Raw genomic sequence first — 263883 nt, forward strand, 5'->3', positions numbered from 1 at the left:
TAAAAGAAAGTAAAGAAATTGTAAATGTTTGTAACTTACTCTGAAAAAAAAAATAAAGAGAGAATAATTTTAGTAAAGAACTGTTACATTTAGAAATATTGTTTTATAAAATTTGTTGATTGATGATAGGAAAAGTGGAAAGCACATATTTTTGATGTTGACGAAACGGAGAGCATAAGTGCATGAAACTTGAAAGGGTTAGGGCCACAAGAAAGAAGAAAGAAGACGTTGTGAACATATGCAGTAGCCTTTGAAGCCAATGAAATTGGTCCCAAATCTCATTCATTCATTATTGGACTCCCTTCTTCCACGCCATTTCCAGAACAATATATCCTCCACTCTCATTTTCTCACCAATTTTTATTTTAAATATAAATGAAATTATCCAATTTTAGTTAAGTTTTAATTCATGGTGAAAGCTAGGATGAACTTCCTCACATGTATTGAATGGATCATTTACCGATGGTTAGTGTATAACAAAATGTTACAACAATGTGTCAATAAAAAGTAATGTATACAATATATATTTTTTAATTACTCTTTTTAATATCTTATTTAACTTTTAGTGTTGTTTTCTTTTTTGTTTCTGTTTGTCCTCATCTACACACGTTTTTATTTTCACTTTTCTTTTCAATTTCTTGTTTTGTCGTTCAATTCACTCTCTTATGTTCAACACCGTATTTAAATTTTTGTTTTATTTTGCCTTTTGTCTTTGTTTATCTTTATTTAGGTTATTAAGACAAAAAAAAATGTATCTTTTATTTCTTTATAACTCACTTTGTTATTTAGGTTGTCTCAAAATATTTTGATTTTGATGGAAAATTAAAATTAGAAAATTTTCATATTAATTGGACACGTATATGAATATCGGTTGTTTTAAACGTGTATAGAAATAATGATTTTTATGTACTTATTTATGTTTTTATACTTATTTTTGTTTTGGTTTTTTAAAACATTCCGTAATTTATTAGATAACTAAAGAAAATTATCTTCTTTATTATTCTTGGTTCTTTATTTCATTTTCATTACTCTTATTTTGTTATATAATTTTTTTTCTTATTTGTCAATTCATTCAAATAACCACCTATATATTCAAGATATTCTTTTCCTCATTACAACTTTGCTCACATTTTTTTTTTCTTTTGTATAGTTTTCTTTCAATGATGTAATGTACTTCGGGAACATAAATTTTAATTTTATTAAATTAAATTTTAGTTTTGTAGGGCTGAATTAAACTTAAAATTCACTTCTTAATATGATATTAAAGACATTGTTTAAAAAGTCTATTCTAACAAGATTTCTATGACATTCTGTTTCACGTACACACAAAATGATAAGACAATTTTATAATATAAATCTCAATCTACAAACTGATTTTGTGGAAGATAAAAAAAAGCTTTGAGTATATTAATGAGTTAACATTTATAAAAAATATCTAATCATTAAGTGTTCTTTTATATATATATATATATATATATATATATATATATATATAAACTAATAAATTGATTTATTTGTAAAGAAAAGTGATAAAGTTTCATCCATATAAACTACTTTTTATGGACTTAGAGCGAGTAAAATGAAGACAAAGAACTCGTTTTATCGGTCCCACAACCATATTATGTGGTCACCTTCTGCGAAGAGAAAAGCTGCGGAGGACACAACATAAGTCAATTAATAATTAATAATGTGTTTGCCCATCAATTACAGTTACATGATTAAATTCTTTAGATTCAGTGTTTTAATTAAATTCTTTATTTTAAACATCTGACTGTGTAAAATTATTGTAAGACAATTTAACAAATTTAATATTTAATGTTCGAAAATAATTCATTTCTTCCTAAGGCTAAATCATGCCCAATTTTCTTCCCTTGAATATTGAATCCCGTCAATTTAACTTTTCACTGCGAGATATCTCATTAACTATCTCTAAATATATTATTAAAACTGTTTAATGCTTCATCAATCCATTTTGTTTAATATATAATATATTCTTTTAAAAATAAGCATAAATGACTATTGACTAAAACCCCTGAATGTTCAATTTAATTAAATTTGACGTACGTAATTATGGAAACGTATCACATAAATAAATTATCTGAATTACGTATTCGTAAATATTTAATTTATTTAAATTTTGATATATTTAATCATGAAAACGATATAATCCGAAAAAATAATAATAGATAGATAATTTTAGTTGTTAGAAAGAAATGAGTTATCATTAGGATTATTGAAAGATCAATTTTGTTGGTAATATATGACTATTAATCAACATCACTTAACATTGAAGGAATTATTGATGTGACATGTTTAATGTTGTTGTAATTTGTAAATGCCAAACTATTTAATTAGAATATATTTTTTTAGATTTATTTTATTTATGAAAGGTACTGTCACCATAAACATGAAAAAGAAAAATAAAACGAGGGAAATATGATTAATTCCAGAGTAAAAGGTTTAGAGTAGTATAGAGATAAAGAATACTAGAAAACAACTTGGTTTTCTCTTCTTCACCTTCAACTTACTAAGAATTTCGATAAGATATCTAAAAATAAATAAAGTTTATGTTTTCATATTTCTAAGGAGTAAAATTATTCAGCAGGTAAATTAATTTTTTTAAGATTGTAAACTAAAATTTATTATAAACGATATGATATTTATTATCTATAATTGATTTATCTTGACTTTTTTTTATTTCATTATGAATATAAATTTGTTATATCTAGAGTTCTTTAGTTTCTTTTTTGAAAGAAATTTGTTATGTATTTTTTTTATATATATAAGATATGAATAATTTATAAAATGTAAAAATAAAAAAAATATATATATTAACAACATGAATCTACAATAATTCATCATAAATTCGATATAATTCAAACTTATACTACGTTTTACCAATATAAATACATCACTCTCAAAGATCCAATAACATAAAACAATTTTACTTTAATATATAGTCTTTAAGAGCAATTGTGCTAGAACATATTTTTCTTCCAATACGATAAATGAGACTTTATACGAAAAAAGACATGAAAAGAAAGTGGTATGGTGCATGCTAATTTTCAAATAAAGAGTTACGATGGATTTGGTTTTCGCTTCCTACTAGAAATGCAACATTGTCATTTATATGATTGAACTTCACATGTAAATACCCAGAGATGCCAAATTTTTCATTCTCTAGAAAGTGACACTATTTGCTATCGAAATCTAAATATCCAATTAGGTCATAATTCAGAAATCACGTAATTTTTATATTACTACTTAATTAAAGAGGACCACTTGGTGGTGATGAACAAATGCTGCAAATTTAGGGTATATATCCATCATCAATTTTGAACACCTTTTTAAAGGACCATCCTCAAGTTCACGCAGTTTCTTCAAACAAATATTCTCTCTCTTTTTTTCTTCTTTCTAAAATCTATCTTATATCTTAGTTGTCATTAATTAATTAGCTAGTATTCAACATTGGACCTCTTTAAAATAATAACAAATATTCATCTTCTATTTATTTATTCATGGTTAGTCGATATATGGAAGAGTTTTCAGGAAATTAGTATTGTAAACTAATTATTTATATCGGTTGGGGTATCTTGTCAACGTATTTAATTATTTGCTGCATACTAAAAAAAAAAGAAAAAGAAAGGGCCAAGGTCTCTTAGTTTTTGTGAAAGATCAATGGAGAATTTGAACCTTTTGAATGGGAAGAAGCTGCATGTGTTGCGACATAAAGATATGAAACAAATGATGCACATGAAATGTGATATATATTTTTGAAGATTAAATAATGTTAAAGATTTAAGAAAGTAATCATGTGGATTTGCGGGGGAATCAAATGGGGACTCCCTTTATACCTGTGCCCCATCTGATACCTGTGCCCAACGCAAACATGCAAAAGTGAGCCCCAATTGATACCAAACGTAAATGCTCCTTAAGGATGTGATTTCGACCCTATCTTTGTAAACATCATTTTTAAAACAAACTAATAAACAAAAACAGATTCTAAAAATCTCTTTTTCATTGGAGAGAAAAGTTGTTTATGCTCTCTGCACTTGAGGAGGACTCTTGAATATTCGCGAGACCGATAAAAGAAATGGTTTGACTTCTTTTTTTGGCCGATGAAAAATTGCTTAACTTCATTGCCTAATACAACATCACCGTTTAGTGGGACTGTTAAAGAAGAAGCTAAACCACATTTTGTGACACCAGTTCATTGCAATATGCTATAGAGTTGGTGAGAAACAATAAATCTCTTATGTTCTTCGCAGTAATCCTTAACCAACAAGATTTGGGATGATTCGTTTTGGTAATCAAAGGAACCCTGAAAAACACCCTTAATAAGTCCACGTGGTGACACTGCCTACATTGACATCCTTGTACATGTGTCTGTGTACCTGGAGAACATGCCTCGCACGAGAGGTGGGGCTTCTCTGTAGGCGCCACCACAACAAACAAACAGTTTCCACAACCCCACTTCCATGTTTGCATAATTGCATTAATCATTATTAAAACACTCATTAGTCATTGCTTGCATACTACGGTTGGATAAATGTTTGAGGGTAAATATGAGTATCAAGTTTCGCATAACAACCTATGAGACTTTGTCTTAGATCATTGACAAATATCTTCTTTTCAGTTCACTTGTTACCAACACTTTTCTGTTAAATGTCAAATTGTGTTGTTCCATGTGCATAAAATCCAAAATATGATCTATATATCGTGCACATGCTTTCTTCCAAGACTCATATATATACTATACCAGAAGTCGTATTTATATTTAGGTCGCATATTTTTGGCTTTTTAGCAGATTGTTCTTCTCTCTTTGGCACAGCCTTTGTACAGAAGCAAGTGGGATTTTGCTATCCCCCCCATTATCTCTGGGGAAAGATTCTTGTAAGATATTCATACGGGACCAGTACTTAGATAATGACCCTCTTCCACATGCTAAATTAACTAATGACAACTCTCAAAACTTTATTCTGCCTTCAAAAACCAGAAGCATGTTGTGCTTCATTCCTTTCCCTCGACTATTTCAAAACGTCACACAAACTACAGTTACTTTTGTTACCTTGCAATGTAGACATCCTACCTTGTGGCTTAAAGACAAGAATGAATGAATGGAGAGAATACAAAGAAAAATGCTGACAATACATGATTTTACCTCATAATTCCAAAACACTTATCAACACATTACCTCACAATATATAATCCACATGCAGTAGATTATCATCACCTAATCATATATGGGCCACAAGGCCCCTTAATCAAAGGTGAAAGGTCGGTAGTAATCCGAGGCATTCAATGTCGGCCAATCCAAAACTACAAAGAAAAAGAAAGGAGGTGAATTAGCACATGAACATATCTTCATAATCAGCAACATTAATTCATAATTGAGATGTTCTGCTAGTGGGTTTTGGACAGGTATTAGTGTGTTACAACCCCCTTGAAAAAGGCTCACTGGCCCACGTGTCATATTTTCATAGAATCCCCACTCATTCTATTGTCTGTCTCTCTGGTTTGTCCTTTGATATGTGAACTAAACACTAACCAATATGTTTCATCCTGAATCTATTCTTCAAAAGCTAAAGCCTATATTTTTTATTATATATTTTCTACCCTTATATGTAGTGATGGAGCTACCACCACATCAACCAAAACCAACCCCACGGCCACCAATAGCACCACCATATATGCTGCAAGAAACACCATATGCACCTTCTTTGTATCCCCTACTCCACACACAAAATTGTCTGCAACTGCATTTCAGAAAGTCTCTGCTCTCTTGTCTGCCACTTGCCGGGCTGTTTAATTTTTCCACCACTCTCCTTCCATTTTGTCAATCTTAATTTGTTGAGGCAAGAAGAAGGATTTTCCCTACACGTTTTCACCACTCCCTTATCCATCTTTTAATTTGCATTACTTTCATAACCTTCCTGATTGTTCCTTTATCACAGACTGCATAAGGAAAAAGTCAGAAAGAGAAAAAAAGTAGTCAACAACCAGACTATAAATATGGCCAATTCATGAGGATTCAATTCAATCCCTTGAACACTTAACTACCTCTGCATAGCCTTCAGGATTCAAATTTAAACACACATGTCGCTTTCCTGTGCAAAAACCTTCTTCCAGAGGTTCTGGCTAGATGAATACCAAATGGGTAATATTCCCCACGGAAGCTTTTTGGCCAATGATGATCTCCTGCCATCTCTTGGAGCCAGAATTAACCAGGAAATTAGACTTAGAAGATACGTAATCTCCCCTTTCAATCCCCGCTATAGGTGATGACATAACATAACTCTTGTGAATATTGTTTATGTCTGCATCTTCTCATGTTCTTTTATTACAGGGCTTGGGAGTTGGTACTGGTTGTTCTAGTCATATACTCAGCTTGGATTTGCCCATTTGAGTTTGCCTTTCTGCCTTACAAGGAAGATGCTCTATTCATCATAGACAACATTGTCAATGGCTTCTTTGCAATTGACATAGTGTTGACATTCTTTGTTGCATACCTTGACCACCATTCTTATCTTCTTGTTGATGATCCCAAGAGGATTGCAATCAGGTGAATGCACATAACTTTTTCCTGACGCTGCAACAACTCAGCTTAATTTACATGGCTCAACCAAACTTGCAGGTACCTATCTTCCTGGTTTGCCTTTGATCTCTGCTCAACAGTACCCTTTCAATCCTTCAGCTTCCTCTTCACGAATAGTAGCAGTGAGCTCGGCTTCAAAGTTTTTAACATGTTTCGGTTATGGCGTTTGAGACGAGTCAGTTCTCTGTTTGCAAGGTATGGTTATGGATGGTTTTCATCAGAGGCTTCTAATTGCACGAATATGACATTTCTTAATGGCGCCTTTGCTTTGCTTTCAGGCTCGAAAAGGACATTCGCTTCAATTATTTCTGGATTAGGTGCACAAAGCTCATTGCTGTAAGCTACTAGAGTTTATATGTTTTCTTTGTTCTTGTTGCTGTAACAATTTCAAAGTACTTTCTAGAATTGAATTGCCACTTTCACAAAAATTTCAGGTGACCTTGTTTGCTGTGCACTGTGCGGGATGCTTTAACTATCTCATTGCAGATAGGTACCCAGATTCCAAAAGAACCTGGATTGGTGCAGTGTACCCAAATTTCAAAGTAGAAAGTCTTTGGGACAGATATGTCACTGCAATATACTGGTCCATTGTCACTCTTACTACCACTGGCTATGGGGATTTACATGCTGAGAACACAAGAGAGATGCTGTTTGATATCGCTTACATGCTGTTCAACTTGGGTTTAACATCATACATCATTGGAAACATGACGAACCTTGTAGTCCACTGGACCAGCCGTACCAGAAATTTTGTATGTACTCTCTCAAACTCCTGTTTTTTCTCTTCTGGTAGCGCTCAATTTATCATGCGTTAGATTAAACTAAACTCTGTTTCTCATTTAATAATAATGCCCTTCGAAGTCACTATCTAGGACAATGTTCAAAAAGCTAGTTTTAGATATTCTGTGGGCCCCACATTTTGGTGTTACATTTAAAACAGCAAATCTAAATCTAGCATAATTTTGCTTTGCTGTTAGTTTCACGGTATGTTGGCTACACTGCAGTTTCATTTTCAATAAAATAACTAACTATCTCCTTTCCAATAAAATAACTGGTTCAGATAAGAGGAATTTTATTTCTTCCGTCTAATGAAGAGAGGATTGGTTTTGGTGGCGCAGAGAGACACAGTGAAAGCAGCTTCTGAATTTGCATCAAGAAATCATTTGCCCCACCGCATACAAGATCAGATGTTGTCACATATATGTTTGAGGTTTAAAACCGAAGGACTGAAGCAGCAAGAAACATTGAATGATCTTCCAAAGGCAATTCGTTCAAGCATTGCACACCATCTGTTTTTTCCTGTCGTGCAAAAGGTCTACCTTTTCCAAGGAGTCTCACATGATTTCCTTTTCCAACTGGTACATGTTTTCTTTGTTTTTATCATCGTCACATTTTGTCTTTACTTTCGTCCATTTCCCCTTCTGGGTTGTTCTTCTTTGTCTAAGATAAGAGTAAGAAGACCAAGAACTAATGCTAAAATATCCATAATTGACTCGAGTGAACCTGTAATAATAGATTTCAGATATGGAAGCTGAATATTTCCCACCCAAGGAAGATGTGATACTACAAAACGAGTCCTCTACGGAACTTTATGTGCTGGTTTCAGGGGCAGTGGTGAGTTAGCTTAAATCATGAATAATTCAATAAGGATTAATTAATATTGGAGAATATTTACTGACAAATTTTCTTCTTTTTTTTTCAAACTGTTACCTGTTGCAGGATCTGGTTCGCTACATCGAAGGGCATGATAATGTAAAAATGTTCAAAATCGTGAAATTTTATTCAGCTTCAAAATATAAAATAACTGAATATAACTTTCTCTCTCTACATTAAACAATTCAGGTTCATGGGAAGGCAGTTGCAGTCGATGCGTTTGGAGAGATTGGAGTTTTGTATCAGATACCCCAGCCTTTTACAGTTCGCACAACAGAACTTTCTCAGATTTTAAGACTCAACAAAACATCCTTAATGAATGTTTTACAAGCAAATCCAGGAGAAGCACAAATTATAATGGATAACCTTTTAATGGTAATAATGAGGATATTGAAGACTTCTAAATTCAAATCATGCGGAATATTTAATATAAACTTAATTTATAGCATATTCCGCCAACAATAATAGGTTACTGAACCACTTTTTTATGCATTGACAGAGGTTGAAGGGGCGTGAAGATTTTGGCTTTGAATTCCCGTGCACAGATTCTGGGCGGTTTCCAAATGAACTGCTTCAAGGAGATCATACGATACGAAGCTCTTCTCACGAGTGTTCAAATAATTCACATGAACATTCATTAATGCGTGAAGGAGAGAGCATAGATATTAGAAAGTCTGAGACCAGTTTGCGTAATGTGACTAATGATGATCATTTAGTCACTAAACATAGCGTGATCCCCGAGCATGATACAAGAGAAGCTCGTGGCCCTGCACACAAAGGGAATCTAGATATTGTTGAAATTCTGCTGGAAAGAGGATCAAATCCTAACGCAAATTCCATAGGGTGGACACAAAATGCTCTGGCGAAACAGCTGAAAAACAAGAGCATTTGTGACCCAAAAAGGAGTCATGAAAACGAGAAGTTGGATGAATTTAGAATAGAGATAGAGGAGCCAGAAATCTTCCTTGACAGGGATAGCTCAACGAGAAACAGAAGACATGGTGGTATTAGATCTATTAAGTACCCAAAAGAAAACATAAGCACAAACTCCAATTCAAGAAATTCTAAGTGTCCAAGTGATATCGAAACGGCAAGGCTTCCCAAGAAGAGAGTAACAATCCAGTTGCTACATGGATGCAGGAGTAGCTCACACGGAAGCCACGGAAAATTAATAATCCTGCCCGATTCGTTAGAAGAGCTGCTCAAAATTGCCGGTAAGCTATGACCTCAAAATAAAACGTTGATATGAATTATGATTTTAGAAGAGCAATTATAGTTTCACACTGGATCAACTACTTTAATGGGGGGAAGGGGTGGAGGGGGAGATGGTGCAAAAATATAGATGTTATATTCAAAAAAACAAAAAAAAAAGAGTAACTTTTTACTGCTCCTAACTATAAACTTGAAAAATTGCAGGTGAAAAATTTGGCGGCTTCAACCCTACAAAAGTAGTAAATACAGAGAATGCAGAGATAGATGACATAAATGTAATCCGAGATGGAGATCGTCTCTTTCTTCTGTGCGGCGATAACGAAACTTTGAGTTGATGATGCTAAGAAGATAGATAACATCTTTAGGAACATAATGACAACCGTGTAAGCGAATCATAAAATGCTAAGCATTCAGAAAGATATGGAAAATCATACAATTAAGTTACAAAAGCTGCTCGCTGTTCAATGTTCACGACTTAAAACAAAATTTTACAATCTCGTTCAGATAGGGCCGGCTATAAAGCCAAGAAAATGAGTCATAATCAATTTGACGGTCTGTAAATGCGTTTTCTGATGAATTGCCTGATTCAAACAATATTTCACAGTTTTTAATATCACTGAGAACCCAGCTAATCATTTCCTTTACAACCAGAACTGCTCTTGGTCAGTGTAAGAGATGCTAGACTGATTTCAAAGAAGCATCTCACTTTGTGAGAACGGGGTCGTATCTCTATTAATTGACTGTTGAATGCCTTTGATGAATAAAACTCATTTCTTCAAATTGATTGGTATAGGATGCGCTTCTGTGTTGAAAACAAATTTATCCAGAGGAATAAGAGAGCTGTCCGCAAAAAGTAAGTATAAATACTTAAGTGTTTCTCCTAGAAAGAAAGTCTCCATTTTATCTCTTCTGTTTGGAGGAACACTGGTTACATCGTCCAGGGAACAATATCCACCAGTATCAACCTTTGTGTGTTTTTCAAAAGCTTCAAAGATTTGCCAACCCCATTCACGATATCTGTAGGACAAGATAGTCATATCTAGTTATTTCAAAAATAATAAATAAAATAAATATAACAGGAAAAGAAAATTAAGCTCATTTTCACTGTTTCTTAGATATGGTTAAAAGCATACTTTGGATCTTCTGTGATACGGTACAAAACAAACAACGACTCCACAGTCTCAGGTCTCAAAAGATTATGACGGTCAGCCGGTCTTATGATGATATCATTAACAAATTCTGAGCTCTTATTTCCTCCGTCGTGACCTTCTTCAGAAAAATCCTGGAGACGAAAAGCAAGAGGCAAGATGTCATGTTTCTATTCTTGCCATGAAAAATTCAGTAGAAAAACAAATTATTCCCATAAGCAGCACCATAGAACATAAATGTTGCGTTTTCTTGTGATCTTCTTTCAACTGATGAAATAAAAAAATGCTATATAAAGTCTACTAACCTCGGTATGAAAGTATGCAATTTCAGGAGCAAGACCCGTTGAAGTTACTGCATACATTTCGAAGCATGTTTTAGTCAACTCTTCTGCTAGCTCCAGATTTTTTAGGTCTTCAAAGTTAAGCATATTGTTTTTCATTGCCTGTTTCTTTGTGAGGCCTTTAGTGGCACCAAGTGCAAGAGTACCAGGTAGGAAACACACCTGAAAGGGCAGAGGTTGCAATTTTACATCAATGTTAGTATGTACAAGTCAGTATTAACAAGGGAACTCTTAAGTCTTAATTATGATCAATGCGCTTAACAGAATTTTCATGACAAAAAATAAGAGCAGAAAAAATAAGCAAATGACTGCAGAGATATTTTTCTACTAAAACGAAGAGCTATTTGATACTCTGTCAAATCCACAGCTCAAAGAAATCTATTAAACTCAAGCTTCTCTATATATGTTAGGGACAAAATCTTTCCAAGAGCATTAAAGCTGTCATTGGAATCCATCTAACTACTTCGAATCAATACTGCTATTGTAAATGTAAATTTTCGGACCAGTCACGGTAATCATATGGTTCAGGCTTCAGAATATTATGGTAGCCATTTTTCCATCATTCTTTTATAATCTCAACCATGAAATATAGGCTCAGTGTTCTTTGAAATGTCATTCTTGAGTACAATTATGACGTTCTCATCTCAAAAAAGCACCATAATCATATGCTTAAATTGTAAAAAATCATAATGGATTCCAATTATGTATACAGTAGAATTAAACATAAGAGGAAAACCTAGTTCCTAATATGTAAAACAAATTATATAGGCATTTTAAAATGTTTATGGAATGAATTTAAACCACACATACAGACATGGCAGAATATGACTTAGCATTACAGTGGACAATGATAACACTGCACCCCTATAAGAACATCTGCAGTTCAATTTTCTATAAAATCATACATAACCGTAGGGTGGGAAACTGGGAATATCATATTTTCAAAGGCAATTAAAAATTGAATTTCATATTTTACGTACATCAAATACAGTTTGACAATTTCTAATGATAAACCAATCCAGCAATTCATAATTAAGGGTACTGTATAGCGAGTGCAGCATATTACATATGGCACAGTAACTTGATCAAATCTCTTGCACAATTTCTACTGAATGATATTTTCAAGCAACTACTATATGGCTAAATAAATTGCCTGCAATGCCAAGTTTAAAAATTAGAAAGTACAGCATACCAAGTGATCCATTTTTGAGCTGAAAACATTGTTTAACCCATACGGTAATTCTCCAACAAAAACTAGTCCATTTGGAATTGATTTCTTAACAAGACGATGTCTAACACCATTCGTTGCTTCCTTGTACATCTCATGTAGATATGATGTATTACTATTGCTACTACCTCCACTCTGAAGCCATACTTTAATTAAGTACTCATAGTAACTGTCACCACGAGATCCCAGTCTAATATTTTCTCCATCGAATTCGCCAGTGTGAGGGCTGCATTTAGTTATTAGAGATAACTAAATGTCAGTAGAAACAAGATGAGAAAATAAAAGAAAATAAAATAAGTGTATGAACAAAACCAATCAAAAGACTTATCAAGAATAACTCCAATTGAATATTAATTCCAAATACAATGATTAAGTTATATTCAGTTTCATACCTAATATAGATAGGAACCAGTCCTTCAAATTTTGGAAGAGTCTTCATGTGCTCCATGACTTTCATTGCTTCCAAACCATATTTCTGATCACCAGATACAGAACTGAGATAATTAAACTCAAGCTGTACAGTGGAAACTTCTGACGTGCTACTCAATCCACCAGGAGCTGGTTGTGCTGACTTGTCATGAAGAATAACATCACTAAACGGAATAGCAGTGGGACTGGTCGTAAAAGCAGATAGCAAACGGTCAGCCAAATCCTTAGCAGTTGCAAGATAAACTTCTGGTTTAGGTCCTGCTTGTGTAATGTTCATTCCATTTTCCCCACCTCTTAAATGGTACGCGCTCAAAAGTCCACCCAAAACCCGAATCGTGGTTTCAAATAAATTCACTTGACCCTTGGTCCTAATTCTCTCAGAAAGGTGTTTCTCAACCCAGGACCCAGCTTCGGCAACAACGTCATCAAGACCCATAATCATAGCAGTATCGAGAGCATCCACAACCGTCGCACCTAACCCTCCTAATCCATCAACTCCTTGCCGGCTGAGTGGCATAAGCTCATCCCTACCCATGGCAAATTTTTTGTACCCAGACCACGCATGAAGAAAAGCTTCCTTAACCTTCTGTTGCCTGGCAATCCACATTGACCTAACAACATCCGGATTTTCCAATACCTGGCCAGCGCCATTACTACTTACCTTTTCATCCGGCGACAATCGAGGAGGAAGCCTCGGAGGCCGTCTCCAGAATCTCTTTATTCTGCCAGCACCATCAACGATGCTACTATTAGCGTAACTGACTCTATTCACAATTGTTTTATCATTAGAAACTACACCACCTGAACTCGAGTGTCCCAACAGAAGATAAGCCACACCAAAGATCAATATCAAGAACAGAAACTTTCCTGTACTACAGCTAACACAATCACGCTTTAGGTTGCCCGTGAGCAAGTTCTGAGTAACAACCTGAAAAATCAACACATAGCAAATAACTAAACATTTGTTCCTTCTTAAACTAACAGAAATGCCCATTACAAACTCACAATGGCAAGGAGTACAAAAAGAAACTAATGTGAGGATTATAGAGAATCGCACTAGCGTGATCAGGATTAGAGGAATGGATGCAGCTAAGGAAGATAGGTATTGGGGGAAACGACGACGATTGGATCTGAATTGAAGAGAGAAGCGTACCTTTGAGAAAGAACGGTGGCGAAACTTGGCGTTATCGTAGTCAACATCTTTGATGGAGTAGGGCAGAGACTTGGACATGGTGTTGGATCCGATCACCAATTCCAATTGAACAAAATACACACGAAAATCTAGCTAAGAATTCGATTGCGTGGAAACAGCGGGATTCTATGCCTATGTTGCATCATCTCATGCGACCAAAGAAAGAGAGAGAGGCTTCTCCGCTGCGAGAAAAGGGATGTTGTGAGAAGAACTTTCAGATCAATGGTGTTTGACGCATTCAACACACGTTTTAATTCTATCCTGTTATTTCTACAAATCTTCTTAGAGGTTTTACGAGCCAACTTATTAGATGGGGAAAATGTATTCAATATTTAAAAAACATAAATATATTTAATTGATTCTTTCTCTTTTTATAAATATAAATTATAAAAAATATTATGTATTTTAAGAGAGTTTCTACTATTCTTAATTATCTTACCCACAAAGCATACTCTGAATTCAGGTCTGATGGGTTTATATGCACCAATTACACAAACTCGAAGGTGTGATTAGTTGTGACGGCTGCACCTGACTTTTACGAACAGAATCAACTATCTGTGTCACTTGGTAAGTTGATGCAACATTTACACCGAGGTTTTATCTTTCTAGTGCCTTTAATTATTTTGTGTTGATAAAATGAAAATGGTAGGAGCTATTCTTAGAATTTCAGTAGTCAATTCTCATACCATATCATAATATCTTTTAAGCCTAATTGTATTTATGAAGGTAACGTCTAATATAAGTTCTTTCTAAAGACTGGACAGTATTATGCAAAATATGTAATTATTATCTACAATTATTTGTTGGATTTTTAGAATTTGATTATTTGTTGGATTTTTTTTTTCACCTGCTTTGTTATATATAGTTTTATTCGATATAAATAAATTTTGAATGTATGATAAATAGTAATGGGCTCGGTCTGATCAATTTAGACTTCTCCTGTATTTGATCTACACAATAAAAATTAGACTGATTACCCCATGTTAAAATAAAAACAAAAAATAACAAAAAATATAAATATAAATATATATATATATATATATATATATATATTGTTATGAAAAAAAAAGTAATATTTTTTATAAAATACAAAATTATTATTATCAAAGTTAACAATTCTTTAAATAATAAAACAAATAGTATACCGATACTGATTAAACTTATTTCTCAAGCTCCAGTTTGAAATATACTGCATAATTGAATATAATGATGAAAAATAACATAACTAAATACTTATAAAAATTAAAGGTGATAATTAAAAATAATCCTTCATTTTTTTATGTATTATTCCTAAAATAAAATTTAAATATTTAATCGTAATAGTACCTCCAAACTCAAAACGCTCTGAAATGCTAATTTTTAGCATTTGGGACTAGAGATTGATTATGCTTGGTTATAATTGGAAGGAAGTTTTGTTTTGGGGCCTATTACTAATTCCACTTATTATGATTTACATAAAGTTAGAGACAGCATAAATCAAAGTTAAGTTGATTAGTGACTGATGTGAGCAAACCAACCCTTTCATTAAACAATTACCTTTATATGGTTTAAAGCTGCTTCCCCAACAGTAAGAAGCTATAGGTTTCAAATTTGCTTTAGATCAAAAAAGGTTTAATTTTATACTTTTTTTTTATCTGAGACATTAAATTAAAATACAAAAGTTAACTTAGTCCATCAAAATATTTGAATACTAATAATAAAGATAAATGAAAACATAAAGTACAAATATTCAAAAATATTGTTTTAAATATCAAATTTTGATAAAAACTAGTTTTAACAGCTATTTATACGGAATTTATTGGTACTTTGTGTCATTGATACGTATTATATTAAATTATTTTATCGATACTTCTTTTTACACTGTTGTTCTTTTTTCTTTTATTTTCTTTTATGGTTTACCTATCTCTTGATGTATTTATTTTTAGCTTCATAAATTTATATATTTTTAATTAAATTTTTATTAAAAAAATTAAAAAATATAATAATAAAATATGAGACATAAAAAAAATTTAATTACAAAAATTGACAATATACCATTTGGACATATGATATTATATATATATATATATATATATATATATATATATATATATATATATATATATATATATATTCATACTCCATTAACAAATTTTAATTTTATCCTTATTTAATTAATGCTAGAATTTTCATTAAAATAGAATGAATTAAGACAATATTTACTGGAGAAGAGTTTGTTTGTGATCCCTTAAAAAACTATAAAAGTATACTGATTGACTCATCAAAACCTTTTGTAGTAAAATTACTTGGGTATATGCGCAGCAACTGAAGTCAAATTCATGGGTACTCATAAAAAAGATTAATCATTACTATATCTTGTATCATCAACAACTAAATTAGAAGGGTGAATTTTTGTATGTTATACAATTAGGAGATGAATCATAAGTTCATAGGTTTGAATAACTTGCATTAATTTAAGAAGAAAAAAAACATGAATCCTATATTACATGTTATAAAAAAAGTAGTGATAGGACATCATTATGTTATATATAAGCCACAAATCGATCCCATCTTCCAATACTATTAACTTTTGTTCATAAATCGATCTTCTCCTCTCTCCTTTTTTTCTCCCTTTATCGTCTCAAAAGTCTCAACCACCCATTGGAATTCTCGTTCATCTTCAATCTCGCCACTCTCACTTCCATAATTCCCTCTCCTTTTCCTCTCCTCACAAATAATGCACCAAATACCCTCATTCTTCTCAACTCTTCATTCTCATCATGGCCAACCTCACTCCAATCCTAAAGTGCATGTGCACAATAACACTCTTTCTCCTCTCCTACACACTTTCTTCTTCTTCTTCTTCTTTTCCTTCTTCTTCCTCACGCTACTCCACCCTACCAGAGACCCACCACCACCGAAACCCTTCTCCAACAACCATCACCCCTCCACAACACTACCAAATCTTCTACCTCAAGAACACTCCCTCCACCACCCCTTTCACCAAACAAGAACGCTCCAAGAAGAGAAGAACAAGGAGAAACAGGAACATGATGAGGCACAGAAACAAGATGGTGGCCAAGAACATGCACCACTCACGTGACTCCCGCTCTTTCTCTGTCATGCTCCCAAAAGGTTACGTCCCTCCTTCTGGTTCCTCGCCTTGCCACAATGATCAACCCAATACGGCGTTTTCCTCCTTCCACTGCCATCTCAGTACCACCGCACAACCTTGATGAGATCAAAGCTCCAATAGATAATTTGCACATTAAAAAAACCCTCACATTTATCTCATATATACACGTGGAGCATTCAGATTACCAAGATCAGGAAACGGCTACTACAGTATATTGATCATTGCTTTTGATCCTTAATTCTTCTTTACTCTACTCACTGTTCCTTTTTCTTGCCTTATCTTAATGTTGTAATAGAAGACTAAATAAGAATTAACAAAATGTATACTGTAATAAACCAGTGAGACTTTATTTTTGCTTCCTGCAGTTTTCTCTTTTTTTTCCCTTTCTTGGCTACTTTTAAACTTTTAGTTTCATTTCTATACTGTGTAAAATTCAACCATAACAATAATAATAATCACGGAAAAGTATGTATATTTTCCTTTTCTTGGTTGTGATATTGCTCAGCTTTGGTGGTAGTTTACTTTTTATTTGGTTACAAGTTCCCTTTTTTAGTTTTTTTCTTTCATTTAGTTTGAACTGAATTTGTATGATAAAAGAGAGGTCCAAGAAATTGTGATTAAATAATGTTATGATAGTGTTATTAATTAATGAATGCACTGATTTCTGATATGAGTCAGAGACAGCGATGTCTGTTATGATGCATATATATGGTGAAGTATATATGTTTGTTTGTTTGTAGAGTTGAATGGATTTGATTTGGTAGAAGGTTTGAATGGTGAAAAGAATAGAAAAATGTGAGAGAAAGGGCATGTGAATTTGCATCGTTGGGGGAAAGCGAAAGTCGTATATGTTATTGAAGTTTCGTGGCGTTTACTTTGTTGTTGCATGCAATGAATTATGCATTGTAGGGACGGCTCTCTAGACGATGTGCCACACAAGTCGGATCCATGTCACAATAAATATACCAAAAATCATTTACCTTTCCAAGTAAGAAAACATTTCCGCAACATCATACACTCAAAAAGTTGTCTCCTTTAAATTTTGCCTACTATATATATAAAGTCATTTTGTATATGGTTTACAATGTTATATATCATACTTTCTTTCTTTATCTCCTATCATCTAAACACTTCATTTCAGATATTATATGCCCTTTATACTTTTCACTCACTTAAATACTTTCAGAGTGAAAAACTCACCTCTGATTAACCTTTTTAAAATATTCAATAACGCTATGTATCATAATTAACTATAAATAAATAATTATATCATCGTTAAAAGGTCGAACTTTAAATTTAATTCAATTTTAAAAAAGTAGTCTATAAAGTAAGACTTGCAATCACTTTATATAAAGTAAATTGACTTGATCACTAGTTACTGTAGAATTTCCAACACATTCCTTCACACATAAGCATTTATATTTTGAACGTGAACCGTATGATATGAGTTATTCCATACTAAATAAAACAATAAATCCAACAAATAACAAATTTGTTAAGATAAAGTCTACCATATGACTTTGAAACTATATATTAAAAAATTGAAATTCAAGTTAACTCAATCCCTCAAAAAATAACTTGTAAATTTAGATTTGTACTTAGTTATATATTATAAATTGATCTTATCACTAGTTAATTTAAAATGAAAATAATTATTAAATAAGCAAATGAAGAAAACGTATTATTATAAAGTAAACTACAAATTTGTAACACACATCCAGAAAGAAATCAACTATGAAAAAATGTATTGCTAATATAAATTTTACGATGTCATCAAATTAAAAATAATTTGTCTCCGTTCCAAAAATAACTACAGTTTTAATTATGTATAAAAAGTTTCTTAATAAGATATCTTCACCTTCCGAAAAATTATTAATATTTTTCCTTCAGCATATCTTCAAATTTATGACTTTTTTACACAAAACGATGTATTTATGAAAAAGATAGATTGCTAGTAAAATTGTTTCTAAAATAATATATCTTCCTGATAATAAGTGTACATAATCTTAAACAAAATATTATAAAATAGAGTTTCTAATGAATTAGTTCCCATACACTATTTGAGTATGTGTAAAGCATTTTTTGTTATTAAAGAAAATCACAAACAGGAACTGTAACAGTGTGTTTAAATAAAAATGTTAAAAGAGCATATTATTTTCATTTTTTTTTTCAATGTTTTATAATAAAATACACTATTTAAGGAGGATATTTTGGAAGAAAGCAATTATATATGTCATCAAATTTGAGAATTTTAAATTTTAAATTTTATCTTGAAAAGTATAAGTTTTTCATATTTTGAAATTGATGTTTCTTCTATTTTTTTTAACTCGATTTTGGTTTAGAATATCCTTAAATCAAGAAACATTCTTAACTTGACCGACATTTAAATGTAATAATATTGACATTGTTTATTAATAAATGTTGGTACATGTTTCAACCTAAAGTCAATTGTGTTTAGTTTTTAAGATTTTCTTCATCAATCTGAAAAGCATTATTTCTTGACATATATGAATTAGCTTTATTTTATTAACATCTACTATAATTATTTTTTTATTGTCAATCTATGTAGTGATATTTTTTTTTATTAATTATACCAGTATTTTTTTTGTTAATGTTTTATTAAAAATATTTTCTAATGTTGATCGATGAACTTTGGATTAATATTGATTAACATTCTTTTGTCAATATTTACTTAAGAGAATTTTCAATATATATCGATTTGAAAAGTTGAAAAAAAAAAAACTTTAATCAATGTTATTATGAAAATAAGTTATATTAATCAAAATAATTAGTGAAAATAACATCGATCTGCGTTAAATGAAAAAAAAAACTTTATTAATATCACTTGACATTTAATAAAGTTTGAAAAAAAAAAGGACCAAAATCGGTTAAGAAATAATCAATATTAACATATTTGAGTTATTGTAATTTATTTAATGTTTGAATAATTTTTTATTTTTAAATCAAATTAAAATTTAATTCATTTAAATAGTACTATAAATTGTGAAAATGTGTACCCGTGAATTGTGTAATTTCGCGGTAACTTTTTAAACTGTTGGTAATATCTTTAGTGTTGATAAATTGTCGTTTAGCGATTGATATTGTGGTTGTGGTGAGACCTTACTAGATGTTAATTTAAAGTTATGACAAAAAGACAATGTTTCTTTGTTAACGTTGTATTATGTTTACTTTTTTCTTTTACATAACATTAACCGTGTTTCATAGACTGGGTCCTACTCTTATTTCTGGAGCCACCGAAGGTTTTTTTGTTTCATATGATTCTAATCATCGTTTTGAACTCATTGGCCTTATTAAATTACAGTCAATAAAAAATATCAAAATAAAAAGGTAAATATTAACAATTTACCGTTTTTAAAAATAACAACATAAATGGTATTAAGTTTAGGAATCAACTAGAGCAATTCAACTTATTTCTCGAGCTCAAGTTCTAAATATATAACTAAATTAAATAAGATGATAAAATAAGATTAAAAATAATGATTAAATATGTTTCAAATTTTTTATTTTTGTGAAAATTAGAATTAGTTTTTATTCAAAATTTTGAAAATATTTAATCTCTCTTTTCTAAAAGTGTGTGAATTTAATAATTTTAATTAAATATCGTTAAGTTTATTTGATATTTACAACGCATATTTTAACTAAAATTAAAATAAGTACGTGTTAAATTATGTAAAACAACTCAAATGTTATAGTGAAATACATTTAAAATATCAAATAGATTTAACAAAAGTTGGTTAAATAACCAAATCCATATATTTCTAAAATTGTGAAACTAAATAGATTAAAAAATTAATTTTAATTTTCACTTAAGAGTTAAAATACCAAAAATATATTTAACGTTAAAATAAATTTACATCATTTTGCATAATTTATTATAAATCTAAAATAAAATTAAAATATTTATTTGTAATTGTATTTCCAAACTCAAAAACACTTTAAAGGCTAGTTTTTAGCATTTGGGGCTAAAGATCGATTATGTTTTGTTAGAAATGGAAGGGAGTTTTGTGTTGGGGGCAATTTTTAATTCCACTTATTATGATTTGCATAAAGTTAGAGACAGCATAAACCAAAGTTAAGTTGATTAGTGATTGATGTGAGCAAACCAACCCTTTCATTAAACATCACCTTTATATGATTTAAAGCTGCTTCCCCAACAGTATGAAGCTATAGGTTTCAAATTTGCTTTAGATGAAAAAAAGGTTTAATTTTATACCTTTTTTTTTTTATCAAATGTGACATATTAAATTAAAAGGCAAAAGTTAACTTAATCCATGAAAATATTTGAATGCTAAAAATAATGATAAATTAAAACATAAAGTACCAATATTAAAAATTGTTCTTTTGAAAATATCAAAATTTAATCAAAATGCTTTAAAATATTTAACCACGATTTATACATAATTTATTGTTACCTTTGTCTCATCAATAGATATTATATTAAAATTAATATCTTGAATCTTATTTGTACAGCCACTTTTTGTCTTGTTCTTTCTTTTGTGGTACATATTTGGCGTATTTATTTTTTCTAATGTCACTACTTTGCTTGTCATAATTTTAAAATCCAGCAGAAATTATCACGGACAAAATTCTGGTCATGCAATAATACAATAACAATATTCTCTTATGACTTGGTTGTTTTAAAGTCACCAATAACATAAAGCTAAAATCTTAATAGTTCCCGGAATTTAGGGTGTGTTCCTTTGTGTAGATGGATATGGGTGAGAGTGTGAAGATGGATTTGTGTAGATTTAGGTGGATGAATATTTGTGTTTTTTTGAGTGGATTTAGAGGGTAAAGTGAATGGATTTGAAGATATTTTTTATGAAAGTTAGTGAAAGATTTAATTGATGTGATAGATAAAATAAAAAATTATAATAGATAAAATTTTGTAATTACTAAAATACCCTTGATAAAAAACATTAAATAAATTTTAAATTAGTTAAAATATAAAATTTTTAAAACTATCACTTAATAAACTTTAATAAAAATTAATAAAAAATCAATTATTATATTATTATAATTATTTTTAAAAGATTATTATCATTCAATATAAATTATTTATTATTATTGTTAATTACTATATATTATTTATTATTATATATCTTATATTATTAATTATTATAAATCTATATTATTAATTATAATAATTATTACACAAATATAAATATATATATATATATATATATATATATATATATATATATATATATATATATATATATATATATATATATATATATATAACCGGTTACATCTTATATGTATAATAAAAATAATCATATATAATTATTAATAATATATATGTAAATTATAATTTAAGAATAATATATTTTATAATTATAAATATTTAAAATATTGTGAGAAGAAAAAGTTTTGAACCTGGTTAAAATTGTCAAAGTGTCTATTATTGTTACAAATCTTCGCATTTTGGAAGGATAAAAATTTTGTGAAATCTCGCAAATCCATCGGTGCACATGCTTTTAAATCATCAGAAACGAACATAAAAATTTTATAAATTCATCCGCGCAAATCAACGAATTTATACAATCTGCGCAAAAGAACACTGCATTAGACTCTAAGTGATATATTAATTATAATGTTTTATTAGTAATAGAGATTATATTACATATCAATAATTTTGACTTTATAAAATAATATATAAGTTAATCAATATAATCAATTATTTTTTCTCTTTGTGGTTGTTAGTTAATGATTTTTTGTAATACCCACTCTCTTCATCATCGTCACAAAATTTGAATCAATGAAAATTACAAATTTTCACTAATTTTCATTACCTAACTATAATTTTAATGTAGAGCTAAACTCCTCTGTGTTATAACAAGGTATTCAAATAAAAGAGTAATTTAACAAATAATAAATTAAGTTGAGAGGATTTTTTTTTTAAATTGTTCACTGAGATCGACAATTAAAACACCACAAAAATAAAAAAATTATATAAAATAAATAAATAAATAATTTTATTTTGAAATAATATATTTAAAATGATCTTAATCTTCTCGATAATTACATGGTGTGATCAAATTGTGAAATAGATGAAAATTGAAGGTAAAATTTACAAGAAAAAATAAAGGAGAATGGTTGGTAAAGAATAAAAAATGAGAGAAAAAGCTTCTCTATTTTTATTTTTAATTATATTGATTTTTGCATGAATTTGTTTACTCATTATTTGTGATGGATGGATATTTTAATTTAAGTATTTGTGTTTAATACTTTATCAATATATTTATTATTAAATTACGTAATTTACAAAGGAGTAATATTTTTATGATAATAATGATTTATATTTTTTTATGTTGACACATTTAGTATTCATGATTTTAATTTTGATTCATACAATAATAATCATATATTTATTATGTTTTTAAAAATTATTATATGTTTTTTAATATTTTGATAAATATCATATATAATATTTTATTTTTTTCAAAATAAATGTGTCAACGTATCAAATATGTGTCATATCTAATACACATATTGTATCCGTGTATTATAACTTGTTACCAATTCATATTACTTGTTTATTTTAACCATTAACTTATAATGTTTTGAGCTTTAAAAAAGACAATTTCTTAAATATAATAATTAACCTTGATAATACTACAATTAGACGAAAAATAATGCATATAAACTCAAAATAAATCGATGACGTAATAAATTTTTTAAGAGATGTTGAGTTCTTATTTAGAGCTACAAATATGTAAGCTCCTGTAGAAACCATCTAGTAATGTTAATCACACAGTAATAGTAAAATTACTTTCGTATACACATGATAATTTCAATTAATAAATTTTGTATATAGAAATTTATATATATATATATATATATATATATATATATATATATATATATATATATATATATATATATATATATCTGCATTATAATATTATTGATGCATTAACATGTTAAACTAATATACTAACATCAGTAAATTTTAGTTTTAATATACCTTTGCAGAAATGTAAATGTAAGTTTCACTGAATAAAATAATTGTTTTGTTTCTAATGATGATTTCGAAGGTGGCCAGCAGCGTTGGACTTGATTAGTTGGGGAACGCCAGAGGGAGCTACGTCGCCCAACTGCAAGAATGTGACAAAATGTCATTGAGGAAAATCGTCGAACACTTGGGGTTCCACCGCACCACACTCTCCTTCTTCCCCTTCCACCACTCATCGCGTCCACTTTCCTTTCATTCACCTCAACCCCTTCACCAAGGAAACCAGAACCTAGACCCTCACTCTCTATTGAAACAAGACCCAATCGAAATATGCACTTCTCTATGGGTAAAAACCTTCTCCTCTCCCCAAAACACCTCGTTCCCCAACCTCACCGGCTTTCTCTCCAACTTCGATCTCTGGCTCTTAGCATACCAACGCTCATGTGCCCACGCCACCGGCACTTTCCCTCCGCGTAACGCCGTCGGCACCCCCGTTCTCCACTCCCTGCTCTCCCTCCGCAACGCCGTAATCCGCAACCGTTTCGAATGGAACAACAAAACGAACCCTCTCCTTCGTGCCCCCAACGACGCCGCCCTTTCAAAGCCCCTCTCTAAACGCAGACTCCAAGCCGCTATCAAATCCGACGCGTCCTGCTTCCAGGACCGCGTTGTTCAGGAGGTGCTACTCATGATTCTCGAACCGGTTTTTGAACGCCGGTTCTCCCCCAAATCGCACGCTTTTCGACCTGGTCGAAATGCCCACACGGTTATTCGCACCATTCGGAGTAACTTCGCAGGGTACTTGTGGTTCCTCAAAGGGGATTTGTCTGAGATTTTGAACCACGTGGATCCAGATGTTGTAATGTGTTCCCTTGAAAAGGGTACTAGGGATAAGAAAATTCTGGGGTTGATAAAATCTGCGCTTGAAGGGGTAAAAGTGCGTAGTGTATCGCGCAAGGAAGAGAACGTTGAGGAGTTGAGGAGACTTAAGAAGAGGAGGGCTACGAAGAAGAGGATTCTGAAAGAGAATGAGCCGAAACCTGATCCTTATTGGTTGAGAACGTTTTTTAGTTTTGCTCCTGAGGAGGCTGCTAAGGTACCTAATTATGGGCATTGTGGGATTTTAAGTCCTTTGCTTGCTAATGTTTGTCTTAATGAGTTGGATTGTTGGATGGAGAAAAGGATTGTTGAGTTTTTTAGGCCTAGTGAGTTTGATTCCATATGGAAGTATTCGATTGATGATGGGTGTCATAACCCGGCATGGCCCGAGTTTGTTCCGTCGAGTGGGAAGGAAAAGACTAGGAAGATGGATTACGTTAGATATGGGGGACATTTTTTGATTGGGATTCGAGGGCCTAGGGAGGATGCTGTGGAATTGAGGAAGAAGATTGTTGCATTCTGTGAGAGTGTGTTTGGGGTGAGGTTGGATAATTCCAAGTTGGAGATTGAACATGTTACTAGGGGGATACAATTCTTGGATCATATAATATGCCGGAGGGTGATACACCCTACCTTGCGTTACACGGGTTCCGGAGGGAACATTGTGAGTGAAAAGGGTGTGGGGACTTTGCTTTCTGTTACTGCTTGCTTGCAGCAATGCATTCGCCGGTTTAGGAGGCTTGAACTTGTTAAGGGTGATAAGGACCCCGAGCCACTTCCGTGTAATCCTATGTTGTACTCGGGTCAAGCTCACACAAATTCTCAAATGAACAAGTTCCTTGAGACCATGGCTGATTGGTACAGGTATGCTGATAATCGCAAAAAGGTTGTTGGCTTTTGTGCCTATGTTGTTCGGAGCTCATTGGCCAAATTGTATGCTGCTAGGTATAGGCTGAAGTCCCGAGCCAAGGTGTATGGAATAGCTTCACGAAATCTCAGCCGTCCTCTGAGGGAAAGCAGCAACAATTCTGCACCTGAATATTCAGATCTTTTGAGGATGGGGCTGGTTGATGCAATTGAAGGTGTTCAATTTTCGCACATGTCTTTGATTCCTTCTTGTGACTATACTCCATTCCCAAGGAATTGGACCCCGGATCATGAGAGGCTGTTGCATGAGTATATAAAACTTGAAAATCCCAAGTTTTTCTGTGAGTTGCTCAGATCTGTTAAGCAAAAAGGTTTAAATCTGCCTCAAGATGAAATATCACAAATGGTATGGGACTACAAAACTCGCGGAGTTTGTTATTTTCGATATAACGAGGATAACAAATTAAAATCTGATTTTAAGGAGATAACTGAGTAAACCTAAAATAAGTGGAATCTTCTCAATATCAAGGTTCTGCTTCCAAATTGGTGTGATATGGTAGAAAATTGGTTGTGTGCATTGCCGAGCCTTTTGTTTGTTGAGTACTTCAGAGTGAAAATCCCTCACGAGAAATGGTAGTCAGTGCTGTACATGAAAGGCAGAATACTCCCATTGGATGGGTGCGGAACTCGGATAGCAGCATTGTAATTAACTACTGAGTACTGACAATTTGTAACATAGGAAAAGGTACAAACAATTTTTATAACATTGTTGATAAATGGTGAAGTTAATATTCCTCGAGGCCGTGGATTTAACATGAAATTATGAATTAAGGAAGATATTGTTCATTATATTAATAGATATTCCTTTATGTCTCCATGTAAGCACTGCTAGCAAACTTCTATCTGATTAAGTATGTGCTGAATGTTTGCGTGTGGATTTCTGGTGATATTAATGAAATATTCTAGAGGAACTTTTTAGCTTGGGATAATAAGAGTTAGATGGTCTTTTATGGAATACAAAGAGGAAATTCTACGTACTAATACATTTTAGGTACTGCGGGCTATATTTCCTGGATATCTGTGTTCGGTAGTGGACAAATGTTTGATATTTATAATACTAAAAAATTATATATGTTGGGATTCGTTCTCTACATCAAAATATATGCTTTCTTTTTTAGTTTTCTGTTACTTCATCATAACTAGTCTCGGCCTTTTGCTCATATTGATTTTTCAGTTTTTCCTTAGTTTGGATTTGTATATCAGTTGTGGACCCAAAGTCATCTCATTGTGCTTGTCTAGCATTCCAATCTTTAGCACAGTTTAGTTTAGTCTTAGGAGTAACTTGACTTCAGGGTTATGTTTACCTATAGGAGTCATTTGAATCTCAGGGATCAAAGCCATCAATGTTGGGAATTTTGATTTAATATCAATCATTTTGTGTATGTTGTTAACTTCATAATTAAACATACACAGGAATTCTTGCAGCTGCTTAAATTGTTTACCAAATGAGGTTAATTCGATGAATTTCTTCAAAATTCATTTTAGTAGGTAGTTGAAATACCTAATTACACGCTTGGCATAGGATGAGTGAACATCAATATTTAGTTTACTGGCTAAAAGAAGCTTCAATTTGAGGTTTACCTTTATTTGTATATTTATGCAAATGAATAGTGGTAACCTGCACTAGTCCATGGATCTGATTTGGAGACTGCATAACAAAGTGTTTTTACGATTAGTTGGATTGTTATTGCTTGGATGTATCTATTGTTCTGTTTCAATTTAAGGGAATAGAGAAATTTTTTTGCTGACTTCATTCATCTATATTGAAAACTAGATACCTACTTGAGAGTGGAGTGGAGACTATTCATGACATGAAGAAAACCTTGATGATTGATATACATACAACTTGAGGGAAGTAAAGTTTTCAAGGTATGATGTTTATCATTCAGTGTACCACTTTTCCAGGAGCTTCCAGTTAGATCCATCCCAACTGTGGTAGAAACCGTCCTTTCTTACTGACCAATAAACTGTTTGGTGGCCTTTGTCTCTCTTGGCATGGTACACGTCCCAAGTGGTGAACCACGGTAACCACTCAGCAGTGCATTTGGAATGTTGATCCTCTGTGATAGTGCTGTTGCGGTGATGGCCTAGTTTGAGATAAAAGAAAGGACTTTTGTCGCAGCCAAGTTCCAATTGCACCTTGGTGTTGTTGGGCAGGTCATTTCGTATGTCAACAACCGTGTTTGGGCAGTGATTCTGAGGCCTAGCAAGTGTTGATGTGGTCAGAAAATAGGACAGAAAGAGTAGAAAGAAGGCGAAGAAGGGGTGGAGAAAACCCATGATGATTGTATCGCGTTGATGGTTGAGTTGGTCTTTAAAAATAGAGAGGGTGGAAACTTATTATTTTGTTGGGGTGTACAGTTCACACAATTCCCGGTTGGTGTACCTTTATCAAGAAAGGGTGAATGGTTCACGGTTCCTCCATTTTAGGAAAACCATCATGATTTATGCAAGACAATATTAGAAACCAGCCTGGACTATCAACCAAATCAATATTTAAGGTTTATGTCATATTCATCTTTAGTTGAGATGAATCAATGACAACAATATTTTTCTCTGTCAAGTTCTCCCCGTGAATTTTTAAGTTACTGCATTAGGTCGGTTTTAGGAATAAAAAGAAAACCCACTTCTAATTTTTCTGCCGCGGTTATAAATATTGAAACTAAATTTTTATTATAGATAAAATGTATATTAAAATTAAAGTAGATAAACAATGAAGAAAATAAGTATACAGGTAAAGATAGGAATAATAGTATAAACTACGAAAAAAAATTATTTGGATAATTCTTCGATCAAAACAAATAACTTTATAAAATTGAATTAAATATTCATTATATTAGATTATGATAAGAAATATGACCAAATGTTAATCGTAATTTGCTTGAACTAAATGCTTATGTTTTCTAAAGACGACCTTTGAAAAAATAATGTGATCTTTTGTGCTATATATTCCATCAACATCTTTTCTTTTTTTTTAGTAAAATGATTTATGAATATTTGATTTAACACTTAGATACATCTATAAGATGGAACAAAAAATTATAGATTTATAAGAAATATGGTGTGATAAGAACATAGAGATAGAAAAAAAGTAATTAATCATAAAATAAAAAACAATATATAATAAGTGTATATTAAAAAAAGTATTTAATATAGGTGCATGTAACATGAAGTGTGTGGTTGTATCTTTTTCTTCCGGACGTTATTTATCCCACCTATACTTCTTTAAGCAAGTTCGTGACTTGTTTTTAAGACAATTTTTGGTAAGTAAACGAGACTCTGAAGGGAGAATATGAAATTGATGGAGGCCATGTTAACTTCTCCAACTATTTTATATTTCAACCAGATCAATCGTTAAAAAAATCGACAGTATAAAACCAAAATCCAAACCTATAAATGTATAAGCATGCATGCAACGTAAACATGGTAATTCATTCCTTCAATCTTAATTCTCCATCAAACTAACCTACGTAATAAAGCAAATTAAGAAATAATCATCCCAGAATAATATTAATTTGTTTTGTCGATGATTTTGGCAATTGCTACTATTCCTACCGTTTGTGCACGGCAGTGTTGGTGGTGATGTAATGTTAATGTTGTTGTTGTTGCTGTTCGTCTTGGAGCGAGAAAGCAGAGAGTGGAAAGGACCTTGAAATTCCGGTGGCGTTGGCGAAGGAAATCTTAGCGCAAGCAGGGTCCTCGACGAAGATTTCGGAAATGGTGACCCAGAGGAAGAGCTCTTTGGTCTTGACGCCGGTGACCCTCCGCATGCGGTGTTCCTCGACGAAGGCGGTAACCTCGGTGTCGTAGGAAACGGTGCGTCCTATGGAGGTGAATCGATGCTCCTTCTTGTGCTTTTGTTTGAGCCAGACGAAGCCGGAGGTGCGGTTGTAGCCCATCTCCACAATGTTCTCCAAGGGAAGCAACCCCCTCGGGAGCAGAATTTCATCCAGGAGGAGCCGTGACTTTTGCCTGCACACGGCTTCGCCCTTGTAGATCTCCGCCGTGTCACGGTGGTGCGCTATTTGTGTGGTTGTCATTGCGGTGGTGGAACGACGAGGGAGGGGACAACCTGGTAAAATATTCAGAGTTAATTTGATTCAGATCAAAATATTGGGTGGGTGGCTACAATTATAATAGAATGGGTGGGGTCAACGACACTTTGTGGTCAGGGTCGTTAGTTAGTTAGGTTATGAGAGAGGCTTCTACTATTTTTTTTTTTCATATACATTATCAATGTGAAATATATTTTTTTTACAAATGATCAATTAAAAATTACAGTATTTTTTTCTTAAAATACCTTCAGATTTAATCTTGTAAAACAATTTCAAAATTGAACGATATTAACTTTAGAATACAGTAGTTGTGGAATGAGGGGCTAACTCCATTGTTTCTCTGTATTTTTATTTATTTTTTTCTATTCACTTGTTTTGGTGTATGCACTTTGGACTTGGATTTCAGCTGTGGCCATATTGATTTTTGGTTCTGCTTCTCCTTTTATTTTTTTGCATGTACCTCGAAAATAGAACAATTTATTTTTGTCATAATTATAATAAAAAGTTAAATTAGAAAAGAAATGCGCGGATTCAATTGAAGGTTAACACCTAGCGTAACATAATGAAAAGTTGGTTGACTTAAAACTAATAATGATGCTGAATTTTAAATTATAATCATGGTTATGTATAAAATATATGTATCCCATGAGTTTTCTATAATATTATTTATCCATTTCTGTTTCCTTGTTAATATATCTCTTCCGTCTTCGTTTTAAATAATAGCTTTGCAGATGCATGAGCTGTAAGAACATTTAATTTTAATAACTGGCATTATTGCTAAACCATTTTCCATATAAAAATTACTTACAAAATTATCCGCACGTTAAATTATTAGAAGGGTTGAAAGTAGACCTAAACCAGAATCTTAATTTGAAAATTGGTTTTTCATTATTTTTACACTATGATTCATTGTACCGCAGCTTTATCACTTTATCCAACTCTTTCTTCTTTGTCAGTATACAAAATGATACAAATATGGTTTTTCCTTTTGGGTTTGGAAAATAATCATTTAAAGAAAACAAAATGAAAAAATAGTATAAAAAATATGGTAGAAGGAGTAGTGAGTGGTACGTTTTATTCGAGATTAGGCAACTTTTTCTTTGAAGCAACCTTGGGATTACCGCATCTTCTTGCCAATATTAAATCAACAAATCATTCTCACTATGATTACATTATTCTTCCCACAACTTTCAACAATGACGTGCAAAGTTCAATGATTAAAAAAATGGAGCAACAACACATGAATGTTACAAAAGAGGAGAAGAGAGGAAACATTCCTGCTAGCATAATCAAAAGAACTGTTCTTTACATATTATATAAACTAAAAATTAGAATGATATAAACAAAAAGAATTGGTGTTAATGGGGTCCTTCATCATTTGATGTATCCCCCCACATAATCGAAAGATACTTCTGGCACTTGCTGCAACAACTTCCATTCACATACAACAAATCAGGGTGTGCTCTTTTGGTTCTTCCTGAACTCGACACTCTCTTAAAAGTGGTCCCATCACTGTTCCTCAGATTGTGTCTGTACTCCACTGCCACCTGTTCCAAAACTTCCACCTCAAACATGTTTATCTTCACCTCAGGCTTCATCTTATCTCTCACAAATGCAAAAGCTAATTGATCTCTTGGGTTAAATGCCTCCAACTCGTTGAATACAAGACATGAGAAGAGGTTGCTACCAATTCCATGTCTCCTCAATATTAAAGCACTATCTGGTACATCTGCCATAAACAATCCTTTGTTATTAGGTATGGCCTTGTTATGGATCATAAACATACCATATGCAAAGTCATAATAGACGAGCCAAGTGGAAACAAAAATGGTTTAGCCAAAGGACAAAATTAGGTACAAAACCAGCATCTCCATGTGAATGTGTTTAAAAAAAATGAGCTACAACTGTTAACAAATACGTTGTGTGTAACCAAAAAAAGTGACTACTTAAATCAGTTAAATGGCAAGATCCAATACTCCTGAGACACATTTCAAGCTTGAGGACCAGGATTTTGGTGAGTAGTCATCTACTTTCATTATTGAAATTTAATGCTACTTTTCTTCTTACTTGAGTCTCTTGAGTCTGAAATCTTGTTAGATCAAAAAATTACAATGTTAGGGCCTGCTTCCTTGTAATGAAAAAGAACCTAATAAAGTAGCATAATATATAGACCTTTTAATAAGTGCCAGCGCCTCAACATTAATTTCATAGTTCCATTTCATAAAAAGGAATTGGTTAAGGACAAGTAGGCCAAATAAGTGAACTACCCCACATGGGGAAGAAAACTTCTTCATCAGTAAAGATATTTCAGGGTTTATGGGCTATTCTCTATTTATGGTCAACGGCGGTGCAAAAGTTCTCACGTTCGTTAAAATAATAAACGTCCTCACACTCTTCAAGATTGGAACTCATTAAATTAAAGTGTATTTGACAGTCAAAAAGTATGTGGTATAGAACCTTTTCTAAGGTTCTTGATATAATGAATTTGAATTAACTTGCTCTGGCAACTATCTTTTGCAAGCTTAATCTTTCTAATCAAGTTTCAAGGTCCACTGTTTAACATCTTCAACACATAAAGATGTAATACACCTGTTGATATGAAAAACATTGCTTCATTTCTAAGGTTCTCGATATAATGTAAAAATTGTTGTAGTTTGTAAGTAAACAACGTTTTCACTTTTGTATTATGAAAGCGTAAAATTCAGCGAAAGAAATTAACAGTGAAACATGTCCAGTTACCTGAATCATAAGGTTGTTTTTTGGGAGTCCATGGTTGCAGTCCATTTTCACAGTATGTCTCCATTTGCACCTTCAGTGCATTGACATCCCACCATTTCTTCCACCTTGCAGTTGCCATTGCTTCTTCCATGGTATGAACATAAAAAGGGTGCTTTGATATAGCCATGTCCACATCATCAGATATAACAAGTGAATGAATCAACAACAACGGATCAACCATTAGTTGCATCTTTGCATCTATCCAAATGCTGAATTGGGAATTCGGGAATAGTCTATGGAGTAAATACTTTGGTATAACCCCGTTCATCGCTGGGTTCTGATACAAATTCTCTTTGGCAACCTTCACAATCCTCCACACTCCTATATTGTATTCTGTTGAATTCATTGAAATCAGTCCGTGATGTTCAAAACCTTTGAGGGTAACATCGTCTACAAACATAAAAAAACACACTTCCTGCAATGTGATGGACCCGAGGCCCTTTGGTTGTCGGATTTTATCATGATCATTGAAGATTGCTGAAACCACGACCACACTGTCACACTGTTCCATCGCAATTCGATCTGCATCAAGAGAAGAAGGCACATGACATAAGCAAATTACTATGAAATATATGCACTTGTAACTTTTTTTAAACTGTATTTACATTATTAATGTAAAAAATCTCTGCCAACAAAATGATCTTTTACTTTTCCAATGTATGAATCTCAGTGCCATGTTGTAAACCAATCAAAAATTGATGATTGAATATTTCTAGGGTGAATTAAGATCTGACAAGTGAATCACGTGCAACTGACCAGATTCACTGATTGGAAACTTCTTGAGAAATCCGCAAAGAACTCGGGCGTTAGGATTTTGATGATCAAAATAGGAAAATCTGGCAAGGGTGCTGAGATTTCCTCCGAAAGTATCAGCATTGCCCCGCACGTAGCGCAAAGCCCCTGAATAAGGGCGATTGGTCTCGCGGAGAGTCTTGATCTCCTGCACAACATCCCAGTAATCTAAATCCAGAATTCGCGACCCATTAGCAAAAAGTGATCATCTTGATGGCGTAATGGTGAAGAAAAGTGGTGATAAGATGAGGGGTGGGTAATTGGTACCTGAGAAAAAAACAGGGGAAGAGCATGTGGAACGGGTGGTTGGAACAGCGTACTTGTGTTCTCCGTAGGAAGAGGGGTAAGAGAAGAGGGAATTCTGAAGAGGATCCAAAGGGGAGGATCGAAAGAAGCATTTGGAGTTAGAGAGAGAATAGAGAGCAAGGAAAAGAGTGGTGAAGAGATAGAGCAGAGAGAAACAGAGGAGCTTGGAGTAGAAGATGAGAGGCTTAGTGGTGGTTATTAGCCTCCCCATTATGAAAATGTGATCTTCTTTGGCGATTTCTCTTCCACTTTTGTTTTGCGAAAATTGATGATGTTGTTGCTGCTGCTGCTGCATGATCATCATCGTGACTCGTGGCAGTTATTTGTCATCTTCAACAATGTTAATATTTTCCTGACTAGGTGGGGCCTACTTCTGATCATACAAGGTTCGGTCGAAATGTTTCAGAATACATAAATCCACTATTGCATTTTTGTCTATTAAAATATTTCTTTAATTATACTAAATTATATTTTAAGTGAAATTTATATTTCAAAAAAAATGATATAGTACATAAATTCTCATTTAATTTTTTCGAATACTACAAAATTATTGATGATCAAATCATGTATTTATATGAAAATATTCTCATAATATATAATTCGCATTACTCTCTCAATAGTGTATAATTTTCAATATTATTATTGTGAATATTGCGAATATTATTATTGATAATACTACGAATACATTATTGAGAATATTATGATTATATAATGTTGTGAAAAAAATTATATAATAATTACATTTTCTCTTAATTAAACCATCTTTATTTTCACTTATTTCTACATTTATTTTTCATTTATCCCGGTTCCTTTTCCTCATCACGAAATGCAACATTAATGAGGATGAGGTACTAATAAACTATCCAACCATACAAACTTAAAACCACGACAATTTTTTTTCTATTCCTCCCTGCTGATGCAAATGCAAAAACAATATTTTTTATTTTCATCAGTTGATACCTAAATGTTTCATGAAAGTAAAAAAGATTTTTTAATTTTTTAATTTTAGTTTTTACGTTTTTACGATGCAAGATGATTTTTTTTCAAGGAAATGTTTTTAATCTAATTTAATTCCCAAATAACGCCTCATGACAAGCCAATAAATGCATGATATTAATAGTTCTGGTATCCGTTATATAAACGTATTAAAAAACTTCTAGATGATCTTAATCACTTATTAATCATCCCATTAATCTATATGTGATATGATGTGTAATGAAATACCTTTTAATTATTTTACCTCGAAATTACAAGCTGGAGTTTCTGTTAAAAAGGAAAGCTTAAATACATCTCCTTCAAGTATTCAACTTACGCTTCTATGCTCGAATCAATAGAAAATTTGGAGTTTTGAAAACAAATTTAATAAACATATTTATATGTAATTAAATGGAGAAAGTTGAGAAGTTGATGCTGCTCCTTTTTTGTGTAACCTTCTCCGTAGCCTTTTGAAGTCGAAGCACATGATGTTTAAACGTATCAAAATCGATTTCAATAATTTCATGACCAAAAGCTGGTTCTCGAACTACAATAAATTCATCCCAATATTCTTTAGCTTTCTCCATATTCCCCAGCATTTTGTATATAATTGCCTGTAAAATATTTCCAAAACAACCTAACCATCATCATAATCATCATCATCCATTTTTAATATAATTAATTCATGCACTTCAGGACAAATTTAAATCGCACTGCAAAGTGGGTTTTTAAGTAAGTTATCTTAGACCTGAGTTTTTGAGAAATAACAAAATTAGACCTTAAAAGTGTATGGCCAACATGACCCAACATGACCCAACATGTTATAAAGAATATATGTTTGATCTAATAAGATTTATGGTTTATGGTTTGTTAGGTAAGAAGTTAGGTTAATTAAGTTGGTGATTAATCGATTTTAATCATCTTATTAGTTGCAAAATTTTTCTCCTCCATTAAAATATGTACCTTGTACAGTGGGCGTCTTGCATCTTTGAGCGATTCATCTGCCAAACATTCACATTGCAAGGCACTTTCTAAATCTGAAATTCCTCCCTACCATTGACACGTTCAAGGAATTAATGTCAAATAATTTGTTTAAGGAAAAATGTGAAATAAAAAATTAATTAAAGATACCTTGTAGATAAGCACTTCCACTATTAACATTTCAAACTCGTAAGCTTCGTGTGGCTTCTCCTTTTCATTAGCCTCTTTCAACGCTGGTCTAAGTATTCTCTCTGCAAAATCCTCCACTTCCCACATCTCCAACTCTCTTACTTTTTGCTTCAATGGTTAGAAAAATATCATTAAATAGTGACACTTTCTAACGTTAATCTGGAACATGAAAACATGTAGAAAATAGTAATAAATGTATGAAACCTGAAGAATGAGTAAATCAGGTAAATCTTTTTGAAGTTCCCTAATAAGAGCATGGGCGCTGTCTAATGCTGATGGATGTTCATACTGTTCTGTCATCAATCTATCCAGCGCTGGATACCCACTATGGAGTTCTCTAACGATGAAGGACCTCGTAGCTTCAAGTCTATTGGGCCTGATTCTGGGCTTGGGCTTGGGCTTCGACCTGGTCCTTCTTACTAGCACAGAAATCAAAAGAGAAAAACAGCCGAGGATTACATAAGATATTGCTTTCGTGGCATTTGCCTCGTACTTAGAACTCACATATGAGATAATATTTTGCATGTCTTCACACCAACTTTGAGCAAGAGACAAGTTACACAACTTTTCTACCACCTGGTTCATACTTAAGCACTGTTCCTTTTCCTCCACAAAAGAGAATGTTTTTGTCATAGTTTTCAGCTCAAAAGCCAATGTGAAAGCACTATAAATAGTGTTTACATGGCTTGTGAAATGTCACATAAAGTATTGTGATTCTATGCTTGACAAATAGGTAAAGAAATGAATGTCTTAAAGAAAACCCTTGTTTTAAGTAAAAGATATATGCTCTGCTCAAGAAAAAAAAAAAAGTGTAAAAGATATGAAAGCTGGTCGTAGATGATTGATTTGTACTATTACACGTGCGGCTGTGGATGCATCAGAAACTGGTATATCCTTCTGCACAAACAATGTATAATAATAATGTGTAAACCACTCAGGATTTGAAAATACTCCTTCTGAAATAAAGAGTAGTTTTGATATAAAAGGTATATAACATTTAATTAAAAAAAATACATAACAAAATAACTTCATCCTAACAGAAATTAGTTATATTTATAAAATATATTTTACTCTCTAAACGAAACAAAAAATTACTACAGTAAATTGATCGACTTTTGAGAAAGAGATGTCTGAATTATCTAATGTCTAAATAGTATGGTTCAACTTTAATTTTCAACTGCTTTTAATTTCATTGTCTATTTAAATTGGTGCTCTGTCTAAAGAAACCCTTTTTGGTAGTATTTCTCGCAAACATTTGAATTCATCTAATATTTTTAAGAGAAGTTATCTTCTTCTTTTTTTGGCTCCAGAAATTTATTTAAAATTAGATAAAGGCTGCCTCCAATTTAAAGTTGGGCCCGAACAAGCCTAAAAATAACTTGGGTTTCAAAAGATAAACTCCGTTTGCAATGGGGCCTTCTCCCTGCACCTCCAACGATTCTTCAGTACCCCCAAAAATTACTCTAATACCCTTATTTATAACCGGCTGAGAGAGTGGGTGAAAGTGGTTATGACGCAGTAAATTTCATTTACTGCGTCACCAACATCCTGCACCCCCAAAACGTTACTTCTTCAAATCCGTTTCGTTTCTTCTCGATCCCGTGTTCACTTCCATTTAAATTTTTGCTCTCTCAGTGGTTCGTGGTGGCTCATCCTTCATTCGTCTGTCCTTCATTCGTTCATTCGTTCATTCTCTCTGCTGTTTCCTTCATTCGTTCAATCTCATTAAATTTTTTTATGAAACGGAATACAGAATCCGTTTCTGTATTTATGAAACGGATTCTGTATTCCGTTTCATAAAAAAATTTGCAAATTTTTTTATGAAACGGAATACAGAATCCGTTTCTGTATTTTTTTATGAAACGGAATACAGAATCCGTTTCTGTATAATTTTTTTATGAAACGGAATACAGAATCCGTTTCATAAATACAGAAACGGATTCTGTATTCCGTTTCATAAAAAAATTTGCAATTTTTTTTATGAAACGGAATACAGAATCCGTTTCTGTTTTTATGAAACGGATTCTGTATTCCGTTTCATAAAAAAAATTGCAAATTTTTTTATGAAACGGAATACAGAATCCGTTTCTGTATTTATGAAACGGATTCTGTATTCCGTTTCATAAAAAAATTTGCAATTTTTTTTATGAAACGGAATACAGAATCCGTTTCATACAGTTTTGAAACGGATTCTGTATTCCGTTTCGCATGCATTTTGATTTTCGTATGATTGCATATGTATCACAATTGAAGTTTTTTCGATTTCACACTCCAACACTCACTCCTTAATTACCACTCTAAGTATTCTTGTTTTTTCCATTTCACACTCCAACACTCACTCCTTAATTACATTAATTACGTAAACGAATTTCACACTCTGAAAAACCAACAAAACCACCAAAACGGATTCCATTTCACCTTCCTCCGACATGGATTACACAATCCGTTTCGCTGCAAATAAAAAAAAATGAAACGGAATGTGTCTTCCGTCTCCCAAATCTCTCTCTCCCATGGCCCACCAATCATGCACACACGCCATTCCTTTACCAATTCAAATTCAATCACTAATACTCTTCTCTCCACCACTCCTACCAGTTTAAAACACGCTCCACCCCTCCAACCACTTTAAAACACGCTCCACCCCTCCAACCACTTTAAAACATGCCAAAACGGGTTTCAGAAAAACCAAAAAAAACACCAAACGGAATACACATTCCGTTTCAGCACGAAAAACCTAAATACGAAACGGATTCCACAATCCGTTTCGTTAAAAAAAAAAAAAAAAACAGCTGAAACGGATTCCACGTGCCGTTTCATTAAAAAAAAAAAAAAAAACAAAAACGGAATTGGAATTCCGTTTCACCTTTGTAGGAAACGGATTCCAGATTCCGTTTCCTTAAGAAAAAAAAAATAAGGTTTCAGTTGCCTCTTTCAAACCAACACAATCTGGTAAAATGAAAAATGTGGTTGGACATGTACTAAATTAAACTACCATTACTCAACTGTAAAAGATGGAGAAGAGGAGAAAAGGGACCTGGACCAAGGGGAGAAGAAGGGTGTGTTGATGCGCGGCTCCGGAACGCTTTGGAGGAGAAAAGGAATGGTGTGTGGACGCTGTGTAGGAGAAGAGGAAGAAGAACGAGACTGTGTGCTTTTGGGGTGCAGAGAAGACTGTGTGCTTTTGGAGGTGCAAACACGCGGTAAAAAAGAGATGGAGTTACTCTTCATTTTTACCAGGGGCAAACATAGGAATAAAATTAGTTTTGGGGGTACTGAAGATTTTATTGGAGGTGTAGGGAGAAGCCCCCGTTTGCAATACTAGTAAGCTTGCGATTTTTTGTAAACGGCCTGGGCTCTGTACAAAAATCTGTTTCGGCCCAAATAACTGAAGAATTATACAAGCCAACTTTTTTATGATATTACATCTTTGTTTTCGAGCAATAACGAGTTTTAAAATCATACGAGAAAAATGGCCGAAAGTTGTGCCAAAAGCAGAATGTAACACTAATTGGTTGTCATAAAAGTACCCTCACTTTAAAAGGGTTTAAATATATTTTTATTCCAGAATTTTGGAATTAATTTATATTACAATTTTTGGATTAATTTAGTCTTTTATCTTTCAAAATACGTGAATTTAATCATTTTAATCAAATTTTTTTTAAGTTTATTTGACGTTTCAAGCATGTTTCATAATAATATTTGACTTAAAATAAAAAAAAAAATGTGTTAAACAGTATATACAACTCAAATACAATCCTACGCGTACGAAGCATCAAATAAACTTAACAATATTTGATTAAAAAAATTAAATCTACGTATTTCGAAATTGACTAATTCTAAAATTAACTAAAAGTCAAGGGACAAAAAACATATTTATGTCCGGTTTAAATTAACTTTGTTTATTATATCAAGTTTTATATTTTGGATTTAACATTTCAGGAAAAAAAAACATTTAATGGTCTTACCAATCTATGTCTTTTAAGACTTAACATCATCCAATAAATAAATAGAATTCTTTTTAATTAAAATGGCATTGAAACTCATAATAAAATGTTTTGTAATAAATTTAAGAAAAAAAAAGTCACTTGTGAAACTAATTGGGTTTCTTTAAGACATTACATACCAATTTTATTTTCTAATACCAAACTCAACAAGAGGAATCAATCTCATAGCCATACAAGAGTGCTTGTGATTTCATTGTTTTTAACATTTTTTTTTCTATTTTAATTTACTTTTATCTGAATTTGAAATATTACATAAATATTTATAGATGCCAGCCATAGATTTGAAAGCCACATACTATAACTCTCGATATAGATTTTATTAATTAAAAATATATGAGGTACTAAAAAAACAATTTTAAAATATTAAATTGTGTATTAAATTTAAATTATTTTTGTTTGAAAAGAAAGGGAATTCTAAACTTCAAATAATATCGTACATTCAAGATTATCATCAAATGGTCTCCGTTTTTCTCTTTAGTTGATCGAAAAGTATAAGATTACAAAACAATTTCATTTTTCCTGACCAAGTTATTAGAAGAATTCCATTTTACTTCAATTTAGATTCAGCATATTAAGAAAATAATTATTTCTATTAATTTAATATCCGTTGAACAATACTTAAATATCAAGCGGTGTTCAATTGATTTTTAGATATAACTCTTTCAATAAGATGATAAAAATAAGTCGATACATTTTTTTTATAGATATTGAAGCAAATATGTTTCATGGGAGAGAATGAGAAGTTAATTAATGGATGGCCATTTTGGTCGTTAAAAATACAAGGTAATACTTTAAATTATTAAAATTTCAAAGCAGGTTCCAAAATTGAAGACGACTTTAGTTCGTCCATTATTCGTGGTCAAATAACAACTTCAGGCAGCAAATTTTAGAACTTTAAAATTATATTTTTTATAAGTAAATAATTACATAGAATTTACATATATATATTTTTTTCAAATATTCCATTGTGTTATTATGTTCTATGAATAGAATTATAAATTTGATGCATAATTAATACGTTAGCTTTATTGTATTTACAAAATAATAATTAAAAATTCAATTAATTGAGTTACAATAAAATTATAATACTGATAATTTGAATTATATAATATTTATAAGAAGAATGTAAAGTTTTATAGTGGTTTTATTGTGACGTTGATAAAGTCCTCCAAGGAACCATTTGAGGTTTTCCAGTGATAACATTGTTTGCACATTTTGAAAGTAATGTCACTGTTAACCCTTTTGAGATATGTTACCCAAAATACCTCCAACCAACACATACCTCTCTCTTCAAACACTGGATTCCTTACCCAATTTATGGCTTCATCAAAACAAGGACACGGGGGAACCCAAAAGACTGTCAATTGGGCAGAAATTCTACTCATACAAAATGTTTTTTTTTTTTTACTGAATCCCAAAACTAAAAATTAAAGTAAAAGAAATGTTAGTAAGTTGGCAGTGAATTTATGTATGATAAATTAGATTGAAAGAATTTGATATAAATTAATGATAAAAAGTATGTTGGAACATGACCTAGATTTGAAGATAGAATGGTGTTTGGAAATGTATTTTGACCAAACCCAATCTTAAGTTTGAATAAGGGTGTGAGGAATGTGGTTTGAGTGGGTGAAGAAAGAAAAAGATAGAGATATGTTGTTGCATGCGCGTGGATGTTGAAATGAATGTGTGGGGGTAGTAGTAGAGAGGAAGAAGGGTTTTTAGAAAAGCGAGGGAGAATCGAATGGGAGTGTGGAAGCAAAGGGAAGGGAAGAGAAGCAGTGTAAACCGTTTATTAAGGATGACATGGCCACCGAGAAAAAGAAAAAATGGTGAGATAGAGATGGAAGTAGTTAAGTCGAGAATGCGTGTGAGGCTAAGGGGTGAGGTGTCAGAAGGTGAGAGAGGGAGTGTGTGGAGAGAGTGGGAGAATGCAGCACGTGGGTGGGGAATTTCTTTCCTTACAAAGAAAAAGGGAATGTGAAAGTGACTCAGAGAGAAACTGCTGCACCTTCCACTGCTCCTCAATAAGGGCCGTCAAATGCCCACAACATCTCTTTCATGTCGGATAACAGGACCAACCTTTTTTCTCCTTCTTCCTCATTTTCAAACTCCTCCTCGTCCTTTCTTTTCAAACAAACACCTTTATCCTTAATTAATTCATCAGCTCATAAAAAACCAGGTTTAATTGTTTCTTAGGAATCCCATCAGAACCTTCTTTCTCCCTTCCTCTGTTACTTTGGCCCTAGTTCACATCCACCACTCCTATAAATATTACTTGGATTATTCACTTTAATAATAATCTATGAAAATCAAAAGATAGCAAGTAGTCACACAATGGACTGCAGAAAGAAAGAGATGTCACAATCAGTCACTCACTCACTCACTCCTCATTGCCTTCCCTATGCCTTACTTCACCAACTCTACTACTCTTTCCGTCTGCATAAATAATAAAAAAATGCTTCTTAATGCACCTCATCATCGGGAACACCAACCATATCTCAATTATTGAACACACATTTCATTTCTCATCATGCTAAATAAATCTTCCTCACCAATTATTACTCTACTAAACTACTTATCCCTACTCCCAATAATATCCACTCCCACTCTCATCAACATCAATCCTAACCATATAACACTGTTTATTTTTCACACAAACACTCTCTCCCCATCCTTATCCATCACAACACTCCTTCTCATACTTATCCCTTTACAAATCAATACTTCTCTCATCACAATTATATGTTTCGTCAAATTACTTCTTTCACAGTACCTCATTTTTTTCCGATTTAATTGGAAGCTATTAGAAAAAATAAACTCTGAATTAATAAATAGTTTTATCGTTTTTGTTATGAGTGTCAAAAATAGGCTAAATTTAAGCGGAAAAAAAAAATGTTGGTCGTAAATTGAAGTACTCTGAATTAGGCTTGAAAAGTGGAAGTGTGGTGGAGAATGTAGTGGTAGTGTTTTGTGAGTTACATGAAACGTATTTAGTTTTGGCAAACATTGATAGAAATGGTTGATGCCGAAACCCGAAAGGTCTTAATCTAAATCCGCATGGCCAAAATAGGTGTGCTGTTCAAACGGGAAAGCACTACAGTACCCGCTACCTATATTTGATGTAATCCGTAAAGTTTTGTTTCGATTACCGACTCAAAAAGGAAGCATGGAAGTCAAAAATAAAAGAAAAGAAAGAAACAAAAAAGTCGATGTTCATATTTTTTATTAATTTTTTTAGCATTATCTTGCCAATTATTATCATGGAATAAAAAAAATAAGTTGATGTTTAGATAATTTGTGGTGTTAGTATTATCTTTTAAGTATAAGGATAAAATAAAAAAAAATTAATAATTATGGAATTAATTTACACTTAAAATATAGTGAGAAAAAAAATTAATTATGTGTGTATCACATAGTTGATTATATTTTATTTATACATAGTTTTTCGGTTCCCCTTTTATAAAATTGCATGCACCTTTTTCTTTCTCCTGCAATGATTCATTTTTCTTTAAGCTAAAAAATCGTTCTTTTCTTTTAGATAAAGGATGGAGGAAAAAAGTTGTTAGACGTCAAATGAAAAACTTATTTTCTTAATCACAAAATACAGACAAAAGTAAAACCGACATCGTTTAAATTAAGAACTCAAATTAGGTTTTCTGTTAAAGTAAAAAGAAGAAAAAAAAACTCTAAAATCTTATATTACATTAAAATATATGCACAAAAAAATAATATAAACTCTAAATAATTCCTAAACAAATGAGTATTTGATATTTAACATATAAACATAATTTTTTATATATATTTATGTCTGGGATACTTTAGAACTCATTTAATTTAATTTAATTTATCGTGAATATTTGAAATAGTGTTAGAAGTGTGATTATGATTAAAGGAAGAAAGTGATTGTGATATTCCTAAGGTTTTTCCATACGTCTCACGTTGGTGTTCTTTGACCAACCAAAATCTTCTTCCAACACGGTTGAAGAACTACGCTTTTGACAAGTTCCCAAGCATTACGTAAACCACCAAATAGCCTGCACAAAACTAGGGGCTCCTCGATTGCCCCACTATTTAACACCTAACCAATTACAATTTTTTCTACTATTAAAAAAATAAATTAGAGATACCACAATTAGCAAAAAAATTTCATTGTCTTTCGCTTCTAAAACTAAACATTATGTGGATAAATTCATTGATTTGACCTAATCTCGTTTCATATATTACCAAATTTTAATACGGTCAAATTGAATTTATTAAACGTCATTGTCAAATCAAAATGTTGAATCAGGTAATGACAAAAATAAATAAATTCCAAGTAGTTATATAATATTTGTGTTAAAACAAGAAGATAGAAATATATGATTGATTTTGTCTTACATTGATAGTATAATTTGTTTGTCTTAGAGAATAAGATAAATGTCTAACACAATAATTTTGGTCAAACGGAATTTATTATATTGGCCTCCTGCTGAATATATTTTAAGGATCTTTGTTGTGTTATTGATAACAAATTATCTTTGTTTCAGCCCATTTGTCTTTATGAATAAGACATTTTCCTGACTTATTTATTCGAAGCTCGTTCTTGAAAGGTCAGCCATGTTGGTTGTCGAGTATTATGAACACTGTACGTACGCTGTAATAATGCATCCAACAAAACTTGTCTTGCTCCATTTTATACTCAAACATCTACATAAGAATAATAAATACCGAATTTTCCATTCGTTAATTTACTTTAGGGTAATTTGTTTTCTTCTCTTTTTTGAGTCTCTATTTTTAAGTCTTTTCCCTCTTTCTTTCACCCTTCTATTTTCTCTTCTTTGGGTTTGTATTTGTATGAACCGTACGTACTAGACTGTACTTCAATTTTTAGTGCTTCATTGAAGAGACACTCACGGTTGAATGTTTTGTAATTTAATTATTACATTTTGACTACCATTAATGTCAATATCAATATATATATAAAAGCTGGTTTATGCCTTTTGCTGTGCCAAAATTGGTGTAAATAAAATGCAACCGCACGCTGATTTATTAATAATTTGAATTAAAATTAAAATAATTTATCTACAATTATTAATTATTAACCAACCTTTGTCGTATTTCTCTAATTAGTTCTTTACACACAAGTTAATACATGATATAGTATATGCAATTTATTTATTTATATATCATATTAATTGACGTGTCAAAAAAGAATTAAAATAGCAAGGAAATAGATACACAAAGGGATAAATAATTTTAGGTCTTCCGTTATACCCTCTGAAATATAATTTTTATAAACTTGTTACTGTATTCTGCTTTTACTTTTTTCTTGAGATCCAATATTAAATTATATCGTAGGAATTATTCTCATTACTATGTTTGTTTTACTTCAACAAATAGAATATAAATGTTTATTTTATTATATTTATAAAAGTATTGAACTATATGGAAATTGGAGGCATAAGAGTCTAAACTTCAAATAATCTCCTCCTTTTTCCTTTAAAAAAGTTTAAAAGAAGCAAGTATCTCAAACCTAAGTGAGTTATTGAGACTCGATTTGATGATTATGACACCAGCATATTGAACAAAAAAAAAAACTCATGTCACAAGTTTAGAAAAAGGAGAATGCTAATCGGTGTCATAAGAAATTTGAATTTTCTGTTAGTTTTTTTGTGTTGTTCCTCTACCGTGTCTTCATGATACACTGATTATCACTAATTTTAATATTTTAAAATATATTAAAAAAATATTTAAAATACTAATAAAGTGTATTTTTAATGATCAGCAGAAGACAACACAAAAAAAAAATAAAGAATATGGACTCGTCATAAGGGCACCAGTTAAGGATAATTAATTTGCATTGGTTTCTTCATTTTTGTATTGAAAGTTGAAATAATTAAATACATTAATTAAGATAGTATAAATGCATATAACTTTTTAAAGTTTTAGACAATAACATACAGAAAAATGATTTTGAAAATTTTAAGGTCACTACTAAAATATTTATATATATATATATATATATATATATATATATAAATTTTTTAGATCTTTAAGACTATTTTTCTTTTGCTGATTGTTCTATTGGTTTAAACTTCCTTATATTTAATTATATTTAATTTTAACAACATTAAAACATAGTTTTTTACTATTTAATTAATTTTTAACTTTTATTGATAAATATTAAATAAAATATGAAACACACATGTATAATAATTATTGACAGTTTTATCTTTTAAATAAAATAAAATTACATTAATGATGATTAGGTATGTTCAATTTAATATTATACTTACTCATGTATTTTTTATATAATTTAATACATATTAATTACTTTAACGGTGTCACCCTTTAGAAATACCCTTAGAAAAATCCGGTTATCCAAATTATGTTTACCACCACTAACTAATTACAACTTAGTTTATTCTAAGAATTGATGCAGGCTTCAATTGTTGTTTTTATTGACACATTTAATGCAGATGAAATCAAACATATATGTCTAGACACTAAACACCTAAATGACAGATGTTGAATCCAGCTGTCAAACAAACAATTAGGATCCAAATTTAATACTTAAGACTTCCTCTATCCTCCATATGGCTACGTTCCTATCTTAGATTATGACTACCCCATGGATTAATTTTAATTATTCCATATGAATTTTCAGCACCTTTTTTAACTTCTACACAACATAAATTATATAATTTTGTCTTTACTTTTTGAAGTTTAAGTCAAACGCTTGTCTTTCTTCGTCGAGTTATACCACCAAGAAGAAACACGATGTCTATACGTGTAACTCTCTGCTTTGAAAGCTTCATAACAAATTTCAGAACTAAATAATCTACGGCCCAACATAGGATACCTCATTTTTTTTTCTTGTATGTTTTTTAACAATGAAACCATTAGTAACTCTTGTTTGAATAAAAATATTATCAAAGTAAATATTAGTTTTTAATAATAAAAAAAAGTACAATCAGGATCGTATTATACCTCACAATTAATTAGGTTGAGTATCCATCTAATAATCAATTTTTTTTGTACGTGTTTTAAGTAATGATAAAAACATCCAACAACATTTTTTCAGTATTTAGTATTTAATTATATAACCAAACAGAGTATTGATCGGTTAGAACATTGTTATGTTAGTAATTTTAGTTGGTGGTTGATTGTCCTGGTCAGTATTTTTAGTTGCAAAATGTGACGTGTTAAGGGTCGTTAGAATTTGGAAGTTCCTAGGTCGAACTTTTTTAATGTCATAATAAACTTTTCAGTGGTGTTTACTAAGAAATGTTACGTCAGTGTTAAATTGAAGGCAATGTGCATTCAGAAAGACATAAAACTTAATTGATTTCTGATTATTAGAAGTGAGACGGCCGAATCTCAGTAAAATACTTCATCTCACAATTATGAAATGCTTTACTTTTATATAATATTTATACAAACATTGGAGTATGTGATATTTAAGTTAAAAGTTAAATATCTTACAATTGACGTAAAATTTAACTAAATATATACAGATACCATGTGATGATTGTCATTATAAAATAATCTACCGTGTAAACATATCATATATATTATAAAAGAAAACTTCTCAAGAATTTTTTCTGATACTATGTTAGTTTTTTATAAAATATAAGTGAGAGAAACTAAAAAAATAAATATATACTTGATTTTGATTGAAAGTACGAGGATAAGAGTTTGTATACCAATTTATTAGAAATTTATCCAATATATAAATTACAATATCCTATTATATAAAGGAAAAAATAAAATCTAATGTGTATCATCATCAAACATTAAACAAACTATCTAACTATTTGATAATAATAGAAGAGAATTAAAAATATGAAATCTTTATCAATCAAATTAAAGTCATAAATGTATGATATATTTATAATGGTAAAAATAAAATAGAATAAAATATATGATATTTCTATCAATATCAATAAAATTAAAACAAGAGGATATATTATATATTTATCACAATAAAATATTTTTTTCTATTTATAAGCATTGTATTTTGAGAATAAATATTCAAACTCAATTTATAAAGGCTATTTTTTATTTTAGTTATCTTTTAGATTCATAGATTTCATATAACAAATTAAACCATTCATTTTTTTATCCCTATAAAAGTATTGTTTTAATTTTGTAATTTTAATTAATATGATATTTTTAAATAAATTAAAAAATATTATTTTATTAAAATATAAGGATGTATATTTTTCATTTGCTAAACATATATGGGAACTAAAGACTAATAGTTAAGGATTCATTTAGCATCGAAGAAATGGTACATATATAAGCAATAAAATAGAATTAAACATTTATCTCGTATTATAATTTGTACTATATTTATTATTATTACGGAAAAAAAAAACAATGATACGATAGGATCTAAATTGTATTAAAACTAGGGTAAACACAGACACTATCGCGTCTGTATGTTTAGGGTAAATGATTTAGGATTTAGGGTTTAGGAAAGAATAATCATTGATAATTAAAAAAGAAGAGAATAAGCAAAAACTATCTGATTTTATAAGAAGTTTATAGAAGTAACGATCAATTTTAAAATTTTAATAAATTATTATATTTAAAGGATAAAATTGATATTTTAAAATGCGAACAAAAAAGAGGAATCTCATTTAAATATGGTTATAGATGATAAAATAACCGTTTTGTTAAAAGAAAATAAGTTTTTGAAAGATTTTTGCTATATATCATTAAATATAATGCTATAATTTCTAGTGACGTGTTTTTTATCCATACAAAATGTATACGTTTTTTATTAATAAAAAAATATAATAATTCTCTTACAATTTAAAAAAGTTCGTTGTTATTCACCTGTCACTATATGTTTGTTAATTCATTCAATCCGGGTACAAACACAAATGTGGAAAACGTGAATGATTTTATATATATTAAGGCTCTCACTCATTTTAATTGTGATCTTTTTGTAAATGGCCTGGAAAGTTTGGTCGACCCACATTCAAAATTCAAGGACATGAACATGATAAATAGTGTGCTTGGTTTAATGTTCATAATCTCAACACTTTAGATGTAAAACAAGTTAAAAACTTTTTAAATTCATTTTAATTAAAATATAGTTTATGGATTTATTTTTAACTTGATTAAGGTAGAATCCTATTATTATTTTTACATAGATTGCCTCTAGTATGACCAATCAATAAGTTATTAATTTATTTAACTAATTTATGAGATAAATTGTTCCGATATAAAAGTTTTTAGAATTTATTCATTATATTTGTTAATTTTTTATTATTGTTATTTATTTTATTTTAATACATGTATTATCTTACATATATATAACTATTAGATTAATTTTAATACATAATGAGTTTTTTTATTAACTCAAATAAAAAAATTATCATTAAAAATAATAAATATTTCATTACATAATACAATGTTAAAATTAGACATAACAAAAATGATACAAAGCAAATTCAATGTACCATAGGTTGAATTAAAAAGAAAAATTGAAAAAAAAATTAAAAAGAATTTGTATCAAATAGTTTAACTTATGTATATAAAAAAATTTGCCAGATAAGAAAAATGCATATGTATTTTTCAAAAACAAATAATAACTCATTTACATGAAAATAACTTATTATACATTTTTTCAAAAAATAAAATGCAAAAAAAGTAACTATAGTTTAATTATTAAAATATATAAAATTATAATTATATAATAATACATTTGTCCTTAGAAACTCAAATTTTATGTACTTATATTTTTTTCTTTTAATTTATATCTGCTAACTAGTTTATGAGTTAGTTTACTAGATATTTTTAATCTAAAATATTAGCTTATCAGCTTACAATTTATAAACAATAAATTATTAACTATAAATTTATATGTTGAGATGAGAGTTTATTAACTATATAAAAAACTTATTTAATAAAAATTAAATTATAAAATAACAATCAGTTTATTACATAGTTTTACAAAAACAGAACCGTAAGAATGGTCTTAAACTATATTATCCTACTATATCTAACTATCATGGTTAAAATAAATTTAATATTTTAAATTATTATTTTTTTATTCGTGTGAGAAATATTAAAAACAGTAAAGGATATTAGATTTTCTTCAACGTGGCTCCTTATAAATTTTGTTTAGGTGAAACAACTTTTTGGGAAAATTTCCATTGATGGTGCTTACTTATACAAATGTCACTCAGCACAATATGTTTATTATAAAACTATTTACGTTATAAAAAATATTCCAATAAATATTTATGTAAAATACGTAAATTTATGTGATATATCTATAATGGTTAAATGTAAGTGATAATTTAACTTTTTCAAAAATAACCTATTTAACTAAAAATATAAAACACAATCATTACAAGATTATTTTAATTATTGACAAAATTTTATTAAAAAATAAATCCAACGATAAATTAAATTTATTTTATTGATGAATTTTATTGAAAAATATTATAATAATTATAAATAAAATATTCTTCGATAATAAATTTGTCAATAAAATTTATCATTGATAATTTACAATTTTTATTATTGATGAATTTTTATCGCATTAAAAAGTATAACAAATTTTGTATCAAGTTAAAAATAATTAGAAAGAAGATGAAAAGGAGAAGTGAATATCAATAACAATAACGAGGATAAAATAATAGGCAAAATTAGAAGAAGAAAAAACTAGAAAAGAAAAAGTAAAAGGAAGAAGAAAAATAAATAAAGATAACCCATAAATACATGTTTATTGTAATTATATTAATTGTTGTAAATGTCTTACACATTTTGTATTTATTTTTTAAATGTAATAAAATCTCTATTAATAGCTTAGTTATTATTTTTCAAAATTTGGACACGAAATCTTTATTTAGAATTAAAATATGAAAACTTTTATCAATCATATCATATTACATCAATATACAAAAATTTATTTTATAATAACAAAATTAATAATAGATTGCGTTTAGTATCGGTTGTATGCATTAGTTGTAGCGTAAAATGTGAGGAGAGCCTTGATAATATTTTATGGATAAAAGTATTATTTTAATATAGATTATAACTATCTAAATTTACAAATTAATAATAAAAAAGTTATGGATAAAAAATTACTTTAGTAAATTTTATTGTCTGGCTTGGACTTCAAGAAAGGTGGCTATATATCTTGTCAGGTGGACAGGTGAAAAGCTAGATGTAAAAAAATGTGTTTGGAAGTTGCCCTACTTTTCTTCCAGATATATGCACAAGTAACTAAAAAAACACAAAAACTCTAACTCTCATTAGACAATTACTTAATCATTTAATATTATTATGATTATTACAGAAACACACATACACCTATTTATTTGTATTTTTTAAGATTTTGAAAGAGAAAATTAAAATAATACTATTTTTTAAGATTTTAAAAAGAAAATTGAAAATAATAATAAAAGTATAAAAATATTAATGTAAAAACTATAAATTTAATTAAAAAAAAAATTCAATATAATGATTATTATTAAAATGTTAGTTAACAATATTATAAAGTTAAAATTAAAATTATGAAATATGTAAAAAAAAAAAATCCTATTATATATGTATACGTATGAATAGATAAATTAGTAAATTGTTATTTGAGTGATTAAAGTACGATTTTTGTTTCTAGAATAGGGATAGGATGACATTCTTTAAAGTTATATTACGATCTAAGATTATTTTTATTTAGTAATTTAATTGAAGATTTTATTATTATATAGATTTCTTGAATGGATGGAAATTGGACTGAGTTGTGAAAAGTATTTTTTTTTTCTTTTTTTTTTCTTGTTATAAATGCTAACGAGAAGGAGAGCTTGTGAGTCAGATTACCTCTATAAATAGTTCGTAAGGCCTCTTCCTCATTCATGCATCATTAGCATTCACCACTACTCACTCTTTTCCCCATCTAAAACCTCACCCTGTTCTGCTTCTCTTTTTTCATAGTAACAAGCGAACAAGAACCATGGTTGTTCTGTCTCAGCCAGCATTGAACCAGTTTCTCCTTCTGAAACCATGCAAGTCCACGCCCTTGTTCACGGGGATTCCTGTGGTCGACCTCACGCACCCCGATGCCAAGAACCTCATAGTGGAGGCCTGTAGGGACTACGGCTTCTTCAAGCTCGTGAACCATGGTGTTCCATTGGAGTTAGTGGCTAATTTAGAAAACGAAGCCCTCAGGTTCTTCAAAAAACCTCAGTCCGAGAAAGACAGGGCTGGTCCCCCCGACCCTTTCGGCTACGGTAGCAAGAGGATTGGCCCAAACGGCGATGTCGGTTGGGTTGAATACCTCCTCCTCAACACCAACCCTGACGTCATCTCACCCAAATCACTCTCCATTTTTCGAGAAAATCCTCATCATTTCAGGTAAAACAGAGTCCCCTGTTTTTCTTCTCTCCTGAAAACACCCTACTCACACGCGTTCATCACTTATACAATCAATTAATCCTAAACCCAACATTTTAAAACAGAATCAAAGCATAGTTCACCTGTCGGGTCTCTCTGATTTTTATCAGATCACTGGCAAATTTGAACATTTGAAATGGAGTGTGTTTAGTTTGTAGTTAAAAGCTTGCAAACTAACTTTCAATGTAAAAACAGAAAATTCTACTCCTTTTTGCTTTGTTGTTTTGAAAAGTTTCGACATTTGTAGCAGAAGGTAACTTCTGGGCAGCAATAGACCCAAATCTAAAATTTGAAGAAAGACATGACATTTTGTGATGATGTGTGTTGTGGCACTTTTCAGGGCGGTGGTGGAGAACTACATTACGGCGGTGAAGAAGATGTGCTATGTGGTGTTGGAATTGATGGCGGAGGGGTTGGGGATAGCGCAGAGGAATAGCTTGAGCAGGTTGCTGAAGGATGAGAAAAGTGATTCTTGCTTCAGGATGAACCACTACCCGCCGTGCCCCGAGGTGCCAGCACTGAACCGGAATTTGGTTGGGTTTGGGGAGCACACAGACCCACAGATAATTTCTGTCTTAAGATCTAACAGCACATCAGGCTTGCAAATCTGTCTCACAGATGGCACTTGGGTTTCAGTCCCACCTGATCAGACTTCCTTTTTCATCAATGTTGGTGATGCTCTACAGGTACCATTAATGCCTCTCTACTTCTTCACCATTCCGTAACCTCATTTATCATCGTAAACATATATTTTTTTTAGTTGAATTAAAGTTTGGATAAGATCGGAGGGATTTGAATGTTTTAATTGTGATGATCTGATGCCTGCCCTGTTTATTTGTTTACTCGAACTGTTTGAATATCTGAGTGACGTGTCGCGAAAAGGGTCACTTATCCTTGGTAAAGAAAACTAGAAAAGACATTCCGACAAGCATATTCATGAGATGATTTATTTATTTATTTATTTATGTGGGTATGTGTGACGAAATGTTGTGAAACTGAATTGATACAGGTAATGACTAATGGGAGGTTTAAAAGTGTAAAGCATAGGGTTTTGGCTGACACAACGAAGTCAAGGTTATCAATGATCTACTTTGGAGGACCAGCGCTGAGTGAAAAGATAGCACCTTTACCTTCAGTGATGTTAAAAGGAGAGGAGAGTTTGTACAAAGAGTTCACATGGTTGGAATACAAGAAGGCTGCGTACACTTCAAGGCTAGCTGATAATAGGCTCGCCCCTTTCCAGAAATCTGCTGCCGATTAAGCAAACACACCCCGAAAATTCTACTCATTTTTCGCACGTGTTATTACCCCACTTTTCTTTCTCTCTTTTTTTTTTTTTTTTCTATTTTCTTTTTTCTTTTCTCGTGTGTCTGTCTAGCTTTCAAACACTTGACTCTACTTGACATATATAGAAAATGAATAGGTTAAGATGTTTATCATTTTCTTTTTCTTGTTTCATCTAAATGTAACAGTCAGTCACTAGTACTACTACTTCCCTTTCTCAATGGAACGCAACTCTAGTTACATCTTTTTCTATTCCTTTTGCGGTGCACTCTACGAGAAATCAAGATAATCATCCATACTTTTATTTTTCCTTTTTTTACTCTTTTAAGAATTAAATTATATATTTTTAATAAAAAGAATTATATATAAATAGAGAGGTTGAGGTTGAAGGCATCATGATGTCCACATTCTCGTACTTGGGTTTTCCACCTTTACTTAGGTCTGAGAAGGTAGCTCGTAAAGAGTAGGATCTGTAGCACATTGACGCGCAATCGACCAAACACTGAACCGTGTAGTGAATAGGCATGGATAGATGCACCTTGCTGGCTTCCTTTCGGCCACTATCTTTAAGTTTGTGTTTCGCGCTTTAAATTCACAAACCATCTGACATAATTAAAAAAGGACAACCTATGAGGGTTTATGAATGAAGCAAAACAACACACATGGTTGCATTTTAACAAGGCACGCATGATTTTCTATGGCAAAAAAATAAAAATGGATTTCGGTTCAAGCTTTGATTCAGAGCAGTTTCGTGGTAGATGAACATACAGGTGAAGTTGGATGAGATTTCCTACACGTAATTTTTCTTCTCACCAAGGACTTTGATTTAAGCCCTCTCATTTATTTTAATTGTACATCAATGATTTTGACTTCGTCTTCATCTACAGCACTAAATTCAGGAACATACACATTACACCACCAACTCACTAAATTCAGTCTTTTTAATGAGTTTTTCTTCAAAAGTTCATCATGGCATCGATGATGCGTACTCAAACGAGGTATAACATAGATGAAAAATCTTAGATGTAGAAATTTTTTGCATAGAAAATCTTCTTGCAAAAATTTTAGGCAAATGTGACTCATTCACATTGGTATTAGAAAGGCGTATTAATAAAACTTTTTAAGTCGATATCAATAATTGTGACAAACGAAAAATTACCATTAACTAAAATAATTATAATTAATATCAATTGACAATCATTTTGACAAAATAATTTTAACCAATAATAAAAGAAACTAAAACCTTATATTTTAAATTGTTAAATATTATTTAAAATTAAAATAAATTTTGTTAGAAAATTTCTGATAATTTAGTAGTTGTTAGAAAATTTCTGACAAAAAAAATTAACAATGATCAGAAAACCTTTTTGCAATTCAAAACTTCAAAAAAAGAAAAACTTTTAGTTGCTAGAGAAATAGCTAACTTTTGTGTGTGGCTATTTTACGTCATCAATTTTAGTTTTGCATGGGTGGTATTAGAACACCTAGAGTTTAAAAGTTATGTTAAAATTGACACCATTTCTCCTGAACAATATATATTGTTCATAAATAACATGTATTATATAATTATTTTTTAATAGAATTTTATATATTAATTTATAAAAGTTATAAAATTGGTTTGATATTAATCGGAAAAAAAAATTGTGAATTCAACCGGATAAAAAAAATTATAAATTTGAGATAACGACAAACTTATAAGAAAATAAAAAGAAAGGTTGTGAGTTCATAACAATCCTGCTAAAAAAATTATAACGTAAATTTTTAACGGGTCTAGAATTTTGATATAGCAACATATGTACAAAGAAAGAAGACCTAAATAAATAATCTGTATATGTGAATTGCACAATACCTAAAGTTTGTTTTTGATATAAATATGGTAGGAAATGGAGAAAGAAGATTGATAGCAATATGATTTAAGTGACGGTGGCAACAATAATGATGAGTATAGCGTAGTTGTGATGTTGGAACTAAATATAGAAATATCTTATTGATTTAATGAACGTTGTATGGTGTTTCTGAACATATATAGTGACCTGGGAAATTCGGGCACTACTTTGTTATAAATGTTTATAAATATACACTTGATTAATAGGTCCTATCTCCATGACTGCATTCAGAGTATTCATACCCATGACATCTCATATGGCTTCAACTGATAGTGATATCACGGTCATCACCACAAACAATGAAAACAAAGCATTTGGGACGTGTCGTGTCAATTACCAAAGTTGACTCTGTTGCTACTTAGCTTCGATAAAACCCTAATCAAATCGTCAATACACTCAAGTGGGCCATTCATTCAAATTCTACTTTTCAATTATATAAAGTTTTTATAAAGCCAAAAAACAATTCAAAGACAAAATTTTATTCAAGTCAAATATCGATCCACATAAACAAGATAAAAATATTAATATTATAACTATATTTGCATATGAATACAATGCTACATACTAATCCACTTAATTTTCCCCTGCTCAAGAAGAATTTCACATTTTTATTATCAGCAAGAAAATCTTGAAGTGTTCTAATACGTATATAAACCAAAAGTTAACACATGTGATGATTTTATTATACTACACGGAAATATAAATACTTAATTTTAATTCTCTCTTATATCTTCCAAAGTTACTCACATTAAGACAAAGTAACGATAAAAATAAGATTGGCAAAACAATGCAATCTGATTAACTAGTGATTCACTGAAAATAACGCGGACCTACTATGTTACATGACAGATCAGACTACTACTTTATTTATTTATTTATATATATGTATGTATATATTAAAAAAACTATTTAACATTGTTTTTATTTCATTAATTAATGTTAATAATAAGATAAATTAAAATAATTATTACATTTATATATTAAATAATTAATCAATTGTAAATAATAACTAAAATTTAATTTATAAACATGAATAATTTAAATCGGAATCAATACCCACCTTATTACCTCTAGATAATATTATAATAAAAAAACAACGTGGTTCTAGCAGAAATTAATATCAGATTCAACTCCTATTCTGTCCTTTCTTATGTTCCAAGATGAAGTTTATAAAAATTTCCTAACGTGGGATATGCAATGAAAAAAACTGTGGTTTAGGCAATAAAATGTTTAAAACTTTGAAAAAAAGTATTAAATTTTGTGAAGAATTTAAAAGCAGTGTTAATATTTGCGATTATTTATAGAAAAATATCTTGAAAGAAAACGTGTATGAATTGTTAAATTTGAAATGGAACTTTTATGACACAATATCTATCTACAGATTATGTGGGGAACTTGGTGGATACCGCGTAGTGCAGGAATGGTATCTTATTAAAGTTTTGTTTTACTTTTTGTTATTAATTTCCAAGGTTTCCTTCAACTGCAGCAGCGTTTATTGATTTATTTGCTTCCTTCTGAATAGAATATGAAAGCTAGCGCATGTTTTCACCACTCATACCCCACTTTTCGCACGCACAAACCTAGTAGAACTTTCCAACAAACACATGCATCAGAGAATAAATACAATGTGACCCATCAAATTTTTAACTTTTAATTAAAATTGGATATATGTAGTACATTATTTTTCATCATTCATGTTATGTTCAATATTTAAAAACTTCCAATACCATACTTGGCCCACTCTGGATCACAAACATAAAATGATAAATGTTTAATTTTCATTTTATAGACTGATCATGAGTTAAGTTAGATTTTTTTTTAATTATATCACAGTTTTTCGTATTTTATTTTAAAAATCTGATCATGTAGATTTAATTATTTTATATCTAAATTGTTTTGAATTTATTCAGTTTTGACAATTTTTGTATAAAGACGATAATTTTATGATGGTGAGCTTGAATAAAGATTTATGTTAGAGCAAAAAACTTGAGTTGAGTGGGTGGCTTGAATAGTACTTGTATAGTGTGGAATGGTCAACAGAAGTAGAGTGAGATAAGTGTTGTACATGGTCAACGACATTTGTACTATTGAAGCAACTTCGTGTGCTATTCTTTTCATTTGCACATGCAATGTCTATAAAGGTAAATTGCGGTTGACAACAATTGCAAATGAAAATGCTCCTCTGAACTAGGTTTTCCCATATTATATTACTTTCAATTTTTGTCAAAATATTCTTTGATTGCAAGAGAAGAACAGAGAAATGAAACCTGGTATCACAAAAATAACTTTATATATAAATTAATGACTAACGTGTGTGAACTTCATAGAACGATTTTTCAAAGATCTTTTCTGTTAATAATCAAATAATATTAAAATGTATATGACTTCCATAAACCAAACACTTCTAGAAAAAGCATATTTCTTTGAAAACTTCAACTCTTTAGATACTGTTTCAACCCAGGCAAAAGTATAGATGCATGTAAGAAAATATATTATCTTTTAATTTGTTTCATGTGGAATGAAATTCATCTTAATTCTTCTTTAAAATCCATGGTTTTTTTCGAACTAAAATGTATATAGAAAAAACATTATCATTATAATTATCGTGTTACTTCATTTATTGTTACTAGTGTCATTATAGTTCCAAAAGAATTCAGAAGATTTTGTCACTTTATGGCAAGCTAGTGGTTCGTAGAATTAGTTATTGCATAATAATATCATTTTCCTAGGAATAGCAGTTGCATGTATTTTATTTATTGAAAAATATTGTTTTTAAAATATCCGTAATTATATTTATTGATGATGAAATTTAGATTTAAAAATTACTTTTTTAAATAGTAATGTTAAATTATGATTGAGGTAGTTAAAACTTATTTATATTTAAGTTTGTCAAACATGTACGTTTTTTAATTTAAGCCGAGATATTTTGTTAAGAAAAAAAATTGAAGACAAGACCAATAAGTGATAAATTCTTATTCCCATATTGTTCACATGTTCTCTGAAATTTATTCTAAGTTATTGTTCAAACAAAATGGTCGTTGTCACATTACTGCACATCTGTTTAATAAAAAAAAATAAAAAATAAAATAAGAATAAATTAACTGACTCATTGCTTAGACATTTTAAGTTTATACAATAATGTATTTCCATATTCAACGGCCGACCTCGCTGATCGTGGATCCTCTCATTTTTTTTAAATTATTACAAAATATTTGGAAAAAAATTATTTTGTTTCCTCTGATTTCTTAATTTAGTCTTCCCTAATTTTGTTTGGTTTATTTATTTCAAAGATTGATATCCAAATAATTTTTAATTAAAATATGAAAATAAAACTCTAAATTTTTAATTATAAAATTAAATTAAAAGAATCATTTATTACTTTCAATTACTCCTATTAACTTAGGGTTTTAAGTCTGTCACTATTCATATTAATTATTTATTTAGGGTTGTTAAAATAGTTTTATGTAACTTGATTTTGTCAAGTTATTTGTAATTGTGCGTGGAATTGTTTTTCTCAACAGAATGTTTAAAAAAAATATTTTTCTATTGGTTGTCATTACAAACAATCCATCTAAACATAATTTTCCAATTTTATTTAGTGAGAAATAATATAAAAAAACTTTAAATTTATTGGAATTATAATTAATATAAAAATTGAACTTTCTAAACCGACTAAGTCTGTGTAAAAAGTATTCATATATCCTCCAAATCAATCTAAAAAGTTAAAAGTAACCTTTCTTAACAGTTTGTTTTACAACGTCGAAATATTCGATCTTATATTGCTTATACGAACAATTTTGATATAAACTGATTAGATTTTATAAATATTCTATATAACTGAATATATTCTTAATTCTTTTATAAGGATCGAAGAATTTTGTAAATTCAAGATTTCTATTCATTCAATTCTTTTCATTATTTATTACACTTTCTTATAGAAATCTTGAATTCTTTTACTAATTTGAGGATCAGATAATTTTTTAATCAGTAAATCTTTCCTCCAACCTCGTCAACAACTCAACAACAAATTATTCGATTATCAAATTTTCTAAAATTTTCTTCGCTCCCACCCGGAATATTCATAATCTTGCAAGCTCAACATCTATTAATCTAAAAATAATTGTTTAAAATTTTTATGAATTGATATCACCATCTCAAAAATTGTAGTAATAAGTGATAAAAAATTGTGTTTAATGCAATTTTTAAACTAACCTAGACCACCCTAGATCACCAAAATTAATTTGATACATGGTCAATATATTTAAACACTAACAAGGATAACTCACAAATTTTGATCAGGAGTTGGGTATTCAAGTGTGAGTCTAAGTCAAATATTGAATAAAAATGAGAAAGTTGAGCACCATATGAGTATGAAAGCCCATAAACTCATTGCCTTAAGATTTTAGGTTGAGAGTGGTGTCAATCTCTCATGTGTGGGTTAGACTCATGTCTCATTGGTATTAAATCTCCTGAGTGATCCTCTCTCGAAAGACCCAACAGTGGTATCAGAATCTAGTTCGTGCGGTGACTGGCTTAGACGGGTCCATGTATCAAAAGTCTTCTTGACAATGTGTCAGGTAAAGGTACTCGTGACTTAAAATGCTTCGGCTACAAGTATTAATGTGAAAAGACTCACATTTAAGGGAAAAATTGTTAGGAGTCCAAGTCCTACATTAAGTAAAAATGAGAAAGTTAAAAATTATATAAAAATGAAGACCCATACACCCAACAGTGGTATCACAGTAAGTCAAGTAAGATACCAAAAAGTGATACTCGATAGTTAACTTGAAAGGAAAGTTTTGGATTAAGAGTTAATTTAATCCCTTAAGTGCGAGTTGAGCTCATTCTTATTCTCGAAAGACAAAAATAAAATTATTAGAGTAAATTGTTAGCACTCTTGTGTTTTATCATAATATTTTAATAGAAATGTATTTTTTTAAAAGGATTTTAATTATATGAAATATAAAACAAAACTTAGCATATTAAACAAATATATCATATACATTTCCTATTATAACATTAACTTTAAGGCAGAGAAAAACTTTTTTTTAAAATTTTGACTCGATTAGTTTTTTTTTTTTCGGAAGTCAATGTAAACAATAAGAATATGAGTATATATATATATATATATATATATATATATATATATATATATATATATATATATATATATATATATATATATATATATATATCATACCGTCTCTTCGCTTGGGTGGCATATATTCACAAAAGCTTGTATGTGAAGTTACATAACTTAATCTAAAGAGTGAGGTCCCCACAGCAATTATGTTGTAGCTCTTGATGAACACGAATATTAGTGTCTAACATCCTAAATAAAGAAACTAAGGGTTCATGCATGTGCCACTGCTTTTAAGCAAAAAGAAACCCAGGTTTTACTTTCAAAAGTATAATATTCTTCGTGGGAGAGAAGAATATTCCATCAACAAAGTCTTTAATATTCTTTCACAAACTTAAAAAATACATTCACAAACGAATATTTTCAACGCGTCACCTAAATTCGTCACTATTTCCCGCGGTTTATAATTTAGCTGCCATTTCTAATCATTTTCTTCTTTTTGTTTTTTTCATTCTAGATAATTTACCTTCTAAATTTAATACTCTTGTTTTTTTTTTTTAATTTGAATTTATTTCTTATCCCTAAAACTTAAAAATAAAACTCTCTTAGTTCATCATGTCAAAAGTGATATATCTGACTATTGCAGGAAAAAAACGCTTTGAAGAAATATGAGCAATAAAAACTCAATCTAATAGTTAGCATCAGAAAACTCTTTTTAATTGCGGTAAAATTCACGTAATAATGATGCGATTCTGATAAAAGATATACTGGTGGATATAGATGGTGAATGTGTTTATTTAAACTCTTTTTAATTGTATAGTTGGGGAAGGTGAGTTATATGATTATTTAAAAAAATAACTTACTTTATTTCCACAATTAATGCACAAAGGATCTATCCCCGACAAGAATGCTATATATGACCTGCTATTAGAAAGTTGAATTGTGTTGTAACACAGAATATTCTTTATAGCTAAAGTATTTGATATTCGTAAACATGGATCATTGAGTTTAATATTGTAGTCGTAGAATGTTGTAAAGGCATCACCTTAAACCATTGGTAAACTATATTAATAATGTTATTCGTCTTGTTTATCTTTATGTATTCATAGGTTGATTCTGTTTTATTTTTTCCTTTCTGAAATTTTTATATTTAATGTGTTTGATTGAAATTATGTAAATATTAAGTTAATTAATTGATCCGGTGGGGCGAAGTACACCCGACATTACAATAAATTAGATTCCCAAAACTGAAAACATTATCATGTTTGTCATGATTAGGCACTCATTCATATATATCCTTTGGTAATTATATAATAAATAGTAATAATTAATTATGTAGGATTTGTTGAGTAGAGAGAAGGACATGGTGTCCATATAGCACAATCAATTGTAAGTGGTATTTTGTGTATCTTATCTGTTTTGAAAATGAAAGAACATAAAATAAATACTACCAACTTTTCTATTTATATTCTGACAACCTTCCCTTGCCTAGGGTCCCCTCCCATGGTACTCGTTAGAGTAGAATATCTAGCAATCAACAAAGTGGGATCCACAATTCTAAAACTAATTAATTTAACTAACATTCTAAAGTTTTCGTCTTAAATATATATCAAAAATGCTAAATATTTTAAGCTTTCTACAACTCATAATAACATGATTTAACTCAAACAAAATTAACGAATATTCTTTTAAAAAAAAGAGGTTATAGAAAATTAATATTAACTAGTGATAATTTTGATAATTAATATTAGAAATCAATTAATCGAAACTATTTTAAATATCAATAATTTTTAATCTATAAATTTAAATTTAAATTGAATAATATAGTAATTAATTATTATTATTTTTAAATTGGTTATTTTTTATTTAGGTATTTCCTTACCGTGAATACATTATTTTCGACCAAAAATAAAAATAATGGTTCTTTTAATTAAAAAATAACTATACCCACGTTTTCTACACAGATCATCTTAAAAGTTCATTTTAAAAATAATTGTAATAGATTTAAAATATTTTTTTAGGTGTTTATCTAATTAATACTAAATTAAATCCTTTCAAATAAAATATGACATTTAAATATTAAAAAACTTATATTAAAAATCTAAGTATGAATTGAAAATTTTATATTAGTTCTAAATAAAAAAAATGAATAATATAAAAAAAAACCGCTCGTAAATATTAATTCTGAATATTGTATATTAGAGATGGTATTAAATCTTTTATAAAAACAATCATAGATTATTTTTCCACTTTGTTCCAATAGAAAGATTTTCCAACACATTTTAAAATTGAAAAGTGATTTATGAGTTTTTAAAATTTAAAAAAAGCGACTGAAAATGCTTTTTACTATCTTTGGGTAAGTAAATATAATTTATAACTATAGAATTGTAAAGCATCTTAGTTTGAGGACTAATTTAGAGTAGATATATGCTGGTTGGCAGAATATTTGAGAGACTTTTAGCTATGAAAGAAAAGAATACATTGGATGATGATTGTAGCACAAAGATTCTTGTGAACCACTCTGAATTAAAAAAAAGCTCAATCCAAGATGAAGAAGAAGAAGAAGAATAGCAGAAGAAATGGTATTTAAAGAGATCCTAACAATTAATCTATTAAGCAGCCAAAGGCAATAACAAGACTCCAAAAGTCTTTCGGCAAAGTGAGTTTTGAATCGTAATCTTAAAGAAATGGTCGGTTTGTTATTTTCAAGGACAAAATCTTTGTCATGTTTCACTCTATATTGCTAATTAACAACTTACTTTCTATAGCCCATCCAATTCAGACCGACCAAATGATGTCACCAACACTTGTTGCAGAGTCAAAAATTTCATTCATTCCTTCCTTCTTTCTCTGTCTGCAATTTTATCCAAAACAGTAGTAACTGATAAACATCATCCAAAAACACTTTCAAATTCTTCTTCTACTTTTCTCATGCATTATTTCATCATATCAGGTACATTGCATTCTTTTGAATCACTGACACACAATCTTATTACACCATTTCACAACTCTCACCACATTAAAAAATGTTTCACATTTCTTTATTAGTTCACACTATGTTGGACCGCAAAAATAAAACAATAACACTACTGGTAGATGATGTAAAAAATGAATGTTACACACAGAATGACAGATAAAGTGTAGATGAAAAAAAAACTGTAAATTATGTATTTTTACATTGCATGAACTTGTGTTAATTTTAATTACTTAAGACCAATTTACTTTCTTTAATTTTGGACTAGTCTATCCAAGCTTTGAGAATGATATTTACACTGAATTTGGGTCATCTGCTGGTACCACCTAGATTAGTCTGGGCTGAATAATTATGACACCAACAATGGTCCAGCCCATCGGGCCAATATCTTATTATTGAAACTTGTTAATTTCCAAAATTTTTGTGGCTTTTACTTACTGCAACTCCACAATTGCTACATGCACCTCCATAAACTTATAAAATTACCATTTTATCCTACGAAAAAAAGAGACTTCCGGAATATATATTTCAGTAACTTTCTGGAACGGGCTTTTCGGAAATTTCAGAATAAAATTTCAAAAACAATTTCTAAAACAACATTTTTGGAGTTAGATTTCCGGAATGCCTAAAATACATTTAGGAAAAGTTTTTCTATCATAGGATTTTTGAAACAATTTTTTTAGAACACATATAATGCCTTTTGGAATGAGGTTTTTGTATGAAAAATGTTTGGGAAAAATATTTTCAAGACATATAAAATATTTTCCAAAATATTCTTTTTTTCACATTTTCTCTATTCCGTTGTAGCGTTAGCGTTATTCCTCTCTTCATCTTTCTCTGCAGCAGCAGTCACCATGCAAGCAGCAACAACTGCGATAATGATGTTTTGATGTTATTGTGGGGGTTCAGTTAGTAATTTTGGGGTTGCAGGAAGCAATATCCGATGTTGTGCTTCTGGGTATTTGGTTTGGGTTATGTAATAGGCTTTACTAATTAATTATTTATTGTGGCAAGATATACATCATGGCCTTATACATAAAAACAAAATACAGGAACCTTAGTAAAAGTAAATAAATATAAAAGTAATGGGAAATTAATAATAGTCGAAAATTTCACATCTTTCTCTTGAACCCTCTCAAATATGTTGATAGCTTCGTGTACAAAGCCACATTTAAAATACATATCAACAAGAGTCGTTCCAAGAAGCGCATCCAGTTATAGTTTCTGCTCTTCAACAAATCTATCTGTGACCAACTACTTGAATAGATCCATATGCAATGCAAGGTAGAAGAATTAGGCTTCATTCCTTGAAAACTCATTTGCTTGAGTAAAGTCATTGCTTCCAGAAGACATGTTTTTTTTCTGTAACACTGTCAAAAACTTGTCGTGCCAGATAGATATGACCTGTCTTTGCATAAAGATCAATCAATGCAGTAATACATTCAAATTAGCTAAATCCAATTTTGATGCAGACTTGCCTATGTCACCAGGACCTGACAAAACACTCAACCAAACACATTTTCCAAAACAAAGGCTGAGAAACAGAAAGACCCCCACCCATCAAAGTGTTACAAGACATCAACCAGTGACGCAACTTGGACTAAAATTGTAGGAGAGTTAAATTAGATTTGTTATATATAACTTTTTTTAGAAAAAAAATTATTTATTTTTTTCTCTTCATTTCCTCTTCTTATAACAAACACATATAATAGTAGAATTCAAAAAAATATTACTATCATTTGCTATTATATCATGATACCAATTCATGAATACCATTTTAGATCAAGCATTCGTATTTCATCAATTTGATTTGGTGGTATTGTCAAATTTGATGTCGTTTTTTCCAGATCACGTTCTATTGAATTGTTAAATTCATTATATGTAACTCTGATAACTTTAGAGATTTGTTTTATATTGTCTTAAATTCTTGGTTCTTATTAAATTTCTCAAGCTTAGTTAACGTAAATGCATTTCTTTTTCATCTTCATCACAAACCTTCCTTTTTGAAAAAAAGGAATCAATTTTTTTACTTTTTATCATAATCTTTCTAATATAAATTTATCACCTCTTATCTATTTAGAATAAATAAAATTTATATTCACAAATCACAGTTATCACAATGCAAAACATAATAAAACTCATACTACTTTAATTAAATAAGCAATACTGTATAAATTCAAAACTTAAAAAAAATACCATAGGTATAAAACACAAAATCCCTAAATTTCATAATTAAGGATTATAATAATTTAGGAAAAATTATAATTAGGGTTCATACCAATTTTATAAAAGAATCCCTAAAATCATAATTAGGGGTTATATTAATTTAGGATAAACTTAATTTGGAAGAAACATCCTAAAAAGAATCATAAACTAACATACATAAATCATAATAAGATACTAACTTTGATTTGTGATAGATCATGCAAGAATGTATACATGAATCTCAATATATGTGTTTCCAACCTCTATTTTCCAACCTTTGTATTTATCTTTCTTCACAGACTTTCATGATAATTTACATGATGGAAAGATCTTATAGTCAGAAAAAAATCCTAATCTCTTTTATAAATTAATGTCTCTATTAAAATTTTTTATTTTTTATTTTATTATAATTTTCCATAATATAATTTTAATATAAATAATATATAATATAATTTAAAAAAATATATAAATATATATAAAAAAAATTTAAAAAAAAAATTGGGGAGCCACGGCTCCCCCCTGTCACGTCCTAGGTCCGCCAGTGACACCAACTCTTTTTCTCTCAAGAAATTCATCAAAAACCTTAAGTGCATCAATACAATACAGATCCTAAAGTACATTCTTTACATCAAAAAGTCCCTGATCCCAGACTTCACAGCGACCCCATGGATTCCTTCACCAATCCCAACCCATATTATAAAATTTTTACTTTTTTTTTTTCTCTAAATTGAATAACACTCTTCAAGGGAGCCAAATCTTGATAAAATTAGTAATATCTTGAAATTATATACGTTGCAGTGGCAACCGGTAACTAATAGTAAAGAAGTCTTGTATTGACTAACAACAATTTGAAAAATGACAAACAATCCAAATATTATGAGGTTTGAAAAGGAAGTTATGTTCTTGAATGAATCTACTCTGATTTTTCATACGAATAAAAAAAAGATTAATTTAATATATATAAATATGAACTCAACGCTATGGTATTTTAGTAAGTAGTTCATTATTGCTCAAGTATTTCATCGTAGATAACAAAATAAAGCAGTTAAAGTAATATAAAAAAGAGAAAAAAAAACAAACATGCATGATAATTTGGCAGTGACAAGCTATTTTCTATGGGTATCCAAAGTAATGGCAATGGAGACACTTGAAGTATATATATTAAAGGTGTTTGAGATGCTGAAAACATGGTTATGTGTAAATTTTTTATAAGTTTGAAAAATGGAAAAAGGTTTGCACATTATCCATCTTCTTTTAAGTCAATGTTGAAAGCTACTACACATTACAAGTTTTTAGATGAATATGACATTTATCACCATTGCCCCCTGATATTTGAGCACTGCCATGTAGAAGTTCAAAAAAGGTGATAGATTGATCTAGCGCTGTGTAAAACTACAGTTGAAGATATCAGAAATAATAGAAATCCCGAACACAGAAAATAGACAAAATGATTTGATTATTATTGAGTATTATTGAGGTATGAGTGGGTGTTAGCAACCTGGCAAAAGAAAGAGACTCTGAAATAGCGTATATAGCCTTAAGAATAGAAGTATCACATTTTTTTCAGGTCCATAATAGACGAGCACTTCACATGCAGAAGTTAAATTCCATGGGACCCCTGTTTGGGGATACGTCTTATTATACTTTAATCATTTCACTAAAAGCCCAAAAACTGTTGCCACATCACATGTCTTCGAGATACAGTTTCAAATAAGAATGTTCAACTCCAACACAAATATTCTTGGTGGATTCTTTGAAAATTGTCCCTTTTCATGCCCCAAAAGAAAAAAAAAGAAGAAATACTTAATGGTCAGCATTCATAATTCGAGGGCTTCATGTGTACCACGTTAGCTTATGTCGAAGAGCATCACTTTTTCATATGGCTGAGGTTTGATTATCCCTCTTTAAGACTAGGAAAACAGAAGGTCCAAAGAGAGAAGAAAATTAATTAAACAACAAAGAAACTATTTTTAAAGGCACCTTTGGGAATGACCCTATGATGAGGCTTATTTGGCAGAGGGAATAAAGGAGAACCGCCCCACTCTCCTCTCGAAGATAATAGAAACAAACAAAGCCTTATCTTTCTGTATTATAATAAGGTTATGAACAGATTTTGTTATTAATCTTTATAACAGAGCGTTCTCAAGATTGCAAAAGTGGAAAAAGTGAGAAGAAATCATAATCTTACGACATGTTAATCTTAAAAAATGTACCTCTTTTAAAAATGTACCCCCATCAAATATAATAATATCAGGACATACTATAAATATAAATACTCAAGGGTCCTGAATGAATTCCACGTCTTAGCAACCAATAAGGGTAGCCTCTAGTTTTTCTTCCAGGACCAGTCATTTATTCACCTTTTCACTAATGAAATTAAAAAGTAGGAAATTTTAACTTTTGGTTATGTAGCCTTGTATACTAAGCTCACGTAAAGTTGAAAACTTACATAGATTATCTTACACTGTTTAATAGTTAAAAATAATGATAATATATAGATTATCTTCTCACTTGCCATGTTATCTTTCAGGATAAAACTATGACAGAGTTCATTCTTCATAGAACCATCGAAAACTTGCTTCATGAATGATTGATGTTACGTTATTTCAAGAATGATTATGAAACCATAAAACTCTTTTGTACAAAAAAAAAAAAAAAGAATTGATGACGTTGGAATAGTTTTAAATTTTATGAAATGGGAAGCTTTGTGATCTTTGTGATTTTAAGGAATATAGTCGTATCCAGTAAGCAAACAAAAGGGAAATAAACTTTACATAAGCGACATACAACATATATTTGGTATTTGATAATCAAAGCAAATAAACTGAAACTAGAATTTATTCTTCTACATAATCTTGCATCGAAAGAATGAGATGGCTTTTGTCCATTGTCTACCTAAAATAATAAGTTCAGTTTCTGGTCACCGCCACATGCATGCTAGTTGCTAGAATGTGACTACTGACTAATGGTGGTGTAAGTGAACGTAAGCATAGCCACTTGATTAAGACGTTGAGAATTACACCATTTTCAACCCTTCACAATTCCTTTCCTCATGTGTTCTATCATTGGTTTTGCTACTCAATTGTTTGCAGAGTGTTGGTAGGTCTCTATTTTCCTCAAAATAGTACCTTCAACTTTCGAACTTCAGATTCCATAATGCCTTTGTTCAGGGGTGAATCTCTTTGGTCACTTGAAGGAAGAAAAATCCCAACTGTACTTAATGAGGATAGTGACATGAATTTCACAGCATAGGGATATTCTTCACCCGTAAAGAGTTGAAATCAGTACACACACAAGCATCCAGTTCACAAAGCTTTTGCATTTCCATGGTGCTACTACCTGTTTCATGGTTAAAGAGAAGGAACAAAATTTATCAATACAAATAATTGGGTTGAAATTGTATTATAAGCTAAGTAACTTGATGATCAAAGGTTTTAGTTTTACCTTAACCCTAGCGGCAGAGGAAGCAAAAGAAACAGAAGAGGAGGAGGAAGTTGATGCTGACGAGGTTGCAAGAGCAGACAAGCCAACATTGTACGTCATGGATTCATCGGGCCGAAAAAGACCATAATTTCGTTCCGAGGTTGGTCCAGGCTTCAAGTCTTCATTAAACAACGCAAACAAGTACACGTCCAACCTCATTCTAGGATTCAAAGGTGTCCCTTCACCTGCCATTTGCCTTCTCAGTAAATTCCTGTTGTAAGTTGCAGCATTCATTGGCGTGGCACCAACCTCATCAGCGTCTCCCTTGGATGGCCAACCAGTCTCGGAGACCCTAACCTCTATCCCCTTGAAGCCCATTTTAGCGATGGCAAACGAAACAGCATCCACCATAGCATAAAGCATGTTATCATAGTGGAGATTGGTGTAAGGGTCAACCATTCCTGCATTGGGATTGAACAACACATAGTTCAAAGGAATCCCATTAGGACTGTCCTTGTAAGCAAAGTAGGGATAGGCATTGATCCAGAAGGGGGACTTGGAGGTTGACAAGAAGCTCAAAAACTGGTACATGATCCCAGAGATTTCACTTTGGAAACTACCAGATGAAGGAGGGTACGAGGAAGCAAGCACTGCCAGAGAACTAGGTGTTGAAACTTTGATGTTTGAGTAGCCTAACTGAGATAGAGCATTGTGAATGTTCACTACCGCTGGCACAAGGTGCTGAATAAGAGTGGTGTCATCATCAGTGAAGACCTCATTCCCAACCTGAACCCCTGTGATCTTTGTCTCTGGTAGGTACGGTATGATGTGGCTGTTCACCCATTGAGCTGCTTGTTGAGGATCATCCAACTGGCTTAGTATTTCGTTTTCCACTGTCACGATGATTTCAATGTTTGAGTTGGCAAAAGAACTCAAAATCTGAGGATTGGTATCGTAGATTCTTGTTTTTGTGAGATTAAGGGTGCTCAACAGTTCAAGGACTTTGTCTGGTGGTGGCAAATTGTTAGCCACTTGACCATAGTTGATTCCAAAAGACTCAACACCAACAAAAACTCCAATACCTGTGTGATGATGGCACAATCAACCAAAAAATGTCAGCAATATTACTCAATGTTATGATTAGCTAACGATTATAATTACAAGTACACAAAAGGGTACGCGAAAACAAAAAGATGTATAGAAAAATAGAGGAAACAGGGTACCTGCTGAGAGGAAAACTGCAAGAAAGGCATAGCTGACAGCGAAATTTCGGATGAAAGTTGCCATTGTGAGGAAGGAAGAGAGTCTAGGATTGTGGAAGGGATAAAGAGGTGTTATTATATGGGGGAGGAATTCCTTTCTTTTCTTGTTTGAATATTTTGGAGGAAAAGAGAGACAAGGTAAATGAGAGGATTTGTGTTTGGTTGAGTTAGCTTGCCTTAGTAGTATTGCTATTGCATTTGCCATTACCCTGGGGGCTTTTTCTGGTTTGGCTTGGTTTCCTTATTTATATATTCTTAATGATGCATATTTCTTTTCGCCTGGGTTGTCTCTTTCCAACCCATGCCAACTTCCATTTAACCCACTTTCTTCTGACAAAAGCAAAACAAATCCCACTGCTTGGTTAAATATTAGAGTCTTTATGGCAAGTCATTGCATATTCCCAAAAATTCAGATAAGGTGAAATTTAGAGGACTTTAATCATAACGGATTCTGTTTTAAACAAATGTATATTTGTGTGTACATCTTTTTTATTATGCCAGTGTCGGAGACAAACAACCTTGGATCTCTGATATACACATAGGATCATACTAAATATATTTTATTGAGAAAGGGATTAGATACTTAATTTGTAAGTGATCACATGCAGAAAATTTGGACTATATATGTCAGACAATGATAATTATTTAGCATTAGTAAGTACTGGTTTGAGTGAATTGGTATTATTTATGAAATGATATATACCTTCCAAAAAACTTTGAGCTGAAAAGGAGGGGGACAGAATGAGAAGCGTACCTGTATACATGAGGTGGAAGGTACATTATTTATTTTCTGGTTGAAGTGTCATAATATGTTAGATCTAAATCAACAGAAAGTAGTGGGAAATGTGCGTGTCATTGCTTAGAAAAACCTTGTCTGGTCGGTGAGTTGTTTGGGACTTTTCTGGGTTCATCCATAGATTTCTGTAACATGCATATATAATGCTTTAGGAGTCATGGTCAGAGAGCCCTCCTTCTGTTTTTCATTGAATGAGTTCGATTTCGACAAAATAGGTGGTCAAATTAATCGAATGAAAACAAGTGTTCATGTTCTCTTCCACAAAAAAATCTTGTTCGGATCAGACAACCACCCTAGCAAAAAGTTTTCTGCCCCTCTGTTGTAGAGATCGCAATAATTAGCCTTGTGGATCCGTTTCCTGTTCCATGAAAAAACCAAAGGATACAATAAACCAATACATACTGTGTTACATACTCAAAAGTATATGCATGAGTTTTGCTATCAGATACTTCTTTAATGACAGAAAAAATGAACTCCGAGGCAGCAGGTCATAGGATTCTGTTATTTCCAGTACTTTAAATATGATGTATTCAAAACGTATTAAATAGTGTGTTTTTAGTATTTTTCAAATATACGTGATTGTAAGAACCTAAGAAAAGTTAAGATTGAGTATATGATGCGCACATATGCACGTGTGTTTATGTTTGTATAGTTTTGTAATTCGGAAGAAAGTCCTAATCCTTGTTACAGCTTTTGTCTGTATAAGAAAAAAGATCCTGGATATTTTTTGGTATAAAAATTCGTATGACATGACATTATAAACTTAAACCATTTTCATTAGTCTCTCCTTAAGTAAAGCAAAGTATATTGTAATTAATTGTTCCCTGATACGTGTAAGATATATTAAGGATAAGTATAGTTTATGAAGAGATTTAATAATATATTGTGTGAAGTATGGTATCCACATGGACTACATAAGTGCAGGATTTGTAAGCTTTTTAGTTATTTGGACGAACTAATTTGACTAATTGTCAAGATCAATTAAAGCTAAAAGACAAAACATAACAAGAACGTTAGAAATGCAAAGAGAACTTAGGAATGATTAGATCTAAAGCAAGCTTTGAATTCCACTTGCATGCGATAGACTAGATTCCTCCCTCATTAATGAGGGAAAACTCTTTCTCTTCAAAAGTCAGTTACCTCCAATAATGCTATAATCAAACACGTCATTATCAATTACTTATTTATAATATTAGGTTCTGTTATTTTGAGAGAAAGAATTAGAAGTAGCGGGGGAGAGAAAGAGAAGAGATGGGAACAATTAAACTATGAAGTTAGTATGGTTTATTTTAAAGGATTTGAAGGTAATTTTATAATAAATTAAGGAGTGAAATTTTTAAAATCTTTGACTAAATTAAGCGATGTAACGTGTTAAAAAAAATTTAACAGATAAAAAAGTTTGATTATGAAAATGTTCTAATTATTATAATATAAAATTGTATATAAATGATTTAGAATTATTTTTATAAATTTTATGAAATGATTGAAAATTTTAATAAAAAAATTATTTATAAAAAATGAATAATACAATATATTTTGTATGAAAATAAATTTAATATATAAGATGAAAAATAATTTATTTACGTATTTTTTAATAGTAATTTTATAAGTAATAAATCTTTATTATAATCATAATAAATTATTATTTGTGTTACTAATTTTTATTATGTTGTTTTTTTAAATAAAGAGAATGAATATCTTTTAATTTCACTATGGATAGTAGGATTGAATTTTCAATAAATTCTCCTAATTACTTTCTTCTATCACCACTTCCAAAAGAACATGTTAGTCACTCGTTAGTCATCACTTCTTATTTCTTATAAATAATACATTCATCCAAAATAATAGTGTAAAAAATTTTAAAAAGTCCATCTAAAATATTTTAACAAACATTAATTCTTTGTATCATAAAGAAATAAAAAAATTATCCTAATGGAATAAAAAGGCAAAGGTATAAATTAAAATAGTTGAAAATGTGGAACAATTCAACAAATAGGCCGTGATATTATATGAGTTTGAGCGACTTGTTTTCGGACTGCGAATTAATATCCGCGACCAGACATGCTCCTAAAACTTAGAGATCGCATCTCAATTATCTGAAAATGAATACTTTTCACTGTTTGTATCTTATCCTGTATACAGATTATTAGATAATATATGTCAAGTAGTTGAAGACAATTTTAGGTGAAAATTATAAGAATTAAATAACTAAAAAATCCACTGAAATTCTCAAAATTAACGCAGAAGTTTATCATTCCAAATCCAACCAAAAACAAAAAGTAAGTGCAAAAAGTACCGATGAGAGTTTCATTGCATCTTTCTAATAAAACAACTCTACTTATATTTAATAAATAAATTGTTAAATTAAAAAATACTTTAATTTTCGAAAATAAAAATCATCTCTGTATCTAGGAATATTATTCTGATAATTGATTGGTTTCCGGTAACTTTTTCATTTGAACTCTTTGATCTAAAGATTTTGTATTTAATGACAACGGGACCAATAGAAGTTAAAAAGATTGAAGTAAACTAAAAGTCTTCAAATATATGTGGTAGTTATTATATTTTACTAATCTTTCAAATTATTTAACATAGTAAAATGTTTCTTTTCTGCACGCTTTAGACTTTCCATCCAATTGCGTTGTGTGTAATCCAACGTAACGTGGCAAAACTTCTTTTCTCTTTTGTGGTCTCAAGTGATAGCATTTGTACTTTAATCAGCCTAACCATATTAACAACGGATAACTACAGAACATAAACCCTCATAAATATCTTATTCATCAGCTTAAGCTTACATTTAAATATGTTAGTTTGGTATTAATACAAAATCACTTTGTAATAAAATTTATGATTAAATATATTTTTTATCCTTAATTTTTAAAATTTAATTTATTTTAGTCTTTCAATTTTAGAATTACATAATTGTCAAAATAATATAAATAATTTAAATATTATCAAAAAACGTGTTTAAAATATCAGATAAATATATCACTGACGTAACATATTAAAATTGATAACAAGATTTAAGCAGATAATATCATCTTATCACAATTTCACCACTGGTTCAAAGAACTTTCAACAAATACTCAAGTGAAAAGGGTTCTGCATTCCTATAATAGTGAAAGTGTTTACGAGATTACTACTAGAAAGTTGATCAGTTATGAGAATTATCAACCATAGCTTATGTGAATGGATCCATAGCCATGGTTTTTCCCACCACACTTTATTGTGTACATTCAGTGTTGATGAGGAAGAGTGGAAAAGTTGCTGTGAAAAAATGCACTTTACTTACGAATGGCATCACCCCAGCCACTAGCCATAACTTGCATTGCATGTGATCTCACTGTTACAAAAAGATAAAAAAAAGAAAGGCTTACGTGCCCTAAAGCTCCTTTCATATAAAGCACCTACCTTCTCTTTATCAAAATTAACTAAAATTTCATGGATACTTGATGTTTAAGGATTTCTAAATTAATATAAAAAAAATGTCAACAAACTTTGACCCTGAAACTACTCTCCCTTCACAAAAAAATTGTTGTTGTCATATTTGATTGGAAAACTCTTTGAAAATATATATTGTTTTTGTTCGTGTAAAATTAAGTAATTTGTCAATTAACTTTATTTTACTCAAAAATATATTCAAGTTGTATTAAATAATTTGTTTGTTTGTTGATCAAGAGTGGTACCTTTTTTATTTCCTTGATGCATGTAATGGAATATGAATATGCATGTGTAGGAGAATATTGAAAGTGGTTATTTTTTTTTATAAAGATCATGGCTTTTGTTGAAGGACAATTTAATATTTGTTGCAAAGGTAGAGGGGTATGGTGGGTGTGTTATAGGCATACTAAAAAGATAGTTTTAAAGCACATCACATGTTTGTGTTTGCACAAAGACAACTTAAGTCACGCCCTATGTTACAAAAGCCATTCATTTCAATTTATTATCTCTTAATCTAGGGATAAAGCTTCGTGCCATATTTCCATGATTTTTTTTTTTCAAAAATCGATATTTTGCTTAATAACCATTGTCCTAAATTAAATAACATTATTGCACCTAATTTAATTCTTAAATTAATGCTTCCTTAAACGTAACTTGATTAAAAAAAGTTAATGATTCAAGATGTTTGGCACCAATTACAAGCACGGAAAATGAGGGATTGGAGTATTATAAAACTATATATACTTTGTTTTGTATTTATTAACGAAAAATATGTAATTGCCGTCTTCTCTTCAAAGGGAAGATTTTATGATAAGAAGAAAATTTTCATAATTTTTGTATTACATCTCACACAAAATGGATAATTATATTTTATCTTTTACGAGAGAAAATATTTATATACTAAATACTTCTTTTTATTCAAGAGTAAGCAAAACAGAAAGAACTCAAGTTTTCTCTTTCCTTTTTATTATTATTATTATTATTTTTGCTTCTTTTAATGTCGACAATATAAAAATGTGCTAATTTTAATTATTTTTTCCTCTCGCTCACTTCCTCCGGACTTTTTTTTTTCGTATACCGTTTTTTTTATTTACCTAAATAACCCAAGTACCCTTTTATTTGGTTAAATATACCGAAAACCTATTTATTGCTGAGAAATTAATTATTCGTCAAGAGAATTTTCGCCTTCCTTTTTTTTCACATCCAATGATCCCAATTCCGAAAGTATGTATTGTTATAATCACGAATACCTTGGGCCGAATTAATACAATTGCTGGACCCTTGCATTTGGGCTCAATCAAATTACAGCTTTCTCTACAGTACGATTTGGGCTTCTTGACTTCATTAAAAGGATTCTTAAGCCCAACCCATAGACTCAGTGGAGCTTGAACTTGGGTCGGCACTCACCTCTGAAGTTTTATTCTCACCCTTACCCCTTTTCTCTTAAGTTCACTACTTACCTTTTTAATTAAATAGTTGATGTAAATTTTTTTAATTCTTTTCAAGTTTGGTTTTTTAAAATATATGTATATATTTTAAAGCACACATAAGATATTTTAATTTTTATCTTAAAAAAAATATTAACGGATCGGATTAAAAACTTTAACCTATGCTAATTTTTGACTGATAAATCAAATCATCCCGATACTTATTTTACCATCTCTAATTTTTTTATATATAAAGATAAACATTTTTTTTTTACTGCAAATTTGAAACAACTTTTCCTTCTGATAAATATCAATTGTGGATATTAACACCTATATGACCTAAATCAGAATGATTGTCATTGTCGGTGTGAAAAATAATACATTAAGAATACATGTGCAAGTATCAAACCATTCATAATAAAAATCTAATACGGAATGGGTCTAAGATAACATAAAAAAATACATACATAATCTTAAAGTCCATAAAATGAATGTTGTCAAGTCTTCCTTCAACAGGTACACCTTGTAAAAATATTTAACTATGTAAGTGTCAACAATGGAGTAAATTTGTTAGTTTGATGCTTTAGCTTCAATAATTATTGTACAAAACTGACAAAATGGACCAACCTGGATTATTTGGACTTGTCCAGTCAACATGTTGAAAATAAGTCAATATAGTATTCTTCTTTAATAAACTGTAAACTGAAATTCATAACTCGCTGATAATGAGTCTTGGACTCAAACCACAAGAACAACATACTTCAAATTTCTAGTATATTATATTAAAGTTGAATTTTGTTCAAATCGCAAATTTAGTAACAAAAAATCCAAACCAGACAACGTGGTTGGACAATCACATTTGCCGGCGGATTGGCTAAACCCTTTATGCTGACATTTTGACTTGAAAAGCTTTTAAGAAATATTCTTAATATAATTAGGTCATCTTTATTTCCTAATGACAGTTCTTTCTTTTTTTTACGAATCTGACTTCAGCATTGAAAAAAATGATATAATCTGAAGGTTGAAATAAAGTTTTGTTCTATAATAATGATTTTAATAGACCAATATATTTATCTGTAATTATATAGACTTACGATAGTTAAGTTTAAGATTTTAGACAGAGATTTTTTTTTTCTTAAACAAAAAAAGATCGTTAATATTAGATAAATAACAAGCAATATATACATGTATGAATCGTCCGTAATTAAGGTTCCCTTTCATTGTAAGCAAAGTTCGCAATAGCTACTAAACGCGTGCAGTAACTCACGTAGCTAGATAAAATTTAAACGGAAAGTACGAATCAGATTCAAAGTTTAAGTACATATACACATATTAGATTACAAAATTTTTGTATGGAAATTTTTCTTACTATAATTATATCTAACTGAATCATGATTGCTTACGAAGAATAGGTAAAATCTGTCAAAAAAATTCTGCAATACCCCATTCATATATACTTGTAACAAACACAAGTAAATAAGAAAAATCAGAGTTTAGTGACAGACACATACATATATATATCGGATAAAATCAGTGGCCAAATGATTTTCGTTATGAACTAAAACATCTCATAGACTAATATAATATGAATTGAATTGTGTGATGGTAAAAGAAAGGCCAAAAGAATGATGATATGCGAATCTTAATATGAGTATGACCATGGCATCAACTCGGTGGGAGGCAACATGAATCCATCAAAGTCTTTGAAGGAGATGTTATTGAAGAGAGTTTCATTTGTTCCAGCAGCAGCAGCAGCAACAGCTCCTATTTCCTTTGACTCAGCGATTCCTCCTTTTGAGCATGACTCAGCAGCAGATTTAACATTTCGCCCTATCCAATCTGTGGAGGAGTTCTTTCCCGTGAGGCTCTGAACCACGTCTCTGAAGTTGATAGCATCGGTTTCCACGTACCTGGTTTCGATTTGCACTATCTTCGGAGCTTCACCCATCACAACAAGAAGAAGAAGAAGAAGAAGACTGTTCCCAATTTACAGTATACTGTGTTGTGAGGTGTTTGGAGATTGAGATTTATTGCATGTGGATTGGGTGTTATATAGAGTTGCGATATGTGGCCATTATGGTTGCATGGTGGGGCCTAATTTGACACTGCCAAAAGCGTTATTTGAAATGTATGCAGAGAGATAGCAAAAAAAGACGGAAATGCAGTCTAAAGAGACTGGGGAGTTGAAACTTCGGGGTCTGAGTCAAATAGCACGCAACTTGGAAAAACAAAATCATCAACTTGCTTACTGTGAAAAACAATAGTGAAGAAGTCACACATGCAGGGACTATGAAAGAGACTTCTATACAAATAACACTGATTATTGATGTCTCCTTCGTTGGTCTCTCACGTGCCACCAATTTTTGCTACTTTTTTTTTTTTTCTTTTATGTTCAAGTCAGTCTAGTCAATCAGATTAGCTAAGAACTTTCTTCTTTACATATTATGAGTTGAAGAGATTTTTTCTTTTTAATGTTGTAAATGTAATGTAGGTTTAATTAGGTTTCCATTCCCTTATAAATATAGGTTCTATTACATTTTGTTTTTTATTTATTCACTATTTAATTTTTTTTTATTTATGTTGAAAATAATAAGTATTTTTAAATATTTTCTATACTATATTGATTTTTAAGAATTCATAATCGAATTATAATAACAAATACTTAACGTATCAACAAGGAGGGATTTAGGAGATAACGAGAACAAAAGTGATAAAAAGTCTTAAAACTTTGTTCGACTATATATAAACTCTGGTTGAATGAATTTTTGGGTGAAAAACATTCGAGAAATCATTATTTTTGTAATTTAATATTAACTTATACACATATCAAAATAAAATTTTGAAAAGGTATATGAATAAGTATTTACAAATTAAATTATATGCATAAAGTAATGTTAATTTATTAAAAAACATCAATTTTAATTTATAAAAAATAATTTTATCTCTCCGTTTTTTCTCGGAATTTTGTTCGTAAAAAGTTCTAAATAATTGTGGTCTTCTAAGTGGAGAAGCATTTTGTGGTTGACAATTTATAAAACTAATTAATAATTTCAAAGGTTGAAATTTTTTGCTGACGGAAAAGTAGTACAGTTAAGTATTTCTGTAAAAGAAAAAAATCAAAATAATTAAAAAATATAACTAATAAAGGAATGTTGAAATTCATTGTGTAGAAGTATTTATTATAATAAAACTTTAGACATTTTAGCAATTGAACCGAAACCATTTTGACTAACCGATCATTGTTCTAGACTGGGCTGTACTGTGGGTAGAGGAACTTAAAATTTTGGGTCATAAAGAAAAGTTTCGACATAACAACGATTTTTTTATTTTTAGTCTTAAAACCTCTCTTTTTGTGTATATTTTATTTTTTTAATTTTATATTTAACAATTATTTTAAAAATTTATTATATATTTTTTATTAAACTGAAGTGAACCGAATTGGATCAGACCGAACCGAACTGTATTGAACCGAATCAAACCGAACTAGACAAGACAAAATCAAATTGCATTAAACCAAACTGAACCGCACTAAATCGTATCAAATCGCACTGAACCGAATTAAACCAGACTAAATCGAATCGAACCGCACTGAACCGAATCGAATCGCACTGAACCAAAACGAACTGCACTGAACCGAACCGAACCACACTGAACCGCACAAAACCGATATCCGAACCGAACCGAACAAGATCGGACCAAACTGAACCTAACCAAACTGAACCGAACTGAACTTAAATACTCTTTAGTTGTGCTAAATTTTAAAACACCTTCAAAAAATGATGAGAAAATTTAAAAGAAAAATTTACACTTTCATAATTAATTAATATAGAGCAAAAGGAGAATCGTTTTGTAATATGCATAAAAAATGTCACACCCAAAAGTTTTTAACACCAACACCACAATTGTGAGGTCCCTTTTAAACAATTGAAACATAATGTTTTTCCCCAAATTAAATATAGCAAGTGTATAAACAATAACATAAACAGTGTATATGTTCAATAAAAAGAACATTCAAAGGACAAGCTTAAATTGGTTTGTATTCCCCTTTCACACAAATAACTATTTTGTCAAAGTGGAGAACATAGAGTTCCGAAATTAGTAAAAGCCTAAATAGTTAAGAAAAATATTATATGACGATGAAAAAAAAAAGGTGAAATGGGAGTAGTGAAGCATTGAGTATAGAAAAAATGTGAAGAATACAAAAGACATATAAGAGAAGGATAAAATGTTAGTTAGGACCAGTTGGGTGGGGTGCGAGGTGTTAGAATTGCAGTGAAGGTGGTAAGGTAGGACGGCGAGAGCAAGGCGACATGACCTTATATAGTAATTACGGGACTGAGAAGCTCACGATCATTGTCTCAATGGTGATGATTGAACTAAAAAATGGAGTGTCTGTGGTGTTTATGATACGAGGTATTGGAGAAAAGGAAGAAAATATAGTACATAATTCAATTAGTGAGCAGTTAGCCGATAAAAGATCAATTTTTTAAAAATAAACGATAAAACAATATTGTTTAATTTTTATTATTTTTTTTACTTTAATATTTTATTTTTATTATAAACAGTTTAGTTATTTTTACTTTAATATAATACAGATAATCATAGTTAAGTTTACTAAGATTAATTTTGTTCATGTATAAAAATATATAAAGTGGATATCCTCTTTTGTGTTCATATTTCGTTATTCAATTTTTATCCTTAATTATTGTTTTAAAAACTAATTATTTTATAAATAGTTTACTTTTAACCGTTAGTCTAAAAACCTCTTTTGTAAATATTTTATTTTTCTAATTTTACATTTAACAACTATTTTAAAAATTCATTATATATTATTTATTGAATTGAACTAAACCGAACCGAATCGAAGTGAACTAAACCGAACCGAACCGCAGTGAATTGAACCAAATCAGACCAGACCAAACCAAACCGCACTAAACCGAACTGAACCGCCCTAAACCAAACCGAACCAGACTGAACCGAACCGAATCAAACTGCTCTGAATCGAACCGAACCGAACCGCACAAAACCGAACTGGATCGAACCGAACCATATCGGACCGGACCAAATCGAACTGAACCGAATCAAAACGAACCGAATTGAACCTAACCAAACTGAACCGAACTAACTGAAATACTCTTTAGTTGTGCTAAATTTTAAAACACTTTCAAAAAAAAGAGGAAAAAATTTAAAGGAATATTTTACACTTTCATAATTAACTAATATAGCGCAAAAGGAGAGTCGCTTTGTAATATGCGTAAAAAATGTCACACCCAAAAGTTTTATCAACACCTACACCACAATCGTGAGGTCCCTTTTAAACAATTGAAACATAATGTTTTTCCCCAAATTAAATATAGCAAGTGTATAAACAATAACATAAACAAAGTGTATATGTTCAACAAAAAGAACATTCAAAGGACAATCTTAAATTGGTTTGTATTCACCTTTCACACAAATAACTATTTTGTCAAAGTGGAGAACATAGAGTTTCGAAATTAGTAAAAGCCTAAATATTTAAGAAAAATATTATATGACGATGAAAAAAAAATGTGAAATGGGAGTAGTGAAGCATTGAGTATAGAAAAATGTGAAGAATGCAAAAGACATATAAGAGAAGGATAAAATGTTAGTTAGGATTTAAGGTTCAAAAAAAGACATACCAGTGGAGTAGGGTGCGAGGTATTAGAATTACAGTGAAAGTGGTAACGTGGGACGATGAGAGCAAGGTGGCATTGCCTTATATAGTAATGACGGGGCTGCGAAGCTCACGATCATTGTCTCAATGGTGATGATTGAACTAAAAAATGGAGTGTGTGTGGTGTTTATGATACGAGGTCATTGAAGAAAAAGAAGAAAATATAATACATAATTCAATTAGTGAGCAGTTAACAGATAAAAGATCATTTTTTTTTTAAATAAACGATAAAATAATATTGTTTAATTTTTATTAATTTTTTTTACTTTAATATTTAATTTTTATTATAAGTAGTTTAGTTTTTTTTTTACTTTAATATAATACAGATAATCATAGTTAAGTTTACTAAGATTAATCTTGTTCTTGTATAAAAATATATAAAGAGGATATCCTCTTTTGTGTTCATATTTCGTTATTCAATTTTTATCCTTAATTATTGTTTTAAAAAATAATTATTTTATAAATAGTTTACTTTTAACCGTTAGTTTAAAAACCTCTTTTGAAAATATTTTAATTTTCTAATTTTACATTTAAAACTATTTTAAAAATTCATTATATATTATTTATTGAACTGAACTAAACCAAACCGAATCGGACAAAACCGAACCGAACCGAACCGCACTGAATTGAACCAAATCAGACCAGACCAAACCGAACCGCACTAAATCGAACCGAACCGAATCAAACTGCTCTGAATCGAACCGAACCGAACCGCGCAAAACCGAACTGGATCGAACCGAACCGAACCATATCGGACCGGACCAAACCGAATTGAACCGAATCAAAATGAACCGAATTGAACCTAACCAAACTGAACCGAACTAACTGAAATACTCTTTAGTTCTGCTAAATTTTAAAACACTTTCAAAAAAAGAGGAAAAAATTTAAAGGAATATTTTACACTTTCATAATTAATTAATATAGAGCAAAAGGAGAGTCGCTTTGTAATATGCATAAAAAATGTCACACCCAAAAGCTTTTTCAACACCTACACCACAATCGTGAGGTCCCTTTTAAACAATTGAAACATAATGTTTTTCCCCAAATTAAATATAGCAAGTGTATAAACAATAACATAAACAAAGGGTATACGTTCAATAAAAAGAACATTCAAAGGACAAGCTTAAATTGATTTATATTCATCTTTCACACAAATAACTATTTTGTCAAAGTGGATAACATAGAGTTCCGAAATTGGTAAAAGACTAAATATTTAAGAAAAATATTATATGACGATGAAAAAAAAAAAGGTGAAATGGGAGTAGTGAAGCATTGAGTATAGAAAAAATGTGAAGAATACAAAAGACATATAAGAGAAGGATAAAATGTTAGTTAGGACCAGTTGGGTGGGGTGCGAGGTGTTAGAATTGCAGTGAAGGTGGTAAGGTAGGACGGCGAGAGCAAGGCGACATGACCTTATATAGTAATTACGGGGCTGAGAAGCTCAGGATCATTGTCTCAATGGTGATGATTGAACTAAAAAATGGAGTGTCTGTGGTGTTTATGATACGAGGTCATTGAAGAAAAAGAAGAAAATATAGTACATAATTCAATTAGTGAGCAGTTAGCCGATAAAAGATCAATTTTTTAAAAATAAACGATAAAACAATATTGTTTAATTTTTATTATTTTTTTTACTTTAATATTTTATTTTTATTATAAACAGTTTAATTTTTTTTACTTTAATATAATACAGATAATCATAGATAAGTTTACTAAGATTAATTTTGTTCATGTATAAAAACATATAAAGAGGATATCCTGTTTTGTGCTCATATTTCGTTATTCAATTTTTATCCTTAATTATTGTTTTAAAAACTAATTATTTTATAAATAGTTTACTTTTAACCGTTAGTCTAAAAACCTCTTTTGTAAATATTTTATTTTTCTAATTTTACATTTAACAACAATTTTAAAAATGGCTTAAATATACATTTAGTTCCTATTTTTGTTGATTTTATTCAATTTGGTCTATATTTTCGTTTTATGTTCAATTAGGTCCTAATTTTCGTCAAATTGTGGTCAATTTGGTCCTTTTCACGGTGTTTAAATAGTTAACGTTTTTGAACAGTACATGCCACGTGTCAGCTCCGGGTTTTTTTATTTTTTTTAATTTGTTTTTAATTTTATTTTTAATTTTTTTAATTTTTAATTTTTTTAATTTCAAAAAAAGTGTCACGTGTCAAGTCACAATTGTGCCACGTGTCAATTTTTACTAGTATTATTTTTTTGTTCAATTTAGTCTCTATATTCATTATTTTTGTTCAATTCAGTCCCTATATTCATTATTTTTGTTTAATTTAGTTCCAAATTTTGTTAAAATAAAACCATTTAATTTTTAGAATTGACATTATTATTACTTATTTTTAAATTTAATTATAAATTCTAATATTTAATTATTAATTGAATATAATTTTTAGATTCAATTGTTAAATAGAATATAATTATTTAAATATAATTAAAATATAATTATTAAAATTTTAAAAATATATATTAACATTTGTAAAATTTACATTTAAATTTAAAATATTTAATATTTTTATTGCATTTTAGATATTAAAATTGATTTATAAAAATGTTTTAAATATTCAAAATATTTTAGAAAAATAAACTAATATTTGTAAAATTAACGTTTACATATAAAATATTTTAGATTTTAATATTTAAAATGCAATAAAAATATTAAATATTTTAAATTTAAATGTAAATTTTACAAATGTTAATATATATTTTTAAAATTTTAATAATTATATTTTAATTATATTTAAATAATTATATTCTATTTAACAATTTAATCTAAAAATTATATTCAATTAATAATTAAATATTAGAATTTATAATTAAATTTAAAAAATAAGTAATAATAATGTTAATTTTAAAAATTAAATGGTTTTATTTTAACAAAATTTGGGACTAAATTAAACAAAAATAATGAATATAGGGACTGAATTGAACAAAAATAACGAATATAGGGACTAAATTGAACAAAAAAAATAATACTAGTAGAAACTGACATGTGGCACAATTGTGACTTGACAAGTGGACACTTTTTTTGAAATTAAAAAAATTTAAAAAAAATTTAAAAAAAATTTAAAAAAATTTAAAAAAAATCAAAAAAACCAGGAGCTAACACGTGGCATGTACTGTTCAAAAACGTTAACTATTTAAACACCGTTAGTAAAAAGGACCAAATTGACCTTAATTTGACGAAAATGAAGACCTCATTGAACATAAAACGAAAATAGGGACCAAATTGAATAAAATCAACAAAAATAGGGACCAAATGTATATTTAAGCCTTTAAAAATTCATTATATATTATTTATTGAACTGAATTGAACCGAACCGAATCGAAGTGAACTAAACCGAATCGGACCACACCGAACCGAATCGCACTAAACCAAACCGGACCAGACCGAACCGAACTGAATCAAACTGCTCTGAATTGAACCGAACCAAATCAAACTAATCGAACCGAACCGAACCGCGCAAAACTAAACTGTATCGAACCGAACCGAATCAAACTGCTCTGAATCTAACCGAACCGCAACGCGCAAAATCAAACTGGATCGAACCAAACCAAACCAAACCATATCGGACCGGACCAAACCGAACTGAACCGAATCAAAACGAACTGAATTGAACCTAACCAAATTGAACCGAACTAACTGAAATACTCTTTAGTTGTGCTAAATTTTAAAACACTTTCAAAAAAATAGGAAAAAATATAAAGAAACATTTTACACTTTCATAATTAATTAATATAGAACAAAATGAGAGTCGCTTTGTAATATGCGTAAAAAATGTCACACCCAAAAGTTTTTTCAACACCTACACCACAATCGTGAGGTCCCTTTTAAACAATTGAAACATAATGTTTTTCCCCAAATTAAATATAGCAAGTGTATAAACAATAACATAAACAAAGAGTATATGTTCAACAAAAAGAACATTCAAAGGACAATCTTGAATTGGTTTGTACTCACCTTTCACACAAATAACTATTTTGTCAAAGTGGAGAACATAGAGTTTCGAAATTAGTAAAAGCCTAAATACTTAAGAAAAATATTATATGACGATGAAAAAAAAAAAGGTGAAATGGGAGTAGTGAAGCATTGAGTATAGAAAAATGTGAAGAATGCAAAAGACATATAAGAGAATGATAAAATGTTAGTTAGGATTTTAGGTTCAAAAAAAGACATACCAGTTGGGTGGGGTTCGAGGTGTTAGAATTGCAGTGAAGGTGGTAAGGTGGGACGGCGAGAGCAAGGCGACATGGCCTTATATAGTAATGACGGGGCTGAGAAGCTTATGATCATTGTCTCAATGGTGATCATTGAATTAAAAAATGGAGCGTGGGCGTTGTTTATGATATGAGGCCTTTGAAGAAAAAGGAGAAAATAAAATACATAATTCAATTAGTGAGCAGTTAACCGATAGAAGTTGAGTTTTTTAAAAGTAAACAATGAAAAAATATCGTTTAATTTTTATTAATTTTCTTGCTTTAATATTTAATTTTTATTATAAATAGTTTAGTTTTTTTTGTTACTTAAATATAATACAAATAATAGTAGTTAGATTAATTTTGTTAATCCCTAAAAGATAAAATAATTTTATAAGAATGAAATATTCTAAAATATAAAGAGAAAATAGAAGAAACAAAAAATCATAACAAAAAAATAACAAAAATAAGGTACACCTAAAGGAAGATATCAAAGGTATAGATGAGACTTATCTTTATTATATTGGTCAAGTCAATTTTATCATTTTTTTTAGAACAAAGAATACTTCCTTTTAATATTGTTTATTTATTTATTTTTAATTCCTTTATTATTTTTTAACCTTTCATTACTTTTCGTTTTATTTCAAAATGTTCAAATTGAACTTTTTATCGTCTTTATTTATCTTAATAATTCTTTTTAAGGATACATTTTTATATGATTGGGTTTACACATAATTTCATGCTATAATAAAAGTAATCAAGTCTATTATTGTTTCGAGATATTAATTTATCCCAATGTAGATGTTAATTTTTTTCTAAAATAACTACAAATCTCTTCTACAGTGGCAAAATATTAAGGGTAAAGATCTAAAATTTTTAAACCATTTTGAAAATTTCATTTAACAACTAGATAATCAAATCAAAGACGTGAAGAAGCACATGACAAAGATTTTTTTTTTCAGCAAACACATGACAATGTAAATGCAATAAGTATGAAGGAAGGAAATCTCTAATACATTTAAAGGTTAATCAACAAGTAATTATAAAATATTTACAAGAAGAAATAAAAAATACATTTTCTAATGTATTAATGGAAAATACTTTTTTTTTGCGCTCTTATGATTTCTAACAATAATAACATGTTTCAAAACAACCTTTTACCCTTCCTAAAGGGACTTCAAGATTACCTGTTGAACAAGATTTTTGGGACAAACTTTATGAAATTTTAAGAACATGATTTCCAAAATAGGGTTTTTGAAAAAAAAAAATTGAAATATAATTTCTAAAACATATGAAATTGATTTTGTAAAGAGCTTTCTAGACTAGAATTTTCAAAATAAGCTTTCCAGAACATATGTAATACTTTTTTAGATAAACTTTTTAGAACAAACTTTTCAAAACTTATAAGATGCAGTCTATAATAGGATTTCAAGAACAAGATTTTCGAAACAAATTATTCATAACGAGTTTTCTTGAACAAGCTTCCCACAAATTATCATCAATTTACACTCTCTCTTATTGCGTTCTCTCAAAAGGATTGCAACAACGGTGGAGAACGGAGGTGTAGTGACAATGGCGACGGATGCGGAGGCACGATAGCTGCAATGGCATGTCTCAACGATGAAAGATATTTTAATATTTTTGCTTTTAGCATGGGAGTTAAACTTAACTCAAATTTCTATAAAATATTAAAAAAAATGTAAACACACATACGCGACAACGTCTGTGTGTATGCATTTTTTAGATATGAATGATAATATGTTAATATTGTTAATATGTGATAATAATGTAATGTTATTAAGTTAATATATAAAATAAATTTATATTTATTAAAAATAAAGTGAAATGAATAGTAAATTAATTGTTGATGAATAAAAAAAGAAGAAAAAAAGATAAACAATTTTATAGAAATTAAGTAAAAATAGCCATTAATTTTAAAAAATTTAATAAATAATTATATTGTAAAAAACAAAATTGATATTATGAAATGTGGAAACAAAAGAGAGAATCTCTTATATATTGTTATAGATTATATTTATTTTTTACTTTTTAATTTATATTTTTTAATTAGTTAATGTTTTATAATTAGATAGATTAAAATAATTATTATTTTTATGTATTAAATTATTTTATTATAATTAATAAATAAAATTTAATTTATAAAAGTTAGTTATCTAAGTTATAATATTATTATATAATTGTGTCTTTTAAATCAATATTTTTTATTTTGATTTTTAATTTAAATGAAACTGGCTAGTGGACCATACGCTAATACAGCCCAACCCATCAGATGTACGTTTGAAACTTATTGATATATAATATGATGTAGAATCATTGTATCACATTAGTTTAACAATTAATTTTATGTAGCATCACATTAATTTTTAATTGAATTTAAAATGTAATATACGTTGATTATACGAAATATCTTTATGGTTCCTCTCATACATACCACAGGATTAGTTGCGTATCAGCATTATATAAGAAGACTACAAGAAGCAATGTAAAAAAGTGTTTCAAAAATTATAAAATTGTACTAGGGATCATAAATAAATTAATTCTTAATTATATACTTTTTAAATTTTTAGTTGGCGAATTAATGTCTCTATACATTGATTATTGTCTTTATATACTAAATTACTATGTTACAATCAGTTAACAATCGAGAGATTTAATTTGTAAATGTTAATTATTTATGTTCAAATATTTTTACATATTATTATTGTTTAGATAGCATGATATAAAAAATAATCTTGTAAATATTTTTTTAATGTAATAATAACAATTAGACAGATTAACATTTCCATTCTCATGTAATGTTAAAAGCATCGACGCAACTTGATAAATTTTATATTGATATTACATCAATTTTTAATTGAATTGATATGGTAAAGTACATTGATTACAGGAATAATCATTGTGGTTATTTTCGTATATACACCACATTATTATTTTTATAATGACCATTACATGAGGATATTAAATCACTTCAAATAATAAAAAAAAAAAACTACCGTAACAAAATTGTTTTGAAAAGTATGCAAATGTTACCCGGAATGACAGTGATAAAAGAATTCGTTTCTGTGGGTCTATCTGTCTTAATTTTGTGTAAGTAATATTTTATTTTTCAAACAAGGTATATGGATTAGGATAAATGTATAATATTTGCTCAATTTTTATTCTCGTGTTGACGTTTTAAATTACTATAATACTTTATTAAATTATATATATATATATATATATATATATATATATATATATTTATATCACATTCAATATTTCTAACAATCTTGTATCATTTAAAAGTTAAAATCAAAGACTGTTTAAATATTTCTTTTTCATCTTTTCATATTTCTTTTAAAAATAAAATCGTAATGAAATCATATTTTAAAAAGTACAATATCTCACATGTAAGTAAGGTGATTAATTTTAAAGAGGATAGTAATAATTTGCATATAATTTAAAAAGCTCTTGTATATCTGTTTTTCATTCAATATTTTCATTTGTTTAATTTGTTGAATATGACAAAGTTTTATTAGATTTGAAAAGTCTTTCCCCTTTTATCATAACTTGATTATTTATTCTCAATTTTAATATTTGATTCATTGTTATTCTTTAGCACGAGAATGTCTTATCTTATCTCCAAGTACTATTACCCTTAATTTATTGAATAACATAAAAGTCATATTATCCCCTTTGTTATTTTCAACTATTATTTTTATTTCATTTAAACCATCTTTGTTTCCGTAGAGTTCTGCGCTCATACTCTTTCTAAGTGTTCAATTTATTTAATATTCAAAAAGTTTATCCAAAGTTTCAGGATAATTTCTCTCCTATCACAACTTTAATTACAAGTTTATTTTAATTAAATTTTATTAAAATAATGCATTGTATTCTAAAAAAATACAATCCTCAATTTCATGAAATAAATTTTTTCTATATTATTTTAATTTGCAATAATTCATCTTGAAATTAATCTGTTCCTTGATATAATTATTATTGTTTTATTATATGTAATTTGTTTATATTTTATAAAATGTAATGACTTTAATTGTTTCGTAATTATCTCGTTATCATTGTAATTTGGATAAATATATTCAATTTAATATAATCTAATAATTGTTTCTTATTACTCGTTTTTATAAACACGTTTAAAATGATGAAAAATACATTTCTAAATTTTAATTTTTTCTGACGTGTGTATATTATAATTTTAACGAGGGTAATAGAAATAATAGTGTGATGATAAAGTTTATCTCATTCAATATTGAATACAAATATAGGAATGATGATGATTTTTTATGGTATAATGTGTTAATGTTCCCCCACCCTCACATATCCTAAAAATAAACACCTAATATTATGTATATACTTTTATTTTCAAAATTAATACTTTCCAAACATTTTTCCTTCTTCTATTCTTAAAGAAATTTCGAAAAAATACTTTTATAATATTTTTAATAATGGAAAACCAAAACACATGAAAGCAAGTACTTAGGATCAATCCCCTTCATTTTTCTAAAAATAAAGAAGCAAGAATAAGTTTCCAAACAATTTTTTATAATTATAAGAAGAGTCAAACAAAAACTTTTTCCCTTATTACTACTTAACACTTTAACGATATTATAAAACAATAATTGAGATTTATTAAGTAATAAACAAGAATATTAAACATGTGTAACTCCTAATAAATCTGGCCAATAATAACCATATGTCCAAAATAACAAGTTAAAAGACTATGTCACTATCATTTTTCTTCCAAAAAAAAAAATCTTAAAATTTGCAAGTAAACTCTTTTATCTCCATACTCGAAATCCACACAATCAAAAGACTAAAAGTAAGTTTATCCTTAACTCTTAAAAATATTTATGAACTACTTTGTTTAAAGAAATATTATTTTTTTAAATCGCGTAGGAAAAAATGAATTTTCCCCTAAAAAAAACTAGGTTCATTAAAATAGAGAAGAACTAGGTATGGTTCATTATAACATTAATTTCAATTTTCTTCTCCAAATTATTAAACAAGTACAATAAACAAAAAAGAAGATTAAAATATGACCTAATGGAAAAATGAAAAAAGGATATGCGTTGTGTGTAACCTATGGTATGAGAGAAGGCAAGCGAAGCTTTTAGCTTGGTGCGTATTTGTTTGTTTATTTCCCTTTCCCTTCCTCTCCTCTATAGTTTGGGTGACAACACAAACACAAACAAACACAATGGTGTGTTGATCACTCTCTCTCTTCTCTCTTCCTCTCTCTCCATTTGATGTCTCTCCCCACCAAACGGTCGGGCACCGCTGGTTCCTCCCCGTCGCCGCCACCCCCTATGAAAAAGGCCAAGTCGCTCCTCCTCCGCGCCCCCTCCGACGACGCCGTTTTGGACTCTTCCCCCATGCCTCTCGACGACGATCTCCCCAATGCCCGCGCCGCCAATCTTTCCCGCAAGAAAGCCACCCCACCCCAGCCCGCCAAGAAGCTCCTCATCAAGCTCCACAAAGGTCCGATTCATTCCACTTCGTTTTTAACCCTTCCCCCCTCTTATCTCGAGGGTTTTTCTCTCTCTCCGATTCCCCAATAACGCCCCTTTTCCTCTTCTCCAATTCTTCCTCGCTTAATTTCTGTTACTTAATTTTAGGTATTTGCACTTAATTGTTGCTTTTGATCTGTAATTGTTCCCAAAGATTCTACCTTCGTTCTGTTCCAGCTTTCATTTGTGCTTCTATTTAGCTTCCTCTTGCTTTCTACTAGCTTTATGTCGTTGGGTTGGAGTCTAGAGTGCCGTAGATTAGTAACTTAGCGAGTCTGAGTGCGGAAGTAAAAACAGTTCCAGTTCTTATAGTTCTTATGGTAAGATAATGGTAAGATAATGACCTTGTGCCGATGATTTTCTCATTATACAGGAGGAGACAGGAGACTGAACTTAAACTTATGCACTTCTTCTTTGTGTGTTTGTGAAAAATTAGACAAGAAACTCTAATCAATATTTTTGTATTTATTCTGTGTAAGGTAAGAAATTACAAGGATATGGAGATAATAGTGTTCCATTGTCTGACATGTCCTAGGTAGTGGGTTTGATTTTATGTTGATGATATCCATTGTCTTCTTCTGACATTTCCAAGATAATGATGTAGGTAGGTCGCGATACCAACCCTGTTAGACTCGAGTTATCTATGGGCACATTTCTATCTAGATTTAGTGTCTAAAACTCAAAGTTCCTCATGCTTGTCGTGTGAGTATGTTGGATAGGCCTGCTAAACATGGATTTGTTGTGTGTTTGTTTTCCCTATTTAGAGTTTATTTCTATCTTCATCCTATTGTGGTATATATAAATAATATCTAATTTTTAACTCAAGAATAAGAGGGCTTCTAAATTTTTATTTAATCTTTTCCGTTTTTTTAGCTAAGCCAACTTTGCCCACGAACTTTGAAGAGGATACATGGGCAAAACTAAAGTCTGCAATTTGTGCTATATTTTTGAAGCAACCTAACTCATGTGACTTAGAGAAGCTTTATCAGGTAATAATGGAATTTTCAAATTATTATTTTTATTATTATTGCTATCAGGCAACAATTGGTATTTAATGTGAACTTTATAATCCTTTACAATCTCTGTAGGCGGTGAATGATCTCTGCCTCTACAAGATGGGTGGAAATCTTTATCAAAGAATAGAGAAGGAGTGTGAATCACACATATCTGCAGCATTGCAGTCTTTGGTTGGCCAGAGCCCAGATTTGGTTGTTTTCCTCTCTCTAGTTGAGAGATGTTGGCAGGATCTTTGTGACCAAATGTTGATGATTCGTGGTATAGCCTTGTATCTAGACAGGACCTATGTGAAACAAACGGCAAATGTACGGTCATTATGGGACATGGGCTTACAACTTTTCCGCAAACATCTTTCATTGTCTCCTGAAGTAGAACACAAAACTGTTACTGGTCTTCTTCGAATGATTGAAAGTGAAAGGTTAGTCCTTTTTGGCAATCTCAATATTTGTAAAGACTGGAAAACTGTCAAATACATGCTACCTGTTGTTTAAATGATCCATACTTCTATCCATGTAAGCATGGGTGAGCTGCGATAAAGAGTTTCTTGGCTCTTCTCTTTGGTTTTATTTTATGTTTTAATCTTTGTGCCTCCATTCCTTTAATTTTTTGTATTTAATGAAATGCATACATGCTGAATATACTTGCCAATAGAAATATCATTGATTACAAAATATCAATTTCCAAACTGCAATTACTAATTTGAGTTCCATTTAAATTCAGGACTACATTCCTCTGACCTTATCTTTCTTAAGAATTGTTCTTTTGATTAATGAGGAAGAATATTAATCAGGCATGTTTTGCTTGTGGAATTGGATATTCAAACCTGCATATAGTTTCAGGGGAGTGGGCATTAATTTTCAGGTTAGCAAAATGACCTATGATGGCTGCTTTTTAATCCCTGAAAGTGAGTGATAATCACTTGCGCATGAACGGTTAGGATTGGAGACATCTAGAGGGGTTTAAATGAGATCCTTAGTTGTTATCGATGAGTTTATCACATAAGACATTTTTTTATGACCACAAATTTTCTACTGACCTATGTAATCACTTCAATTGGGCATCTCATTAGAATGTATTGGAATGTCAACTGTTATTTTTTGTATTTAAATCTGTTGCAACTTTTGTATACGAAATATGCAAAGGGTTGGGTTTTTTAACATATTAGATTCATTGCATAAAATATGAGGCTTCATTTTCTTATTATAATTATACTTTCTCATTCAGTTTAGGAAAGTTAGCTGTAAGATCCTTTTGTGTCATGAGTTACATATTTTTTCTGGTCTCCTCAGAAAAGGTGAAGCAGTGGATAGAACCCTTCTAAACCATCTTTTGAAGATGTTTACTGCCCTGGGAATTTATGCAGAAAGCTTTGAGAAGCCATTCCTTGAATGCACATCTGAATTTTATGCTGCTGAAGGTGTGAAATACATGCAGCAATCAGATGTTCCAGATTATTTGAAGCATGTGGAGGTGTTTTCTTTTCCATAGCCCATTGTATTATTTTATTGGCTTTAGTTATTTACGTAATTCTTTAATAAATGGATTATGTCATTCAATATCAGAGTATTATCTGCTAATGAAAGTTATCTTTTTTGTCAATTCTTCCCTTGTCCATGTTGTGTACTTACTGCATGGGTGTTTTTGGGTGCTCCTTTTGCAGATAAGATTGCAAGAAGAACATGAAAGATGCTTGATCTACTTGGATGCAAGTACTAGGAAGCCATTGATAGCAACAGCAGAAAAACAACTTCTTGAACGTCATATACCTGCCATCCTTGATAAGGTTTTGATCACGTCAACTACTAGATTTTGAGCTGGTAATTTTTGTTTTCTTTTTCATTGCTTAAATCTTATTTTGTGTGTTATTTAGGGCTTCGCAATGCTTATGGATGGGAATCGTATTGAAGACCTTCAGAGAATGTATTCACTCTTTTTAAGGGTCAATGCCCTTGAGTCACTGAGGCAGGCAATTAGTTCATACATCAGGAGAACTGGTCAGGGCATTGTTTTGGACGAGGAGAAAGATAAAGATATGGTTTCATCCCTTTTGGAATTTAAGGCTTCTCTTGACACAACATGGGAAGAAAGCTTTTCCAAGAATGAAGCATTCTGTAACACCATCAAAGATTCATTTGAGCATCTCATCAATCTTCGTCAGGTACTTCTCATTTTATTGTGTTAGTTTCGATTTAATAAATATCCCAAGATAGAAATCCCCAGCCAATCTTCTGGAAATTTCTCAACCTAATATGGGCATAAATAAGACATCTTATCTACTATATGATTATGTGTAAGTGATTGACAATCCTATTCGTGCAAACATACTGTCCGTAAAAGATAGTTGAGTTACTTGATTTTTCTGTTTTTTTTTTTTTTAAATTATTCAAAGCTGATTTTTCTGTTACAACAATTGCCTCATGCATGGTAGTTGTTGCACTCTATGCTCACCTCCTGGAGTAAACTCTCCAAATGGGTGGTTTGTTTGGACTTGTATTCTCTTGTTGTCTTTCATTTTCTGCCATGTCCCTTACATTGCAAAATAAATGAAGTATGACTTCTGAACTGTATATTGGATGAAACATACCAAGATAGAGAGAGGTATGTTAGGTCTATGAATCTGGAACATTTCAGTGTACTGTCTCAGAAAAGAGATGAACGTGACTTGTACGGATCTCCTAGAAAAGGATGTAGTGGCATAAGGATGCCTAAATTAAGTGCCCCCAGGGCTCCCGTCAATTTAGCCCTTGGCCTTGGTTAGTAGGGGTGTTAGCAGAAAGGCCAAAGATGGGAATTCTTTAATGTCTTTGCTAGCTTACCATTTTCTGAGGAAACAGCAAAAATAAATAAAGAACACCCGCATTGAATAAAGCATGTCTTCCCATTATCTTATCCTTAAAAAATTATTAGGAGAGTGCTATTTCATAGTGCGGATCATACTGTATATTCATAATTCTATAACTAATGGCTTCTAGTGTAACATTCATGTACATAATGCTTTTCATAGTCATGTAAACCACCACAGCCTAGGTAACCATTATTACTGTATTAATTCCTTGAATATATTATATATATAACGCTAAGAAAATTCATTGTGTTATTTGTTTCTCACCCTGCGGCTAGCTCGAAAGTCTAAATGGTTTTTGCATATCTGTTACCTCGTGGTCTAAACTTCCATAGTCCAATTTTGGCCATTCCCATTCTTGTGATTGAGTATCTGTGCAAGCTGTTGGTTAACCATACTATCTTTTGTCCACTAGAGTGCTTGTGAAGATGTGCTTTCCACTTTTAGGCTTAGGTCTTTATTTTTTACATTTGTGTGGGATTTATTTTACGTGTGATTTACATTTGTGCAAGCTGTTGATTAATCATACTATCTTTTGTCCATTAGATGGCTTGTGAAGATGTGCTTTCCACTTTTAGGCTTAGGTCTTTATTTTTTACATTTGTGTGGGATTTGTTTTACGTGTGATTTGCAATCAACTAACTGCTTTCCTATTTTTTTTCCCTCGCCAGAACCGGCCTGCAGAGTTGATTGCCAAGTTTTTGGATGAGAAACTTCGTGCAGGTAACAAGGGAACTTCAGAAGAAGAGTTAGAGGGCACACTTGATAAAGTCCTGGTTTTATTCAGGTTCATACAGGTATGTTTGATGTTTCATTGGTGTAGTAGCTAACAATTACACCTTATTCCCTGTATTCTTTTGTTTCTGGTCATCATGCTATCATACACTTCTACTGATCTTTCTCTTCCATACTGATATTGGCAAGATTACTTGACATTTTGTTGTTAAAGGGCAAGGATGTGTTTGAGGCATTTTATAAGAAAGATCTTGCAAAAAGACTGCTTTTAGGAAAAAGTGCTTCTATTGATGCTGAGAAATCGATGATCTCCAAGGTTAGGGATTTTCATTCTTTTTTAATTTCTGAAATAATCAAATGGTTTCTCATACAAGTTTTAGTAATATCAGCAGTTTTCTTTTGTAATACAGTTGAAGACCGAGTGTGGCAGCCAGTTCACTAACAAACTAGAAGGGATGTTTAAGGTACAAATCTTTGAATTATGCCTAATTTTTTTCCTTTTATCTTTCTCTTTGAATTAGCCAGTTCAATGGGAATTTGAATGTGGTTAGGATTTTTTTGGTTCCATTTAAGATTCAACAGTATGGTTTTCAATTTGTAAATTCCTTTTTAATCTTATGAAATTGTTGATTATTGTTAAATTATAGGAAAAAGAGAGACATTGAGCTGAAACCGTGTGTTTGTGAGACAATATGAGTGCTTTATTTATATTGAGATAACGGAATCAATATAATTAGTAGAAGAAATTTGTTATCTTCTAATAAGGAAGATAGGATGCAATAATATGTAAATTCAGGCATACTAGATCTGGGCCCTAAGAGATTTTGTCATGATATCTGCAAGTTGATTATTTTATTTTTAAGACTTAGTAATGATTTCTTTGGGCAGAATCTTCTCATGAACTTAGTAACAGTTAATTGCTATGTTTGGTTCTTTTGTGAGATATTAGACTAGATGCAATGTGAAGGGTTGCCTGATTATCGTAATACAAATTCATTTATTGAATGTTATAAAACTTCTTTTTAAAGTAGTCCGAGCAAGTCTGCATGGAACTGGCCTAGCCCTATATTACGGGCTAGATCAAGCAACATTCTTGTTTAACTTTCCTGTGAGAGAATATCCACCAATGGACACAGTCTCCCATATCAGAGTGTATATCAATAATCTATGTAAGACCATTTCCAATCTGCATCACAGTACCCAGTTATCTTCATCTACAGTCCTTGTGAAGTAGCCTTTTTGATGTAACTGAGATACAATCACTGCATCCTGGGGATTGCATAAATTGATTCTCTACAACTACACAAGAAATTTCAGGTCTAATGATTATAAGATGAGTTTTTCAGCCAGTCTTCGATTTTTTTTTTGAACTGAATGTGGTTCTCCTTATCTGGGTAACAACTATTATCAAGATCTGTGGGACTACAATGGGTCTATATCTGACGTACTCATGTTTCCTTCAAAATGTCTACTGCGCACTTTCTTTGGGGAATTGCTATACCACTCTTTGATTGAGTAATTTAAATACCAAGAAGGTAATTTAGATTGCCAAGATCTCTTGTTTGGAGGTGGTTAGACAAAGCAACTTTCAATTGAGAAATTATTGCAAAATAATTTCCTGGGATGATTATCATCAACATAGGCAATCAAACAAACATTTCCAAACCAAGCTAGACTCTCTTTGAGCTAGAAACCCGAGAGGCTGCTACATATTCTAACCCCCTTGATAACCAGAGGAGGCACACCAACCAGTAACAATAATAGTGGTGTAAACAGTACAAAAAGCTTGAATCAGTGGCTTATAGCGGATGCTGGGGCCTTCAGGACTTGGGTGAGTATGCATTGTGGCATTGCACAGCTCTGGGAAATTGAGCAGGATCGAACCTGCAGTGTTACAAAGTTAAAGACTGTGGTGAAATGCTCGAATAAAGAAGCACCTTGTAGATTGTGTATTTATGCACATTCTAGAGTTGATTAAAATTAAAATCTTTACGTATATCAAAAACTATAACTGATACATGAATCTGAACAATCCTGTATCTTCAACAATAAAAGCTAATTACTAATGATCATATAGTTTTGTACAACTACTTTACGATGATCTCACAAACTTCATGCATTAATATAGCTTTACTATCCCTTGATTTTTATAACTTATGTTTTTTTTTTCTGATTCAGGACATTGAATTATCGAAAGAAATAAATGAGTCCTTTAAACAGTCATCTCAGGCTAGGACAAAACTCCCATCAGGGATTGAAATGAGTGTTCACGTCTTGACAACTGGGTAAACTGTGTTTTCCCTTTCTTTTTTATTGATAATTTTTATGTGCCTCTGTTTTTTCTGTGAATCTAATTGGAATAATTGGATGGGTGTAGGTACTGGCCAACATATCCACCCATGGATGTTAGACTTCCTCATGAATTGAACGTTTACCAGGTTGAGCACACACCATAAATGTTCTTTCAACTGTTGGCGTTGTTGATACTTTAAGTGACTTCCTTGACACGGTCCTTTCCTTTCCATTATTCTTTCTTCAGGATATTTTCAAAGAGTTCTATCTAAGCAAGTACAGTGGAAGACGTCTGATGTGGCAAAATTCATTAGGTCACTGTGTCTTAAAGGCAGAGTTTCCTAAAGGGAAAAAAGAGCTGGCTGTTTCCCTATTTCAGGTTTGCATCTTGAAAACCGTTACTTTATTTTTTATGTTTTCATTTTTATTCAAGTCTATCTTATGTTGTACACATTTTTCTGTTATTAATTCTGTATGTCTGATTGTGTTTCAGACTGTTGTTCTGATGTTATTCAATGATGCTGAGAAACTAAGTTTTCAAGATATCAAGGACTCTACTGGTATTGAAGACAAGGAACTGAGGAGGACTCTGCAATCACTTGCCTGTGGAAAAGTTCGTGTCCTACAAAAGGTGTGCTTGTAATCATTTGCAGAACAATCAGTTTAGGATTTTGTTTATACAGTTATATGTTCTCCTTAATTTCTAATTGTGATTCCTTTTGTTGAACATGCAACAGTTGCCTAAGGGTAGAGATGTGGAGGATGATGACTCATTTGTTTTTAATGATGGATTTACGGCTCCTCTGTACCGTATAAAGGTACCATACCCAATACTTAGGAGCATTAATTAGGGATCAGATTAAGTGAATCTCAAACTATCATTTACCTCTAACTAATGATTATGAAATCCTTTTCCTAACTAATATGGTGTTGGGGAGTGCAGGTGAATGCAATTCAGTTGAAGGAGACAGTCGAGGAGAACACAAGCACCACTGAAAGAGTTTTCCAGGACCGTCAGTATCAGGTCAATTTTCTTTTCTGAAAAAGCCCTTAAATCCATAAGAATCTCAAATGCGTGGTCGTACTAGAAATGTAATGATAATTACAATGTAACATATTTTCGTTGCTGGCACGGTTCACTGCAGGTTGATGCTGCTATTGTGAGGATAATGAAGACTAGGAAAGTGCTCAGTCATACCCTTCTTATCACCGAACTCTTCCAACAGGTGACCACATTACCTTTCTGACTGTTTTATACCTGATTGTTATAATTAATACTGATTTGAGAAAAAGTGATTTTATTTATTTATTGTATGAACAGCTAAAATTTCCAATAAAACCAGCGGACTTGAAGAAAAGGATCGAAAGCCTGATTGACAGGGAGTATCTGGAGAGGGACAAGAACAACCCTCAAATATACAATTATCTGGCATAGTTTATTTTACTTCATTTCACATTTTAAAGTTTCTTTTGTTTAATGACGTGGGTAAAGCTCGATGTTTACTCCTTTGTCATATATGTACAGTAACAACGGATTCTCCCCACTCCTCTATTTTTCTTTCCCTTCATTTATGGACAACTGTACTTTCATTGTAAAGCATATTCTGCCCTTTGAATTTCTTTTCATTTAGATAAAAATTTCAAAATTGTTCCAGCAAATGATAGAGAAATTCAAAATGAATTGGTTATTAACAAGCATATTCATCATTTTTCCCCGCCACATTGCTCTCTTTCCTCTTACACCTCTAACACTGTGATAGATCTTTTGTTGCTCTAGAAGTTTAAGAATTGAAAAAAAAGGTTTAAATGTAATTAGATGTCGAGAATATTTTGAACAACCATAAGGTACTTTCTTTCCAACTATAACCGCATGCCAATATGTACACCCAATTATTTGCTCGCATGTGGCAGATTGGGCGGTTTTATTTATTTATTTATTTATTGTTGATATTTTTGTCACAAAAATATTGATGAAAACAATTATCAACAGCTTTTTCTTTTTCCCGTTGGATATTATTTTCTGAATTTTTATGTTTGATCTATAACTGTCCTTGCTTTTCGATTTCAGCTACTTTCTATTTATTTTGGAATTCTTCGGTTACTTCAGCTGACAATAGAATTGCTCAAGTTTAATTACTTGTTTGCTTCAAAACTTGATAAAGAAAATCAAATTACGATTCTAGAAAGTATATTTAGAATAAAAAATAATATATTGACGGTATAAGGTTTCCTTATATCATTATCTATTCAATTACAATGTTATCTTTTATAATTTTTTTACCTGTATTAGTTATTCCATTTTCTCATTAAAAGATTATTTCTAATTAACGGCGGTGAAAAAGATTTGTCTATTAAATCCTCTCGGGTTTCTGATCTACATATCTCAAGCTTTATGCCCATTTATATAATTGTTTTTGATGAAAATTTATGTACTTCGATTTTGTCAACTGAACCCGCACTCTTGAAACAGTATTTTTAAGTCACATTCTTTTTTCTCACTATGCCACAATTTATCTTGTATTATAAAATTTAATTTATTGTTTTATTTTAAAAAAAATCCTATTGCTTAATGTTAAATTAATTTAAACAATTCTAAATCGTGACAAAGTATGCTAGTTTAACCATATCTCTTATTTCATAAACTACATTTGAAAAATAATTAATTAATTTTAAAAAGTAGAATTTTAATACATTACATCAATTAATATGTTGTGCTTTGATTTAAGTAATTTATTTTTATAATTTTGTTCTCGATTTTATAAGCTTCATTTTCTAAAGCTGGATGGGATTAGTTGTATTATTGTATATTTTTCAGTTCAAACAATTTAAAGGATATCTGATACCTACTATAATAACTATGTCATCCACCTCTGACAATCTGAATATCATACAGTAATATCACCCTTACCAACCAAAACTATTGGGAAGGTTCATCTGTATCTATGCATTGGTATTAATATAATTTAACTCTGCTTTTTAAGATGCTTCTCACACTGAGATTATGTGACCGTTGAATTAAATAATTTTATAACCCAATCATTTGATTTCAATTCTCACCAATTCATCCCATTCCAATCCCTTTTAACAAACGTATGCAATTTACACGATCCAATACATTCCCAGCCACAACGCTTGAGGTAAATTACAACATCCACATTCTATTATTCAACAATATAAAACAGAGTTAATATCCCAAACCACTCTCAGACAAACAACACAGATCCACCCCAGATGAAAAAACCCAGTCTTTTCATTTACTGTTCTCAAAGAAGAAGAAAAAAACACTTTGGGTACAGATATTGAATACCAGACCCGTCACAAATTTCAAACGGCTTTGACGGCGGCGGAGGAAGCGATGGCGGCGGAGGAGGAGCTGTTGGAGACGGCGGGGGGATTGAGTGGGGCGCGGATGGCGTTGTCTTCATCGTCGTCGGGATCGTAATCTGGATTGAGACTTCGATCGATGGCTTCGCGACCCTTTTCAAGACAAGGTTTACACGCTATCTCTATTGTGATCCAACCCAAAATCACTCCCACCACTGCTATCACCGCGCTCGTTATCGCACCCATTCCCTTTCACTTTTCTTCTCAAACTTTTTTTGTTTTCACAGAGATTAACGATCATCGTCAACGTCCCAAATGAGACTCAACTACCAAGTAAGGCATAACTGTTCTGCGGGTTCTTATTGGGCTACCCATCGGCCCAATATGTTCCTTGTCTTCTTTAAGGGCATTTTGTTATTCCTGCACCCCAATAATTTCAACCTATACCCCCTTACGTTTTAAAATTCCCAATTTACCCTTTTGGAATTAAATTCATTAGACATTGACCCAATTGCCCACACTGTTCTGTGGCTATGGTAAACCTTCATTCTTCAACAATCCCAAAGAAAATTTCTTCAATAATCTTGGACTAATAAATACTCAAAAAATTACTAATTCCGTAGCCTATGATTTAAATTTAATCATTCGACAAAGCTTAAAAAGCTGCTTAGTCACTACTCTATGCAAAGAAAGCTTAAATGTTGCATTGGAAGAACGTTCATTGCATAGCATTAAGAATTTTCCCACCTAATTCAAATGAAGCTTTGCGTGCATCTCACTTACTAAAAATGTTCACACACTGGTCAACTTGCCTTGACCATTACAGCTGCACCACCACTCCTTCCACTTGCACACCATGTGGATTGGATTAACTTTCTCTTACATCGAACAAACGCCATCTCAAAATCAAGAATCATATTTTCCATCATTTGACAGTGACTACCATCAAGAGAAACGTGGTGATAAAGATAGACTTTGTCTTTTGGAACAGAGGATCGAAATGAAAAACTGAAATCTTCAGAAGTGGCAGAATGAGGAAATGTAACCACAGAGCACATACACAACGTTGGAACGAATACCAGAATTCATTTGAAAGTGACATCATATTTATAGACAAAACTGAAAGTTTTGAACTATGTCTAAGTTAAATAAAGAACCGGATTGACAGATGAAACTCTTTAAAAGTGTTAAATTGAGCTTATAAATAAGCAAATTTTATTTCAATTTATTTTCTTCTCCTATATACGTTTATGGTGAAATATTATAATACAGAGCCTCAGGATCCGCCACTTTGATTTTTAATGGTCAGGTGGAGCAACTGAAGCATTGACAAACAAAAAGGCTTTATACAAACAAGTATTATTCTGCTTCTGTCCTTTCAAAGATTGCATCTGATACGGTTTTGGAGACAAATAAAACTAGAACTTCTGATTCTGACAATGTAATGAAACCATAGAGACATCCACTAAGGAGAAAATATCAATGTAAAAATATTGATGTACAGTTAACACTGCCCAAGCAACCATAAGAAGATACTATCACTGATACAATTCAAAAACTGATTAAACTGTTCCTTTACATAGCTATTACAACTTTTAGACCTACAATAATTATAGTGGTAACATTTTTATTCATACAACATTCGTAGCATAATATTACAGGGTAATGAAAAACTAAGCAAACAGCACCTGAGAGCTTGAAGGAGTGAGATCAGACAAACATTCTGGCGCATCAATTACATTCCATCGAACACCAAAGTTCCACTGTTCCTTACAACTTTCTTTTGGTTTCAATTTAGAGATATGGCCAACAGCAACCAGAAGATTTCGACCCACAACATAAATATGACAATCACAAGCACTCACAGCAAAAGGCTTGCATATTTGCTCAGGCAGAGGAGGTCCTTCTATGGCTTCCCAGGAATCAGTTTGAGGTTCATATACCTTTAGCTTCATTCTTTCAAGCTCAGAAACAACAAACAAATGACCGTAAACAACGACACTGGAGCCAGTCCAGCCTTCTCTGAGTCCAACAGCCATATTCTCCCAGTTATTGGTTGTAGGATCATAGACCTGGCCTCTTGGAGAAACATAAAAAGGCCACAACCACCCTTCAGTGACAAGAAGTTTCCCATTGAGAACAGCAGCATCATAAGATGCCATATTTGTTCCCATGTTAGCAATAGGACGCCAACTCCCATTGAGAGGATCCAACACTTCAGCAGAATCTAGCTCATAAAGATCAGTACTATTTCCCCCAGCTGCATAAATCATTCCATCGATGACTCCACTAGCAAAAAAGGACCTAGCAGTGATCATTCTGTTCTTCACAGTCCACCTATTCTTCTGCATCTCATATTTCAACACCAAGTCAAGAGGGCAATCCACATCAGAAACCATGCCACCACAGACATACAGCGTGCCATCACGGGGGATCGAAACACACCTAAAACCATGAGGGCAGACCCTGTCTTTACAAGGCATTGCAGGGATAGTGTGCCAAGAAAAGTGTGTGAGGTCAAGGACCTGCCATTGGATCTTCCCAGTGCACTTGTGGTAGGCAAATACAAAAAGCCAAGGGTCTTTCAGACCAAATTGCTTCCTGTTGGTGAAAAACCTCTCTTTGTTACCAAGTAGCATATGCCACCTCTTGCAGACAGCTCTACAAGCTGAGTGACTCTGAACTGGAATCCGGAGAAGACAATTCAGAGCAACGTCATCAGGAAGGCTAGGAATTAAGGGTTCCTCTCTTAGAGAATGCTCTAACTCTGGTGATGGATTTGCCAAAGAAGATTGCACCGCCGCTAACCTAAACTTAGGAGATAATTTCATTTGAGGATCCCCTAGTTTGTGTACTGGTGACTGTTGAGAAGAAAATCTGACACGCTGCATCTTTAAATCTCAAATATTCAGCTATAAAACCCCTGTTAAATACTAAAACTTTTACCTTCTCTCTGATTACCAAACTTCCAGTTCCTGCTTTTTTGTATTCTAGAATGGGTTGGAACAATATCCAACCACACAGTGACACCCAATTTCAAACTGGAGGTTAAGAAGCTATTCCAATGTTACTTCAAGTGATTCCCTCATAGATTTTTGGGACAAATAAAAGGAATCCCCCAAATCAAATCCACAATAAAGAGAAGAAGCACCAATTCCTCCACCACAATGATCTAAAAGCTGATGTAGGATGCAAGTAAAACAAAATTCTCCTCCTTAAAATCTCCAACTTTATAAAAGTATTTCACACATCACAAATATGGAGACGTGCCCTCTTCATCTAAAGCCAACGCCTTTACCAAATGAGATTCATCAAGATTTTAACTTTAGCTAACCCCAAAATTCTTAACTTGCACCAGCCACAATTTTCCCTATTCAAGGCCCACCAGAAACAACACCTCAGAGACAGCAGATAAAAATCCCAACAATATACGAAATTCCAGAGCAGAAGGCCAGAAAAACAAAAAGCTAGCCAGCGATTACCCCTAAAATATCTTATTAAGATAAAGACAACCCCCAATTTATGAAGGTGGTAAGAAACACTGGAGCCCAAACAAACAAAGACAACACAACAAACAAGGGAAAAATGAAGTGGACAAAAAACAAAAACTTATAAGAGAGAATCAAGGAATTAGTAAAGAGGTTGGGGAGAAAGAGAAGATGAGATTGAGGAGCAGACTTTGCTTTTTAGCACAAGAATATAGGGATAAAGAGAAGAAGAGGATGACCCGTTCTTGATGATTGTTGTGATCAAAGAAAGATTTGATTATTGTGTGGCAAACATGACTCCAGTAGTGCAGATTCATGCAGACAAAACCACGCGCTTTTGGGGTCGTTGCTTTCACACGCCACACAAAAAATGCACAGCAACAACATGGAATGGCTGTAGTCACCACGCTCTACTGTTTCAGGGTTTTCCGAACCTTTTATTCTATTCATCACTGTCACTTGAGAAAAGCTAAACAGTGAGGACAGACAAAGATTAATCTCCACTCATCTAAACTTGAACTGCTACACGCGTTCATTGAAGGTAATCATGGATCTTATTTATGTCCATGCTCCAACTTTCTCACAATATATCAAACAAAATATAAAGCTTCCAAGCCAGTGTTCTTCTAGTCTTGTTAAGAAATTAATAACTACAATGTTTTAATCAAAAAGTTATAGTGGGTATGAATTGACAAATTAAATATTAAACTTCTTATAAAAAATATTCTCTTTCCGGAAAATAATTAATTGAGTTATCTTAAATTGGAAGAAATTAGGTTTAATTGGATAAAATTAAATACTACACTCATTTCTTTAATTTCTTAACTCACCAGATTTTCCAAACAACGATAATTAAATTATGTTCAATCGGAAGGTCTTTCTCAACTAATTACATTCTCAAGAGAGAGAATCAGTTTCTTTTCAAGTGGGCATGAAAGATTATTTTCGTCATGGTTGTTTAGACCTTTTACCTTATTAATCACATTATACAAATTTTATTTTTTATTTCAATTGTTATAGATAAAATTTTAAAATTAAAATAGCTTGTACACATGTTATTTTAGCAGCAATTTTAGGGATTTGCTTTTACTCTCAAGAAAGAGAACTTCTTTTAATTCATATTTTGTTATTGAATTGTATGACTATTTCAACATTAAATATTTCACATTATATAATTTTTTTAAAAATCTTTTAATTGGGCACTCATAAAAGACAAGATGTACCAAACATATCCCGTATGACATTTGTCTACCACGACACCACCCACTACTTCAATGCGTGTCGCTCCACCCAAACTCGCAACATCCTTGCTACTTCAATACTTTTGTTTTTTTCTAGATTAAAAGGTTGGCAACAAGTCATAAAATCTTTTATATTCAATATTCAATTAAAAGATCCATTAGTTACTAGACCAATTTCCACCATAAACCATATATTGCACTTTTTCATGTTGGCTATCGTCAAAAACTACTATTACCACTATTTTCGATATCATGTAGACGTTCTTCTTCGTTATCATTTCTTTTATCCCCACATCCATGGTTATCATTGTCGTTATTACTAACTCTTTCATCACTCGTCAAAGACCATCATCACCAATCAGAAAAATGAATCATAATGTGATTAATCATTCGTACGGCTTGATTAACTTGGCCTACGATGAAAAATAACAGAGTGCTGCAATCACATGTTTTCTATATCATTTATAAAACCGATTCATTCATAAAAGTGGTTTCAAAATGATAGTTGTACTGACTACTAACAACAATTTATACAAAGAATAGAGAGACGTGCGTGATAAGATAGGCAATTTGATGAACGTCAATAGTGAGATAAAAATGTCAAAAGTATGGTGTATGAATAATATCACTCTTACAAAATAGGCCTACAAATAAGAATTTGTGGTCGGTTCAACACATACTACAAATACGAAAGTTCTTGGCCTAACAAGATAGTAACCACTATAATGATGCAGATGAACTAATTGAAACTACCTCAGATTCGGTGAGAATTGTAACTGTTTTATGGAAAAAAATACAAAAGTTTATCCAAAATTAAATAAAAAGGTTTAGGTCATGGGGGGACTTGGAAGAGAAATACAAAAGGAAATGGGAAACTTGTAAAGCAGGTTCTAGCTATAGCTTTACCAAAACCATGTCCTTATTGGGACTGATTTTTCATCAATTACTGGCAGAGCTGCTCGACTGCTGCGACAATCTGAGCAGGTTGAACCACAGTCCATTCCTCCAATGTCCCTGCATATGGCGTTGGCACATCCTGAGAGGATAAACATATAATAGGAGCATCCAAATAATCATTGAAATTTTCAGTAATAGCAGCTGTCAGACTAGCACCAATTCCACCTGTGCGCATACACTCTTCAACAATTAACACGCGATGAGTTTTCTTCACTGAATTTCCAATTGTGTAAAGGTCAAATGGTTTCAAAGATCTTATGTCAATTACTTCAGGGTCGTACCCTTTGTTCACCAATGTCTTGGCAGCTTGCATGACATGATACCTCATTCTGGAATAGGTTAAAATTGTGACATGTTCCCCAGGCCTAACCATCTCAGCTTCTTCAAGTGATAATACATACTCCTCATCAGGAATTCTCTCCTTGAGGTTATAAAGCAACACATGCTCAAAAAGTATCACAGGGTTCTCGCTTCTGATAGCAGCTTTCATCAAGCCCTTGGCATTATAAGGAGTTGAGCAGGCAACCATTTGGATTCCAGGGATTGATTGAAAGTATGACTCAAGTCGCTGTGAGTGCTCAGCCCCTAGTTGCCGCCCAACTCCACCGGGTCCACGGATAACAATTGGTATTTTAAATTGGCCTCCAGACGTGTAATGGAGCATGCCACAGTTGTTGGAGATCTGGTTGAATGCCAGAAGTAGAAAACCCATGTTCATGCCCTCAACAATTGGCCTCAGACCAGTCATGGCAGCTCCAATGCCCATGCCTGTGAAGGCATTCTCAGCAATAGGGGTGTCCAGAACCCTGAGGTCCCCAAACTTAGGAGCTAGGCCCTTGGTCACTTTGTAAGATCCACCATAATGACCGACATCCTCACCCATGACACATACACGAGGATCCCTCTCCATCTCTTCTTCCAAACCTTCTCGTAGGGCCTCAAAGAGGAGAAGTTCATGCCTGAGAGTCAAGTGCATATCTGGTCAATTTCATCATCATTTGGCACCATCTCATCCTATTTCTACAACTAACTCAGGCAATAAGAGCATACAACATATGCCAAAGCATGCTTTTAGAAAGTTCAACCAATCCTTTATTAACCAGGATTCAAGATTAAGTGTCACGTAAATGTTACTAGCCAACCAACCTTTATCATGGTTCCGAACTTACACTTTGGTTTTACTTACGACTGCATTTCATCAGACTTAAAAAAAGGTCAGAGAAATGCACAAGAGATTATTTTTGCATTAAACTCAAACACCCAGAACAATGAAGTAGCTATGAACACCCTTTTAAGTGATTCAAAAGTCAACTACTAAAACAAACAAAGTTACCATAAAATCAAGGACTCCAGGGGTTGCTTAGAAGTTGTGATACAGTATAGATGAATGTTAAAACACTGGCATTCTCAATGTAAAATGCACACCTATAACCCATTTCATGTACAAAGTAAAGACATCTATTTAAAAAACATGACACTAACAAAAAACAGCCAACATAAAATTATTATCTGTTCCTAAAGAACAGCCAACATAAAATTATTATCTGTTCCTAAAGAACAGCCGCATAAAATTATTATCTATTCCTAAGAGATGATTAGTAAACATGTAACAGCGCTCTGCCTTTTTACTGGTGGCTAAATAAACACAATCATTTTGAAAGTGACAACTAAGTCAACTTATTTGAGAAATTCACGTGGGTCTTATGCAAAATGAATTAGCCTGACCTAATTATGATAGCATTAGCACCAGGGAAATGCTATAGCTAAGGCAAAACCAATGATGTCCATTTCCTAAAGCTCCCCGTCTTGGTCATTTAGGCAATGAACAAGTTTAGCTTTTGGCTAGGCAAGGGTCTTTTTGAGTTTGCACAATGAAAGGATTAAGTTGTCCATTCTGAGAAGGCTTTAGATTCCTTTATTCTGAACGTCAGAAAAAAATGTACAAATCTTAGAAGGCCACCCAGTAAAATAGCAGCCAGTAATAACAAGAGTAATCTGATTCTGGTATGTTAGTTTATAAAAGGAGAATTTCCACTCTTGGATTCTAAACCAGAAGGCCACTCAGTAGAATAGTAACCTTCATTAATAACAAGGGTAATCTGGTTCATAAAAGGGGAATTTCTGCTCTTGGTGTCTCCCTGTTTCGAGCTAAATAAAAATAAAGAGCCTCTGGATGGAAACAAAAAGAAGCCGCGAGAAGTACCTCTCGCCTCAAAGGCTACTAGGAAGACGTGGCACTTTAGGAACCTAACAGCTTTCAATATTGTCAGATACTGATTCTCAAAGCAGCTTAAGTTGTGAGGTGGAGGTCAAGCACAGCACAAGTGTACATAACCAAAACAATCAAAATTACTTGCAAAAGTAAATGCAGGAAGATAACCAGAACAGAGAAACTGAGCTAAATTAAATAAAGAGGTAAATTTACCAGCCAAAAAGGATAAACATAACTTAGTTTCATCACTTGACACACTGTAAATGGTGTTGTAAGACACTACTACATTAAAACATTAAATAAAAAAGGGCGTGTAAGAGTGACAGAAAGTGATAGCAGAAAGAAACTTACCCGGCTTTCGATGATGTAGAACTATCTGCCTTAGTCTGAAAACAACCCAGAAGCCGATCAGCAGCATTATAACAAACACTATGCACGCTACATCTCAATAATCCTAAATTAAACTAATAATAATGATGGGATTGTCAAAAACAACTCACCGCGACTGCATTAGTAAGCAGCTTCGGAGTCCGAGACTTGTGAGCTCCTCTTGAGAGGAGATGGTTCATCCCCGCATCAGATCTGACAACGAAGATTTGTCCTTTCCTCGCTGAATCATCAAAAAACACCAAAAATAACACATTTCAGTCAGGAAAAGCAAAATACTTACAAAAAGAAAAGAGGGAGGAGATTGGAAAATTGAGAGTTGGAAGAAACCTGCGATGGGTGATGGGAGGTGGAGTTTGTTGGTGGCGGGAAATGCGGTGAGCGGAGGGTTGAAAAGGGTGGCCATGGAAACACGGAATGAATGAATGGAAGAGCGAAGAGATCGAAGTAGGAAGAAAGTGAGGAAGGGACAGGAGCGTTAGAGTGAATCGAAAAATATAAATAAGAGGAAGAAAGAGTGGGAGGAAGAAAGAGACGGAAGGGGCGGAGAAACCGAGAAAAAAAGGTTTGGTTTGTGTGTTGGTGTCTATGTTTTTACGTTGCTAAGGTAGCCTTCACCGATGCAACTCTTTTTCGTCTATTTACTTCTCCTACCAACATCTATCTAATGTAAAACAATCACTAACATCTTCATTTTATACTTCATTCTAATTATGCTAAATTTTATTTTATTTTATAATTGGATCATGATGCAGAGATTTTTTAAAAGTTACTTTTACTATTTTCACTCACTTTTAAAGATGCATTTTTTAGTATTACCAAAATGATTTATTAAAGAAGAAAATTGGAATAGAAGTACTATTTTTTAAAAACAAATAAAAGCTATAGAATTAAGACTGAAAATTACAAGTAATATTTGTGATTATATTTGAAATAAAATTTATTTATTTTTGTAATATAGAGGAAGAAACCATTAACGTGAGACAGAAAACAACTGAATTTTGAATACTTCCTTCCATTGTTCGAAAATGCGACAAAGGAAGCTTGCATTTTGTAGTTTGATAACTACAATGTTCAGTCTATGTTTAACATCTTGTTACTTTTTTTCACTTCAACAGTATATTTTTTTGTAAGTATCTTGTTACGTATACTACATTTAGTTATCTAATGCCATTATACGAAAAATTAGTAACTGTGACATAAATTTTAGCATTAAAATAAAAAGGAAGAATTCAATTAACGAAAATTTTAATGACTCAATTAACCATTGCTTATGTCATAATATAGAATGATGTGGTGGTGGCGAGTTTTCAGGAAATACGTTGAGGTGTCAAATTTAAAAAAAAAATAAAATAAAATTACTAAATATAGAGAAAGAGAGAGAGAGAGAAATCGGAGACAAAGGCACTCTACATCTAACCAAACCCCATCACCGAAGTGATGAGTTGAATTTAATGACCGAATTTTTAGAAGCTTATTTTAGCAGCCTCTTTGACCAGTTTTTATTTATTTATTTGGAGATTAATATACAGACTTAAATTAACATAAGAGAATTTGATTTAATTAATTAATTTACATAATATTATATATTTTTGTTTTGAAAAATTATTTGTTTTTGTTGATATAATACAAAACATGTGATAAGAAAATCGTGCCTTGATAACATAAAAAAAGTGCATATTTCAATTTAAAATATCATGTTTCCAAAAAAATACAGACCATATATTTCCTAGTTACCATTTAATATAAAATTCCTATGAAGATTGGTGACGTTTGTCATGGTTTTTATTCTCATATTTGGCTTCTTCTATCATTCCATCCGCTGTTTATTAGAATAAGGTAACATGGCTACTTAAATTTAATTTTCCTACCAACGATTTTGTGAATATATATATATATATATATATATATAAAACTTACGATTCAACAATCAATAAAAACGGTAATTGAAAAAATGAATATAGCAATCAAAATTTTAAAAAGTTATCGTAGCTTGTATAATTTCGAATCAAATATGTAAATTTTCATGCGAGGAAGAACTTAATCTGATTTAGTAAAAGATAATTTAACGATTTGATGAAATCCGTTATATTATTTGTTTCGACGAGGGAGAAGAGTGGTTTATTTATTTAAAATATATAAAATTCTTCGTGCTAAAATGTTTGTTAACTTTAGAAAAAAAATTGAAAGTTGAATATTATATAAAGATAAATACTTACAAATTTATGTCTCGTTAGTATTAGAGTTGAAAGTTTGTTTTGGTATCTTCCTATTAAGTGATGGTATAAATAAAGGATACTAATGAAACCCCATAAATATTCTTTCGAAAAATTTATCAAAATATGACAATCTTGCAATAGTTATTTTTAATTATATGCTTGTATGTGAGGAAAAACTACTTGCATTATTATTTTGAGTTCAAAATATATTTTTGTTACAATATTCAAATCAATAATATAAATTTTATTTATATAGATAAAATATTTTATGACTATTTTGCGTTCAAAATATATTTTTGTTATGATGTTTAAATCAATAATGTAAATTTTATTTGTGTAGATAAAATATTTTACGAGAGTTTGAACTCGATAAAAACAAAAGTTAAATATAATAAAATAAAATAAACTAACTAATTTTTTTTTCTTTTGTAAAATTGGTTAGTATTATACATGTATGAATTTTAATTACTATTATAAAAAATGTGTGGATGATGAGTGGTTGATTTTGAAAAAAATAAACAATTTAATATAGTTGAGAGTTGATGTTAAATTTTGATATACGAGATATTTGAATTATTACGTGATTCTTGAATTATATGAATCGATTAATTTTATATTAACTAAAAATTCTAATTGGCTGAAACCATTTTAACGATAAAAGATGGACATTTTAGTTATCTAATAATTTATTTTTATTTTTAATAATTTATTATTTATTTATTAAACAATAAACTATTTTAAATTATTATAAGTATTAAATTTTATATTAATATTACTTGAAATTTGATTTATTTAAAAGTTTATATTATAAAAACCTTAAAATAAAAAAATTAAATTTAGATGCAACCGTACATGTTACAAAAAAGGATTATTTTGGTATAAATATTTTGCATGTCCTATTTATCTTTGTAATTATCATTGTTATTGCTCCCTCACAATTTTATTTACACTTATTAAATCATTCACATTCTAAAACACCCAGTACCATCCGCTATTTAAGATATAACATAACTATTATTGTTATTTTTCTTTTTTATTACATAGAGAGACATTATTATTTTTCTTCTTTCTAAAAATAGAGAGACAGTTTTTATTTATATTCTACATTTATTTAAACAATTAACCAATTGTATGGATTTCAATATTCTTATAAATTTCAAATACACCTTTTTATCTGTGCTACTTAATGTGTAAGGGTTTATGTTTCCCTGACAGAAGAAACTTGATTGGCAAGAGACTTTACAATCAAAGAAAAATTGAAAAAAATAATAATGGAAATATTTTATCTTCTTTGCTCTATCGTGTACAATTTCCTCACCTCTCTTCTGCTGTCCCTTATCCTTCCCTTTAACGCGCTACTGCGGCGGCGGGAATCCGCACGCGCCGCTTCTTCCTTATCCAGAGATGAAGTCGAATCCGTATCTCTCTACGAAGGCACAGTGTGGCACCAACGTCGTCACCCCGTAAACCATTCATTCCAATATCGGGTTCGCTACGCATTCATTGACCTCGACTGTGCACGTCACGCGCCTCACGACCATCTTTCTCCTGAAGAAGCTCGCCAAATTACAGATACCAATGGACCAATGTAATTCATCTTTTTTTTTTTCTAATATTTTTCCCATTCGGTTTTGCTAGAGCCATGCAAAATTTCACCTTGACGTTTCAATTTGTTTTCAGTGACTAATAGCTTATGGCTATAAATTATGACTTTTTTGTTTGGATAAGCTTGCATCGAAAAAAAGAAGAAGAGAAGGATTGAGCTTTCAGAGTTTTTTTTTTCCTTTGTTAAAATCAACTTTATCTCTATAAGCTTTTGGAGAAGTTAGACCGGAGAGTTTATAAAGTAGTTGCAATTTTAACTTTAAAAATCTCAATTTATTTTATTTTCTTGTTTTTGTTCTCGAATAATGAGAAATTTATGTTTAAGGAAACTAAGATGTTTTATGTTTCTACGTTGTGAAGTGTTAATTTGATATTGCTTAATGTCGAACCCAATTCTGCAGTTTTCTCCTGACAATCCCCCCTAGTGTGGGTTATGAGCAGAATCCTTTGAGTGTGTATTATTGTTATGCTGTTGAAGGCTCTACTAAACGGTTGAAGAAGTGCATTGCCGAGGTGTGTGACAAAGTTGTTCTCTCTTTTTCTTTTCTTTTTTAGTTTCTGTGACTTTCTAATTTATGCTTCGTTCCCCACTCAAGTCATCAGCGGGTAATATTTCTCAGTATCAACTCCACTCAACTCGCTCAAATAAGACACAGTTAGGCTTATAATTGATGTGTTCTTTTTGTTGGCATGATTGACAGCATTTTAGCAGCTTCATTTCTTATCAGGTTACTCTTTATTAAATAAAAAATAGATTTGTTTTTGTTCTTCGATGGAAGTGGGGAAGGATAAGTATTTCGAAATTCAAATGAAAAATTTTCATTACTTTTCCAATTCTATAAAGTAATGTCCTCAAGTAGATATTTAGAATCTGCTGAAACGTTGTGCAAGGGTCTAGTTCTCTTACTATCAGTAGGATGCTTGGGACCATATTTTGCTGTGTTCACAATACTGCAATTTTTTTTTGGGTTTCAGGTTACAAATACACCATGGGGTGAAAGAGTATCTTTTGTTTTCGACCCGCACTCTGATCTAGTGGCCAAGGCTTTGCATGTCAGTCCTTTTATGGTATGTAAGTTCCTTTTGCTTTTGAGAATTAAGGAGTTACGACATTATGTTTATGGTTCACTTAACTATTATTTGTAATATTGTTGTATTTTATCCAGATTGAAAAAACAAAAGTTGCCACCTCAGTTCCTCTCTACCCTTGTATTTTTTTTTTCTTTCTCTTGTGGTTGTTGAGAATTGGTTTATTTACACTGTTCTGCACCTTTTGTTTGGTGTTCATCTTCCCGAACTGGATATTGAGTCTACTTGCACTTAGCTAATGATATAAATAACAAGAGATAAAATTTTCTCCGTGTTTATAGAAGTGGTAAGGAAAAAACTATACTTTTGGAGACATCACATGGAATATTATACTCTGAGACAAATGTTTGATTAGTTGGCAAGCTTACCTTTTGCTTTTGGATTCTGTGTTTTCTCTTATTCGTGCGCCCAAAGTAGCTTCAAATGATGTTGCCTGTGGGAGGTTCCAGAAAAGGATCAAGTTATATTATATCACAGTCTGCTGTATACTACTGTCGTTTACATGGTTCGGTTGCCATACATCAGATTTGCTATGGAGTTAAATTGTATTGAAAGTTGTTAAGAATAAAAAATTACAGTTATTGGCAAGAACCTATGGATATGGTTTTGCAAATGCTATGATGTGGTCTACAATTATGATAATTCACTGACTGATATATTTAAATTAGGATGTTTTAAAATCTAACAAATATTTGATGATATCATTTTTATAGCTTAGAATATTTTTAGAGTATCTTAAAAGATCTACAATAAATTATTCTTTTTATACATATCTTATGATTTGTTTTCCTTATTTAATTAGGGTCTATGTAATTATAGGCACATTGTATCATGTAAATAGGAAAATTATCTCCTATATTTAGTGGATTATGTCTATATAGAACAGAGGACACGGTTTGAGCGCCCCTTCTATCTGTATTTTGTCTCTTTCAAGAGGATGCAAATAAAATACTGTCATGCTCAGAATATAGAGAGTAAATATACCACTGTTCACTATGTTAGGGAAATAAAACTGGAACTAAATGATGGTAATGAAGACTCGGGACTAATACTTTTCCTATGTATACTACAATGTTTTCTAGATATCATGGTTTACGTAAAATACTTGTCTACATGGTTAAATTTAATTTTTAATATAATCACAATAAGTTTATATAATTTGTCCTCATTTTATTGATAATCAACTCCCTGTGCTATGGTAGGATATGCTAGGAAGTTGGAATATCAAAGCAAGTGATCCTGGAGAGAATCTTACTATATCAATTTCAGTTCATCATCCTCAGCATGGAAACTATTTTACTGCCACTCTGAAAGCCAAAAAGCTGAGCTCATCCCCAGAGTTAGATCATGAAGTTTTCTTTTGGTTGATGCCTCATAAAGTTGCAGTTTGGATATATTGGCATGTAAGTTTCTTTTTCATACTTTCCTCTTGCTGTGTTCTTAGATGACAAGTATATAGAGCAAATGCTGTCAGACTGCGATATGATTTTTTTGCAAGCAATTTAAGAGTTTCGAACTTGAAATTACTAAAATTTGAAGTGTGATTGGAACTGAAATTTGCTGAGAGCAGCACCTTATAATCAGAGGTAGCCTTCTGTACTGAAATAATCGGGGACAATAGTGACTAAACTGTTGATCATGTGATCATAGGGAATAGAATTATAGTACCATGTCAAGCATGAACTTTCCCACAAGCTTGAGTTAGTACTTGAAGGTTTGTGAATGTATTTTTATATCTAATAGTTTTATATCTCTTATCTGAATTATCTTGTATACTCCTTTGGATTTGAATAATGATTGCTTTGGCATAATAAATATGGTTATCCAGTAATAGTTTTTAACTTAAATTTGGTTGTGTGCACAGCTTTTGGCAACAAAACTTGGAGAAATGCTAATGATATATTCTTGGACATTCTCTAACAGGATGAACTTATGTGGGTCTCATTTAGTGTGTCCATGTTTTTATTTGGGACCAGCACAAAATTGACTCAATAATTACAAGTTTATTGGAAAGAAGATGCAAAACATATGTTTTTAACATTCCTCTCTTATACCATGGTTAGGAAACAAATATATCATAAAAACAACCCATTATCGTATGGAATGGTTTGACCCTTACATCAAATTGCCTTTCAGCCTAGTAAATAAAATTATGCACATGTAATCCCACTTCTACCTTTGGTTTTAGCAAAACAATCTAAGTGTAACTTGTAAAATCATCAAGCATAGTAAAAAAATATTTGTGGGATAATAGCATGCGAGTATTGGCAACAAATCATAATCAAATTTTCATTTGAATTGAGAAGTGCATCCTATCTGTGTGCTAAAAAACGATAGTGTTGTGGGATATAACTAAATCTTTTGCTTTCTTTACATCAGCATGTCACCTTTTGAACACTATCAATCTGTTTAACAATTGTTTTATGTTTTCAATTGACCTATGCTTGTACCGTGTTCAGTATGTTCATCCTGCTGAATCTTGTTTTTCACAGGCTTTAAAACTGTGGTGGAAAAATGTGCGTTTTGTCCAACACCCCAGATATAACATTCCCACATACAAGGAGGAAGCGTTGACAAGGGATAGAACACTGCAGTGTTGTGGATTTAGTGATGATAATAGGCATCTGCAACATAGAGAAAGTGACCAAAATTGTTGCTTAGATGAAGTAAGTTCCAAAAACCGGTGGTTTAGATGGAGAGATGCTAAGTGGCCATGGTCATAGAAAATAGTAACCATTTGTTTTTATATTTCCTTGAAATATGTCATCATTACCCTGATTTCTTAAAGGATTACTCATTAGTTGATAACATTGTTTGATCTTCATGACAATGATTATCAGTATTTAAGGGTTTGAAATAACCTTTATCTCCCTTCTACTTTCAACTATTGTTTCCATTCCCATTCATTATCTCCACAACCTTCAATTTCTTTCCACCATGTGTTTGACTTTGCCTTGTTATAACTTCGAAATGTTGAAAAATGAAGTGTAATAAAACTATCATTTCGTTGTTTTGATATGTTATGATGAAATATAATAATTTTTAAACTTCATTATTTGAAAAATTAAAGCTCAATTTTTTTGGAAAACAAGGATTTTGAAAATAAATTACGCAGAGAAATTATTTGTGGAAATTAATAACTTAACTGTAATTGTATATAAGTGCATAGACATACATGTGTATGTGAATAAATGAGAAAATGAAATAAACATGAAGAAAGTCTTCATTTTCTCTGAAATGGTTATGATAGGAGAAGATATTAGTGTTTTACATTATTGGATGTCATAATTGTTGGTTAGGGGACAAAGCAATAGTGATTGAGTGCTGCTTGATACCAACAACTCACAGATTACTATCATAGATTTTGCATCTTTAGCTAACTAAAAAGCAGCTTGATATTGACAATTATTGAGTGATTGCATAGAGTTTATTTACATAAAGAGGAAAAGAAGAGTTTCGATTAAATTCCAAACTAGATATTTAATTTCTCATTTTACCTTTTAAAATATAAAACTAATATAACAAGATGTTTTAAATGTGTTTGTTGGTAAGGAGAAAAGTTACTAAAAGACGAGATATCATTGGGAGATGCTTTCACAATTATTTATCATTATTTAAAAGTTCATGATTATATATTGAAAATAGTAAAGTGTGATCTATGTGTTTGAGCATCACTCAAAGAGTGGGAATATAACTTATTCTAGAAATATAACCCGATAGAAACTAAAATTATTGGTTTTAAAAATATTAAATAATTAATTTTATAAGATTAATTAATCAGCAAATCCTGAATTATTTGACACTTTTTTAATTACTTTCTTAACATTTTTTTTTAATTTGGTCTTAATTTGTAGCTATTTTTTTACTGAGACTTTTTTTTTGTCTAACTTAGTTAAGGAAAGCTGATTGCAGTAAACCTACTTAAAAAAACACTACTATTACTTCCCGCACCATATCCTAACCCTATTACTTGGAATTTGTTTTTTACAACCACCCCACTTTTATTAGAAAAATAATTTTCCAAAGACTTTTGATGGAGTGCACCAAGAAATTTGATAGAGTGCAGGGAAGTCCTTGCCAAAAACCACTGAGCTTAAGAATCCATTTAAAAAAAATGTTTAGAACTTAATTAATTTTTTAATAAGTTAAAATATCTGCTAAATAAATATCAAATGTCCCTCAGATTTTAACATTATTTTTTTTAAGTTTCTTTAGACAACTTCTAAACATTGTATTGTGTTTCGGATACCGGGGATTAACTAATAAGCTTCATAAATATTTAGTATTTAAGTTTATTAGCATGTCTTTTTTGTTTATTATTTGATGTGTTTATCTCACTGGAAATTGTTAAGTGTGCGTTCTTTTTAGTTAAGAATATTTTTCTTTAATTTTTAGTCATTGTGTAGGAAAATGAAAGATTAAAGAAGACTTCAAAGTTGTTATTTAGGATTATCTTGAACAGCAATAATATATATTACAATACACTTTATATTTTTTATTTTTTTAATTGTTTTGTTCGTCATAAAATTTATTTTCATCTCGAATATATTTTTTATCTTATGATAACCTTTATGCAATTATGTTCAAATGATATATGCCAATTAAATATTTTTTATGTCTCACATTTGAATATTTTTATACTTTTTTAATATTTTTATTTATTGTATAATTTTTCTTTCACATAAAAATGTTTAACACTCTCAGTTTAAGTGCTCAATAGCATAAACTTTTCATTTTATCTTCTTTATTATATTATTATTATTATTAATTTTTTGTTTCATTTGAAGAACTCTTCTTTTTGTTAAAAAAAATTCATTATTTTTCAATCATTGACTATGTTGATATTTGAAAAGGTTTCTTAGACCCCTAAGGTATTTTTCATCTTATCATACCCTTAATTATGCATTTGTTTGTTTCTGAATACACATTTGATAATTTTTTAATATTTTTATTTGTTGTTTATTTTTATAATGTAGAATACTATTTTGATATATTTTATATAATTATTTCTTATTTTCTAATTCATTATCATACTATAATTTTGTCACAATAATTATATAAATAAATTTCATTTACTATAATATAAAATTTAATGTAATTGCCATAAAATTTTTTATCACTATCCAACATATATTGAAGTTCAAAAGATACAAGATGTATATTAAAATTTGTAATTATTAATTTAATCTTTGTTATTTGCGTAATTTTGATCAAATGATGTATTATAAATCTTATTAGTATATAAAAAAATTCATTAAAATTTAAAAAATTGAAGTAAATAGAAATTTAAAATATATTTTAATTTGAATATTTATTTTCCTTTCATATTTTTTTAAAAATATTTAAAATTTTATCAAATAGGTTTCATTAATGTTTGAAAATTTAATAAATGTTTTAGTTGTTATGAAAATTTTATTTTGTATTATAATTTCATATGTATACAATTATAATTTCTTTCTAAATATTTGATATAGAAAAAACAACCGTCCTATATAGTTTTTTATTATTTTATAAAAAATATTAATTAGTATTGAAATAATAAGAAAGCGGGTAGAGGTATTAATATGAGTATATACTTGTTATCCGGTGGAATAAGGATGAGACAAAAGTTTGATATCTATGAATTTTTTTCAATAAAATGAGTATGGGATAGTGAAACTCGTCCCCGTCCCGTTGTGATCCCTAAACTCGTAACCGGTTAAAAAAATAAAATATCTAAAGTGGAATTTGTGAAATTAATTCGGTTGAAGAAATTAATTCAACTATTTTATAAAAATAATCTTGAATAGCAGTTTTTCTTTGTGGCCTGGAGATCTTGATCTCTCAAACTTTTTTTACACATGTAAACTAGTATATTGGTAAAAAAAAAAAATAATTTTAATATACTTTGTATGTTTCAGCTTCTCACATTTATATAAATTTATGACAAAAAATTGACACCGGGAGATATTTTTATTAAGATACATTGATGCCTATGTTTAATGCATGCATCCCGTAATTGATAAGCAATAACACGAGCGGAAAGAAAAGAAACGAAGGTGTCCAAATTGTACAACTTCTTAGAAAGTCATGCGCAATCCAGTGGCCATGACTCAGTGGAATTGTAAAACAAAGAACCAAATTGGATTGAATTGAACCCAGCACGAAGTATCCGAGAAACCTTGTAGCTAATTCTTCGTAAATTCACATGAAATGTCACCGTTGACGAAATAATCTCATGTCATGTTTCACAAAAAATACAAAAGGAACACAAAACAAAAAGTAGTGTGAAATATTTATTATACGAAGGTGATTGGAGGGTAATTAGATATTTATTGTCTTGAAGTGAAATAGAGTTCCAAATGGGTTCCACTTGCATACAACTTCCTACAAATGAAATCTTGAAGACAGGTTCCGACACGTTTTAGACGTAAGAAGTCGGTAAACTAAATTCTCATTGTCCAATCCAATCTCATGGTTTTTCCTTTTTCTGGCTAAACATGTGCCCATGTTGTCTTATTCCTCTCTCATGGTTACCCATCTCTTTCACAATGTTGCAACTCAAGTCGGCATAACATAAACCATAAACACCTAATCATTCCCTTCTATTCTCTCAAACATACACGTGACATAAATCATTTAGGCAATTTCCACGCTCACCACACTCATCTCACTTCTACCGACTACAATTCTTTATAAATTTTATATAAATACTAACATTCCATCTTTTATCGTCATTTCTACCAAAACATACATATTTATTTTTAATCACCTTTTAAATTTCTATAATTACCAATTAAATATAATTAAAGCTCAATAATATAATTCAAATTTAAAACATACAAAAAAAAATAGCATCCATAAAATTAAATTAAACAACCACTTCAACATCTTCACTGTATTAGTGAATACAATAATCTTAACTTTACTTATTTTAATAAAAATAAAAAAATTAAGATGAGAAATTTATTTAATCAACTTAGGAATCTTAGTAGTTGTGACTAGGAGATCCCGTATTTTTCACGCCCTTACTAGGAACGCAATATTGGAAATTGTTTAAATGAAAATGAGAGTTTGAGGCTATAACTTTTGAGGTCTACTTCACATCACGTTTTTTTGTTCACTCTCTTTGAAAATTACGTTATTGGCCTAGAATTATTTAAAAAATAACAACATATTATTTAGCTATCATGGATCGAGTGGACGTGGATTCATAGTGTAAATAAATATTATTTAAATAAATAAGCTCTAATTTTTTGTGAGACCACTTCCTCGTAGTTTCATAGTTTCATTGAAAATTATGATAGGAGAGTGACTTTAAGTCGATTATCGTAAAAGTTAATAAAATTATATTTATTACTTTTATAAAAAAATTAAGATTTCAAAATTTTATAAAAAATATATTATAATGTAATAATAACGTGATAAAAATGTAATATGTTTTGTTTTCTATCAGAGATAATAATTGTTCCAACCAATCCGATCTAAGTTTGTGCGACAACCATCGTTAGAAACGAGATCTAAGTCTGTCGTGGTCGAGGGTCAGGAGAGTTGTTGATCTCCATGGTGGACATCAATGTTCTGATTCAATCAAAGTTCGTTCGGACTTTAACAAAATTTTTTTATAATAAATATATTAGAATGTTTCCAGACGCCATCGTTAGAAACAACAACTGCGTTCTCGAAGTATTGCTCACTTTGGAGTTACGTGGAATTCTGTTACGGTTTTGTCCTGAAGGCCCTCTGAAGGATGGAAGAAGGTAGAAATATTTAAATTACGTTTGACCTCAACTCTTCTAAACGATGTGAGACTTATTGAGTGTACCGGAATAATAACTTTAATTAGTAATAATATATGAGTATTCTTCCACACTAAACACTCAAGTTGAATTCTTTTGCACAAATTTCACTCCGTTTTAGATTTTGACCACAAGTGAAGTGATAAGTAAAATCAAATGCTTAACGGTTTAAATGGTAAAGAATTGGATTTATTTTAAACAAGATTTTATGATTAAATGTTATGAATGAAAAATTATTAGAAGTTTTTTAAAAAGTTATAGCATTCATTGACTTATACACTGTTAGGTGGCGTGACTAGAGGGAAATTAACTGATACAAAATCACGTGTGGTGTGCTCGTTCTATGTTTCAGATTTGGTATGATCCGCTCCAGTAGTTAGGTCCAAAATATGTTAAAAAAGACCTACTTCCACAAGTTTTTCACACCGCTATTTCTATTTTTTTATTCCGTTGGAATAAGTTATGGCGTCTGCGATGAATAAGAAAACTTTTCATAACTATTATAAATAACAAATATTACTTATATTAGGATCAACTCAAGTGTATTAAGCATTCATCTTTCCTTTAAATGTATATTCCAAATAAAGAAAAAGATAAGTGGAGTATAAAGAGCTTTTTAGAAGAGAAAATTATTATTTTTTAAGCAAATTCAATCCATACCGTCGTGAATGATTCATATCAATCAAAGCTCCTAACACGAAAAGAACATCAACGAATGATTTTAAATTATAAACAAAAAGAAATAAAACTATATATATATGAAACGAGAAAAATATAGAAATAGTTTAAAAATTATATAAAATAAATTAATACTTCGAAATAAACTTTTCTCATAATAGATAAAGCAATAAAACTTTTAATATATTGTCGAACTTTTGTCACGTGTTGGAAAATATCATGCCCGATGAATATTTTGATTGAGAACGAATATTCTTCGCGCTGAACACGAATTACTAATGATTAAGAAAAGATAAATAATTGGATTTGATTAAAATATAAATTTGTACAGTAAGATGAAGATGAAATAGTGGTGGGTGTGTAATTAATTATTGACCTAAGACTAATGATCACGAAATAGTGTGGAGCATTAGTAAAAGAACAACGTTAAGTGCGTGGAGGGGGTTAAAAAAATAGTAATAAAAGGAGGGTTTGATTTTGATGCACGAGTATAATGATTTTGGAAATCGGTGGTGATAGCGTGGCAGCGGCAGGAATCACAACAAGTGGTGTAGCGGTTTCGTGTGGGGTGGCACACAGCCAATAAACCATACACTTACACACACATATAACATAACATGTGATTTAAAAAGTTTGAAAAGCGTGGAACACGTGCTTAAACTGTATGTAACACAAGACACCGATCGCGCTGTCCCTTTCGCACCGCATCCTTCACTCTTCCCGCCGATAATTCTTTGCCTTGTGCTTTACGTGTTCTTATGTACAAATACAGTCCAAACTCTATTCGCTTTCGCACATATTTATAATACGTCCTTCATCCCTTCTCTTCCTTAATTCTCTTCGCTTTCTCTCTCTCTCTCAACAACTTCAAACCCAAAAATGAGGAGAAACTGCAACTTGGAACTTGCCCTTTTCCCTCCCTCCGATTCTGGCCCTCTCCACCACCACCCCGCCAGGTACCCAACCGATCCATTTTTCTAAATTCATTTCATTATCTTCTTCTCTTTTCTTCAACATGTCATTTAGGTATTGAATTCTTTTCTATTTTTCATATGAAAGGGTTCAAGAAACTACTGAGATCAGTCCGCTCCATCACCACCACCGACAGGAGCACCAACAACAACCGCTCACAATTTTCTACGATGGCAAGATTTGTGTTGCCGATGTCACCGAGCTTCAGGTATGTATATTTATTTATTTATCCATTTTTTTTCAGCATTTCCTGTGCCCCTGGTATTTCCAATGCAATCAGATCTAGAAAATGTGTTGTAGATATTTTGATTTGTGTTCGTTGGTAGTTAGCCTTGTACGAAACATAAATATCTGCATGCAAATAGGAAAACTAATCGCTAGTTGGACCCTGTAGATGATCAGATTTGGAGTATAATAGGAATCACAAAATTTGCTAATTTAGTATAAATGACAAAAAGAGAGTCTGATCTGATCACACTTTAATTGAATAACTAATGAATGATCAAATTTGTTTTGCACTTATATTTTAAAGTGATGTAAAAGGGAGTTTACTTCAGAGTGCCTAAAAGTAAATAAGCAAAGGTGGGATTGCCATTTACTCATCCTCACGAGTAAAATATAAGAAAAATGGTTTTCAACCAGATAAATTAGGGATATTTTAATTATTTAAAGTTTTATTCATAATGTATTTGTAAAGAAAAAGATAAATTGAAAGGTGAAATAGTAGATATAAATTTTTTATAAAAAATTTGTTGGGTGTAAAGAAAAATAATAGTAACAAAAATATAATCCATGACCCAACCAACATGACGATGATCAATTTAATTTTAGATTTTTCTTTTTTTAAAAGAGAAACTGAGCCGTATGGAATTTTGATTAAAAAAGAAAGAGTTTTAATTTTAAACAAAAATGAGAAGTTCAAAAGAAAAGATAATTTTATAATAAGAAAAAAAAAATACTCCTATGCTCCTTGTCTTCTTTTCATTTCAAATTAAGAACTATTAAAATTTAGAATATTAATTATCAGAATTATAACATTAAATAATACAAGTTCCTATATTTCTTTAACTTCTAAATTTAAAAGAATTTTACGTCCATTTAATTTTATTTTTAAATCACTGAATAAAAAGGAAAAATGGTAAAAATGATTATATGTTTTGAAGTTTGTAAAATGAAGATAACATATCAAAAGGGATAGGGTAGTTGCCGACAAGTTTGGTGTAGAAGCAGTAAAATAAAAATGATATTTAGAAGGATAAAGGAAACGGTAGGTAGGTGACAAAGGTGGAGGTTTGGTGTTGTCAACAAGCTTCCTAGAAATTTCATAATCAACCACAGACTTCTTCTTTGACTTCCAAAACTGCACGCAACTTGTTTACCAAAATGCACTCATACCATGCTTTTCGATCGGTGAATTTTGTGCAGGCGAAGTCTATTTTAATGCTTGCAAATGGAAAATTGGAAGAAAGAGCTCGAACAGGAAATGGATCAGAAGCATCTTCTCCCACAGTTTTGCAATCTCCTAATCAGTTGTATAGTCCTGGCACTGGACTTTCCATGAGAAAATCCTTGCAACGCTTCCTTATCAAGAGAAAGAATCGGGTCCAAGAAGCCTCACCATACCATCACTAGTTAATTATCTTCTATCACTTTCCGATCAATCAATCATTCTCTTCTTTCTTTCTTTCTTTCATACTTTCTTAGGTTAGTTACCACTTCATTTTTGTGTTCTACTCCCTGTAAATACTTACCTTCCAAACCTTACTTATTTAAAACTCTTTCTAACTAAGAAAGAGTTTAAGAAAGAGTTTATGAATATATATTTTCCATTTCTTCTTATTAATATATATTTTCTTTCTTTCTTTCTTTGCATCTCCACTCAATCATTTTCTTTATTCAATCTTGATATATAACTCATTGTCACTGATCAATATTCTGTATGTTATTATATTAGAATTTAATAAAAGTACCGCACAAGGTTTACAAAATAACTGCTATTTTAACTAGACTGATGATTCAATAAATCTTCTGCTCATTAAAATAATCGATCTCATTATTATTATGTGGCGTGCTTAACATTTTATTAAACTATTGATGGTATTTTGTCTTTTGGCTTGAGTTTACTTTAATTTATTATTATTTAAACAGACTTAAAAATAGTAATTTAGTCGATTTAGAATCAGTACTATTAATAATTTAAACAAACCATCACGCAACAACATTTGTTATTTGAAATTCTCCACTATGATTAAAACGTGTGAATTGAAAGTCTCTCACATGTTTTCCCAATTCTTCCTCATCTTCTTGCGCGTTTTTTATTTTTAATGCATGCGTTGGTTGTTTGGTGACTTGTTTTCTTCGTATCCAATAACTTTGATGGAGAATATAAAACTTTAAATTTGACAATTTTTTTTTTTTTTGGTATTAGGTATTGTAAGTTAGTTGTAGAAAATATGTTCAATAGAATTTCTATAAAAGGTGAATTTGTTTGATTTTATGAGCAAGGATACCACATATACCCATAAGTTTTTTGAAAAAAAAATGTTGCACGAAACGATGAATGAAGCTCAATTTTTAAGTGGAAAAGAAATTAAAAGTTCAACATATGTAGTAAAACTATTTAGAGAAAAGTGTGTATTTTGCTATTGCTTTTAATCATCAATATTTTAAAATTATGAGTCGTGGTAAAAAAAATTATAAATTAATGATCATTCTGAATTCTTCATATAAATAATTAAATTTAATTTAAAAAAATAAAAAACTAAATCAAATATAACCTTAAATTGATAATTTAGCATAATTTTTGTCAGTTATTTTTCTTTTATCCTCTACATTTTGATCACTAAGATAAATTTTATTGCTGGTGACATCACCTATTTTGTTCTCTTAACGAAACAAATTTCATCACCACAAAATCGGCACTTGGATCGGATTGACAAATGCTAGCAAGGTACAAATCATAAAACAATCAAACACCTCATATATAAGAAAATAAAATAAATTAATTTGACACGAAAGAAAAGAAAGAAGAGTTCGAATGAGATACGGAAAATTCAAAATAAGAGGATAAATTGGAGATGCATTTGAAGACTATAAAACGATACAACGACGAAGTAGTTCTTTGGTATAAAAATAATAAAATTTACTTTTTTATAGTAAGTTCAAACTAAGTTTCCCCCATCAATTTTAGAATATTCCCCCAATCAACCCTATTTTTAATTTTTGGAATTGATGGGATACCTTAACCTTATGACTAGTCTCGAGGAGAGTTTGGAAGAGACAAACCTTCCACTGAAGAAGGCTAAAAAAATGCTTATAACGTGAGAAATGACTTTGTATTCCAAATCAGCTTTAGTTTTGTATTCTCTAAAATTCTTTTATTTTATTTTCTTAAATTTCAACTTATTTAGATATTAATTTAGCTTTTTAATGATTAAACATCTCTTTACACAATAATATTTTATATTTGTGTGTATTTAAAAATGATTATTTTTTTTTTTGGAAAATGATAAATATTTACACTAAGAATCTTATTTATTGTTTTATTTTGTTAGAATATCACTTAACAAACTCAGCATAAGATGACTAAAGAATCACTAAACTTTAGAAACAATAATGATATTAATTAACAAGCTTTATATAAATTCTTATGTAATAATATAATTTAAATTTTGATGTAATAGTGACCTAGTTTTACATAAAATAAAAATGATAAAAAACAAAGAAATCATAACCATGGATTCCTTTGAACTGTCAAAAATGAAAGTTTCCTCTGAACTATCACGCAGTAACCGTTGATTACTCAAAAGAACAAATAAATGATAACAAGCATAAAGGATTTATCACGTGCCAAATTTGTTCGGCCGTGTTTGGTACAACGACAACATACTATCAATTTGTGGTATTTGCAAGGTACTGCAAAGTGCAGTCCGACCAACACTTCTTAGCAGCCACCAGTTTCCATCTTCTATTCTATATATATGTATATGATTAATTAAATAAGTTTATATCATCTATAAAATATATCATTAAAATTTATATCTCTTAAATACTTGTAATATTCAATAATGTATAAATTCGATTCTAACTACAATTTTATTATTTTAAAATTAATAACATGAATTGTCCTGAGAACATATTAGTGTATGACATTATTACGTAACATTATTAATTAAAAAAAAAAAATCTGCTATAGGGATAGAACGTCTACTCAAATAATTAACTAACAATTTCCAAAGTCTCAAAGTTTCTTGTTTTTTGAATGTTTAGTGTGTTATACGTTAATTCAATAAGTGTTATAATTAATGAGTGACAAAAGTTTCAACAAGGGTGCATTTGACTTGTATTTATAGTTTTTCTCATGAGTTCGTGATTAGAGTCGGTTTAATCACAATCCAATTACCTTTTAACCATAATTACTGACATACATGTTTATGTTAATGAAACTAACTGAATCTTGATTGTGTCGCACAATTGATTGCTCAGTGTGACACATAAATTGTATAAAAGACTAGGAAGGAATCTTGTGAAAAATCCAATTTATGGCAACCGATAGAGATTTTTGGTGAAGCGTGGTTTACCATGCAACTTATTGAACCACATAATTCATGTAAAGGTCTTAGATGAAATCCTATATATGAAAGTCCAATTGTTAGTAATTGAGAGATGTCTCACATGACACACAGTTCACTATACAGTTTGTCATCAACTTATATCAACTGATCTTATATAATCTTATTGTCCATTTAGTAAAATAATAATCATCATGATCATTAATCAAATTCGTGTATTAAACATTAAAAATAAAAATAGCCTTTAGATATAGATCACATATATGACATCTTCTGTAACAAAAATTTTCGTACGTAAACATAAAACGCATAATTATAAAAATATTGACCAAATAATTATAAGTCAAACTCATTTGATTCATCTTCTGTTATCGTTAAAAAAAAAAGAAAAAAAAATCCTGTACTACCTACCATAAAACTAAGATTACCTAATCAACTATGTCGTACTTTTAAGTTTTAATGTTCTTCAATTAAAAACTCTTACACGCATGGTTGAATGATTAATCAAAAGACAAGTTAATAAAATAATAAATACTACCTCAGTTTTTTTCATATGTTATAATCATGATAGTTATCCTGGTAGAACTGATAAAAAGATAATTGGATATTATTTGTGAAATAACTTGTACTCATGATCATTAGAATCTTTTACTCGCTTAAGTTTATAAAGTAAGTTATTACTAGATGACTTGATATGATTTATTAATGTAAGAACATGTATTGCATGAATGATTGAAATAAGTTTCATAGAGAGCAGATTTATTTTTTGAGATAGCAACTCATCTACATTTGTGACTGGTAGGTTTAAAAAAGTGAGAAAAAAAGAAGTTGAAAGCACCATGTTGAAGTGAATTTATGCTAATTAGCATCCAGCTAATGTACAAGTACATCTAAACCAAATTTAATTTCACAGAAAAATTCTAAATAAAAGGATACTGATACGTGTAATTTTTTTATTATTTAAAAATTGAAATACCAGTAAAATTAGGATGACAATGAATGGGTTAGAATTGATTATATCATGTTTCTCACGATAAAAAATCATTTATTTCTTATTTCAAAATCTAAAAAGTATAACAAAGAATGTCAGAAATACAATGTGACTAAAGATAAGATAATTTTATAATATATAAGTGAAGTGCAAATTTTATTTTATAAGTGGTTTGTGAGTATTGAGTTAAGCCTAAATCACATCCTTTAATATATTAGAATAGAATAGTGAGAAATAAAGATGAGTTGTGCCCATAGAAAAATACCATTAATACTTTTGTTTCACGAAACTTATTAATCAAACCTTCCTGGTATAATTTTTATTATCTGTGCAGCTAAAATATTGTGTAAGTCTATTAAATAAAATACCATATCAAAGTCAATTAACACACATTTTTTAGTGGTGGGTGCTAATAGTGGTTACCATTAAAATACCATTTCATTCCGGAATAAAATTGATTTGAAATTAAAATTTTTTATTCTAAAATGTGCTACACGTTACTTCTTTGAGTGAAAAGAGAATCACTTTGAGTGAGTGGCATAGTTTTATGTTCAAACTCATCCAAAGAGTCTAAAGTGCTTTTGTGAAGTCAACATCCATCATTAGAATGAGAATGACACAGGTTTGCAATTTTAAATGTGAGCAAAGAAAACAAATTCATATATGAATATGGGATTAAGTACATAGTGAAACTCTTCTTTGTGTAGCTTTCAAAATCTATTCAAGGTATTGAGATAAAAAAAATCATCAATTGCAATTTTGGTGTAAAAGAAATATATGACTTGCTTGAGTAAGAAATAACATACCAAAATCGGGTATAAAATTCCAATTAATGAGTAAGTAGAAAATGCAGAGGGGAATCAAAGGTTTATGATGTATCAAAAGGTAGATTTTTTTTCTTCAAAATAATACTTTTTTTAATGAAAAATTCTTTAACTTGGTTCTCCGAAATATTATTTTCCTAAATAAACCTGTTTAATGTAAAAGAATTTCCTTTTTTTGTTTTTTTTAAATAAGAAAGAAAAATAAATAAAAAAATTAAAATTAAAATTACGGAAAAGTAATTTAAAATATTGAATTTAAATGTTAATTATATTTGGTCTTTTAATTTACTTTCGTGCTAATAAACAAGTTAAATTATAAATTATATGACAAGTATCTAAAACTATCTATATGAAATTTGATGACTATTAACGACTGAGTGAAGAAAGTGTGCAACTACATAAATAATTATTTCTCCTGCACTATATATCTTATAAATATATTATAAATATTTAATTTTTTCTGTAATAATAAAAAAATCATTAAATATAATAATATTAAAATACAAAATTATTAACTTTATATAATTATATTTTGTTCTTTTTTCAATTTAAACAATATTATTTTTCACTTTTTTTTTCCATCATCACATGCTAGCTAAGCTTATGTATTTATTATAAGCTATTGTTTTTTTTAATAAAAAACCATTAAAAGTTTGCATTTAGATGTGTTTAATACCAGATGAATAAAAATAATAAAATTATATATTTGATTTATTAGGTAATTTGTATTTAAGTTTTAGAAATGATTTAAAATAGGCCAAAATTCTTATATTAAAATCATATTTTAATTTTTTTATAACTTAAAAAAAATGCAAGTTATCATAACGTACTCAGGTTTTTGAAGTGTAAATTATGCGGCTTTGGGCTTAGTCACAGGTCCAAACAGAGACCCAATCTAACACATTTGGTTCGAGCTGGATCAGTCATGGAACTTTATGAGAGTTTTGTTTTTCTCACATCCTTATTTACTTTTTTTTAATATAACTTTTTAATAAATTTTAAATTGTGTAAATTATATGATTTATAAATTATTTTTAACTTTGAAAATTCAAAAAGGACAAAATCTCTTTCAAAAATGAGAATTTTTTTTTTATATGGAAGTGCAAGAAGAAATACATGGAAGGATTTTAGCATCTGCACCAGCTATATACCTGTTCTTCCCATAAACCTAACATATAGATGTTGTATAATGTGTTTTTGTTTAGTTTTTCTCTCAATAACAGTAAAATCAAATAGCTGAAAAAGAAAATTACAAACCAGAAACTTCTCCATTAATGGAATATCAAAACTGTAATTAATTTAATTTGAAGCATTTGGAATTTGTAGATAAAAACTCACAAGCAATTGTCAGAATTTTCCTGTTTGATTTGAAAACACTTGACTACCTTAGATCATCAAGATCATCAAGTCATAGCAAATGTTTTAGAAAAATATAAATTAAAACAAGTTTTTACTGCATCAAATCTCTTTTCAGATTCAGTTGTTGCTGCACAAACATGGTCTGCATTTTCACTCGAAAGAAATTACTGTTCTACAAGATATTACTGTATACGTCTTCATCTACCTTAAACATGTTGTCCTTTTGGATTCTCCTTTCTCAGAATTTTTTTTACCCCATAATAAAAGAATATTTTACTCTGAAAGTAATTTTAAAAACATTATTTATTACTTTCTCCTAATCTAATGAATGATTTTTATAGTGAGAATACGGAAAACAATTCTTTCTCAGAGTACCAAATTAAAGAATAAGAATCATAGGTAACTGTTTTTCTATCTATTGTTTTTGTAGTTGTCATTGGAGCTATTTTTCCTCTTACTTTTGTACTGTTATAGTTTTGAAAAAAATTTAAACTAATTTGTAAAAACTATATATAATTTTTAAATCCCGTGAATGACTGCGTTTGTCTGGAAAATTGTAGTCAAACACTGACAATCACCTCGGTATGCATAGGAGTAACATTTATCTGCAAATTGAACATAATTCTTCAGTGATTAAGCACACACTAATTAAAGGCCCAATTGTTTTTTTTCTTTAATTTGAGAAAAAACTTTACTAACATTATTAAATCTATTTCTAAAATACACATAACAATTTTTTTGTTCTTTTATTAAAAAAATCAATTATGCTGCAAACTTAGAAAAACGTAATCCTAATGTTCTATAAGATGAATGGACTCCACTAAAAACAAAAAGAAACTGGTCCAGACCCATCAAAGAGGTCCCCACACAGCTATTATAGGTATATTGGTTCAGACAAAACTTGCATGCGTACAAGGATGACATTGACAACTCTATTCTTCTCATGGTACTCCCAAACAACATTCATTTAGGTCTACCTAGGTACATTTTGAATGTTAACCCCTCCTCAGATCAATTAAGGGTTCATCCATTACATATTATAATTTATAAATAGGAGAGAGGATGGTTAGAGCCCAAAAAAGTAGTTAGACAAAAGATTCACACTGTGTTTTGGAAACTGATAAAAAAAACAGAGAGAGTAACTGTTTGAAACATGAAAAATATAAACTTTTAGTTTCTAATAAACAAATTTGAGATGTTAAATTATATCTGTAATGTGAAAAATATTATATGAAAAGTGCAACCCAAAGATACAATGAATTAAGAAGAATAATTTGAATTGATGGCTTATCATTTAGTATTGTTTGATATCTTAGAATGGCATTTAATGCGGTACACAGGATATTACAAAAGTCTGGCAATTATATAAAAAAGATCTTCAGAATGCGAAGTAGATGGGAGGGAACAAGAAAATAGGGACCATGCACTTTTTCTTTTTATTTTTTCTTGTGCTGTATTCTACACAAGTACTCATTGTGTTGAAACTTTGCATGTTGCAGGTAAAGATTGGGAATTTTTCTTACAAGATTCTCTGAGCCTCCCTCTCTACCAAAACAAGTTCTGAGGTGTGCATTTTTTTTAATGTTGGCAGCAACAAGGGTGGTTGCAGCAAGCTCATTTATATCAGACACCGACAGTACTGTGTCCCTGCCACTCTTTCTAAAGGCTGCTACAGACAACAACACTGGGGATAGGACTTGGGAGTTAAGACGGAGCCTTTCCCAAAAGATACAAAAATCAAACACAAAGCTCCAAATGTGAATCTTTAGCTTTCACAGTTGCATGCAACCAGTCCTATTAGTTGAAGCCGGTAATGGCGACACCATTACAGTGAAATCATTGATTTTTGTTTATGTGAATAATTTCCATGAACACTACACATGAATGAAGTTTTTGATGTAGATTTGAGTAAAGCATTTTACAAATTACATTCCAAGTGTCCCAAGAACAAATTCAGGAAACTATGGATAAAACATAAAACCAAGGAAACAAACATGACTTGTGTATCCAGCCATGATGAACTTGAACTTATGTTGCTTTGGTAGAACGATGGCTTGATACCTGCAGGATCTTCTGGTGGTCCTTCAGCAAAAGATTTGCCATTTCTTGGCTTGGTATTTGCACAAGAGGGGATTTCCAAATATGAAGACAGGTTCTTCTTCTTTGTCTGATCACTGATACAAAGTTCAGTGTTTCCTCTTACATCCAACCTTCTACCAAGTTTTGTAATGAACTCATCAGGGAGCTGAAGAACTCCATCCAGCATGTTCTGGCTGATGTTCAGTTGATCCAAGTTAGGGAGCAAACCAAGGTTTGGAGGAACTGGTCCACTGAGAGTGTTGTTATCAAGGGAGAGAGCTGTAAGGTTCGTGAGAGATGACAAGGAATTGGGTATGGAGCCAATCAATCCACACCCTGAGAAGCTCACTGACTTCAGCTTGGAAAGGTTCCCTAAGAAGTGGGGTATCTCTGATTTGATGGGGTTGTCATCAATGAGAAAATATTCTAAAAGCTTCAAGTTTGACAGGGTTTCAGGAATCGACCCACCAATGAAATTATGACTAAGATCAAGCAAGACTAACCCCTTCATGTTCCCTAAATCAGGAGGTACTTTTCCTGTAAGCCCGTTTGAGCTCAAATCCATCTTCCTAAGAACTTGAAGTTTCCCAAGTGAGCTAGGAAGGTTCCCTTCAAGCTCATTCCAACTGAGGTCTAAAATGCCAATACTTTTCAAATCTCCAATTTCCTTGGGGATTTCACCACTGAAGTTATTGTAACTCAGGTCAAGTTGCTCCAAACTCACCAAACCACCAATCTCTCTTGGAATGTTTCCCTTGAAGCTGTTCTGAGACAGGCTCAGAACTCTAAGACTAGTAACACCACCCAAAGTTGGAGGTATTTCTCCAGAGAGAGCTGGATTAGACTGCAGAGCGAGATGTTCTAAGGTAGAGAAAGGGCCAAAGAGAGTTGAGGATAGATTGACGGGTGAAGCAACAAAACAGTTAAAAATTGAAAGTGTTTTCAAATAAGTGAGTTTGAGCAAGGAGTTAGAAAGGTAAGCAGAAAACTTGCAAGGTGGGGAGAGTATATCAGGACCAATGTGGATCTTTGTGACATGAAAAAATGGTGGGTCATTGCTAACTTCACAGCCAACTCCAGGCCATGGGGTGTCAGTACATGGCTGAGGATGTTCTTGGGCCCAGTCAGGATCATCCAGAAGAGCATCCATCACTTCAAACAAACCCAACAACTCCTCTTCCATTACCATTTCTTCAGCATGTACATTGCTTTCCATTCCCACCACTCCACAAGCAAACAAAAGGAACACAACAAGGAGAAGAGACAGAGAAGCCATTTGAGAGTATGCGTGAGAGGTACAAGAAGAAGGCAAGAGGCACTTGCTCTATATGAGGTGAGGTTACTTGAATAGTGTTGATGGCAAAGGGGAAGAACGTAAAGGGGATTCTAGGGATCTCATTTTTTGTGTGTCAGCAGCGAAGCCTGCAAAGAAAAAGCCAAGACTTGCTGTCTCCCTTAGGTTCCCAAATTTGCAATTGTGAGTATGACAGTGTTAGTTTACATGGAAAAGGGATTCAACGGGAAAGACAAATCGATTACTATAAAAGGTAATATACATTTCCAGAACAGTTTAATGGTTAATGCATAAAAATGACACCACTGTGTAAGCCTGCAACAAAAAAAGTAAAGTAAAAAGAGATGAACAACAACTCAGACTCATAACCTACATTCTTTGTCTCTTCAATCAATCACCTTAAGAAAGGCAAAACCTTTTTCAGTTTTTGAACCACCCAAACAAAAAAGGTTATTTCTTTACCCAGTTAACTGCTATTTTTTATCCTTTTCTCAGTGTACGATTATGAACTACTCATCCTCTTCATCTTCGACACTTACCTTATTTAACACTTTTATTTATCACTAAAATTCTGAAAGAAAGTTTTAACTTCAAATTAAGCCAAATTCCCTCGTGTCGTATTACTAGTAGTACAGTACCACTGATACTAATATACCATTAATATTCGAGTATTTGGCATCCAAATCCGGGTTGAACTAAACATGGTTTTCTTTATTCCTTTTTATTCTATATATGCTCATAGTTCTTTCTTTCTCTTTTTCTTTTCTACAAATTTACTCCTATACTTTAGATATAAATACTCAATCTTAAATTAATATTTTGGACATCAACTCTCCCTTCCAAAGTTAAGGCATGTGACTTTCATTGTCCTTTGTATCTCATTTATTCTTTTCACATTTGTTTTTGAGATTTTAATAATCGAGTTTAATTCATTTAACATTAAGCATGTCATAAACTACAACACACAAAGATTGTCCAATAATTTATTTTAATTTTCTTAAATCTATTTTATTTTATTTTATTCCTATATATGAAAGTAAGATCTTTACTATTCAAAATATAATATTTTATTTTTTTTAAGATACATGGTTTGTCATAATTGAATAAAATAAGACTTTTTTTATCCCCTGAATACTCTTTTTTTTTTTAATTTTTAAAAATGTTTCAAGAAAATTAGTTACTGTAAATTTATTTAATGTAAAATATTAAAATATTATCAAACTTGAAAAGGCTTTTTGTTTGGGCTCCGATGAATGGCGGACTAAGGCCCGGAAAGCATGGGTCGCGGTTTTCAAGGTTTTACTTTACATGTTTGAATCAGCAGTGATCGGGGTTAGATATTATTGTATTAGTAATTTTGTATTAATAAGATTTTATTAGGGATTAAATTCACGTTTGGAGTTTAGACCATGCAATACAAATTATAAGGGATATTGAATTTATTAATTATGTCTTCATCTAATTACAATCAACTAAGCGCAATTTCAATTATATTGAATCTTGTGCCCTATAATTATACACTCTCATAATTTTCTTACATTATTGAAAAACATATCATAACCATTAATTCCATTTGTGGAGTTCTAGTGATTTGTTTGAAAGCCTAGATGATGTGACCATTAAGGTAAAATAATAATACAATATTTCCACGTATATTCATAGCTTTGAAAAAAGAGAGAGTATGTTTGTACCGTAGAAGTTAATGAATTTAGTATTTTAAGTATCAAACTACAAACCCATTATATTCATATTTTTCAAAATAAAATATGCCCCTTTTATTTGTTGAGTTAGAAGTCTAGCATAATCTTGATTGCAAAATTTTATGATAATAACTCAACTCAAGGGAACCATATTTAGGTTAGAGCAATGCAATTTATAACGAAAGAAAACAATACCCAATAAATACTTTCAAAATAAAATAAATAATTTTAGTTAAAAAAAATTAAGAATTTAGTAATATTTCATTAAATCTTGAAGGCTGTAAAATAACAATAATTCATCATTACAATAACAGTTATATTTTTATTCTGGGAACAATTATTAGGGTGATGATATGGAATTATTGGAAGAATGAGTACGAGATGATGAGGTAACGATAGTATTGAAAGAAGTATGTAATATATTTTAAGATATTATGATTAAAATCTTTCATAGATTCGACAGAGACGTGAAACTTCAATGAATTTAAAGTATTTTATTCCTAATAACTTTTTTTAATTCAGTAGTAAATTTTGAATGTTTTCACCTGTGTGATGAGAAACACCTTTCATACGAGTAGTGTAGTATCTATGAATAAGAAGTGAAAGGATGAAAACAAATGTAGACAGCGTAATCATAAAATATTAGGTTATAAAGCGAGTAAAAATAAAACTAATTTAAAATGGTTTGATCGAAGTTTTAAACACAATAATTTATTCGTGAATAAAATCTAATCAATCCCATCATAGAGACAAACCCAAAATCATGTTGGCCTCTCTTTCATCAGTGATATACACAATGGACAAAACATCATCAAAACAGACGAAACCACATCTTTATCTTGCTGTTCTTGCTCTGTTCCTACACTCACAACAAATTTCAATTAAATGTAGTTTTATAATTAAGGTACAATCTTTTTGATGATTTGATCACGCAACAAAGAGATAATTAACCAATTATAAATCGACAAAGCTTTTACCAATTCTAACCCACAAGTTCTTGCTCTCCAACATTGAGGTAAATAAATTAACACCAAAGACCCCAGTAAGCAGAAGTATTGAAGAGATTTAATGCATATATATGACCTATAAATTGAAGGAAGTTCTTATGGAATAAAGTTTCAAGATTTTCGTGCCACACAATCTAATGTCACCATCGTGATGTTGGGTGCAACTATATTTAAACTCGTGAAACAGAGCAAAGGTGTTTGCCATAGACGGTAAATGATGACTAAATGAATTGGGAGCGAAGCCAAAACCTTGGGGCTGCTCAAGGAGATTTTGCCACATGTTGGTGATTTTAAGGTTCCATGCTTCATGTTCTAAGCTTTGAACCTTATAAAAAACGAGAAGAGTTGTTGGAAAGGACCCACAAAAACCATTATATTGGCCAAGACGAACAAGAGTTACGCAGACTTTGGTAAATGATTGTTTGGATTTTGGTTTTTGTTTATTTGTCATAATTCAAGAATCCTGCGGATAAAGATACACCTAGCTAGCCACCTAGGCACACCATCCATAACTAGTCATCTTCTTCATCATTCATAGGAATCTCAAAATCTGGTTTCATCGCACAAGTGTCTATGTGGGTTATATCATATTCACACACGTTCCAACATTTCCTTCAATCATTTCTGTTACTTTCACTTTCACTACTATACTACAACATGGGGAATATCTAATTACAAATTATTTCTGTTTCTATTCTTAGCACAAACTTTAGCTGTATTGTATAGTTATGGCTATTTTATTTCTTAAATCATGATAAATTTACTTAAAGTTTTAAGAAAATTAATATTCTTACAGACAAATGATTATGTGTCAAGAGATGGCGAGAGAAAGAATACAGGTCTTTTTAATATAACCTTTTTTTTTAAATTATTTGCCATTGATGTATCTTGCACAATATGTAGATTTGCATATAAGTTGACACAAAACGCCTACTTAATATATATATATATATATATATATATATATATATATATATATATATTATATACTTTAGTAAAATATAAAGCAAAACATCACAGAGAATTTTATTATGACAATTAATATATATGATATATGAACGAATTATATAATAATGAAATGCATAGGTTCATCAATGTCTTCCATGTATACATTCTAGAGAATTCTTCAAGCTATGTACTTCTATATACAGTTCATGCTCACTTCTGTTATTTTAATCTTTGAAAACCAATAAATAAACCATCTCCAATGGTAATGAAACAAGCAACATAATATCAACTTAATAACTCATAAAAATAACTTTTCGGCTTGCCTTGTATAAAGTTTGGTTTGATACGGTCCGTGTATGAGGACTTATTAAATTAATTATTTATCTAAGAACATGATAATTGCTGAATCAACACTTGCCTTTGAACAATCAATGCTTACTTATCATGCATGACGTTGTGATATTTTGACTTCCTCTTGTTGCCAAATTCCTTTTCATTTTCGTTCCAATAGTTTTTAGTTTTCATAGCTATCATGTAAAATAATTGAGAGAAAACTAAGCCAAATTACCTAAAACCAGATACCAAAAGGCACATCTTAGACATTTTTTATTGTTAAACTCACCCAGATATTGGTAACTATTCTATCGATATCATGTCAATTGTACCTGTAATTTCTCACGTGAATACGTTATTGAGTTTTATATTTATATATAGTTGAACAACACATTCTTCTCCGTGAATTTAGTGCCTACGTAGATTTGTCCACTGCACAGAACTAAGATCATTATTAAGATAATTCATGTATCATGTTATTAACAAATACAGGTGGAGCCAATATTCAACTCAAACACATCATAGGTGTTAAATTATTCACCAAATTAGCTGGCACATTTTTTGCTCAACATTTATTGGATCATCACTCAAAACGATTCAAATGGAAACAAAAATTGTCACTGTAAGGGTAGATTTGTATTTGTAAGGGATTAATCATTTGATACTTAATCATATGAATCAAACATTATATATATATATATATATATAAGCTCTACAGAACTCATTTGAACTCCCACCAAACCTCGATTTATACACACTCAGAAAGCTTCACACACTCCTGTCACTTCCATAAACTCCTGCATGGCCAAATCACTATATCTAGAGCAAGATTTCAAACCAAAAGTTCATACCCCTGGAACAAAAAATCTATCTTTCTTTGCCTCTATGTTCTCCCTTTTCATCTACGTATGTGTCTTTTATACCTTCAACCTATCTCCCTATTCTCTCCTCAACAACAACATCTTCTGGTTTTTCATGTCCAACACCCTCATTCTCATCATTGCTGCTGACTATGGAGCCTCCAAAAAAAAACAAGATCTCTATGATGAGTATGTCCAACATAGTCAACCACGAAACTGTGCCTCCTCGTACGTACCCAAATATGATGAACAAGTTCATAAACAATGCATTAACCCAAAAAAAGAGCTGGGGCGTAAGCTGTTAGAGGAGAAGAAAGAAACTGTCTCTGATCAAAATATCCCAGAACGTGTACTTGAAATTGTGGCGATAAGCCAGCCTAAAAAATCTATTAAATTTTCCCGTGAGAAAAGGTGTGCACTTCATTTGCATGAGGGTGATGAAAAGATTGAGGAGAAAGCAATTCCAGCAAGAATTTACCGGCGAAGTAAATCTGATAGATCCAGCAGAGTGAAGCATGTAGTGAATGAGGAGAGAGTGAAGATGGTGCAAAGATCAGAGACTGTGAAGGTAAAAGTGAAGGTTGAAGAAGAAAATGAGTTTTCTAAGATGTCAAATGAGGATCTTAATAGGAGGATAGAGGAGTTTATTCATAAATTTAAATCTCAGACAACTAGCAATGTCTATCAAATTTAGAAAATCTGCGTTAGAAAATCCAAAAAATTTTGCGTTGTAGCTTCTGTACTTGTTTTAAATGCTGTCTTATGGCATAGACCTGTTTCACATGTTGAATATCGTTTTGTGTTTGTGAAACAATCTTAAATATTTGTGTTGTCCATTTAGTTTGGAGTGTATATACACCTGCAGTTTCTTCTCATCATCACCATTTCTCGTATAAATTAGTATAAACATGGAGATTTAAACTGATAAGCTTCCACTAATTCACAGAAATGAAATTGTGACCAGAAAATGAGAGATAGATATTTGTTGTTGAAGTGGTGCAAAATGAGCAATATTAAGATTTTGAGAAGTTATGTTGATTGAGGTAGTGTGGGTCTTAATCTATGTATGAGCATGCATCTTTGTTGTGCATTCGTGTAAAAGGTGAAAGCGACGGTTGAACAAACAATTATGATTTGTATGCAATGTGTACACGTTTGAGACGGCTTCAATTAGAACTACTCAATGTATTGCTATTTTAAAATGGTTATTACTAGACTTCTTTGACCTTGTTTTTTTTTTTTTATAAATTTTCATTTTTCTTGAATCATAAATTCTTAAACTGTTTAAAATGATTGAAATTGATTAAAGAGAGTTGAATTTGTTAATTGATACTTATTGTATAATATAAATTTTTTCCTTTTAAAATTTATATTGTTGTTCTTATTGAAAATTGTTGAGGAGTTCTTTGTATCAGACTACAAGTGTTAAGTATAGTTTGGATCGGATTTCAAATGTAATTAGAAAAAAAAAATCTACTTGTAGAAAATTCTTAAATGACTATAAAATATGAAGGGATATGAGAGAGTGGGTACTTAAATACCATATTGATTATTTATAACTTTAAGGGTGCGGATTAACATACTATATAAAAAATAAAGATAACTTGTATACAATATAAACTATTTATTTATACAATTTTAATTTTGAAAGCACCAGCTATAATAATTTAGTTTTTATATAATTATAACAGATGGAAGTTAATATTGTAACAACTTAAATTACCAATTAGAGCATTTTATTTGAATACTGTAGTTTTTTCAAATTCAATTACTAGAAGTGGGAAAAATCTAGAATACGAATACTCTAGTCTGACTAATAATTTTAAAATGAACATTTAATGAGAGCTTTTTTCAGTTATATAGTCTTATTTTTTGTGACGTTTTATTGGATTATGTAGCCAATATGTAGAAGAGTTAGTTAGTGCAGCGTAAAAAGTTTCTTATAGAAACACTATCGAATTTATTTTCCCTAAACAACATACTTTAGCTTTTATGCATTAAATACTACACTTTTATTTGCTCTAATATTCAGAATTCGATTTTTAGGAACTGAATTCTGAACATGTTTTAAGATTAGCACGCTTTTTAAATAGAAATATCAAAAACATATTTAGGACTTTTTTTTTTGTTTAAATCAAATTCTGAACTATTGGAATAAAAACATTTTAATTGAGTAATAAAAACCATAATTAATGTACTCTTTGAGAAAAGGAAATATTGCATGGTGCTATTTGCCTAAAAAGTTCAATAGTGCAAGTTTTGAAAGCATTATGATTATGAGGCGAGGTTTAGTGCTATATAAAGTTAAATATTCTAGTGCTACACTGAGTGGTTGGCTTCCAATTAAGAAAGTCTTTGTCCTATAGTTTATGTGTTAAATATTTATTCATGAGTTTTTTTTTTTTTTTGAGACCTTTTAGACTTAATTTGTCATAATTCAAGTATTTTTAAGCTTTTTACTTTTAGGATTGTGATATACAAAACAATTAGTTTGAGATCTCGTTTAGAGTCAAAATAAAAAAAAATAATAATATCTTATATACAATACTTACATATAATTATACTCTTTCAACAAAGTTGAAATCGGAACAATAAAAGATAATACTATTTGATAATATTTGCTATTAGTGATTTTATGGTAATGGATGATGAAATCTTAATATATTGATTTTAATTAATAATGAAAACAGACCAGTTATATTGTTGGAAAAAAATAGATATTGCTGATTCTTTATAAACATAAATATTTAATTTAATCTCAAGTGACATAAAAACTTAAGCTTTTAAGGAAAATAATGGGAAGCATATTTAGGAAAAGAAACCAACAACACTAACAAAAAAAACGATATGTCTAAAAGTCGTTTTCTACAAATACATTAGTTTTGTGCTTTTTATAATAATTTAAATTTTTATTTGTTTCTAAAAATTAAATGTACTTTTCAACGGCTATTCGCATGATCAATTAGTTCTCATTTTTTTTAAGGCACTTATAAACATGATCAATTATTTGTTTAGTACTAAATAATTGGGTCAACCAACCAATCAGTGGCATTGAATTTTAAAATTTTGTTGAAATGCTCATGTAAGCGGTGCTATGATGAGTTCATCAATTTAACTACTCCTTTAATTTCCATATTTATCCAAAATATGCATTTTAATCCTTATATCTATAAACACTACATTGTAACTACTATACAAACATGTATTTTTCTTTTTTACGTTTGAGTCTCAGTCACTAATTATAGAATAACTTTGTTTAGGCACACAAAATCAAAATTGATTATATATATATAATTTCTGCATAATTTTGTTTGAAGAAGTTAAAGGAAATAAAAATAAACAATATACATATATTATAACGAGCGTGATGGACAATAATTTCTGCGAAATGAAATCACACAATCACAATCTTTGACTTTATGAAGCTTTGAATCGTAAGAACATATTAGTTAATCAAATGTCAGTTTATGCTATTTTCAACCCTTAAATCTACCACACAGGTAAAAGCATTTTCATACAATCTCATGCATCTTCTTCTTTGAATATCAAAGTATATTCTGTTTAATTTAACATAAAAAAACCTTTAATATTTGTGTTTTCTATGGAAATCGGAAGTAAGGTTTCATTTAACATATTCAACCAAAAACAATTCAATTTATGAATTATTTTTATTTGGACTGGTATTTCTAGATTTTTTTTATTATTTTAGTGAAACAAAAATTATATAAAACAACCTCTTCAACAAAACAAAACAGATAAATCCAAAGTGGAATATTTTTATATTCACTTTTATTCGATAAAAAGTTAGGTGTCCTAAATCAAATAACAAATATATAAAATGAATAATTTAGCTCAAAGTTAATAATGTTTCAAGTTATAAAATATAAGTAACTTAGTCTCGAGAGCTTTTGTATTTATAAAGAAATAAATAAAATAATTACAAATATTAAAAATCTTAATCCTGTTTAGTTAAAAAACAAATTAAATTTTTTACTTAGTTTCTTTATTACATTTATAAATTTTTTATTTTTTGTTTATCTATTTATATATATATATATATATATATATATTAAAAAATACACTTAATTAATAAAGTAAAATATTAATTATAAAAAAAATTATTTTTTGTTTATAGCTTTTTATATAAATATTTAGTCAATTAATAAAGATGATTGTATTATACCATGCGATAGAATACAATTAATAATATCTATACATGCCTACTTTGATTTTAATAACTGGACTGGATTGTTAGAATCTAGTATGTACATGATTGGATAATTACTACGCAACATATCTCTCTTAAATTTACATGGTTATCATATTAATAAAAACATAAATATAAATTCTGAATCAACACTACATAGGATATTCCTAAAACAATAGTAAATTATTTGACATTAATATTTGTGATACAGTGTAGTTTATGTAATATTTGTTTGCAGCATTGCCAAAAGAAATAGTAAAGTAAGTGGAATCAAGAAAACACTGGTAAGGAATGGTCTTATCCGGTGTCTGAGACATGGCACTGTTTTCTCTGCAAAACAACCTTTTTCCATTGCTAATGTTAAATAGTAGTTTCTCAACCAAGACCCTCCCCTCTGTCACTACTCGTCGAGCCACCGTCTTTGGTTCCACCCTCCTTTTTCTCAATTTGTCCAATCTCAATTCAACACCCCTTGCACTTCCACAGCTTCTGCTAGATGACGAGCTTCAGCAACAAGAAGACCGTGTTGTGCAACTGTTTCAGGTAATCTCAACTTTGGTTAAATACTCATGTTGTATTTGTTCAGTATAAATGGTGATTACTTTTTCTTCTTTTGCTATTATTTTATTAAATACGGGAATTGGGATTGTCACAGGATACTTCACTGTCGGTTGTTTTCATTAAAGACATTGAATTGGCTAAAGTTCCCAAGGCTTTTTCCAAGGGAGCCGTGGTGAATGAGGACGAAGATGAAAAAGTTGAAGGCACTGGCTCGGGCTTCATCTGGGATAAATTTGGTCACATAGTAAGATAACCCAAATCAGATATAGGAAAATAGTTCGCCCCATTTGGATTTTATTCTGTTTATCGTAATTTACTGTTTCACTAGTGGAGCAGTTTTTGTTTAAAGTCTATGAAGATAGGTACCGAAAGGACAAACTTTTACTTGCAAAATGGTGGTTTCAATTCAATGAAGATTGATGACATGTGGAAAACTGTTTCATTGACTTTGAAATTCCTTTGATCATTATCAACGTAATTAGACAGTGAATAACACATTTATGCATATTTTGATTTTGACACGATATCTTAATGGCTAATAAGGAATTGTACTGATTACTGATTGTTCAGACTAGTGATGTGTTTTTGCTGGTGGACAGGTTACCAATTACCATGTTGTTTCTAAAATGGCTACTGATACCAGTGGTTTACAACGTTGTAAGGTTTTCCCTTGATGCTGTTAATTCCATTAGACTTTAATATTATATTTTTTATCAGAGAAGAATGATTATATTATATTTGTTTTAGCATTTCTCCGGGTAGCAATAGTATTGCACATTTGTACTGCTGTCTACAGGTATTCCTAGTTGATACCAAAGGGAATAGCTTTTACAGGGAAGGCAAGATAATTGGTTTTGATCCAGCGTACGACCTAGCTGTTCTGAAGGTATACATTCCAAATCCTCTTTTTTTTTCCCCTTCATTTTATTCCTTTTCAGAACACATTGTTCTTTGCTACTTCTGTGGCCTCTTCTCTATGCTCTCCACTTTCCGATCCACTATCGTGACATATCCTTGTCTGCTACTTGAACACTGGTATTCTTTAACACTGTTGTTACCATAATTGCTTTTATAGTCATGTTCGGCAAGCTGCTTTACTAAGCACATGATTTATCTTAGTTATACGGTCATTTTAGGCCATCATAATGGGAAAGCCTAAATCTTCCAGCCCAAATTACGTTTTGAGCATGTTGATATAGTATAGCAAAATTATTGTTGGCTTCAATTTTCCCTCCTAAGGTTCTAAAAAGTATTAAACAATATTGATGTTCATCAAACTGAAAGGCCAGTTGAGTAGCTAAATCAGTATCTGTCTGGTAGAAAAGATATTTTATTTATGGTGTAAAACCCATACTATTCTATCCCAGTTAAAAGGAAAAGGGAAAAAAAAGGGAAAAAAGCTCTGAATGTCTTTGACCGGAAGTATTTCTAAAGTGAATAGAAATGAAGAGTTGGTTGTGAGCTCAAAGTATTTGTAAAGACAAGGATTTAGGAGCGTACAGTAGTGAAAAATCGGTTACATAACATGAAATGAACGTTGGAAGAAATTGATGTCGCAGTCTGTGCTTTTCATTTTATACATGATAGATAGATTCTCATTTTTCTTCTTTTGTTTACCTAATAAAACCAATATATTAAGTTACATTTAACTTCTGCATTTTTCTTTCTCTTGTGTGCCACTCAGAAATGCATAAAGTTGTTCTATTTGCAGGTTGATGTTGATGGATACGAAATAAAGCCAGCTAATCTAGGTCAGTCTAACAATTTACGTGTTGGCCAAAGTTGCTTTGCCATTGGGAATCCTTATGGATATGAGAACACTCTCACTACAGGGGTAATTTTTTAATCATCTATTTCTTACATCTCTATCCATTCAGGCAAAATAGTTGTAGAAGAAGGATAATAACTTATACATAGGGCAATTATTTACGCTGGCCTATGTAAAAATTTTGTCATACTGAGCTATAGCTTCCCATATAGAACAACAATAGTTATATTTTTCAGAATAACCATTTTGAGTCACGCGCAGGCACTGGATTTTAGCAGTAATAGTAAGTTCTGATGCTCCAAAAAAGTATAATGTGATCATTCTGTATTGTCTGATGTAAATTATGCAGGTGGTCAGTGGTTTAGGCCGCGAGATACCTTCACCAAATGGAGGGGCCATCAGAGGAGCTATTCAAACTGACGCAGCAATTAATGCTGGTAACCTAACCTTACCTTAATCGACGTTCATAGTGTTAGGACCTCAACCTCCTCTAAGTAAGAGTCAAGGAATGTGGGTAAACTGTAGTTTGTACTCTAATTCATTGCATATCAATCAAAATGGTCACTTCAGTTTTTCCCCTTTACTCTACAACTTGGGCATGGATCGAGAGGAGACTACGTAATATTAACCTTTCAACCTCTCTTCTCATCATGATTTTTAAAATATGTTCTGTCCATGTAATATCAGTTATAGATGTGATTTGATTAGTTAAGCTAAATTCATATCGAAGCTATCAGAGCAGCTGCAAGACTGAAACAAAATTGCCTTTATTACCCAATGGTTTTGGGTTAATTTACCAGATCTTCTGCAAAAGGACACGGGCATCAACAATGCTAGCCAGTTATCTCCATATCTAGTACAGATGGCTGCATTATTCTTGGAAAATATAATGCCTAGTGATATCAACCTCTGCAGATTCACTTCTTTCTACCTAAATGGGGGAAGAAAATATATAGTTCTGAAAATAATATTGGTTAGAAACGTTTTACTTAGAGAAATTATTAGATCTATTTCTGTCCCTGTTTCCATGTCTTATGTAATATTTAAGACATGACTTTATTGTTTACTGAAATGCCAAGTTTTAGATGGTATTGTTTGTTACAACTCTTAGGATTAACAAAATTATTTTGGAGTTAAGTATTTTCTTAAGTTGCTGTTGCACGAGATTATGTAGGTATAATCTTATATGTGCACGAATGTGACCAGGAAATTCAGGGGGACCATTGATCAACTCGTATGGCCATGTTATTGGAGTAAACACAGCTACCTTCACTAAGAAAGGTAATAAGAAACTATTACTTTTATCAATATACTTTCGTAACACTGTAAGGAGGGAATAAGAGACTCATGCTTTTAGCCTGAATTAGACAGGAAATTTTGTCTTAAATAATAATGTTATTATTTCTTCCTTTGCATAATTTATTGTTGCAAAACTCCAGTACATCATATTTATTTAAAAGATAGTTGGAGAGAAGAAGCTGCAACACAATTTAAGTCTAGAAAATTGAGATTACCTTTTCTTTATCTAGTATCTTGCTTCCAAAAGAATGGTGTTGAGTTAGGTAATGAACTCACATATTCATCATCACCTTTACTTTTTTTCTTTATTTTCTAAAAGAGTAATCAGTTCTTAGAATTTTGTTCCCTTTTATTTCATATGTATATCCGCTCGATTTAGGAATCTATTTCTTCCACTGAACCTGGTAGCAATGTCAATCTGTCGAATATGTATACGTTAGGATCAATTCTAGTTCTAGGAATTAACATGAAACTCAAAGAAGATAGAGAAGAGAGGGAATCTTATGAAAGAAAGGGTTCTGAAATAATTACTTGATTGTATTAAGTGTTTTACCAGAGGAGAAAACTGTCTGTGTATCAGTTAATACTCGGCCACTTATAGCTACTAACTAACCAACTAATTGTAACCCCTCTCACCATACATCTTATTTCATATCTGTACCCAGTTAAATTTCCATTACTTTAACCTAAATAAGAAATTAATTTATCGTTCCTCTTCATTTCAGAAACATTATCTAAGCTCTGTTATTTTGGTGGAAAGCAATATCAAAGCTAAATTAGAATAATTTCTTCTACTAGATTGTTATGTTTGAATAATGATTTTTGCTCATTTTGATTCATTTCAGGGACTGGAATGTCGTCAGGTGTTAACTTTGCAATTCCCATTGACACAGTCGTCAAAACTGTTCCATACCTTATTGTCTACGGAACACCTTATAGTAATAGGTTTTGATTGTTCATGTAACATTCTATAAAACCTGAACTTTGAATATCATTTTTACATTCAGTGAAATACCATGTCTGTTCTAAAGCTAAACAAGTATCCTCTCTTCTAAATCTGTAAATTTTGTCACTACCTTTCTAGCATTTCAAAGGTTAAAAATAAATCACTTAAAGGACAAACCTCTTTCAATACATGTTTTCTTCTTGTAAATAGATATTAGTTGCTGATCTCGGCTGTACAATGCATTTTTTTGACACATTACTAAACAGACGAACAAAACAAAAATTTTGCAGTTTCTCAGCCTTGTGATACAACAATTATAACAAGTTTTATTATAGTTGCTCCAATAAGCAAAACAAAATCATGATTTATTTCTCTAGTGCCATTGTTACACTTCCGGCATTTTTGTAGAGATCAATTCATTTATAACCATCGAAAAAAACTAATAGTTCATAGTTGTTCCTAGTTCGTGTGCACAAATTCTTAATATTGATTGATGAGAAGAGACCATCAAGAAAATGTTCACTCGGTGCTGCAATCTAGAGTTAGAGTGGTAGCCGTGCTAATAATACTTAGATGTAAGTATTAATAACAAAAAGTAAGGGTTCAACATATATAATATATACTATGGTTTGAATAAATATATATTTTGGTTTGCTTTTTAAAAGCATAAATACAATGTAGTATTAGTATAAATCATTAATGATGTACAGTTGCGTAAAATCTACCTATTAACCGGAACAGTTTAGAAAATTTCATTTGCAGAAAATGCTTATCTCTCACTTTCTTTTGACTGTTGCACAGCATTAACAATAGCTCTACTAGGAATTGTTTGATTATAAACTCTCTTGATTTCAAAACACGCAAACAAAACCAAATAATAACCAGCCGCGAACCTGAATTCAGCTACAATATCAAGATTTATGAAGTAATTGCATCTGCAATGTAACCATGACTGTGTTTGAGATGTTGTATACATCAGCTACATTTTCCGCAATATCAAGCAATTCAAACTACTATCACAACCAATACAAACTATTACCACAACCGCAATTTAACAAAAGAAATTCACCTGTTCCTCGCTCACATCAAATCTGATAGATCATTTAGCATCTCAAAATGTACAAAAACATGAACATATAGCTGAAACTATCAGTAGCACCAACAAATTCTCTTTCGTTTCAGTAACGAAACATGAGCAATTGAAGAGGCACTCACAGTCATACATAGGAAACCCTAGCTAACTCTCGGTGGCCCTGGATGAAGCGAGAGGAGAGAGAATTGTTCGTGGATAGAGGAATCCACGTGACAAGAGGTGCGACAGGAGGAGGGAATGAGAATAAGGCCGAGACACCTCTGTTCCATGGGAGAAGGCGAGGATTGGCGCGTGCTGCGATACTCGATGGCGTCTTGGAGAATGATGTTGCCTTGTTTGTCAATGCAATAGAAGGAACCCAAGAAGAACCTTCCGTCTTTGATACCCACTAGCATTCGCCGAAACAGCAGCTTCCGTGCCCGACTCACCGCACCGGAGCTACCGGAGTTCTCTGCTTCTGCTTCGACCGGAACAGCTTCTTCTTCCTCCATCTCACCGCACCGATGTATGAGTATGTTTTGTGATCAATTGTTTTCCACTGGCTCTTGGATTCCAAAGCCACCGCACCTATTCACCGCCTTAACCTAACCATACAACCCAGCTATTATATGTGGAACTTTTATAACTTCAAGTGGAACTTCTTTTAAAAGGCTTGGAACCTGTTTCACACTTTTTTATATTATTATTATTATTTTTTTATTATTATTATAGCAAAATAAAATGTTTCTTTTTTCTTTTCAAATAGCCACTTCATAAAAAAAAAAGGCTTACGTTTATTAACGCTGTCATTAATTAAAGAAGAAAATGAAAAAAATACTATGAAAACTTGATGTTCGTGGATAATCGGAGACACTTCATGCAGGTGAACTTATTCATCTTTAAAATTCAGAGACAGGATGATGCGTAAAGACGCTTGATCGCACCCACTTCATATGTGATGCTTGATTATTCCAAGACAATTTGTTTACATAGAGCTAAAGTGCATTTCATCTCAGCATTTCTGACCAGTGATTGTTATCAGGTTCAGTATCTTCTTGAAAACAACAAATTGAATCTAAAGGCATGTCTTTATGGTCATGAAAATAGATCTATGAAGTCCGGTATTTTGTTTTTTTTTTACTGTATTCTTGTTTCTTAAAATTTAGATGCTTAACTTTCTTTCAACATTTTTAGTATCAGCATAAGATTAAGATTGTTATGTTATAGCTCTTTTTGAAAACAAATAAAAGATGTAGACATCTCAAAAGCGTTAACATAAAGGACTTTTGAATGAAATTTTACAATGAGATATAACATACAGAATGGAATGGAGTTATGCAGGGATAAATCTAACGATGAGATAGTATAGTACAGTATATCTTTCTGCTGATCTTTAATGGTCAACCATACAGGCGTCAGGCAGTTGAGAATGTATCTATATAGAGGGTTCAAGTGTGCCCTCTTTTAAATCTCTACAATGACACGGTAGGGCGTTTAGTCTATTCCTCCATTCTTTTGAATAATGGTTGAATTTCATAACAAATCATTGCTCAGTCTTTGCTCTCCAAGAGGTGTACAATCGGTAAATTCAAGTACAAACATTTAATATTTTACAAAATTCCTAGAATAAATCTTTGGTTTTCCATAAATTTGTAAGTTTTAGTGTGCTTTTATTTGAATGAATTTCAATATAAGATTAAAAAGAAAATTGGAAGAAATATTGAAAAGATGTACTCTACTATCATCTCATGGATACTTCCTTGTGTTACAGTTTCCAGTCCCCGCAAATGTCACTAGTTAAAATTGCATAATCTCATTCATATGCATCATACTCAATATCTGCAAATGCATAATATCATTGTAAGCTCTCACATAAAGAAACAATGAACAAATAAAACAGAACAAACAGAGTTGGGGAGCGAAAATAAATGTTCCAAGAACAGTTTTACCAAACTGAAACCAGTCATAAAAACAGATAAAACTAGCCCTCACCTCATTTCTCATCCAGAAGAAGTGATGTGCAAGAATGAAGAGAAGATATTTCATCTTCTTTTGCCAACCCAAAGCCTTGCCATCTTACTCTACCGAAATTATCAAGTAGAAAGATATACCTGTGAGGTAGGAATGTTAAAAACAGTTTTATTTATAACTAATAACTTCACTGTATAAAAAAATGATAGAATATAAAAAAGCTTTTAACCCTGTTAGAAGATTCAATATCTGAAGTTCTTTTCTGAAATAATAGTGGTCACCAAATGAATAAACCGTATGCTTCTCAAGTGTATCCTTGCTTTCATGATTATTAGGCTTCTTCATTGTCCAGAGAAGGAAACGTTTTATAGGAGGCCGACACAAAAGCCACGAATCTATAAATGATACCTGATAGGAAACACGATATAACTTCATTTGTAGCCGGTGATTGAAAAGATGGAAATAAAGAAATAATCACCGAAGTTCTGTTTAAATAATAATATTGGAATTACAGTTTGAAATTATAATTTTAATCCAATTTTCTTGGAATTGGATATTCTTAAGAATCACATTTCTTTTATGTTTGGGACAGAGTTGATGAATAGAAATATAATACAAATTAAGTTGGAATTCTATTAAAGGACGTCGGTGATGATGAACAAAGAACACAGGAAACAATCAATATTAATTGGTGATAATTGGCAATGACATGGCATGTGTCCACAACAATGATTGCTAAGAGGACGTAAATCACAATGGCTTCTATAGTTAGCAGGAGACAATGATAATGAACATTAAAATATGAAATGGAGAGATATGATTTTGAAAATTCTTTGTGTACTTCATTTTACGTACTTCAAATTCTTTGAAAATTAAATATATTTGTTAGAGATATGATTTCTATATTACATTAAATGGAGAGAGATATCATATGATTTGAAGGAAAATATCGTCTAAAATATTTCCTAGAATTTTTTTTTTTTTTTTATCAGCATTTCCTAGAATTAAATATTGATTTTGTTCCTTATTGTATTTCTCATTCATTACAGATAAGAACATTCATGTATACATAACACACACACAACTACTAGCAATCACGTCAACATGGTATAAGAGTTTATCATATTGATGTTTGTTAGACCTATTATATCACTTCTTATAACACCACCTATAAATATTTAGTCTCACATTTAAGATGTCCAGTATTTACACTGCTTATAAGCATCTAAGATGTCCAGTACTCAGCATGAGAAGATGTGTTGGAAATCTCATATCGACTAAAAATATCCAAAATTATAGTATCTAATCATGAATCCAAACATCACCTTACAAGTCAATTTTTTTGGTGATTGAATTAGGTTCAAAATTCACTTTCTAATGTACATCATTGGAATTTAACTATTTGACTTGACATCTGATCTGAAGATCAACCCGTGCATAAATGGAATTGGCGAAGCATTCACACCAGCTATTATAATTTCAATATAAAAATTTTATAGGTCATACATATATATTAACATTTTGAGTGTTTTAAATTATATATATTCTTAACAGTTTACATTTTTATGCTACATAAGTAATAAACATAGTTATAAATCCCAAAGGATAGTGCAAAGCAGTCAACCGCAAAACCACTGACCACTCCAGTGTTCGGCAACTCACAGAATGACTGATAAAGTTCAGATATAGCTTAAATAATATAAAAGCTCAAATATAAAAAATAAAGATGTAAAACAAAACAAAAAAATCAGAAGAGAAAACAAAGACGAAATGAAAGACCTGTAGAAGATAGAGAACAAAGAGACCTGTGGGAGAATAGAGAGAAAGACCAGAACAGTCCCCAGAACAGAGTTGGAAAGGAAACATTGTGCTGTATTTTGGTCTTTCTTGTGTTCATCCTAATGACAGAAAGAATAAATCTTGCCCCCTACGTCTATATTTCAAATGAAGACTGAAAATCAAAAAAAGTTGGTTCAGGAATAAAGAGGGGAATTTCCCTGCCAGCCACAGCGACCAAGATGGCCATGATTTTCTGGATGGTGGCTGCAATTAGCAGCCGCAACCCCTGATACATAAAAAACTCTAGTACAGGTATGAAATCATGGGCAGAGACTACTCCACGCCACACCAACCTTCACCATTATACTGCCCTAGTGATAAAATTAGCAATAACTTATTAAGTTTTCTTCCCCTGGTCTTTTTCTGTGACTTTTCAATGAAAACCCAAGTACGTAAACCCTTAGGGTCAACAGAGTAAGTGATTGATTGAGAAACTCTCTTCAAGAAGCCAAGTTAAGGATTATCATCTCAGACAAATAGTGGCACAAAACGGAAAACTTAAGAAAATCAAGTAGAATTTTCAAATTCCATTGGGACAAACACATTTAAAAAAGGCGAATGTATAACTTGTCTTGTCATCTTTTTCTTTACAACTGATGTGCTGTCATATATGACTTACTAATATATCAAGATCAACAACAAAAAGCATAAACATGAAAGAAACAGTTAAATTACCTGATATAAATGAACACCTTTTGATTTTCTAAATGCTTCAAGAAAAGGTACACTCCAAGAGTTGATCATTTCCTGTCAAAGATATACAAAAATGAATTTACTGCACCAACAGTAGACCAAATTAAGCTGAAAATGTGGTTACTGACAAACATACCAAACAATACAACAAGCATAATATCTAGTTCCTTTATCACTTGTACTCATAATAAAAGGTGTCAAATGTATTTCTTAGAGTTGCAAATTCATTACAGCAGGTCATGTCAAGATTGCAGCAATAAATGACATTTGTCACAAAAAAAACAAGGATTCTTAAGGCTGAAATGCAAACATAGCCCAGTAAGAGTAATTAAAGTATCTTCACGATATATTTACTCTATTCTTTTCTTCTTGTCTCCAATGACATTTTAATTCCCTTTACAGGGACAAGTAATAGTAGACATTGTTCAGCCTTCAATCAAATAGAATAAGACTACAACAAATGCTACCATTAAATGTCAACCATTAGGGCTTTGTTTGAATAAATGTTAAAACATATTGAATAACAATGACCAGTAAGAGTTGGATTGGCATTTAACGCACCTAGGGCAGTGGAAAGGGTCTAAACCAGAGGCAGTGTAAGACATACATGGTTGGTGTTGCCTGCACTCGAATGAGCAGGCAACGTAATAATGTGGACTGTACACGATAGAAATCACATAATCACAAAACACTACCATGATCCATCATTACCTGGGAGCTTGCTCGAAATGAAAGACAAACCAAAGATGCCTTGGGCACAGAAGATTTATCAGAATCAACTGCAAGATCAGAAACACGGATAGGAAGCTTCATTGTTTTACCATCCGAGAAGCTAACTTCAAGATCAGGAAACTTCACAGCTGCCATTGCAGGTATTATCACTTTATTAGCTACAGCAATCTGCACAAGTCACAGGTAAATCTGTCATATTCTTACTTTCTTAGCTGGTATACCCTAGACGGGTTTCTAGTTTAAACAGTCAATCATTTCCTTCCTTATTAGACAGATAGTGCATCTGTGTGTACTGATCCAAACAATATACATATAACTGTTTTGAGTTTAATTAGCCCAGTAGATAAGTAAAGTTCTAACTTCTAAGCAAGCTAGTTTAGACCAATTTAGCAAAACTGAGAGATATGGAGTTTGGAAAGTTAGTTTTAGTTTATGTATATGGTGTGTCATCCTACTTGGAACATAGAAACTAGAATTAAACAGCAGAAAACCTACATTGATCTCGCATGAACGAGCTTCAACATATTCCACCAGACCAAATCACATGCTATAGAAACAAAAGAATTTATTATAAAATAGTTGTTTGCCACTAACAGCAAAGTAAAGTAAATGCAATATTGCAAGAATGTCTGAGTAAATTACCTTACCACCGTGCTGTTTGAACTCGGCCATATCGGCAAAGTATCCCCTCTTCATTTCATCTCCACTATATAAAAATAAATAAATAAACTATCAGTCAACATCACTCACTCTTTCACTTCCCTTCGTTACTGACTACAACACTTCACAAAAACCATAAATTGAACTTACAGTCGAGCGCGCTCCTCCTCAATTGCTTTCTTATTTATAAACTGCAAAGAAAAACGAAGTGTGATCAAAACTATGAATCTAACGTAATTAAAAAAGAAAAGCGAATGGAAGACGAAACCTGGTGAAGATCGAGGAAACGTTTGGGGGTGAGGCGTGCCAAATGCTGCGAGGGAAGAGGACAATGACAATGAACCTTCTCCGCTGCGAAACCCACAACGTAATCACGGAGACTGGGGCGCCGTCGTATCATTCGCTTCAAACTCACCATCTTCGCCGTTTCCCTTTTGATCTGCCTCTCTCCGTCCCCAAGTTTACCACCACCCTTATATGCTGAGCAATTTATTCCACATCTTAAATTCCAAACTCATATCTATCATAAATTTATTAATTTTCACAATAAATGTTTTCAAGTTTCAATTTGTTCCAAATTTCATATTTCATATGAATCAAATTCTTTTTAAAACGATTTTATGACGAAACTAATATTAATAACAGATAAAAATGAAATATTTTATATCAACAAAGTACTTTTCATTTTAACGATTAGGTAATTTTTCAAGAAAAAGGGGATGATATTCTAAGCAGAGGTTCAATATTAAAACCACTCATAAAAGAATTTATATTTTTATCTTACTGAAAGAAATAAGAAATTTGGTAATTTATGTTTTCTTTCTTGATTTTGTTACAGGAGGTGTTCTTCAACCAAAAAATAATGGAGGTGTTCTTCAACCAAAAAATAATAGAAGTGTTCACGTTTACTTTCTTATAATCCATTAGTTGGACATGCTAAGCACAAGACGGAATTCAATTCACCATCTATGTCTTTAGCTAATTAAAATGTAAAATTTACATATAAGCTACGAACCACCTTTAAAATAGTGTTCCTGAGTTCACATTTTTTTGACACGATTTCTTCTTAACTGTCACAATTAAATTTATTTTTCGGATCATACACCAATCATTGGACTTGTGACACGTCTTAACTTTCACAACTCAAATTTTTCTCTTGGATCCGACACTCTGCGACATTTTAGACTAACTCGACACCTATTCTTCACAAAACAGTACTATAATAAAAAATAAAAAGCAATTTATAGCATACATAAAGCATGATTCGCTTTTTAGTCTTGTTTCCACGTAGCTATCGTATTTAGAATTATATAGTGAATAATGTTGTTATTGCAGAAAACTGTAATAAATTTGTTTCCTTAGTTTAAACTACATAAATCTTTAATTGAAATTTGTCATATTACATACATAAAGGTTATATCCCCGTTTCCCATATTTTGGGCATTGGGCGTGTTCAAGTAGACGTTATGTCAGATACGTTGTGGCCTGATAATTCACAGTGAGCAGCCATGTCCACAAATACAACCATAGTTCTGGGATATGAGTCAGATACATAATATTACCCCCATAAACAAAGAGGCCGTTTCCTTCTCTACAACTCTTCACCACCAATTCATAAAGTAGCAAGGTTCAAAACTCTAAAATAAGTAGACAAAAGCTTTTAAAAACTAGACCTAAAAAAGTAAGCATTAAAAGGAAGTTCTACAGTAAGATAGAATGAAATCATTCTTTCACAACACCAACTCAATAAATTTCACCTCTGTAGTTATAACTTCTCCTACAATAACCTAAATTAGCAGCACTTGTTTGATAGCAATTCCTACCATAACAACATTGGAGATATGTGTGATTGTTAGGTTGCATTATTGAACATGATATCATTGATTCTGTCAAGGCCGATATCTGAAATGGGATCGATGGGTTTTTCATCTTCTAGAGAACACTCGTTACTCGAAGGATCTCTACTGAATTCATCTGAAGAGATGTTCATATCAATTATCAGAAAACTGATAGCACAGCCTCAAGAAATCAAACTTGTGTTGTTTACTAACATGTCCAAATCAAAATTAAGCACAAGAAGAATTTGGCATCGAACTCACCAAAAACTGTGTTTAAAGAAGAAGGGGAAGGTGTTGAAATGAAGTTAAGGCCAATGTAGAATCCCAGCATCAAAACAATGGTCACCATCACATATGTTGGTACTGCTAAAGCCCAATATCTGAAAAGCCAGAAGTTGTTTTGCTAACATTTTGTCACACAAACAATCTGAAAAGCCCAATACCCGAAAATAATTCTTTTTCCTACATATGCGAACTAAGTTCCCCACTCTATGATCTCGAAAGCAAAAACTGATGCAAAATTCTCATTGTTAACATAAACAGGTGATTTGAAATCCTTTTTCCATATATATTCACTATTAAAGACTCTAAAGGAAAAAGTTGGGCTTAATACCCTCCATCCCTTCCCAAAAGCCCTACTAAACAGCTAAATTGACATTGTTTCATGCACTATGACCGAGTTTATATTTGTAAACCTTAAAATTAACACTCCAGAACTTCTCACTTCAGGTTTTCTCGACAAAAAATTATTGTTTTGTGCACCCAAACAATTACATCTGACACTTTCCATAGGTTCAAATAACAAGAGGAGTGGAGATGTCTAACCTGCTAGGATAGTACGAGATGCCAGCAGATTGTAGCCATGATTCTGGAACATATGCCCATATGAAGAAAATAACTATTCACAAACGAAATATTAAAATACAATAAAAGTCAAAATCACACATGAGCATCATGAAAAACTTGGTTGCTAACTAAAAGTTACAATCATCACATATAATATTGCGTATAGAAAGTCACGTATAAGAGAGTATAGACAGAATAGGGTTAAAATTCTGAAGAGCAGAATAAAAGGGAAGAAGACCTGTAGCAACAACAGTGGTAATAGAACCTACAAAACCATAAACTTCAGAAGGCTTAGGGCCATGATCGCCAGACAATCCGAAGCCAGAGGTTTTGTCTTCAGGGTCAAAAAAGGACACAGTTGCCCTCCGCTTCTTTGACAGACTGAGAGTTCTTCTTGGACTGTTCACTGAGTGAGGACTTTCCATGTTGCGTCCCTTCAATTACATTTAAACTCTTAACAAATGCTCAAGAATAATGCAAATTCTGTTTCTTTTAATATCAAATTCAACAATAACGGGTACCAATAACTGCATTCACTAACACACTTTCAATCATACAAATGAGTGCATTCATCATTGTATTCAAAATCTGCCTTGGTACTCTTCCATTTCCTTTCTCTATTCCGCTTCATTGATAGGGCTGGCCCAAGCTATGGGTCATATTAGGGTCAAATTAGTGGACTGTTGGCCTCAGTTTAAGTCCAACAACTTCCTTTTTACTTAAAGCAAAATATCAAAAATATAACATTATGCACTAGATAAAGGATAATATAGCAATTATAAAAGGATAATAATACTAGAAAAATATAAAAATTATTTAAAATAGTATATAACATTATCAACTAATAATAATAACAATGTTACAGTAAAAAATATAAAAATTTACTTATAACATCATATAATATTGAATTATTATGTTATGTATTTTAATATATTTTTTGTTTGAAATATACTCTTATGAAATTAAAATTACAGTTTACTTTGATCAACTTGTGGCTATCTTGAGTGAGAGCATTAATGATCAATTTGTGGCTATCTTTTAAACCAGCAATATTCATTTTCGTAGCTTGTAAACAAACTGTTGTTGGAAGGTCCTAATAAGGTGTACAACCTATTTCTAAGCTTCATAGGACCTTGTTGGGTACGAATCTAATTGCTCATATCCACTACCTTACGTGGCTAAGGGATAACATATCAGATCAGATTCACAGCTTGGATCCTAAACAGCTCCCTATTGCCTCAGCTTATCTATCTTAGCATCTTAAACTATAAACTCCGCAACAATTACATATACAAGTTGTTAAGCAAAACCACAATGCAAAAAAAAATAAAGATAACAAAAAGAATTAATCATTAACAGCATTACCATACCAAACAGAAAACCAGCATCAGTAAACCTTATAAAATATTTCATTACATACATACGAAGCCAGGGCAATTTAATCAGCAACAAGGAATTACCAGGAAAATACTTTGGCGAAGAGCTTAAGCTATAGGTAGACAGTCTTGATAACACTAGCAACCAGGCCCAAAATTCCTGCAATGTGTACAAAAGGGATTTAGACTCGTTACAAGGCACAGACAACGTGGACTTCCTATCAGGCAAGCCTTCACAGGTTGCGATGCTATTTTTTCTGCTAATAAATTACTCAACAGCAAGCAGTGGCTTAAAGTAAAATTATATATTTTTAACAAAAAATTTATAATTTTATTAAACACACCGTAATTTCTGGAAATTTTATTCAAACAAAATGAAATGACAGAGAAGAATAGTGTATGAATTAAAAGGTGAAAAAAGGAATTGCAGAAAATAAATGAAAAATTTCAAGCCCTAATCCTAAATTTCTTTCCAATACTCACGTCACGCAAATCATAATTTGAGTTTGATGATTCTGAGTAGGGCTCGAAGTAACGGGCGGGTTCTTCTTCTCGGCATCCAGTGGTGGCAGTGTTCTTCCAAGAGAAGTGAATTCAGTTCTTCGCAATGCAGGTTCAATAGCTTTTCCCTTATCTCGCAAATGTAAATCTGTAAAGAGAGAAATAGCAATTGTGCATTCTTTCTGTCAGTAAGGCTTGCCTCCAACACCTTTATCTTGTCTGCGCTTTATGATTTTGAGGGTTTGGATGGGTTTTACGTTTCTGCTGAAGACGACGCCCGGTAGGTTCCAGAACGGATCACTGGACTTGTCGGAGAGGAAGGAGGAGGATTAACCAAGACACGGGGCGTTATTGTGCCATTTTTATTTTTTTTATTTTTGGTGTGAGGATTTATGGATCAGGAAAATTACATTTGCTATTTTGTATTGGGCCATGTTAAATGGGTACTTTGTGTTGGGTCCATGTTAAATCCTTATAGGCCCTAAACTATTATGGTTTGATTAAGTTAGGTTACTTTGATTCTTGATATAGAAGTAGAAATTAATGCAGTGTTAAACCATAATTGAATAGGTGAAAATTAGTCTTCGTACTCAGTACTTTATTTATTTAATTGGGAATCAATGTATTGTTAAATGGCTTCAGTTCTCTAAAGAAACTGTGTGATTGAAAACTAATATTCATTTATACCATCCAAATTAATATACAAATTATATTAAATCAATAATAATGATTAAAAAGACATTATTTTAAAAATATATGTAACTTCCCTGTGAATAATTTTATTGGAGTTTGCAAAACAGTTGAAGTTATGCCTTATTGTAATTTTTAATTTTTATTATTATTATTAAAAGCAGTGGGAAAGAGTAAAAAGTGTATGCAGGGGTGTGGGATTAGTAATTGTGGAGGTGCGCGAGAAAGTGAATAATGCAGCGAAGCCTAGAAAAGCAAAAAAACAAGGCGGGAGTGCAGATCGTAAAAAAGGGAGGTGCGCGAAGAATAGTCATCCCAAGCCATAGCAAAGTAGTGGGTGTGCAGAAACTAATACTGGGGGTGCGCGAAGAAAAAACTACACAGTCCCAATTTTTTTTTAACCTAATTAGACTAAAACTTCTCTACTCACGCAGCTCTTCCTCCCATCACCGCCGGCGATGGCTTTATCTCCTTCTCACTGTTTTCTGTCTTTGATCTTTTTTTTTAATTAATTTTGCTTTTGGAATTTGCTGTGTTATCCCGTGGATTGGTTTGGAATGATAGTGCTATGAAATTTTAATGGTTCTGGAGCCGGAAAATAGCGTGAGTAGGGGTGCGAAGGAGATGATTGAAGATGAGTTGAGGGATAATGGGTTTTGTTTTGTATACAGTGATGGATAGGTGATGAGTCTGTGAACAATGGTGAGGCAAAGAAAATAATGGTAATGTGTGTATGTGGATCTCTAAACGCAGGTTGAAACGGAGTCTAAAGGAGAATGACATGAGATAATGGTTGGGCTTTGGGTTGAACTTGTTTGGGTTATGCGCTCACAGGTCGGGTTTTGCGAGCATAGGTGAAGGAGAAAGGAGTGATAAGTATGAGACCGTGAAGGGGAGAGAAAGGAACAGCAATCGTGTGGGATGAGTTGATGTTTAAACATGCTCCTTTTTCGTCACTCAAACAGCAAGCAATAGAGATTGGGTCATGAGCAGAGCAACGCAGCAAGCAATAGAGATTGGGTCATGAGAGAAATAAATAGCGAGATAGATGCGGGACAGATGCGCACAAATACATTTGAGAACAAAACACAACAAATTCAACACACCATGTCATGTCATCTTCGCGCAAGTACTCAATGCATAAACCTTACCTCTTGAAGCTCCTCGTTCCCTTTGAAACTCTTTGTTCTGTTTGTTCTTTCCGAAACTCCTTGTTCTCGTTGCTCTTGTTGCTCTAGATATGAATTGTCTACCTTTATTTTTTGTTGCTCTGAATATGAATTGGATATATATTTTGAAATCTTTTCTCTGCTGAGAGCCCTTTTGTTCACGGTCCAGAGAGGTAAAAGGGTCAGGGTAACAAAAGTGGAAAGGCGCCTACACTATGCAGAAAAATTAAAAGCACGCTCCTCTCTGTGCTTTTTTTTTTAAATCTTTCTTCTCCTATTTTTTTTTGGTTTTTCTTTGTTTTTTATTTTCAAAAATGCTTTTCTTTTTACTCTTTTTTTTCGTTTTCTTTTTTTTCCTTTTTTTGTTTTGTTTTTGTTTTCACCCTTTTTTTTAATCCGTTTTTTTTTAAATAATAAATAGTAATAAAATAAATATGAAAAAAATTAAAAACAAAGAAAGAAAATAAAAGAAGAAAGAAAAAAGAAAAGATAAAATAAAATTGACACGTGTCACTTAGGGGTGGCAATGCGGGCTGGTCCGCCCCGTTTAGGTCCGCCCCGCATAAGACCCGCACATCGCGGGCTGTCCCGCCCCGCCCCGCCCTGCACATTTTATGCGGGCCGCATACTCTGGTCCGCCTTGCATATACGTTGGCCCGCGGGCCCGCGGACAAGTCCGTTTTTTTTTTTTTTATGATAAAACTTTCAATGTTTAAAAATTGGGAAACTTTAAGAAGTTCACAAAATTAAGTAAAGACTTTGGGGAATTAGATGATAAATTGATAATTTAACATTTTCATCATATTCATACTATGACATACACAATGTATTCTTTAAATTTTAGCACATTAAAAGTTACATAATATTTGCTTGTCTTTTCCAGTTATACAAGAATTTGAAATGTTAATGCAAGAGTCCATAAAAGAAGTAATTAATATACACATGTGCAAGTTTTTTTTTTCTAAATTTTATGCGGGCTTACGGGCCGAGCCCGCGCGGGCCTGCGGGCTCACTATCCTTGCACGTCCCGCGTTTTTTCTGCGGGCCGGACCCGCGGACCAGGCCCTAATTGCCATCCCTAGTGTCACTGTCACATCACACTGTCTCTGCCACGTGGCACAATGTCAGATTGACACGTGGCAATTTTAAGTTTTTTTAAAAAAAATTATAAAAATAAAATAAATTTTTTTTAAAAAAATTAAAAAAGTTAAAAAAAAAATTAAAAAAAAGTCAAAAAAACCACGTGCTGACACGTGACATATAATTAACACCGTTACTGGTCAACTAACGGAAAGAAACCAATTGTAACGAATTTTCGAAAATAGGAACAAATTAAAATGGGGGACCTACTTTAGATTTGGATACAAAAATGGGACCTATGAAATGATTTAACCTTAATAATATAAAATCTTACATATTTTATCTTATGTTTAAGGTACTGGAACCGGTGATGTCATTATTTCATTAAATTACCATTCATTTAATTAGCTAATATTAGTTATTTTCTCCTATCCTCAGGAGAGAGATTGTCTCGTCAGTTTACGATCTTTTTATTGATAAAAAGTTGTAAAGTAATTATAAAATATTTAAAAACAAATGAATAATAATATTTTTTGAGAAAGGGAAAAAAATCTCTTAAATTATCTGTATAATAAAAGGGACACGGGTAGTAAATAATTTTTAGTTTCCGTCATCTTCATCTGTTGAATTGGTATTGATAATCCAAACCAAAATAATTAATTTAATTTGAATGAATCTAATCAATTAATGATCAAACAAACAATAAATAAATATTTATTAAAATATTTTAAAAGCATATGTTAGTTTTGCGAAACTTAAAAGAGAGTTCAGAAAGCATATGCCATGAATGCACACATGCCACATGGTGCGCGTGTGTTCTGGTTTAGTTAGTGATTTCTTGGATCCAAATCTAAATTATGAGAAGAATGCTAAGTGCACATGGTTTATGATTCCTAATTGGGATACAAAATACATGTATTTTTTATGCTTTAGAACAAGTTTTAGGTCATAACTACACCCTACAGATAGACAAATCAATTATATATATAACAATGTCATATAGTTGTTTAACATCACATAAAATCTTCAAAGTAATGCACAGTGAGAAAATTTGCTTAAAAAATACCCAAACATTTAGTATATTCAGTATATAACCAGATTTTTTAGACATTTTACGAAACTTCAATGTTTTGGTCGTGTGAATCAAAAGCCCAGGTTTCTAGTTTGAGAAAACTGTCTTCTAATATTTTTACCTAACCATGATTAAATAGTTTTTGAGTGTGTGCAAAAGGCAGCAGCAAATTGAAAGAATTTCTCAACAATTTTTAAAAGCTTTAAACAGATACCACTTGTAAAGAATAAACTTTTTCTTTAATGTTCCATTTGTGTGAAAACTGAACATTCTTTGATATCAGAACAAATTCCATTCACTTATTTCCCACTTCCTGGTTAATTCCCATTAATTAATTGATTTTTATTTTATACATCATTAAAAAAAATAGGATACTAATATAATATACTAAGCAACTTACACTAATGATTCGAATGCATCAATCAGGTAACAGTTTCAGCTTTGTAGAAATTTAATTTTAGTATTTGTTGGTAGGAGAGACTGAGAGAATAAAATAAAAGTAAAGGATCGGATTCATGAGATAGAAACAGGGTGTATTAGAACCACGTTCACCAGACTAATTTTGATCAATTCAAAACCAGCTCATTATTTCTAATTCAAATCAACAAAACCTTTAATTTTAGTGTATTAAAGTACATGTTTTCTATAATTCATTTTTATCCCTTACATTATCCTGTATTTGAATATGATAATTTAGAAGGATATTCATTTATTTAAATAATTTAAATTTTGTTACATTAAATTAATTTATCTAGATAAAATAATTATAAATAAATTAAAATTTAAGAAATTTTGAAATGTATTTCAAATGAATGAAATAAAGATTTTTAAATACTTAAAAAATATACAAAATTTGAATTTTCACTTCATTAAGAAAGTTTTAGTTTAATCGATAGCAAAATGTCTCATTAAATCGATTTGGATCAAAAATTAAATTGGAATAGTCTTGTCATGTTGATCCAAGATGCAAGTATTGTCGAGTATAACCGATTCAGTTTACAATGATTATGATTATGTTGTAAATTATACCTAAATAATTTTTTTAGTGTTTATATTTATTTTTTCTTTACTCTTTAAATAATTTTTTTAATTAAAATAATTAATTTATTAATATTACCTTTAAGTTATTATTACTTAAATATAATATTTTTTAATTTAATTATTTTTTAAACTTACTCATTAATTAATTGAACATTTATCTACAAAATAAAATAAAACTACTTATGATAAAAGTTAAAAACATTATTTATACTTAATTTTATAATTCTAATAATAAATTTATTATTTTTCACTTATTATTATAAAATATTTGAAAAAGAAAAACAAGATCTATCGTAGATACCTAATTGTTAAATTATCTTTCTTACAATTGTAACTAATTAACAATAATAAATAAAATGATCAATAAAAATATAAATAATTTTATTTTCTACTTATTTTCATGGTCACAATAATTTTTGTGTTCGATTGGTTAAATACTACGTCGTATACCCTATACGTTTTAATTTTGGTGGTGAAATTTTAAAAACTTTTTACAGGTAAATTTATGAAATTTTGTATTTTATTGATCAAAATTGTAAGCAATATCGAATTATTTGACCTTAGAAGTGATTTATGGAACACTACTATCAACCATACACTCTTCGTAACTTCAACGACTCCGGCCTTTTGAGACGAAGAAAACGTGTACATGTATAAATAAATCCACATTTTATGTGAAGAGAATTAAGTTATCCATTATAATATTGTGTTAGGTTTTAATGTCAATTTCAATTAATTATTGTACCAATTTTCCATACTGTTTTGGCATTATACATAATTTAATTCATTCCTTAATAATTAAGTTTTTCTTAAAATAATCATGACTTAAAATTGAAAATTTTAAGATTACCAAAATAGATGAAACTTAATTAGTTTTTAGTAGGGATGGCGATTTAGGGCGGGCTGGGATGTTGAACCCGCTAGTCCGCAATGACCTGTCCCGTATAGGTCCGCAGCCCGCGCGGATTAAAGGTGGGGCGAGACGAGACGGGCTGGTCTGCTGACCCGTTTACCAAATTATATGTTCTCATTTTTTTAGTTTTCACATCATTTGTTTTATTATTATGTATTGTTATTATTTTGTATAATTATTGTATATAAATTGTATATAAGATAATGATTTTAATTTTTGAATATGAAATATATTTTTATGCATTTTTAAGTATATGTTTTGTAAGATAACATGTTGCTATTGTACTTTAGCTATAATCTTTGTAATTTTTCTTGTCTTTGATTAGGTAAACTAATTAGAATTATTTTGATAAAAAATGAATATCAATTATTATAAAAAAATAAAAAAAGTATTTTGTTCAACAACAAAAAATTCACTCATCACAAATGCGGGCCAGCCCGCAGGACAGTACGGGTCAAAAAAGTGAACCCAAAATTAAACGAGGGGTGCGCCAACCCAGCCCGCACTTTGCAGGTCAAAACGCGAAACAGACCAAAACGGGTCAGGCTGGTCCGCTTTGTCATTCCTAATTAGTTTGATAGTAAAAATATAAATTTATTAACAATAAACTATTGATAAATATAGTTAAAAATACGTTTTAAATTAACAATGATAAATTTATTCGCTTAATTATTTTTTAATTGAGTTCGTAAAAAAAATCAATGTCACAATATTTTATATTTATTAAATTAAAAAGTAGTCTGATTCGAGATGGTAGAGAAGACATATAATGAGAATAGAACTCAAACTTTCAGTTACAGGGATTATTTCCAATAACTGATGGCAAAGTTGGTCGAACTATTCAGTCAATCTATCAAATTAATTATCTGTGGTATTGGTTTAACTTAACATTATGATGTATTAATGTATTAGTTTATTAAAAAAAATAATATTTTGAAAATTTTCAGATTCCAACATATGAAAATTTGAATATGAATTTAGATAATTAAAGAAAGAATAAAGCAGAGAGAAGAGTGTGTTAATTGTGGATTTGAAAAATAGAAAAGAAGATAGAAAGAGGTGTGTGAGTTAGATGGAGAAATAAATAATTTTGTGCAGTTGATGAAATTAGAGGGGAGAGAGTGGAGTTAGAGAAGGTGCTTAACAGAAGATAAGAAAAAGGAGAAGAGAGGAAGAATGATGAGATGACGCACAATCACACCCTCTACCACTGATCCACCTTTTTCCTCGACGCGCATAATATCTCTCTCTTTTTTTCTTTCTCTCTCTCTCTCATATATGTAAAGACAAAACCAAAACCGTGGATGTGTCTCCACAACCCACCATTTGCAGTCTCATTTTGCATCGCTTCCAATCTCTCTCTCTTTCTCTCTCGCTCTCTTTCAATCTCTGCTTATCCCTGTTCAGGCTTCAGACGTTGGTAGATCTGACGCAAACGAACCCCTAAATTGAAAAACCCTTGCGATCGGATCAGGTAAATTCATTTCCCCAATTTCTCTGCTCTCTCTGTGCAATGTCCTCTCAGCGCGCAGATCTAGCGTGCCGGATCTTCCCGGAACCCGATGCATCCCAAATCGACCACTTCGACCGCCTCCCGGACTCCCTCCTCCTCCTCGTCTTCAACAAGATCGGCGACGTAAAAGCCCTAGGCCGCTGCTGTGTCGTTTCTCGCCGCTTCCATTCCCTCGTCCCCCAGGTCGAAAACGTCGTCGTCCGCGTCGACTGCGTCATCTCCGACGACGACTCTTCCTCCTCCTCCGCCGCCTCTGACAAGTCCCGCGGCCCTTTCTGGAACCTCCTCCGCCTCGTCTTCGGCGGAATCGTTAAGCCCATCCAAACCCTCGGCCAGTTCCTCGGCCCTAAACGCCCCTCCTCTTCCTCCCCCACCCCATCCTCCTCCCTTGCCGTCGGCACCGATGATGACTCAGACGCCGGCGTCACGCACCACTCCCCCACTCAGGTCCTCAAAAACTTCAACGAGATTCGCCTCCTCCGGATCGAGCTCCCCAGCGGCGAGCTTGGCATCGAAGACGGTGTCCTCCTCAAATGGCGTGCAGATTTCGGATCAACCCTCGATAATTGCGTTATCCTTGGCGCGTCCTCTGTCTTTCACCCGAAAGACCTCACCGACAGCGCCGCCACCGCCACCAATTGCACCGACGACAATGGAAGCATACCCGACTCGTTCTACACCAACGGCGGCCTTAAACTGCGCGTGGTTTGGACCATAAGCTCCCTGATCGCCGCCTCAGCTAGACATTACCTTCTGCAGCCTATAATTTCAGAGCACGGGACTCTCGACAATTTGGTCTTGACCGACGCTGATGGGCAGGGAGTGTTATACATGAACCGGGAACAGCTTGAGGAGCTGAGGGTGAAGCCCCTTTCGGCGTCCTCTGCGTCGAAGAGGACTCTCGTTCCGGCGCTCAACATGAGGCTGTGGTACGCGCCGCACCTCGAGTTGCCCGATGGGGTTGTGTTGAAGGGTGCCACGCTTGTTGCCATTAGGCCCAGTGAACAATCCCCCAACGCCGCCAAGAAGGAGGCTTCTGATTTGTCTTGGGTATCCACGGCCTTTGAGGAGCCTTATAGGACAGCTGCTACAATGCTTGTCAAGAGGAGGACTTATTGCCTTGAGATGAATTCGTTCTGATGCATTTCAGGTACTGAACTTAATTATTCGTATATATGTTAATTTGGTGAGTTCCCTTTGTTTTGAGATGGCCTTTTTATTTTAGTTTTATGTTTTCCTCAAATTTGTTTTTCTTCTAACCGCATTTTGGATGTGTTTTGTCGCTTGAATACTTGAACAGAGAACACCTAAAGCTGGAGAAGGATATGTGATGCCATTCAGTTTTTGGGTGGATAAAACCTACATGCATTTTCCTAGGTGCTTTTTGGTCATTCTCTGATGAAAATTGTAGTTTGGTCTCGGTAATCTGCATTGGTGTTTACTGTTAGACTTTATTATTAGATTACCGAGGTGAAACTCATTCGAATGGGAGAAAAACACCATAAACACTTCAGAAACTGTATTTAAGTTTTGTTCTTATTTTGTTTTTGAAAACAACTTTCAAAATTGGATAGAATTTCGACGACAAAGTAATCAAATCAAGCAATACATGTTTTCTTGTTTAGTTTTCTCTGAAGTTTCGAAGTCAAGGGCTGTTTACTGTTTGTTTCACTTCAGTTTTGTTTTTGTTAATTGCTTTTGTGGGGGCTGCTTGACTGTGTATTTCTATGACGAATCTGCCTTGCTAATCGGTTTGCTATTTGTATCAATTGGAATGGAGGGTGTATAATGCATTTGCCATGTACTTTTTGCCAGCGAGCTTACCTGGAGAATTTCACCACTATTGCTTAGTTTTTATGTTCTGATTGTTTCCTTGTTTACCTAATGATGTTTCTTCTAATTCAATGTTACATCGTTGTTTACTTCATGAAAGTTTAGAACTAATACATATTTGTTGGAAATGGAAATTTCAGGAAATGTAGAATCATTTAAAAGGGGAAAGCTCAAATTCTTCATAGAAGGAAGGAATCTGGAAACTCAAATTTTCTTTGGGCAGACATGAAGTGGAAGCAGCTTGGTTGCAGGAAACTTGCTCTTCCCGGCTTCAGAAAGTGTGGCCCAGACTCGAGTAGTTACTGAAGGGAACTGCAAATCATTCACCTATCATGCTTAAACTGAAAACTGAATGCATCTGCTGGTTTTTTTAATTTGAGGCAATGCTTGTAAGAGTGCACACCTGCAACTAGGATGATCATGTAAGAGCTTTAAGTTTGTAGTCATCTGCCCTTATCAGATCTCTGTGAATATTCTAGGTATCAGTTTGGTTTGCCTTTGTGATATATTTTTCTCGAGTTAAATGAGCAATGTACTTTGCTTCTGTAATTTTAAATAACTTCTGGATGAGGTCAATCATGCGAAATGCAATACCTGTTCCTGCACTTACTTTTTTGTCGTTTGAAGGTTTTGGTGGGCCTGAAGCGAGTCAAATTGGTTTGCAAGTTACTTGTCGGTGAACTTGTAAACTGTTCAATCGAGACTCGAGCTAAGGAATGAAGGTGGAGCCGAAAATCTTGGCTTGTTTATTAAATGAACCCAACTACAACTTTTTAAATATTCGGTTTATACTCTGATTTTGTGGTGGAATTGAATCAAGTTAATTGAATTTTTGAACAGTTCAGATAGCTATTCATACCACACCTAAAAGTGGCTACAGGCCACCATAAGCGGAGTGGAGTATTAACTTCTTAGAGCACTCCAACAGTATATTTATCTTTTGGCAAAAAAAAAAGTTGTATAATATTTATTGTCTGCGAGCTGATTGGATTTTGAATTAACACGTGTGCACACTCAACGAAGGAGCAAAATTGACTAAAAACGAACGAGCTTTTTATTGACAGTTCTGCTAGTTAAAATCGTCAGAGTTTATATTTTAACGTGCTAAAGTAATATTATTTATGTATTTCATTATAAAGAAAGTGTTTGTATGGAGCATTAAATCACTATAGTAAGTACATACATTATGGAATATTATGTTTCAAACTTTTAATTATGTGTATTGGTTCAAATAACTTTTAAATATAAATTATATGCCATTTTTGTCCATTTCAAAATAATTATTTCTTTTCCTTGTAACACATTATTAAAGTGTGTTAGTACATTATTAAAGTTATAATGTACTGAAATATATTGAATATGTTTAATGAAGACTTTTTCAACATCCAAACCTAATGTCAGTTGCACGCGGAAAGGTAATAGCCAACATATAACAAAAATATGTGCACTATTTAGATTTACAACAGGAGCATGAGATTCTTATAGACATGGTTAACTTAGGAATAAGGATGACTGGGAGAATTCCTAGAAAAAAAAAAAAACAGCTTGAGTGAAAAAATAAAAGGTTTATACGAAAGTAGCTTAAGTTAGTGGCGGCTTGTTTGCTTAGCTTAGCTTAGCTTAGTTGTTAAAAGAGTTTTTGTGATTATGGTTTATTATGTGTGGGTCGAGGGGACACACAGTTGAAGGTATTTAAAAGTAATATGAAAACATTAATTGGGTGAAGGTAGAAGATTAGTTGAGGTTGCTGGTTGGGAATTGATACATAGTATGTATGGGTTTATTTAAAGCTCACATGATGTCCTCTTCATACACTCAATGGTCCCCTCTTCTTCATCTTTAATACACCACACTTCCACTTTCTCACTCACATACCTCTTCTTTATCACTCCAAAACTCTCCCTTCTCTCATCATCCTATCATCTTACATGCTTCATAAATTCCTTTCTCTCACTTCTTTTTTTTTTCCTATATCATCAATCAACACTTTCATAATAATACAAAAACATATTCTCAAAACCTCTTAGTATTCCAAAAGCTTACTATAGATTCTTAGTCATAGATACCTTGAGTTAAAAACAAGTGGGAATATTGTATGATTATCATCATATTATGCAACCTTACTATTTTTTTATAAGTTTCTCAATCATTAAATATTAGATTAGATGTATCTTTTTTATTCTTTATTAAAAGAATTATTTGGTGACGTAATTGAGATTGTGCTTTTTGGACATTATTGCCTACTAATTCAATTTCACAGATCACCAGCCTGTGTGGATGGATAACCCACACCGACCCACCCCTCGTAATGAAAAGGAGAAAGAAAGAAGCAGAGAAGCCAAAATTTCGAGTTTTTTTCTTTTTCTTTTTTCTGAGGTTGCAGATAAAAATCTTCAGCTCTTTCGTTCTAAAACACTTGCAAAATTTGAGCCTTTTTTTTTTGTTGCTGTTGATAATGATGTTGTTATATGATTGGGAAAATCACTCTTTTGTTATGTAAAAAGTCTAAAAGTAGATATCCTTTTGTTTATCACATTGATAGGTTGTAGGTGAGAACTTTATTTCTAATCATTTAACTCAACAGCTACCACCCATTTCACAAATATCCCTTCCTATCCTCCAAGATCTTTTCTTTTAACCCCCAAAACACAGTTCTAAAACTTCAAGCTCCACAACGATTCGTTTTATAACTTTGTTCTATTGAATAACACTGATCTGTGTAAGTGAAGAACCACATAACCAAATGTTTGTTTTTTTTTCATTTGTATTTTAATCACTCTTTTGTCCCTCCAACCAATCTGTTACATTATTATTACTTTTATGATAAAGATGTCTTCACCTACAAATGGGTCAAACCACAGGAAAAATTTATGCATATTATAAAGATGTGTTTGAATAAAGTTAGGATGAAATGTATGGTGCATTGAAGAGCATGAGATTGAAGCAGTATGGGGAGTTGAAGAAGGTGGTGGTGAGTCTTATGTTTTATAATTGAATTAGTCATTGTCTAAGCAGACAAGTTTCCATTGTATTACATCATGGGTACAATGGATTAGGATGAGGTTGTCATAGTTATGTTTTATCTTATCTAATATTTACCTCCATGCCATTTCTTTCATTCAATCATCAATGTAAGGAGACATGGCCCATCTCAGCAGATAAGAGAAGCTACGTCCACAATTCTTGTTTTGTTTTTTTATGTTAATCCCATGGTGTTTGAAAGTGATTTTAGGTCTGATTAATTCAATACACCACATCATGAATCAAGTTCTTGAATCAATGATTCAAAGTTGCGATTGATTTGGGGTCAACTAATAAATGAGCAACGTCCAAATCTACCATATTGCCCATCAAAGAGTTATTAGTAGTTTTTTCCATATGGATGGATACTACACCAATAAGGTGTGAAATATGATTCCCACACCATGTTTCTCTTCTTTTTTCCTTTTCAAAACAAAAATCCTTAAGTTTTACCATTGACTAGTGTTATTTAAAAGATTGGCTCATCATAAAACTCTAACTCAACTTTTAACTTAAGTCTAACATTAACAACTATTTATTAGTTCGTATATACATAGTGGAATATATTTTTTTTCATTTAATATATATTTTATTTTAAGATAAGATGATATTTATTCCTTACGGTGAATGATTTTATAAAATTAAAAATAATTAAATATATTTTTAATTTTTAAACTTTGACATGAGATTTTATTTATGTCCCAAACTTTAATATAGTTTAGTTACTGAACTTTATAAATAAATAAATATAACCCTTTTAATCCAATAAGATTAAATGTTTTTGACAATATTAAATGATGTTTTAATTGTTTATATATTTTCTAATTCAAATATCATTTAACATGTTAAAAAATTAATGTTATTGAATTAAAATTCTTATATTATTTATTTTTAAAATTTATAGATAAAAATATTAAAATTTAAATGAATTTAATTTTGTATCCAAATTTAGAAACTACAAATATATTTAATCAGTTAAAAACTATATAGTATTGTGGCACACTAACTTTAAAAAGTAAATCTCTTTTCTCTTGTTTCTACAAATTGCTTTATCATCTTTTAAATTTTCTTGTTTTCTATTTCTTCATTTTTTTTTTATAAAAAAAAAACACTATCATTTCTTTTGGCTTCCAAATTTTCAAGAATTGCAAAAGTAATACTATTTTTTTCCATTTCTATCGTTTTCCAATCTTTAAAAAAAGGAATGCTTCAAATTTGAGCGTCCACTATACAGATTGAAAACTATAGTGCTTCACCTTCACTACACAACCTTTATCCAGACTCGGAGAAAAGACGTTTTTGTCAATTTTGTCTTAATTACACTTAATAAAATCATTTTGACCAAAGAACTCTGCAGGAAAAAGATGTTCCTCTCTATTTTCAAAGCAAATTAATGTTCTGAAATTTGTTGTCATCGTTTTTACCCGATTGGCACAAGATAGGTATCAGAAATTGCAGACACATTACAGTTGTGATGACAGGGCAAGGGAAGAAGGGAAGGGTGGTTCCAAGAAAGAACCAACCTTTATTTCCTTAGTGTTTTTCTTCTGTAACAAACAATGATTCATAATAGGTGTTATTTTATTAGGTACTTAGCTGTTTCTTCTTCAAACTTTATCTGTTTGTCACATGATGTACCTTGCATATACAATCCACGTGAAATGAAATGAGGTTTGTGACTCATTGAACACAAGCTTGCACCCTGCAAGAAACAGGTCCTTTTTTTTTAAGCCTTTGTTTTTCCATAATGTTCCACTCATGATTCCTTTGTTTTCTTATTAAGCATCATGCATTGCTGATTTTATATAGAATTAGGAGCCATGTATGTCCCTTGTATTATAATTCAACATGTCTCCTTCTATTTTATTCTACCCTACTCATCCTTAGCAAGGGTAGATGCATCCAAGTGGAGGAATAATATAGGACACAGCAAATGGTGAAGAAGCCCCCACATGCTAATATTTATGCCGGCACAGTTTGTGACAGTGAGGGACTCAACCACTGGACAAGACATAATTAATATAAACTAATCAGAAAAAAGCAACAACTATGTATAGGGTCTTTAGGATTATCTTATAATTCTACTGTTTTGCATCATCACTCTAACATTTTCGAGCATTTTCAGGTGGCACTTGCATCCTCCAAATCAAACTTCTCTCAACTTTTCTGCTTTTGGCCTTTACTTCTGGTTTGCTGTAGGAGCTTCTCGTTTGACCTTTATATTATTTAACGTTCAAACTTATATTATTGGGTCAGAATGAGAACCAAACATTTAGATGCATATTTTAAAACTTGGAAGCTTGAATTATTGTTGAATTCATTAGCACGTCCACGAGGGGTAACTGCAAACTGCACTGCAACTTTTTTCTTTCATGTATTCTGCTACAATACAAGATCATGGGTTTTATTTTATTAGCATCTGCTAAGATTTCTTATAATATTTCTCTTGGCTTCTTTTGAAAAGTAACACTGAATTTTGCTTAGAAAATTCGCTCGTATCTCTAGGCTCTTCCTTTCTTTTCCGTCTTTATAAGCTAAAGTGGCTCTCATATGTTTTGTCCTTTTAAAGTGAATAATATCGATTGCTTCTGATCTTCACACACCAAAAAACTTTGATTTGTTTTTGCATATTTTTCTTTCAATAACAACAACACACTATGTTTTTGTAAAGTAACAATTTGCGACAAAGCAACCACAATTCGCAGCAAACACTTTTGATAACTCCTTACTCAGAAAATTATCTCAAATCCACTTTTCATTTGTTGATTTTTCTGTTTTTGGTGAATTCATGGGCCAAGAACAAAAATGGGGAGTCTGTAATTCTACTAGTGTATATAGAAGAAACACAGTTTAAAATATGGTTCGAGACAAAAAGGCATGATCAATCTAAATTTTGGATTTTGTTATTGGGCTTGCTTCACCTTCCCGTGTGGGCTTTTCTTCCCTGTGCAGGTGATTCTGGACTAGAAAGAAGTGTTGCTGCTAAATGCACCCCTTTACTAAAATAAAATTTTGATTAAAACAAAAAGTCTTAAAGTACATTTTAACTGAGAAGTTTAATAGCTTAAAACATTTTTTGGACACTATTTCATTTGAGAAAAGTCGATGTCCGAAATTTAAGTGAACACGTATGTTTCTAAATAATAATCCAGTTCTGTGGGACTTCAAATAATAATAATAATAAAACTGGTATAAGATAATCATAACATAACGATTTAGTTTAAGGAAACTTTAATTTAATTGAGAATAAGTAGTATAAGATAAACAAAAAAATAAAAATCACAATTAACTTTAATTTAAAAGAAACATACCAACATTAGTAAAAAAATTATTTTAAGTTAGTGAAAAAAAGTTAACCTTAGACGAACTAAGAATTTTTAAGTTATTTTTATGTGAAATTTAAATCTTTTATAACTTTTAAATAATCAAATTACTATTATAAATTTATTAAATTTCACTCTTTTTTTTCAAAATTTTCTACCTACAAAATAATTACACATGATAAAAATAATATTTATTAGTGAAACATATATATTACTAAACTGTTATATTTAGAATTAAAATTTATTCTACAATATGATTTAAATTTCAAAAACATATATAATTATTTTCAAAACAAATCATGATTAGAAATATAACCTAGCAAACCAAAAAGTAACATCTATTCAATAAAAATAAAAAAACTGATAAAAATAAATGGTCCGCGAATCCATTTTACTGGTTTAGTTGTTGTACATTAAATCAGAATTTAATAATAAAGAAAATCAACTCTTGTTATAAGTAAAATTTAATATATAGGTTAAAGCAACAGATGTTGAAACCTAGTAAGTAACTTTTACAAATTGCTTTCTTAAAAATAGTCTACCTTACGAAAAAATTGATTTCATTTGCACTTATAATTTTCTCCCTGACAACTGTTTATAAAGCATTTCTCAAAAATACCCCAAATATTCATATCAACACAACCAAAATCATAAGCAAAAAGTCTCTGCTGGAGCCAACAATTAATCATGCTGAAATTGTTAGGGAAGAAAACTATTGACCGTTGCCAAAAGAATTTTTTTTTATCCTTTATAAAACTGTGCCATGGGATAGGGCACTAGAAATTTGAAGTTTAGTTTTCCTACAGATTTTCCCAACCAAACGGTACAAGCAATTTCAGAATCAATATTTTAGGAAATGAAAATATCTTCAAGCAACATTCTTTTACATTTATCCATAACACAGTACTATGCACGCAGCATAACTTAATAGATATCCAAATACTCAGTGTAATTGAATGACTCAAAATGATCCAAAAAAAAACACCAACAATACTTGATGACAGCAACTTATCCTCCATTATGCAGAAGCCAAGCTGGGGACACAACTTGCTGCTCCTACAAAAAACAAAGACCACAACCCCTGTAAAAATGTTAAAATATTAGTAACCCTATATAAGAAAACAATTCAGAAATTTCAATATGATTATGGAAAGTAGAGAGATAGCACAGACAATGGTTAACCAAACTGCAGAAGATATTTTTAGCTATGAACATATAATGTGCATTTTGTTATGTCTAACTTAACTCCTCAACATCAAATTACACCTTAGAAAACAGTGATTCACAATAAGCAAATATCACTGAATAAGAGCATGATTAGTAACTTACAAAACTTAACAGTTTATCATAATTTAGAAATGTATGATAATTTATAAAAATGAGTGACCTTTTTAATGTATATGGCCTAAAATCAAAACCCAAAATTCAACCAGCAAGGTCAGTGAATCTAGTTATTGCAAGACTGTGTTGAATAAACAAAGACACCTTAAACTGAACAGAAATTTCTGCTATTCCCTTGTCTTTCTCTGTTCAGCTGTCTATATTTTGAATCTATTGCATTTTGTTTACAATATAAAATGGTTAGGATTCACTTCTTATGGTACTAGGAAAATACCATACTTTTTTGTTGCAAATTCAATTTTTTCAGCAAGAATCCACTTTTCTCTTCTTGCTTCTATAATGTGATATTCTGAATCCACTCAGTCCCAAAACTTTCATTTTCCTTAACCAATTTCTTTTACTTAAAACATCACAACCTTCACCGTTGCTTTCTAGTGAACCACTTTCTTGCCCTGATCAATAAATTTTCTGCACTTCTCCAACACTAACTTCTCCAGAACATAAAATCCCAAACATCTGTCAACAATATTTGAGGCTTTTCAAAATTGTATGCTTCATTTATTGAAAACTAATCTGTGCAATACATGTAGTCCTAACTCATACTTAAGGTGAGGTAGGTAAGAGTAAAGATCTCAATCATCATAGCAACTTCTCTATCCTTAAATTTTGAAATGTAAAACTTTTAAGGCTTCAAATTCCACCATACATTGGTTTTACCTCCCTTCCAAGCATGAGGCTGATGTCCATTGGGTCAAAATCTGTAGTTATAATCATGAAGGAAGAATAGGAAATTAATGAAAAGTGAGAAAGAAAAACGATGATCCAACCTAAATACACCTTACAAGGACTAAAGCCCCACCACTAAAATGAATGCAAAGAAAAATCTAAGGTTTACAACTACACCATGATTTCGAGTCATATACTATCAAGAAACTAATCTGTATAGAAGATCAGCGCCTTGAAGTGATCCAACTCCTAGTTCCATTCATTTCAAAATGAACTCTAACTTAGATTAAGCGTATAACTTCAGTTACAGTTCACTTAGCACTGCAACAAGGTTGTCATATGTGAAGATTCCATCACCTAAGTGCACAGATTAGTTAGCATATCTACCTGTTTTGAACATAAGCGGAAGAGACCACGGATTTGGTTACAACATCATAAGACCATCTAATATGGTTATATCATTAACCAAGAGACAAAGCTACATCAAAACATTACCACAAGAGGGAGACTCACTCTTCAATATTCATATTTACATACTCACAGTTATCTTTTTTCGCTTACCGACTTAAGCGTCATTCTGAAGTAACCACCTTTTGGTGTTCTCCACAACTCAGTTCGTACATCAAGAGATTCAAGATCTTAGCCCATTAAGAGTTTGATCCAAAGATGTTCAATTTTCGGTAAAAACAGTTAGTCATGCTCATTCTTTCTCAGACAAAGTGTATGCTCCATAAGATGTTATGGAAACTGCGCAAGATTTTACTGTTTCAATCTCTTGTTGCCTGCTTCAAAGCTCAAGGAGCATTTGATTTTGACATCAAATCCTTTACACTGTTATGCGTATGTATGTGTGCGAGCGCGTGTGTGTGTGTGTATATATATATATATATATATATATATATATATATATATATATATATATATATATATATATATATATATATATATATATTCTTCATGGATATCTTTCAAAATTAATTCTCTACAATTTTAAATGATACCTTTGTCCTTTATTCTTAAAATATTTAAGTGAGCATTTCATTTATGAATTTCATATTTGATTTTAGAAATTACCTTGAGATATAAAACAAAACAAAAAGATTAAGTGTAGAAAAAAAAGGTTTATATAATCACTAAATGCCAAATATGTCCATCAACTTGGTTAAACATTGTGAACCAACAAGCCAAAAAGGACTCATATCTTGCACCCCTAGGTTTTTCCACCAAAATTGCTTATGTTGTGTGCATTAACCACTACAAATTAGGTTTTTCCTTTTTTGTATTACGTTTTTTACATTCCTATTTCTCATTTCCCTCTATACAGTGCATACCCTAACGAATGGCAATCTTACAAGTGGCAACATCTAATAAAGGAAATTGCAATAAAACTAAATTATATCATAGATACTATTTTTAATATTTTAAGATCATCCTATAAAATCCTTAAGTCATTTCATTTTCCTTCTTTTGGCACTATTCAGCCTTGAGGACAAGGTGCTCATTTAAAATGATAGGGTGGGTCTAAAGAGACCCAAAAGAAAGAAAGTAGATGAGCATAATAACTTCATAGGATGTTCTTAAAATATTGAAAATAATATTATTTAATTTCTTTTTTGTTCCTTTATATTATATGTGTTTACTTATGGGGTTATTATTTATTAGGATGGTTATTTAATGACTAGTTTTTTTATCATCTTATATAACTGTTTAAGTTTAATTCAATCCTTTGCATTTGCTTAAATGCTTAATTTAATCATATATTCAATAGATGTGGAAACTTCAAGCAGTTGAAAATAATAGATTCATTTTTTGAGGTATTAAGACTTAAACAAGTTTTAGCTCGCCAACATGCATTCAATTTTAGTTTTTAGTACGCAATAACTTTTTTTTCAAATTAGGTACCTAATAATTTAAATATTTGTATTATGTCCCCTATATTACCTAAGTCAGTTCTACTGTTCACGTGTCTATAAAGTTAAAACAGATTCACATGTTCACTATGTTATAGATAACATTTCAGGATCAGTTAAAAGACTCAGCATAATAGTAGGAACGAAATATAACTTTTCTTTTTCCATGACTTAAACCAAAATTTTATAATTTATTACATACTCAAAATAGAAACTTGTCACATACTAGGGACTTTAAACATATTAAATTTGCCATATATTGGTTACTCATAACTTCAATTATAATCTTTGGCCGAGACAAGAAAGATATATTCAATAACTTATTTTCAATTCTAAGTTTGATAGAAATGTCCTACGAATTAACCTAAAATAAAAGATTTTAGAGAAAAGGATTTTTGGATTTGAACCATGCCTTGAAGGAATGAGGTGTGGCACATTTATTATTCATACTACCAAAATAATAATCACAGTTTAAAAACATCTTTAAACATACAAAAAAAAGTAATGTATTAGTAGCACAATTCTGGTAAAATTTTATGCAAAATTCTTCATTATCCCTTTTCTTTTCTGAACTAATCATTCATTGTTCCAATGTATCATTAGCAGTACTTTGCCATACAGTAGTTATATACATCCATTATGCCGAGAGAATTAATTGCATCGACTTTCCTTAAAGATAGTGATAATTATACTTGCAATTAAAATTACATTTGTTTCTGATTTGATATATTATTGAAAATTTGTACACTGTCTATTTTACGTGTGGACAATGCACATAATACTTAAAAAAAAAAAAGTTAAAGGTAATAGTAGTATTGTTTTTCAATGAAAATATGCGTGTTCAATTAGTGCTAACTTCAAAAGAAGTGAGTGTATCGTAAAAAACATTAATGTGCTAATCAGTAGTACAATTCTAACACATGGTTAACCAATAATGATGTGTCACTGTCATTTGTGTTCAAATGAATGCTAACAATAATAACATACAATGTGAATTTAATATAATAATGTAGGAAAAGAACCACACACACGTAAAGACATTTATAACATTCATGGTATGTCACCTATATATTTACATCCATTTTTCTTAAAGTTAGCATCATTTAAACACACTTGTAATTATAGATATACATCCCCCATTTTTATGCTATTCCCTCTATGTAATATCATTTTTAAGGAAAATCTGTTCTTTTTATGTCATTTTTAAAATTTCAAGATAACATTTTTATTTCAATTATACACTCTTTTTTATCATGCATTGAAAATTGTTTGGAAAGAAAAGAATAAAAGGGGCATAATAGGTAAATTACTTAAAATTGCACTAAAAATCAAATAATTAAATGTTTTTTTCTCGGTTAGGGTGAAGGAACCGTAAAAGACTATTACATAGCAACAGGTAGTATGCATGTGTGTGGGATACTATATATAATTTTTTTTATGATTTTAGTTGATGAGTGGGTTGGTTTATGGTTTATGGTTGAAGGGTGAAGTTGTGGGACGTGCATGGAGGTTGTTTGAGTAGATGAAAAAGGTCCGAAATGAGTGGTTTTGTTATCGAAATGAAAGGAAGATGGTTGCAGAAGGTGAGAATGCGATTGGGGAGTGAAATTGTGGGACGTGTCATGTGCAGTGAAGGGTTGGGGAGTGAAAAAATGAATTGGGATCTTAAAGCAATTTTGTTTTGGTTTTGGCACAAAAGTGATTAAGGTGGTATCACACACATGGTGTTTGTTGTGTTTAGCACAATAAAAAGCTACACTTGGCACATGCCAGAGAGAAAGGGAACCAAGGACAAGGAGAGAACAAAAAAGGAGACAAACAGTGGAAACGCTGTTCACGCCAATCCATGCACCAGTAAGACAAAAATAAAAACAGATAGCATCCCATAAAACTATGCTCTCTGCCCAACTTGTTTATGCTTACCAAGAAAGCAAACGGCTCCTGGTATTGCACAATGCACTCATTCAACACATCAATCCATGACCACCCTCTTTCAAATTCAATAAATAAATTAACCAAACACACGCACTCTCTCTCTCTCTCTCTCTCTATCTCTCAAACACATATTATTAAATATCCTCAAAGGCTTCTCAGTGTTAAAGCATAAACATGTCAACCAGTAAAAAAAAAAAATGACAGCTAATTTAGCTGCTCCTCCTCTGTCATATAATAAGTATGATGTAAGACGAAAATAAAGTTTCACTGCTGTTTTATTTTTAAAATTAATATCAATTACATTTTATAAAACTACTAGTTCTTTTTAATGAATGTTAAAAAAACATAGAATCATAGTTGAAATGCAGCAATCGAAAACAATAACAGGAAAATGAAAATAGGGAAAGAAAAGAAAAAGATGAGGAGAGTTTATTTTTGTCTTACCAGGAAGAAAATAAACGTGGTGTTCCTGGAGGAAGTTAGTTCTTTCCCTTGCCCTTGTGGTCAGAATGCCTTGTTCCATCGCCATAGCAAAGTTGCAAGCGGCCATCGAAGACGGGAGAGAACTGAAGGTGGTGGTGGTGGTTGTTGTTGTTATTGTTGTTGCTGTCAATGGTTGGAGGAGCAGAAGAAGGAGCAGGAGCTCCGATGAAGAAAGGTAGATTGGATGATCCGTCTAAAGGTTGAAACCTCTGGAGGTGAGGCAAAAAGGACGGAGAATTGGACTGAAGGGTCCCCCTATTGAAACCAGCAAGGCCCGAAGAGATGCTGAAGTTGAGGTTGTAATTGTCACCCCCGCTGGGCTGAGAAGCAGAAGAAGAAGAAGTCACCACGGCCGGCATGTTCAGGTGGTCTGGCATGAACGAAAAATGCTGCATCTGATCCGACTGGTTTTCTCCACTGAATGGTGAGATGGGAAGGGCATGTCCCAATTGGAACTGTCCCGAAGAAGATTGATGTTGGTGTTGGTGTTGGTGTTGAGTTCTTGCAGATGATGATGAAGGTCCCACCAAGAGGCCTCCTTGGCTGAAGTAGTCCATAGGTGTCACTGCTGAAGACCAATGTTGTTGTTGTTGTTGTTGTCTTCCCTTGTTGAATATATTGGCCTCGTCGTGACCCTCATGGATCTGATGAACAGATGATCCATTAGGACTTGCTGTGGTGGTGGGGTTAACCGTTACTGTGCTCCCAATCCCACCGGTGAGAAGCTCGGTGAAGGAAGCAGTGTGAGACATATGGTTGGGGTTGTTGACATTGTGGTGGTGGTGATGGTGGTGGTGGTGTGCAATGCCAGACTCGTTCTCTTTCTCTTTCTCCTTCTCCTTGTCCCTATCTTTTCCCTTCTCTTTTGCAGCTCTTACCCTTGCCCTCTCCCTTGCCTTCACACGGTTCACACGGATCTCAGACCTAGAGAGGGACAGGCCCGAACCCTTGCTTGTCTCGGAAGTGCTGCTGCAAGCAGACTTGGAGAGAGAGAGGTTCTGGCTTTGGTTTTGGGTTTGGTGGAGGAAATTGGTGTCTCCGTCTGCATCATCAAAGGCCTGTGGTTGAACCCCACGTTGACCACTGGTTGGCCTTTTCTCGTCGCTTGGCTGCTTAGGGGTATCAGGGAAGGGGTTGTTGAGAGAAGGAAGCTCTGAGATAGCATCGGAAGCAGCATTGATTAACCACTCCACAGCCTTACTGGGCTGGTCATAACCCAACCGATCTTGAAGGTCGTAGAACTGAATGGCCGTGGTCACCGAGAGCCTAACCCTTCTGTCTCTTAACCCCTTTGAGGTCATCACCTTGCTGTGCCTGTCTTTCCCACCAGACGCTCGAGACACCCTAATGATTCTCGAAGAGTGGTGCCAGCTGCTTTGGAAATGGTTTGTGCTGGCATCACTTCCTCCTCCTCCTCCGCCGCCGCCGCCGCCGCCACCAATACCTCTTCTTCTTATGTCTACCTCTTCTTCCTCCTCTTGGTATTGGTCGTTCCTTCCATTTCCAACTCTAGGGAACTTACACACTGCCTGTGCTTGAATCTCATCCTCTTCCATATCACAGACACGCCTTTTTTCCAAGCTACACACCCCACTTGGTCTTCTTCTTGCACTCTTATCCCACGGAAAGTACTGGAGAGAGAAGAGAAGAAAAATAGAGTCAAAGTGCCAATGGATGAGAGAGTGCACAGAGGGTGGGGTTTTTGTTGTTGCTATGTGCTTTGCATTGATGACTACGATTCAGAATCAGAGAGTACTTTGGCCGCGTAGTGATAAAAAGGCCTTTTATTTACGCACCGATAAATCGCGGTCCAAGTCAGAAGCCCTTGATAAAGCTTTTCCCAATCGCAGAAGGAAAAGAAAGCTTTCAAAAGCAAAAGACTGAGTAGGTCGCAGAGCCACAGCCTCACCTCCTGCAAACCAAAAGCAACACCACACCCACAACAACAACAAAAGAAAAAATTAAATTAAAATTATTACCATCATCCCCAAAACATGAGAAGTTTATTTATTTTGTACTTGTTTATAAAAATAAAATAAAATAAAGCCATCAGAACATTCTCAGGTTCACTTATTACACAGCAGATAGGATCTGAGTCTGACCATGTTGCTTAACACTCAGCACTTTAAAAGGTATAAGCCTAAACGTTTTATTAAAAACCATGAAACTTTAACACAAATTATGCTTGGAAACTCCTACATATTTGTATATATGTACCTACCTTTGATCCAACTCTTCGCGCTTTGTTTTTAAGCTAAAGCAGCAAATTTCGCAAATGGGTCGCGGATCTGCACCAAACTCCTTTTGACTTCGGCTTGTATTTGCTTGTTTATAGCTTTTACCTGTCCTTAAAATTAGCAGACATTACGAAATCTCATTAGAACCCACAATAACCTTTTTCATTCAGGCGTATAGTTCGGAAATTGCAATTACTCTTGAACATAAATTAAAGAGGTTCGGGCTTGTTACTTTGAACATTGTTGGATCGGGTTTTGTGGAAGGTGTTAAGGTCTGGAGAATAGAAAGGGAAAAGAAAACAAGGCCTGAGGTTGTCGTTCCCGCACCTCACAGATCTGTGAACCTGGAGTTCCATTAATGGAACAAAAACCAAAAGGGAAAATGAAATTCAGAACCTGCAAATATCAACTCATTAAAACACATTATTGCATTTTCAGATCAGTTCCACCGTTTTGTCAACAGAAAAGAACAGCCTTTCATTATTTGCAAGAAATTCAGACTCATTAAAACAGTATAAATACGAAGAAAAAAAAAAGGTAGCTTGGGAAAGGAAAAAGGTTAGGAGAGTAATAGACCTCTGTTGTGTTATTTCTGGAATTGTTGAATTTTCCGAATGGTCATGCTTTCTACTCAAGTGCACCTTGAAATGTAAAGAAAGAAGACGGAAAAAAGTTGAGCTTTTTTTGTTGTTTTCTTTTCCTCTATCTGAAACAAAGAAGTCTGTGTCCGAGACAAGACCTTAAATCCAAGGCCAGAGCTTAGAAGCATGTTTTGGTGTTGAATTTTGAGCTTGGTTTACTCTTACACATGCTTTTCTCTCTCTCCCTCTGCACATGGAAACATAAAACTGGCGTTATAGAATGAGTGAGAGAAGAGCGACAGAAGAAGAATGTTCTAAAGCAGTGTTTGGGTGGTGAAAGAGAAAGTGAAAGAAAATTGTGGTGGTGGTGAAGTTGAAGCTCTACTGAAAGTGGGTTAAGCTGAAACCTGAAACATGAAGTGAAAAGAGGAAGGCGAAGAAGAACATAGAAGAAGAGATTGTTCCAAAAATCACCGGGCTTATCGGGAAACGGCAGACACTGTGCCGTTTCACACTTTTATGTATCTATAACTCCACTTCTTCCATCTTTGTCCCTGCTTTTTCCTCATTTTACTCATTTACCTCCCTGCTCATTCATTATTCTCATTAATTATACAATCAATATTATATTTATTAACACGGTATAATAATCACAAATAATAATTAAAGTCAATATTAAAATCAGTTTCATTTGAATCATTTTGTTCGTATTCAAAGAATTCTGTTTGATTTTTTCTTCTCACCAGATTTGTGTTTGGGCTCATATAGAATTGTTTATCACTTTATTGATTATTGTTTCTCTTACTTCTTTAGGTTTTTCTCTTTAGGTCCCTTTGTCATGTGCCATTGGGTTTCTTTTAAAGTGGGTGACCTTTCTCTGTTCTCGTGGAAGCCTTTCAATTATTTATTTCTTTCCTTATACATATATAATTTAATTATAAAAAACAATTTACAAGAATGTGGTATTATTAGTCCTTAAAAAAGAGCTTTTTCTTTCTCAAATGCTTACTCAGAATTAGATATAAGTTGTGATTAAAAACCATAGCAAAACCCAGTGACCCAACACACCCAGAGAGGGGACCCCAAAAACTGATTTTTATGAATAAAATGAAAGTAAAATAAACTAACTCATTTATGTTTCGTACAACTTCCCTTTCCTTCAATCCAAGGTCAATCAATTTCAAATTCAAACAATCAACCATGGTAAAGATAGGAAGGAATTTAAAAGGCTGCGCTGTATTATCATTTTTTTTTTCTTTTTTTCTTTTTCTCTCTTCTCTCTTCTCACAACAACACCAACCACATCTTCTAAACTTTATGATGCTGGGGATCTCTCACTCAAATTTTACTTCCATATCTGCTACACGCATTCTTCAATGGTGTTATTTTTCAAGAGAAACATGATAAAAAAAAAGAGTCATGATTTTAAATCATGGAAAGAAAATAAACACTCCTAGTCTAATAATGTAGCTTGATTAGTTGTCTCCAAGAAATTGAATAACCAATTGCATTTAGTAGATTCCAAATTGAATTATTAACCCCGTAACAAAGAGGCAATTGTCTTGTCCCACTTTCTTTTTGAAATCTCACGTCCATCATTAAATTAAACTACTATCGTTATCATAACCCTCGCTGAAACAATTAAAACTGTGTTCTACTGAAATATAAATTTAGTTTTTTACATGTAAATGTTTTTAACCGAATATTGTTTATAGACAATATTTAATCGAATGTTTTTTTTCTCACGTGACATGTCGTCCCAAAGCATGTTTTTGAATGAATATTTAGTTTATGGTATTTTGTTAATTGAAGTAGACAAATGTGGGTATTTGAGAAGCGTCTATGTCTGAATGAGTGGATAAATATGAGTTGTGTCTTTTAGCATATATTGACATATATGTTGTAGATGGAGCTAGCAAGAAGCCGAAGTGTATTTGAATTATGAAACAGATCAGGTGGGTTTGCTCGTCGATATCCACACACTTTTTTTTTTTTAAATCTTATTCTTCCAAAAATGGTGATTTTATTTATGGTTAAATATGTTTTTGATCCCTCAATTTTAAGTGAAAATTGAAATTAATTCCTCTTCGAAACTTAATTCCAATTTAGTCTCCTTATTTTAGAATGGCGTAGATTTAGTCATTTCAACTAATGTTTTTTAAGTTTATTTAACATTTTGAATGTCTTTTATGGTAGTTTCTTAACTAACATTGAAGTTAAAATGTGTCAAATCGTATAAATAACTCAAATGTTATCATGAAATGTGTTCGAAACATCAAATAAACTTAAAAAAATTTGGTTAAAATGACTAAATTCAAGTAAATTTTAAAGTTAGATGACTAAATTAGATCAAAGTTTCGAAAATGGATTAATTATAATTTTCATTACTAAAAATATATTTAACCATTTTATTTATATATATAATCATGTATAAGTAAAAAATAATTTACAGTTACTTTTTTCTTTAACTACTTGAGTATTAGATTAGTTCTATTTTTAAACTCGTGACCCTTCACCGTTTTTGTTTTATAAATTGTTCTTGCAGATTATCTTTATTAATTTTTATTAGTAAAGGTTTGGCTCTTCTCCACCTCAATATTCCAGTTTCAAATTTGTTGTTATTAAATATATATTGCACCTAATATAATAGTGGAGTCTTCATAATTTTGTTTTCTATAAATACCTAAAAGAGAAAGTGTTTGTAGATTAACGCTAATCTCAATCTCTAAACAGTGGAACTTTTAATATCTAAAATAAAAGATGGAATTTAGTGTAAATACTGAACTCGACACAAAAGTTATATCTTCTTACTTTTTGTTGGATTTTAATATCAGATTTGACTTTACTTTGGTGAACTAAATAATTATTTTCCTTTAAAATGTGGCTTGCAAATAGCTAACACACGATTGGGGAGGTCAAACTTTTACCTAAATATACGTATTAATTTGATTAGCCCCACATATTACACAACATAATTATAGGTAGCATTTTTGTAGTTGTGCCTACCTTAGATGCCAATTTTGTAGTTTCAAGTAGTGCTCAGTTTTATTTTTTTCATTTTTGAAGGAAAGTGCTAAGCCCAATAGCAACCAACACACAAAAAAATATCTGGAAAAAGTAATAGGAACTAGGTTTCTAGCAATAAATTTGCACAAAATAAGTGAACAGGTATAGTGATCTTAGTCTAACACTCATCATTTTTCGTAACAAGAGTTTCAATCTCTTATATATTTCAAACGAACTTTTTTTTTCTCATTTTTTAACTCTTTATTTGTTTTCTGCTTTACTTGGTTCATTAAACATGTTAAATAAATAAAATTTTAAAAATATTTTGAAACTCAATGCACTTAAATTGTGTTTGTATCCACTTATTTACTCACTGTTGAGAGGAATTGGTGAATATGGATATGTGGGTGACTTTAATGTTCATATCTAAGAGTTTTCAAGTGAGGAAAAACATTGATTTGCAGGAGAGGTTCTACCATCTTGTGATAGTGAAAAGATTTATGGGTGATAAAGGTTTTTCTTCAATAATGTCCTTTTGTGAAGGTCATATGCTAATATAAGGTTTTTCATGTTTTTTCATTCACCTTGCATGGAGAGTACTGAATTGTCATCGATAGGAATAACAAAAATATTTGTGTCTGTGGATAAAATTTGTAATGGATAGTTTGTACTCGTAGGTATTTATTATTCGCGGGTAGTGGGTACCGAATATTTGAATACCCGTTCATAAATGGGTCAAGTGCGAGTATCATACTATCTGTACTCGTGGATATTTATTACTTACAAAAAAATAAAAATAAAAATACTTTTTATTAGCAATTAAAATTAAATTTAAATATATATTTTATTATATTAAATTTAATTAAAAGTAAAATTTAATTTATAAATAATTTAGTTCCTATTTTGTTTCACATTTTTGTAATCATATTTAAAATTTACTATAAAAAATATAAAATATATATTTTCTAAAAATTCGTGGGTACCGACGGGCACCAACGAATAATAAAAAACTCGCAGATAATTTTTAAGCAGATAGTGAGTGGAGTTTTCTATTGTTGGTCAAGTTACATATAGGCACTATCAGCACCCAACCCGACCGTTGTCATCCCTAATCATCAATATATGGTTTAAGGTGGAGGAATCGGTTATAAACATGGGAGCCAATTCTCACACATACATACATACATACATACATACATATATATATACATACATAGTTTGGCAAGTAATTTTGAAATAAATATATAGAATATACGCAAAGAGTCATTGACGTGTGAGTTTATCATTATACACAAATAATCAATATTAAATATTTTTAAAAAAATTATCACTTGAAAAATACCACTCAATACTATTTATGTTTATATCTTTTAGTTTGATCTTTCATGATAAAAATATAATGGTCAAAATTTATTTATCACTAAAAAGCCAAGTTAAATCCCAATACTTTGAATTTCTTTAAAGATGTATAAGTTTTACATTCTTTATATTTTATATTATACAACTCGTTAAATTCCTTGTTTTATTACTCTATAATAATTACGTTATTCGTTAATTGCATAAAACATACAAAAAATACATGTAATTGAATTGTTGATTTATTTTTTATAAGTGATTACTTGAAAATGTATACATAATGTGTTTTATGTTGATTTGTTTTAAATTTTATATCATAAAAAATATAATGTTTTATGTAAATTCCTAATTATTTAAGAATAAAAGTGACATAACATAAATAAAAAATATGAATATTTTATTATTTAAGTATAAAATTTATAAATAAATAAAAAAGTTATTTTGTTTACAAAAATGACTGTCCAAAAACATTATTCTTTTATTTTCTTCTCTAAAGTTTTGAAGAATGTATTACTTTTTTCGTATATAAAAACTCATATTGGGAGTTGATGGAGAATAGAGTGAGATTGTCCTATCATAATTTATTTCACATATATTATTCTTTACACTTTTTCATGAGTTGGTTTTTGAGGTTTTGCATGAATGGAACAAAGAGTCTGCCATGTGGTTCTTTTAGGACAACAATGAATCTATATTAGTTTAAGATCATAATAATATACTTAGATCACTAATTAGTATTTTGAATAAGAGTTTATCGGTGTTAAGAGCTTAAACTTTATTAAACAAACTTTAACAAATAAGAAAAGTTAGTTTTATTTGTAATAGTACGCACATTAAAATAAAAGATCTGGATTACTTAGATGTTATTTTGTCGCAATAGTATATATTTTATTTTATGTATGGATGTTATTTGATTAAATCTGTGAAACCTATACCTTTTGAAATGTAAAAATATTAAATTCTTCTATTTTGATATCTTAGTTTTTTTCATTTTTAATACTATAAATGTTATAGAAAAGTATTGAGTTGTGTTGTAAATTGTTTGAAGCTTGAATAGTTACGAAAGTTGTGGATTTATTTGAATTTAAGTTTTAAAGTCTTTGAAATATATGTTAATTTATTAGTTCAATACATTTGAGCAAATTAAAGTCATGTTAACCTTGTGGGTTATTTTAAAGTTGCAAAATTGTTATGTTGATTTTAGGTAAAAATTTGAAACATGGTAGTCTTATGGGATGAAATTGATTTTTTTTTCTCGAGATACAAATTTTAGTTCAAGTGAAATTATAGTGAAAAATCAACATTAGTTCCATTTTCATTCATACGAAAGTTTGGATAAAGAATCATATCTAAAGTCAACCTTGTTTTTCTTTAGGTGAAAATTAATAGCATAAATTAATCCTTTTTCTTCATGAGATTTTAGCTCAAACAAATACAATAAACACTTAGTCAAATGTTTTTTACTTAAGTTTATAAAAAACACTCCGACTAACAGCAAATTGACATAGTTTGTTTGTTACTTTAACCGATTCGAATGAAATACTATATTGAGATTCTTAAGAGGAGTATTGAATTTGAGATTTCATATATGATATATTGACTATATTGATATTAAATAGAAAAAAATATTAAGTTGTGAGAATCGTATAAGGTTTATATGACTTAGCATACATGTGAAAAAGAACTGTATTTGATAGATCAGAAGGGATTTATGTTATCATATGAATAGATTGAGTTTCTATTATGTAGCTTGTAGTTTTGTTGATGACAAGTTATTAAAAGTAGTATTTTCAAGTTCATGTAATATATGATATAGTATTTTATAAGACAATATGTAATCATTTCGGTTGATAAACAAACACTTGATATCTAATAGATAGATAGTTGATGAATAAATTGAAATTGTATCTATTAGAGTACGTATACGAGACATAATTGTAATACATATGTATTATTTAATATTTACATGAAAGTTTTAAAACTCTATTTCATTCCATCTTATCTTGTATGTTTGTATATTCAACTATGATACTGGTGTGTTATAAAAAAAATATTTATTTATTTTTATTGTTAGTGATGTATTACAGAATATATGTATATACTACAATATATATATATATATATATATATATATTAAATATTACTTACGTTAATAAACCATGTTAGCTTATAATAATTTATTAAAAAAATTATGAAGCGTGGAGTCAGACTATGACTGTCTCGAATATAATATAAACCCATCTTCAGTGTGGAGCACCGTGTGTATTTAACCATTAAAAAGATACAAAATTTGTTGTACTTTATAATATTTTAAAGTGTAGCAAAAACAAAACAAAGGAGCAATAGGTTATGAAAAGATTAAAGGAAATGTAGAAAAATATTTATTTAGTATTATTGAATATTTGAACAGTAAAAAAGGCAGAAAGAAGGAAATGATGCATGTACATTACAGCAAAGTTAGTTGTAGAGAGTTAATTAATGTCATAATCATAACGATTCCAGCTTGTATAATCGAGGATTAACCTGACAAATCACACATAAATTGAAAATTAAACAATCTAATTTGTCCTTAGCTTGAAAAATAGTCATAAAACTTGCATGCTTAAAAAAGCATTGGAGAACCAAAATATCATTAGCTCTGACATCTCTATAAAAAATTGCAAGTTAATAGTACTGACATGCATAGGTGTTTATATGTAAAAAAATCTCAGTTTGTTTATTAAAATATTGTAATATGGAAGTATTTCAATTTATGTAATAAGAGTTGTTGGATAACAAGTGGGACTGATAATTAGGGCCAGATATTGACCCCAAACTTTTTCAAAATTATAATTTTCTTTTATCAGAAAATATTATACCTACGAGTTACAAAACATATATAACCCATAAATCATGGATCTGCATTTTCAATTCATAAAATAATTACTTTAATATTAAATATTAGAAAATCACTGTTAATTAAAATTTATAGGTTTGTATCTATTATAAAATCACAACACTTTGATATGGTCCTGGATTTTTCTTTTCGGTTTTGGTACTCAATGGGTAGGACTAAGACTTTTTTTCTTTTCTTTTTTACTTAGGATCTTAATAATTTTTTTTTATATTTTTTTCTCAATCTTTTTCTTTTTCAGATTAGTATTTGGTCCTTGTCATGTTTAAAAGTGTTATGAGTTATTAATGAAATTACTATATTTGTAGCGTAGAGGAAAACTTATATGTGTATCACTTTTTCAACTATTTTATATTGTTTGGATTGAATCATGGATTTGAAAAAATGAAAAGAAGAAGAAGGAGGTAATAAGTAAAGTTGTTTGAATTAAAAGAAAAAATATTGAAATAAATAAATAATTTTACAAGTTATTTGATTGATGTGATAAAAAAGTTATAAATTATTAAATATAAAAAATAGGAATGGAAGTAAAAAAGTTAAAAAAATATTAATAAAAATCAAATTTAAAATAATAAATTAAAATATTTTTACAAAATATCAAATTTTAAACTATTTTATTTATTATTTTAATAATTCATTTTCTTGTAATATAACAAACATGCATTCATAAAATATTAATAATAAGTAAATAAATTATAAATGTCATATATATAAAGCTGAAGGATGTTCAGAGATTTTTTTTTTTTCTTTTCAAGTGAAAACTGAATTGGTCATGGGAGGAATGTGATTAATCTACTCAAAAGAGATGAAATAAGAAAGGGGAGAGTGTAAATAGCACTAGCTTATATTCTTAAGGCCACGTGAGTGGCCCAACACAGATTATAACAAAAAACAAAAATAACATCAAACAAGTGGAGAATAATTCACCACATTTTTTTCTATTTTTTATCCGATAATATGTATTTTTATTTTATTGTTAGCCACTAAATTTTAGTTATTGCTTTTTGCACCCATCATTACTAATTGTAGCCCCTCAATAATGAAAAACCTAATTTCAAAAAGTTCCTTTCAGAACATATTTAATGTGTTCCGGATATTTCAGAAATATATTTCATATATTAGTATTTTGAAATACATTTTATGAGTTTCGGAAATTTTTTTCGAATATTACAAAAAATATATTTCGAAACACATTTCATATATTTTGAAGATTTTATTTCGGAAATCATGTTTTGGAAATTTAATTATAGAAATATTGTTCGAAAATTTCAGAAACCTTATTTTGAAAACCTTCCGGAATTTTTAATCTTGTAGTCACTTTTTGCGGTAAGGATAATAATCATTTCGAAAATTTGAGGGCTGAGCAAAGAAATTGTGGGAATTCAGAAAGTAAAAAACCATAATTTTTAGATTCACTTCGGATCTTTTAATTATTTTACCTTGTTTTTGTTGCTACGGGCTCTGACTAACCCAGTCCGTTATAAAAAAGAAAGGGGGCTTCTCCCTACACCTCCAATAATATCTTCAGTACCCCCAAAACTAATTTTATTCCCATGTTTGTCCATGGTAAAAATGAAGAGTAACTGGATCTCTTTTTTTACCGCGTCTTTGCACCCCCAAAAGCACACACTCTCGCCATCTGCACTCCCAAAACGTACCCCAATAAAGTAAAGAATCAGATTCCTGCACCCCCAACAGAAGAATCTTGACCCTTGACCTAGGTGCGCGTAACACTCTCGCCCTCTTCTCCCTGGTCTTCTCCCACGCAGACACAATCTTCATCGTTCTTCTTCCTCTTCTCCCACACAGCCTCCACAGACCATTGTTCTCCCCAGTCAGCATCCTTTTCTCCTCCAAACCGTTCTTGTTCCGAAGCTGCGCAGCATCCTTTTCTCCTCCACACAGCCTTCTTCTCCCCTTCTCCGGCAGGTCCCTTTTCTCCTTTAGCGGAAGTCCTCTTCTCCATCTTTTACAGGTAAGTAATGCTATTTTAATATTAGTACAGTGCATGCATGTGTAACTAATTGATTTAATTCATTTCACCAATAGATTAGAAGATCGTGTTGGTTTGAATATTTATTTTCCAGATTTTCCACGAGCATGCCTGAAACGGAATTCAAACCCTTTTTTTTTTTAAGGAAACGAAATTTGGAATCCGTTTCCCACAGAGCTGAAACGGAATTCCAAATTCGTTTCTGTTATTTTTTTTATTGAAACGGAACGTGGAATCCGTTTCGCACAAAGCTGAAACGAAATTCCAAATCCGTTTCTGTTTTTTTTTATTGAAACGGAACGTGGAATCCGTTTCGCACAAAGCTGAAACGGAATTCCAAATCCGTTTTTTTTTTTTTAACGAAACGGAACACACAATCCGTTTCGTGTTTATGTTTTTCATTTTTGCTGAAACGGAATATGTATTCTGTTTGGTGTTTTTTTTGGTTTTTCTGAAACCCGTTTTAGCGTGTTTTAAATTGGTTGGAGAGGTGGAGCGTGTTTTAAACTGATTGGAGAGGTGGAGAGAAGAGTATTAATGATTGAATTTGAATTGGTAAAGGAACACATCCTAAGGGAAGAGTGGGGTGTGTGCATGATTGATGGTTTAGGGTTTGTGCATGGGAGAGAGAGATTTGGGAGACGGAAGACACATTCTGTTTCATTTTTTTTTATTTTTAGGGAAACTGTGTACTCCGTGTCGGAGGAAGGTGAAGTCTATATATGAGTACTTTTAAAGTGGTCCGTGACCAATTTAATAACAAACATTTCTTCCATGTGCAGAAGTCTAGAAGCCGTAGAGGAAATTTGTCTTCATCACGTTTAAGCAGTAAAAATTTAAATTGAGAAGTTGTTACCTTTGCTACGACAGAAAGTGCATTTGTTATTGGAATTCACAATCCGTGTCATGTTGTTTATTTAATTTAGTTTTTTTTCCAGAAAATTTGTATTGGATTCTAATGTTTCAAAATTTGAGTTACAGATATGGTTAGGACACGAGGAAATATATCTAGACGTGGTTCAAATGATGCACCCGAGAGTTCCAGACAGGGTGGTGCACGAAAGAGACCGACAGTATCGGCTCGTAGAAGGGGTCAGCATGAGGCTAATGTTGTTGAGGATGACATTGTTGAGAATGAGGTTCCTGAAGTTCCTCGGGAGGACGAGCAGGTCATTGATAACGATGGTGGAGGATTTCCTGGTGGGCCGTATGATACATCTTTATTGACGCAGTACCAGGATCATGTTGCACGCATGATATGGGATGGTCAGGTCAGTTAGAAGTTTTTATATAGGTTTAATTTTGTTGTTGTTAAGTATTTTTATTGTTGTTTGTTTCTTCTGTTAGGATCGAGCTGTGAAAGTGGTGTCCCATATTAAAAAAGTTAAGAAATTAGGACGTCCTCACCCTGCTGTTGCACCTTTTGTGTTAGCTTCTGGATTATCGCCTTTGTGCGACATTTTATATGAATATATCGATCTTGGGTTAGTATTGGGTTTCGTGGAGAGATGGCATCCCGAGACTAATACTTTTCATTTACCCATTGGGGAGATGACCATCACTTTGGATGACGTATGGTCACTTCTCCATCTTTCCATCAGTGGAAACTTTTGCTCCACTGAAAATCTTGAATATGAAGATTCTGTTCAGATTTTGACGACACTTCTTGGTGTTGACCGGGCCATGGCATGTGTGGAGCTGAATCAAAGTCGGGGTGCACAGGTCCAACTGAGCTGGTTGAGAGACTTGTATCACAACTGTTGTGAAAACGAGCTATGGGAGTTTGCTGCACGTGCGTATCTTTTGCACCTTGTAGGGTGCACGATATTTGCTAACAAAAGCGCCACATATGTTCGTACACATTATCTCGAGCTATTTAGAGATCTCTTCACATGTCGTACATATGGTTGGGGAGTTGCTGCTCTTGTCCACTTATATGAGCAGCTAGGAGATGCCAGCTTTGCAAATACAAAGCAATTAGCTGGATATCTACCTCTTCTGCAGGTACCCATTTATATAACATTTTATTCTTTATTTGACTTGTTTTTAGTTTTATATGACAATGGTTAAATGAAATATTATTTTATGCAGGCTTGGATATACGAGCACTTCCCTACATTGGGAAGGAAGCAAGTACGGGATACATATGTGGAGACCGAACCCCGTGCTCTACGTTATGTCACTGGACGCGCCATTTCCGCTATAGCTGATGTTAGAGTCCAGTTGGATGGCTTGACATATGATGGGATGATTTGGAACCCATATGTAGCACTCAGAGATGCTCGACAACTGGTAACACATGGCATGTTTTCTGGCTTCCTGAGGGTTGGGACCGTCGTACAACGTCATTTGTCGGAGCGTGTGTTGCGACAATTTGGCTTCATCCAGCCTATTCCACGACCGCCCAGTTCGATTCCCATGATGGACTTTGAGGCTATTGATGATCGGTGGAAAAAGCACGAGCAGTTTGTTGTACATCAAGTGGTCCAAGCACCAGCTCCTTTTTCATGTTCAGATGGATATTTGCAGTGGTTTAGGAGAGTCTCCCATCCATACATTTTACGTGGAGCTGAGGCCGACCGACCTAGCCTTGTGCTTGTGCCCCGACTTCGTCGGAATTTGCCATATGACATACCAGTTCAGAGGACGTCACCGTCATCATCTTCCAGTGGTTTATTGGTATGTTACACATTTAGTTGTTCATATTATTAGTAACTTTTAATATTTGACATTAACTTGTTATTATCACAGGGTCTCGTGAAACGCATTGTAGGTGGTCTTCAGCGGATGATAGACTGTAGAGACGTTACTGAGGGCACAGTTGCCTAGGATCGCACTCATGAGTTATTACATATGGCTCAAGATGGTCTTGAAGAGGAAGAGACTAGACACGTAGAGTTCGAGGTCGACGACCATCTACGTCTGGCTAGTCGATTTATTTGTATTTGATGTTAGGATTGACATTTCTATTGGATTTTATATTAAGATATTTCATCTATATATGGTATTATATATTAAGATATTTCATCTATATTTGGTATTTTATATTAAGTTATTTAATGTTAGCAATGAGGCCAAAATATATCCGTCCCTTGGCCAAAGGAGTTAGAATTTTATATATTGGTAAAATAATTACAAACTACAACAGTGAAATACTTAAATACAATCAACAAATATCAGTCTTCCATGAGATCTACATAACTACGATCCACTATGTGTAAATCTAGGAATGCTTGCATCCTATCTCTATAAAATGATGCCCACCCTTTTGCCTTTGGGTAACAATTGCTAGATGATATGATATCCACTGTCGGTAATGGACAGTCTTCTTGTAGACGAACCTGTAAATACGCAATTAGTCAATAGAGAAATAAAGTTCTTTATAAAAATAATATATATATATATATATATATATATATATATATATATATATAAACATATATACCTGCACAAAATGAGAATTGTAAACATGTCCGATACAAATTAGTCGATGTTGACTTTGCGAAATAGGTGGGGATGTACGAAGTGGGAATATAGTCAAATTCTGAACTGATGACAAGCGCACGAGGATTACATTATACCGATTAGCAATCGCATACCCCATGCCTGGTATAGTCATCCACTTGTCTCGATTAGCCTGTATATAATTAATTAGATTATAATAAAACAAAATCATAAAGAACTTGTAATACATAAATTTCAACAGTGGTGTATAGAAGTTATACCCCTGATGGTGATTGAACTAGCAAAGACTTTCTCAGTTCTTCCAGACGATCATAGCCTCCAACTAACTTTGCATATTCATCTCGTCATTGGCTAAGTTCTTTGTATAGATCATGTCTGATTAGAGGCCACGACTCCTCACCCATACCCAACAATGCAGCAATGCATCTATATCCACAATGACCGTCCGCCACAACATCGACAACATCGAGTATATAAGGATGAAAAACAGGATTTAACTGTTCTAGCATGGGTACTACTTTCTCTTCAATTACACGTTTGCTCTTCACCTTGTTTTCTGTTTTTGCAACACATGTGTCTTGTCTTGAGGACTCAATGAAGGCGTCCACATGCTCAAAATAGGAAGGATCACGTTTGGTTGACTTCTTTGATCTATGACTCTTAGCTGCACCTTTCGTCTTAACTTTACTCGGTGGTGGTAACATCGATGTCATGGAAGGGCTAACTATGTCAAGTAATTTATGTTTTATGGTCACTTTTCCTGCAATATCAACTTCTTTGAAAAGATTAAGTAGTAGATTAACCTCCCTCTGAATAGATAATTGCCCTTCAGATTGTGAAGACGAGACAATGGAGAAGCTCAACCTAGTCCACATGACATGAATTTCTTGGAGAGGAATAATCCCAGGATCATATCGTGCTAATTCACACGCACATGGTAGACCATAAGTTTGTCTGAGAATGCAGCCACAACGACTACTATCAAATCCAATCTTCTTTACTCTTTCCAACTCTGGAGCAAGGAGTTCTAAGGCACATCTAGAAATATTTCCCACTAATCTTCTATAACTCAATGCCTTGTAAGAGTCACTGATCAGATTTATACTTCTTTCAAAAGACGCTTTAATTTCGTTATGTTGCAAGATAATGACGTTGTGAATGCCATCCCAACACGAACAAAGGTCTCCCATACTACTGCCAAGAACTTTCTTCAGACTCTAGTGAGCAGACTCAACCCTAGTACAATTTATACAAGGAAATCATATAAACCATTAATAAATAAATTTAATTAATAGCAAAATGCAAATATACCTGTTTGATGTTGTATTCCCCAAATGCATAATTTTGTTCGTCCATGCCTTCACAAAAAATTTCTTGTAAGGAATGATCCACGAGTCGTTAACATATTCAAAGAATACAGGCCACGACTGTCAAACAAGCTCAAGACGATGAACACACTCCTTAAACTTTAATTCATCTTCATAGTCCATGACATTCTCCCAGGCTTGAAGTACAACATCCCATGCGTCAACAGAATTTACTAACATTTTGCACTTTGCCTGCACATTTTTTTCAATGTGGAAACGGCATAGAAGATGATAACACTCAGGGAACACAATGCCAATAGCATTCATTAGAGCAAGATCCTTATCAGTTACAATGACTTGTGGACCACCCTCGCACGTCATAAACAGACCTCTGAGCCTTTCAAGAGCCCAAATGAAATTATTTTGCTTTTCACTAGATAAAAATGCAAAAGTAGCTGAGAAAGTTAATCCTGTTGAGGTCACACCAACAATCTCAAGTAATGGCAACCGATATTTGTTGGTTTTATAGGTACTATCCATTAAGAACACAATATTGAATGAATTTAACAACTTCACAGCATCAGGATGGGTCCAGAACAAATCGCTAACCACATCAGATTCATCAAGACATCTACTAAAATGGATGTAGTGATCACGTTCCAACATCAACATTAACTGTTGTAACTCAGTTCTAGAACCTCTTATTGAACGTTTGTACCTATATCTTGCATTATACACTTGCTTCAGGGTTGTAACATTACACTCATCTTTTTCTTTCAGGGTGAGAAGTATATTTGCAGGTTTGACTTGACTTTTAGTCATATCAACAAGCAATGACTGTTCAGTAGACTTCAACCTACCAGCATAGGGGTGACCAACTAGAGTAGATGAGACATCGTGATTATGGTAACCACATTTTACGTTCAACACCCATCCCTCCCCTTGAGAGATGGGTCTCCCTCTCAATCTAAATGGACAATCACATTTTCTTGTCCCAGATAAACTCGGTTCTGCATCAGACTTGTATTTTCTATATTTTCCACCTCTTTCACAACCTAATAATACATGGGTCTTTCTTCCTGGTTGTCCATTATATTTATCTGATCTTAGAATAATGACAACAAATCCAAGATTATAAGCAACCCCTCTAACCCACTTAATCAAATCTTCACGTGTTGGGAAAATATCATCGGTTGTAAAATGAGATGTATAATCTTGTTCGCAGATATCATGAACAAAATCAGAAAAGTCCGACATGAGACTACAATTTAGTTGAGAATCCGCTTGAGAATCCAAGAAACTCAAATAACTAAATTGATGATCTTCCATAATAAACTAGAATAAAAATAAAGTATTTTAATACGTAAATAACTCATCGAGGGTAACCACATAATACATAAGAATATTAAAAAATAATGCAATTAAAAAAAATACATAAAGAATGCAAGACGAATCAAAGAAAAAGAGTGAATGCAACACGTATAAAAATTGGAAAACTGATTGCATGCTGATATTCATAACTGATTGCATAATTTAGGTTAGAAAATTCACCCGTCACACAGTATAAATTCACTCACATTAAAAATTCACCAATAACACAACATACACGTATCAACATTCAATACAAACACACAATATCCAAGTATGAAACGGAATACCTATTCCGTTTCACAAACATATGAAACGGTTCCCAGAACCCGTTTGACATAAAAGTACAGGCAACTTGGTGAAACGGGTTACAAATTCCGTGTCACATCTTTCAGAAACGGATTATGTAATCCGTTTGGAGAAAAGAATTTGGTTTTTTGATGTTTGAGTGTTTCGTCCCGTCGCACAAAACAACCATGCAAATAAGGATTTCAATTCTATTTTTAAGACGAGGATAACACGTACATGCATGCCACCAATCTTATTCACGACTTCTTTTCATTAAACATTGTTGTCGGAACAGGAAATGGAATCAAGAAGAAAGAAATAGGGTGTGGGTGTAATTTTGAAGAGATTATGATGCAAAATTTATTTACCACTAAGGTTTAAAACAATGAGGTGAGGGTGTAATTTTTTAATGAATGGGTGTAAGCAAAAAAATAAAATATATCAGAAACGGCATACACTTTCCATTTCATAAATTTGTGAAAAGGATTCGGAAACGGCATACACTTTCCATTTCATAAAATTGTGAAAAGGATTCCTCTTTCCAGAGAAAAAGAAAATCCTTATTAAATTAACAAAGGTGACTTAGAGCATCCCAGCTACGAACATGAGAGTAAGGTTTAAAATTAATGGGATGGAGTGTAATTTTAGCATGGATGGAAAAATCAAAATGCATGTGAAACGAAATACAGATTCCGTTTCATGATACTGTGAAACGGAATCTGTATTCCGTTTCAGAAAAAATTGCAAATTTTTTTATGAAACGGATTATAGAATCCGTTTCACAGTATTATGAAACGGAATCTGTATTCCGTTTCAAAAAAAATTGCAATTTTTTTATGAAACGGATTACAAATTCTGTTTCATAATACTGTGAAACGGATTCTATAATCCGTTTCATAAAAAAATTTGCAATATTTTTTGAAACGGAATACAGATTCCGTTTCATAGTATCATGAAACGGAATCTGTATTCCGTTTCGCATACATTATGATTTTCAAACGCATTCCAGTATCCGTTTCGTAAAAGATTTCCTTATATACGTTTCACAGAAGCAAACAGAAAAAGAAAAAGTTAAGCTGGAAGGCTAACCTGATGGAAACTACCACTTAGAGAGAAGATAACGGAGTTACTTGCAATTACCTTCCTTCAAAGAACGACACAACCTTCGATCACAAGAACCACACAATGCAAAGTACAACAGTGAGTGAAGAGAGCGAGTGAGACAATAAATAACATTCCTTCAAAAAAAATAAAGGAAAGTGATACAAACCAGGGACCACGAACCAGAGAGAATGAAGGAATGACAGAGAAATTAAAACTTTGAGGGACCACGAACCACAGAGAATGAGAGCAAAATTTTAAATGAATGTCGGGGTGGAGAAGAAACGAAACAGAGTAGAAAAAATAACGTTTGGGGGTGCAGGAGTTGGCGACGCAGTAAATGAAATTTACTGCGTCCAACGCACTTTCACCTACTCTCTCACTGGTAATCAATAAGAGCATAAGAGTCATTTTGGGGGTACAAAAGAATCATTTGGGGTGCAGGGAGAAGGCCCCAAAAGAAAGGAGCATTAGGCTTCTACAAGCCCAAATATAACAATGACACAAAAAAGAAAAAGAGAAAATTACTTTCTGCATCTGATCAAATTTCTTTTCTCACCCCATCAAAATCAAAATGCTTCGGAGAACTCTTTTCTGTAAAAGGTGTGAATGTGAATATTTGCTTTCTGAAAAATAATTTCCGGAATTATTTATTCTGTTCCGGGTTTCCGGAAATGATGAGTGCAGGATATTGTAAAGTAATAGCCAAAAGAAAAAATATTTAACCCATTACATAATCATAAAGTTGAAATAATGTTTTTATGAATATTTACGAAAAAAATTATATCTAAATTTTGTTCCCATGATACAATAGCGTATTATTATATATTTATCATATGATTAAACATTTTAAAAGTAAAAATATAGTTAAAGTATCATAGACTCACATATTTCGAGATTATTTATTTAAGGAAAAAATTATATTTAATTTTATACTACAAATACATGTCTGACGAATTATCACTATAATATAATTAATCACTGATCTAGTTGACCACAAATATACACTCAAGAAAATACATAAAATAAAAGTGAGAAAATAATAATAAAAATCAAAGGTAAAATATATTATTAAACTAAAAGGCAACAATAATATAAATAAGGTTTTTTTTTCTTCTCATAATCGGCATTAAATAATTGTAGAAAATTTGAATGCATTGGTGAAACGATGGATCTTGTCTTCATAGTAGGTAAAATGAATACCAGGTTTAGGGTTCAGAGCAGATGCAGTCAAAATTGCTGACCACGTGCCAACTAGGTCAATTGAAAATTTAATACTGTAACATTTATTATTATTTGTCATTTTTATGATGATTGATGCTACCTTCGAAAACATCATTAATGTTGCTGTAGCTTTATGCCATAGGTTTTTACTTTTACCAACACTGCACCCCTATTTAATAAATGTGCCGTTTTAGTGAGTTATAAAGTAAACCATAAAAATAAATTTTAGAAGTTAAATATATTTTTAATCTTAAACTTTAATATAAAATAGAAATTTATTATCAACATTTTAAACTATAAAAATAAATACAATCGTTATATTTTAACTTAATTTTTTAATATATTATTAAATTATTTGTATCATTTTATATGTTATCGACGTAAATTTAGTTTAATACACAGTTTACTACATTAATATTATTAAGAGTTAAATATGTTTTTTTTTTAAGTTTGAGTGAAATTTGAAACTAGTTTCATTTTAAAATTTTTGACCAATTTAGTCATTCATTTTTAGAAATGCATAAATTTAGTTATTTTAACCAAATTTTGTTAAGTTTATTTAACGTTTCAGACGCATTTCGTGATAGTATTTGAATTGTTTACACTGTTTGACACAATTTCACTTTAATATTAACTCAAATACTATCATAAGGTGAGTTTAAAATATCAAATAAATTTAACAAAATTTGGTAAGAAGGACTAAATCCACACATATACAAAAATGAATGGCTGAATTGGTATAAGTTTCGAAAATGAACTAATTTCAAAATTCACTGAAATTTGGGGAACCAAAAACATATTTAACCTTATTATTAAATTAAAAAAATATATTTCTTTTCAGAAAAAATTGAAACTAAAATATATATACATATATAAAAAAAACACATTTTTCATTTCATATTTTAAGACTAAAAGCATAATTACCTCTTACTAAAAAAATGTTAATGTAAGGTTTACCTTTTCAAACTAGTCAAATGCAAAAACATTTATTTGAAACACTAGCCTTGTTATTTGACTTGGTGAACAAGGAGTCAGCATTCTGGGAAATAAAGCGGTCTATGACAACCAGATCTCATAACATTATTAAATAAAAACAAATGAAAATTTCATTAAAAACAATAAAATACCCACCAATGTGGAAAATGGAAACATTTGGAAATAGAAAAAGAAAAAAAAACTTGAATCAATAATGGAATTTATTAATACTAGCCGTGTAAAATTTTACTGTGCTCATTATACAGTTCCTTTCGAACTTTTCTTCGTACACACATCTTTTTTATATATTTTTCTCTTTGACGCATTTGTTAAAATTATTATTTAATAGAATCACAGTCAAAGAGAGTTTATAATACAATTAAATACTACTTTCATTAATGTAAAGCTATCTAATGATATTAAATATACTGATAACTATACGAGAACCATATGGTTTATGAACTTATATAATATTTAAATGTTAAACTTATTTAAAATTGCATGGATATTTATATAATATATAATTAATATAAAACTCAAGCTATACTATTTTTCACTGTGTAATTTGAAATCCAATTTATTGATTTGTAGAATTTTAAACTAAATAATATAACTAAGTTCACGTATTAGTGCAACAAAAAAAAAATACAAAGTCTTACTACTATGTTGTAAAATATTAAGTATTTTGAAATATTATTTATATAATTATGTTAAATTTTTATAATAATAATGAATACTTAAATTGTTAAGTCATCAAGTAAGAAGACTTAGTTTATTAATTCGTACTCTTTTGATTGATTTGTAAAATTTTATCTCTTTATCTATTTTATAAATCATCATTGTTTGAAAGAAAAATTTTCAATTCAGAAATAATTCATTTAATGTCTATTATGTTTGAGAATTGACAAACATTCACAAGACCCAAATTTGTGTAAGTATTGCTAGAGTATTGAAAATTTACTACAGCATTGTTCTATATTTTACACAAATCCTTTAAATATTTATGTTTTCGAATTTAAATCAATACAGTAATATCTATATATATATATATATATATATATATATATATTATTTAAGTTTAGAAAAAAGTAATACAATACCATCTTATCTGATTGTGGAATCTGATCTGCCACACGAATGTCCAATATAAAAGGCGCGAGTTTTGGAGTGGTATCTTAAGGAATATCCTGATTCTTCAAATATTGTTTGGTCATTAATATTGTCATCAAATTCAAATAATCCTGACCTATGTCTAATTTATTCTGAGCAACGCAACTGTGATAAATATGTAATATATATATATATATATATATATATATATATATATATATATATATATATATATATATATTATAGTTTTAACTTAACAAATTATGGGCATTAAATTAATTCTTGAATAAAATCAAACAGGATTTTGCTAATTAGTATCGTAATGACATTTTGTAAAGATATCCTAATTGTAGAAAATATATTTTTCATAAAAATGCGAAAACATATTAAGCAGGAACTTGAAGAAAATATGTAGGGTGCCAAATTAGATGTTTTATATATATTTTTTTTAATTAAAACAATTAATTTCTTTATTTAAATCATGCAATTCAAACTTTTCAATTTTTAATTTTCTTAATTTGTTGAATTTACATAAATGAGTATTCTAATTTTTATTTTAATTCAAGAGTATTCAACTAATTCATTATATGCAGTTGAAAATACAAAATATCAACATTTTATAATGTTGGGTTATACTAATTTGAGAAAATATAATTAGGGTTTATGCCAATTTCATACACAAAATTCCTAAAATCATAGTTAGGGTTCATACTAATTTGGGGAAACTTAGTTTGGGAGAAATATCGTAATGGAAAAATCATAAATCTAACATACATATATCATATTAGGATACTTATTCATGAGATCGTGTGAGTATGCATATTTGTTATCTCTGTTCTTCAATTTCTTTTTTCTAATATGTCTTTCTTTTATTTCATACTTTTTTATGACTTATTGTGGATAAACCTTATAATCAGATATAAAACTTTAATCTCTTTAATCCATTTATTAATTCATCAAATTAATTTTTATTTTACTTTTTAAACAATAAAAATTTATAATATATATAACTAAATAAAAATAATATAAATTTTATATATATATATATATATATATATGTAATTAAAAACTTGAGGGAGTCATGCCTTCCCTCTGTCCCAACCAAGGTCCATAAGTGATATTAAGAAATATTACAAAAAATAATTTTATTCATTTTTTAATTCTTATCTTTGACATTTACCAGTAAAATGAAATAATTTTATGAATAACTAAAATAAATATATAAGTTTTCAGTAGACATACTAAATTCCGAAAGAATATTTTGCGACGTTTTAATTAGTATTTTTTTTTATCGATAATCAATTGTGGTTAGGGATGTCAAAAAAATCCGTATCCGCAGATATCCGCAGATAAAACCTGCAATGGATAGAAAACGGATATTAAAAATGGATACCCGCTACCTGTGGGTACGAGTATTTTTGATACCCGCATGTTAACGGGGCGGATACGAGTATCATAGTATCCATATCCGAGGATACCCGTACCCGCTAAACTTTAATTCACAAAAATACCCTTATATATATATATATATATTAGTAAAAAATATTCTGGCCTAATTTTTTCTAAGTTGCACATTTTGTCTTCTGTCTTCATTCTTCAAACTTCAATAGTATTGGTACGTTGTCTTCTTCCAAGTACACCCCTGACATTCTTCTCTTTCCTTTATTTGAAATTAGGCATATACATCAAATCCTATATAGACAATAACGTTTATGGTATGCTTGTTGTCAAATGATAGAATCAAATAAGAATATTGGGTACGTGACAATTGAGGTTTATTATTTGTTTATTTTTAATTAATATTACTTCAAATTGTTTTATTTAAAAATATTCTTATGTATTAAAAAACAAATAGTTATTATTAAAAGAATTGTTTTAAAATAAAATATTTCAATCATTATTAAATTTAATTAAATTTATAAAAATAAAATATAAAAAATATAAAATATGAAATTATAAAATTATGAAATACGAGATTATAAACTTAAAAATTAAAAATTAAAAAATTACAAAAATTAACAAATTAAAAAATTATAAAATTATAAAAATATATAATTTCACAATTAAGAAATCATAAAATACATATTTATAAAATTATATAATTATAAAACTATAAAATTAATAAATTAATAAATTATAAAATTATAAAATTATGAAATTATGAAATTATAAAATTATAAAATTATAAATTTTTAATTCTGATTTTTTACAATTTTATAGTTATATATTTAATATATTTATAATTATATATATATATATATATATATTAAATTTATAATTTTAATTAAAGTTAAAATCAAGTTTTATTAAATACATTAAAAATTAACAAAAACATCTCAACCAAAAAGTCTTAAAATATTAAAAATTTAATAGATCTCAGAATTTTATTAAAGATTCGATAAATTGAAAACATAATTAAACCTGTAAAAAATATTTAAATATTAAAAGTCATCATTAAATCATTACTGATATTATTATTTTTATTTTTTTGTTAAAGTTGGTCCCAATTTTTAACTATCAGTTGATATAAATAAATTGTAATACTTGTCTAAGATTGGTGATATTCTCTGTTTACGTGTCTAATACAACTGTCGCTTACAAAGGTCAAGAAAAATTCGAAACAATCATATGCAAATTGTGAGTTAATTAAAATTAAATAATCATGCAAATAAATAATAACTAATCATGTTTATATTGTATCATTGTGTGGTGATTCAATAGATCTCATTCATATTGAGATATTATACTGACAGTGTATACATGCATACATCTAAATTAATGTCACAAAAGAAGATTCAATCACAGATCTCAATAAAATCTATTTAAATAATTAATATTACTTCGAACCAACAACATACGATGAGTTTATAATTTTTTCTCCTTATGTATTATTTAATCTTTTTATATGAAATTTAGATACATACTTAAATTTTGTAGAATAAAATTAATGAGATTTTTATCATATAACAAATTCTTTAATATGATACTTACATATGTATGCGAGGTTAAGAGACCAAAGTCAATTATGAACCACAGTAATTATAATTTAATAAACACCTAAGATGTATTAATTAACTCAAAAAAATTCACAGACATACATAACAATAATCATTAGTCAAATAGCATATTAGAATATTTCCATCCATTATATTTTCAATTGTTTAAATTTTTCAACTTGAAAAATATGTCAAATTTTATTGAGTGAAACTTAACAAATATAGTTTACTTGGATTGATCAATTTTATTAAGGAAAAAATGCCTCAAATTAACAAAAACAAGTCATTTTTATTTAGCTTTGATTTTCACTTGAATGGGAAATCACTGATAAACCACGAACAATAATTTATTTTGTTTGATATTTTTCTCGAGAAAAAAACGGAAAAACCTAAAACACCATAACATCCAAAATCAATATTCTAAACATGTATAATTCATCTTAGACTCAGACATACTATAATTAAGTTTATATTATTTACTTATATATGTATAATATATGTTTATATAATTTTTGCTGGAATAATATCTTAGAAAATATATTTTTCACAAAAAATATGAAATATAATTAAGTAACAAAAATATGAAATAATATTAAGGTAAGGATTGATAAAATAATTTTGTTATTTTTGAGTAAAGATTGCTGAAATAATATGTCAATTCGAATAATATTTTTGTTTATATTGTCAGGAATGAATTTTTTTTATGACATATCTAAAGAATCATTCATCTATTAAGTGTATTGTATGACATGATAATAAGAATCCACAATATACGTCATGCTATATTAAGTTCCGTATACTCAATATTTTACACATCTAAAAGTGAATTTGTCTGATTTGATCTCAAATAATGTATTGATTTTTGGAATTATAAACAAATAATAATACTAAATAAATAAATAAAGTAAGATTGCACATTTGCTAAAAAATATAATTATATGAATTATAAATAAAGGACAAAATCCGATTTGATCGAAGGCCAAAGTGGAAGGAAAGTGAGAGGATACGTAAGCTCTGACGCATGTGATTGTGAAAATGTTTATGTATGTACATATAAAGAAAGGGACACATACCACATGGTCAACAGCACACCACCACCAATCACTGATTCAGTTCGGGTCTCGGAAGAATTAAACATTTGATTTTGAGTTCTCTTTTCAAGTATTTTTTCTTTTCTTTTCTGTACTTATTTAATATCAGCGTGCAGAGGGAAAGCGGAATCTGGTTATATCATTTTCCTCTCCACTTTTTTTTAGGGCCACACCTCAGTGAAGCTGGTTAGATTCGCTTTCTCTTTCTCCACCTTATCTTCCGATGTTCTTGTTTTCTTCTCCCAACTTTTAAACCTTTTATGTTTTGAACCTTTCCCCTTATTTTCTGTTCATACTTCTCGCCGGCACTTCGCTCTTCTTCTTTCTCAGGCTTTATTAGTTCTCCATTCGCGTTGCGGAAAATTTCACTCAAATCCATGTTTTGACCTCTATCTTCTGTTTAGTTTATTTAATACTTTTGTATTTCACGTTGTTTATCTGTGTTTTTTTAGTTATCTTTGATATCCTGTTCAGTTCAATATTTTGCGCTAGATATTAGAGTGTGGAGTGTAGATTCTGAGTGATAAAATAAAGTGAAAGCTTGAAAGAAAGGAATTGATTAAGATTCTATTTGCTAAACTATAGTACATAGAGGTGCAGTGTATGTATGCACGGGAGTTGTGGAAATCAGTTCTCTTCATTTCCAGTTTGTTGTTTAATTATTTTAAGAATAAAACTTTGACACGCTTTGGGCAATGTTTTAGTGTTTTTTTCAAATCAGAACTGTAAGTTTACCTTCGTAATATCCGTAACAGGTGAAACCTCTATTCTGCCTGGAAAACAATAGTAAACACCCTTGTATGATTGCATATAAGTTTTGTTCGTATTTTTATTTCAGCTTCCTTAGTGATTTTAAATTTAGTTTGGTGTACCAATAAAACATGGAACTGGGGAGAAATTCAGTGATGGGTTTTTCATGTCAGTTCCTTAGGGAATCCAGGAAACGGATGAGGAATATCGTAAGATGATTGAACTAGAAATCAGAAATAAAATTTGTAAATTGCACTAGGAGATAATGACAGTTTGGATGTTCTATTATTGACTCACTTGTGGTTGGTATGCAGAAGCAGTTAATTCTGGAATTCTTTTGGTTTTAGGTTCATCATTTGAAGATTGAAGAGAGTCGATTTTGTGATGTGTTTTGCTTAAACTTATCCAATAAATCAGTCAATAAAAATGGCTTTTGAGCCATTGGATTGGTATTGTCGGCCAGTTAAGAATGGAGTATGGACTAAAGCAGTGGAGAATAGTTTTGGTGCTTACACTCCTTGTGCGGTTGATTCTCTTGTCATCTCCATTTCTTATTTGATACTTCTAGGCCTGTGCATATACCGCATTTGGTTGATTAACAAGGATTTCAAGGTGAAGAGGTTCCGTTTAAGGTCCAACATTTACAATTATGTCCTGGGATTGTTAGCTTTATATTGTGTGGCGGAGCCATTATACAGATTGATCATGGGAGTATCAGTTCTAAATTTGGATGGCCAGACTCAATTTGCTCCATTTGAGGTGAGCTATGATTCTGGTTGCTGCACATAGTTATATATATATATATATATATATATATGTATATATATATATTCTACCTTATTTGAGTTGCATAATAAAATTGAAATATAAAGGTTTTGACTTGTTCACCTTCTTTGAATTTTCTGGAAGATTTATATTCTCTTCGTTAAAGCTGTGATATAATTTATTCACAGATAGTTTCACTGATCATTGAGGCTCTTACGTGGTGCTCTATGCTTATTTTGATTGGGGTTGAGACTAAAGTCTACATCCGAGAATCCCGATGGTTCGTCCGATTTAGTGTGATTTATGCTATTGTAGCGGATGCTGTAATGTTCAATCTCATCATTTCTTTGAAGGACTTCTATAGCAGGTTTGTTGGTTAATAATAACATGGCATGCATTGACTATTGAGATTTCACTAAGTCTGTACTTTCGCAGTAAATGTATATTTGACTAGAAAGATAAAACTTAGAGTACGTACAAGAATGGAGGAAGACAATATGTTAGAAAGGATGAACGGTTAAAATAAACAAGTTGATTAATAAAGGAGGGGAGGAAAAATATTAGTAATATATTCTTATACCTTTTTAAACATTAATGGAGGGAATATGTGGTAAAGTAGAGCTCGTTTAAAAATTGAGTCACATCTCTCTCTACTTCCAAATCCTCAGCATTGCAAGGGACACAAAATCTAAGGATTGGTTTATTTTGGGTCCATGCAATTACATAAGTCTTTGTATGCATCTGTAGTATATTATTTTAGACTGTCCCACTCCCATTATATAAAACAAAAAAAGCTGACATTTGGTTTCCTTTGCAGTTCTGTGCTGTATTTGTATATCAGCGAGGTGGTTGCTCAGGTATCATGTGCTCTTCAATTTATTGTCTTGTGATACATTATACTTTATATCGTTTTTGCTTGTCTGAAATACACTTTTGAGTCTCCTTGAGGCTGCCAATGATCCTTGTGGCCCTTGTAAAGCTTTCAAAATGAATGTTGTGCATTTAAAATTAGCAGTCACTTTCATTACTGTTTCAGACTTTGGAGCTAACCTTTTTGGAAGTATGTGGTTTTACTGTTTTAATATGTCTTGTTGCTAGTTACTTGTAATGTTGATTTACATAAATGAGTGTAAAGAGGAAGAATACAGAGCCTGTATGTTGTAGTATATGGACGGGGATGAAAAGAAATAACTTGATTCAGCCAGGTCCCATATGCACACTTGAACTAGTAAACTATTTGTAGTACAGCTTTAACAAGCCTGTCCCAAATCTCTTTTGAAACCAACATTACACTTGAAGGCTGTCATGCTGGATCCTTGTATATGTAATCATTTTGACAACATGCCTCCATTGCGTCAAGAGAGTAGCCTTTCTACTTTGGATTTGATTCTGTATACCTGATGGAAAATTTGGTTCTGGTGTTGAAGCTTTAATTTTTTGTTGCATTTTGTAGGAGTGCAAAACTTGCATTATTTTTAAGGTTGTCTTTATGAATTTTCTTTATTGTAATTCTCAAGTTTGCTTTGAGGGGTTGCTATTTTGCATTTACGGTTTGATTGAAAATTTTTGCAGCACCATTGAACCTCTTCCTCCTTGTTTTTTCCCCTTCTACCTTCATTGGACATGTTGTTATCCTCCCCTACTTAGAACCCTAATAATTTTTTCTTTTCATAAAGAGTTTATGTGTTTTCTCTTTTTGGGTCCAGGTTTTGTTTGGAATACTTTTGCTTGTGTATCTTCCTACTTTGGATCCTTATCCAGGTTATACGCCTATTGGGAGTGACATGATTGTTGAAGTTGCATATGATGAACTTCCTGGAGGAGATATGATATGTCCTGAGAGGAGTGCCAACATATTTTCAAGTATGTATCACACATTTTGTATAAATTTTTCGAACAGTTAAAAACATTGTGGATACTTTTTGGAAAATGCTTTAATAATTATTGTGAAGAGGATTTGGAGCAGCACACTCTGGGTTGAATAAGCTATTATTTTTTCACGTTTTCTGCTGGTAGTATTAAATGTTTTTGATATTATTAGCATGCACTCCACTGTACCAGCATCCTTTAAATTATACTCTCTGATTAACTTGTTTTTGATGGCTTCTTCCATTGGCAGGAATAGTGTTTTCTTGGTTGAATCCCCTCATGAAACTAGGATATGAAAGACCACTGAATGAGAGAGATATATGGAAATTAGATACATGGGAACGGACAGATACACTAATCAATAAGTATTTTTTCTCTTAAAATGCTATCTTTCTACTAAGTAATCACCTTTTATTTTTGCTTTATAGTACCTCTTGACTCTGTAGGTTCCAGAAATGTTGGGCTGTGGAATCTCGGAAGCCAAAACCCTGGCTTTTAAGAGCATTAAATGCAAGCCTTGGAGGAAGGTATGGATAAATGAGGAATAATAGATCCCAATGCCCTTTTGTTATGTTCCCTTTCTCATCCTGCTGAAAAACTAGATTAGTAAGTGTTATGTAGACAAAACAGAAAATCAAGAGGTGGAAGAACGTGTGTTAATTGATTGGTAGCCTACGTCTGATATCTCAACTTATAGTAGATGCTAGATAAATATTAGGATGGTGGTTTTTCAATTATTCGTTCTTCAATCAAGTTCTAATTGATTGCTACATGGGTTTGGTGTTGGCTCTACCCCCCCTCCCTATGGTTGGTTGTAATATCTTGTATCTTTTCTTTTTATTGCATATTCCTCTAGAAGCACATGATTGTTGAAGCTTTGGGGTGCCAACCTAGTTGGATTTGATTTCTAAGCTTCATAATGATGCTTTCTGTAGTGAAACCTTTCATCATAAAAAAAAGCTCTAATCGGTACCATGAATGAATCCAGAATTACCACCCTTGATTTGGGGCCAATTCCTCCTTAATTCATGGCACATTTTTTATTTTTAACAGTTTATAATATTCATAATGCTACCCCTAGCCTATACCTCAATTAACTTAATTTATATTACAAGCTCTAATCTTTTGTCTGGTCAGACATTCTTTTATCAATGTCCAACTTCATCACAAAGTTAATGTTGTGTAGATTGTACGTGATTTTATTGTCTAGAACATCCTTAATTCATAGAACTTGCCTCAATTACTTTCTCTTCTCTTTGCATTTCCTCCTTTATCTAATTTCAAGAGATTTCATTAGAAGGGATACAAAGAAAATGAATCTATCCTTAGCTAGTCTCTTATGTTATAACCTTGTCGTTTGCTGTAACTTATAGCCAAAGGATATCTTATTGTCATACCTTTATAGTTTTTATCTCTTTCCTAGTAAAATTCTTTATGTATATTAAAAATTCACCCAAAATACCACCATGCCTAGACTATAAGTTTCTAGCAGTTGGATAATGTAAAAATAAATGGTTGGTAATATCAATTCTCAGAGTTTAAGAAACAGATAAATTAAATAGGAGGGTAGTGGACTATATGTAGTCATCCTTTTAACTTTGTATATTTTGGGCTATGTAACCCTATATATTGTTGGGGTGCTTTAACTTTAGAATGGGGTTAGTACCATCTACTACTAGTTCATAATCAGAGAAGAAATGTAACATCAATAGTACTTAGTGCTGTGAATTTGATTTGCATATGTTAACGAGTAAATATACTTCTACGTAGTAAAATATGTTTATGACAGGGAATGCACTTCCCTTGTTGTTCAGTATTAAACTGCAGGTGTTTTTATTCCTTATCAATGTTTATCATTATACGCATTTCATTAATTTATATTCATTTTGATTCCTGTAGGTTTTGGTGGGGAGGATTTTGCAAGGTGACCTTCAAATTTTGTTGATTAAGATTTCATGGATAAATCATGGATTAAATTAGATAGGATATGTTGTCTGTATGTGAGTTTTTCTGATTTAGTTAGGATAGTTGTCTGTTTTTTCTTTTCTTTCTACAATATATATGATTTCTCAATAAATGCTAATAATTTGTTTGTTACAAACATTATCAACTGTCTAGCAGAAGAATATATAGAAGATTTTAGGTTGGTAATTCGTTTTGTTATATATCTACTGCTGAGGTGAACATTATGATGCTTAAAGTATTTATGCATCCACTTAGAAGGTACCATAATATCAACTAGCAATTTAAGTCACTATTAGAGCTCTTGGACATATATCCAATGGGTTGTAAAGCTATGTAATTATCCAGGCTTGGTTTACTGGCAATCCTCTGTTATACCTTCAGTGTAAAATATATGAAGACCATTTCATTTGAATATTTGAAACTGTACTTTTGCATGGGTAAACTGCTGAATTGAAAACTTTATGTCTGATTTTTTTCTTTTGCTTACAACATGTAGATCGGCAATGATATTTCCCAATTTTTGGGCCCACTTATATTGAATCAGCTGCTACAGGTTAGTTGCTATTTCCCTGGATTGTCACTGTTTAGATGCTGATCGTGCACATTTAGTGGTCTAATGTGAAGATCATCCAAAAATTTATTACGCATGCAAAGACAAAATTATTCTCTAAACATCTTTTTAGTTTTATTTTTAACAATTGTCGTAATGTCATTTGACTTGTCCTACAAATTGTCTGCAGGCTATGCAAAATGGTGACCCGTCCTGGACTGGCTATGTTTATGCCTTCTCAATATTTGTTGGAGTGGTATGATTCCAATTATTTAAACTCTTGATTGGTAATAATTGATTTTATTAAATTCATTCTGATGCTTGTATTTTTAATTTGCGATATTATGCTGATTGCAAAGATTTTACTATTGTTCTTGTACATGTTTAGCATTTGCTTCTGCATGTTTCCAAGTGTTGGCAAACAATAACCACATTTTTGTGGTAAATTTGTCTGATATCGATGGTTACGTGATGGAATTATGTGCTCGTAATTTATATTTTTGCATGTTTTTACTTATCAAGAGCCTATCTAAATTTCTCTTTGGCAGGTCTTTGGCGTGTTATGTGAAGCTCAATATTTTCAGAATGTTATGCGTGTTGGTTTCAGGTTAAGATCAACATTGGTAAGCCCTTTCTATTTTACATACATTTATTCACACCTTTATTTCCTGTTTCTTTGTTTGTCGAAGGACTACTTGACCTAAATGTTTAAGCCATTTAATAGGTAACAATGATTTTATATTAAAAGATTATTAGATTTGTAATAGAGTCTTTTTATTCTAAAAGTATCTGTTTTTAATCCATCCTTCCTCTGCATTTGCTGTACCTTTTAACTTTCTATTCTTACCGAGTCCAAGGGTGGATTAAAGTGTTTTTGTTGTATTCAAGCCAATGAGGTCACTTAGTCAACTGCTTTGAAATTGCCAGCTTCGACATCTTTGGTACATAGATTTTGGAGCATTAGTTCTATGCTTCTTGCTAAAAATCTACCCATGTAAGTATTTTGGGTCATCAACCTTATCTTAGGAATGACAATGTATTGGGATCACACTTAATTGTGGACACCCCTAGCCACTTTAGTTGCAGTCTCTTTTATTGTTTCCTTAATTTCAACCTCAAGTGTAGAGATTTAGTTCTCTACATTGACTTGAATTACTTAAATAAAATTCATATTGCTTTGGCACCTTACAAGCAAGTTTTGTTGTTATTAGACAATGAATGTCTACTGAAATTTAAAACCCAAATTGTAAGACAGTACATGTTTCTATGGAAATTCATTTAACATGTTGAGTTTGGTATTCCATTTATTTTTTCCTCTTGTTTTCTTCCTTGAAGGTGGCTGCTGTATTTCGCAAGTCTCTAAGGCTTACTCATGAAGCACGAAAGCAATTTGCAACTGGAAAAATAACCAACTTGATGACTACTGACTGTGAGGCTCTTCAGGTATGCTTTTGTCTCTGGTGTCTGATGTATAAATTTCAATTAAGCAACCCCAAAACAACTTTTATATTATTCTTATAAGTTTGAACATACTCGGGGGAATGGTTGTGGAGTCTGAAACAAGAGATACTAATGTAATTTACTTGTAAACAAAATCTTGAAACTCTTTGTATGCTATAAACTTCCTTAGCAGTATGTTTGATGTAATAGTGCTTCTGCGATTAATCTCACCCCATGCCAAGTGACAATTATATTTTTTCTCTTGGACAGCAAATATGTCAGTCACTTCACTCTTTGTGGTCGGCTCCACTTCGAATTATTGTTGCTTTGGTTCTTCTTTACCAACAACTCGGTGTTGCTTCCCTTCTTGGTGCCTTGCTGCTAGTTCTTATGTTTCCGTTACAGGTACAGGAGTCCACCTACTTATTTTTTCTACATTATCACGGCATTGTAATTTATTAGTATAAATAAATATACTCTCAGGAAGGTAATTAAATTAAACTAGTGTATCAGATTACAGTATATTTCTTTCCTTCCTCTCCCAAACTTATCATTTGATTCCTTCCTGGAGTTTCATGTAGTTATAGATCTTGCAATTCATGATTTGAATTGTATGGTTCAGCTAGTTAGTGATTCTATCATAAGGTGAATCTCAAATCATTTTAAAACTTACTATACATGAATGAATTGGTACAATCTCATTATAGATACAAATCACATAATACTACAATTGGTTATTTTCTATCTTTTTAACTCCTCTTTCACTAATTCTCATGTAAGAAATTGAAAAGTCACTTGAGATTACATTGTTAAGCGGAAAGGAGTTGAAGGATCTCTTTTGAACTTATCCTATTTGATTATTCTACTATTTCGTTTGTCACTCAATTCATGCATGAGCTCTATTTGGCTGATCCATTGCTTCACCTCCAAATTTTCAAAATAAAGGCTTTTCAAACTTCTATATAAACTTATAATTTAATATAGCATATATGTGGAAGTTATTTTTGTTGTCCTGAATCGCTAACAATTATGATTCATGATTAAAAAATTTGCTTGGCAATTCACGAGTTGAATGTTGATTTTATAATCTTCATTCCATTAAATCTACTTTTGGGAAAACCAATAAGTATCTTTTGCAAGTTAATAATTTACATCAACAATTGTATTTTTAGGTTGATATCAGTGGTCTGGCCTTTGTGTATCATTATAGAAGCTTACTGAAAACACAAATTAATTTGATTTTCTGACTTTAGTAATGTGTTTGTGGAAGCAGACATTTATCATCAGTAGAATGCAGAAGTTGTCCAAGGAGGGATTACAGCGTACAGACAAAAGAATTGGTCTTATGAATGAAATCTTAGCTGCCATGGACACTGTAAAGTATGTCTTTTGCCATTAATCATTAATTGCAAGTATCATTTAGCTATATTATTCTTTCATATATAAAATGTCAAGTTGTTACAGTTTTGTTGTTGGTTATGGGTTCTTGGATTAGGTATTATGCATGGGAGAGTAGTTTCCAGTCTAAAGTACAGATCGTCAGAAATGATGAATTATCATGGTTTCGTAAAGCATCATTACTTGGAGCGGTATGACATACAATTCAAGATATTAGTGTTACAATTGTTTTCATCTTGGCTGTGTTAGAATTTAACTAATCTCAGGTTGCACTTCAGTGGGCTGGTAGTATAAGCGACTACTGTAAACTGCTAAATATTTGCGACATAAATATAGTTTCCATCGAGTAATAGCCTCTATAACTTTCTTCCTCTTACAATTGTTTCTATCTAAAGCTGAATGAAGAAACCATGATGAATTCATTGCCATAATGGATTGCTTCCCGTCCAACAAATGATTTTTATTAATGAAACAAATATGCACTTGATGATTAGGTTTGATAAATGGATAAGAGACAACATTCTGGACAACTATTTTAATGGACATCTATGGCAGTATTGAAAGTGACTTGAAATTGTAATTAAATACAATACTGAAACTGATTACCTGCTCAATTGTGTAGCTGACAGAATCAATTTTTCAATACGAGTAAGAGAAATGTAACATGTGATGAATGATAGATGGATTATTTCTGAACAAAGAACAATTTTTACTTTACCACTTAGCAGCCAACTTTTCTAAAGGAATGATTTTTCCTTTCACTTCCCTTTTTAAATAAAGTAAAATTGCAGTGAAAGGTCTAAGAGTCCCCACTCTACAAAGCACAGATACATAATTACTGTAAGATTTTAGTGCAGAATTATCTTGATGTACAGTTTTCCACTGTTGCAATTTCGTAAAATATAGATGTTTAGCATGGAAATCAAGTAGTTTTTATCCTGGTATTGATTCTTGATTCCACCCTTGTATTTATTGACTTTGTTTTTGGCAGTGCAATGGATTTATACTAAATAGCATTCCAGTTTTTGTAACTGTGATTACATTTGGAGTCTTCACCTTGCTTGGAGGGGATCTGACACCTGCTAGAGCTTTTACATCACTTTCTCTGTTTGCTGTGCTCCGATTTCCTCTCTTCATGCTTCCTAATACTATAACTCAGGTCAGGTTATTCTCATTTTCACCTTTCTTTTTGTTTCGTTAATTTTGCAGCCAGATGCCTTTGTATGTATTTTGTACTCTCCATTCCTTATTCTCATACAAAATTTAATTATTGTATAATCGACAGAGTGAACGAACTTGATTAGTTTATGAAAAGGGGGAAATGAAAAACCTGCTTACTTTTTATGTTATCTTAAATGAGTTAAGTGGGAAATAATACTGCACCAAGTAGTTCACTTTGACCTAATTCTTCTTTTTTTGTGTTAAAGGTGGTTAATGCGAATGTATCTTTGAAACGACTGGAAGATTTGCTCTTAGCAGAAGAGAGAATACTTCTACCAAATCCACCTCTTGATCCAATTTTACCAGCTATCTCAATCAAGAATGGATACTTTTCTTGGGATGCAAAGGTCGATGTCCTTTTGACATTCTGATGCTTATATATTTCATCAATAAGTGCATATATCTGTGGTTGCAGAAAGGACATCTGTTCACTGGCACTGGCACCCCCGTGCTGGAAAACAACTTTTTTTATCAATTGAAATGAATTCATGTTAATCTAGCATTAAAATATTTTTTTCCAGAAGTGTGTGCCATACCGAATATTGTTGTATTTTATATCCTTAGGAACTCTGAAGGTCTTACATCTTGAATTTTCTAGAAAAAAGCTGATAGTTCAGTTTTCTTTCTTCAGGCGGAGCGTCCTACATTGTCAAACATAAATCTGGAAATACCTGTTGGCTGTCTAGTTGCAGTTGTTGGCAGTACAGGAGAAGGGAAGACATCATTAGTGTCTGCAATGCTTGGAGAAATTCCTGCAATTGGAGATTCAACCATTGTTTTGAGAGGAGCAGTTGCTTATGTACCCCAAGTTTCGTGGATTTTCAATGCAACCGTAAGTTAATATTATAGTTATTTACCAGTTCATAACTTTTAAAAATGTGAGAAAGAAGATAGGAAGGTGGTGAGAGAGAAAATAAGTTGGAAAAGTAAACAGAAATCCAGTAAATGGGCCAAATTTTTTAAATATAAGATGCTGACAGTAAACCCTTTATCTAAGCATACCCAATTGAAATAACAAATGTCTCATTTTTTTTTCCTATAAAAAAAATGTCTCATTTTTGTAATACATTAGAAAGAAGCATCCTCTAAACATGGTGAATACGAGAATGTAGTTTCAAACCATATGCCCCAATTTGTACTAAAAACTCAATTAACAAATGATTCTTGATCTTTACTTTGGATGCATCACAACTAATCTATAAAAGACTTGTTACTTAACTCTCTTTACATTAGCCTTATTCAAAATTAAGCTGCAATCATGGTTGGGAGGAGGCATTCCCAGGTGGTATTTGCTGAAATCCAAGATTGACCAGATATAACAAAGGCTTGGGCAGTCTTATCCTGATAATTTTTGTTTAATGGAGTTACACAGTTCAGTTTTAATATGGTACCAAAATATTTCTTAGATCTACTATTGAGCCACTCTTATTTGCCTTGGGCCACCCACATTTATCGACATTGAAGATGTCTTGTGGGGGGTGTTGAGATATGTGAGCAATGCATTGCTTACACAGCTTGGGACATTGATAAGTACCCCAGCAGTTGGGGAACCTATCCTCAAAAGCTAGCTATTGAAGAGGATGAACCAAACATTTAAATATTCCACCGAGCATTCCGTACTACTCCAATATGGGATTTGGGCACCCCATGATACCCAAGTTCCTATCAAATAGTCTTCGCTTTAAAAATCAGTCTTGTTTTATAAACCAGTTTTATGTTAAGTTTTGTTCTAAAGCCCAAATTTTAAGATTATCCTAGAAATGTACCACTCCGTATGCCCTTTTCTGATGATTTCCTGTAGTTTTGAAGTTCTTCGATGTGAATTTGGCAATCAACACTTTCTGTTTTTGAGGATGTGAGTTAAAAATCTATTATTTATACTTTGTAATAGAAGTTTTGGAAATTACTTGTGTAGGGGCTAAATGGTTTTAATTTCAAGAAGGACAAGACTTAGGTGCAGTGTTTTTGGTGATTCTAGTGTTGTTCCTGTCAAAATTGGACTTTTGCGGTTTTACCAAAGTAACCCATTTTACTAAACATTAATTGTCAAGGTGAAATTTTGATATCTGAAACTTTATTTATTTATTCAGGTACGGGATAATGTTTTGTTTGGTTCTGTCTTTGACGCAACAAGATATCAAAGAGCAATAAATGTGACTGAACTGCAACATGACCTTGAGTTACTTCCTGTGAGTGTATATGAGCAATAGCACTTAACTGCTTATATTGAATGCTCTGTTTAATTCTTGGATTTATGTTGGTTGGCTTGCTTCCTTCTTTTTACTCACATACTCAATGACTAGGGTGGTGATCTTACTGAAATTGGGGAAAGAGGGGTAAACATCAGCGGTGGCCAAAAGCAGAGAGTTTCCATGGCTAGGGCTGCGTACTCCAATTCTGATGTGTACATCTTTGATGACCCCCTAAGTGCTCTGGATGCGCATGTTGCTAGACAGGTTATCTTCGTGTCAACTGACTCCACTATAAAGAGACTTCCTGTTATTTCTATTGCTTGACTGTTCTATCTCGAAAGTAAATTTATGCTATGGCATCGTTTTTTGGACATCTTATATAAATCTTGACTGTTAAATGTTGACACTGATTACCACCCAATTCAATTGTTTCTGATGCTGGAGTGCTGTGTATACACAGGATCTGCCAATTGTTTAGTTCATGTGTAGTATAGGAATATATGATCAAATTTGTGATTTAGAGTGATTTTATGTCTAGGATTTTATTGCAGCTGGGTCTCCTATTTTTATTGATAAAAAAAAATCTACTTCCTCTTTCTTTGGCAGTACATGCCATGAGGCATGCCTTCTATTTACATTTCTTATGTTTAAATACTATTGTTCTCTCTTTCATATAACATGTATGTATGTACATGTACCTGCTAATATCTGCGATTTATCTGTTACATAACAGGGCACATATGCCATGGGGTTAATTCTATTGGTGAAATTATCATGCTCATGTTCTTAGAGATACTGAATACAGCATGCAATTAGTTTTCTCGGTTCAGTGACTGTTGCTTAAAATGGAAATATCTCAATTTATGTTGTTGAAACTCGAAATTTGATTTACAATCTTAGTACTATCTTACAACTGTCTAATCTGCCCTACTATAATTTCTCAGGTTTTTGATAAATGCATCAAGGGAGAATTAAGAGGGAAGACCCGAGTTCTTGTTACGAATCAGCTGCATTTCCTTTCACAGGTTGATAGAATCATTTTGGTCCATGAAGGTACAGTGAAGGAGGAGGGAACTTTTGAGGAACTCTCTAACCATGGACCACTGTTCCAGAAGCTTATGGAAAATGCAGGAAAGATGGAGGAGTATGAAGAAGAACTTGTAGATACTGAAACTACAGATCAGAAGGCCTCTTCCAAATCAGTGGCCAATGGAGAAGTTGATGGTTTTGCAAAGAGTGGAAGTAAACCAAAAGAAGGAAAATCAATCCTTATTAAACAAGAAGAACGGGAAACAGGGGTTGTCAGCTTGGGTGTTCTAGTCAGGTAAGAAGATTAGATGAATGTAAATGAACTGAAAGACAGTGATTTCAAACCATTTATTGCACCTGCAAAAATTGTGTGTGATGAAAAATGCCATTCTTAGCTGTAATCGGCATCCATAGGGATATGGAATGCAGTGCATATTTATGCCTTTATTTTTCCATTTGCTCCTTTTTCGTGTAGTCTTTATCGTCTTGGGCTCTTTTTAGGTACAAGAATGCATTAGGAGGATTTTGGGTGGTTATGATACTATTTGGATGCTATATAGCTACCGAAACGTTGCGGATATCAAGTAGCACATGGTTAAGCCATTGGACTGATCAAAGTGCTACAGAGGGTTACAACCCTGCCTTCTACAATATGATATATGCAGCTCTATCATTTGGTCAGGTATAGTTCTCTTACAAAATCGCATTTCAGCCCTCAATTTAATTGAAATGCATCTATGGAGTGTACTAATTTCGAATTGTGTGTTTCAGGTTTTGGTGACTTTAACAAATTCTTACTGGTTAATCATATCAAGTCTTTATGCTGCCAGAAGGTTGCACGAAGCCATGCTTAGCTCCATATTACGGGCTCCGATGGTGTTTTTCCAGACAAATCCACTTGGAAGAGTTATCAACAGGTTTGCAAAGGATCTAGGTGACCTTGATCGGAATGTAGCTCCATTTGTGAATATGTTTCTAGGTCAAGTGTCCCAGCTTCTTTCAACCTTCATCCTCATAGGCATTGTCAGCACAATGTCCTTGTGGGCAATACTGCCATTGTTGGTGTTGTTTTACGTAGCTTATCTATACTATCAGGTATAGTCATTACCATTATATTATTGCTTTTACTCAATTGAGTTCAAATTTTGAAATCAATTTGTTTTCTCTTTAATTTCTATGTTTTAGAGCACTGCTCGGGAAGTGAAGCGCTTAGATTCGATTAGCAGATCTCCTGTTTATGCACAGTTTGGAGAGGCATTGAATGGCTTATCAACAATTCGTGCTTACAAAGCATATGATCGTATGGCCGATATAAATGGGAAAGCCATGGACAACAACATTCGATTCACATTGGTGAACATAAGCGGAAACAGATGGCTTGCAATCCGATTGGAAACCCTGGGAGGCCTCATGATATGGTTTACTGCAACCTTTGCTGTCATGCAGAATGGTAGAGCGGAAAACCAGCAAGTATTCGCATCCACCATGGGGTTGTTACTTAGCTATGCTCTGAACATTACCACTTTGCTTACCAGTGTGTTGAGGCTTGCAAGTTTGGCCGAGAATAGTTTAAATGCAGTTGAACGGATTGGCACTTACATAGATTTGCCTTCTGAGGCTCCCTCTATAATTGATGATAATCGCCCTCCTCCTGGCTGGCCTTCTTCAGGATCCATAAGATTTGAAGATGTTGTTCTTCGCTATCGACCTGAACTTCCTCCTGTGTTGCATGGCTTGTCTTTCACCATTTTCCCAAGTGATAAGGTTGGCATTGTTGGTAGGACCGGTGCAGGAAAATCCAGCATGCTTAATGCCTTGTTTCGAATTGTGGAATTGGAACGAGGAAGGATATTGATAGATGATTATGATGTTGCAAAGTTTGGGCTTGCTGATTTGCGTAAAGTTCTGGGCATCATACCACAAGCTCCAGTTCTCTTTTCAGGTATTTATGATAAAATAAGTTTCTGAAATTATGTTGGCAGTCTTTAATACCAATGCTAAGGTTTTGATTCGGATTCAGTTGTCCAATAACCAAACAGAAAATGTTCAGTCAGGAGTTAGTTGTTGAAGTTGCGAATATAAAAGATGATGTTGAAGAGGTGTTCGCTGCATTTTAAGCAATTTTAAATTATTAGAATACGAATTAAGAATAGTCAATAAATACCCTGAGGTCCCTACAATAAATTTATGATACAGATACAGAGATGAATACTTATGGACGATTAGATTTTACAGCCAATAAGTAATGTGGGAATGATTTCTGGGCTCTCGATAACTTCTTTTGTATATACCACTGGAAACTACCTATGGGATATGGTAAGAGACAAAGGGATATTTAGGTATATATCTAATTAAGCACATGTTCAATAAGCTCTTGTCAAATGACAGCCTATTCATAAATCGACTGTCAAATTTAATGAAATAAATTAAAAATAGCTTATAAGATCATAATCACTTTTATAAGTTCAAAACGTGAAACAAACTCTTGGAAATGTCCTCAAAGTCCAATTAAAAAAATGATTAAATCTAAGGATAAATATATTAATGTGAAAATAATTAAAAATTTATACGACTGGGAACGGCTTCTGCCACGCTTATTGATTGGTGAACTAGTTAACCTCATCATTGGAAAAAGTCTGGTCAAATTTGGTCTAGAAATATTTCCAGGCCTCAGTGATTAGATCAGGCTCAACCTTGTTTTCTATCTGTACAACTGATAGATAGATTATATATGTTTTGTCAACTTGAATTATTTATTTTTTATGTTTTAATTATTTACAAAACATAAAATATAAAAACGAAACAATATCATTGTAATAACATTAAGCTCGGCTCACTCTTTGTAGGAACTGTGAGATTTAATCTGGATCCTTTTAATGAACACAATGATGCTGACCTCTGGGAGGCTCTGGAGAGGGCACATTTGAAGGATGTGATACGGAGGAATTCTTTGGGGCTGGATGCTCAGGTAAATGCAAATAGGTGTTTTGCTAGTGGTATTTCTGTTACTGAGTATTGTTGAAAATGGTACCCGCCTGTTGAATAATTGAATTTGATTATCATTGAGTTTACCCGCCTGTTGCTTTTAGCATATTGTCATGCTACTCGCAAACCTTTTTACTGCGAGTGGTTTGTGATGTCTTTATCACTTGTGAGAGCGTTAGTGATTCGGTAATGTAGTCAGACATGCATAGTGATTGTATAAATGCATCGATGCTGAATTTAGAATATGGGTGCTCTATATTCCTGATATTTCCTCAATTCCTCTTGTGTGTAACTTGTTGGCCATGTTCATGGGTATAGAACGGACCAAAGTAACAATTTTACGGATGATAAACTGTTTACCTACTATATTGTGGATATGCTTTAGAAGTGCGGATTATCTATTTTATGTTAGAAATATATATTGTTGGAATCAGTATTTATTGGTGAAAGTGTGGTATCTAGGTATCCGAGGCAGGAGAGAACTTCAGTGTTGGACAAAGGCAGTTGTTGAGTCTTTCCCGGGCTTTATTGCGTAGATCAAAGATATTAGTACTTGACGAAGCAACTGCAGCAGTTGATGTTAGAACAGATGCACTCATACAAAAAACAATCCGAGAGGAATTCAAATCCTGTACAATGCTCATTATTGCTCATCGCCTTAACACTATTATTGATTGTGATCGGATTCTCTTGCTTGATGGTGGTAAGGTATGCGCTAAAAATTCCAACCATAGAGATGGCTAACTCATACTATGGTTAAAATTCTTTGGCACTGTTGTGAGTTATGTCAATATATATACATGGAAGCTTTTTTTTTTAGGAAAATTGATATTTTGAACAAGTTGTCGTCATGAATGCAGACTGCCTTTATTTTGGCTCAATCTCTGACCTGATAATGGCTTTAATTCAGTGTTATATTGATGATGCTATAATTTTATGTTTAAAGGTTCTTGAATATGATACCCCTGAGGAGCTGCTGTCAAATGAAGGTAGTTCTTTCTCGAAGATGGTCCAAAGCACAGGAGCTGCAAATGCACAATATTTGCGGAGCTTAGCACTTGGTGGGGATAAATCTGAAAGAGAAGAAAATAGGCATCTAGATGGACAGAGAAAATGGCTGGCTTCTTCTCGGTGGGCTGCCGCTGCCCAATATGCTCTCGCTGTTAGTCTCACCTCATCCCACAATGACCTACAACGGTTGGAAGTGGAAGACGAGAATAGTATTTTGAAGAAGACAAAGGATGCCCTGATAACTTTGCAGGGGGTTTTGGAAAGGAAGCATGATAAAGAAATTGAGGAATCTTTAGAGCAACGTCAAATATCCCCCGAGGGATGGTGGTCATCTCTCTTTAAAATGATTGAAGGTATTGTTTCAATCTATCTTTTGCATATCCTTCATCAGCACAGATTATGCAAATCGAAATGATTTTAGTACTCCAATTCATATATGCACTTAGGAAAACATTTCTGTCTTAGTGAGTATTTTTAAAAATACGACAGTTGTTGGACATGTCTTCAACACGTGTCAGTCACATCGTGTCACAATTAAAAAAATTCAGCTCAAACACCACTTCCATTCATCTTAACATGGCTTGAGCACAAATAAAGAGAATGAATTGAGACTTAACTGTAGATACCTTCCATACGCTACTATTATAAAGAAGTAAAAAAAGAATAAAAGAAAACGGCTTGCATTATAGATTTTACAATACTCGTAACATTTCTTTGGTTTGTTTTGACGAGACCTTTATTTTAATTATTTAGAGGTTATTTGTTAAGATGTTCTCGTGAATTATGTAAGTTTTAATTTTCAATGAGATTTTTAGGTTGATTATATATTTTTGTGGTGTTGTCTGTGTCTTATATTTTGGACATTAACATTGTTTGGGTGTCTCTGTGAGTGTCGTATCTTTGTATTGCTAAGTGGGTCCTCTATAGATTAGAAGTAATTTCAGGTATTTGATTGTAAAGTGATGATCATCTAAACATAGCCTGAGAGTTTAAAAATAATTTGTCCCCCTTGCAACGTGATGGGTTTCTGAAGAAAGCATTAATTTTGAAGGCCACTGGATGATTTTGAGATTTGTCTGTTTTCCCCTAATTTAGTTGGTTCCTTGGCTCAGATAATTTTACCAACTTTGTTGATTTTAGACTGGCGTTTGAATGAAAATTTCATGATCAAGAATCCTGCGATTTTAAATGTGGTTGGAGATAAGTATATAATTTCATATTTATCGTAACTGGATCTATTTTGCCTCTGTATTAGGTATTGCTATGATGAGCAGATTGGCCAGGAACAGGCTCCATCAATCAGACTTTGGTTTTGAGGACAGATCAATTAACTTCGATGAAATTGATATGTAGGGAAAGCTGCACTACTTCAGATCAAATTCAGAGACCCAAGGTTTTGCTAACTCTATTTTGCCCAGTAGCTCTAGCTCTACTACCGAGCTATGATATCGTAGGAAATGCAACAAATGTCGTATTTTGTAATTTCTTGGTTAAGAAAATCAACTTATATATATTTTTTTTAGCGAATAGGACTTGTCATTTGTTTTGGTGAGTAGAACATTTTATTATCAAGTATTGTAATTTTGATTGCCTAAAGAATTTTATTTAAATGCTCGATTCAGGTCCCAAATACTTCAAATTTTTTACTGTACCGTGCTATGCTCCAAAATTTCTGCTTGAGTGTATTCATGCATCTTTCAATATTACATACGCTTCAATATTAACAGGGAAGGGTTTATAAACAATGATAGATTAGGATTTTTCTTGGTTAAGGTTAATTAGAGTTTTCATGTCTAATGTCTCACTTTTCGATAGTTACCAGCTATAATTTTTTATTGATGTCTGTTGTATTTTTGTCAATATTTGTAGGGATTCTTTTTTATCAATATCATTAATATTATTTTATCAATATCATTAATATTATCTTTTATCTAATGTTGATCAATTTTTTTTCCCAGACATTGGTGTAACTTTTAGCTAATCTTAACTAATATTTTATATGATAGATAGACAAATTTCTTTTGTTAACATCAATTAAAAGGTTTGGAAAAAGATACTTAATAACACACAAAATAATCATAAGTGACATCCACTGAAAATGATTTTATCTTATAATAATTTAGAAAAATACTTATGAACATTAATATAATTTTTAATGAATCTATTGAAAAATAATCTTGATTAATATAAACTAAAAAATGTAATTAATTAAATTTAAAATTATTAAAATTAAAGAATTTCTGTATTGGGTTATATTTTTTTTTATTCAAAAGGCAAAATAATTTAAATTTAATATATTGAAATTTTATATCTATGAAATCCTTTATTGAAATACATTAAAATTATGTTATTATAGAAATTAGAAGAGAGTATGCGACTAATTTCTTTTATAAAATCACAAATAAATTATAAACAAACTACTGTTTTAGTGTGGTTTGTTCCTCATTTTTGTAGTTTTACTCACCACTGTAACAAACATAGCCTTACACGTTCAGCCCTGAACACTTTGGTGGCTTCTGTTTATCTTTCTTTTCCTCCACAACGTCATTCATCACTCACTGCTTCTTCACTTTTCCAGCTCTTCTTTTGCTACTGCACACCATTTACTTTTTGTGTCGCTTTCCAAGATGTGGAGAAGCTGCACATCAAACCCTGCTTCAAAAGTCTTACCATTTTTATTTTCAACTTTCTCTTATAACAACTATTAATTCCTTTCTTCTACAAAATGCAGTGATGTATAATATTTTGACTTGTTCATATCACGCAAATTAATGGAAGGGCCAAGAAATTAATATCCCAAGAGGCTATGGAGGTATCCAACTTGATTGTGTCGTTATTGTACAACATTCGATTTGCCTATTTAACAAGTTGGTTCGGAAGAAGAAGAAAGTGAGTGCCCCCATTCAATTTTGCAAGCCAAGAAGAACATTATCCTTCAACATTTTCTATTTTTCAAGATCCCTTTACACTCATCTCGAAAACCAAACCACCAACAGTAAGAAGTACTATGAACACAGTTGTGTGACCTGCGATTTAGAAAGCAAGCACAGTCCCCAGTTGGAACAATACACTATTCTCTCCTCAAATAAAAGCTACACAACAGTTAAACCATCAATTATGTTCAACTTTTAGGTTTAATTATTAACCCATTATTTATTTTAATTCAATTTAGCTATCCAAGCAACAAATACTAGCTTTTAAATTTAATGAACAGATATACCTGTAAGATGATTTTTAGACCGAATGAATTTTTTGATTGGAAATGGTTAAAATGATTTATTAAGAATAATATTAATAGAAATAAAATGGAGCATTGCAGGGTGAGAGTGGTACTGGTCATTTTATTGCACAGAGGAAGAGTTGCAATCTGTGTGACACAGTTTGTCTTATGGTCGGTCCATCAATGCAGCGGGAATATTGCTGCCCCTGTTTTTCACTCTCTCTCATATCATTCTCTTAATATATACATTAAAATCTCACCATATTTAAATAAAAATTAATTAAATTTAAAAAACACAACACTTATAAAGAAACAAATGTAATAATTTAAGAAAATAAGATTGCCGCGATATTTATTATAACAATATTATATCATATAGTCATGAGAATATGTTTTTAATTAACGAGAAAAGCAAGTACTTACTTTCATCCATTTCATCTTAATTAAATCATACATATTAAGAAAAAACAATTATACGTCAGTGAATAGAATAATTTCGTTAAGACGTCTTTAAATCTTCTTTATATATATAAAAATTACAGTATTATATGTAGTTGTTTTATTTAATTGGTTTGCAACATGGAATATATCAATTATTGTTGAACAATATCCGCTCTCACCTATTTAGTTTTTTATTAATAATAAAGAAAAGAGTGAGTATTTACTGAGGATAGAATGAGATTGTAATTACTGTATTGAGAGAAGTAGCTAACATTTAATCTGAAAAATTACAAAAAGATTAAACCACTATAAAATGGAAAATTTAATATAAGATCGTGTTGATTATAATTAGTGTATATCACAACATATATATAAATTCAAGCAACACAGATAGAAGATGTATATATAAATTATAATATATATATAATTATTTTGAGACGTTATGAGAATCTAAAAAGTAGGATGCACATGATACACATATGCCAGAAGTTCTGCTACTCATATATTAACGTCATACTCATTATAATATTTTTAGGTCTGAGGTTAGTGTGCATCCTGGGTCCTCAATTATTGTCATCAAGAATTTCATGTCAGTAAATGATAAAACCTCAGAGAGAGTTGCCAGAGAAGGTGACAGCTTCTGAAACAAACAGGTAAATTTCTTCCACAAATCTCTTTTTTAAGTGTAATTACAATTTCACCTTTTACCTAAATTTGAATGATTTTGTGATCTTTTCTTAGGCAAAATTAAGTTCTTCTTGTCTGTCAATCCAATAATTGGTTCCTCTTACTCATCATACTGTTACCAGTTGCTGCATATATAGATGAGAGAGTTCTATAGTTAGTTTCGGAAAACATTTGCAGAAGCTTCCTTTTGAGTTGTCTAACTTATTTTATGAAAAAACCAGATTGAATAATTTCATGGTAAATTATTGACCTAAAGATTGAATAATTTCAAATATAGAAAGAGCCGGGTTAATCATTCACCACGATCGAAACCCTATTTCTGGAGTTGAAGCATTTTTCCGTTTAGGGTTTCTCAACCCACTAATAAAATGATGATTATGTGATTTATAATTGTAGAAAAAAGGTAAATAAACTGTTGCATTATCTTGAGTGACAAGAAGTAAAAAAGGAGAAGTGATTGTTGTGACGTGAGTTAGTAGTAAAAGCTTGGTTGGGTAAGAAATTTGGTGGTGGTTCAGATTTTGTCATGAAGCTGAGTAGAAAACAAAGGGTGATGAATATGGTGAGCGTTTTGGGAAGAAAAGGGTATGGACCCATGGCACCAAGAATTCCACTTGATGCACTTTTTGCTGGTCTTTCTGAAAACATGAACAAAACGATGGGTCCCTTTGCATCGATTTCTTGTGAATCTGCTTCCAACAAAAGGATGAAATAATTGAAAAATGATGTATCCTTGATCAAGTGGAGGGACCCTCTCTCTGTTGCTTCCAATCAACATAACAACATGCCATGCATGCACTCTTTTTCTTTACCCATCCAATTATCTCTTCACTTTCACTTCATTACGTTGCCATTCCCTTAACTAATTCGACAACATTTTTAATGCCCATCAACTTAATTGTCATTTCTTTCTACTTAAAACAAACATCACACTTTCATGCATTCAATTAAGGACAAATATACTATTTTGCTAAAAAACCAATACTTTCCTTCTCGTCCTTTTCATCCATCTCATGTTTTTTTATGAACTCCAAGAAAACATTAATTATGTTTTTTTTTAACTAATTAAGAAATCAAAATCAAAGATTTAGACTACGTAAGGATTAATTTTTATGATATATCGAAAAAATGAAACTTGGCTTAATATAACAAAATTCGTGTACGAATTTATTTATTTTTGTTAAGTAACTTAATTACTTTAAGAAAATATAAGCACAGACAAACCCATCTATTAGACTGTTGGTGATGTGTTATTGCTTAATTATACTCTTGTATATATGCTTATCAAACTTTTGAGGACAAATAAGAGAGTTAATTATAGTAGCAGGGATAGATAGAAAAAAAAAATACAAAATAGAAAGTAAATAGGTCTAATAAGCGTTAATTAAGTATGTTTCTTAATATATGCATGTGGTCCTGATCTTATTAAACACACGAAAAATGAAAGTGCTCATTAATTAAATGATTGCAAAATAAATTGGAAATGATGTTTTCACGTTACAAAATGCCTTTATCTAATAAATTTATTTTGATGCTTAATGTTTTTGTCTGGGGGTCTATAATAATAAACATTAAGTACAATTGAATTAGAAGTGTTTCATATATAGCATTTTTTAAATATCTATATAGTTTCTTATTTTTGATAGAGATCTATACACATTAAAAGATATATTAATAAATTATATGTTATGTATAGTGTTGTAGCAATTATATGTTACATGATATGGATAGAACCTAAGACAATTGACGAGTACTTGATAGAATAATTTGTAAGTTATCCGTTATCGTAATCCTAAAGGATAAAGAAAAGAGGACCACAAAGGTGTTAGGGAACTTTTTCTTTAGCATTTGTCTAATCTTCCATGAAACACCTTCGGCCACCACAACCTCATCAATGGTGACATATTATGTATATATAGCTACACTATAGTTACCTTTTATGATCATCCACCACTTTAATTAATACAATTTAAACCAAAAAGGGGAACCCAACATTCTTACCTATTTAATAACATTTAAACCCTTCCGATTACCTTTATCATCATCCCCCAAACAAAACGGAGATGTCTTTTGGACCACAATATTATATGGTTTTTTTTTTTTTACCTAGATTTTGTGTTGATGTTTTCTATGTAACATATTCTTCATCTATAGTCAAACTCAACAGCAAACCATTACATATACATGCTACAACCACACGCGATTGCAAACTTTATTAGAATCATTGAGGACGTCCACATCACTAACTTTCTTTTCTCAACAAAGAAAATTTTTCTTATAAAAAAAATATAAGATATTCCATCTTTAGTAAACATTTTAATTTACTTATAACACTTCATGCATGCATGCATTAGAAGAACCACAAAAGATATCTTTTTTATATATATGGTTAATAGTCGTGTAAGATAATGCAAGAAACTTGTATAATTTAATTATAAACTATGTCATTATAAACTTTAAGATTATTACTTGTTGGAATAAAAATGCAAAGATAAAGTTTTATATCGAATAAAACTTAATGTATAAGTGAAACAAAATTTTATTAAATGTCGAGTGCGGAGAAGCTTATAAAAACGTCCTTGACTTGTAAAAACCAAAATTCGAAATGTTAAAAACCACAACTAAAGCGTGGATGCAACTTTTCGAAATAAATGTTGTCTGAAGCAGTTGATCAGAAGTTGCTTTTACTGTGGCTAAAACTACCTTCTGCACTCATTTTTTAACATAAAATGATTGTACTACAAATGTAACACTAAACACATGCAAAGTTTGGTGGCACAAGGGCCTTCCTTGGCAGAAAACTGGTGCACAGCTCATATTGTCCTAGAAAATATTACACATCACACAAGTGTATGCGTATAAATATTGTTGAAGAATTGATTTTGCATCGTGTGGTGGAAGCTAAGAATTTTGGTTGGGGAAGAACGTTAAGAGCGAAAAGTGTGGCACAAGAAGATTCCCATGCAGATGCAGTAGCTTGAAAAGGTTAAAAGTCTGAATTTGAGAGGTCAGGTCAGCACTTACGTTTGGGCCAATGTGGTACTATTGATTGGTCCTACCTCTGTTCACAATGTTTTTAATTGTTAGTACTTGCGTCCAAACATGCCCCACATTTCTCTCTCACACTCAACTTCTGCCCAAAACCCTGCTCTACCATTCGTATCTATAGATTAACACATTTGATTCAACATTATCACTCACTATGTCTCGGCATCTACAGCCATTACTTTCTCTCTCCACACACTTCATTCTCATTCTTCTTCATCATCTTTTTGCTTATACCTACAAATTTCTAATCAACTTTAATACCTGTTGTTCAGTACTGCTAATTGAGACTTCTAGTCCCGCAACAGTATTTTCTGCACCAAATTCGAAACCATCTGGAGAGGATACAAATTCCGAATTTCTAAGCCACAAAGTTCAGAGCTCTTTAATTCTTCTCGCTAATCTATGCTGTGGTTTTTCAAGTCCATGTTTTTGTTTCATGGTTGCTCTAAAGAGTAGTTACGTGTCAAAAGGTGTGACCAGGTTCGAAAAGAATCAGGCCTCCGTACCTTTTTTTTATTGTAGAAATGGATTGACTCACTAACTATTGAATTATAGTTAGTTCCAATTTATTATCAACTTGTATCATGTCGGTATATATTCAATGCTTAAACTTAGGTGTAGTGTAGGGGCCTAGTTACTACTATTTGTCCACGCAAATGTTTTCTTTTTAAAATAATACAAATAACTAATTTATTCATTATATGTCCTCCAAACCTTATTATATAAATTCTTCAATTCTTGATGTTCTTATATTTCACATGTCCAGATTAATTTCAGCTCCTTCTACAGATTAGAGTCCCCAATTAAATTCTTATTTCTTGATGTTGGTAGCAGATACATGCATGTGTGGTTAGTCCAATAATATTTATGCGGGGTTAAAGAATAAAGCAGGATTGAATAGGAGCCGATATTTTGCGATTAGTGAGAGAGAGACATGGTTGATCCCTGTAGGGCAGGTTTGTCACTGAAATAATGAGAGAGAAAAAATAAGAGAATCAGAAAAGGAGTGGAAAAAAATAAACGTAACATTAACAAGAGCGGTACTACACGCCCAGGCCCACATCGCTCAACCAACCAATCCCTCCACTTCCAAACCAAAGCAACTGAACTGCACTGCACCTTCCCATAAATACCACACAACCACCCCTCCTTCTTCTCCAACGCTTCTCTCCTCTCTCTCTCTCTCTCTAATTTCTATGAACCCTAGGTGCCTTCTTTTCGCTGTTCTCGTTCCACCATGTTAATTGAGACTACCTGTGCTCGGGATTCTGGGATGAGTTCAGAGACTGTCAATTCAACGCAACGAACTTCCATGAGCAACGAGAGCGTTTGCAGCACCAGCTTCAGCCGCCTCTCCTTCGACCTCCCTCCCTCCTCCTCATCGCCGGAGAGCCTCTTCGTCAAACCGCACCGCTCCTCCGACTTCGCCTACTCAGCCATCCTCCGCCGCAAGTCCGCCCTCACCTTCCGCGACTTTCACCTCCTCCGCCGCATCGGCGCCGGCGACATCGGCACCGTGTACCTCTGCCGCCTCCGCCACGACGAGGATGAGTGCTTCTACGCGATGAAGGTGGTGGACAAGGAGGCCGTGGCGCTGAAGAAGAAGGCGCAGAGAGCGGAGATGGAGAGAAAGATTCTGAAGATGGTGGACCACCCCTTCCTCCCTACGCTCTACGCGGAGTTCGAGGCCTCTCATTTCTCTTGCATTGTGATGGAGTATTGCTCCGGTGGAGACTTGCACTCCCTCCGACACAACCACCCTAACAAACGCTTCTCTCTCTCCTCTGCCAGGTAACTTACCCATCGCCATCCTTTCTTGCTTTCTTCTTCTTTTCTTATCGTCGCCTCTTCTCTCCGTTTTTTTTTTCCCTCAATAATCTCACTCCGCCCATTTTAATACATTTTCTCTTTTGTCTTTTCATTTGCAAATACCTTCTTCCCATCAAACTATAATATTTTTTTACTTCTTCTTTCCGACTTGTCATAACATCATTTATACTTTATTGTTAATTAAAGTCAACAACTTTACACTCCTGTAATTCACTCCCAGCTCAACACTTACATCTGTAGCTGTCGGTCTTTCAATATAAAATTTCAATTTATGTTATAACTTTTTTTTAGAACCTGGTAAATATGTCTTTAACTATGGTATAACAGAATACCACCTTTTAAAAGTGGTTTTTTAATGCCTGCATTTAGTGGAAAAAAGAAAGTGTGCTTGTTCCTTGTTATATGGATTTTATAAACTAAAAAAAAAGAGTATAAAGTATAGCAAACGATGTTTAATATTAGAACAAAAATCTAGTTAAGCTGGTCTTTTCTATCATACAAGGTTTAAATAGTTGATTATTTATTTTTCTCACTTGGTCTAGTTATTATATTTTTATTTTTAATGTAGGAAATTTCTAATTTTGGAGTCAATTTGTCTTTGCAGAATCTATAATTAGCATATATAATATACAAAAATGTTAATAATATTATAAATTTAGAGGAAGTTGTTAAGATATGATTTGATGAGTATGAAGAGTATAAGGGAAAAAGGGAAAATAAGGAAAAAGAATAGAGTGGGGGAATTGAAGGAAGTGTTTTGTTAATTTGGAGAAAGATGTATAGTTGAGTTAGTGTTTATTAATAGGTACACATGCACTAATATTCTTGTTTGTTACAGGTTTTACGCGGCTGAAGTACTGGTGGCGTTGGAGTATCTCCACATGCTGGGAATAATCTACAGGGATCTAAAGCCAGAAAACGTGTTGGTCAGATCGGACGGTCACATCATGCTTTCTGATTTCGATCTCTCTCTCTGCTCCCATGCAATCCCCGCCGTTGAATCCCCTGACTCTTCACTAGATCCTGCATTCACACGCACGTTACCCTACACCCGTCAGTACTCCACTCCCTTCTCCTGCCTCTCCAACCGCGTCTTCCGCTCCAGGAAGGTCCAAACCCTCCAACCCAACCGCCTCTTCGTGGCCGAACCGGTGGGGGCTCGCTCCTGCTCCTTCGTCGGAACACACGAGTACGTCTCACCGGAAGTCGCCTCCGGAAACTCCCACGGCAACGCCGTCGACTGGTGGTCCTTCGGGATATTTATCTTCGAGATGGTGTACGGTCGCACACCCTTCGCGGGCCCATCGAACGAGGCTACGCTGCGCAACATCATTAAAAACCCCCTCGCCTTTCCCACCGCCACGCCCTCCACCACGCTTGAAATGCACGCGCGGGACCTCATCTCCGGGTTGCTCAACAAGGACCCGAACCGCAGGCTTGGGTCTAAGCGCGGCGCCGCCGACGTCAAGAAGCACCCTTTCTTCGCGGGGCTCAATCTGGCGCTCATACGAATGGTGACGCCGCCGGAGGTTCCCTCCCTCAGAAGACAAAAAACGACGCTGTTTTACCCCGCTAACGATAACGGCAACTTAAATAATAGTAGACATGAGCTAACGGCGTTTGATTACTTTTGAAAATCCAACGATGGAGGCTGTCTGCGCCACGTGTTGAGTCGGTGCCACCCAGATTTTGTAATTGGCAGATGACTTATGTGTATAATCTTGAGCTGTCCTTTCTTTTTGTACCCTTCTTTTACTTCTAATATAATTTCATACTTACATTCTACTTTCTTTTCACCTTTATCTATATATTTTTGCATCTCTATAATATTATGATAAGGTAGATAGATCAATGAAAACAACTTCATTCTTGATTTCTCTGCTTAGATGGTTTTGTTTTGATTTCTCCATAAAATCAATTCAACACGGATTGTTCAGTGCACGCAAAGATATGAGACGAAGCATGCCCAAAGCTACTGCAAGTGAAATATTACATCATTACTTTATTATAATAATAAAATTAAAATTTAAACTTCATGCAAATTACCTTACCCTCTATTAGTAGCTTCATCTTTGTGGGTTAGAGGTGTACAATGATGCATTGACGTATCACTTTATGAGTTGAATAACTCATTAAATTCATCAGATAATGACAAAACAACAATTACTATATGACACTGTAAATTTTACATTAATAGTAAAATCCTACAAAAAAATATATTGGAATTGTTAGGGAATAACCAATTATGATATTTGGTAAATTATAATTTTTTTGTATTCCTACTACACCAATCTATTTAAAAGATTTGAAAGAATTATATAAAAAGACTCTGATTGATTCTACCCTGTTTCCTTGGAAGAGATGCTATCACAAATGTCAAACAAAACAGGAAGAAACTGTACAATTTACTGGTATATGTGTTGGTACAATGATGTTTGAAAAGAATACATATTTAAATTTTTTGAAGAAGATGAAAAAGTTTTGAAAAGGAATTTGTTGACAAACATGTAAGAAAGAAGAAGAAAATGGCATGAGAAAGATGGTAGAGAAGCTTTGGGAACTTGAGCTGGTTGATTAGGCTTTTAGTATGGCTTTTCAAAACGCCAAAGACCTACTCCTATTGCGTAGACTAGTTGAAAGTAAGAAGCATATTCATTGGTGAATGTGTGTGCATTGTGTCAAAAACTCTAAATAATCTAATTTTAGTTCAAATTTCTTGTTCTCAAATATTCCATATTCTTCCTAATTTTACACATATACGCAAAAGTTAGGCTTATGAACTGTCGTGCCTGTCCCTCCATCTCAAATCCATATCAGGATCAACACAACCCTTCCTAAACGTGACTTCTGCCCAACTCTACCATTATTTTTCACATGCATTTAACAAACCCAAAATTACCTCTATTAAATATTCCATTTATATTATTACAATATTCTTTCACATAAATTTTGTTTAATGCAAGAAGCTGAATGAAACTTCATTTTCAAAACCTTCCTAACTTCACTGTTTTTCTTTTTTCTTTATTTGGCGGAAGCATAAAGATATAATATCGCATCCTACAGGAAACGATGAAAGTGTGCGATTCGCGTAAAGAAATTGATGCAAGATGTTTTGACATGTCACAGCATGGCGTGTATAAATTAAGACAAAGTTGAAACTTTTACAAGTTGTGGAAGATGGATGAAGTAGCCCAGAATCGATTCCTCCCAGCTCATTCAAATTCTGTGTTTCTGCTTTCAAATGCCGTTTTCAGATTTTCAGGCTTTACAGATATGTACCATTCTCATCAAAAATAATTAACACTGTTTTATCCTCTTTTTGTGCCAGACATGTTTGTTCTCTCATGCATTACTCTTTCTTTCTAGAACGTTGTTGCAGGGGCTTCAATTAGCTCTTCACTTTCCTTGGCTTTCATTTTAACACCTCTATTTTATAATCAAGCTTCACACTTATCTCTTAAAACAAGTATATAGTTTGGGTGTGGCTTTTAAAAAATGTTTACATATAGCAAGAACAAAAATGTAATTACATATTCCATATTAATTTAGACTTCAGGCACACAAAAATTAACAGAGAATTTCGACTCGTTTTGCAAGCAGAAACATGACTAAAACTAAAACCTGGATCAGTGAGATAGGATTAATTATTAGAAATAAAACTTAAATTGTGATCAGAATAACAAGTCATGGATGCACCATGAAATAATTGCAACTCAGGATTCTCTTATCAAAAGATTATTTTTGTCTCGCACTTTATTCTTCTTTGCTGGATATACTTTATTTTTAATTTCTTAATTGTGGAATTGAATTTTTTATAATTAAAATTTGTAAACAAAACTATTTCCATCCAGTCAAGAATAATTTGGTTTATTTATTTTTTTACTTAAAAACTACTTTAAATAAAAAATTTAAAACAAAGTGTAAATTATGGGTTGAACGTTTTATTTTTTTTAAGATAAAAAAATATTCTAATTATCAACTTATATCTTTTAATCGATACAAAATGGAAAATAGATGAAAAGGGAAACTATGAGAAGAATACTTAATTAATTTTTCTCAAAAATAAAAGACAAATTATGGCTCAAAATATCTTTATTTTATGTATAAAAACGTTTATTACACCAAAATATGTAAATTATAATAATTATTGTGTATAAATTATTATTCTATCACTGTTGCAAATATACACAATTTATATCAAGGAAATTTTTTTTTTTAATATTCTCATTATGTTTTCTAAATTTATCTTTTAAAGAATTTTTTTTTTAAATCTATACTACTATATATGTGTAAACATTTTTTTATTATTTAAATAATTTTAAAAAAAATTAATTAAAATAATTATTTTGTCAATTTTATTGTTTAAATAATTATTTTTATAAATATAATAATAATAATTTTATTTATTTTTTGTCATAAAAATAAAAATAAACCGTGCATTTAATCTTGAGTTATAAAAAAAAGTAGATCAAAATTTGATGATCTATATCAAATACTGTTTCGAACTTTTTTGAGAATCAGCGTTCATTAGGTTTATTTCCTGTTATGTTGTATTTCCTGTTTCGAACTTGTCTTGTTTAACTTGTTCCTGATATATTATTTCATCAACTTTTTAGCTATAAATATTTTTTAATTTAATTTAGAATATAATTTTATGCAAACAAACATAATAAACTATACGTATATATTTAGAAATATAATAAATATATTAATTCTAAATTTCACTGTGACTATAATTTATTATAATGGGATAGTTATTGCAAAACAACAATAATTGTAACATATAATAAAATAAATTAAATAAATAAAGATTTGAGGTCATTTATGTTGTAGATTTAACTCTAGATTGAGAACTTGTGAATAAATATTAAGTAAGATGAAATAGTTTTGTATATTTTTGTAATCATACTGAAACTTGTTTATTTCGAGTAATCACTATAAAAATTATTCAGAATAAATAGTAAGATGAATTAGTTTGGTATATTTTTCTAATCATATTGAAACTTATTATTTCGAGTAGTCACTGAAAATTATTTAAAGATTTAAAAAATAAAAGCATAAATAATATATATATATAATTTAATTAGTTTATATATTTATTTTGTTTTATAATATCTATTTTTCTTTTTTTTATCTTTTATATGAAATGAGATGTTAGAACAAATTTAATAAATAAGAATGTCAAACTGTCCAATTTTGTTTATTGTAGTCATTTTATCAATATTTTCTAGTACAAACATGAATATAAACATAATTGTAAATTTTGTCATGTTCCCTAAATTATAATTTCTAACATTTTTCTCATATATAAAAACACTAATTATACTTGAAGGAGTTATTAACATTTTATTTTTTCTGAAAAAGTATACTATTCTAATTATCAAACAGATATAACTTTCTTCTCACCGAAAAAAAAAATCCATTTGTAAAGATTAGAAGTTTTTTGACAGAAATAGTTGGAAATGAAGTGAAAGCAAAGAAGAGCATGATGGCGGTGAGTGACGGTAACGCGGAAAGGAGTGAAGAGGTTTAGAAATTGACACGTGGCTGTGAATCTTGAAAGAGAAGAGAAAGAAATAGTAAATTAGCTGTGACAATGTCCATGTGAACTTTAAACCCATGTCTCCTCCCTTCATCACATATACAATCTCACTCACCTTTCTTCTACTCAAATATTTTTTTCTTCAATTATTCACATTTATAAATCTTTAAGTTTTATTATTCATTATAAAAGAATCAATATATATCACAACATAAGTTTAATTAAATTAAGAAGGCTTAATTAAATATTAACCTCATCATAAAGTTATTTCTTTTTTTTTTAGTTTATTAAGCTTTAAAATAAAATTTTGTTAATTAAAGTTGTTTTATTACTTAACTTCTTCTCTTCTTTTTTTTAACTGAATGAGGTAGTTATTATTTATTTATTTATTTTCTTAAATATAAAACAACAAAAAATTACTTATTATTTTACATTAATCCAATAACAAATTAAATTCTATAAAACAAAAGGTGATTGAAAAATTTTATATTTGAAGTAAATGTACTTAAATTTCTTTTTGGTTACACTCTTTAAATATATAATTTCTTATTTAACTTTTAAATTGTGTGTTTTAAAAAGTGACCCATAAAAAAGGTTGAATTCATTTTTTAGAAATAAAATATACGTATTAGAGTGCCTTGATAAAACATATTATTGGCCTTTTTTCATATAAAATAACTAATAAGTTTAATTATAGAGTACTTGGGGTATAAAGATTATATGCATGTTTTTTTGTTACAAATTACCAAGTGGTAAGTTTATTGCTTTTAAAATAACAGCTATTGTAACATTTAACTTAAGTTATATTTTTTTCACATATAAACAAAAAAATAATCCCTCATGAATTCAATAAATGTGAAAATTAGGTGAACTTAGTACAAGTAAATTTTAATTCGGTGCTACTGTTTTCAAAATACGACCATTTTAAAATTTAGACATAATTGTCAATAAACATAATTTGAGAGTAATTTAGAAAAAGTGGCCCCGTATTGTATGAAAACAATAATGTTAACTAAATTTAACAATTAGTCTTAATTAATGTGAAAATAGTTATTTTTGTTTAGAATTAAGTTTACAAGTAGGACATAGCATTTTAGCAACTGCTTGAACGGTGAAGCATAAAAAACATAAAATAAGTATTGTTATGTTAAAAATAAGGTTGTATTAGTATTAGTGTGTAAATTATGCAGACAAAGTAGGAATCAAAAAATTTCAGTGAAAATCTATCTTAGGAAGGAGAGAATTTACTCAAATTTGGTTTGCGGCCTTGGAGAAAGACAAAACCAATGAAAAAGTCAAACTCAAAGCAATAATTGCGCATCCACCATGAACCACTGCATCTCCCATTTGAACTAACACCATCATAATATTACAAACTATATTACAAATCAACAAATAACAACATCAACTTTTTCATACCGCAAGAGATTGGAAGGGGGAGAAGAACGAAAACAAACTACACAAAAGTAATATCTTTTTCTTGGATCTCAAAAAAATAACATTTCTTATGTTCATCCTCCATTCTTCTGTTACACAGTTCTCTTTGTTTATCATATCTTATTCCAAATGTTGTTTTGTAGCTTGTTGCAGGATATAACATGGATCATATCCGGTCATATTCATCACCGCATTTTCTTTCTTCGGCAAGTAACTTCGCTGGACAGCCAGAAGAAGAACGCGGGTTGGAAGGTAATTTCTTCCATGGGTTACACCCTTTATTTTTCCTTCATTTTTTCATTTTTGGATCCAAAATGGCATGTCCTATCATCTTAGAATGTTAAAATAAAATGGACACAACAATTTCAATTGATTAATCATTCCACAACATTAGGTTAGACATGTTTGTGAATAAAAATGATGATCCTTATTTAATGTTCCATTTTCTGTTATAGGCCTTGCCACGCGTGTGAAGTTGTTACTGAAGCTAATTCAAGATCATAATGGGTCTGGCACAAAAGAACACGTTGAGCGAAAGGACCAAAGGGTGAATGGAATGATGCTTATCCTGGATGAGGTTAGGAACAAGGTTCAAACGATTCAATCTACAAACAAGAGAAGAGCTGAACTCAGGAGATGTAAAACTGACCTTAGGACCGTTCCAACTTCTAAGGACAAAAAACATCCCCCTGATGTGCCTATAGATGAGAAAGAGAAGCTGAAGAGAGAGCTTAACGCAAGCTTGGTGGCAAGACAGAGCCTTCACGCACTGTGTTCGAGCTTGGGAAAAGAAAAGCAAATTATGGCTTCTGAACTTGCAAGGAAGGCTCAAGAGTTGACAGAGTTGGAGGACCTCATTGGTGATCTAAAGGCACAGAATGACATGTTGATGGAGAAGTTGCATGAATGGAGCTCCGAACACAAGGAGAAGAAGAGTAATGTGGTGGAGATGGAATGCAACATAGTGCTAAGAGAGCGCAACAGGGTGCTTTCGGAGCAACTACAAAAGTCCATCGATGGTTATCGGTCTTTGAAGAGAAGAATAAGAGATCTTCAAGAGGAAAACAGGCAGATTCGTGACACGATGGAGCAAATGGATGAGGAAGTTGATGCAGGCATTAGCAGGCTAGGTAGCTTGATGGAAGAAAGGATGAAAACTAATAATGTAGGGAAAAATGAGATAAAAGATGAACTTTTAGCTTTGGGGCAAGTGCTTCATTCTCTCAAGATGAAAATCTCAAAATATACACAGAAGAGAACTTGATGTGATATGCCAAAAGCCCAATATCTTAATTCATCGAGGCAATGAAGAGAATCATGATTTACAGGGGAAGAGAATGGATGTTGTATCAATATACATCACCCTTTTAAGCATGCTCTAGTTTATTTCTTGCCTGCCTCGTCTATTTTCATATCTAGAAAGCATGCTCTTAGAATATCAGCACAAAGAGATTAGGGAGCCTTTAACCAATCAGTTGAATGTAAAATATGTTTAAGATGAGAGTCAAGAAGAGGTCAAAGAAGATAATGGTGACATTGCACATGTTTTTGAACATTAGTTCATTCAGATGTACACTGACCCGAGTGTTCTGCAAACCAGATTCCAGTTCTTTCTGTACGCATGTCCTAAATTCAATTTTTGTTCAGTATAGTCTAATCTATTTCTTGTGGAGCTTATAAATAAATACATTACTCATACCAGAAAATATGCTTGTGAAATTTACAAAACAAAATGTTACAGGAACCATATCAAACTGGCTCAAGAAGGATACGCTTACTACATAGATCCTTGCTTACTACACAGTCGAGATGCTTATTATTTTTACAGTAACTAGTATTTTGTGGTTTAATACATTGAAGTGTTGTGAATTTATACGAAGAATGTTACATTGAATTGGTAGAATGTGGAAAAAATGCAGATACCTGGTCTGCAAGATGATCAAGCTGGAGTGCAACAGTGTTGATTGCGCAATGCGCGTTTTGGATCTTAGCGTTGATACGCATCTGGATGAAGCGTCGTTCGATGCTGGAAGGGTCTTGGTCAACACCACTTTTTATCTGTCTTTCACTCCGCACGCGTCCAAAAACTCTCCATTTTGTCGCTCTTTGCCTCTGTACACCACTCTCTGTTCATCCACCCCCGTTTCCCCACTCAGCAGCACCTTCTTCACTTCCCCTGTCATTTCATTTCATGTCACGTCATTTTCACACTATACCCTCACCCAATTCCACTACCAACTTTTGCGTTTAACTATTTCAATTATCATCAAATCCTACCAATCTCCACACGTTTCCTCCCCAAACATTCAATATTTTTACCGTCCCTAGTTTTGGTTTGCATTTCTAATGTATTGATTCTTGAACTCAATTTATTAAAATTTTTTAAAATGAAAGCAAAGAATAAATAAAGGCAAAAACTCACCTGTTCATAAAATCTATTACATAAATCCACGCAATTGAAACGATGAATCATAATGTATACTTATTACCAGTAATCTTTACAGGAACATGAACCCCCTCTAAAATGGTGAAACCTACTGCGATCCCTGATAACTATCTCTCTATCATAAATCTTCGATATGAGTTTGATGGCCACATGACAATCTGCACAAACTCTTAAATTCTTCACAACCCTGATTGGGGTCCCGGGCGCTGTATTTAAGAGCATAAAAGCAATTGCAACTTTTTCACTATGATAAGACAAAGCTTGTTCCTTCTCCTCTTCCTCTATGTCTGCAAGCACATTTGCAGTAAGAGGAACATAACCTTCTAACTTCAACAATTCCGTAATCTTCTCTAGTAGCGCATATACATCCCGACTTTGTGGGTGAGATCTATCACCCATAGTAAATTCATAAACACGGTTACCCAACTCAACTAAACTATAACCTGGTGTTTTCTTAACACCATCCTTTAGCATTGACCTCCTTACAACTTGCACATCAGTCCAACGACGCTCAGAGGCATAAAGATTTGAAAGCAGCACATAGTCCCCACTATGTTTAGGCTCTAACTTCATTATGTGAGATCTTGCTATCTCTCCCAAATCCAAATGTCCATGTATAGTACATGCCCCTAATAAGGTCCTCCAAATAACTGCATTTGGCTGCACTGGCATGTTCTGAATGTACTCGTATGCTCGTTTCACTAAACCTGCTCTACTTAACAGATCCACCATGCAACCATAGTGTTCTATCCTAGGCATGATACCATATTCCTCTTCCATTCTTCTAAAGTAATTGAACCCTTCATCCAACATCCCACAATGGCTGCAAGCATACAAGACACCAACAAAAGTGATCTCACTAGGCACTAATCCTTGTCCCTCCATCTCTTTGAAAAGCTCAAGTGCTTCCTCACCAAACCCGTTAACAGCCAAGCCAACAATCAATGACGTCCAAGAAACTGCATTTCTTTCACTCATCTCACTGAACACTTGTTGAGCCTCCCTGATGGTCCCACACTTTGCATACAGATCCAACAATGAATTAATAACATACGAGTTCTCCCTCAAGCCGACCTTCAACAAGTACACATGGACCCTACGTCCTAGTTCAAGAGCACCAAGCTCAGCACAAGCAGATAACAAGCTAACCACAGTGAACCCATCGGGCTCCACGCCCTCCACAGTCATCTCCCTAAAGAGAGTCAAAGCTTCATTGGGCCTTCCATTAAGAGCAAACCCATTAATCACAGAATTCCAAGCCACGAGATCTCTTTCCTTCATTAACTCAAACACCTTGTACGCACTCTCAGTGCAACCACAAGCAGCATATATATGAAGCAAACTGTTCTGAACAAAAACCAACGAATGAAACCCATTTCTTATCGTGACTGAATGTATTGCTTCTCCCTCTCTAACATTCAATGACTTGGAAACAGCCTTCAAAAGAAAAGGGTAAGTGTGAGTGTCAGGTTGAACACAAGACACTATCATTTGGCGATACAAATGAAGTGCAGGGCTCGGGTTTTGACTTTCAGCATAGCCCCTGATCATGGTGTTCCACGTGAAGACGTTGGGGTTATGTATCATGGTGAATACGTTGTAAGCATAGGACATGGGTGCAGAAAGGGAGACAATGGTGAAAATAAGATGCTTGGCCATGTCAGGGTTGTGGAGTGAAACACCATGCCTAATGGAAAATGCATGAATTTGCCTTAGTTTCTTTTTCGAATAAGCACAGGATTGCAAGAGAGCAATGCACTTAGTGAGAAGGTAGTATGGCAGTGGGTTCTCTGGGGTGCTTGATAACAAGTTTGTAGCATGGAACTTTGATGTGGGACTGTGAACCAACGAACAAAGCTTATAGCACACCTTCATTTGGTTCCTCTCAGTCACACATCACACAAAAAGAGGCCGATTTCACGTACTTGCCGATATATGAGCTTAATGCAAAGTAAACTTAGGTCAAAGAAGCATGAATGAAAAGAACGTTAACAAGTTAGTCTGAGATGATTGATTACCCTATATATTATAAATTAATTGATTTTATCTATATTGAATTAGAATTTTAGAAATAATTAATAACCGAACGTCATGGAATTCGAAACGGAGATTGAGGGTGATATAGTCTCCCTCCCCAAAACATGAAACATTTAAAAAAAAATCACAACCACGATGATTTAGAAGTTATAAAGTGACTTAATTGTAAAGTTGAAATAAAAATGCAAAAAGTTATAGATGCAGCTCCTTCTACGAAAACTTAAAAGGTTACGAATTTGACTCAGTTCCAACTGTGTCAGACAAGCAGGTTGATTATAAACTTAAGTTATCCAGTTTAGATGCTCCAATGAAGATGGATTAATTTAATCTTGTATCATCAGACTCATCACAATACTCTTGAAGTAAAATCTAGAGTTTTTTATGCGAATAAAAGGTTGTTTAATGATATGATCAAGTCCATGTTGGGTTCACTACTTCGATTTAAAAATGGTAAATAAACTTGTTTCGTGGGAATGGTCTGAATCTGTTTTCATTTTAAAAAAATAATGCTCGTATTAACTGGGTATGGGTATGGAGAATTTCCAACTTTTTCAGTTGGATATGGGTATGAGATTTACATATTTCTCTCATATCTCCTTCCTCATTTAAATTATTAAAATATTCACAATTAATTAAAGTAACAATATATATATATATATATATATATATATATTTTCTATTTTTTATTTCTTTTAATTATTTAGTTTGTCATAAAGCTCATTTGCATCTCCGATATATTTTTCATCTTTTCATAACTTTCTTTTATGTAATTATATTAAGATAATGTATGTCAATTAAAATTTTTTTATGTTTCACATTTGAATATTTATATTATTTTTTAATATTTTTATTTATTGTATATTTTTCTTTTACATGAGAATGTTTAATACTCTCAACATTTCATTTACTAAGTAATATAAAAAAAATATTTACTTATTATTAATTTTTGTTTCATTTGAAATTTTGATTCGCTAAAACAATTTTTGTTATTTTTTCAACCATTGAGTATATATATGTTGATATTTGAAAATTTTTCTTAGATATCTAAGGTATTTTTCATCTTATCATACCCTTAATTATACATTATATATTTATTTTTCTTTGTGCGATTTCTTTCAATAGTATCTCAATTTGTTTCTAAAACACACATTTGTTAATTTTTTAATATTTTTATTTGTTGTTTATTTTCATCATGTAGAATACTATTTCGATATATTTGATCTAATTATTTTTTATTTTCTAACTCATTATCAATCATACTGTAATTTTTTCATTATAATTGTTTAAATAAATATTATTTACTACAATATAAAAATTTAATGTAATTGTCATAAATAATTTTTTATCATCATCCAACATATATTGAAGTTCAAAATATACAAAATCTATGTCAAAATTTTATTATTATGTTTATTATTTATTTTTTGCGTCATTTTGATCAAGTGATATATTATAATTTTTATTAGTGTATAAAAAGATATTCATTAAAATTTAAAAAATTGAAATAAACAAATATTTAAAATATATTTTAATTTGAATATTTATTTTCCTTTTATATTTTTTTAAAATTATTTTTAAATTTTATTAACTAGGTTTCATTAATGTTTGTAGTTTACAAATTTAATAAATGTTTTGTTTCTTATTAAATTTTATTTGATAGTCTAATATAAAATATAAACAATTTTAATTTATTTTAAAATATTTGATATTGAAGAAACAATCACACTTATAATATTAAATATTTGATAATATTACGTTTCCTTTATCTTTTATTTTATTATTTTATAAAAATTAATTAAAATTAATATTAAATATTTGATATTTTATTATTTTATTTATTATTTTTTACTACTTTAATATTAAAATTAATGTTAAAGTAGTAAGAAAATTAAGATTATAACATTACTCAATGAAAATAGAGGTAGAATAAAAACTTGATACCGTTAGAATTGAATATAGGAATAAATTTTTTCTAAGAGGACGGATAAAAAAATCATCCCCGCCTCGTTTCCACTCCTACTTCGACCAGAGGACGTGCACTATGAGAAGTTACAAAGAATAGCTTTTATTTTGACTCGGAGAATTGACGTGATGACGTAAAAGGCAAAAGCTGAATCAAACACAAGTTAATCGTTACACTTACAAAAAATGATTACCACTTTCCCAGAAGGTGACAACAAAAGGGGGTAATAGACCGTTATCCATGGCACAATCTCTTTGGATGTTACAGACAATTCACGTAACGTTTAGTTACTTAAAAGTTGTAGTGACTGCATAGAGACGTATTTGCATTTTTGCCATTAAAACGTACTGACCGAGATCTAGCCATCGATATCTGATGGTTTCAGAAACAATTATCAAGCCAGCGGGGGATATACAAGAATCACAATATATTACACTAAAATATGTTGTTCCATAAATGGTCAATAATGTTTTGAATATGATAATTAAGATAATAAGGGAAAATATCAGTTGAAGATCGTAAATTATCTGAGTATTCACATTTCATTGAGCAAGGCATTCCACTTTGCAGGCTGCAATTGAATTAAGAATCCATGTATTAGTTACAACCTTAGAGCCTGTAGAACTTGCCACAACCTCTGCATCATGACACCTTTGTCTGCAAATTGTATCCGTTTCTGAAGGCTTACATTTATCCGGCAGCTCGAGGCTGTAAACTATGAAGGTCTGGTATGAATGTGTATCTGGTAACATTGACTTTTGGTCACAAGACACCGGTTTTCTATGCAGAATTATCCCTCCAGCAGCAACCACAAGTTCTTGCAGATACCCCTTGTATGAAGGTATAAAATCTCCCATAAAATAAAACTTGTAGCCATCAAAAAGCTTTGGTTGCTGCATAAGAAATTGTCAACACAGCCATCAGTTTGCAAACAAGAATTTAGTGAAATATACTGCAATTAACCTAGCTTAACTCAACAAGCATGTACTACCTTTCCAGCTTGCCTTTAAACGGAAGAATGAAAATTGACACTCATTCCTCCAATTTTAGCTGGTCCTTTTCTCTACTGCAAAAGCAGACATAGTCTATACTATACTTATCAGCTTCTCACATCTAAATCCTAATAGTAACTGTGTTAAAGCATACTTCTTGAGAATGATTTATTGAATCTAATTACGGAGGTTCCCTTATATTTGCTACGCAGATATTCATGCCTCTCCTTACACTACTTGAGAATGATTTCTCTAGGTTAGCTGTACTTAGCTGGAGTGGTTACACTAGCCTAAATTGGTCAAGATTATAAATTCAATCCAATCTCTGAATCAAAGATTAAAAAAAAAAAAACTGATAAAATAATGACAACCAGAAGGAACAGTATTGCTGTGTTTTCTTTCTTGTAGTAATAGTAGTATAGTAATTATAATTGACAACGATGAAAAAACTAACCTTGTTCAATACTCTTAGTCGTCCAAGACGAGGACCATCCCTAATTCCATGGATGTCAACATTAATTTCATAATGCTCCTCACCAACAGGATTCATTTCCTTCATGCAAGCTTTGATCCCTGATAAGGAAAAAACCAACCAAGTAACCTCATTACCAGACAAGAAAACGGAATTTCAGACATTTATTATAATCTTATGATAAGTACATAGTAGTTAGAAATAGAAAGGAATGAACTTACACTCAACTTTGAGAATCCACTTTCCCTCCAGGATACCCAACAATACTTTCAGGGTTCTTCTGCATGCCCCATTTTCATCCGTTGATGCTATAACATGGGTGACACTCGAGTCCCAATTTTTCAAAACTGTAACTTTATATACACTTTCGAATTTGGAAACAATGTCCTACAATTTCAACAATAAAAGAAAAAGCAAATAGATAAATTTCTTCAACGAAAAATAAGATAATTAGAAATTAAATGAAATCATTTTACCTTCTCCTGTACGGATAGAGCAGAACAACATAGAACAATTTTCTTGTAAGATCTATGATCAGCCCGAGTTTGGCTTATAGTGTCAAGACTGGGACCATGGTTTTTGCCATCTCTACCTTGACCTTTCTTGCTCCTTTTTTGGGAACCTGAATCTTCACAGGGCAGCATGGAGGATGAATGTAGAGGGCATAACATGACAAAGTTTTGCTGCAGTAAATTAGAAGGATGTAATTAGGCCTTCTATCTGAACAATATTTGATTTCAAAAAGTGGTTCAATTTTCATCACATACCTTATCCCAACGACATAAAGAAGTCCACTTGGCACAAGGAACATGAAAGCTCCTGCGACAACTTTTTTCATAACAACCAAGTGCAGCCCCTTTAAGTCCACAAAAACTACATTTAATTCTTCGACTTCTATTTATCTCAGCTTCAAGATTTATTGCATTTTCACCGTCAAAATAAACATTGGGGGCCCTGTGAATATTTAAAACAAACTACTTAATCTTAAATTCAAACTAGATCCAATTACCCAAATCAACCTATCTATAATATATTAGCAAATATTTAATTATTGAAGGGTGATAAATATCAGAATAAGCAAGACATCTTAAGAACAAAAGCAAGTCCAAAATACCAAGACAGATATAGCATTACTCCTGTAACAATTCTTTACCATTCTGTGCAGTTCCTGTGACAATGTGTGACTTTAAACCCCCCTTCATAATCTGCAGGTACAGGTTTGCCATCAAGATAGTGCACCATAGGGCCAGAAACCTGTATTTAGAATTACATACTGTAAGTTCCAGTCCAATTATAGTGATGACAAGAAAAGCATATAAACAATATTACCTCTGATTCTTCTGATGAGAGACAGAAAAAACATTGATACTTCTTCACATGGCTCTCACATTTCCTTAAAACTGCTTTATCAGACAAAGAACGATGTTTCTCTTTTGATGTATCGTTCAAATGGCTGACTTGAGGACAGTGATGAACACTTTCATTAGGTAGAATTTCTTCAGCATTTCTAGTAATAGAGGTACATTCAGAAGAAAGTTTTGACCTTTTAGTATTTCTCGACTTTTTACTGCCAGACTTAGATTTTCTAGAAAATATGTTTCTATTGCTTTTAGAGGTATTCACATTACTATTTGTCTGCAGACTGAAAAGGGGTGAATCAGAACCAGCAAGCTCTGCGGTTGGGTCCATATTTTGTTTTCCAGATATTATCTTCTGGCTTTTTCCAGCAATCTTCAGAGGACAATGCTTCTGATTTTCTTCTTTACATGGCGAAATACATGAATTTGCAACCATCTCCATTTCATTAATACTTAAAACTCCTGACGTATCAGGGACTGTACATGCACTTGTACATGTTGGAACTGAACTGGTATTCAGACAAACCCTCTTGCTCCTTCTACTAACCTTCCCCAGATTGGAAGATTTGGGTTTGTAGCCCAATGCTCGTTCCTGAGTGACATCTAGTGATACATGTCCATCAACATGCATTCCATCAATTGAATTTTTTGGTTCAACAATTTGCTCATGCCTAATTTTTTCCCTAGCCTTCCTCCCCCTTTTCCTAGACTTTACTTTTCCATTTATATCAACAGAACTTCTAATTAGAGGAGTTACATTTGGTGGTAATGCATCAGCTGCTTTATTTCCTTTGGGATTCTCAAATTTCATGTTGTCAGGATTAGTACTTGGTATATTTGCGTCCAGATCTTGTTGTAAGGCAGCCACCAATTCATCTTGATTTTCATCATCCTCGTAAGTATCCATGACCTGCAGCTAAGACGCGAGTTATTAAAACTTCAATAAGTAGGCAATACGTATAATCCTTAATTGTGTATGAATATCATGTGGCTTAAATGCTTTCAATACCTGCATTTTAGAGGGACTTGAAAATAATTCAGGAGAGCAAGGCCTTTGTGTCCATTCAAACATCTCACTATCAAATAAATTAACAGAGATTTGATTTTGCCTCTCGTCCTGCATAACAGTGTCAAGAAACTGTCATTAATGCAATTTAGTATTCATATTCTCAGTATTATTCAGCCTGAGCAATGCAACCTGTTTTAATATCTAACCATAAAAAACAGAACGTCTCAAAAAATATACACTAGTTAGTAAACAAAAAATTGGATTTTTAATGACGTCAACAAAGTTTCCTTCACTCGATTATCACCAAAGAAAAATAGATCAAACGTAGATAAAACATATAAGATATAAATGTCGAATAGCTCTTAGTTACACATAAAATGCATAACTATCAAAAAATCAATCAACAATTTAATCATCTTTATAATATACTAATTTGTTAATCCAGTACTCACGAATGGGGCGATATTCGAAGTGTTTTCATCATCCGAGTCCTTGAGATCACTAAATGAAGGACGATTTGGAGTTGATCCATCAATAAATTGATCCTCGTCAGTGGGTTGGCTCGACTTTTCACCATCCTTTTCCTCTCTCAACCAAAAGAAAGGTGAAAGAACAGGAACAGATTTTTCATTTTGTAGAGGCCTTTCACTTTCAATGACACAAACCTTTTCCACCCCTTCTTTCTCTTTGTTAATTTCACTAAGAGAATCTCCAAGCTTCAAATTTTTCATTGGAGTCTCTGAAAGAATATTTTGTGGCACCAGCACCCTTTTCTTTGCTGGAAAAGAAGGTTTTGATAAACCAGAGCCTGAACTTTCCATGTTGGCTTGGACTGTCTTCTTCGCCTTCTTTATCTTCCGGGTTTTCTTCTCTTGCACATGACCTTTATGAGATCCACCAGCTTCCACCGTGCCAGAGTCGGCATTACCATCACATTGTTTTTCCACATCTGCAACACAGGGTTAAGCATCGTTAAAAAGAAGTACAGCAAATTCACAAAGGCGTGTTCCCCAACTGTTAGCAACTAGACATTGAAATACAAGCAAATTAAAATGTAATGCGATAGATTAACAGATACGGGAAACTAAAAAGCAAAGTCAAACCACTCACCTGATAATTTAGCTTGAGATACATTCTGGGTAACAAATATATTAATTCCTGAAGCAACTTCCATATTTTTATATATATTGACCAAGTTGTCCATGTGAGGAGCAGGGCGAACCTCTACACAAAAAATGAATCATACATGAGGAGCAGTGTCTTTGCGGAGTTGTCCATATAAGCAGTTCTTTAGTAAAAATAACTAAAACGGACTCTCAGCGTGTCCCGTTTCCCCGCTAAGTGAATTCTATAATTACAATATTAAGAGCTTTCTGGTCAAAACATACTGAGAAATGTCATTCGACGGTTAAGACTGTCCAATTTAATTTGTGATTAAAAACAAAATAAAATGCGCGCAAGAAAGTGAGGGCAAGAAACGTACCTCGACGAGTGAACGGGATTTTACAAACAGGACAAGCAGAGGCCGATTTCATGGACTTGACGATGCATGAGCTTAATGCAGAGTAAAATTAGGTTCAATCAGTGTTATTATTAAAGAAAAGTCAAAGAAGAAGAAGCGGGAATCGAAAAGAACATGAAGAGTTTAGGGCATTTACTTGCAGAAGTGATGATTGCAGGTAAGCGAAACTGCGGAATCGAACAAACTCCAACTGTACGAACAATGCAAAGCTAATTAAACAAGAAAAACAGGAGAAAGAGGCGAAATGGAAAAAGGAAGAAGAAAGAGATTATTGATAACTGCGATTACCAGATTGGGCATTTGAGTTCTCTGCCCATTCTCTCTAAATCTCCCATTGCGATGTCTCAAACGCAGACACAAGCAAGAACAACAGAACTTGTGCTGGGAAATAGGGTTTTACTCTTAACCATCGAGTTTAATAGCGCGCTCTTCTCAGGCGCCAATTTCGTTTTTACCTCTCTGTCTGAAATTCAAACCTTCTTCTACCCGCCAATTTTTATTCCTCCATAATTAATAGATTATCATATTAGTTATTTATTTACTGTTTATTTGTGTAGGTTACTGGGTACGCTTAACTTAGCAATATTTTATTTGACAAAAAAACCAATTAATAAATACGTTATTTTAAATTTAATTTTGTAAATAATTATCACGAAATTAGTAATGTGATAATTTATGATTACAATATAATGTAGAATAACTTTAATATTGTAATGGCATTCTCCTTGAATTTGCAGGTTATTATATTTAAACATGCAATATTTTAAATTTTGATTCATACAAGTTTTAAAAACTTACTTCTATAAATGTTTTAAATTTATAATAATTATTATTATTACTATGTGAAAAACACATATGCGAGTTGTGTTTTTATTTTTACCGTATCATAATAAATAGAATTAATTATTTTAATTATTATTAAAATGAAAAAAGTTATTACATTGATAACAAATGTATTTTCAAATAATTATAACTCTAAAAAATAGTTACAAAATCATAATAGTAAGTTGATTAATAAAATAATTTATATTAATAACTATAAAATGGATAGTAAAATGTTTATACAAAAGAAATTTAGCAGTTTTAAAAAGGGTTTTGTTAACCTTAACTCGTGCCTAAGATCATTATTTAAAAATAACTAATATACATTGAATTTTGTAGCAATTCATAATTAAGTATAATAATAAATAAAATCTGACAAAAATCAAATTTTTAATACAATTTTACTCTAAAGAACAAAAATATTCCTAAATATTGTATAATTGTGTTTAATATTTTATTTAATATTCATTATAAAAGTTAAAAAACAATTAAATAATAAAATAATTATATTTTAATGTTGTTAAAAAATAAAATATTAAAATACGATTAAACATAAAAAAAAAGTTTAAATTAATATAAAAAAAAAGAAAAAGTAGTGTTAAACATCTTCAAAGTTTATCAAAAAAATATATATCAATTTGTCACTTCATTAAATTTATTTTCTGTAACTTGATAACATTTTGTAACATTATGTTAACTTAACAAAAATTCTCTTGTATTAAAGAAAACAAATAATATTTCAATATCTAAAACTATTAATTATAAATAGATAAATTTAGTAATAAAAACAAAATTTAATTACCTAAAATTTTAGTACATATCTTAAAAATTCTAACGTGTTTATTTTGTATAAAAGTTGCTTACAAATTTCAAAAGACAATTTTGTTTTTTATAAATTTTGTTATATACATGTATATTGTTTTAATTAATGAACTTAATTATTTTAGTTTTTAATATAAAAATAATTAAATGAATGTATATTAATTATTTCTTAACCAATAACCAATATTTATAAAGTACTGATTATCATTTTTCAAAAATAATTATCTTTATTGATAACAAAACAAAAGTAATTCGATTTATTAATAAATAGTAGAAAAACATGCACTATATGCATTTGTGAGGCCACTTTTATCTTATGGTAATAAATAAAAAGTAATTATTTTCATTATTTTTAAAACAAGTTTTTCATTAAATTTATAAATAGTTTACTCTTCAAAATTAGTTATAAATGTAAAGATAAAATCTACTTTGATATATAAAAGGATATATAGATAAAATCTACATTGATATATAAAAGGATATATAGACTAATATAATATTATAGATATCTAAAAAACTATATCAAATATGCAAGATAACGTCTATGTTTATACATTAATAAAGTAATTTTTATAGATATAGGTAAAATATCCTTTATTAATAGTTATATAAGTATAATTTTATTTATTTTGTGGATATTTTTTATTTGTTTAATTTTAAAATATAATTAATTTTTTTAAAATAGCAACTTCAAGGATAAAATTGAAAAAACATGTGAAATGAAATATCTTTATATAATAGTGTAAATTATAAAATAAATTATTATTATTATTATTTATGCATTGATTGATTTAATGATATTTATCTAAACTGACTCAAGTAAGAATATTGACCTTATTTGAAAGTGATTTCAAAAGCACATCTTTTATGAAAATTAAGAAATAATTATGAAGATTAACTTTTGACTTTTTTGAACGATACAGCTTTTTTAAAAATAAAATTATGTCGAAACTCTAATCTCAAATAAATAACATCGATGATAATATTTATATATGGTGTGCATCCCTCGCTAGAAGATGAGTCAAAAGCATGGTACATGTGATGTTTAATAAGGTGTAATGTTTTGATTTTATAAAAGATTTTAGTACTGTACTTTGAATAACAAACAAAAGAATCATCAATAAAAATATCGTTAAAGCCCAAAATTATCCAGTCCAGGTCTTTGCTAAAATTGATTCAAAATAAATTAAATTGGGTCAAAGAAAGGCCCTTAACACAAAATAAATAAGTTTAAAAATAAACAAGTTTAAAGTTTAAGAGATAAAAAAAGTATAACAAACTTGAATTTATCATTTTTATATATAATTTAAAATAATTAATTATGCTAAATTCTTTTGAAATTTAATATTTAAAAAAATTATTTAAACAATATAATTTATCGTACAATATTTTAATTTTTATATAAAAATAAACTATTCTCTACAAATGTATCACAACATGAAAATACTAATCAAAAAGTAGGAGACTCAAAAACCTTGTTTTTGTCAATCTGGTAAGGATATTATTTTTATATTAAATGTAATCAACTGTCTTTTTCAACATTTCAAGAATGAGAAGTTCATGCATCTTTATTCGAAATCATTTTCCTTTTTGAAAAAAAAAATCAGTTATTTTTAGGGGAAGTGAATTAAAATAGCTTCTGATTTCATTTTATTTTTAAGTTTCTGGAAAATTAAAAAAATGCAAGAACATTAAAAAATTATTATATTTTAAAAAACATTGATTTATTTTTATGAAAAAGTTACAACAATTTGTCCCATATTAGTTTCTGTAGTTCTCTTTCTATCTTCTGAGTACTGAATGTTTTTGTTAAGAGTTTTTGCCCGTTCTCACATATTTCTTTGTTTAGCTATCCATTTTTAGAACCAATTTTTAAACTTGAGTCACTTCTGTATATAAGGGCCTACATCATTATTTTAACATGGTTAGTTTACAAGCTATTGCAGTGAAAATGACAAGTATAAGTTTCACCAGAAAAAAAGAATTATGAAATATTTTGATAAAATGGACAACCTATTTGTTCTATCTAAACTATAAACAGCCCAAAGGAGTATAGTTTATGACAAGATACTAAGTTCTAGTTTAACACATGAATCAAACTTCAAGAACTAAAGCACCCAACACACTTAGTCAAAATGGACAACCCCACGCATATAATAGTGTCCAAAATATAAACAATTAATATTTTTAAACTGTTAATCAAAGTGGTCACCGATAAATTGCATGGGATCACAAATACAAACCTGAAATAATCGAATTCACCAGCAAATAATAATTATGGTTATATTAACATTTCCGACTTCTATTTGAATTGGCATTTTTAACAAAACCTTAGGTAGCTATTATAGTGTGACAGCAAGACTTATTGACAGTTCCGAAACAAAGTTTGTACGTATAGACAAAGAAGAAGAAAATGGAATAAAGAAGGGGAAAAGAAAAAAGAAATGGAGCAAACTCAATCGAATATTTCCCAAGTGGTGGAGGATGGAATATGATCAAAGGTCTCCCACTTGGTTGTGACAACAACAGGCTTTATTCTGGCATTAGATACCTTAAGTTCATCCAGGGTTTCTACACATTTTTGCACTCTCTTTCCCTGAAAAAGCAAATAGTAGATTATTCTCTGTGACTTACCAATTCAACTTTTGCATGTAAGTTTTGTCTTTAATTTTATGACAAGATTAAATAAATGATTATGTTGTTTAAAGATGTTGTTGACCCACATGACCATACCATGATATTTAGACGAATTAACATCCATATGAAATCAAACATACGGCAAAACAAGTACAGTTGAGAGAAATTGGAACTATATTGAAAATACCTGCAAATGTTTCTGTGCAGAAGCATCGCCTTCTGCAGTAATGCTTTCTAATTTGATTGCTTGTCTCATAAGCATCTCGATTAGTGTTGTAATTTGAACTTCCGGTACTTTGACTCCGTTGGAAATAGACTTTTCAATGGCAGAGACCTACATTGGAAAGAAAATGTATGTTGTGTGTTATGTTCGGACAAAATTTCGGGTAGCACTTACATGCACATGGTTCTTACTACTTATATCAAGCAATATGTTTCAGAGAATGATTCAAACTTTGGGGGTGAAGGGAATAGTATTGTTGAAGCTGATGGTGGCTTAGTTTACTATTAACGTTGAAGAGTATATCATATAAACATCGATGGAGTTGATTGAGATAAACAGTGTATGTCTAAAATGTTCATGATTATAACCTGATCATAACCTTAACAGTTCATTCTCTAAATAACACATACGCATATCCAACAAAATCAACCGATGTTTGGACCCTTATCCAATTATCACTAAGATACATTTATCAAAAAGAAATGAAGTTTCAGACGCCGCATAACATAACGACACAATACGATGTCATATTCACACAAATTATAACATAGACTTGGTCCATGTAGCACAGAGCTAAGAGGTTAGGTTACTATTATTATTACTGATGGGGCTTGTATGTTTGTGCATTTCCCACAGTATACTAACACCCTCTGGCCCTCACCCAGGTCATTCCGATTACAGCTGTTGTGACAAAGACAATGTATCACTTTCTTCTTTTTTTCTGAGCAAAAACAATGTATCACTCACCACACCACTTATGACGATAACCCACCGGCTACCAAGGAAAACTGTCATGCAATACACTCATTGACCCAGAGTCAATTCTACCTTAATCATCTTTGACAGGGGAAAAAATTAAAAGAAAAAAAAGGAAAAAATAAAATAAACAGATGATTGTGTTTTTATTTTTAAACAAAACCCTTCTGTTCTATGCTATACTTAGTAACTAACAAAAATTATGTTCGGTGTGTCTTCTTTAAGTTTTCAAAAAAAAAAAATCTCATTCTTGTATGATAAGATTTTTTTCACTAATCTAGATTTCAAAATTTTTCATTCACTTGCTACTTTTTTTTCTATCTTTTTTTATCTCATCCACAGTGGACGGAAAAGAATAACCACCGACATGCATTGACGGTAAGAAAATACAACTATTTACTTTATTATTTTTTACAGTAACTATACATTGAAGTGTTGTGAATTTATTCGAAACGTTGAATTGGTTGGATGTGAAAAAGATGCAAATACCTGGTCTGCAAGCTGATCAAGCTGGAGTGCAACGGTGTTGATTGCGCGATGCGCGTTTTGGATCTTAGCGTTGATACGCATCTGGATGAAGCGTCGTTCGATGCTGGAAGGGTCTTGGATCAACACCACTTTTGATCTGTCTTTCACTCCGCACGCGTCCAAAAACTCCCCATTTTGTCGCTCTTTGCCTCTGTACACCACTCTCTGTTCATCCACCTGTAACCCCGTTTCCCCACTCAGCACCTTCTTCACTTCCCCTGTCATTTCATTTCATGTCACGTCATTTTCACACTATACCCTCACCCCAATTCCACTACCATCTTTTTCGTTTTACTTTTTCAATTATCATCATCAAATCAGACCCATCTCCACATGTTTCCTCCCCAAACATTCCCCAAACATCCAATCTTATCATCGTCTTTAGTTTTGGTTTGCATTTTCTGAACTAATAATTTATTAAAATTATACTCAAATATAGTTTTTAAGATGAAAGGAATAAATAATGGTTGTATAACTTAAAATCTATTACATAAATCCACGCAATTGAAAAGATTAATCACAATGTATACTTATTCTATTTAAATATTTAATTTTAATAATTTAACGTTACTTTGATTCTTATGCGTTAAGTAATATTATTTTTACATTGTTGGACAATCAAACTGCTTGAAAGTTATATTAACATCAGTTTATTGCTTAATTGCAACATAAAAATATGATAATATACAGAAACTAAACTCTTCATTCTATAATAACCCAATTAGATTTTCAAAGAAAATTGAACAAAAAAGAACTAGCCGACAATGCCATGTTACGTGGGCACGTAGCATCAGCACCGATGGATTCACAATGCTGCATTGAAACAGCCACCTAACTCGATTTCAACAACATTACTCTTCACAGTAGTAATTTTCACAGTAACAAACCAGAGCAAGAGAAAATTAACAATGGTAGTTTAGATCCAGAACTTGTCTTACCGAAAGTGGCCATCGAACTGACGCAGATCTCGTAACGGAGAGCACCGTAGGCGATTCGAAGGCGCAAACTGCGTGCTGGAGCATCCGTTTGCACAGTCCTTTTCTGCACCAACATTCCTCCGGGTCTCATTTCCCACTCCGTCTCTTCTTCTCCCGCTGTTGTCGTCGTCGACGACGACGACGAATTCTCTCTGGCGCTCGGTTTCTTCCTTATCATTTTGAACTCAGTTTTCCCGGGAAAATGAAAAACAGTGGTGGTGAGTATTTTTTCTAGGGAAAATATCTAACGCGTGACGAGCTGTGTTGGAAAAAACTGTGTAACCTTTGCCGACACACAAATAGGTTGCAAAGTTTGCAGGTGCGGGGATTTTATATGGTACACCAGACGAAGAGGGTAGACACAAATTATTGCGTCATTTCTCACTAATGCTATTTAACTGGGAGCGTTATTATTACTTTATTGTTAATTAATTAAAAGAAAGTAATACTTATATATTGTCAACATATCAATGTTAGCATTGTTGTAACTATACTAATTTTTAAATATTTAGATTTAATTAACCTCTGGTCTCCACAGTTTTAAAAAGAAAATTAATTACACGTTTATCTTCCTATTTTTTAAATTAAGTCAGTTTTTCATTCATTTAATTATCATAACGTTGCTAACAGAAGAAGACGCTGTTATATCTGACCTGAATAATTGACGATGATGCACACATTAAGATGTTTGTTATCAATTGGATGACACAGTTCTCTACTTCTGAAAAATCTAAAAGTGAAATATATAATTAACCTGTAATTAAAAAAATTAAGAAGATAAGGTAGATTTAAAAAAAAAGTATTACTAATAATAATTCTTATGATCTATAAAAATATTTTAGATTTTAGAAAATATAAAACCTGAGTCATAAAAATTGAAGAGACGAGACTATAATAGAGCGTGGAGGGAAATTATGGTGGTGATGCGGGGTATGAGGGGAGAATGTTGGACCAATGAGAGGCATGCCACGTGTAGGAGCGAGTTAGCTAGTGTGCAGTGACAGCTAAGCTTGCCGACAGTTGAAGGAACACGCGGAATGAAGATGTTGCTTTTGCTTAGTGTTGAAAACGGACACGTGGATGGCAATGGTTGGATGAGGATTTTTAAGTTCCTATGATTGCAGTTTGAGCCATCTCCTGGTTTCGTTGTTGTGGTTGGTTTGTGATAAATAATTTCGTTTTATGTGGTTGGTTTGTGTTTCATTAGTTTCGTTTTCGTAAGTAGGCAGAGAAAATGCCCAAAAATGACATTACTTTAGGTATAAATTATGGTGGTTTTTTAAGATAGATGGATAAGGTTTAACAACTTGCTGTTAAGTTATATTAAGAGTGAGGATTGAATTGCAAAAGTTGATTATGATTAGGGAACTCGAACATCACTTTGACTAAATGACTCTTACTTGCCAAATGGATCATGGTTGTTGTCACTGATTAGGATGGCTGGGTGGTGATGTCAAATAATCATAATAAACCCTAATAACTCATCCATTCAATCATCACTATATTATTGACTTAAAAATTCCAAGCTAAATTATTCGTTTTTATTCATAACTTCTGGAAAGGTTGAAGAAGTTGATGCATAATAAACCAAGAATGCAAAGTTGTATTGGTCTCTTTGTAAACTTTCACAAGCCTACTTTCAACATTTGCGTCCAATTTTTATTTTTTTTATAGAAGTTTTGCATCAAAGGTCAAAGAGCTTTTGATAACGAATTTGATTTAGTTTGGAGCTTTGGATACATGTTTCAAATGTGAAAAATAGTAAAAGTCATTTAAAATAGTTTCAACTTGAGGATGAATATAGACAAAATTACATAGACAAAATAATAAAATCTTTGATATTGACAGTTATTATATATAGTCCTTCATTTATAGTTTACAGGAAGGTCACAGGGACAAATTAAGGAACACAAACAAATTATACAGCTAAACTAAAATGTTTGATGTTTTAAAAAACAATCAATTATGCCACCAAAATTGACAGCCCATTACCAGACCCTATAATCCTTGACGCTACAATGAAACAAATTTAGTTAATAATCATAATGGTAGGTAATGAAAACCTCAAGAACTAAATTAGCACTTAGTAGTTCATTTTTAAATTCAGATCTCAAGTGGTTTAGACAAGAGCTTTCAGGGAGAAAAACATACTATTATACGAAGGCCTGCTCATGGGTAGGTTCGGAAGGATTGGGGCTAAAAGTCAAACAATCCCATCCAAACTGCACACAGTATTTGGGATAGTTTCTTATTGCACCTCCATAAATATTTTCCTTTTTTCTTTTTGAATTGTGTAATCTATAAATAAAAGATAGTTTTTAAATTATACTGTATGAAAGATTTCCGAAACTTAAAAATGATTTTTGAATTTTTTTTAATAAAATAATTTTCAAATTAT

The 263883-nt window shown here is 31.5% G+C and overlaps 30 protein-coding genes across 42 annotated transcripts; 14 read left to right on the forward strand and 16 right to left on the reverse strand.

Moving 5' to 3' along the window:
* Window positions 1-5567: 5567 nt before the first annotated feature.
* Window positions 5568-9852, forward strand: LOC114187819 (potassium channel KAT3-like). Its single transcript, XM_028076192.1, has 11 exons — window positions 5568-6277; window positions 6346-6561; window positions 6634-6789; window positions 6873-6930; window positions 7029-7346; window positions 7713-7952; window positions 8110-8208; window positions 8314-8346; window positions 8437-8622; window positions 8747-9461; window positions 9664-9852. The coding sequence occupies exons 1-11, from the start codon at window positions 6096-6098 to the stop codon at window positions 9792-9794; spliced, it is 2334 nt and encodes a 777-aa protein (XP_027931993.1). The 5' UTR covers window positions 5568-6095; the 3' UTR covers window positions 9795-9852.
* LOC114187820 (mannosyl-oligosaccharide 1,2-alpha-mannosidase MNS3) lies at window positions 9846-14063 on the reverse strand. Its single transcript, XM_028076194.1, has 6 exons — window positions 13759-14063; window positions 12569-13533; window positions 12141-12402; window positions 10913-11110; window positions 10593-10741; window positions 9846-10476 (listed from the first exon to the last, which is right to left on the reverse strand). The coding sequence occupies exons 1-6, from the start codon at window positions 13834-13836 to the stop codon at window positions 10227-10229; spliced, it is 1902 nt and encodes a 633-aa protein (XP_027931995.1). The 5' UTR covers window positions 13837-14063; the 3' UTR covers window positions 9846-10226.
* A 2318-nt stretch (window positions 14064-16381) lies between these two features.
* Window positions 16382-17310, forward strand: LOC114189112. Its single transcript, XM_028077819.1, has one exon. It carries the CDS (start codon window positions 16557-16559, stop codon window positions 17010-17012), a length of 456 nt encoding a protein of 151 aa, XP_027933620.1. The 5' UTR covers window positions 16382-16556; the 3' UTR covers window positions 17013-17310.
* A 6621-nt stretch (window positions 17311-23931) lies between these two features.
* LOC114188407 (nuclear intron maturase 1, mitochondrial) lies at window positions 23932-28244 on the forward strand. Of its 2 annotated transcripts, XM_028076995.1 has the most exons (3): window positions 23932-25634; window positions 25716-26382; window positions 27472-28244. In XM_028076995.1, exons 1-2 carry the CDS (start codon window positions 24052-24054, stop codon window positions 26131-26133), a joined length of 2001 nt encoding a protein of 666 aa, XP_027932796.1. In that variant the 5' UTR covers window positions 23932-24051; the 3' UTR covers window positions 26134-26382; window positions 27472-28244. The 2 variants fall into 2 exon arrangements, with proteins under 2 accessions (XP_027932796.1, XP_027932795.1); XM_028076994.1 differs by having other exon boundaries at window positions 23934-26382.
* Window positions 28245-29016: 772 nt separating this feature from the next.
* On the reverse strand, window positions 29017-29908 carry LOC114189219. Its single transcript, XM_028077934.1, has one exon. The coding sequence runs from the start codon at window positions 29735-29737 to the stop codon at window positions 29288-29290; it is 450 nt and encodes a 149-aa protein (XP_027933735.1). The 5' UTR covers window positions 29738-29908; the 3' UTR covers window positions 29017-29287.
* A 983-nt stretch (window positions 29909-30891) lies between these two features.
* On the reverse strand, window positions 30892-33952 carry LOC114187429. Its single transcript, XM_028075688.1, has 4 exons — window positions 33590-33952; window positions 33287-33490; window positions 32492-33052; window positions 30892-31481 (listed from the first exon to the last, which is right to left on the reverse strand). Exons 1-4 carry the CDS (start codon window positions 33930-33932, stop codon window positions 31111-31113), a joined length of 1479 nt encoding a protein of 492 aa, XP_027931489.1. The 5' UTR covers window positions 33933-33952; the 3' UTR covers window positions 30892-31110.
* Window positions 33953-34841: 889 nt separating this feature from the next.
* LOC114188775 lies at window positions 34842-36400 on the reverse strand. Of its 2 annotated transcripts, none has more exons than XM_028077414.1 (4): window positions 35978-36400; window positions 35735-35881; window positions 35567-35653; window positions 34842-35217 (listed from the first exon to the last, which is right to left on the reverse strand). In XM_028077414.1, the coding sequence occupies exons 1-4, from the start codon at window positions 36356-36358 to the stop codon at window positions 35011-35013; spliced, it is 822 nt and encodes a 273-aa protein (XP_027933215.1). In that variant the 5' UTR covers window positions 36359-36400; the 3' UTR covers window positions 34842-35010. The 2 variants fall into 2 exon arrangements, with proteins under 2 accessions (XP_027933215.1, XP_027933216.1); XM_028077415.1 differs by having other exon boundaries at window positions 34842-35240.
* Window positions 36401-51618: 15218 nt separating this feature from the next.
* On the forward strand, window positions 51619-53680 carry LOC114186714 (gibberellin 2-beta-dioxygenase). Its single transcript, XM_028074692.1, has 3 exons — window positions 51619-52131; window positions 52511-52856; window positions 53180-53680. Exons 1-3 carry the CDS (start codon window positions 51731-51733, stop codon window positions 53429-53431), a joined length of 999 nt encoding a protein of 332 aa, XP_027930493.1. The 5' UTR covers window positions 51619-51730; the 3' UTR covers window positions 53432-53680.
* Window positions 53681-68347: 14667 nt separating this feature from the next.
* Window positions 68348-71519, reverse strand: LOC114187447 (glucan endo-1,3-beta-glucosidase 14-like). Its single transcript, XM_028075706.1, has 3 exons — window positions 70246-71519; window positions 69044-70104; window positions 68348-68938 (listed from the first exon to the last, which is right to left on the reverse strand). The coding sequence occupies exons 1-3, from the start codon at window positions 70487-70489 to the stop codon at window positions 68861-68863; spliced, it is 1383 nt and encodes a 460-aa protein (XP_027931507.1). The 5' UTR covers window positions 70490-71519; the 3' UTR covers window positions 68348-68860.
* A 19498-nt stretch (window positions 71520-91017) lies between these two features.
* Window positions 91018-99995, forward strand: LOC114188006 (cullin-4). Its single transcript, XM_028076481.1, has 17 exons — window positions 91018-91360; window positions 92263-92378; window positions 92478-92824; window positions 93696-93876; window positions 94067-94189; window positions 94277-94564; window positions 95920-96045; window positions 96198-96299; window positions 96394-96447; window positions 98162-98268; window positions 98361-98421; window positions 98523-98654; window positions 98769-98906; window positions 99013-99093; window positions 99219-99299; window positions 99421-99501; window positions 99597-99995. Exons 1-17 carry the CDS (start codon window positions 91129-91131, stop codon window positions 99708-99710), a joined length of 2364 nt encoding a protein of 787 aa, XP_027932282.1. The 5' UTR covers window positions 91018-91128; the 3' UTR covers window positions 99711-99995.
* Window positions 99996-101314: 1319 nt separating this feature from the next.
* Window positions 101315-101942, reverse strand: LOC114186905 (outer envelope membrane protein 7). Its single transcript, XM_028074976.1, has one exon. The coding sequence runs from the start codon at window positions 101843-101845 to the stop codon at window positions 101600-101602; it is 246 nt and encodes an 81-aa protein (XP_027930777.1). The 5' UTR covers window positions 101846-101942; the 3' UTR covers window positions 101315-101599.
* A 1102-nt stretch (window positions 101943-103044) lies between these two features.
* LOC114186903 (F-box/kelch-repeat protein At1g30090) lies at window positions 103045-105688 on the reverse strand. Its single transcript, XM_028074975.1, has one exon. It carries the CDS (start codon window positions 104488-104490, stop codon window positions 103273-103275), a length of 1218 nt encoding a protein of 405 aa, XP_027930776.1. The 5' UTR covers window positions 104491-105688; the 3' UTR covers window positions 103045-103272.
* A 1224-nt stretch (window positions 105689-106912) lies between these two features.
* LOC114187346 (pyruvate dehydrogenase E1 component subunit beta-3, chloroplastic-like) lies at window positions 106913-110526 on the reverse strand. Its single transcript, XM_028075579.1, has 4 exons — window positions 110215-110526; window positions 109998-110107; window positions 109849-109883; window positions 106913-108244 (listed from the first exon to the last, which is right to left on the reverse strand). The coding sequence occupies exons 1-4, from the start codon at window positions 110288-110290 to the stop codon at window positions 107272-107274; spliced, it is 1194 nt and encodes a 397-aa protein (XP_027931380.1). The 5' UTR covers window positions 110291-110526; the 3' UTR covers window positions 106913-107271.
* A 2781-nt stretch (window positions 110527-113307) lies between these two features.
* Window positions 113308-117703, forward strand: LOC114187347. The gene is made up of 5 exons (XM_028075580.1): window positions 113308-113691; window positions 114110-114221; window positions 114684-114776; window positions 116000-116200; window positions 117290-117703. The coding sequence occupies exons 1-5, from the start codon at window positions 113375-113377 to the stop codon at window positions 117518-117520; spliced, it is 954 nt and encodes a 317-aa protein (XP_027931381.1). The 5' UTR covers window positions 113308-113374; the 3' UTR covers window positions 117521-117703.
* Window positions 117704-124042: 6339 nt separating this feature from the next.
* On the forward strand, window positions 124043-126087 carry LOC114186655 (protein TIFY 5A). The gene is made up of 3 exons (XM_028074626.1): window positions 124043-124209; window positions 124313-124433; window positions 125651-126087. Exons 1-3 carry the CDS (start codon window positions 124133-124135, stop codon window positions 125855-125857), a joined length of 405 nt encoding a protein of 134 aa, XP_027930427.1. The 5' UTR covers window positions 124043-124132; the 3' UTR covers window positions 125858-126087.
* A 7294-nt stretch (window positions 126088-133381) lies between these two features.
* LOC114186653 (receptor like protein 29-like) lies at window positions 133382-135761 on the reverse strand. Its single transcript, XM_028074623.1, has one exon. The coding sequence runs from the start codon at window positions 135323-135325 to the stop codon at window positions 133889-133891; it is 1437 nt and encodes a 478-aa protein (XP_027930424.1). The 5' UTR covers window positions 135326-135761; the 3' UTR covers window positions 133382-133888.
* A 4308-nt stretch (window positions 135762-140069) lies between these two features.
* On the forward strand, window positions 140070-141005 carry LOC114186654. Its single transcript, XM_028074624.1, has one exon. The coding sequence runs from the start codon at window positions 140133-140135 to the stop codon at window positions 140883-140885; it is 753 nt and encodes a 250-aa protein (XP_027930425.1). The 5' UTR covers window positions 140070-140132; the 3' UTR covers window positions 140886-141005.
* A 3624-nt stretch (window positions 141006-144629) lies between these two features.
* LOC114187745 (protease Do-like 5, chloroplastic) lies at window positions 144630-149082 on the forward strand. Its single transcript, XM_028076098.1, has 8 exons — window positions 144630-144941; window positions 145054-145203; window positions 145559-145621; window positions 145756-145845; window positions 146671-146793; window positions 147077-147164; window positions 147934-148008; window positions 148872-149082. Exons 1-8 carry the CDS (start codon window positions 144714-144716, stop codon window positions 148976-148978), a joined length of 924 nt encoding a protein of 307 aa, XP_027931899.1. The 5' UTR covers window positions 144630-144713; the 3' UTR covers window positions 148979-149082.
* Window positions 149083-149861: 779 nt separating this feature from the next.
* On the reverse strand, window positions 149862-150695 carry LOC114187747. Its single transcript, XM_028076100.1, has one exon. The coding sequence runs from the start codon at window positions 150554-150556 to the stop codon at window positions 150206-150208; it is 351 nt and encodes a 116-aa protein (XP_027931901.1). The 5' UTR covers window positions 150557-150695; the 3' UTR covers window positions 149862-150205.
* A 620-nt stretch (window positions 150696-151315) lies between these two features.
* On the reverse strand, window positions 151316-156456 carry LOC114187746. The gene is made up of 8 exons (XM_028076099.1): window positions 156208-156456; window positions 156090-156130; window positions 155922-155985; window positions 155259-155447; window positions 154530-154601; window positions 152245-152423; window positions 152037-152155; window positions 151316-151883 (listed from the first exon to the last, which is right to left on the reverse strand). The coding sequence occupies exons 1-7, from the start codon at window positions 156355-156357 to the stop codon at window positions 152038-152040; spliced, it is 813 nt and encodes a 270-aa protein (XP_027931900.1). The 5' UTR covers window positions 156358-156456; the 3' UTR covers window positions 151316-151883; window position 152037.
* Window positions 156457-157408: 952 nt separating this feature from the next.
* On the reverse strand, window positions 157409-162567 carry LOC114188560 (phosphatidylinositol N-acetylglucosaminyltransferase subunit P-like). Of its 3 annotated transcripts, none has more exons than XM_028077134.1 (7): window positions 162342-162567; window positions 160483-160648; window positions 160084-160159; window positions 158862-159057; window positions 158603-158645; window positions 158039-158157; window positions 157409-157913 (listed from the first exon to the last, which is right to left on the reverse strand). In XM_028077134.1, exons 4-7 carry the CDS (start codon window positions 159046-159048, stop codon window positions 157792-157794), a joined length of 471 nt encoding a protein of 156 aa, XP_027932935.1. In that variant the 5' UTR covers window positions 159049-159057; window positions 160084-160159; window positions 160483-160648; window positions 162342-162567; the 3' UTR covers window positions 157409-157791. The 3 variants fall into 3 exon arrangements, with proteins under 3 accessions (XP_027932935.1, XP_027932933.1, XP_027932934.1); XM_028077132.1 differs by having other exon boundaries at window positions 158603-158675; XM_028077133.1 differs by lacking the exon at window positions 160483-160648 and having other exon boundaries at window positions 158603-158675; window positions 162342-162562.
* Window positions 162568-167559: 4992 nt separating this feature from the next.
* LOC114187896 (F-box protein At5g46170-like) lies at window positions 167560-170416 on the forward strand. The gene is made up of 2 exons (XM_028076299.1): window positions 167560-169128; window positions 169952-170416. Exon 1 carries the CDS (start codon window positions 167979-167981, stop codon window positions 169116-169118), a length of 1140 nt encoding a protein of 379 aa, XP_027932100.1. The 5' UTR covers window positions 167560-167978; the 3' UTR covers window positions 169119-169128; window positions 169952-170416.
* Window positions 170417-176877: 6461 nt separating this feature from the next.
* On the reverse strand, window positions 176878-185893 carry LOC114187334 (transcription factor TCP2). Of its 6 annotated transcripts, none has more exons than XM_028075555.1 (7): window positions 185776-185893; window positions 185527-185615; window positions 185364-185428; window positions 185020-185131; window positions 184772-184892; window positions 182512-184462; window positions 176878-177236 (listed from the first exon to the last, which is right to left on the reverse strand). In XM_028075555.1, exon 6 carries the CDS (start codon window positions 184104-184106, stop codon window positions 182547-182549), a length of 1560 nt encoding a protein of 519 aa, XP_027931356.1. In that variant the 5' UTR covers window positions 184107-184462; window positions 184772-184892; window positions 185020-185131; window positions 185364-185428; window positions 185527-185615; window positions 185776-185893; the 3' UTR covers window positions 176878-177236; window positions 182512-182546. The 6 variants fall into 6 exon arrangements, with proteins under 6 accessions (XP_027931356.1, XP_027931357.1, XP_027931355.1 ...); XM_028075556.1 differs by having other exon boundaries at window positions 182512-184181; window positions 184347-184462; window positions 185364-185615; XM_028075554.1 differs by having other exon boundaries at window positions 184772-184897; window positions 185364-185615.
* Window positions 185894-195599: 9706 nt separating this feature from the next.
* LOC114188605 (protein MAIN-LIKE 2-like) lies at window positions 195600-196451 on the forward strand. Its single transcript, XM_028077176.1, has 3 exons — window positions 195600-195887; window positions 195964-196352; window positions 196433-196451. The coding sequence occupies exons 1-3, from the start codon at window positions 195600-195602 to the stop codon at window positions 196449-196451; spliced, it is 696 nt and encodes a 231-aa protein (XP_027932977.1).
* Window positions 196452-209520: 13069 nt separating this feature from the next.
* LOC114187729 (ABC transporter C family member 2-like) lies at window positions 209521-228346 on the forward strand. 3 transcript variants are annotated; one of them, XM_028076060.1, is made up of 28 exons: window positions 209521-209727; window positions 210639-211050; window positions 211245-211423; window positions 211874-211913; window positions 212763-212919; window positions 213176-213290; window positions 213372-213452; window positions 214825-214849; window positions 215387-215443; window positions 215631-215696; window positions 215989-216063; window positions 216776-216883; window positions 217151-217285; window positions 218154-218260; window positions 218376-218469; window positions 219270-219437; window positions 219706-219846; window positions 220131-220331; window positions 221590-221688; window positions 221803-221955; window positions 222636-223015; window positions 223222-223402; window positions 223492-223815; window positions 223906-224662; window positions 225567-225688; window positions 226168-226413; window positions 226652-227069; window positions 227972-228346. In XM_028076060.1, the coding sequence occupies exons 2-28, from the start codon at window positions 210718-210720 to the stop codon at window positions 228067-228069; spliced, it is 4860 nt and encodes a 1619-aa protein (XP_027931861.1). In that variant the 5' UTR covers window positions 209521-209727; window positions 210639-210717; the 3' UTR covers window positions 228070-228346. The 3 variants fall into 3 exon arrangements, with proteins under 3 accessions (XP_027931861.1, XP_027931862.1, XP_027931863.1); XM_028076061.1 differs by having other exon boundaries at window positions 209542-209727; window positions 210606-211050; XM_028076062.1 differs by lacking the exon at window positions 209521-209727 and adding an exon at window positions 209734-209920.
* A 6805-nt stretch (window positions 228347-235151) lies between these two features.
* LOC114186839 (protein kinase PINOID) lies at window positions 235152-237738 on the forward strand. Its single transcript, XM_028074884.1, has 2 exons — window positions 235152-235903; window positions 236781-237738. The coding sequence occupies exons 1-2, from the start codon at window positions 235350-235352 to the stop codon at window positions 237574-237576; spliced, it is 1350 nt and encodes a 449-aa protein (XP_027930685.1). The 5' UTR covers window positions 235152-235349; the 3' UTR covers window positions 237577-237738.
* A 5048-nt stretch (window positions 237739-242786) lies between these two features.
* On the forward strand, window positions 242787-244578 carry LOC114186859. Its single transcript, XM_028074901.1, has 3 exons — window positions 242787-242950; window positions 243065-243173; window positions 243377-244578. Exons 2-3 carry the CDS (start codon window positions 243083-243085, stop codon window positions 244183-244185), a joined length of 900 nt encoding a protein of 299 aa, XP_027930702.1. The 5' UTR covers window positions 242787-242950; window positions 243065-243082; the 3' UTR covers window positions 244186-244578.
* Window positions 244579-244746: 168 nt separating this feature from the next.
* On the reverse strand, window positions 244747-247382 carry LOC114186858 (pentatricopeptide repeat-containing protein At4g21065). The gene is made up of 2 exons (XM_028074900.1): window positions 245344-247382; window positions 244747-245097 (listed from the first exon to the last, which is right to left on the reverse strand). Exon 1 carries the CDS (start codon window positions 247240-247242, stop codon window positions 245407-245409), a length of 1836 nt encoding a protein of 611 aa, XP_027930701.1. The 5' UTR covers window positions 247243-247382; the 3' UTR covers window positions 244747-245097; window positions 245344-245406.
* A 2415-nt stretch (window positions 247383-249797) lies between these two features.
* On the reverse strand, window positions 249798-255137 carry LOC114187205 (protein BREAST CANCER SUSCEPTIBILITY 1 homolog). 2 transcript variants are annotated; one of them, XM_028075385.1, is made up of 13 exons: window positions 255009-255137; window positions 254857-254910; window positions 254682-254752; window positions 254309-254422; window positions 253651-254147; window positions 253199-253306; window positions 252161-253099; window positions 251985-252085; window positions 251599-251785; window positions 251308-251514; window positions 251053-251218; window positions 250814-250932; window positions 249798-250260 (listed from the first exon to the last, which is right to left on the reverse strand). In XM_028075385.1, the coding sequence occupies exons 1-13, from the start codon at window positions 255053-255055 to the stop codon at window positions 249910-249912; spliced, it is 2961 nt and encodes a 986-aa protein (XP_027931186.1). In that variant the 5' UTR covers window positions 255056-255137; the 3' UTR covers window positions 249798-249909. The 2 variants fall into 2 exon arrangements, with proteins under 2 accessions (XP_027931186.1, XP_027931185.1); XM_028075384.1 differs by having other exon boundaries at window positions 252161-253105.
* Window positions 255138-258559: 3422 nt separating this feature from the next.
* Window positions 258560-261834, reverse strand: LOC114187036 (BAG family molecular chaperone regulator 2-like). Its single transcript, XM_028075137.1, has 4 exons — window positions 261447-261834; window positions 260470-260726; window positions 259189-259335; window positions 258560-258960 (listed from the first exon to the last, which is right to left on the reverse strand). Exons 1-4 carry the CDS (start codon window positions 261661-261663, stop codon window positions 258820-258822), a joined length of 762 nt encoding a protein of 253 aa, XP_027930938.1. The 5' UTR covers window positions 261664-261834; the 3' UTR covers window positions 258560-258819.
* Window positions 261835-263883: the final 2049 nt, after the last annotated feature.

The sequence above is a fragment of the Vigna unguiculata genome, chromosome 6 (genome assembly GCF_004118075.2).
Source record: "Vigna unguiculata cultivar IT97K-499-35 chromosome 6, ASM411807v1, whole genome shotgun sequence".
NCBI lineage: Eukaryota > Viridiplantae > Streptophyta > Magnoliopsida > Fabales > Fabaceae > Vigna > Vigna unguiculata.

Coding starts and splice junctions, on each gene's coding strand:
- LOC114187819 (XM_028076192.1), top strand. CDS start 6,096: ATGTCGCTTTCCTGTGCAAAAACCTTCTTCCAGAGGTTCTGGCTAGAT. Junction 6,278..6,345: donor CCTTTCAATCCCCGCTATAG/GTGATGACATAA, acceptor CTTTTATTACAG/GGCTTGGGAGTTGGTACTGG. Junction 6,790..6,872: donor GTCAGTTCTCTGTTTGCAAG/GTATGGTTATGG, acceptor CTTTGCTTTCAG/GCTCGAAAAGGACATTCGCT.
- LOC114187820 (XM_028076194.1), bottom strand. CDS start 13,836: ATGTCCAAGTCTCTGCCCTACTCCATCAAAGATGTTGACTACGATAAC. Junction 12,403..12,568: donor CTGGTTCCTATCTATATTAG/GTATGAAACTGA, acceptor AACTAAATGCAG/CCCTCACACTGGCGAATTCG. Junction 10,742..10,912: donor TTGCATACTTTCATACCGAG/GTTAGTAGACTT, acceptor TTTCGTCTCCAG/GATTTTTCTGAAGAAGGTCA.
- LOC114189112 (XM_028077819.1), top strand. CDS start 16,557: ATGGCCAACCTCACTCCAATCCTAAAGTGCATGTGCACAATAACACTC.
- LOC114188407 (XM_028076994.1), top strand. CDS start 24,052: ATGTCATTGAGGAAAATCGTCGAACACTTGGGGTTCCACCGCACCACA.
- LOC114189219 (XM_028077934.1), bottom strand. CDS start 29,737: ATGACAACCACACAAATAGCGCACCACCGTGACACGGCGGAGATCTAC.
- LOC114187429 (XM_028075688.1), bottom strand. CDS start 33,932: ATGATGATCATGCAGCAGCAGCAGCAACAACATCATCAATTTTCGCAA. Junction 33,491..33,589: donor TTCCCCTGTTTTTTTCTCAG/GTACCAATTACC, acceptor TTCTGGATTTAG/ATTACTGGGATGTTGTGCAG. Junction 33,053..33,286: donor GTTTCCAATCAGTGAATCTG/GTCAGTTGCACG, acceptor CTCTTGATGCAG/ATCGAATTGCGATGGAACAG.
- LOC114188775 (XM_028077414.1), bottom strand. CDS start 36,358: ATGAACCAGGTGGTAGAAAAGTTGTGTAACTTGTCTCTTGCTCAAAGT. Junction 35,882..35,977: donor CTGATTTACTCATTCTTCAG/GTTTCATACATT, acceptor TAACCATTGAAG/CAAAAAGTAAGAGAGTTGGA. Junction 35,218..35,566: donor CAAGACGCCCACTGTACAAG/GTACATATTTTA, acceptor AATATTTTACAG/GCAATTATATACAAAATGCT.
- LOC114186714 (XM_028074692.1), top strand. CDS start 51,731: ATGGTTGTTCTGTCTCAGCCAGCATTGAACCAGTTTCTCCTTCTGAAA. Junction 52,132..52,510: donor GAAAATCCTCATCATTTCAG/GTAAAACAGAGT, acceptor GGCACTTTTCAG/GGCGGTGGTGGAGAACTACA. Junction 52,857..53,179: donor ATGTTGGTGATGCTCTACAG/GTACCATTAATG, acceptor GAATTGATACAG/GTAATGACTAATGGGAGGTT.
- LOC114187447 (XM_028075706.1), bottom strand. CDS start 70,489: ATGGCAAATGCAATAGCAATACTACTAAGGCAAGCTAACTCAACCAAA. Junction 70,105..70,245: donor TGCAGTTTTCCTCTCAGCAG/GTACCCTGTTTC, acceptor ATCATCACACAG/GTATTGGAGTTTTTGTTGGT. Junction 68,939..69,043: donor CCTCTGCCGCTAGGGTTAAG/GTAAAACTAAAA, acceptor ACCATGAAACAG/GTAGTAGCACCATGGAAATG.
- LOC114188006 (XM_028076481.1), top strand. CDS start 91,129: ATGTCTCTCCCCACCAAACGGTCGGGCACCGCTGGTTCCTCCCCGTCG. Junction 93,877..94,066: donor ATTATTTGAAGCATGTGGAG/GTGTTTTCTTTT, acceptor CTCCTTTTGCAG/ATAAGATTGCAAGAAGAACA. Junction 96,300..96,393: donor AGAAATCGATGATCTCCAAG/GTTAGGGATTTT, acceptor TTTGTAATACAG/TTGAAGACCGAGTGTGGCAG.
- LOC114186905 (XM_028074976.1), bottom strand. CDS start 101,845: ATGGGTGCGATAACGAGCGCGGTGATAGCAGTGGTGGGAGTGATTTTG.
- LOC114186903 (XM_028074975.1), bottom strand. CDS start 104,490: ATGCAGCGTGTCAGATTTTCTTCTCAACAGTCACCAGTACACAAACTA.
- LOC114187346 (XM_028075579.1), bottom strand. CDS start 110,290: ATGGCCACCCTTTTCAACCCTCCGCTCACCGCATTTCCCGCCACCAAC. Junction 109,884..109,997: donor TGCTTACTAATGCAGTCGCG/GTGAGTTGTTTT, acceptor GGTTGTTTTCAG/ACTAAGGCAGATAGTTCTAC. Junction 108,245..109,848: donor TCTACATCATCGAAAGCCGG/GTAAGTTTCTTT, acceptor CTTGACTCTCAG/GCATGAACTTCTCCTCTTTG.
- LOC114187347 (XM_028075580.1), top strand. CDS start 113,375: ATGGAAATATTTTATCTTCTTTGCTCTATCGTGTACAATTTCCTCACC. Junction 113,692..114,109: donor ACAGATACCAATGGACCAAT/GTAATTCATCTT, acceptor CCAATTCTGCAG/TTTTCTCCTGACAATCCCCC. Junction 114,777..115,999: donor TGCATGTCAGTCCTTTTATG/GTATGTAAGTTC, acceptor GTGCTATGGTAG/GATATGCTAGGAAGTTGGAA.
- LOC114186655 (XM_028074626.1), top strand. CDS start 124,133: ATGAGGAGAAACTGCAACTTGGAACTTGCCCTTTTCCCTCCCTCCGAT. Junction 124,210..124,312: donor CTCCACCACCACCCCGCCAG/GTACCCAACCGA, acceptor TTCATATGAAAG/GGTTCAAGAAACTACTGAGA. Junction 124,434..125,650: donor CCGATGTCACCGAGCTTCAG/GTATGTATATTT, acceptor AATTTTGTGCAG/GCGAAGTCTATTTTAATGCT.
- LOC114186653 (XM_028074623.1), bottom strand. CDS start 135,325: ATGGCTTCTCTGTCTCTTCTCCTTGTTGTGTTCCTTTTGTTTGCTTGT.
- LOC114186654 (XM_028074624.1), top strand. CDS start 140,133: ATGGCCAAATCACTATATCTAGAGCAAGATTTCAAACCAAAAGTTCAT.
- LOC114187745 (XM_028076098.1), top strand. CDS start 144,714: ATGGCACTGTTTTCTCTGCAAAACAACCTTTTTCCATTGCTAATGTTA. Junction 145,204..145,558: donor GGGATAAATTTGGTCACATA/GTAAGATAACCC, acceptor GCTGGTGGACAG/GTTACCAATTACCATGTTGT. Junction 147,165..147,933: donor TGACGCAGCAATTAATGCTG/GTAACCTAACCT, acceptor GAATGTGACCAG/GAAATTCAGGGGGACCATTG.
- LOC114187747 (XM_028076100.1), bottom strand. CDS start 150,556: ATGGAGGAAGAAGAAGCTGTTCCGGTCGAAGCAGAAGCAGAGAACTCC.
- LOC114187746 (XM_028076099.1), bottom strand. CDS start 156,357: ATGGTGAGTTTGAAGCGAATGATACGACGGCGCCCCAGTCTCCGTGAT. Junction 154,602..155,258: donor CATTTCGAGCAAGCTCCCAG/GTAATGATGGAT, acceptor TATCTTTGACAG/GAAATGATCAACTCTTGGAG. Junction 152,424..154,529: donor AAGGTGTTCATTTATATCAG/GTAATTTAACTG, acceptor GTTTCCTATCAG/GTATCATTTATAGATTCGTG.
- LOC114188560 (XM_028077132.1), bottom strand. CDS start 159,048: ATGGAAAGTCCTCACTCAGTGAACAGTCCAAGAAGAACTCTCAGTCTG. Junction 158,676..158,861: donor TACCACTGTTGTTGCTACAG/GTCTTCTTCCCT, acceptor GTTTGTGAATAG/TTATTTTCTTCATATGGGCA. Junction 157,914..158,038: donor TTCTTTAAACACAGTTTTTG/GTGAGTTCGATG, acceptor ACATCTCTTCAG/ATGAATTCAGTAGAGATCCT.
- LOC114187896 (XM_028076299.1), top strand. CDS start 167,979: ATGTCCTCTCAGCGCGCAGATCTAGCGTGCCGGATCTTCCCGGAACCC.
- LOC114187334 (XM_028075555.1), bottom strand. CDS start 184,106: ATGGAAGAGGATGAGATTCAAGCACAGGCAGTGTGTAAGTTCCCTAGA.
- LOC114188605 (XM_028077176.1), top strand. CDS start 195,600: ATGGTTAGGACACGAGGAAATATATCTAGACGTGGTTCAAATGATGCA. Junction 195,888..195,963: donor GCATGATATGGGATGGTCAG/GTCAGTTAGAAG, acceptor TTCTTCTGTTAG/GATCGAGCTGTGAAAGTGGT.
- LOC114187729 (XM_028076060.1), top strand. CDS start 210,718: ATGGCTTTTGAGCCATTGGATTGGTATTGTCGGCCAGTTAAGAATGGA. Junction 221,956..222,635: donor ATGCGCATGTTGCTAGACAG/GTTATCTTCGTG, acceptor ATAATTTCTCAG/GTTTTTGATAAATGCATCAA. Junction 223,816..223,905: donor TAGCTTATCTATACTATCAG/GTATAGTCATTA, acceptor TCTATGTTTTAG/AGCACTGCTCGGGAAGTGAA.
- LOC114186839 (XM_028074884.1), top strand. CDS start 235,350: ATGTTAATTGAGACTACCTGTGCTCGGGATTCTGGGATGAGTTCAGAG. Junction 235,904..236,780: donor TTCTCTCTCTCCTCTGCCAG/GTAACTTACCCA, acceptor TGTTTGTTACAG/GTTTTACGCGGCTGAAGTAC.
- LOC114186859 (XM_028074901.1), top strand. CDS start 243,083: ATGGATCATATCCGGTCATATTCATCACCGCATTTTCTTTCTTCGGCA. Junction 243,174..243,376: donor AGAAGAACGCGGGTTGGAAG/GTAATTTCTTCC, acceptor TTTCTGTTATAG/GCCTTGCCACGCGTGTGAAG.
- LOC114186858 (XM_028074900.1), bottom strand. CDS start 247,242: ATGAAGGTGTGCTATAAGCTTTGTTCGTTGGTTCACAGTCCCACATCA.
- LOC114187205 (XM_028075384.1), bottom strand. CDS start 255,055: ATGGGAGATTTAGAGAGAATGGGCAGAGAACTCAAATGCCCAATCTG. Junction 254,423..254,681: donor AATCCCGTTCACTCGTCGAG/GTACGTTTCTTG, acceptor TTTTTTGTGTAG/AGGTTCGCCCTGCTCCTCAC. Junction 253,307..253,650: donor CTTCGAATATCGCCCCATTC/GTGAGTACTGGA, acceptor ACTGTTATGCAG/GACGAGAGGCAAAATCAAAT.
- LOC114187036 (XM_028075137.1), bottom strand. CDS start 261,663: ATGATAAGGAAGAAACCGAGCGCCAGAGAGAATTCGTCGTCGTCGTCG. Junction 260,727..261,446: donor CAGTTCGATGGCCACTTTCG/GTAAGACAAGTT, acceptor ATGAAATGACAG/GGGAAGTGAAGAAGGTGCTG. Junction 258,961..259,188: donor CTGCACAGAAACATTTGCAG/GTATTTTCAATA, acceptor TTGCTTTTTCAG/GGAAAGAGAGTGCAAAAATG.